A 288,358-nucleotide genomic window follows, 5' to 3' on the forward strand; every position below is an offset into this window, starting at 1 on the left:
GGAGAACTGCTGGCAACAGTCTCCCTGCTTCGTGAGACTGAGGGGGCAGAAGTAGGAACCAACTTCCTAAAGAGTTTCATGGCTCTGCTTCTGGCTGACAGGACACCATTAGCTCCTGAAGGGAACTGAACGCTAGCCGTGCCTAGATGCTCACTCCCACAGCATGCCGTCACCCCCCTCACAGAGCCAGAAGTCAGAAGTAGTACAAACTGATACCGACAGGGGAATAGGTCCTAAATTAGCAAAAAAGCATTCAAAACATGTTTTAGCTATAAAGGTGGTGTTAGAAGTTATGAAGCCCCTCTTTTACCACAAGGAGAGGGTTTACTTTAGTAAAGAAGTAATGTAATTTTCCCTCCACCTCAGGAACAGTCTCTTTTCTCTAACGTCCTAGTGGATGCTGGGACTCCGTCAGGACCATGGGGAACAGCGGGCTCCGCAGGAGACAGGGCACATCTAAAAAAGCTTTTAGGTCACATGGTGCGTACTGGCTCCTCCCCCTATGACCCTCCTCCAAGCCTCAGTTAGGTTTTTGTGCCCGTCCGAGAGGGTGCAATCTAGGTGGCTCTCCTAAAGAGCTGTTTAGAAAAGTTTTTTTTTAGGTTTCAATCTCAGTGATTCCTGCTGGCAACAGGATCACTGCATCGAGGGACTTAGGGGAGAGATTTCCAACTCACCTGCGTGCAGGATGGATTGGAGTCTTAGGCTACTGGACACTTAGCTCCAGAGGGAGTCGGAACACAGGTCAGCCTGGGGTTCGTCCCGGAGCCGCGCCGCCGATCCCCCTTACAGACGCTGAAGAGACGGCAGAACGGAGGTCCGGAAAGCAGGCGGCAGAAGACTCCTCAGTCTTCTTGAAGGTAGCGCACAGCACGGCAGCTGTGCGCCATTGTTGTCACACGGCTCACTGACTCAGTCACGGAGGGTGCAGGGCGCTGCTGGGGGCGCCCTGGGCAGCAATATAATTACCTTTAGTGGCAAAATAAATACATCACATATAGCCATTAAGGCTATATGTATGTATTTTAACCCAGGCCAGTTTCTTAAAAACCGGGGAAAAGCCCGCCGAAAAAGGGGCGGAGCTTATTCTCCTCAGCACTCAGCGCCATTTTCCTGCTCAGCTCCGCTGGTGAGGAAGGCTCCCAGGTCTCTCCCCTGCACTGCACTACAGAAACAGGGTAACAAAGAGAAGGGGGGCATAAATTGGCGATATTTATATATTAAGAGCGCATATATAGTAAACAACACCTTCTAGGGTTGTTTATATACATTTATAGCGCTTTTGGTGTGTGCTGGCAAACTCTCCCTCTGTCTCCCCAAAGGGCTAGGGGGTCCTGTCTTCGATTAGAGCATTCCCTGTGTGGCTGCTGTGTGTCGGTACGTGTGTGTCGACATGTATGAGGACGATGTTGGTGTGGAGGCAGAGCAATTGCCGATGATGGTAATGTCACCCCCTAGGGAGTCGACACCGGAATGGATGGCTTTAGTTATGGAATTACGTGATAATGTCAGCACATTACAAAAGTCAGTTGACGAAATAAGACGCCCGGCAAACCAGTAATTACCGGTTCAGGCGTCTCAGACACCGTCAGGGGCTGTAAAACGTCCTTTACCTCAGTCAGTCGACACGGGTACCGACACAGATGAATCTAGTGTCGACGGTGAAGAAACAAACGTATTTTCCAATAGGGCCACACGTTATATGATCACGGCAATGAAGGAGGCTTTGCAGATCTCTGATACTGCTGGTACCTCAAAAAGGGGTATTATGTGGGGGGTGAAAAAACTACCTGTATTTTTTCCAGAATCAGAGGAATTGAATGACGTGTGTGATGAAGCGTGGGTTAACCCCGATAGAAAACTGCTAATTTCCAAGAAGTTATTGGCATTATACCCTTTCCCACCAGAGGTTAGGGCGCGCTGGGAAACACCCCCTAGGGTGGATAAGGCGCTCACACGTTTATCAAAGCAAGTGGCGTTGCCGTCTCCTGATACGGCCGCCCTCAAGGATCCAGCAGATAGGAGGCTGGAAACTACACTGAAGAGTATATACACACATACTGGTGTTATACTGCGACCGGCAATAGCCTCAGCCTGGATGTGCAGTGCTGGGGTAGTGTGGTTGGATTCCCTGACTGAAAATATTGATACCCTGGATAGGGACAGTATTTTATTGACTCCAGAGCAATTAAAGGATGCTTTCCTTTATATGCGAGATGCTCAGAGGGATGTTTGTACTCTAGCATCAAGAGTAAGCGCGATGTCCATATCTGCCAGAAGAAGTTTATGGACGCGACAGTGGTCAGGTGATGCGGATTCCAAGAGGCATATGGAAGTATTGCCATATAAAGGAGAGGAATTGTTTGGGGTCGGTCTTTCGGACCTGGTGGCCACGGCAACTGCCGGCAAATCCACTTTTTTACCTCAGACCCCCTCCCAACAGAAAAAGACACCGTCTTTTCAGCCGCAGTCCTTTCGCTCCTATAAAAAGCGACCAAAAGGACAGTCTTATCTGCCGCGAGGCAGAGGAAAGGGTAAGAAAGGGCAGCAAGCAGCCCCTGCCCAGGAACAGAAGCCCGCCCCGGCTTCTACAAAGCCATCAGCATGACGCTGGGGCTTTACAAGCGGACTCAGGAACGGTGGGGGGTCGACTCAAGATTTTCAGCAATCAATGGGTTCACTCACAAGTGGACCCGTGGGTCCTGCAGATAGTATCTCAGGGTTACATGCTGGAGTTCGAAAGGTCTCCCCCTCGCCGGTTCCTAAAGTCTGCTTTACCAACGTCTCCCTCAGAAAGGACGTCGGTTTTGGAAGCCATTCACAAGCTGTATTCTCAGCAGGTGATAGTCAAGGTACCCCTCCTACAACAGGGAAAGGGGTATTATTCCACACTATTTGTGGTACCGAAACCGGACGGTTCGGTAAGGCCTATTCTAAATCTGAAATCCTTGAACCTGTACATAAAGAAATTCAAGTTCAAGATGGAGTCACTCAGAGCAGTGATAGCGAATCTGGAAGAAGGAGACTTCATGGTGTCCTTGGACATAAAAGATGCTTATCTACATGTCCCGATTTACCCCTCACACCAAGGGTATCTCAGGTTCGTGATACAAGACTGTCATTATCAGTTTCAAACGCTGCCGTTTGGGTTGTCCACGGCCCCTCGGGTCTTTACCAAGGTAATGACCGAAATGATGGTTCTTCTACGAAGAAAAGGCGTATTAATTATCCCTTACTTGGACGATCTCCTGATAAGGGCAAAGTCCAGAGAACAGCTGGAAGTCGGTGTAGCGCTAACACAAGTAGTGCTTCAGCAACACGGGTGGATTCTAAATCTTCCAAAATCTCAATTGACCCCGACAACACATCTGCTGTTCCTGGGCATGATTCTGGACACTGTTCAGAAAAAGGTATTTCTCCCGGAAGAGAAAGCAAGGGAGTTATCCGAACTTGTCAAGAACCTCCTAAAACCAGGAACTGTGTCAGTACATCAATGCACAAGAGTCCTGGGAAAGATGATGGCTTCGTACGAAGCGATTCCATTCGGCAGATTCCATGCACGAACATTTCAGTGGGATCTGCTGGACAAATGGTCCGGATCGCATCTGCACATGCATCAGCGGATAACACTGTCACCGAGAACAAGGTTGTCTCTCCTGTGGTGGTTGCAGACTGCCCATCTGTTAGTGGGCCGCAGATTCGGCATACAGGACTGGGTCCTGGTGACTACGGATGCCAGCCTACGAGGTTGGGGAGCAGTCACAAAGGGAAGAAACTTCCAGGGCGTGTGGTCAAACCTGGAGACGTCTCTTCACATAAATATACTGGAGCTAAGAGCGATCTACAATGCTCTAAGCCTGGCAAAATCGCTGCTTCAGGGTCAGCCGGTGTTGATCCAGTCCGACAACATCACGGCAGTCGCCAACGTAAACCGACAAGGCGGCACGAGAAGCAGGAGTGCAATGGCAGAAGCTGCAAGGATTCTGCGCTGGGCGGAGAATCATGTCGTAGCACTGTCAGCAGTGTTCATCCCGGGAGTGGACAACTGGGAAGCAGATTTCCTCAGCAGACACGACCTTCACCCGGGAGAGTGGGGACTTCATCCAGAAGTTTTCCACATGATTGTGAACCGTTGGGAAAAACCAAAGGTGGACATGATGGCGTCTCGCCTCAACAAAAAATTGGACAGGTATTGCGCCAGGTCAAGAGACCCTCAGGCAATAGCTGTGGACGCTCTGGTAACACCGTGGGTGTACCAGTCAGTGTATGTGTTCCCTCCTCTGCCTCTCATACCAAAGGTACTGAGAATTATACGGAAAAGAGGAGTAAGAACAATACTGGTAGCTCCGGACTGGCCAAGAAGAACTTGGTATCCGGAACTTCAAGAGATGCTCACGGAGGATCCGTGGCCTCTACCTCTAAGAAGGGATCTGCTTCAGCAGGGACCTTGTATGTTCCAAGACTTACCGCGGCTGCGTTTGACGGCATGGCGGTTGAACGCCGGATTCTAAAAGAGAAGGGCATTCCTGAGGAAGTTATTCCTACTTTAATTAAAGCCAGGAAAGAAGTGACCGCACAACATTATCACCGCATTTGGAGAAAATATGTTGCGTGGTGTGAGGCCAAGAAGGCTCCAACGGAAGAATTTCAATTGGGTCGATTCTTACATTTCCTGCAAGCAGGATTGTCTATGGGCCTCAAATTGGGGTCCATTAAAGTTCAAATTTCGGCCTTATCAATTTTCTTCCAGAAGGAATTGGCGTCAGTGCCTGAAGTACAAACTTTTGTCAAAGGTGTACTACATATACAACCCCCAATAGTGCCTCCAGTGGCACCGTGGGATTTGAACGTGGTTCTAAATTTTCTCAAATCTCATTGGTTTGAGCCTTTAAAATCGGTAGATTTAAAATACCTTACATGGAAGGTAACCATGCTGTTGGCCCTGGCTTCAGCCAGGAGAGTTTCGGAGTTGGCAGCTTTGTCATACAAAAGCCCATATCTGATATTCCATTCGGACAGGGCAGAATTGAGGACACGTCCTCAATTTCTCCCTAAGGTGGTTTCGGCATTTCACTTGAACCAGCCTATTGTGGTGCCTGCGGCTACTAGCGACTTGGAGGACTCCAAGTTACTGGACGTTGTCAGAGCATTAAAAATATATATTTCAAGGACAGCTGGAGTCAGAAAATCTGACTCGTTGTTTACATTGTATGCACCCAACAAGTTGGGTGCTCCTGCGTCTAAACAGACGATTGCACGTTGGATATGTAGTACAATCCAACTTGCACATTCTGTGGCAGGCCTGCCACAGCCTAAATCTGTAAAGGCCCATTCCACAAGGAAAGTGGGCTCATCCTGGGCGGCTGCCCGAGGAGTCTCGGCATTACAACTTTGCCGAGCAGCTACGTGGTCAGGGGAGAACACGTTTGTAAAATTTTACAAATTTGATACTCTGGCTAAAGAGGACCTGGAGTTCTCTCATTCGGTGCTGCAGAGTCATCCGCACTCTCCCGCCCGTTTGGGAGCTTTGGTATAATCCCCATGGTCCTGACGGAGTCCCAGCATCCACTAGGACGTTAGAGAAAATAAGAATTTACTTACCGATAATTCTATTTCTCATAGTCCGTAGTGGATGCTGGGCGCCCATCCCAAGTGCGGATTGTCTGCAATGCTTGTACATAGTTATTGTTACAAAAATCGGGTTATTACTGTTGTTGTGAGCCATCTGTTCAGAGGCTACTTCGTTTGTGTTATCATACTGTTAACTGGGTTCAGATCACAAGTTGTACGGTGTGATTGGTGTGGCTGGTATGAGTCTTACCCGGGATTCAAGATCCTTCCTTATTGTGTACGCTCGTCCGGGCACAGTACCTAACTGAGGCTTGGAGGAGGGTCATAGGGGGAGGAGCCAGTACGCACCATGTGACCTAAAAGCTTTTTTAGATGTGCCCTGTCTCCTGCGGAGCCCGCTGTTCCCCATGGTCCTGACGGAGTCCCAGCATCCACTACGGACTATGAGAAATAGAATTATCGGTAAGTAAATTCTTATTTTAACCTGAAAAGAAATTTCAGATTCCCAAAAGGAATTCAGGCAGCTTAACCTTTTTCCAAAAGGTGAGAGTCACCCCGCATTTTAGACAGGGCCCTGTCATAAAAGAGAAAAGGTGTTTCTCCCTGCGCCTGGAATGGCTTCACTTAAGGAGCCGACAGGCGCAAGTGTGTAAGGTGATCTATTGATGTGGCCAATGGGACACTACTCAGGCCTACCATTGTCTGTGCGTGGGTGAGTAGTGCTATTGAGAAGTGGTCAGAAAACTTGTCATTAGACATTGACACAATAGTTGGAGACGAGATACTTCTAACGTTAGGTCATATCAAAGACGCTGCTGCGTACGTACTAGAAACCATGAAATATATTGGCAGTATCTGGCGTTGTAGATTTGCCAGTGGAATGCTGGAGGCTCTCCCGTATAAAGGTGAGGCCTTGTTTGGTGATGGGCTGAATGAGTTAGTCTCGGCGGCTACCGCAGGTAAGTCGACATTCTTGCCTTATGCTCCTACACCGGCGAAAAAGACACATCACTCTCACATGCAGTCCTTTCAGCCCAACAAATACAAAAAAAGGCCAAAGGTTCCCCCTTTTTTGCAGGTAGGGGAAGGGGAAAAGGAAAGAAATCCGCAGCGTCTCCCGGATCGCAGGCGCAGAAGTCCACCCCTACTTCTGCCAAATCTGCAGCATAACGCTGGGGCTCCCTTGCGGGAGTCCGCTCGGGTGGGAGCACGTCTGAAACTTTTCAGCCAAATCTGGATTCAATCTGGCCTGGACCAATTGGTCTTACAAATAGTGTCCCATGGGTACAAACTAGAGTTTCAAGACGTCCCCCCATGCCGATTTTTCAAATCGACCTTGCCAGCTTCTCTTCCAGAAAGAGAGGCAGTAACAACGGCAATTCAAAAATTGTCAGGATCAGGTCATTGTCCTGGTACCCTTGTCACAGCAAGAAGGTTTTTATTCAAGCCTCTTCGTAGTTCCAAAGCTGGACGGCTCGGTCAGACCAATTTTAAACCTGAAAAATCTGAATCTCTACCTGAAAAGGTTCAAGTTCAAGATAGAATCCCTGAGGGTAGTGATTTCCAGTCTGGAGGAGGGGGACTTCATGGTGTCAGTAGACATAAAGGATGCTTACTTGCATGTTCCTATTTATCTTCCTCACCAAGCTTATCTGAGATTCGCAGTACAGGATTGCCGTTACCAGCTCCAGACGTTGCCGCTTGGACTCTCCACGGCACCGAGGGTATTCACCAAGGTGATGGAGGAGATGATGGAGCTCCTTCATCAAAAAGGAGTCAATATAATCCTTATCTGGACGATCTCCTGATAAAAGCGAGATCCAGGGAACATTTGGTGCAGAACATCGCACTCTCCCTGTCAATACTCCATGACTTTTCCAAAGTCGCAGTTGGAACCAACGACAAGATTGTCCTTTTTAGGTATGATTCTGGACACAGAAGTACGGAGAGTATTTCTTCCAGTGGAAAATGCTCTGGAAATCCAGAAAATGGTCAAACAAATATTGAAACCAACAAGCGTGTTGATCCATCAATGCATTCAATTTTTTTTCGATTTCATGCCAGAGTATTCCAGTGAGACCTGTTGGACAAGTGGTCTGGATCCCACCTACACATGCACCGGAATAATCCTGTCCCCCAAAGCCAGGATTTCGCTCCTGTGGTGGCTACACAGTTCTCACCTACTAGAGGGACGCAGGTTTGGGATTCACGACTGGGTCCTAATAACCACGGATGCAAGTCTCCGAGGCTGGGGAGCTGTCACACAGGGGGAAAGCTTCCGAGGAAAATGGTCAAGTCAGGAAGCCTGCCTCCACATAAACGTTCTGGAATTGAGAGCCATTTACAACGGCCTTCTACAAGCGGTACATCTTCTTCAAGATCATCCCGTGCAGATCCAGTCGGACAATGTAACAGCAGTCGCGTACATAAACAGGCAAGGCGGAACGAAAAGCAGAGCGGCAATGGCAGAGGTGACAAGGATTCTCCTCTGGGCAGAAAGACATGTAAGAGCTCTGTCAGCAATTTTCATTCCGGGAGTGGACAACTGGGAAGCAGACTTCCTCAGCAGACACTATCTCCATACAGGAGAGTGGGGCCTCCACCAAGAAGTCTTTGCAGAGGTGACAAGTCTTTGGGGAGTTCCTCAAGTAGACATGATGGCATCTCGATTAAACAAGAAGCTTCAGAGATATTGTTCCAGGTCGAGAGACCCTCAAGCAATAGCAGTGGATGCACTGGTGACCCAGTGGGTGTTTCGGTCGGTATATGTTTTCCCTCCACTTCCACTGATTCCAAAAGTTCTCAAAATAATAAGAACAACAAGAGTTTGAGCAATCTTCATTGCCCCAGACTGGCCAAGGAGGGCTTGGCATCCAGATCTTCAGGAGTTGCTCATAGAAGATCCTCGCCCTTTTCCTCCTCGAGAGGACCTACTACAGCAGGGGCCAGGTGTGTATCAAGACTTGTCGTGGCTACGTTTGACGGCATGGCTGTTGAGCGCCGGATCCTAGCCCAAAAGGGTATTCCCAGGGAAGTTATCCCCACTGTTATTCAGGCCAGGAAAGGAGTAACGTCTAAACATTACCACCGTATTTGGAGAAAATATGTGTCTTGGTGTGAATCCAAGAAGGCTCCTACGGAAGAGTTTGAGTTGAGACGTTTTCTCCATTTTCTGCAGGCAGGGGGGATGCGGGCCTTAGATTGGGGTCAATCAAGGTCCAGATTTCGGCCTTATCAGTTTTCTTTCAAAAACAATTGGCCTCCTTTCCAGAAGTTCAGACGTTCATGAAAGGGGTTCTGCACATCCAGCCTCCATTTGTGCCTCCAGTGGCACCATGGGACCTTAATGTGGTGTTGCAGATCCTTCAATCAGATTGGTTTGAACCTCTGCAGGAGATAGAATTGAAGTTTTCTCACTTGGAAAGTGGTGATGCTTTTGGCCTTGGCATCCGCAAGGCGGGTGTCTGAGTTGGGGGCCTTGTTTCACAAGAGCCCTTACCTGATCTTCCATGAAGATAGGGCAGAGTTAAGAACTCGTCAACAATTTCTTCCAAAGGTGGTTTCGTTCTTCCACATAAACCAACTTATTGTGGTGCAAGTAGCTACTGATACTTTCACTGAGTCACAGTCTCTAGCTGTGGTTAGAGCTTTGAAGATTTATGTCGCAAGAACAGCTTGGTTACGGAAAACAGGGGCTCTGTTTGTCCTGTATGCTCCCAGCAAGATTGGGTGTCCTGCTTCTAAGTAGACTATTGCGCGCTGGATCAGAGGTACGATTCAGCACGCTCATTCTACGGCTGGATTGCCGTTACCTACGTCGGTGAAGGCCCATTCTACTAGGAAGGTGGGCTCGTCCTGGGCGGCTGCCCGGGGGGTCTTGGCATTGCAACTTTGCCGAGCAGCTACTTGGTCAGGGTCAAACACTTTTGCTAAATTTTATAAGTTTGACACTTTGGCCGATGAGGACCTCAAGTTTGGTCAGTCGGTGCTGCAGGGTCATCCGCACTCTTCCGCCCGTACTGGAGCTTTGGTATAAACCCCATGGTCATGAAATGGACCCCAGCATCCTCTAGGACGTATGAGAACAGGATTTTAATACCTACCGGTAAATCCTTTTCTCCTAGTCCGTAGAGGATGCTGGGCGCCCGACCCAGTGCGTACTTTACCTGCAGTTTTGTTCAGTTAGTTACACAAGTGTGTTTAAATTTGTTTTCAGCATGTTGCTGTAAATAGTTCATGCATGTTGGCGTGTGTTATGTTGAATGCCATGTTGTGCGGCATGGTTGAGGTGTGAGCTGGTATGAATCTCACCATTAGTATAAAAGTAAATCCTTTCCTTGAAACGGCAGTCTCCCTGGGCACAGTTCCTATAACTAAGGTCTGGAAGAGGGGCATAGAGGGAGGAGCCAGTTCACACCCTTGAAAAGTCTTAAAGTGCCCATGGCTCCTGCGGAACCGTCTATACCCCATGGTCATGAAATGGACCCCAGCATCCTCTACGGACCAGGAGAAAAGGATTTACCGGTAGGTATTACAATTTTGATTTTGATTTTTAACCTCCACGTATGGTAGAATATGTTGGGTATAATACCTGGAAGTACGGTGGACATAAGGTTCTTTGAGAGTATATTGGATTGTTATCCAGTCCAGGCATGAAGGTAAAGGCCAGTTCTTGAAGCCATTCAGAGATGCCCAAAGAAACGTTTATGTGAACGTAATCCACTTCTTTAAGGTGAGTGTCATGAGGATTCTTACACTGTAAAGTGTGATATAGATGTGACCCAGAATTCTCACCAGTTGTCTTGTTTCCTTCTTCTCTATGCATTGGAGAGGCGGGAGTGGATGTGCTGAGAGAATCTGAAGATAATAGTGTCCGTTGCAGTCTACTTTCACTAAGGGGACATTGATAATACAGACAGCGCCTTTTGGTTTTATTTCATTTTCAGATTGGGTATTGTATATGAGCAAGAGTGTGGCTTGGAAATAGGACTAGGCTGCTTGGCGCATGTTATAAACATATATATTCTTTTTTGCTTTTTGAGAAATTTAGTTTGTTAATGAGCTTTAACTCACTGCATTTTATGTATTCTGATTGTCGTCACTCCGGTTAATTTATATTGCTCCTATTGCTCCAGCTATTCCCTCTTTGTATTGGTTGTGTTTTCTGTTATAAATAAAGAGATTAAAAAAAAAAGTGATGCAAAAGCCAAAGTACCAGGTACTTTTTGTTTTAAAATAATGAATTGTACTTCCTGTTCCAGCCCCTGCATGTGAGCTGTGTCGGGGAGACGTTCCACTGCTGCTGCTCTGTATACACTCCCACTACCCTGCCTGGGCTTCCAGCTACTCACCGCAAAGCACTTTCCCCACCGAAGGGTCTCTTGTGCTGCATGGATAGATTCCTCCTGCCGCCAATACCCCGCAGAAAGAGCTGCAGGGACGAATCCAATATGACGCCGGAGACTCTGCTCCCTCATCCCCTGATATGTGCTTAGAGGGAGGGAACTGTTCTGAATTCATTCTCAGAGACTCTCCCGGAGCTCTATCCACTCCTGACACCCCTGTTACATATAGGGATATGGTGGATGCAATAAGGGCAGCTATAGGTTCCCTTCTGGCTGAGCAGACAGCTGGTATTTCTTCCCAGCTTTTCCAACTAACAAAGAGTACAGGACACGGAGTCCAGAATGGGGGAAATGTTTGCGGATATGGCCTAATTGAAAAAGGCACAACAAAGCTCACACTATCACATATTAATTGTAAAGCGCAACGGAATATGCTGCACTATATAAGAAACTGATAATAAATAATAAATAAATTACATTGATGACCTAGAAAATAGGTTTAGGAGGAACTACCTCCGGATTGTGGGGCTCCCAGAAACAGTGAAGGGAGGTGCTGCCACCGCTGTTGCAGATTCAAGATGTTTGTAGCGAGTTAGTGATTGAGTGAGCTCACAGAGTGGGTCCTTTATGCACACAATCCGGAACCAGAACCCTGCGTGGTTCTGTTTAAATGCCTGAATTATTTATATAAAGAAGCATTCTGGAATGCCTCCCGCAAGAATTGTTCTATGTCCTGGGAAGGAAACAAGCTGTTTTTGCTTCAAGACTATTCCGCTGAACTTATGAAGGCCAGAAAGTAATTCTTTCTTCTTTGCTCCCATTTGATCCAGCAGAGGAAAAAATTTGCATTACTGTATCTATCTAGACTGCGCCTTTACAATGGCTCATCCAATGATGCTGAGTCTTATTTAGCAGATTGAGTGATTTGTTTTAGGTACAATAATTTTCTGGTTCATAGTCCTTGTTGGACAATGTGGTTACAGGTGACTCACTTTATGGCGATACCTTACTGTATATATTTTTCTAAGGTACTCTAAATCACATTACTTTGACTCAGGTGATCTGCTCTGTGTCTATTTCTGCACTGAGTTGGTAGGGCAAGCATTCTCAATCTTTGTCCTCAAGGCACACTAATAGGCCCTACACACTGGGCGATAATACTCAAAGATATGAACGATCTCGTTCATTAATGAACGAGATACCGTTCATATCTTTGAGTGTGGAGGCACCAGCGATGAACGATGCGCGGCCCCGCTCTCGTTCATCGCTGGTGCCCCCCGTCAGCTGTGCATGCAGGCCAATATGGACGATTTCGTCCATATTTGCCTGCACTGCTATGGAGACGGGTGACTGGGGGAGTGAAGAAACTTCACTCCCCCCGCCGCCGGGTCGCCCGTCGGCCGTATCCGCCGCCGGGCAGCTGGCGGCGGATCGCTCAATGTGTAGGGCCCTTAACAGTCCTGGTTTTAGTGATATCCAGGCTTGAACACAGGTCACTTAATTAGTACCTCAGTTATTTTTATTTAACCATCTGTGCTGAAGCCTGGATGTCACTAAAACCTGCACTGTTGGTGTGCCTTGAGGACCACGGTTGAGTAAGCCTGTGGCAGGGTAAGGAGCGAACCTCCTTCATTATTGATATCCTGTATATACTGTATTTTGCTTATTTGTAAGTCCCAAGTGTATTCATGATTATGGGAACGTGTTTTCTGATTTTTCAATAACTTTTATGCATTGTGATTTTTATGTACAGTGCATCCGGAAAGTATTCACAGCACTTCATTTTTTCCACATTTTGTTATGTTACAGCCTTATTTCAAACTAGAATAAATTATTTTTTTCCCTCAAAATTCTACACACAATATCCCATAATAACAATGTGAAAAAAGTTTTGTTTGTTTTTTTAGATATTTTTCCAAAATTGTTAAAAATAAACTAAGAAATCACATGTACATATGTATTCACAGCCTTTGCCATGAATCTTAAAATTAAGCTCGGGTGCATCCTGTTTCCACTGATCATCCTTAGGATGTTCCTACAGCTTAATTGGAGTCCACCTGTGGTAAATTCAGTTGATTGGACATGATTTGGAAAGGCACACACCTGTCTATATAAGGTCCCACACTTGACAATGCCCGTCTGAGCACAAACCAAGCATGAAGGCAAAGGAATTGTCTGTAGACCGCCGAGACAGGATTGTCTCAAGGCACAAATCTGGGGAAGGGTACAGAAAAATATCTGCTGCTTTGAAGGACCCAGTGAGCACAGTGGCCTCCATCATCTGTAAATGGAAGAAGTTTGGAACCACCAGTACTCTTCCTAGAGCTGTCCGTCCGTCTAAACTAATAAATCGGGAGAGAAGGGCCCTAGTTAGGGAGGTGACCAAGAACCCGATGGTAACTCTGTCAGAGCTACAGCATTCCTCTGTGGAAAGAGGAGAACCTTCCAGAAGGACAACCATTTCTGCAGCAATCCACCAATCAGGCCTGTATGGTATAGTGGCCAGACGGAAGCCACTCCTTAGTAAAAAGAGGATTTTGGTACTTACCGATAAATCCATTTCTCTGAATCCTCTAGGGGACACTGGAGCATTCTGAGACAGTAGGAGTGTGAAGCTTGCAACCGGAGGTGTGGCACAATCTAAAATTAGCATTGTCTGCACAGCCGGCTCCTCCCCCTTCACATCCCTCCTCCCTCAGTTTGGAAAATTTGACTGAGAGAATAGGACATGATACTAGAGCACCAGGCGAGAAACCGAACCGTACAATATAGCAAACAGCATCCCAGAAACTCTTAATCGAAAAACCAATGCTGTTTGTACGAACTGCGTAAGCAAGAATTTTAAACACAGCAGGCCGACAGCACCGAGGCGGGCGTCCAGTGTCCCCTAGAGGATTCAGAGAAATGGATTTATCGGTAAGTACCAAAATCCTCTTTTCTCTTTCATCCACTAGGGGACACTGGAGCATTCTGAGACAGTAGGGGACGTCCCAAAGTTATCCCCCAGGGAGGGAGTGCTGTCGGTGACCTGCAAAACGAAACGTACGAACTTAGCATCTTCGGACGCAAAGGTATCAAACTTGTAAAATTTTGCGAACGTGTGGGCTGAGGACCACGTCGCCGCTCTGCAAAGTTGAGTAATTGAAACACCCCTGGCAGCCGCCCATGAGGCACCCACTGATCGGGTGGTATGTGCACCCGACTTAACCGGAAACTGTTTTCCACAGGAAATATAAGCTAGCCGAATGGCTAGTCTAATCCATCTAGACAAAGCCTGCTTAGATGCTGGCCAACCCTTATTAGGCCCATCCTACAAAACAAACAAATGGTCCGACTTTCTGAAGGACGATGTAACTTGCACGTATACCCGTAAAGCTCTGACAACATCCAAGAACACGTCCCCATCTGCGAGACCCTGGAAAGCTGGGACCACAATTGGCTAGTTTACATGAAACCCCGAAACAACCTTAGGAAGGAAATCTGCTCTTGTACAGAGTTCTGCCCGATCCTCATGAAAAATTAAAAAGGGACACTTACACGATAGGGTGCCCAACTCAGAAACCCGCCTGGCCGAAGCCAAGGCAAGCAATAATGTGACCTTCCAAGAGAGATATTACAGGTCTGTTCTTGCAAACTGCTCAAAAGTATGTGATATCAAAAATTCCAACACCAATTTTAAGTCCCATGGTGCAAGAGGATGACGAAAAGGGGACTGCATCCTCAGAACACTGTGTAAAACGATTTGAACCGCTGGCAAGGATGCTAACCGCTGTTGAAATAGGATGAGAGACCTGAATCTTGAACCTTCAGAGAGCTCCGCCTCAGTCCTACATCCAGACCGGCCTGAAGGAAGAGTAGAAGTCCGGATAATTGGAAATTCACCGAATTCCACCCACGGTCTTGACAGCAGTCCATGTACCTCTGCCAAATCTTGTAGTAGTGCATGGCTGTTACCGGCTTCCTAGCGGCAAACATCGTAGGAATGGCCGTTCGTGGTCTTCCTCCGTTCAGTAAGATCCAGGATTCAATAACCATGCCGTCAAACGCAGCCTGTGCAGGTCTGGGTGAAACGGTCCCTGAGACCGCATGTCCTCTCTGTGAGGTAAACGCCAAGGTTCTTCCGCTAGCAAACTCACAGGTCTGAATACCAACTTCCGCGGGGCCAATCTGGTGCGATTAGAATCGCCCACACTCGCTCTCGTTTCAACCTTTTCAGGACCCTGGGTACAAGGGGGAAGGGTGGACAAATGTACGCCCTCCTGTAACACCAAGGAAGTGTTAATGCGTCCACTCCGTCTGCTGCTGGATCTCTTGTCCTGGACACATATCTGGGCAGCTGATAGTTTTGCCGAGACGCCATGAGGACCACTTGAGGTAGACCCCATCTCCTCACCACCATGTTGAAAATCTGTGGGTGGAGGCACCACTCTCCCGGATGTATGTCCTAGCGACTGAGATAATCCGCTTCCCAGCTCTCCACACTTGGAATGAACACTGCCGAGAGGATGATGTTTCGCCTGTCTGCCCCTAACAAGATCTTTGTGGCTTCCGTGAACGCCATCCTGCTGTTTGTTTCTCTCTGACGGCTTATATAAGCCGCCGTCGTGACATCGTCCTACTGAATCTTTAAGTGTTGACCTAGGACCAGGTCTTCGGACAAGAGAAGCGCATTGTAAAGAGCTCTCAGTTCTAGAATGTTGAAGGGTAGTGTGCTCTCCTGTAACTTCCATCTGCCCTGAAACTGATGTTTGTCTAGGACGGCACCCCAATCTCTGCGACTGGCGTCTGTTGTCAGGATCCTCCAATCCCAAACGCTGCATCTCTTGCCTGCTGTGAGATTCTGGTGTAACGACCACCAAATCAAGGAGGTTCGTATGCGCGGTGGAAGTCAGATTCTTTGACGCAGAAGCCAGTGCGAACCCGCTCTCTGAGCAATGAGGGTCATCTGGAATGGTCGGGAATGAAGTCTGCCGTACTGGAGAGCGTCGAACGACGCCACCATCTTTCCGAGAAGTTGCACACAGAGGTGTAGAGAAACAGTCTGTGTCTGTAGTACCGGAGCCACTAACTCTGTAGGTCCTGGATCTTGCTCTCTGGTAGGAAGACTCTCAAGTTTACCGTGTCCAAGATGAGACTGAGGAATTGAATCCGTTGGGTTGGTATGAGATTGTATTTTTGGAAGCTCACAATCCACCCATGTCGAATGAGAAATTGATGAGATGTCCGAGCATCTCTTATCAGCTGTTCCTGAGAGGAGGCCTTGGTAAGTAGATCATGTAGATAAGGTATTATCGTGACCCCCAACAGTCTCAATCCTGCAACCATTATCGCCATGCCCTTCGTAAAGATTCTTGGAGCAGACGACAGACCAAATGGTAGGGCTCTGAATTGGTAGTGATCATTTACCAGTGCAAACCTTAAGTAAGCTTGGTGAGGAGTCCAAATAGGGATATGCAGAAAATCCATTTCGTACCCCTGGGAGATTAAGTTGTTTAGACAAAGTCCTGGTGAGGTTTTGGCCCAGATGTCCCGAAAACCCTCCAGACGTGCACCCACCAAGGGGGACACCAGGAAAGCTGGGAGACCGTCATGCCACGGTCTTGTCAGCAGGTAAATCCTGCTTTCTGGTATTTGCCTGTGAACGGCCTCTACTTCTAGCTCCACGTGCACCGAAACCTCTTCCTCGGGCACGAAAGGACTGCGGTCTAAATGAATGAAACGCTGGTCCCGAATAACCTCTCCTAGCCTGTAGAGCAGCTCTCGTATAAGGAGTAGGTAAGCAAGGCGGATTTCCCTGCTGTAGCCTGCGAAATCCACTTGTCCAACTCTGGATCGAAAAGCATCTCTCCCCCAAAGGGGATGGATTCTACCGCCTGCTTGGTCTCAGAGTCTCCTTACCATTCTCTGAGCCATAAAATCCGTCTAGCCGATATGGCCGATGCAGAGATGCGCAATGCTATCCTGCTAATATATATTGAGGCTTGACACAAGTATGAAGCAGATTCTTTGAATGTGTTCCACCAGTTGGGTAATCTCTTCTAAGCTATTTTCCTCCTCAATAGCCTGTACAATACATCCAGACCATGCTCCCATGGCCTTGTTGACCCAAGCACAGACGATCGCAGGTGTCTGTGCTGCACCTGCTGCTATGAAAATTTACTCTAAAGCTGTCCTTTAAAGTCGTTACATTAGGTATTGGTAAGATTGTCTTCTTCAACAACCTTCCTAGGGGAACATCCCCTACTGGTGGAGTCTCCCACTTAACCATTACACCCTTAGGTAGGGGATAAGTTACTTGAAACCCTTTCGGAAATTGAAAGCGTCTGTCGGGTAGTTTCCAAGCCTCCTCCATCTGAGATTGGAGGGATTTAGGAATGGGAAATACTGCTGAACGCGGCTTTTGGGATTCGAACAAGTCGAATTCTTTCGGCTCCTTTACTCCTTTAAAGTGCAGGATCTCCTTCACCGTATCAATTAAGGACTCAAGACCTGAGATTGCCGTCTCTTCTGGAAAATCGGCATCTAGTTTAGAATCAATTAACTCACCTTCTTTTAACTGCCTTGCGCACTTTCGTTTCTGTGCGGGCGGCGTTAACCTGATGAGAGATTCCTCCATCGTCTTAGAGAATCCCGCAGCCCATTCCGAATGCCGCCTGCGTGATTCTGCCATCTCCTTGGAGATTTTATTTGCTAGGTTGCCATGACCTAGCGAGAGCACTGCTCTCAGGTGGAGCGTTCTTGTCTAAGCAGGAGTTCTCACCCCGGAGCTGTCAACCCGCGTGCTATTCTTGTTACATGGATTTCTTGGTTGTGCTTTAGACATGTTGTATAACCCCGTCACCAGGGTATTACGCAGCGCTTTCACCCTTTAAACGAGGAAGAGAAAGCCTGTGAGAGATGACGGAAGCGAAGGTATCGGATCCGGCTGGAAGTACTTTTCCCTTCTTTAGGTAGAAAAGGAGCAGTACAAAATAAATTTATAAAAAATTAAAAAAAAAATTAAAACACCAGTGTATTTGCAACCCTACCACTCCAACCGTAATCAGCTACGATGTTAGAGTTGGTATCCGCCTTCTGTGTAGTTTCGTTAGGATCTTTGCAATAGAATTCCTTTGAAAATGCAAATTATAATTATTTTCCACAGGATCTATGTATTAGAAGTCTCTTGAAAATATAAGGCATAAACATGTTTGAGTAAAAACACATGGAAAATCCTTCAGTACAAGCAGCAGCAGAGGAAGCAATACTAAAAAGCCCCTCCCCCTGTTCTAACTGGTCAGGAGTTTGGCTCCACTAAAGGGGGCGTATAGCTTCCCCTTCTCAGCACCTTAGCGCCTCTTCTATATTAAAGATGGCCGCTACTGAAATATTTTGTTAACATCATTAAATGTCTACCAGCGCCCCTTCCAGCGCTCTAACAAACACACTTCTAAAGCGCACCTGTGCGAGAGGAGGGAGTGATCAGCGTCCGCTGGACCCCTCCAGTAGATCGTGGCCGCTGCTCAGAGAATGCACCGGGGCTGCCTACTGCTGTCATCCGCTGCCCGGAGTGAGGAGAGCGGGAGACGCTGCGCTGCAGTTATCTATTCAACTCTCTCCCCCCCCCCTCTCTGACTCTCCCAGCCCTCCGCGCCCCGCTGTGCGCTGGTGGCGGGAGGGGACGTGCAGCGGGACATAGCTTTTCTGCGGTGGGAGGGGGCGAGCGGTGCTCTCAGTGAAGAGCCGGCCGGGGAGAACGGGGAAGGTATTCAAAGTAAGCCGTTGCGCGGCTGAATTAACATATTGGGTGGCCGGATAGTGCTTGATCCTATGACCCTGTCCGCCGGAGTTAGATTAGCAATGTGAGCTGTAAAAGCTCTCTTCGGCCTGGGTCTATAGTTCTTAAAAACAGTGACTCTCCTTATACAACCAGTACTCACTAACTGCTGACTGTTGGATTTTCTGTGGAGAGATGCAGATCCCCTTTAGTAGGGATCATTGTCTCTCTAATGTGAAGACTTTGTCCCCCCTTTCATTAGGTTGACGCAGCCTCCTTTTCTGTAATGGAGCATGGAGCTCCCTTCAGTGCCTGTTACCTCCTAGGCACAATTTTCCAAACTGAGGGAGGAGGGATGTGAAGGGGGAGGAGCCGGCTGTGCAGACAATGCTAATTTTAGATTGTGCCACACCTCCGGTTGCAAGCTTCACACCCCTACTGTCTCAGAATGCTCCAGTGTCCCCTAGTGGATTAAAGAGAAAAGCACATGGCAGTCCGCCTGGAGTTTGCCAAAATGCACCTGAAGGACTCTCAGACCATGAGAAACAAAATTCTCTGGTCTGATGAGACAAAGATTGAACTCTTTGGTGTGAATGCCAGGTGTCATGTTTGGAGGAAACCAGGCACAGCTCATCACCAGGCCAATACCATCCCTACAGTGAAGCATGGTGGTGGCAGCATCATGCTGTGGGGATGTTTTTCAGCGGCAGGAACTGGGAGACTAGTCAGGATAGAGGGAGAGATGAATGCAGCAATGTACAGAGACATCCTAGATGAAAACCTGCTCCAGAATGCTCTTGACCTCAGACTGGGGCAACCGTTCATCTTTCAGCAGGACAACGACCCTAAGCACACAGCCAAGATAGCAAAGGAGTGGCTTCAGGACTACTTTGTGAATGTCCTTTAGTGGCCCAGCTAGAGCCCAGACTTGAATCCGATTGAACATCTCTGGAGAGATCTGAAAATGGCTGTACACCGACACGTCCCATCCAACCTGATGGAGCTTGAGAGGTGCTGCAAAGAGGAATGGGCGAAACTGACCAAAGATAGGTGTGCATCATAGTCACAAAGACTTGAGGCTGTAATTGCTGCCAAAGGTGCATCAGCAAAGTATTAAGCAAAGGCTGTGAATACTTATGTACATGTGATTTCTTATTATTTTTAATACAGTTGCAAAAATCTCAAAAAAACTGTTTTCACGTTGTCATTATGGGGTACTGTGTGTAGAATTTTGAGGGGGAAAATGAATTTATTCCAGTTTGGAATACGGCTGTAACACAACAAAATGTGGAAAAAGTGTAGCGCTGTGAATACTTTCTGGATGCACTGTATGCATATGCCGTTTTTTATTTTGGTCTTTTGTTTGTTCCCTTCCTGGTGTTTTGTACCTAATCCTTCCTGTCCTCCAACTATTGCCACATAAAAGTATATGTTGCACTATTGACATTTTAAGGCTTGTTCATTCCAATACATTGTTGATGGATCTTGTGATTTATAACAGTGTATGATCCGTATCCGACTGTATACTACTATGGGTGATTTCAAGTTGCATACCAGTTGCAACTTCACTTATGGCTGAATGGGCACAATGGGGCGTTAGCACATATGCTGTGGTGTAAGTGGAATTGGTGTAGACAGAGTTGATGGTTATGCTGATTAGTGTACACAAAGATGTCTCATCCAGACATATGATACACAGAATGGCAGTTGCTCAATCAATTTATTGGCCCATCACAGGTGCATGTAAAGGAAGGGGCTAATCTAGATAAGAAGAAACAAAACTAGTTTCCCCAGTGCACTGAGCAGGTAAGTATTATCATTATTATTATTTCTCTAACGTCCTATGTGGATGCTGGGGACTCCGTAAGGACCATGGGGAATAGCGGCTCCGCAGGAGACTGGGCACATCTAAAGAAAGCTTTAGGACTATCTGGTGTGCACTGGCTCCTCCCCCTATGACCCTCCTCCAAGCCTCAGTTAGATCTCTGTGCCCGAACGAGAAGGGTGCACACTAGGGGCTCTCCTGAGCTTCTTAGTGAAAGTTTTAGTTTAGGTTTTTTATTTTCAGTGAGACCTGCTGGCAACAGGCTCACTGCATCGAGGGACTAAGGGGAGAAGAAGCGAACTCACCTGCGTGCAGAGTGGATTGGGCTTCTTAGGCTACTGGACATTAGCTCCAGAGAGACGATCACAGGCCCAGCTTGGATGGGTCCCAGAGCCGCGCCGCCGGCCCCCTTACAGAGCCAGAAGGCATAAGAGGTCCTGTCTTCAACAAGGTAGCGCACAGCACTGCAGCTGTGCGCCATTGCTCTCAGCACACTTCACACTCCGGTCACTGAGGGTGCAGGGCGCTGGGGGGGGCGCCCTGAGACGCAATAATAAACACCTTGGATGGCAAAAAAATGCATCACATATAGCTCCTGGGCTATATGGATGCATTTAACCCCTGCCAAAATACATAAAGAAACGGGAGATAAGGCCGCCGATAAGGGGGCGGAGCCTATCTCCTCAGCACACTGGCGCCATTTTCCCTCACAGCTCCGTTGGAGGGAAGCTCCCTGGCTCTCCCCTGCAGTCACTACACTACAGAAAGGGTTAAAAAAAGAGAGGGGGGCACAAATTAGGCGCAGTATTAACTATACAGCAGCTATAAGGGGAAAAACACTTATATAAGGTTATCCCTGTATATATATAGCGCTCTGGTGTGTGCTGGCAAACTCTCCCTCTGTCTCCCCAAAGGGCTAGTGGGGTCCTGTCCTCTATCAGAGCATTCCCTGTGTGTGTGCTGTATGTCGGTACTTTTGTGTCGACATGTATGAGGAGAAAAATGATGTGGAGACGGAGCAGATTGCCTGTAATAGTGATGTCACTTCCTAGGGGGTCGACACCTGAGTGGATGAACTGTTGGAAGGAATTACGTGACAGTGTCAGCTCTGTATAAAAGACAGTGGTTGACATGAGACAGCCGGCTACTCAGCTTGTGCCTGTCCAGACGTCTCATAGGCCGTCAGGGGCTCTAAAGCGCCCGTTACCTCAGATGGCGGATATAGACGCCGACACGGATACTGACTCCAGTGTCGACGGTGAAGAGACAAATGTGACTTCCAGTAGGGCCACACGTTACATGATTGAGGCAATGAAAAATGTTTTACACATTTCTGATAATACGAGTACCACCAAAAAGGGGTATTATGTTCGGTGAGGAAAAACTACCTGTAGTTTTCCTGAATCTGAGAAATTAAATGAGGTGTGTGATGATGCGTGGGTTTCCCCCGATAACAACTGATAATTTCTAAAATGTTATTGGCATTATATCCTTTCCCGCCAGAGGTTAGGGTGCGTTGGGAAACACCCCCTAGGGTGGATAAAGCGCTCACACGCTTGTAAGGGCTCTATCCTCTCCTGAGATGGCCGCCCTTAAGGATCCTGCTGATAGAAAGCAGGAGGGTATCCTAAAATGTATTTACACACATACTGGTGTTATACTGCGACCAGCAATCGCCTCAGCCTGGATGTGCAGTGCTGGGTTGGCGTGGTCGGATTCCCTGACTGAAAATATTGATACCCTAGATAGGGACAGTATATTTTTGCCTATAGAGCATTTGAAAGATGCATTTCTATATATGCGTGATGCACAGCGGAATATTTGCCGACTGGCATCAAGTCTAAGTGCGTTGTCCATTTCTACCAGTAGAGGGTTATGGACACGTCAGTGGTCAGGTGATGCGTATTCCAAACGGCATTTGGAAGTATTGCCTTATTAAGGGGAGGAGTTATTTGGGGTCGGTCTTTCAGACCTGGTGGCCACGGCAACAGCTGGGAAATCCACGTTTGTACCCCAGGTCGCCTCTCAACATGAGAAGACGCCGTATTATCAGGCGCAGTCTTTTCGTGGATAAGCGGGCAAAAGGTTCCTCATTTCTGCCCCGTGACAGAGGGAGAGGAAAAAGGCTGCAGAAATCAGCCAGTTCCCAGGAACAGAAACCCTCTCCCGCCTCTGCCAAGCCCTCAGTATACGCTGGGGCTTTACAAGCAGAATCAGGCACGGTGGGGGGCCCGTCTCAATGAATTTCAGCGCGCAGTGGGCTCACTCGCAAGTAGACCCTTGGATCCTTCAGGTGATATCTCAGGGGTACAAATTAGAATTCGAGACGTCTCCCCCTAGCCGTTTCCTAAAGTCGGCTTTACCGATGTCTCCTTCTGACAGGGAGACAGTTTTGAAAGCCATTCACAAGCTGTATTCCCAGCAGGTGATAATCAAGATACCCCTCCTGCAACAGGGAACGGGGTATTATTCCACACTGTTGTGGTACCGAAGCCGGACGGCTCGGTGAGACCGATTCTAAATCTAAAATCTTTGAACACTTACATACAGAGGTTCAAATTCAAGATTGAGTCACTCAGAGCAGTGATTGCGAACCTGGAAGAAGGGGACTACATGATGTCTCGGGACATCAAGGATGCTTACCTTCATGTCAAAATTTACCCTTCTCACCAAGGGTACCTCAGGTTTATGGTACAGAACTGTCACTATCAGTTCAGACGCTGCCGGATGGATGGTCCACGGCACCCCGGGTCTTTACCAAGGTAATGGCCGAAATGAAGATATTCCTTCAAAGGAAGGGAATTTTAGTTATCCCTTACTTGGACGATTCCCTGATAAGGGTAAGATCCAGGGAACAGTTGGAGGTCGGTGTAGCACTATCTCAGGTAGTGTTGCTGCAGCACGGTTGGATTCTCAATATTCCAAAATCGCAGCTGGTTCCGACGACTTGTCTTCTGTTCCTAGGGATGATCCTGGACACAGTCCAGAAAAAGGTGTTTCTCCCGGAGGAGAAAGCCAGGGAGTTATCCGAGCTAGTCAGGAACCTCCTAAAACCGAGCCAAGTCTCAGTGCATCAATGCACAAGGGTTCTGGGTAAAATGGTGGCTTCCTACGAAGCAATCCCATTCGGCAGATTCCACGCAAGAACTTTCCAGTGGGACCTGCTGGACAAATGGTCTGGGTCGCATCTTCAGATGCATCAGCGGATAACCCTGTCACCAAGGACAAGGGTGTCCCTCCTGTGGTGGTTGCAGAGTGCTCATCTTCTAGAGGGCCGCAGATTCGGCATTCAGGACTGGGTCCTGGTAACCACGGATGCCAGCCTGCGAGGCTGGGGAGCAGTCACACAGGGAAGGAATATCCAGGACTTATGGTCAAGCCTGGAGACATCACTTCACATAAATATCCTGAAGCTAAGGGACATTTACAATGCTCTAAGCTTAGCAAGACCTCTGCTTCAAGGTCAGCCGGTGTTGATCCAGTCGGACAACATCACGGCAGTCACCCACGTAAACAGACAGGGTGGCACAAGAAACAGGAGGGCAATGGCAGAAGCTGCAAGGATTCTTCGCTGGGCGGAAAATCATGTGATAGCACTGTCAGCAGTATTCATTCCGGGAGTGGACAACTGGGAAGCAGACTTCCTCAGCACGACCTCCACCCGGGAGAGTGGGGACTTCACCCAGAAGTCTTCCACATGATTATAAACCGTTGGGAAAAACTCGACAGGTATTGCGCCAGGTCCAGGGACCCTCAGGCAATAGCTGTAGACGTTCTGGTAACACCGTGGGTGTACCAGTCAGTGTATGTGTTCCCTCCTCTGCCTCTCATAACCAAGGTACTGAGAATTATAGGATGGAGAGGAGTAAGCACTATATTCGTGGCTCCGGATTGGCCAAGAAGGATTTGGTAACCGGAACTTCAAGAGATGCTCACGGAGGATCCGTGGCCTCTACCTCTAAGAAGGGACCTGCTCCAGCAAGGACCCTGTCTGTTCCAAGACTTACCGCGGCTGCGTTTGACGGCATGGCGGTTGAACGCCGGATCCTGAAGGAAAAAAGGCATTCCGGATGAAGTCATCCCTATCCTGATCAAAGCTAGGAAGGATGTAACCGCAAAAACATTATCACCGCAATTGGCGAAAATATGTTGCGTGGTGCAAGGCCAGTAAGGCCCGACGGTGGAAATTCAACTGGGTCGATTCCTACATTTCCTGCAAACAGGAGTGTCTATGGGCCTGAAATTGGGGTCCATTAAGGTTCAAATTTCGGCCCTGTCAATTTTCTTCCAAAAAGAACTAGCTTCAGTCCCTGAAGTTCAGACGTTTGTAAAAGGGGTACTGCATATACAGCCTCCTTTTGTGCCTCCAGTGGCACTTTGGGATCTCAATGTAGTTTTGGGTTCCAAAAGTCACATTAGTTTGAACCACTTAAATCTGTGGAGTTAAAATATCTCACATGGAAAGTGGTCATGCTGTTGGCCCTGGCCTGGGCCAGGCGCGTGTCAGAATTGGCGGCTTTATCCTGAAAAAGCCCTTATCTGATGTTCCATTCGGACAGGGCGGAATTGAGGACTCGTCCTCAGTTTCTCCCTAAGGTGGTTTCAGCGTTTCACCTGAACCAACCTATTTGTGGTGCCTGCGGCTACTAGGGACTTGGAGGACTCCAAGTTGCTAGACGTTGTCAGGGCCCTGAAAATATATGTTTCCAGGAGGGCTGGAGTCAGGAAATCTGACTCGCTGTTTATCCTGTATGCACCCAACAAGCTGGGTGCTCCTGCTTCTAAGCAGACTATTGCTCGTTGGATTTGTAGTACAATTCAGCTTGCACATTCTGTGGCAGGCCTGCCACAGCCAAAAATCTGTAAATGCCCACTCCACAAGGAAGGTGGGCTCATCTTGGGCGGCTGCCCGAGGGGTCTCGGCTTTACAACTTTGCCGAGCAGCTACTTGGTCAGGAGCAAATACGTTTGTAAAATTATACAAAATTGATATCCTGGCTGAGGAGGACCTGGAGTTCTCTCATTTGGTGCTGCAGAGTCATCCGCACTCTCCCGCCCGTTTGGGAGCTTTGGTATAATCCCCATGGTCCTTACGGAGTCCCCAGCATCCACTTAGGACGTTAGAGAAAATAAGAATTTACTTACCGATAATTCTATTTCTCATAGTCCGTAGTGGATGCTGGGCGCCCATCCCAAGTGCGGATTGTCTGCAATACTTGTACATAGTTATTGTTACAAAAATCGGTTATTATTGTTGTGAGCCATCTTTCAGAGGCTCCTCTGTTATCATGCTGTTAACTGGGTTCAGATCACAGGTTATACGGTGTGATTGGTGTGGCTGGTATGAGTCTTACCCGGGATTCAAAATCCTTCCTTATTGTGTACGCTCGTCCGGGCACAGTATCCTAACTGAGGCTTGGAGGAGGGTCATAGGGGGAGGAGCCAGTGCACACCAGATAGTCCTAAAGCTTTCTTTAGATGTGCCCAGTCTCCTGCGGAGCCGCTATTCCCCATGGTCCTTACGGAGTCCCCAGCATCCACTACGGACTATGAGAAATAGAATTATCGGTAAGTAAATTCTTATTTATTATTTCTTCTTCGGGATTCATAGGGCTCCACAGGGAGAACATCGGGGTTGTAGGTGGTCAGCTTCCCAGACTGTTCGGTTCCTCTCCCCTATAACCCCACCTCCATGCTCAGACAGGTCAGGTTTTTTGTTGGTGCCAGCTGGAAGCTGGGATGCACCTTTACAGGGGGCTGCTATAGCAGCCCTATGCTTTCAATTTTAAAAGTAATTTTTTTTTTCTCATCTTGTCAGCGCTACAGCTCCATTACCCCCCGCTGGAGCCGAAACTTCCGCACAGCCAATGCCAAGACGGGTACTTGCAGAAGGGGCCACACACCGCGTCTGGCACCGCTTACTGTGGGGACCCCAGGACTGCATGGCTGGGCATATGGGGGCATGTTAGAGGGTCCCATCTTAACGGACCCACAATTAAATCGCGGCCCGCCGGTTGTCCCGGGAGACAAACCGCGACGCTGGTGTGGACACTGGCTTCGGTCAGGGATTCCTCTAGACCACCAGGGCATATAAGGCACTGATTTTTTTTACTGTATACACTAAATTTATAAAGGCCTTGTAGCACTGTACCTGGGGTGGTAGACCAGCAAGGGGAGGTGGCGCTTAACTTGTAGACCCTCCAGCAGCTTGGGGGTCAGTCTACTGCAGGTGTCCTGTCCTAGAGCTGTAAACAACACTCCCTCAGACACCAGGGCAGCCATCTTCAGCATGCAGCAAGCAAGTCCTCCGGGAACGCTGGGCTCAGTCTGCCTGTAAAAACGTCTCCAAGGACCCAGGTTTGTACAAACACTTTTCTCATACGTCCTAGAGGATGCTGGGGACCATTTCATGACCATGGGGTATAAACGGTTCCGCAGGAGCCATTGGCACTTTAAGACTTTTCAAGGGTGTGAACTGGTTCCTCCCTCTATGCACCTCCTCCAGACCTCAGTTTTAGAAATGTGCCCAGGCAGACTGGATGCACTCAAGAGGAGCTCTACTGAGTTTCTCTGAAAAGACTTATGTTATGTTTTTTATTTTCAGGGAGAACTGCTGGCAACAGTCTTCCTGCTTCGTAGGACTAAGGGGGCAGAAGTAGCAACCAACTTCCTAAAGAGTTTCATGGCTCTGCTTCTGGCTGACAGGACACCATTAGCTCCTGAAGGGAACTGAACGCTAGCCGTGCCTAGATGCTCACTCCGACAGCACCCCGTCAGCCCCCTCGCAGAGCCAGAAGTCAGAAGACAGGTGAGTGTTAGAAGACAGATCTTCAATCAAGAAAGTGACGGCTAAAGGTACCGCACGGCTGGCGGGAGCGCAGCGCGCCATGTTGCCCACACATACACAGGCACTGCAAGGTGCAGGGCACGGGGGAGGGTGCCCTGGGCAGCATGAAACCTATGGAAACTGGCATAAATAAGGGGCATAAATTGCTGAGGAGAAACACGCCATTGAAGAGTGGAGCTTCCTCCCCAGTCAGCCAGCACACTGCTCAGCGCCATTTTCTCTCTCTCCTCAAGCTGCAGAGACTACGCTGGTCCTCCTCCACTACTGAACAAGTATCAGGGTGCAAAACAGGGGGGGCCACAGTGAATTTTATGCTATATAATTGTGTGATTAGCATTATAAAAGCGCTGCATGTCAGTGGGCATTTTGTGTTCACAGACATTGTGTTACTGGCGCTGGGTTGTGAACTGGCAAATCCTATCTGTGTCCCTCTGACAGATTTTACTGTGGGTCTGTCCCCTATAAGTCCCGGAGTGTCTGTGGTATGGTTGTGCACGTGTGTGACATGTCTGTGGCAGGGAAGTCTTCCTCTGTGGGAGACATGTTAGAGACACAGAGGTGTAATATGACACCAAGAGCCTGGTGTCATATTACACCAGGCTCCAGGTGAAAGGTTACATGATAGTGTGAATCATATCAGTAAGAGGTTGGACTGAATCTCATACAGAAAACTGAATATAATCTGTTGAAGATGTGATTTTTAATAGTTCTGCCTTTCATCCACAGGGACCCCTCTCGGTCACATACAAATTTGCACAAGTAGTACAAACTGATACCGACACGGACTCTTGATTCCTGTGTCGACACTAGTGATTCCAGGGGAATAGGTCCTAAGTTAGCAAAAAGCATTCAAAACATGTTTTAGCTATAAAGGAGGTGTTAGAAGTTACGAAGCCCCCTCTTTTACCACAAGGAGAGGGTTTACTTTAGTAAAGAAGTAATATAATTTTCCCTCCACCTCAGGAGTTGAACAGTCTCTTGGAGGGAGTCTGATTTTAACCTAAAAAGAAATTTCAGATTCCCAAAAGGAATTCAGGCAGTTTACCTTTTTCTAAAAGGTGGGAGTCACCCTGCATTTTAGCCAGGGCCCTGTTATAAAAGAGAAAAGGTGTTTCTCCCTGCGCCTGGAATGGCTTCACTTAAGGAGCCGACAGGCGCAAGTGAGTGAGGTGATCTATTGATGTGGCCAATGGGACACTACTAAGGCCTACCATTGTCTGTGCAGCGTCTCCCGGATCGCAGGAGCAGAAGTCCACCCCTGCTTCTGCCAAATCTGCAGCATAACGCTGGGGCTCCCTTGCGGGAGTCCGCTCGGGTGGGAGCACCTCTGAAACTTTTCAGCCAAATCTGGATTCAATCTGCCCTGGACCAATTGGTCTTACAAATAGTGTCCCATGGGTACAAACTAGAGTTTCAAGACGTCCCCCCATGCCGATTTTTCAAATCGACCTTGCCAGCTTCTCTTCCGGGAAGAGAGGCAGTAACAACGGCAATTCAAAAATTATGTCAGGATCAGGTCATTGTCCTGGTACCCTTGGCACAGCAAGGAGAAGGTTTTTATTCAAGCCTCTTCGTAGTTCCGAAGCCGGACGGCTCGGTCAGACCGATTTTAAACCTGAAAAATCTGAATCTCTACCTGAAAAGGTTCAAGTTCAAGATGGAATCCCTGAGGGTAGTGATTTCCAGTCTGGAGGAGGGGGACTTCATGGTGTCAGTAGACATAAAGGATGCTTACTTGCATGTTCCCATTTATCCTCCTCACCAAGCTTATCTGAGATTCGCAGTACAGGATTGCCATTACCAGTTCCAGACGTTGCCGTTCGGACTCTCCACGGCACCGAGGGTATTCACCAAGGTGATGGCGGAGATGATGGTCCTCCTTCGTTAAAAAGGAGTCATTATAATTCCTTATCTGGACGATCTCCTGATAAAAGCGAGATCCAGGGAACATTTGGTGCAGAACATTGCACTCTCCCTGTCAATACTCCAACAACACGGTTGGATCATGAATTTTCCAAAGTCGCAGTTGGAACCGACGACAAGATTGTCCTTTTTAGGGATGATTCTGGACACAGAAGTACGGAGAGTATTTCTTCCAGTGGAAAAGGCTCTGGAAATCCAGAAAATGGTCAAACAAATATTGAAACCAACAAGCGTGTCGATCCATCAATGCATTCGGTTGTTGGGGGAAATGGTAGCGGCCTACGAGGCCATACAGTTTGGCCGATTTCATGCCAGAGTATTCCAGTGGGACCTGTTGGACAAGTGGTCCGGATCCCACCTACACTGGAAAATAATCCTGTCCCCCAAAGCCAGGATTTCGCTCCTGTGGTGGCTACACAGTTCTCACCTACTAGAGGGACGCAGGTTTGGGATTCACGACTGGGTCCTAATAACCACGACTGCAAGTCTCCGAGGCTGGGGAGCTGTCACACAGGGGGAAAGCTTCCAAGGAAAATGGTCAAGTCAGGAAGCCTGCCTTCACATAAACGTTCTGGAATTGAGAACCATTTACAACGGCCTTCTACAAGCGGTACATCTTCAAGATCCCGTGCAGATCCAGTCGGACAATGTAACAGCAGTCGCGTACATAAACAGGCAAGGCGGAACGAAAAGCAGAGTAGCAATGGCAGAGGTGACAAGGTTTCTCCTCTGGGCAGAAAGACATGTAAGAGCTCTGTCAGCAATTTTCATTCTGGGAGTGGACAACTGGGAAGCAGACTTCCTCAGCAGACACGATCTCCATCCAGGAGAGTGGGGCCTCCACCAAGAAGTCTTCGCAGAGGTGACAAGTCTTTGGGGAGTTCCTCAAGTAGACATGATGGCATCTCGTCTAAACAAGAAGCTTCAGAGATATTGTTCCAGGTCGAGAGACCCTCAAGCAATAGCAGTGGATGCACTGGTGACCCAGTGGGTGTTTCGGTCGGTATATGTTTTCCCTCCACTTCCACTGATTCCAAAAGTTCTCAAAATAATAAGAACAAGATTATGAGCAATCTTCATTGCCCCAGACTGGCCAAGGAGGGCTTGGTATCCAGATCTTCAGGAGTTGCTTATAGAAGATCCTCGGCCTCTTCCTCCTCGAGAGGACCTACTACAGCAGGGGCCGTGTGTGTATCAAGACTTACCGCGGCTACGTTTGACGGCATGGCTGTTGAACGTTGGATCCTAGCCCGAAAGGGTATTCCCAAGGAAGTCATCCACACTCTTATTCAGGCCAGGAAAGGAGTAACGTCTAAACATTACCACCGTATTTGGAGAAAATATGTGTCTTGGTGTGAATCCAAGAAGGCTCCTACGGAAGAGTTTGAGTTGGGACGTTTTCTCCATTTTCTGCAGGCTGATGTGGATGCGGGCCTTAGATTGGGGTCAATCAAGGTCCAGATTTCGGCCTTATCAGTTTTCTTTCAAAAACAATTGGCCTCCTTTTCAGAAGTTGAGACGTTCGTGAAAGGGGTTCTGCACATTCAGCCTCCATTTGTGCCTCCAGTGGCACCATGAGACCTTAATGTGGTGTTGCAGTTCCTTCAATCAGATTGGTTTGAACTTCTGCAGGAGATAGAATTGAAGTTGTCTCACTTGGAAAGTGGTGATGCTTTTGGCCTTGGTATCTGCAAGGCGGGTGTCTGAGTTGGGCGCCTTGTCTCACAAGAGCCCTTACCTGATCTTCCATGAAGATAGGGCAGAGTTAAGAACTTGTCAACAATTTCTTCCAAAGGTGGTTTCGTCCTTCCACATAAACCAACCTATTGTGCTGCCAGTAGCTACTGACACTTTCACTGAGTCACAGTCTCTAGATGTGGTTAGAGCTTTGAAGATTTATGTCGCAAGAGTAGCTCGATTGCAGAAAACAGAGGCTCTGTTTGTCCTGTATGCTCCCAGCAAGATTGGGTATCCTGCTTCTAAGCAGACTATTGCGCGCTGGATCGGAGGTACAATTCAGCACGCTCATTCTACGGCAGGCTTGCCGGTACCTAAGTCGGTGAAGGCCCATTCTACTAGGAAAGTGGGCTCATCCTGGGCGTCTCGGCTTTACAACTTTGCCGAGTAGCTACTTGGTCAGGGTCAAACACATTTACTAAATTTTATAAGTTTGACACTTTGGCCGATGAGGACCTCAAGTTTGGTCAATCGGTGCTGCAGGGTCATCCGCACTCTCCCGCCCGTACTGGAGCTTTGGTATAAACCCCGTGGTCATGAAATGGACCCCAGCATCCTCTATGACGTATGAGAAAATAGGATTTTAATACCTACCGGTAAATCCTTTTCTCCTAGTCCGTAGAGGATGCTGGGCGCCCGACCCAGTGCGTACTTTACCTGCAGTTTTGTTCAGTTAGTTACACAAGTGTGTTACATTTGTTTTCAGCATGTTGCTGTAAATAGTTCATGCATGTTGGCGTGTGTTATGTTGAATGCCATGTTGTGCGGCATGGTTGAGGTGTGAGCTGGTATGAATCTCACCATTAGTATAAAAGTAAATCCTTTCCTTGAAAAGTCAGTCTCTCTGGGCACAGTTCCTATAACTGAGGTCTGGAAGAGGGGCATAGAGGGAGGAGCCAGTTCACACCCTTGAAAAGTCTTAAAGTGCCCATGGCTCCTGCGGAACCGTCTATACCCCATGGTCATGAAATGGACCCCAGCATCCTCTACGGACTAGGAGAAAAGGATTTACCTGTAGGTATTAAAATCCTATTATATCCTACCTGCTTTAAAAAAAAAACAGTAGTTGATTCAAGTGCTCATCGCAGTAATATTATTGTGTATTTATCTGCATTATATGTGACTTGTGCTAGTTCCGATGTATCTGTTTTTCTGTCTGTGTGTGTGTATATATATATATATATATATATATATAATCTCTAGCTATGACCTTTCTTTATACTCTGTGAGACAGGTGCTTTCAGGGTTATTTTGAGCAGCAGTTAAATTGCTGACTTTTGTCACATACTACACTTGATTATACAGTTACTGTTGCCATAAACGTGTGCGAGTGCAACATATATTTTGCAGTTATGTCTAACAAGGCAAAAGGTCGCAAACATTATTGCTTTCATGTGAAATGTGCTTTGTGGGGTTATCTGCACAGGATGTTGTACAAGATGGACTATGTGTTAAATGTTATACACCTCCTGGTCAGTCAACTACTCCTGTACCTGCACAGGAACCTTCTTGGGCTTCCTTTACACAGTTATTGGGTACCCTGGTGGACAGACTTACACCAGACATGGGTCCCCCTATGCCAGTCCCAGCCCCAGATACAAATCCACCCTGGGTGGAAACTCTGGCAAGTTCAGTTCAAAGTCTGGCACAGACATCTGTAGTTTTTAAAAAAAATGTTGCCAGGGAATAAACGGCGTTCTAGATTCGCTAGAAATGCTACATCTTCTCAGTCCACTGTTACATCAGACTCAAACGAGTCATCTGAAAAGGAAGGTGAAGAGAATACTCTGTCACAGATTCATGTGTAGTAGAGGAGAAGGCTTCTATTACTGTAGATGTGCCAGCATTAATAGATGCAATTAAACAGATCCTTCAGTTATCTGAAGATGAACCTGCAGCTGTTGCTGGGAAAACTGATGCATTTAAATGATAGACAATAATCAGATCAGAATTTCCACATTCTGACCATTTGATGGAAATTAGACAGGAACCCTGGAATACCCTTGGTAAAAAGTTTCCTCTGTCTAAACAACTCTCATCTTGCTATCCTATCACTTTGGAGGATAGTGCGAGGTTGGAGACGACTCCTCCAGTAGATTCTCATATCACACGTTTGGTAAAAACATCTACCTTACCTATCACAACCATTTCATAATTAAAGGAACCCACAGATAGACGCATTGAAAATTGCCTCAATTCTATCTTTTCACTGACGGGTGCTGTAAATAGGCCTACAATAGCAGCCTCATGGGCAGCAAAAGCTATTGAATCTTGGTTGCAGGCAATAGAGGAGGAATTGCCTCTAGTAATAGCAGAAGAGTGCAGAATATATTTGGATTGTATCAAGAAAGTGACTTCTTACATTGGGGAAGCACTATCTGATGCTGGTGTGTTGGCAGCAAAAGCATCGGCAACACCAGTGCTTGCAAGATGCATTATTTGGTTACGCTCTTGGAAAGGGGATTTAGACTCCAAGAAAACTCTGGAAATACTACCCTTTACAGGAGATGTTCTGTTTGGAGAATAACTAAACAAAATAGTGGCATCCTTAGCGGCTGCCAAAACAACTTTTCTCCCTTCAGCTTCTACACCACAGCCTAAGAGCTCAAATTTTCGTACCTTTCACCCACAAGGAAAAGCGAAAGGACAAGCTTTTCCTAAGCAATCAAATGCCTCTACCAAGACTAAGCAGTCATGGGCAGCAAGACAACCCACAGCAAAACCGGATAACCCACAGCATGACGGGACGGCCTTCTCCTGGGGGACCTCAGGGTGGGAGGCCGACTTCTTCATTTCGCAAAAGTCTGGATCAAGACCACTTCAGACGCTTGGATGCAAGAGGTAGTCTCTCACGGGTACGCCATCTCTTTCAAAGGACGTCCCCCTCAGCAGTATTTTTGCATGAGCCTTCCATCAGACACAGAAAAGTCTCAATCACTCCTCCAGTAAGGAGTAATAGTGCCAGTTCCTCAGGCTTAAAAAGGAAGGGGCTATTATTTGTCCCTTTTCCTTGTACCAGAGCCAAATGGGACATACAGACCTATTCTCAATCTCAAATCTCTCAACAGATTTGTGAAAGTTTCCAAGTTTTGCATGGAAACCCTACGCTCCATAGTTCTAGCAATGGAGCTGGGGGATTTCATGGTGTCATTGAACAGACAAGATGCATATCTGCATATACCTGTTGCGCAACAATACCTGAGGTTTGCTATCCTAAACCCGCTGCCGTTTGGCCTGGCTACAGCGCCCAGAATATTTACAAAGGTCATGGCAGTACACCCGCGTCATCAGGGAATCGGGATGATTCGTTATCTGGATGACATACTGCTCCTGGCCGGTTCACAGGAGGTATTGCACAGCAAATTACAAACAACGATATAAAAATCCAAACTCTCAAGGTCTACACAGCGCTGTCCTTATTCAGTATCACATCTTCTCAAAGGTATCTCCATACCACATTTGTATTTATGCAGATTATTTCCAAACAGAGAAAATCTCTCACTACTTCACTTCAACTTAAGTCCCTGAAAAAAAATGTAGTCCAGTCCGTAGATAAAATAAAACACAGTGCATTTATTTAAAAAAATATATATATAAAAAATTCCTCCTTCCCATTATAATCAGCATACAGTTTAGCGGTTCCACACTTTGGCTTTGTTATTAATAACGGGGAATTACCTCACCGGATTCCCTGGACGCCTGATGATTTTACGGTATTCCCTCTCCACCTAGATTTTTTGCTATCTAGGGTTTTTTTTTTCAAGAGTTCTGTTACCGTTGGCCGCCCTCCGGTCTAATCGCCCCGAGCACTGTAATGTGCCGCCGATCCTCCCGCTTTGGCTCTGATACAAGCGGTTCCCAGCTTTGTTCTCATATAGTGACCAAATCCACCTGTTGCCGCCGACGGGTGGTGTTCAGTATGCCGACTGACGGGATCCCGGCGCACAGTATACCGGCGCCGGAATCCCGACAGCCGGCATACCGACACTTATTCTCCCTCGTGGGGGTCCACGACCCCCCTGGAGGGAGAATAAAATAGCGGAGCATAGCGTGGTGAGCGCAGCGAGCCCGCAAGGGGCTCATTTGCGCTCGCCACACTGTCGGTAAGCCGGCGGTCGGGCTCCCGGCGCCAGTATACTGGTCGCCGGGAGCCCGGCCGCCGGCATACCATACTGAACCCGCCGCCGACGCGTTTCTACCCGATATGGGTCTTTTGTCAAGGCAGTACAATGGACCTTTCATCTACCATACATATTCCTCTTTCATCCATCTGGGGGACACTGCACACTTACTGATGGGTTAGAGGGTGTGGGTAAGGAGTTTGTCACAGAACCTATAGAAACTAACTCCTCCCCCCGCTAACCCCTCCCATCTCCAGCCTGTTCAAGAATAACCTCTGTTTTAGTTTTGTGCCTGAGGAGTACAGCACAGTTTGTTTGTTTTTGTAACTATTCCTGCAGCCGTGCACGCTTGTCTGGACAGGAGGCAGCGGGTTCTTGTTAAAACAGACGGAGCAGTTCCTTCCCGCTTCTGCCTTTGGTTTCACTAGACGCTGCGTCCCACAGTACAAAGTGCTGAGGTCCTTTTACAGAAGGGATTGTAACGGGCTAGCTGTGGCGGGATGCAGAGGGGGAGGTAAGAAGTTCTCGCCTTACCCTTCCCGCTCAGCCACATATTGCCTTATTCTGTGGGGGCAGGGTTGAGCCGCAGACGCCATCTTCTCCACACTGGCTGTACAGACACAGCGAGGGATGCTGCGCAGCTCACAGCACACACACTTAAATAGAGGGAATCCAGCTTCTCACCCTGTTTAGTACAGGCGGGGATCAGCTAACAGCAAGTATTGTAGTAGCCCTGGGCTTATTATCAGTTATTCTTAGTCATTTTTTGTATTTTCTTTAACTGTGGTGCAGTGATAGACACTTATTTTAATTTTGGGCTTATGGTTATTCTTTTACTCACCCTGTGATTAATACAGGCGCGGTTCATAGCTTTACAAGACACTTGTTAGAGGGTAATTCTACTTTAGACTTTACTCTCTCTTGTGCTATTTTCATTTCTTATTGTTTACTTATTACGCCACTTGTAAGATTTATAGATACTATGGCCAGTAAACCAGACAAATCTACTAAGGGGAGAGCAGGCTCAGTTTATTTTGCCTGTTCACAGTGCGGCTCCAAACTTTCAGAGGGTAGCACGGACCCAGGTTCTCTCTGCACTGCATGCTCTGGGTCGCCTGTTGTGGAGCAGCAGGAAGGTTCTGCGGATCAGTCACTGCCTCAGTGGGCCAAGAACATGGCCGATGCTATAGCTGACTTGCGTCAGTCTCAATCGTGTTCTGATTCAGGTCAGAATTCTGAGGAACTTCTGTGGGCAAGAAGTATGGGAAAGTGTCTCTCTGTCTTAGCACAGTCTTTGAACAAGATTGTGGCTGCTTCATGTTCCACGACTACTAAACGACCGCAGCCACTACCCACTATCACTGTTCCTGGAGAGGAGTTGGATGCTATAACCACCCCCCACCCCCTTTCCCCCGGGGGAAGGTGAAATAGACCCTGAGCAGGAAGATGCCTCCGCTTGGGAAGAGGAGGAGTTATCTACAAGCTCTGGAGTCAGATTGATAGAAGCCATACGTCAGACTCTTAATCTTCAGCAGTCTTTTTTTTTACAAATGACAGAAAAGACAGGTTGCTGTTTTCCCTTCCTATACACATTTTATAGAGGTTTTAAAAGAGCCTTGGCTTACACTAGACTCTCAGTTTCAAGCTCCGAAGAAGTTGAGATTTCTGTATCCATTTGCAGAGGAGGACACAAAATTCTGAGAAACCACCCCGAAGGTTGATGCTCCTATTACACATCTGGAGAAGGCAACCGTTATTCCTTCAGTGCAATCAGTAACCTTGAAGGATCCTACAGATAGGAAGATAGAGGTGATTCTTAAATCCATGTTCGCCTTAGGTATTTTTCTGCATCCGATCCTCGCAGGCACTTGGGTCCTTAAGGCCGTAGATGACTGACTAGCAAGGGTGGTCTCTGGAATGCAATCTGATGATCCATCGGAGGCTATTCAATTAGCAGTACAAATTTCTGAAGCACTCGCTTATGTAGGGGAAGCCTTGTTGGACTCTGCCTCACTACAGTCACGTGTGTCTGCCTTAGCTGTAACGGCAAGAAGATCTCTATGGCTTCGGGTTTGGAACGCGGACTCAGATTCCAAACAGACTTTAACAGCCATTCCCTTTGAAAGGGAGTTTCTCTGTGGCCCGGAATTTACGAAAACGATCTCCAATACCACTGGGGGCAAGAGCCCCTTTCTTCTGGTTGCTCCTCAAAAACCAAAACCAACAAGGTTTCGGTCCTTTCGTGCTCAAGGCAGGGGAAGTTTCCAGTCCTTTTGAGCCTTTTCAAGATTTCCACACAGAGGTGCGTTCCAAGGTAGGGGATCCTTGGCAACTCGTAGACCGTCTGTCAAGCCTACTGACAAGCCTACAGCATGACAGTTCGGGGTCTCCGGAGGGATCTGTGGTGGTTGGAGCTTGGTTACTTCAGTTCAAGGTGGGGTGGCTCCTGTCGAAACCAGATCGGTGGGTGACGTAGGTCGTATCTCGAGGATATATTTTGGACCTCGAGGAACCAGTTCAACACCGATGTTTTTTTTTTTGTTTTTTTTTTATCACTCCTCTACCATGCGATCCCTCCAGACGACAAGCGCTCACTCAGGCAATTTCTGCGCTTTCACACAGCGGGCGATCAGGTCTGAACTGCGCATGCTGCACAGGTATGGACTTACTTGCCGTGTGCAATAGCATTGCCGTTATGCCATGGCCAGACATGCGGGGTGGACTAGCTCTGTGCTGGGCATCCTTCCGCATGTCAGGGTAGCTGATTGTAGCCGTGCAAAATTTTGAATGGCTACGATCAGGTCTGAATTAGCCCCATTGTGCTTGCTGCGTTTGTTCCGAATTCTTCTGGAAAGGATAGTCATTTGGCTTTATTGGACGTCGTTAGGGCCTTACGAGTTTATTTGTCCCATACGTTATCTATTCGCCGTACTGATACATTGTTTATTCTGATTGACGCACCCAAATGGGGTTGGCCGGCCTCTAAAAACACGGTGGCTCGTTGGGTGACCTCTGCTATTTGACAAGCTTATGTATCCTCTACTATTCCTGCTCCTGACCCCCTGAGGGCTCATTCGACAAGGGCTGTTGGAGCCTCTTGGGCTGTTCGCGGTGGTGTATCTGTTGAGCAGCTGTGTAGAGCGGCGACCTGGTCGTCCGTGCATACCTTCACAAAGTTCTACCATTTTCATACGTTTGGTTTGGAGACTGCCTCTGTTGGGCGTCAGATTTTACAGACAGCTATGCCGTCTGTGTCTCCCTCCTCTAAGTAGCTTGCTTTGGGAAATCCCATAAGTAAGTGCGCAGCGTCCCCCAGATGGATGAAAGAGAAATTGGGATTTTTGTTTACTTACCGTAAAATCTCTTTCTTTGATTCCATCTGGGGGACGCTGCGATCCCTCCAGTATTTATGTCTGGTTTATTTGTTATATTCTGCTCTGTCTCTTTCAGCTTTGCTAAATGTTAACTGAGGTGATTCTTGAACAGGCTGGAGATGGGAGGGGTTAGAGGGGGGATGAGTTAGTTTTAATAGGTTCTGTGCCAAACTCCCGACCCACACACTCTAACCCATCAGTAAGTGCGCTGCGTCCCCCAGATGGAATCAGAGAAAGAGAATTTATGGTAAGTAAACAAAAATCCCAATTTCCCCCAATATCCTATATGCCAAGTGTAATAAGGAAACTCAAACTAGAAGGAGGAAACCTCATTCTGATAGTCCTACCGTTGCCCAGATGGCACTGGTTCTCTGACCTACAGAGCCTTTCAGTAGAGCAGGGGTGGGGAACCTTTTTTCTACCGAGGGCCATTTGGATATTTATAAAATCCTTCGGGGGCCATACAAAAATTCTCAACTTAAAAAATGACCCTGCCCCCCAGCAGGTCTGCCCCTTAGAGGTACTGTGTGTGCACGCCGGAGGCGCGCACGCACCAAAAAAATGGGTGTGGCCAGTTAAAATGGGACGTGATACACATATGCCCCCAATAGTGCGGTGCCAGATCCACAATTGCCCCCACAGTGCCAGGTATACAAATGCCCCTCACAGTGCCAGGTATACAAATGCCCCTCACAGTGCCAGGTATACAGATGTCCCCTCAGTGCCAGGTATACAGATGCCCCCACAGTGCCAGGTATACAAATACCCCTCACAGTGCCAGGTATACAGATGTCCCCACAGTGCCAGGTATACAGATGCCCCCACAGTGCCAGGTATACAGATGTCCCCACAGTGCCAGGTATACAGATGCCCCCACAGTGCCAGGTATACAAATGCCCCTCACAGTGCCAGTTATACAGATGCCCCCACAGCGCCAGGTATACAAATGCCCCCCACAGTGCCAGGTATACAAATGCCCCTCACAGTGCCAGGTATACAAATGCCCCTCACAGTGCCAGGTATACAGATGCCCCCACAGTGCCAGGTATAGATGCCCCCACAGTGCCAGGTATACAAATGCCCCCCACAGTGCCAGGTATACAGATGCCCCCACAGTGCCAGGTATACAGATGCCCTCCCCCCTCCCCTCTCCCCTCCGTGCTGCTTACCGTGGGACACGGAGGAGGGCGTGGCTGTCGGGTGGGAGTGGCGGCGTGTAGTACTTCAAACCAGCCGCCGGTTCGAGAGCCAATCAGAGCTCGCGGACCGGCAGCCGCGGCTCCTGATTGGCTACCGGTCCGCGAGCTCTGATTGGCTCACGGACCGGCGGCTGGTTTGCAGTACTACACGCCGCCGCTCCCACTCGACAGCCGCGCTCTCCTCCCTGTCTCCCTGTTCTGACAGCTGAGACACGCTGCCGCCGGACTGAGCGGCAGCGTGTCTCACTGACACAAGCTGGTGGGCCGGACCAAGCGGCTTCGCGGGCCGCATACGGCCCGCGGGCCGGAGGTTCCCCACCCCTGCAGTAGAGCAACCCCTTCAACTTCCTCAGCAACAGGACCTTCGATTTCAAGGGCCATGTCTACATACGGACCTGAACCGTCTGTATTTGATGGCGTGGCTCTTGAATCATCCATTTTTGGAGCAAAAAGATTTTCGACCTCTGTAATTCAAATGATGCTTAAGGTACGCAAGCCTGCTTCAGCACGTATATATTATAGAATATGGCATACTTATTTCACGTTCTCATGGGCGGCATGCCGTGGTGCATCTCCTGAGCAATTATGTAAGGCTGCTACGTGGTCTTCCATTCGCATGTTTCTAAAATTCGATTCATTTGATACCTTTTGCATCCCAGGATGCTTCCTTTGGATGCAGGATTCTGTTAGCCTCTCAGGCGCGTCCCCTCCCTTAAAAATACTGCTTTAGGACATCCCCGGTGTTCTCCCTGTGGAGCCCTATGAATCCCGAAGAAGAAAACGAGAGTTATGGTAAACTTACCTTTATTAACGCTCTTTCTTTGAGGTTCATAGGATCCACAGAGCGCCCACCCTGACACACCTGGCCTCTCTGGGGTTTTGTGCCATTAGTCACTGGTTACTTTTTCTCTTGTATGCGAGAATGTGTTGTTATGTGTACAATGGGTCTAATTCAGACCTGATCGGTGCTGTGCGTTTTCGGGCCTGACATGCGGGACAGACTAGCCCTGTGCTGAGCGTCCCCCCGCATGTCATTGTAGCTGATCACTACGATCAGGTCTGAATTAGGCCCAATATCTTTCTTCTCTCCTATCCACTTCCTACTTTGGGCTTGTTAACAAAACTGACCTGCCTGAGCATGGAGGCAGGGTTATAGGGGAGAGGAGCCGAGCATTCTGGGAAGCCTGAAAGCTTAACTGTTTGGTGCCGGGACTCTCATCCACCACCAACAACCCTGATTTTCTCGCTGTGGACCCTATGCACCTCAAAGAGAGTTAACAAAGATAAGTCTGGACTTCCGGTGGGCGGGGCATCCAGCATGGCCGCTTTTTAATTTCTCTCTGCACAGGGGCTAGAGAAATCCACTCCAATCCTCCTTATTTTGCCTTATTGGAGTTACATATTTTGTGTGGAGGAACATTTTGATATCCTACAAGCCCCTGTAGACCTATTTTCTGCCGAAGCCGAGCCGTTAATGCTGATGGTGTGGGTGGCTGCCTGTCTTTGGCGCGAACCTCAGGAGGAACACGCCTGAAGATACAGAGCTCCGTCCGCACTGCCCCCCCTCCCCCCCACTGACTCTTACCCCCCGCATCATTGATCAACTCTTTCTGGGAGACTACACTATAGGGCACTCTTTTACCTGCCTCGTGGGGCGGCGTCTCCACCGTGACTGTCCGAGTCTCCGGCCGTGGGTTCCCGGGGCTGGGCTCTGGAGGCCTGAGCCGCCGGCGGAGGGTCCCCTTGTCGCGACGCAACAACTGGATTTCCTGCTCCATACGGAGCTGCTGCCTGTCGGGAAGCCTTCCTGCCTCTCTACATCATGGGTCGGGGCGCGGCGCGGGCTGTCCCCCTGTCGCCGGGCCGACCGCTCCACGGACATGGCGGATTTGTTTGGGGCCTTCGCGATCCGCCCGGCTCTGTGCCGCCGGGGGGGCCCGCGGGGATTGCCGCGGCTGACCGCTCACCCTGCCACGGACGCTTCTCTGGCTGGGGCTACTGCTACCCGCCCCAACCCGTGCCCTGGTAAATGGCCACGGGAGCCGGTGGGAGTGTGTACCTGCTGAGCGGCTGCATGTCCGACCCGGCATAAACCTGATTGCCGCGGTGCCCCATCTCTACTTGTTCTGCTGAGACTGCCCGTCCCTACTGCTGGCATCCAAGGGACCTCAAGATTGTGACTCTCAAGGCCTTCTGTCGACTGGTGTTTCTGGAGATGACTGGCTATCTGCTGCTATTATTATTCACTTGCAAGGCCTTGCAACTACCCCAGGTACTAATATTGTTTGTCCCTCCTACTGCCTTTTACTAACAATCTCCCCTTTCCTCATCTACATTACCCCTTACTTTGTACCGCCCCCCCTCATGTGTGAGCCTTTTCTCCCCCCTCGCAATACATTCCTCTCCTCCCTGATCAAAGCTACCCTCACTTGCTCCTCTCTTTCTTTCTCCCCTCTATTCGAGAGCCTCTTATATATTTATGGAAGGGACTGGTCTATTATATGAGCTTTCACGGGTCCCCGTGGTATTGTGATAGGGATGTACTGACGTTTCTTATGAACTGAGTTTCCGTGGTCCCTGTCGGGGTGCCTACCGTTTCATCCAACGCTGCATAGCACCAGCTGGTGCTATATCGAGACATCTCACTCCCAGAAGAGGACTCTATATACCATTTCCCTGGTTGCCGAGCTCAAGCCTTGTTTGTTGTACAAGGGATATTATTATACCTGAAGTTGAGTTAGGGGTTTTGCAGCTTGCATAGTGCTGCAGCAGAGGGAATAGTGCCACCCAGTGGTTCTTTGTTAGGAGACTCACAAAGTGAATGCATTTCTATTCTGTGTCTCCTTGATTATTTTAGCCATATTTTCAGCTTTGCTGGCTCCTGAAGTAGCCTACATGTACCGTTTGTTATTTTTCTTATACCATCAAATGTGATATCTTTTGTTTTTCCTTTCCTGGAAATTTTTTTATTTTATTTATTTTTTATTTTTGTGTGATGTTTGTTATTTTCCACACTCTAAGGATTCTATGTGATATATTTTTATCTTTCTTCTGCTGACACATTTTTGTGGCGTTTGTTGTTTTTCTCACACTAAGGATTCTTTGTGATATATTCTTCTACTTTTCTCTCGCTGAGTACTGTATGTGACGTTTGTTATTTTCACCCAATGCATATTTTCTATATTGCTCGACATTTCAATGATATCACTTTCTTCTTTTCTTCATCTGCTGAGACCTGTATGTGACGTTTGTTATTTTCATTCCGAAATTCTATTCCGTATTGCTTGACATTTCAAATTGTTTCTAGATATATGATTTCACCCCAGCCGAGAACTACCGTGGTTTGTTGCAGGGGCCGTCCCGTGGGCTTTTGGCAGGTTGCGGTATGTTCTAGATAATTAGATCTGGTTTAGCAGCTTCGCCCGAACTTCATATGTAATCACCTCTGTTTTACTGCCTCTGCCTGTATCTGTGGGATCAATACCTGTAAGAGACGTTGACTGTTTCACATCTCATTCCCTGGGGTATGGACAAATACCTCGACAAAGCCATGCCTCTGAAACAATCCACCACCTCTTATAAAGCGGGGAAGGGGAAAGAGGTCCCCCCTAACTCAGGTCCACCCTCCCCAGTTGGACATGGGTCGGAATCACCTAGCTTACCTAGTGATAAAACTCCCCCTCTGACGGCAAAGGAAATTTCGGATTTTCTTATGCCCTTGCTTGATAAGCGATTCGACGATCTACAGGCCCGCTTAGAAACGGGTTTGGCTCGCATAGACTCTCATGCGACGCGGATTTCTGCGTTGGAAACGAGACTGGGTGACACTGAGGACTTAGTCCAATCCTGTCAGGAGGGGGTATCATCCCAATATAAATATATACAACAACTGCAGGATAAAGTTGAGGACCTGGAAAATAGATCTCGTAGGAATAACCTTAGATTTAGAGGCATTCCAGAGTCCTTGACGGGCTCAGCCCTCCCCGCCTATCTTTCTGTAGACCTCCCAACCTCGTTGGGAATTATAGACGATATTGAAATCCCACATCTCGAGAGAGCTCATAGGCTGGGAGCGATGCAGGACGGGACGCGGAAGCGTTCCCGGCCGGTCATCGCTCGTTACTTAGACTATAGGGCTAAGGAACAGGTTCTCACAGCTTATCGTAAAACTAGAGAATTGTTAGTCAAGGGCCACAAGATCTTGATATTTCAAGACTTCTCGGCTGCAGTGGCTCAGAAAAGAAAGGAATTCTCTGACGTTTGTTCCCATTTATATAGTAAAAATATCCGATTCGCCTTGTTGTACCCAGCCAAACTGTGGGTCTCAGAGAATGGTAATCAAAGGTTTTACACAGACCCAGAGGTGGCGAGATCTCACTTTTTGACTCACAAATCCCCATCAAAGTCGCCTGTTATTTAGGATATCTGTCGGTGAGGTGCAATGGGTTGAACGGTTCGGGTACTCCCGCCTCGGGCAGATGTGTGTTTGCCTATCTTTTGTTTCTTCTTTTATTCTAGTTAATACTGTAATTTACTATAAGTATCCATTCTTACTAATTTTGTAATTACTTTGTTAGTGTTCTGTGTGCGCACCACTAGACCTAGTTGGTGCCCACCATAGTTTTGGTTGTTAGAAAAATGTTAGAAAATAGAGTTATGGTTCACTATTGTTATTTCTCTGACGTCCTAGTGGATGCTGGGGACTCCGTAAGGACCATGGGGAATAGACGGCTCCGCAGGAGACTGGGCACATCTAAAGAAAGATTTAGGTCTATCTGGTGTGCACTGGCTCCTCCCCCTATGACCCTTCTCCAAGCCTCAGTTAGATTTCTGTGCCCGGCCGAGCTGGATGCACACTAGGGGCTCTCCTGAGCTCCTAGAAAGAAAGTATAGTTTAGGTTTTTTTATTTTACAGTGAGACCTGCTGGCAACAGGCTCACTGCAGCGAGGGACTAAGGGGAGAAGAAGCGAACCTACCTAAGTGGTGGTAGCTTGGGCTTCTTAGGCTACTGGACACCATTAGCTCCAGAGGGATCGCACACAGGACCCGACCTCGTCGTCCGTTCCCGGAGCCGCGCCGCCGTCCCCCTTACAGAGCCAGAAGCAAGAAGGTCTGGAAAATCGGCGGCTGAAGACTTCTGTCTTCTCCAAGGTAGCGCACAGCACTGCAGCTGTGCGCCATTGCTCCTCATGCACACCACACACTTCGGTCACTGATGGGTGCAGGGCGCTGGGGGGGGGGCGCCCTGAGCAGCAATATTAACACCTTGGCTGGCAAAACTGACACCATATATAGCCCCAGAGGCTATATAGGTGTAAATTACCCCTGCCAGAATAACACAAAAAGCGGAGAAAGGGGCAGAGCCATCTCCCTCAGCACACTGTCGCCATTTTCCCTCACAGCTCCGCTGGAGGGATCGCTCCCTGGCTCTCCCCTGCAGTCCTGCACTACAGAAAGGGTAAAAAAGAGAGGGGGGGCACAAATTTAGGCGCAGTATAATATATATATGCAGCTATAAGGGAAAACACTCTTTATAGGTGATATCCCTGTGGTATATAGCGCTCTGGTGTGTGCTGGCATACTCTCCCTCTGTCTCCCCAAAAGGCTTTGTGGGGTCCTGTCCTCTGTCAGAGCATTCCCTGTGTGTGTGTGCTGTGTGTTGGTACCGCTGTGTCGACATGTATGATGAGGAAAATGATGTGGAGGCAGAGCAAATGCCTGTAAATGTGTTGTCACCCCCTGAGGGGTCGACACCTGTGTGGATGGACTTATGGAAGGAATTACGTGACCGTGTCAGCTCCTTACATAAAAGGTTTGACGACATAGGACAGCCGGCTACTCAGCTTGTGACTGTTCCAGCGTCTCAAATGTCATCAGGGGCTTTAAAACGCCCGCTACCTCAGATGGCAGACACAGATGTCGACACGGATACCGACTCCAGTGTCGACGACGATGAGACTAGTGTACCCTCCAATAGGTCCACCCTGTCAGTCGGTTTAGTTTGTGTCCCCGGAGGGGGCGCTAGTGGGTCAGTGGAGGTAGGTGGAATGAAGTGAGGAGGCAGTATTGGGTTTCTGCGCATGTGCACAATGTAGATTTATTAATAACAGAAAGTCCAGATAATAATGCAGCAGAAAGTAAAACAAACGAATGCAATGGAAATGACAATGGTAACGGCAATGGTAATGGCAATGATATAATATGGTTTGAAACTGAAAGTCTATGGCAGAGTTTGTAATGCAGAAATGGAACCAGAGTAATTAAAACGTGGAGCCAGCAGAGGTGGAATAATGGTAGCAAACCTGGTAGCAATGCAGGAGACTGGATGGTAATGTTCACTGTGCTGTTGGAAGTGCACAATCAGCATGCAGGCTGAATCACAGGTGAGATGACGGAATGCACCTGGAGAGGGAGTCTCTACTGCTGTAGGCTGGAGCACACTGCAGGTGTAGAAGGTGTGAAGCCAGAAAGGTATTGCTGGTGCTGGTACTTGTAGTTCCACGGAAGTAACAGGTACAGAAGAATATCCAGGAACACGGAGGATCAGGAGAATATCCAGGAACACGGAGGAACAGGAGAACAGGTCCAGACACACGGGTCGCAGGAGTGACACAAAGTTCAGGACAACCTCTGACTCACCCTGCAGCTCCTGATATACCCCCTGACCGGCAGGTATTGGCTGGAGTGAGACGAGGAGGTGCGGCCAAGCTCCGGATTGGCTGCCGCACTTACACTGGGGAAAACTGTCATGGCGGCGCCCATGACGCGGCCCGGCTGGGACGCGGCGCGCCCACACGCCCGTTGACTCCAGGGGCGCTCCCAGGCCTGAGATGGTATCCACGAGCAGGGTGACAGGTGACAGCAACATGCAGTGACCCCGGACGGAGTCCGCTCCGGCGGACAGACATAACAGCGGTAAGTCGATTCCTGACACACCCGTTAAATTTTTCATTGCCTCAATCATGTATTACACATTTCTGATAGTACCCCAGGTACCACAAAAAAGGGTATTATGTTCGGTGAGAAAAAACTACCAGTAGTTTTTCCTGCATCTGAGGAATTAAATGAGGTGTGTGAGGAAGCCTGGACTTCCCCCGATAAGAAATTGATAATTTCTAAACGGTTATTGGCAGCGTACCCTTTCCCGCCAGAGGATAGGTCACGTTGGGAAACATCCCCTAGGGTAGATAAAGCGCTTACACGTTTATCAAAACAGGTGGCACTACCGTCTCCGGATATGGCCGCCCTAAAGGATCCTGCTGATAGAAAGCAGGAGGCTACCCTAAAAGCTATATATACACACACGGGCATTATATTGCGACCAGCGATTGCATCAGCATGGATGTGCAGTGCTGCTGCTGCGTGGTCAGATTCCCTGTCGGATAATATTGATACCCTGGATAGGGACACTATTTTGCTGACAGTAGAGCATATAAAAGACGCTGTCTTATACATGCGTGATGCACAGAGGGATATTTGCCGTCTGGCATCAAAAATAAGCGCAATGTCCATTGCCGCCAGAAGGGGGTTATGGACTCGGCAGTGGTCAGGTGATGCCGATTCAAAAAGGCACATGGAAGTTTTGCCTTATAAGGGGGTGGAACTGTTTGGGGATGGTCTTTCAGACCTCGTTTCCACAGCTACGGCTGGGAAATCGACATTTTTGCCACAGGCTACCCCACAGCAAAAGAAGGCACCGTATTATCAAGTACAGTCCTTTCGGCCCCATAAACACAAGAGGGCTCGAAGCGCATCCTTTCTGCCGAGAGGCAAAGGTAGAGGGAAAAAGCTGCAACATACAGCCAGTTCCCAAGAGCAAAAGTCCTCCCCCGCGTCCGGTAAGTCCACAGCATGACGCTGGGGCTTCACAGGCGGATCCGGGTACGGCGGGGGCCCGTCTCAGAAATTTCAGCACACAGTGGGCTCTCTCACAGGTGGATCCCTGGACCCTTCAAGTAGTATCTCAGGGGTACAGGCTGGAATTCGAGACGTTCCCCCCCCCCCCCCGCCGTTTTCTGAAATCTGCCTTACCAGCAACTCCCTCTGCCAGGGAGGCAGTGTTGGTGGCTATCCAAAAACTGTATTCACAGCAAGTGATTGTCAGGGTACCCCTCCTTCAGCAAGGGAAGGGTTACTATTCCACAATGTTTGTGGTACCGAAACCGGACGGTTCGGTGAGACCCATCTTAAATTTAAAATCCTTGAACACTTATATCAAAAGGTTCAAGTTCAAGATGGAATCGCTCAGGGCGGTTATTGCGAGCCTGGACGAGGGGGATTACATGGTCTCCCTGGACATCAAGGATGCGTACCTGCATGTCCCCATTTACCCTCCTCACCAGGAGTACCTCAGATTTGTGGTACAGGACTGTCACTATCAGTTCCAGACGCTGCCGTTTGGGTTATCCACGGCACCGAGGGTCTTTACCAAGGTAATGGCCGAAATGATGATACTCCTTCGCAAGAAGGGAATTTTAATTATCCCGTACTTGGACGATCTCCTGATAAAGGCGAGGTCCAAAGAACAGTTGGTAGTGGGGGTAGCACTTTCTCGGGAAGTGCTACAACAGCACGGCTGGATTCTCAATATTCCAAAGTCACAGCTGGTCCCGACGACACGTCTTCTGTTCCTGGGAATGATTCTGGACACAGACCAGAAAAAAGTGTTTCTTCCAGTGGAAAAAGCCGAGGAGTTGTCATCTCTAGTCAGAGACCTCCTTAAACCGGGACAGGTGTCGGTACATCAATGCACACGAGTCCTGGGAAAAATGGTAGCTTCGTACGAAGCAATTCCATTCGGAAGGTTCCACGCAAGGACTTTCCAGTGGGACCTGTTGGACAAATGGTCCGGGTCCCATCTCCAGATGCAACAGCGGATAACCCTGTCAGCAAGGACCAGGGTGTCGCTGCTGTGGTGGCTGCAGAGGGCTCTTCTACTAGAGGGCCGCAGATTCGGAATACAGGACTGGGTCCTGGTGACCACGGATGCCAGCCTTCGGGGCTGGGGCGCAGTCACACAGGGAAGAAATTTCCAAGGACTGTGGTCAAATCAGGAGATTTCGCTTCACATAAATATTCTAGAGCTAAGGGCCGTTTACAATGCCCTAAGCCAAGCAAGGCCCCTGCTTCAGAACCAGCCGGTACTGATCCAATCAGACAACATCACGGCGGTCGCCCATGTAAACAGACAGGGCGGCACAAGAAGCAGGAGGGCAATGGCAGAAGCCACAGTTATTGCGCCAGGTCAAGGGACCCTCAGGCGATCGCTGTGGACGCTCTGGTAGCACCGTGGGTGTACCAGTCGGTTTGTGTTTCCTCCTCTGCCTCTCATTCCCAAGGTACTGAGAATAATACGAAGGCGAGGAGTGAAAACTATACTCGTGGTTCCGGATTGGCAAAGAAGAGCTTGGTACCCGGAACTTCAAGAGATGCTTTCAGAGGACCCTTGGCCTCTGCCGCTCAGACAGGACCTGCTGCAGCAGGGGCCCTGTCTGTTCCAAGACTTACCGCGGCTACGTTTGACGGCATGGCGGTTGAACACCGGATCCTGAAGGAAAAGAGCATTCCGGAGGAAGTCATCCCTACCCTGATCAAAGCCAGGAAGGATGTCACCGCAAAACATTATCACCGCATTTGGCGGAAATATGTTGCTTGGTGTGAGGCCAGGAAGGCCCCAACGGAGGAATTTCAACTGGGTCGATTCCTGCATTTCCTGCAAGCAGGGGTGACGTTGGGCCTCAAATTGGGGTCCATTAAGGTCCAGATTTCGGCCCTGTCGATTTTCTTCCAGAAAGAACTGGCTTCACTGCCTGAAGTTCAGACTTTTGTCAAAGGAGTTCTGCGTATTCAGCCTCCTTTTGTGCCCCCAGTGGCACCTTGGGATCTCAATGTGGTTTTGGAGTTCCTGAAATCACATTGGTTTGAACCACTTAAGACTGTGGATTTGAAATATCTCACGTGGAAAGTGGTCATGCTGTTGGCCCTGGCTTCGGCCAGGCGTGTGTCAGAATTGGCGGCTTTGTCCTATAAAAGCCCTTATCTGATTTTCCATATGGATAGGGCAGAGTTGAGGACTCGTCCTCAGTTTCTCCCGAAGGTGGTATCAGCGTTTCACTTGAACCAGCCTATTGTAGTGCCTGCGGCTACTAGGAACTTGGAGGATTCCAAGTTACTGGACGTAGTCAGGGCCCTGAAAATTTATGTTTCCAGGATGGCTGGAGTCAGGAAAACTGACTCGCTGTTTATCCTGTATGCACCCAACAAACTGGGTGCTCCTGCTTCTAAGCAGACTATCGCGCGCTGGATTTGTAGCACTATTCAGCTGGCGCATTCTGCAGTGGGACTACCGCAGCCTAAATCTGTAAAAGCCCATTCCACAAGGAAGGTGGGCTCATCTTGGGCGGCTACCCGAGGGGTCTCGGCTTTACAACTCTGCCGAGCTGCTACTTGGTCAGGGGCAAACACGTTTGCAAAATTCTACAAATTTGATACCCTGGCTGAGGAGGACCTGGAGTTCTCTCATTCGGTGTTGCAGAGTCATCCGCACTCTCCCGCCCGTTTGGGAGCTTTGGTATAATCCCCATGGTCCTTACGGAGTCCCCAGCATCCACTAGGACGTCAGAGAAAATAAGAATTTACTCACCGGTAATTCTATTTCTCGTAGTCCGTAGTGGATGCTGGGGGCCCATCCCAAGTGCGGATTGTCTGCAATACTTGTAAATAGTTATTGTTACAAAAAATCGGGTTGTTATTGCGAGCCATCTGTTCAGAGGCTCCGTTGTTATCATACCGTTAACCGGGGTTCCTATCACGAGTTATACGGTGTGATTGGTGTGGCTGGTATGAGTCTTACCCGGGATTCAAAATCCTTCCTTATTGTGTCAGCTCTTCCGGGCACAGTGTCCTAACTGAGGCTTGGAGGAGGGTCATAGGGGGAGGAGCCAGTGCACACCAGATAGACCTAAATCTTTCTTTAGATGTGCCCAGTCTCCTGCGGAGCCGTCTATTCCCCATTGTCCTTACGGAGTCCCCAGCATCCACTACGGACTACGAGAAATAGAATTACCGGTGAGTAAATTCTTATTCTCAAATACTAAGACTGTGCTATACATTTCATGTTACACTGGTGTTTATGCTGTTGAAATCACTGCTATCCTGGCGGCCTTGGGTTATGAGGGGAGCCGCCACTGTCCGCTTGAATTTATTGCTTACCTGTCAAATTTCTCACTGCCCTGTGGGGTTTGGGTAGTTATGCTGTCTGCAGTTTCTTCCTCATCTGAGGTAATACCCCCGAAACCGATACAATTAATTTCTTGGAATGTAGGAGGACTTAATTCCCCACTGGCTGGCGGGTGAGGAAAATGTATTGAAAGCTCCATGGCTTGGTTCTTGTATCGCTGCTCCTTTTCGCACAAAAGCCAGAGGGGTAGCCATACTTTTTCAAAAAAACCTCCCTGTTACTGTTTTGACAGAAATCGTTGATCCTGAAGGCAGATATATCATAATGGACATAAAGCTTTTTCATACTAAATATACCCTAGTCAACTTGTACGCCCCGAATGTTAATACACACACATTTATTCAGGACATTGCCCACATTCTTCTAAGCAGAACTAACTTCCCTAATAGTGGGTGGGGACTATAACATGGTGGACAATCCTACAGTTGACAGATCGCCGACTATGTCGAGAACCACTGACTCCCAGAGCAGACACTTGTTGGCATTTCGAGACTCCTTAGACCTTTCTGACCCATGGAGATTGCTACACCCAACCGACAGGACGCACACCCATTTGTCGCTGGCACATGGATCATTGTCTCGTATTGACAGGTTCTTAATTGCCGATGACTTAATGTCCCAGACTGCTGGGGTTGGATATACTCGACATATTGATCTCTGATCATGCCCCCGTCACGCTGGTGTTAGCCCATTCCCATATGCATTTGACAGATCGTATTTGGCGATTCCCACAATACCTGGCAGACTCAGAGGACTTTAAACTATATCTCACATACCATTGGACCAATTACGTTGATAATTTAGATTATTGGGATAAACCCGAAATTTTTTTGGAATGCCTCTAAGGCATTGATGAAGGGTCACATTATAAGTTATGTCACCCGGAAAAAAAGGGATTCCAAATTGGAATACACTACGTTAAAAGCAACTATGTCCATGGCCTTCCTAACATATACTTCTAATCCAACGGAGACTACCCTTAATGACTACAAACAGGCTAGACGCCTGCTTGAAACTTACTTAGCTACCCAGGCGAAACATTCCTTAGACTTCACCAAAAATAAATTTTATAGATGGGGCAATAAGGCTGGTAGATTATTGGCGGTCATTTCCCGACCTCCTAAAAAACAACACGTTATAATAACCGCTATACACCACCCCAGGTCCGGCCGTGTTATCACTAAATCTCAAGAAATAGTAGAACAATTTCAATCCTATTTTCAGTCCTTGTTTAGATAAGCACAAATAGATACTGATATACAAACACAGTTGCTCACAGATGAGGTACTGCCACCCCTGACTAGGGACCAGAGAGAAGCCCTTGTGGGACACATAACGGTGGAGGAAATTAACACTGCTATCTCCAATTTACCTCATGGTAAATCTCCAGGCCCAGATGGCCTGTCGGGGTATTACTACCGCATGTTGCAGGCCCAAATTGTCCCCTCCTTATTGGAATTGTTTCACGCTATACATGAGAGGAGTTCTCCATCTCCGCTCTTTAATGAAGCCTTTATTACACTTATCCCTAAACCTGGTAGGGACACCAATTTCCTTTCCTCATACAGACCAATTAGTCTCTTAAATGTAGACTATAAACTATTGGCCAAGATAATGGCGACGCGGCTTCAATCCGTTCTCCCTGATATCCTCACCACGACACAAATGGGCTTTGTGACTGGCAGGCATGCGGTTAAAGCAATCCGCATGGCACTAGTGGCGGTGGCGGCGTCCCAGTCTCCATGCACAGACTCAAACATGCTTCTTAGCCTCGATGCCAATAAGGCCTTTGATATGGTATTATGGCCACATTTGTTTGCTGTGTTGGAGAGAAGGGGGTTTGACACAAGCTTTATTAACTATATACGATATATCTACAACACTCCATCTGCCTCTCTATTAATTAACGGGATCAGAGGCCAACGATTCTTTTTAGAAAGGGTAACCCGTCAGGGATGTCCTCTATCCCCGCTGCTATTTAATTTGGCCCTCGACCCGTTGCTTAGGGTATTACAGGATTGGTCTGTTTTTAGGGGTATAAAAGTGGGTGGTCAGGAAATTAAAATATCCACTTTCGCTGACGATATCCTTCTTTATATATCTGACCCCGAACATTCCCTTACCCTGATCCTAGACAAGATTCAATTATTTGGCCACATTTCGGGTTTTAGTATTAATATGGACAAATCTAAAGCCTTATTGTTATATGGCAATGTGACGTGTCCGAATTGGACCTCACACTTTCCCTTGCACTGAGTGTCCACATATATTGTATACTTGGGTATTATGGTGCCACGCTATATTTCAGAACTATACAAACTCAACATACATAAGGCCATACACACACTAACTGATGATATTAAGAGATGGGAACGTCTTCCATTGTCATTTCTCGGCAGGGCTAACCTCCTAAAAATGGTGGCTATACCATGCATACTGTACCCATTGAAAACGCTTCCCATACTGCTGACTAAGCAGGACTCACAACAGATTAATAAACTTATTAGAACCTTTATATGGAAGGGGGGCCGAGCACGTATTGCTCTGCGTAAACTTGCTCAACCTAAATCCAATGGGGGTATCAATTTTCCAGATGTAGTAGTCTATAATCATACTGCTCTTTTTAGACATTTAAGAGATAGGCTGCAAAACAGCTCTATCTATACGAATACATCCCTCGAACAGTGCTTCCTACCGGCTGTAGCTTTGACGTGTTTTCTTCACCAACACGACTGGGAAATACCTGACCATGTTCGGTCTAACCCTCTTCTGTGGTCTACTAGGAAAATGTGGCACATACTGCGACATGATGCGAAATTAAACCCATACCAATCCTTACACTTACTCCTAATTAAAAACCCAGACTTTTTAGACGGCATGGCTGCCCACCCCTTCAAAATGTGGAGGGAGGATGGTATAACGTCGATTCGTTTATTGGTGTCTGTGGAAGACCACCGTCTGCTCACCCTTTCAGAGGTTTCAACGAGGCATGCTGTGATTGCTTCGTCTCTCCCCTTCCATTTCTACAAACACAATTCTATGTCAGGCATGTTCTTACACACTTTGCGGACGGGGACTGGACCAACCCTCTGGATAGCCTCTTAACACATCCTGTACCGAGTCACAAGGCCATTTCCATCCACTATACTTTCTTGAGAAAAATATTAGATCACGCTACTGTGACAGGTGGTATGTCCACATGGTTGGCTCACTTTCCTGACCTGACCATATTAACTATGGAAAAAGCACTATTTTACTCCCGAAAAGTCCTCCCAGCAAGCATGTACACTGAACTATTTCTTAATGTGTATCATAGCACTTATCTATCCCCGTTGCGGCGCTTCCATATGGGAGCGACGGAATTACATTCTTGCCCAAAATGCCACCAGAGTGAGGCTGATACCTTTCATTGTTTGTGGGCATGTCCGATTGTGCAATATTTTTGGCATCTAATTAGGAGATATGCGGAGGCTAACTTAATAACCTATGTGCCCTTTACCCCCGAATGGGCAGTTTTGGGTATCATTGATCCTGCTCTCCGCATGCCATCGGAATGTAAAAAAATACTGATAGCCTTAAGTGCGGCGGGAAAAAAGACGATACTACAGGGATGGATAAATAGTATGCCACCACAGATACCATTATTTTTAAATAAACTACATCATATTTTTAGGATGGACTGGGTGGAGGCCATTGTAGATAGAGGTAAACAAGTGGATTGATTTTTTAATCTTTGGGAATCCTATATCTCCACTTTGCCCCTTAATACGCGTCTACACATTCATAACAGCCTCAAGAACACCACGTGGTACCTGACTAGATTGGCTACACAGGACCAACCTATATCTTTGGTCTAAGAGCGGACGATTGTGGCGGCTTCCCTCATGGTCGCCTATACTATGTATAATATCATCAGTGTAATGAATGTTGAATTCTTATAAAGCTAATGTCTTTATTGTTAGAAAAAAGAAAATTGATGTGCAACTTCTGATTATAATCCCTTTGTATTATTACTTCAATAACTATGTACAACTTACCCTGTGTTGTGATGTGCTGTTTATTGAGACCATGATGTCTCAATAAAAAATTTTTGAAAAAAAAACAAAGATAAGTCTACTATAACTCTCGTTTTTTTACTTGCATAGTGGGGTTTTCAGCGCTGAAAACCCTGCGTACATTTTTTTTTTTTTTTTTGGAGACTGCGGGTATTGGGAGCACGTATACCTGCGGAAAGTGAGTTTTTTTTTTACCTTGCACCCAATTGACCTCGCACCCTCCTCTGATGTCTAAAGGGGTTACGTTCAATATCCTGGCTGCAGGGATCCCGGCAGCCAAAATACTGGCGCCGGTATCCAGGAAACATCAGGATCCCCACGCCGGAATCCCGACAACCAGGATATCAAAAATATACAAGGGACGTTAGAGAGAGGCTGCGGAGGAGGGGAGAACCTTTAGCCGCCATCTGGGGGTTTAGGATTAGACTGTGGGAGTAGGGAGGTTAGGGTTAGGCACCTAGGCACCACCAGGGGGTAAGGGGGGGATTAGGCACTAAGGGGCAGGGTTAGGCAGTGTGTTGTGGAGGGGTTAGATTTAGGCACTTACCAGGAAGATTAGGGTTAGGCTGCGGTCACGGAGGGTTAGGGGGGTGAGTTAGAATACATAACTCACCCCTGTCAGCATCTTCATCATCAGGATGCCGGCGTCTGTATTCTGACTGCTGGCATCCCATGCACCGGGATCTTGTACCAAACCCATCTAAAGTCAGTATTGCATTGGAATTGAGCAACTCTGTTCTCAGACCTTTTTGATGAATGGAAGCCCTGCCATTAGCAATGCCCACACACGTCCTATTGTACAATACGGGAATACAGTGATAGAAATACAACAAGCCATGTGGTTACAATTTGCAGTTGTGAAGCAATTACACATGACTACATTTGTGGTAACGTGATTGCTAGTCCGTGCGAATTGCGATCACATCACACACAGGGAAAACTCTTTATGAGCTATTCAAATGTGTTTGACCAATATTCTAATTTATCTTTAACAATATAGACCATTCATTGGCGTCTGTTGTGTAGAACTAGTCTCTAATGATGATGGTGGTGGATAAAAAATAATCTGAAAGTGATCTACTGCTGAGATGATCAGCAGTTTTCCCTATAAACTCTGTATATGGGGGGTCATTCCGAGTTGTTCGCTCGGTAAATTTCTTCGCATCGCAGCGATTTTCCGCTTAGTGCGCATGCGCAATGTTCGCACTGCGACTGCGCCAAGTAAATTTGCTATGCAGTTAGGAATTTTACTCACGGCTTTTTCTTCGTTCTGGTGATCGTACTGTGATTGACAGGAAGTGGGTGTTTCTGGGCGGAAACTGGCTGTTTTATGGGTGTGTGTGGAAAAAACGCTACCGTTTCTGGGAAAAACGCGGGAGTGGCTGGAGAAACGGAGGAGTGTCTGGGCGAACGCTGGGTGTGTTTGTGACGTCAAACCAGGAACGACAAGCACTGAACTGATCGCAGATGCCGAGTAAGTCTGGAGCTACTCAGAAACTGCTAAGAAGTGTCTATTCGCAATTCTGCTAATCTTTCGTTCGCAATTTTACTATGCTAAGATTCACTCCCAGTAGGCGGCGGCTTAGCGTGTGCAAAGCTGCTAAAAGCAGCTTGCAAACGAAAAACTCGGAATGACCCCCATGATTCACTATCGGTATTTCTATTGAAGGAGAGTGCGGGGATCCTCTATGAGAATAACATAGCTTCCAGTGAGCTTCATGCCAAGGTTTTTTTAATATTCAGGAAGTTTTGCATATTTGCATACCTACCATCTTTGGAGTGGACATAGGGCCTAATTTAGACCTGATCACTCGCTAGGGTTTTTTCGCACTGCTGCGAGCAGATAGTCGTCGCCCATAGGGGAGTGTATTTTTGCTTTGCAAGTGTGCGATCGCATGTGCATCCGAGCGCTACAAAAAAATGTTGTGCAGTTTCTGAGTTGCCCAGAACTTAGCCGCTGCGATCACTTCAGCCTGTCCGGGGCCGGAATTGACGTCAGACACCCGCCCTGCAACTGCTTGGACACGCCTGCGTTTTTCCAACCACTCCCAGAAAACGGTCAGTTGCCACCCACAAATGCCTTCTTCCTGTCAAAGGAATCTTCGATAAACCCATTGGACAGCACCAATCCGCTTTGTACCTGTGCGACATGCGTGCGCATTGCGGTGCATGCGCAGTTCTGACCTGATTGCAGCGCAGCGAAAAAGCTAGCGTGCGAACAGGTCTGAATGACCCCCAAAGTTGTGACCTCTGTGTGCATCCAAAAAGGAGGCAGAGCCACAGAAAAAAGGGGTGGAGCCTCGCAGCACCCCTTGTCCGTGTCACTGTGGGGGCTCCAAGTTGCTGGGCTTTCCCCCAGGTTCTGAATAAATGCTGTGCTCATGTGAAAAGCATCTGTTTACCCTCTGCTTACCCCAGCTTCTCCCATCCCGGCACACTGCGGTCAGCTGGTGGGACACCGGGACAGTCCCAGAGAAACAGCTGACCATTGCGGGGTATGATGTATGAAATCAGATGTTGCTAGATGTGTGTTCATATTGTATCAAAGATTTAGTGTCCCTTTAAAAGGAAGTTAAACAGTATTGTGCACAACCAGAAAAAAATGTAGTACAAAATGGAAACGGCACAGCCTGCAGAATAAGTGACCTTCAGGAATAGTATATCCAGTAAAAGAAAAGAGAAGTGACACTATGGAACTGTCCATACATACAGAATAGGAACATGGGCGTGGGTGGGTTCTATGTTATTGATCAGTAGATAGGCCTGAGAAGTCCTGTGTTATTGATTGGATGACAGCCTACTAGTTTTGTGTTATTCCTTGAAGTCCAGACCAAGTATTTTCCTTTGCTCAGTAACTAGTTTCCTGTACACTGTTTCTTTTGTGACCTGCTGAGGTTCAGGAATGTGCGGATGTACTATTCTGCCAGCGATAAGCTCTTTTCCCCCCAGTACAAAGCCCAGGTTTGTGTTTCCATCTCACTGATTCTAGTTCCAGGGGGCTGATATTTTGTCCCCTCTCCCATTTTCTCATCACAACCTTGTCATTGTTACATTCCTGCCTCTCGAGTTTCTCAGGTGGAGCCTGGCTGGGAAGGTTGCTCTAGGGGCACACGCTCCTGGGGTGCTGATGGACGCGCCCTTCAGCTTGTGGTTCCCAGGATCATGCACAGTCTGCACATTGCAAGGACTGGCAGAGACTGGGACTGCAGCACAGTATGGAGGGGAGCGGAGAGGCAACGGTAAGAGACAGGCTTGTCACCTGGACAGGATTGACATACTGCTTACTTAGCACTCCCATATAACTGTGCTATTCGCACACCGAGTATCTGTGGGCTACCTGATCTATCAACTATGAACAATGATTGCTATATATATATATATATATATATATATATATATATATATATAATTTGTATTGCTTTGCTTGCTTGTTTGTTTTTTAGCTATTCTTTCCATGATCACTCTTTGTTCAAAAGCACCATTTTTAATCCCAACACCTGATCTGGCCAGAAATTCTATCATTTGAGATGGCGATTATAAGTGGTGTGACTGTTAACTGCAATTTATTCTATATATTTTCTGTGGTGCTGATATTTCAACTATACAAACGTTCTCTTCTCATAACCATTTTTCATTCTTTTGTTTCTGACCTGCCATGTCTTGGCATTGCAGCCCTTTTGGTGCTAAATATAAATTTTTCCCATGGTCTGATTCGGGGTTTCCCTTGAAGTCCGTAATCCACTAGTGAGCCCCCAACCTATATAGCCCCCTATGCTGTGCATGACACAATGAAATTGTACAGATAGCCTGCTAAGATCTCCAGGACACAATATAAGTGGCTGACTGTGAGTTATTATGCATGGTGGTAATAAAATGTAGGTGCTACCTAGGGGTGGTCTTCAGTTTGCCGGATGTCGGGATCCCGGTGCACAGTATACCGGCACAGGAATCCCGACAGCTGGCATACCGACACTTTATCTCCCTCTTGGGGGTCCACAACCCCCCTGGAGGGAGAATAAATCGTGCCATCGTGCCCGCAGCGTGGCGAGCGCAGCGAGACCGCAAGGGGCTTATTTGCGCTCGCCACGCTGTCGGTATGCCGGCTCCGGTATGCTGGCCGCCGGCATACAATACTACACCCACTACCTAGACCAATTTGATTTAATGCAGAAGTGCTCACTGCATAGACTTGCTACCATGGAGTTTTAGAATAATAAAAAATATAAAATCAAAGGAATGCATACGGCTATAGATAAAGCTTTAAATATCAAGCTTCTTGCCGATGATATTGATGGTGGTTCCTATACCAGAGGACAAATAATTCTGTGCTATTATTATTGAGCTAGCTCAACAGCGGTACATAAAAAATTATTGCAATCAAAATACTGACTGACTATACGTAAATCACTGGTATAGCAATTTATCTGATCATTGCAACTGTAGACAGTGGTGTGACCAGTGGCCCCCTTGATAAATATATGTAGTTTATACTGCTAGTGCATGCATTATTTATTTTTATTATTTACTTAACAGTTATTTATATAGTGCACACATTTTCCGCAGCGCTTTACAGAGAATATTTGGCCATTCACATCCGTCCCTGCCCAGTGGAGCTTACAATCTATATTCCCTACCATATGTACACGTACACACATTCACACTAGGGTTAATTTTGTTGGGAGCCAATTAACCTACCAGTATATATTTTTTGGATTGTGGGAGGAAACCCCACGCAAGTACGGGGAGAATTTACAAACTCCACACAGTTAGGGCCATGGTGGGAATAGAACCCATGACCTCAGTGTTGTGAGGCAGTAATGCTAACCATTACACCATCTGTACTGCCCATGCTGCATAAGAATGTACCAGATTAATAACAGCAATGCACTGTAGAAAATACATAGTAATAAATAGTGCTGTGCAATGTAAAGTAACCTATGTACAATTAAATTAGACAGTCTGTGCAGCGCCCGTCCTGCACATGTGCCTGCATTTTCTGTGGGGGGGCCCTCAGAAAATGCGGTTGCCTCTGCCTGTCAATCAGGCAGAGGCGGTTGCAGGGGGGGAGGGGAGGCAAGCAAAGCTCAGTCTCCAGGGAGGGGAAGGAGCTTGCTGGGGCGGTGCAGCACGAAAAGGGGCGGAGTCTGTAAAACGGGGGCATGGAGGGGCGTGATCACAGCAGCTGCGTGACATCACAGCGCGCGATCGGGAAGATGGCTGCGGGCCTCCTGTGGGTGCAGCTAAGCTGTGCCGGCAGGAGGCTTCCTTAGTTTCTGCTAACAAGCAGAAATTGTGTTGCGTTCGCAATTTCTGCTTGTTCAACATGGGGAGGCTCCGGTCAGCATGCTGGGCGGCCTTGCCCAGCGATGGGCGGCCCCCAGCATACGATCCAAAGGATTGCAAATTCTGCTAATTCTCAGAATTTGTAACCTTTACTGATTTAGGCCCATAATCTTTAAAATGTGCACAAACGTATTCAGAGGAACAGCTGCAGACCATGTTAATAGTCTTGATTAATTAACAATAAGTAAATAGAAATTATATAAATATGTTTGCTTACATTAATAGTAAATAGCCTACAATTCTTGGCCTTACTAATCTGATATGAATTTAATAATTCACTGTGGTCCCACCCTACCCTACCTCTAACACAGGGCAAACTGTGCCCCTGTAATAATAAACTCATCCACTAAAACTTGGTTCTGTGCAGAGCTAGATTTAGACCTCACGGGGCCCAAGGCAAGATATTAGTTTAGGCCCCCCCTACCGAAGGCGCGTGCCCAATAAAGGGGACGTTGTCTCACTGGGTAGGTGCGTATCCAATACAATAGTATCCTCAATTCAAATCATGCCACACGCCATAGTAGTGACCACTATAACCCATATGCCACACACCGTAAGGGCCATTTTCCCTAAGAGAAGCATCACAGGAAACATTTTTTTTTATTATTTATTTTTTTTATTTTTTATTATGGAATCCTATGGAGAGACAAGGAACATGAGGTTCCCACCAATAATTGGATTTCCTGTTCCGGGTACTTCCAGTTTTATCAATTAAGTTTTTGCTATAAAAAGCACCAAAGCAGACTGAGACAAACATCCTTGACAAAGAATCCAAGAGATTTGAAACGCGTTGGTGCTGGGTAAGCACTTGCAGAGAAACATCAGGAGGCCAGCGGGATCACGGACTTTCCACTTCTGGTTCTGATGTCCTCAGCGGCAGCAGATGGCTTACTACAGCCACACTCCTACAGGATAGTTAGCTCAGGGCAAGGTAGGAAGTATCAGCATACCTGAACTTTTGGACATTCCTGTTTAATAGTGACCAGTCCTGGATGACCTGCATAACTTCAGCTCACATTTTTCCCTAAAAGGGCTGTAAACATTAGGTCTTTTGACCACTTTTTACTTGTTTTATAACTGTTTATGTGGATGCTTTCCCCCCTCTCTTCCTTTTTCACCTCCTTCTTGTCTTTATTTTTCATTTATTATTTATCTTTATAAATTACTTTATATTTACACACCTAGCGCTCGGTTGCAAATAATACTGCAATTACATTTCTTACTATCATCTCTTACTGAGCTGCTGAAATACACTAGCACTGCATACTATTCCTAACAAACCTCGGTGCCACACACAGTAACGCCCATTATAACACCTTATGCCACTCACAGTAAGGCCCATTATGGCACACACCATAATGCCCATTATAACACCTTATGCCACACACAGTAATGGCCATCATGCCAAACAGTAATGCACATTATAACACATTATGCCACACACAGTAATGCCCATTATAACACACTAACGCCCAGGAGGAGAAATCAAACAGAGAAACAAAGTACAATCATCTCAGACACCTCAAGGGTGTCACTCACTAAGAAAGGAGGCTTCTCTGGTGGTCTCAGGCACTTGTCCGGCATCCCTTGCTGATATCTGTGGCCCTACAGGAGAAGGAATGGGTGCAGATGCACTATGCAATCATTACTGTAAATTACAATATATAATATATAATAAGAGGTTGTTAACATTTAATTGGCCAATAATACGGGCTTGCCCACTGCGTCGAGGTCATCTCTATCGAGCAAGTCGCTAACACTTTGGGGTTCACATCGGGGGGAAGGGCACCCCCAAATCAGCCCAGCCACGAACCCCTCAAGGCATCACACTAGTAGAAAATAGTGAGGTGTAATAAAGTATAGGATAAGCAGAGGTAGTTACTGAGTGTAGAAAGTGTCTTAAAATTAGATATAAAGTAGGTGAAAATTTTTTACATGGATCAAATAACGCACATGGGGGTATATTCAATTAGTGTCGAAAGCTGCCGTCTGTCGAAAAGAAGGCAGTTTTCGACTTTTTAATGTCGAATCGTGATTCGACCTATTCAATCCCAAGCATTTTTATTCGACAAGTCGGGGAATTCGACTTGTCGAATAGTATGTGAATCGGCGGTATAGCTGCCGATTCATGTACTTTTGAGGGAAACGGGGCCAAATTCGACAGGATCCCCCACCGTCTCCTCTGGCGCTGCTCTCCCCCTGTGCCCCCACCGTCTCCCCCTCTGCCCGCATCTCAATTCGACTTTTTTTAAAGTTGAATTGAGATTGCTTTGAATAGCCCAGGACGGATCCATTCCGACAAATGAATGTCGGAATGGATCCGACTTCAACTGAATATACTCCATAGGAGGTAGTGAAAAAATAGTGAATATAAGTGTTAGGGTGTGATGCCCCGGAGTGGTCCAGACAGAACAGTTCAGGGGACCCCACGCCCCAATGCTTACCCCCAAATAAAATGACACAACGTGAAAATTATTACTTTGTATTATGCGTGAATCATTGATGTGCAGTCAGATGTAGGTGCCTGATTAAAACCAGTTAGGAAGGTGGGGGAAGGGTGCTAGTCAAGAATGAAGTAATCGCAGACTTCAGGTGTGTATTTATACACATAGTATAGACCACAGGTTCTCAAACTCGGTCCTCAGGACCCCACACAGTGCATGTTTTGCAGGTCTCCTCATAGAGTCACAAGTGACATAATTAACTCCACCTGTGGACCTTTTAAAATGTGTCAGTGATTAATTAATACACCTGTGCACCTGCTGGGTTACCTGCAAAACATGCACTGTGTGGGGTCCTGAGGACTGAGTTTGAGAACCACTGGTATAGACTATACAGAGGAAATGGGGCTAGACTGCACACCCTAGTGGTTGTAATGAGAGGTGCTATCTGCTGAGATTTTATGGTACTACAGGAGAAGGAATGGGTGCAGATGCACTATGCAATCATTACAGTAAATTACAATATCTACTGTATATATATATATATATATATATATGTGTGTGTGTGTGTGTGTGTATATATATATATATATATATATATATATATATAAAAGGCAAAAAAGGAGATTGACTCATCACTAAATCTCTTAAACCACAAGGCCTACAATCTTGAAACTTGGCAGGTAGCTTCTCCTTAGGTCCCAGGTGCTTGCTAAGAACCGGTTTTACAAATGTCACTGCCCATACACGGAAATCGCCAAAAATGTATGTATGTATGTATGTATGTATGTATGTATGTATGTATGTATGTATGTATGTGCATATGTATGTTCCAGCATAACTCCAGAATGCCTACAGCAATTTACACCAAACTTGGTACACATATGACTTACAATCTGGGAACAAACACTGTGGGGGTAACACCCCTAGCACCCCTAGAGGTTGGACAGTAGCACAGAGTATATCAGGCGACACCATAACACTGTAATGCCTGGACCAATTTACACCACACTTGGTACACATATGACTTACAATCTGGGAACAAACACTGTGGGGGTAAGACACCCCTAGCACCCCTAGGGGTTGGACAGCAGCACAGACTATATCAGGACATGCATGATATGTCAGTGACAACAGGGCTTCATGTGACAGTGGCAGTGATATGATGTGAGGAGGGGAATGGAGGTAGCAGGAAGCCACACACTGAGCATTATATAGTGGGAGGAGCAGGGTCCCCAGCAGCACAGAGTATTTCTCCTACGTCCTAGAGGATGCAGGGGTCCATATTAGTACCATGGGGTATAGACGAGTCCACCAGGAGCCATTGGCACTTTAAGAGTTTGATAGTGTGGGCTGGCTCCTCCCTCTATGCCCCTCCTAGCAGGCTCAGTTTAGAAAATGCTAGGGGAGCTCTACAGAGCTTTCTTAGTAAATGTGTTCTTAGAGTTTTTTGTTTTACTGGGGGGCTGCTGCAACAGCCTCCCTGCATCGAGGGATTGAGGGGGGGAGCAGTGTCCGCCCTGCGGGGTCTGAGCCACTGTCTCCGCTGACTGGACATTGAGCTCCAGAGGGGATTGATCGCTCCCCGCTGCAGGGGGACGCTCACCCCAGCAGCATGCCGCCACCCCCTTGCAGAGCTGAAGTGTGGCGATTGAGTCACTGTCCCCCCTAACAAGCGGGGGGTCGGTGTGAAGATGGCGACTACAGGGTAGGAGCGCAGTATTAACTGCGCTCCCGGACGGCTCAGCGGTACATAGGTGTGGCACTGTGAGGGGCGCCCTGAGCCAGCCCCTGACCCTACACTGACCATTTCAGCCTGTCGGGGTCTGCGCATCTCAGCCAGCACACACAAATCTCACGCCAGTATAATCTTGAAGAGTGGGAAGACAGCGCCATTAAAGGGGTGGAGCTTCTCAGAGCGGATCCAGCAGCGTTTCAGCGCCCTTTTCCTGCCTGCAGTTGGATGCAAGTGGAAGATCAGTTCATCCAGTGCAACTCCAGCTATCTGTACGGTACCAGGGGGTTGTAGAAATGAGGGGAGGCTGTGTAAAGGTTGTGTCACCTATTAAGGGACAAAGTCAGCGCTGGTTTAGGGTCTCCCTATACCTGTAATAGCGCTGTCTGTGGGTTGGCTCCAATCTCTGTGTCTCTTTGCCATTCTTAGGGGGGGAAACTCTGTCTGCCCAGTACCCTGTGTGTATGTGGGGTGAGTGGTGTGTATTAGCAAACATGTCTAGAGACTCTGGGGGTAATTCTGAGTTGATCGCAGCAGCAAGTTTGTTAGCAATTTGGCAAAACCATGTGCATTGCAGGGGGGGGGGCAGATATAACATTTGCAGAGAGAGTTAGATTTGGGTGGGTTATTTTGTTTCTGTTCAGGGTAAATACTGGCTGCTTTATTTATATACTGCAATTTAAGTTTGAACACACCCCACCCAAATCTAACTCTCTCTGCACATGTTATATCTGCCCCTCCTGCAGTGCACATGGTTTTGCCCAACTGCTAACAAATTTGCTGCTGCAATCAACTCAGAATTAGGCCCTCTGTTTGATATGCTGCAGAGGATTTATCTTCTCAGGAAGATCCCATCCTATGTAATCAGGATTGCACTGTTGTAGCGCAGATCCCAGCTAGAGAACCAGAGTGGTTAGCCTCCTAGGGGGACTATTTCTCAGATTTCTAAAAGGGTTGCAAGAACTGAGCATGCAACTCAGGTATTGCAATCCTCTATGGTTGTATGGTCTGATACTGCTTCCTCGGGGTCCCCTGCGGTACATTCTCACAAACGTGCACTTGCCAAGATTATGCAGGATGACACGTACACCGATTATGACACTGCAGACGGTGACGGGGATGTGTCGAGGGGGACGGCATCACTTGCAAAGGGGGTACAGTTGATGATTGAGGCCGTACGGGATGTGTTGCACATTTCTGACACAACTCCTGAGCAGGTTGAAGAGGCCTTTTTCACGCACAGTAAGAAGGCCCTCTCACCTTCACAGCATCTAAGGAATTAAACGCTATCTTTGAAAAAGCCTGGGAAAATCTGGAGAAAAAAATTCCAGATCCCTAAGAGGGTCTTAGTTGCTTTTCCCTTCCCAGAGGAAGATAGAAAGAATTGGGAGTCTCCGCCAATAGATGACGCCTCCAGTTGTCTCCAGGCTGTCAAAACAGGTGGTTTTACCAGTCCCGGGATCTACCGCATTGAAGGATCTGGCAGATCGCAAGGTGGATGCTACACTCAAATCCATTTACACGGCCTCAGGGGCTATACTGTGGCCTACTATTGCCTGTGCATGGATTTCTAAAGCTATAGCCAGGTGGTCAGTCACTCTGCAGGAGGACTTGACTACGATGGATAAAGGTGACGTTGATTTATTTTTACGTAATATTCAGGATTCTGCAGGGTTCCTGGTAGATTCCATGAAGGACCTGGGTTCCATGGCTGCAGGGATCTCCTCCATGTCCGTCTCGGCTCGCAGGGGTCTCTGGCTGCGCCAATGGTCTGTGGACGCGGAATCCAGAAAAAGTGTGGAGGGCCTACCCTATACAGGTCAGGCTCTGTTTGGGGAGGCGTTGGATGCGTGGGTTGCCACGGCTACCGCAGGTAAGTCTCCTTTTCTCCCCTCAGCTGCACCGGCTATGAAGAAGCCTTTTACACCAGCCACATCACAGTCCTTTCGGCCCGCGAGGCCTATAAAGAAAAAGCCTTCTCACACCTTCTTCAGAGGTGGTCATGCTAAAGGAAAAAAGCCTGCTCCCGCAGGTTCCCAAGACCAGAAGCCTGCTTCTGGTACCTCAAAGTCCTCCGCATGACGGTGGACAGCAAAGTCTGGAGGAAGGTCAGGTGGAAGCAAGACTCCGGCATTTCAGCCACGTCTGGGTGTCGTCAGGCCTGGACCCTTGGGTACAAGATATAGTGTCCAGGGGGTACAGGCTGGAGTTTCAAACCCTCCCACCTCACCGTTTCTTCAAATCAGGCTTGCCAGCTTTGCTGGCAGACAGAGCAATTCTCAGAAAATTGGTAGTGTCCGAGGTCATTGTTCCGGTTCCGCCTCATCAGTGGAACAAAGGTTACTATTCGAACCTTTTCGTGGTACCGAAGCCGGATGGTTCGGTATGGCCAATTCTGAACTTAAAATCTTTGAACCCTTATCTCAGGGAGTTCAAATTCAAGATGGAGTCTCTGAGAGCTGTCATCTCAGAACTGACGGAGGGGGAGTTCCTGGTGTCCCTGGACATCAAGGATGCGTACCTCCACATTCCCATTTGGTCGCCGCATCAGGCATATCTCAGGTTTGCACTGTTGGACGATCACTATCAGTTACAGGCATTGCCGTTCGGTCTCTCCACGGCACCGAGGGTCTTCACCAAGGTGATGGCAGAGATGATGGTTCTCCTCCACAAGCAAGGCATGAACATAATTCCGTATTTGGACGATCTCCTTATGAAGGTGTCGTCCAGGGAGAAGTTAAGATCCATTGCTCTCACGACACATCTGCTCAAGGAGCACAGTTGGATCCTGAACTTTCCAAAGTCTCATCTGGAGCCAACAAGGAGGCTGTCTTTCCTGAGGATGATCCTAGACACGGAAGTGCAGAGGGTATTTCTACCGGTGTAGAAAGCATTGGTAATTCAAACGATGGTCCAGGATGTCTTGAAGCCTACCCGGGTATCGGTTCATCAGTGCATCCGCCTTCTGGGGAAGATGGTTGCCTCCTACGAGGCTCTGCAGTACGGAAGGTTTCATGCACGATCCTTTCAGCTGGATCTCTTGGACCAGTAGTCGGGATCTCACCTACATATGCACCAGAGGATACGTCTGTCACCGAAAGTAAGGATTTCGCTCCTCTGGTGGCTAAAACTACCACACCTTCTGGAAGGCCGAAGGTTCGGAGTTCAGGACTGGATATTTCTAACCACAGATGCAAGTCTAAGAGGTTGGGGAGCAATCGCTCAGGGGGAAACTTTCCAAGGAAGGTGGTCGATTCAAGAATCTCTTCTACCAATAAACATCCTGGAGCTAAGGGCCGTATACAACGGCCTTCTGCAAGCAGCACACCTTCTACAGGATCGGGCTGTTCAGGTGCAGTCGGACAACGTGACCACAGTGGCCTACATAAACCGACAAGGCGGAACGAAGAGCATGGCTGCAATGTCATAGGTGTCAAGAATCCGCCTCTGGGCAGAAAGACACGCGGTGGCGATGTCAGCAATCTTCATTCCGGGAGTAGACAACTGGGAAGCAGACTTCCTCAGCAGACACGATCTCCATCCAGGAGAGTGAGGCCTCAATCCGGAGGTGTTCGAGGAGGTAACCGGTTGGTGGGGGGTTCCTCACATAGACATGATGGCCTCCCGCCTCAACAAGAAGCTGCGGAGGTACTGTTCCAGGTCGAGAAACCCGCAGGCAGTGGCGGTGGATGCACTGGTAAAACCGTGGGTGTTCACGTCAGTGTATGTGTTCCCTCCACTTCCTCTGATACCAAGAGTTCTTCAACTTGTAAAAAGAACAAAGGTTCTGGCAATCCTCATTGCTCCAGACTGGCCAAGGAGGGCTTGGTACGCGGATCTGCTGGATCTTCTGCTGGAAGATCCAAGGCCCTTACCTCTTCGGGATGATCTACTACTGCAGGGGTCGTTTGCTTATCAAGACTTACCACAGCTACGTTTGACGGCATGTCAGTTGAGCACCAGATCTTAGCTCGGAAGGGTATCCCGAGTGAGGTTATTCCTACCCTGATACATGCTAGGAAGGGGGTAACGTCTAAACATTACCATCGAATTTGGAAAAAAAATGTTTCTTGGTGTGAATCCAAGAAATTTCCTGCAGTGGAGTTTCAACTTGGACGTTTTCTCCTTTTCCTGCAAGCAGGTGTGGATATGGGCCTGAGATTGGGCTCCGTCAAGGTCCAGACCTCAGCTTTGTCCATTTTCTTCCAAAAACAATTGTTTTGAAAGGGGTTCTGCACATCCAGCCTCCCTTTGTGGCACCAACGGCACCCTGGGATCTTGATGTGGTGTTGCCGTTCCTGCAATCGGATTGGTTTGAGCCTCTACAAGAGGCTGAAATCAAGTTTCTCACGTGGAAGGTGGTCACTTTGTTGGCCTTAGTTTCTGCTCGATGTGTGTCAGAATTGGGGGCTTTGTCTTGCAAAAGTCCCTATCTGATCTTCCATGAAGATAAGGCGGAACTCAGGACTCGTCCGCAGTTCCTGCCTAAGGTTGTATCAGCTTGTCATATCAACCAACCTATTGTGGTACCAGTGGGTACTGATTCCTCAATTGCTTCAAAGGCCTTGGATGTTGTGAGGGCTTTGAAGATTTATGTGAAGAGGACGGCTCGTCATAGAAAATCTGACTCTCTGTTTGTCCTCTATGATCCCAAGAAAATTGTGTGTCCTGCTTCTAAGCAGTCGATTTCACGCTGGATCAGGTTCACCATCCAGCATGCATATTCTACGGCAGGATTACTGTGTCCAAAATTTGTTAAGGCCCACTCTACTCGTAAGGTGGGTTCTTCCTTGGCGGCTGCCCAGTGTGTCTCGGCTATACAGCTTTGCCGAGCAGCTACTTGGTCTGGGTCGAACACGTTTGCTAAGTTTTACAAGTTCGATACTTTGACCTCTGATGACCTCAAGTTTGGTCAAGCGGTTTTGCAGGAGCCTCCACGCTCTCCCTCCCGTTCTGGGAGCTTTGGTACATCCCCATGGTACTAATATGGACCCCAGCATCCTCTAGGACGTAAGAGAAAATAGGATTTTAATTACCTACTGGTAAATCCATTTCTCATAATCCATAGAGGATGCTGGGCACCCGCCCAGCGCTTCGTTTTCCTGCATTGGTTTTATAGTTCAGTACTGCCTGGTTCCTAGGTAAGTTCTGCCTTCTTTACTGTTTCAGCTGTCGCTGAGTTTTCCGGCACGTTGGCCGGATTTGCCTGTTGTGTGAGCTGGTATGAATCTCGCCACTATCTGTGTAGGAAGGGCATAGAGGGAGGAGCCAGCCCACACTATTAAACTCTTACCCCATGGTACTAATATGGACCCCAGCATCCTCTACGGACTACGAGAAAAGGATTTACCGGTAGGTAATTAAAATCCTATTATTAGGACATGCATGATATGTCAGGTAGGACAGGGCTGCATGTGACGGGCAGTGACATGATGTCAGGAGGGGAATGGAGGTAGCACGAACCCACACACTGGGAGTTATATAGTGGAAGTAGCAGGGTACCCCAGCAGCACAGAGTATATCAGGAGATGCATAATGTGCTGCGCTATATAAGAAACTGTAAATAAATTGGTCATTTCACAGGGGCACTGACATGATGTGAGGAGGGGAATGGAGGCGGCAGGAAGCCATAGACATATGGAATCAGGCGGTCCTGGCCCCAGAAGCATTTTAAGAGCCTCCACTGAGATGGTGGCTGTTAGAGGCCGAAACAGTGGTGAACACGCGGAACACGGTGGAAAGATGGCAGCGCCTGGTGGAAGCAATCAGAGGAGATACCCAGGTGATCTTGCGGCCACAGATATCACAGAGGAAATGGGTCTAGACTGCACACCCTAGTGGTTGTAATGAGAGGTGCTATCTGCACACCCCACTGAAGCCGGGAGCTTGATTTTTGCAAGGGCCTGGAGCTTGTGACCCCTTCCTGTAGACGCGGCGCTGTGCTGCGTGTTGATCGGCCCCTCACCCCTCCCTCACCAGTGCTCAGGACCTTTGCAGCTGAATCATCGGAGATTTCCACCTGCCCCGGACTGCTCTCACCGTGACTCCCGTCACCTGCCCGGCGTGGGCCTCGTCCACCTCACGCCACAGCTCCTTCCTCCCGCCCGCCACTCTCCTACGCGGCTGGGAGCTACTGACGGCCCGGCGGTGATCCTCAGTCACCCGAGCTCGTCCCTCCTGCAGCTGAGCTCCGTGGCCACGTGAGCGGCGGCTGGGGACCCGGGACTGCTGCGCTCTGCCGGAGACAACAGAGATCTGTGTGACGCGGCGGGGGCATTGAGTTTGGAGACGGCCCTTGTGTGCGTTCCAGGATCAGAGTGCGGCCACGGTGAATATCTGAGGCGGCCCACCACTTCCATTTTCCCCTCATATAGCCTTGGCCCATCGCTGCAGACTTCAACAATTGCCTGGAGGTAGCGGCTGATAAGGTAGAGTCCCCTAGTTGTGACACTTGTGGTGGACATCTTCATACTCCGCAACGCAGCTGCTATTCCTCATACTGTTTCGTTCTATACTGCCCTTTCACTGGATGGTAGTGTCGGGCCTGTTATTTTATTTTTGCTGATGTTGCCACAGGCTACTTCTGTTTGCAATTAAGCTACTACACGGCAACGCAGTCTCACAGTGAGTGAGTGATGTGATCTCCTGTCTGTGCCTTCCCGCCCAGGGTCCTCTTGCTGAATAGAAGGCTTCATCTTAGAACGGACATCCCCTCAACCACTTACCATACCTTCCTCTAAGGCAGATCTGGGCAAAGTATGGCCCGCGGGCCACATACGGCCCTTTAGCAATCCCTGTCCGGCCCACATATTTATTTCAGTCACACGGCTCCCCCCCCCCCTAATCTCACACACACGGAACCCACGGCTCTCCGCCCACAGGCTACCTGCACCACACACTGTGCTGTATCGCTAGGTCACAAAGACCCTGCGATGCAGCTTAACAATTGAGGCCCAGTGACTGCCCGCAAGTCGCAAGCTACAGAGCCGCAGTGCACAGGCAGTCACTGCTGGCGGTCCCTAGCAACCAAAGCCTGATGACGTCACTTCCTGCTTAAACTTCGGGGTGCTTTAGAGATCCCGTCAGACCGGCATCCAGGGTGAGTCTTGCAGCAATGGGACAGTAACCCGTCATACAGTGCACATTACAAGCCAATAGCAGAAAAAAATTACATTAAAAAGTAGGTTTGTGTTTTTATTATATATTGAGCATAATTAAGTTCAAGTTATCATTGGTTCAGCCCTCCAACACAGTTCAGATTTTTCATGTGGCCCCCTATAGAAATGAATTGCCCACACCTGCTCTAAGGCCTCCTTCTGCTTATTTATCCGCCAGCTTTCTTTTTATCTCTTTCAACATGCCACCCAGAAAAACGAAAGGAATGCTCCCTCCACCGATATCTTTTTCGATTCAGAAGCACCCGAGGTCATCGCCCTCAGGGCAAGGAAATCCTACTCCTCCTCCTAAACGTTCTAATCAGAATGACCCAACCAGCTCCTTCACGGTACCAGGGGTAGATCCCAACTCTGAAGACCCCCTCATGGGGGTATATTTACTAAGGTCCCGATTTTGACCGAGATGGTGTTTTTTCTTCAAAGTGTCATCTCGGGAATTTACTAAACTCAAATCACGGCAGTGATGAGGGCATTCGTATTTTTTTGGAAGTCCTAGGAAAAAAATACGAATGAATACACCATCGGTCAAATACGCCTGGAATTTGGTAGAACTCGGTCATTTACTAAAAAGTGCAATTCACAAACACTGCCGACAATAGCCAAACACTGCCGTGAAAAAATACAAATCGTGAAAAAGTACTAAAATAAAACAGACCTGCTTTTTTTTACCGTGTTCGGATAGGCATGCACGGATCCATGAGATCCGTGCATGTTTATCAGTGGGAAGGGGTGGGAAAGTGTTACATTTGCAAAAAAAAAAATGCGTAGGGTCCCCCCTCCTAAGCAAAACCAGCCTCGGGCTCTTCGAGCCGGTCCTGGTTGAAAAAATATGGGGAAAAAAGTGACCGGGGTTCCCCTATATTTAAACAACCAGCACCGAGCTCTGCGCCTGGTCCTGGTTCCAAAAATACGGGGGACAAAAAGCGTAGGGGTTCCCCGTATTTCTGAAACCAGCACCGGGCTCCATTAGCCAGATACATAATGCCACAGCCGGGGGACACTTTTATATTGGTCCCTGCGGCCCTGGCATTACATACCCAACTAGTCACCCCTGGCCGGGGTACCCTGGAGGAGTGGGGACCCCTTCAATTAAGGGGTCCCCCCCTCCAGCCACCCAAGGGCCAGGGGTGAAGCCCAAGGCTGTCCCCCCCATCCAAGGGCGGCGGATGGGGGGCTGATAGCCTTTTTGTCAAAATTGTAATATTGTTTTTAGTAGCAGTACTACAAGTCCCAGCAAGCCTCCCCCGCAAGCTGGTACTTGGAGAACCACAAGTACCAGCATGCGGTGGAAAACCGGGCCCACTGGTACCTGTAGTACTACTACTAAAAAAATACCCCAATAAAAACAGAAGACACACACCTTGAAAGTAAAAGTTTAATACATACATCCACACCTCCAAACATACATACTTACCTATGTTCACACGAGGGTCGGTCCTCTTCTCCATGTAGAATCCATGGGGTACCTGTTGGAAAAATTATACTCACATAATCCAGTGTAGTTCGGTCCTCCTCTTTTCTATTTGTAATCTACGTACTTTGCAAAATAAAAAAACGGATACACGACCATGCACTGAAAGGGCCCCCATGTTTTCACATGGGACCCCTTTCCCCGACTGCCAGGAATCCCCCCTGACTTCTGTCTAAGAGGGTTCCTTCAGCCAATCAGGGAGCGCCACGTTGTGGCACCCTCCTGATTGGCTGTGTGCTCCTGTAGTGTATGTCAGGCAGCACACGGCAGTGATACAATGTAGCGCCTATGCGCTCCATTGTAACCAATGGTGGGAACTTTGTGGTCAGCGGTTGACCGAAAGTAACCTCACCGCTGACCACAAAGTTCCCACCATTGGTTACAATGGAGCGCATAGGCGCTACATTGTATCACTGCCGTGTGCTGCCTGACATACACTACAGGAGCACACAGCCAATCAGGAGGGTGCCACAACGTGGCGCTCCCTGATTGGCTGAAGGAACCCTCTTAGACAGAAGTCAGGGGGGATTCCTGGCAGTCGGGGAAAGGGGTCCCATGTGAAAACATGGGGCCCCTTTCAGTGCATGGTCGTGTATCCGTTTTTTTATTTTGCAAAGTACGTAGATTACAAATAGAAAAGAGGAGGACCGAACTACACTGGATTATGTGAGTATAATTTTTCCAACAGGTACCCCATGGATTCTACATGGAGAAGAGGACCGACCCTCGTGTGAACATAGGTAAGTATGTATGTTTGGAGGTGTGGATGTATGTATTAAACTTTTACTTTCAAGGTGTGTGTCTTCTGTTTTTATTGGGGTATTTTTTTAGTAGTAGTACTACAGGTACCAGTGGGCCCAGTTTTCCACCGCATGCTGGTACTTGTGGTTCTCCAAGTACCAGCTTGCGGGGGAGGCTTGCTGGGACTTGTAGTACTGCTACTAAAAACAATATAAAAATTTTGACAAAAAGGCTATCAGCCCCCCATCCGCCGCCCTTGGATGGGGGGGACAGCCTTGGGCTTCACCCCTGGCCCTTGGGTGGCTGGAGGGGGGGGACCCCTTGATTGAAGGTGTCCCCATTCCTCCAGGGTACCACGGCCAGGGGTGACTAGTTGGGTATGTAATGCCAGGGCCGCAGGGACCAATATAAAAGTGTCCCCCGGCTGTGGCATTATGTATCTGGCTAGTGGAGCCCGGTGCTGGTTTCAGTAATACGGGGGACCCCTACACTTTTTGTCCCCCGTATTTTTGGAACCAGGACCAGGACCAGAGCCCGGTGCTGGTTGATTAAATATGGGGGAACCCCGGTCACTTTTTTCCCCATATTTTTTCAACCAGGACCGGCTCAAAGAGCCCGAGGCTGGTTTTGCTTAGGAGGGGGGACCCCACGCATTTTTTTTTCTGATTTTAATAATGTTTTATTTTTTTACGAAAGGTGCACAATGAAGCCCAGCACGGATCTCACAGATCCGGCCGAGATTCATTGTGTTAAAGTCGGCAGTGTTTTACAATTCACTCACGTAAAACACTGCAAAAAAATACGAATGACATCGACATCGGTAAATACGAAAATGCAGAATACGACAGCTTAGTAAATTAGTCGTAATAAATTCAAAAAGTTGCAATTTTACACTTTCAATGTCATTCGTGATTGAACTTTAACCTCATTCGGAAAAATACGAATTTTAGTAAATATACCCCATGGTGAGAACCCTCTGCCGGGTCTTAACGGCCTTTAAGTTGGATCTTTCTCCAGACCTGACAGCTGCGATACGTGAAGTCAAAGTCGGACTCTCAGCTATTGGTGATAGAATGGATAACCTTGAACGTAAAATGGAAGAGTTAGTGGCATCACATAATGACCTCATTACTGCCCATGATCACCAACAAAGTGAAATAGAAGCGTTTAAAAACAAAATGGCAGATTTGGAGGACTGTTCCAGATGGAACAATATAAAAATACGTGGAATACCTGATTCCATAGCTAACTCTGAACTGCTGGACTTTGCTATGTCACTGTTCCATAAACTCCTACCCAACACAGGAGACGCCGCCTGCCTAAACCTTGTTCTTTACCTACTTCTTCACCTAGAGATATGTTACTACGAGTCCATTTCTTTACTATTAAGGAGCGTATCCTTCAGGCAGCACGGGACGCAGAGGACTCTGATGTTCTAGGTGGATTACAACTTTTCCCGGATTTCTCCACATTTACCATCTCTAAAAGACGTCAGTTGGCTCCTATTACATCTGCCCTCTGAGCTCAAGATGTGGATTTCCTGTGAAATTGATAATTACCTATGACGGTTCCTCGTTTATTATATCCGATTTGGAGGCCGGAGTAAAACTGCTTGAGGACATTTGTCCTCAAGCAAAAGACGCCCCCTGCCTCGATCAGAATGGTCTACTACTACTACTACTACTACTTGAATACACTTCGTAACTATTACCATAACTTGTTTTACTTTATCCTCTTGGAGGTATACTGTCTCATACAGGTTTGCTTTTCAGTATTGATTGCTATGGTTCGTTGAAACAGTTTAAAATTCTTTCTGTTGGTTCTGTATGTTTCTATTTTTACTATATGTCTAGATTATGTTTCTATTCATATTATATTGGCATTTCAACTACGATTGCAAATGAAGGCTGCATCCTTTCTAAGGCTATAGATTTCCTTTTCATACACCACGTGGTTAGAGATGTACATTCCTTGCCTTTATTTGTACATGTTCTTTGTTATCCCTGATTGACCCTGGGTGGCTTGCCAAGGCCACTTGCCCCCCCATGTATCTACTGTATTGTTTTTCCCCTACAGTAGCAATGCAGACCCGATATACTGGGTCATTTTGTTTTTCTTCACTTTCTATTTCCCTGCTATGTTCTATCCTACTGACTCCACCCCCCTCCACTCTGCCCCTATGGGATGTCACCAGTTCCGCTGTATTTTGATTGAACCGGCATGGTCGGAATTGTCTCTTTAAATGTTAAAGATATAAATTCCCCTAACAAACGTAGGCTAGCTTTGTCCTTCTTTTACAAATATAAAGCTGACATAATCGCCTTACAAGAAACCCACTTTTCCTCTCCCAACTCACCTATATTTAAAGATCAGAGATACCCCCGGGGTTATTTCGCTAATGGCCCCCTTAAGAGGAATGGTGTGGCTATTTTATTTCGAAATCTTTCACCCTACATTCTCAGTATGCTGATAAATCGGGTCGTTACCTGATTCTCACAGGTGCTTTGGAAAATAAGCTTGTTACTCTTGTGTCTTTATATGCCCCCAATTCGAATCAGGTAGCCTTTATTAGAAAACTTTGCTTACTTATTCAATAGATACGTGTCGGGTCCTTAATTTTATTGGGGGATTTTAATTTAGTAATTGTCCCGAAACTGGATAAATCGTCTCAGCCCTCTCCTGTAACAGCCCATCGTTAGCTTTACGTAATGTTTTAGCAGTTTGATCTATACGACATTTGGCGCATTCATAATCCCTCCGGTACAGACTATTTTTTCACCAGTTCACAATTCTTATTCACGTGATAAATGGACTTTACAACACCCTGGTTCGGTAAATATTTTACCTATCACTTGGTCCGATCATGCACCACTTTATTGGAGATGGGATATAAATAACGCATTCATACCCCCTAGAACATGGCATCTATCTCCTCATCTTTTATCAGACTCGATAGCGAAAAAGATTATTTCTGACTGTATTTCTTTATACATTGACACAAACTTCCCCTCAGATACTTCTATTCATAATTTCTGGTGCGCATTCAAAGCAGTGGTCCGTGGTTCGGCTATAAAAGCCGGAGCTACCCTTAAACGTCAAGCCAAACAATTTCAAACTGATTTAAAGGATAAACTTAAATAGCTGAGGATAAAAATAAACAACACCCTACTCGCGCTTTACACAAGGAATTATCTGCTATTCGTAGCCAAATACAAAAACTTTTAGTTGTCAAAACTCAGGCAGTTCTCAATAGACTGTGGCAAAAGTTCTATTTAGTTGGCAATAGGCCTGGTAAAATGCTTGCCCGTCGGGCTACGGGTCCAACAAGCTCGTAATAGGGTCAAATACGTTATTTCCTCTACTGGTTCTAAATTAGCAAATTCTTTAGATATTGCTAACCAATTTGCATATTATTATGCGCAGTTGTATAATTTTACAATCTGACCCTCTTACGCACCAACCTTATGCTGAATCTATCCAATCCTTTTTATCCTCGGTAAATTTACCCTCCCTGACTCCTGACCAGCTAGATTCCTTAAATGCTCCTTGGACCTCACTCGAAGTTGAGACGGCAATTAAATCACTCCCTAAAAACAAGGCCCCTGGCCCTGACGGATTTATTAATGATTTTTATATTACCTTTGCTGATCATTTTTCTACTACGTTGGCTTCTTTATTTAACAAAGTTACCCGTGTTGGCTCCTTCCCTAGAGAAATGTTAGAGGCCCAGGCAGTAGCAATTCCTAAACCAGGGAGGGACCCAGCCTATTGCCAAAACTATCGTCTAATTGCACTGCTTAATAGTGATGTAAAACTATATGCTAAGATAATAGCTTCCTGTCTTCCCGCTTATTTGCCCTCATTGGTACACTTGGACCAGGTTGGGTTTGTGCCTGGCAGGCAGGCCTACGATAACAATTTAGGCTGCGCTAGATTGTTTATATGAAATAACAATAATATCTGATATTCAATATTTAATTAAAAAAGAGTATATTTAATATAGGAATATAAACCATCAATGATAGTTCCAAATAATAACATTTAAAAAGTACACATGATAAAATCAATAAAACCAGGGTTACCCATAGGCCAGGAGTTTGGATGGTATTGAATTAGGAAAGTCCGTTCCAAATTTGTTCCCCTAGTAGTTAATATGTCCAGCAACTGCAGATTTTAGGAGGTGTATATATCCAAATTTATGGCTTTTACCGCTAGAGGATGTGTTGCTCCAAGATGGTAAATGATGAGCTCCTCATGCAGTGCGGTAGGCAAAGTTCGGCACTTCAGCCAAATAGCAGACACCTTCCGGTATGGATCTTTGAAAAAGCTGCCACCCTAGTGCAGCGAAACGCGTCAGGTTACAGGGACCCACGCCAGGAACTTTGCTTGATACGTCCGGACCATCCCCTACCACATTCCAGCACAAAGATCCATACCGGAAGGTGTCTGCTATTTGGCTGAAGTGCCGAACTTTGCCTACCGCACTGCATGAGGAGCTCATCATTTACCATCTTGGAGCAACACATCCTCTAGCGGTAAAAGCCATAAATTTGGATATATACACCTCCTAAAATCTGCAGTTGCTGGACATATTAACTACTAGGGGAACAAATTTGGAACGGACTTTCCTAATTCAATACCATCCAAACTCCTGGCCTATGGGTAACCCTGGTTTTATTGATTTTATCATGTGTACTTTTTAAATGTTATTATTTGGAACTATCATTGATGGTTTATATTCCTATATTAAATATACTCTTTTTTAATTAAATATTGAATATCAGATATTATTGTTATTTCATATAAACAATCTAGCGCAGCCTAAATTGCTTTTTTTGTATATCTCTTGTGGGAGTGACTTCCCGTTTTTTATGGTTGCTGCTTGACAGAGCACCCCATATCCAAGCGCCCGAGAACTTTGGATTATTCCTCTCTTCCACACAGGCCTACGATAACACCCGCAGTCTGTAATTTGATCGATGCAGCCTCTGGGTCCTATGGGTTTCTTTTGCTCTCTTTGGATGCCGAGAATGGGTTCGACACGTTGAACTGGTCTTACTTGCGCACTGTTCTAATTAAATATGGTTTTTCTGATCAGATTTTATCATCAATTCTAGCACTTTACAGTTCACCGACTGCAAGCGTATTCAGCAATGGATTCCTGTCAGACACATTCCCAATTTTTAATGGTACACGTCAGGGCTGCCCTCTCTCGCCCCTGATATTTATGCTAGTGATAGAACCCTTAGCTGCTAAGATAAGATCAGATGATGCATTTCCGGGATTACCTTGTGGTCAATTTTCTTATAAACTCTGTCTTTTTGCTGATGATGTACTTTTTTTAGTTTCACACCCTTCCTCCTCCCTCCCTTATCTACATTCTTTACTGGACAGTTTTTGTGACGTCTCCTATTACAAAGTAAACACAACCAAAACTGACGCTTTGCCTATCAATTTATCTGACTCAATTATAGCTTCTTTGCGCCTAGGTTGCGGGAAATACGCCTCTGGTTCTGTGGCATAAAATATAATAATAATAATAATAATAATAATACAGGTTGAGTATCCCCAGGGCTGTTTCTAGGCAATTTGGCTCCCAGTGCGAGATGTAAAAATGCGCCCCCCCCCCCTACGATCTAAAAACAAAAAATGCGCGCGCCGAAGGCGCGTGCACTCCCGACAAGGGGGTGTGGCCTCATTAAAATGGGCATGGTCTCATTAAAATGGCCGTGGCCTCATCTGATATCACGGCCACCACCGGGGGAAAAAAAAAAAAGACCCCATTTTACACACTACGGCAGGCAAGAGTCCCCATTTTACACAGTAGGCAGGCACATGTCCCCATTTTACACAGTAGGCAGGCAAGAGTCCCCATTTTACACAGTAGGCAGGCAAGAGTCCCCATTTTACACATTACGGCAGGCAAGAGTCCCCATTTTACACATTGCGGCAGGCACGTGTCCCCATTTTACACATTGTGGCAGGCACGTGTCCCCATTTTACACAGTAGGCAGGCAAGAGTCCCCATTTTACACATTACGGCAGGCAAGAGTCCCCATTTTACACATTGCGGCAGGCACGTGTCCCCATTTTACAGAGTAGGCAGGCAAGAGTCCCCATTTTACATATTGCGGCAGGCAAGAGTCCCCATTTTACACATTGCGGCAGGCAAGAGTCCCCATTTTACACATTGCGGCAGGCAAGAGTCCCCATTTTACACATTGCGGCAGGCAAGAGTCCCCAATTACACAGTGCAGCAGGCAAGTGTCCCCAATTACACAGTGCAGCAGACAAGTGTCCCCAATTACACAGTGCAGCAGGCAAGTGTCCCCAATTACACAGTGCAGCAGGCAAGTGTCCCCAATTACACAGTGCAGCAGGCAAGTGTCCCCAATTACAAAGTGCAGCAGGCAAGTGTCCCCAATTACACAGTGCAGCAGGCAAGAGTCCAAATTTTACACAGTGTGGCAGCTGGCAGGCAAGTGTCAAGTGGGGGGGAGGAAGGGAGAGAGAGAGACAACTTACATATGAAGGATCTTCCCGCTCTTCGGGTTGGCCGTCTTTCCTTCCTCGTCGCGCCTCCTCCTTCCACCTTCCTCGCGCCTCCTCCTTCCAGCCCTCCTCCGTCTTCTCGAGTACTCCTGCTCGGGGGGCGGAGTTTCGCGGAATGACGCGATTGCGTCGTGACGTCATGACGCAACCGCGTCATTCCGCGAATCTCCGCCCCCCGAGCAAGAGTACTCGGAAAGACGGAGAACAGGGAAACCGGGACCTGCAAAGTGCCGCTGCAGGCGCCCCGTGCGGCTGCACGGCTCGCCCGCCACAAGAAACGGCACTGAGTATCCCATACCCAAAATGCTTGGGACCAGAAGTATTTTGGATATCGGATTTTTCCGTATTTTGGAATAATTGCATACCATAATGAGATATAATGGCGATGGGACCTAAGTCTAAGCACAGGATGCATTTATGTTTCATATACATCTTATACACACAGTCTGAAGGTAATTTTAGCCATTATTTGTAATAACTTTGTGTATTAAACAACGTTTGTGTACACTGAGCCATCAAAAAACAAAGGTTTCACTATCTCAAGAAAAAGGTAAGATGTCTCCCAGCGCTAATGTTGTCAGGTATAGAATAGATGGTCAATGGCAATCTCTGCTCATGGAAATATAAATCACTCAAACATCAATATAATTTAAAAATAATATTTTATTAACCTAGCACAGGATAAAAATTTCTAATATATATATATATATATATATATATATATATATATATATATATATATATATATGTGTGTAATGGACCCTAATATTCAGGTCCTCTCTATTCTTAAAAATCTAAAGTGATCCTAATACCGGTATACACAAGGACAATCACACACAACAATAAACATAAAAAACACAGTGATACGCTAAGTAGCGATTTATTCACTTGGAAGATCTTTGTATTCCTCAGGTACGTACAGGTATATAAGAGTGGTTGTTATACCACAGTCATTGATCATATAGGGAATTAGTCCAATGGATAAACATCAGTGATACGCTAGGTAGCGATTGGTTCACTTGATAGGTGCTTATATTCCTTAGGTAAATATATGCATGTTACCTCTCAGTCACTGCTCATACAGGAAATTGGTCCAATAAAAGTTCTGGTTAATACCAGCCAAACTATGTAAAGTCCTTCCTGAATAAGGATCAAATGTTAAGGCTGGAATCGTCAGTTCCTTATTCCGAGTGTCCAAGAATATAAGGTGCACTTACTTCAAAGTCACAGGAGGTTTGTAGAACTGGTGTCTGCCGGCAGACATGAGATAGCTCCGCAATCTACTAGTTTCGCCTGACACCGCAGGCTTCCTCAGGATGGCCGAGCTGTATCCAAACCCGTTCTTTTATCCCTGCCTGGCGTCACAGTCGTCATGGTAGCTCTCCTTCCATGTACGTACTGTCAGGGTGAACGAGCCTCCGTTCACGTCTTCCGCCTGTTAGCGTTCGTTGTCATGGAGACCGGACGCGATGACGCATGTTGCTCCGTACACGTCTTCAGCCTGTTATTGCTCGTTGTCATGGAGACCGGACGCGATGACGCATGCTGCTCCGTCTCGCTCGTCCCCACGATAGCCGGGCACGTCTCTCATGCGGCGGCTCTGTTGCCATAGAGATCTTCTCCTCACAGTGTTTTTTCTTTCCCCCTCTCTTTCAGTGTAATTCAGCGATGGAATTCTCATTATGCATATCATATTTTCGCATGCCCATTTATACTCCCTATAATTAATCAGAGGGGCAGTTTGGGATAATAAATAAACTCCTGAATTATATCATACTATAAAAGACAATACACGACATACATAAAGAGACAGTGACTATAACTCCTAAAAATTAAATAACTAATAAAAGTAATATATAAAGAATTTTTAATATACATATATGTATATATGTATATATATATATATACTAATTAATATCTCCCTGACTCCCATAATACTCGTCTCTTTTCATCTGGTTTTATTCTTTCAGGAAGGGAAAAAGGTCCCATTCTATATTGAGACCCTTGGGTATCCGAGTTTCTAATTCAAAAATAATTTTTGCTTCTTCTCTCAAAAGTGTTGTTAGGGTCTCCTGCCCTGTGCTGCCACGTCGTCATGGCAACCGGGAGACAAGTGCTAGCGGAGTGACCTGAGCGCAGCTGATACTCCGGTTCGGGTCTTTTGCTGTGCAGTGGTTATAGGCTCTGTGCATGGCAGGGGATCCGGTGCTGGTTTTTGTGCTCACAGTCTGTGAGGTCTGAGTGGGGCGTGGACAGCACCTGCTTTATAAGGCCTCTTCTCAGGGTAAGCAGATGCTGCTGAATCTTTGTTGGTTAGTCAGTTTCTGAAAGTTAGCCAGTACTGTGTAGCTTTGTATTTGTTTGTTGCTTACTGCAAATAGGCCTGGGGATTTGGTATTACACTCTGCCAATCCAGACCTAGCAGTAAGACTGGAGTCAGTCGTTTAGCTTGCTGGGGTTCTGTTACTACTCTGTGAACTTAGCAAGTTTGCGGCTGTATTCTAAGACTTGCCTGTCTAATCCTGTCTCACTGTGCTAGGTGTCAGGGGTCAGTTTAGTGGCAGTAAACTGAACCTGTGCACTGCAAGTGAGAATTAGGATTGTGGAGACTCTCCTTGTGTCTATCATTCCATCTCTGACCAAGGAGTTTACTGCCACACCCGTTGGTAACCCTTTAGGGTTTTGCTGTTGCCCTTAGCAACAGCATTTCGGGTTCTCTACGTATTATAACACAACATCTTGCTTTTCCCATCTGAGCAGTTCTAATACAAGGGAGATACCCAGTTCCTTAGCCTCTGGGCTTCTCTGTTCACTTTGTGTGTATTTTGTTACCCTATCACCTTCTGTGTACGTTATGTCATATTCCCCAGTCTGTCTGTAAGTCCATTTGTTTTGCATAACAGTTCAAACACCAGTACATTCCTGCAGGCACTGGAGTGCATAACAGTCCTGACACCAGTACTTTCCTGCAGGCACTGGTGTGCATAACAAGTGTATTATCCCAGTTCCCTCCTTTCCATGATTTTTGTATTAATTTAATTCCAATGAATTCTAAACCCATGGGATCACTATTATGCATCTTCGTAAAATGTTCTGGAATGCTGTGATTATCTTTGTTGGTCCTGATATTGTTGAGATGCTCATTAATCCTAGTGTGTAGACTGCGGTAGGTTTTCCCTACATATTGTAGCCCACATGGGCACGTCACCAGGTAGATTACTCCTTTTGAGTTGCATGTAATTTTATCCCTTATAGTGTATTCTTTTCCTGTACTTTTAGACGTATATTTGTCTATACACTTAGTAGTGATCCTTCTGTTTTTTTTGCACACAATGCAATTATTGCATCTATAGAACCCAGATTTCTTTTCTTTCAGCCAAGTTTCTCCTCCTTTATTATCATTCTTATAATAGCTCCTAACCAGACTAGTTTTTAAATTGGGTGCTCTTTTATAAATTATTCTCGGTTTCGTTGGCAAAATTTCTTTGAGGTCATCATCAGCAGTAAGAATATGCCAGTGTTTGTAAATGCTTTCTTCTAGGAACCTTCGTTGGCTAGAATAACCCGTCAGAAACATCACATCCTGTTTGTTCTTCATATTTTTTTCCTTATAATGGAGGAGATTTGTTCTAGCTACTTTGTCTACCTCGTCCTTGCTTTTTTCGAGGTCGCTCTTAATATAATGTTGCTCCATCAGATCCAATACTTGAATGTCATAATCTACCTTCTTAGAGCAGTTTCTTCTTAGTCTTTTCATCTGGCCTTTTGGGACATTGGATAGCCACTTGGGATGATGATTACTCTTGAAGTTCAGGAAACTGTTACAGTCCACATCTTTTCTGTATGTTTTCATTTCGATCTTATTTCCTTCAATGAAGATGGTTAAATCCAGAAAATTAATATTTGTATCATTTATTTCACATGTAAATTCCAAATTGTATAGATTGTCATTGATGTTTCTAATGAACTGTTCCAGACTCTCCTTCGTTCCCCTCCAGATGATGAGCACATCATCTATGTATCTTGCCCATAGGGCAAGATAGGGAAGGTATTCGTTATTGGTCCATATGTGTTCGTTTTCCCACTGAGCCAAGAAAAGGTTAGCATACGAAGGAGCAAAAATTGTACCCATAGCGGTCCCTTGGATTTGTTTGTAGTAATTGCCCCATACCAAAAAAAGTTATGTTCCAGTGTGAATTGAATGCCCTCCATAATGAACTCGATTTGTTCACTCTTCATCTCGGATTCATTGGTGATGATTTTACGGACATTTTCCATTCCTTGATCGTGTCGGATGGAAGTATATAATGACTTCACATCACACGTGGCTAGCAGGCAGTTTTCTTCCCATATCACTCCACTCAGGATGTCCAAAATATGCACAGTGTCTTTTATGTAACTCCGTTGTGTATTAACCAGTTTTTTTCAAAAAGACATCAATATAACAGGAGAGATGCGAAGTTAATGACTGTACCCCCGCGACAATAGGTCTTCCTGGGGGGGCATTTTTATCCTTGTGGATTTTAGGTAGATGGTAAAATACTGCCACTTTCGGATATTCGGGGTATATATATTCAAATTCATCTTTCGTGAGGATTCCTTTCCTAAATGCTTCTTTCAAAATCTTCTCTAACATACCGCTCGGAGGGAGCCATCTATACAGACGAGAAAGAGCAATAAAGTAAGAGAGGAACCGGTATATGGAAGAGAAGTGAGACGAAATCCAGGAGGGACAGAAAGAACTGAGAGGAATAAGGACCGAGTTAAAGATTCTTATAAGGAAAAATATCCTACAACAGATACCCTGATTAGGAGTTTCAACAATGGGAGGGAAGATTATCAAGAAATCCTGGATTTATCCGCCCGGACGCTGATGGAATGTCTCGATAGAAGAGAGAGAAAAGAAACGGTGTTGGAAGAGAATCATCAAAATAGGGAAGAGGAGTAGCTAGATGAAACAGAAGCTTTCCTCTACGCTCTTTTAGAGTTGGTTCAACAACAGAAGAACAATTCATCACAGGATCTGGGAGCAATTCCAAAAAGAACCCCAGATCAAAGTCTGAGAAAGAGAAGACGACGGAAAAGAAGCTCCACCACCGAAAACGAGGAAAACGTGGGGGAGCAAATAACAGGATTAAAGAAAAAACTAAAGAAAAACAACAGAAAAACCCTACGCAGGGGATATTCAACCTAAGTAATCATAATCTGACCACACTCGAAACAAAAGTTCTTGAGAAAGGTCTAAAGTTTGCCCCCACCAATACTCTGAACAAATTTGACACTATTGTGGATCTCCATAAATTTGTTAGGACTATCACATTAAATAAATTTTTCCTACGGAAAAAAGATGAGAATGGGGAGGAAAATAATGCTGATCCTGACCCTTTTGAACATTCAAGTCTGAAAAGATCGACCTTCTATCCCATACACCTGAAAGGACATCTACTCAATACATTTCAGAAGTTGGTGGAAAATGATATTAAAGAGATTCCAGAGAAAGTGATGGCAGCAGGAAAATGGAACTTAAGTATCAAGGAAAAGGAGGCGTTGAAAAATCTCAAGCAAAATGACAATATTGTCATCAAAGAAGCAGATAAAGGGGGGGGGGGATCGTCATTTTAGATAAGGAAAAATATGATGGAGAATGTGTGAAGTTGTTGACTGATACCAGTACTTATCAAAAACTTTGACAAAATCCAATGGGGGAATATAAGATGAAGTTAGAGAAGATTTTGAAAGAAGCATTTAGGAAAGAAATCCTCACGAAAGATGAATTTGAATATATATACCCCGAATATCCGAAAGTGGCAGTATTTTACCATCTACCTAAAATCCACAAGGATAAAAATGCCCCCCCAGGAAGACCTATTGTCGCGGGGGTCCAGTCATTAACTTCGCATCTCTCCTGTTATATTGATGTCTTTTTGAAAAAACTGGTTAATACACAACGGAGTTACATAAAAGACACTGTGCATATTTTGGACATCCTGAGTGGAGTGATATGGGAAGAAAACTGCCTGCTAGCCACGTGTGATGTGAAGTCATTATATACTTCCATCCGACACGATCAAGGAATGGAAAATGTCCGTAAAATCATCACCAATGAATCCGAGATGAAGAGTGAACAAATCGAGTTCATTATGGAGGGCATTCAATTCACACTGGAACATAACTTTTTTTGGTATGGGGGCAATTACTACAAGCAAATCCAAGGGACCGCTATGGGTACAAATTTTGCTCCTTCGTATGCTAACCTTTTCTTGGCTCAGTGGGAAAACGAACACATATGGACCAATAACGAATACCTTCCCTATCTTGCCCTATGGGCAAGATACATAGATGATGTGCTCATCATCTGGAGGGGAACGAAGGAGAGTCTGGAACAGTTCATTAGAAACATCAATGACAATCTATACAATTTGGAATTTACATGTGAAATGATACAAATATTAATTTTCTGGATTTAACCATCTTCATTGAAGGAAATAAGATCGAAACGAAAACATACAGAAAAGATGTGGACTGTAACAGTTTCCTGAACTTCAAGAGTAATCATCATCCCAAGTGGCTATCCAATGTCCTAAAAGGCCAGATGAAAAGACTAAGAAGAAACTGCTCTAAGAAGGTAGATTATGACATTCAAGTATTGGATCTGATGGAGCAATTTGAGGAGAAACATTATATTAAGAGCGACCTCGAAAAAAGCAAGGACGAGGTAGACAAAGTAGCTAGAACAAATCTCCTCCATTATAAGGAAAAAAATATGAAGAACAAACAGGATGTGATGTTTCTGACGGGTTATTCTAGCCAACGAAGGTTCCTAGAAGAAAGCATTTACAAACACTGGCATATTCTTACTGCTGATGATGACCTCAAAGAAATTTTGCCAACGAAACCGAGAATAATTTATAAAAGAGCACCCAATTTAAAAACTAGTCTGGTTAGGAGCTATTATAAGAATGATAATAAAGGAGGAGAAACTTGGCTGAAAGAAAAGAAATCTGGGTTCTATAGATGCAATAATTGCATTGTGTGCAAAAAAAACAGAAGGATCACTACTAAGTGTATAGACAAATATACGTCTAAAAGTACAGGAAAAGAATACACTATAAGGGATAAAATTACATGCAACTCAAAAGGAGTAATCTACCTGGTGACGTGCCCATGTGGGCTACAATATGTAGGGAAAACCTACCGCAGTCTACACACTAGGATTAATGAGCATCTCAACAATATCAGGACCAACAAAGATAATCACAGCATTCCAGAACATTTTACGAAGATGCATAATAGTGATCCCATGGGTTTAGAATTCATTGGAATTAAATTAATACAAAAATAATGGCGAGGAGGGAACTGGGATAATACACTTTTGAGAGAAGAAGCAAAAATGATTTTTGAATTAGAAACTCGGATACCCAAGGGTCTCAATATAGAATGGGACCTTTTTCCCTTCCTGAAAGAATAAAACCAGATGAAAAGAGACGAGTATTATGGGAGTCAGGGAGATATTAATTAGTATATATATATATATACATATATACATATATGTATATTAAAAATTCTTTATATATTACTTTTATTAGTTATTTAATTTTTAGGAGTTATAGTCACTGTCTTTTTATGTATGTCGTGTATTGTCTTTTATAGTATGATATAATTCAGGAGTTTATTTATTATCCCAAACTGCCCCTCTGATTAATTATAGGGAGTATAAATGGGCATGCGAAAATATGATATGCATAATGAGAATTCCATCGCTGAATTACACTGAAAGAGAGGGGAAAAGAAAAAACACCGTGAGGAGATCTCTATGGCAACAGAGCCGCCGCATGAGAGACGTGCCCGGCTATCGTGGGGACGAGCGAGACGGAGCAGCATGCGTCATCGCGTCCGGTCTCCATGACAACGAGCAATAACAGGCTGAAGACGTGTACGGAGCAACATGCGTCATCGCGTCCGGTCTCCATGACAACGAACGCTAACAGGCGGAAGACGTGAACGGAGGCTCGTTCACCCTGACAGTACGTACATGGAAGGAGAGTTACCATGACGACTGTGACGCCAGGCAGGGATAAAAGAACGGGTTTGGATACAGCTCGGCCATCCTGAGGAAGCCTACGGTGTCAGGCGAAACTAGTAGATTGCGGAGCTATCTCATGTCTGCCGGCAGACACCCGTTCTACAAACCTCCTGTGACTTTGAAGTAAGTGCACCTTATATTCTTGGACACTCAGAATAAGGAACTGACGATTCCAGCCTTAACATTTGATCCTTATTCAGGAAGGACTTTACATAGTTTGGCTGATATTAACCAGAACTTTTATTGGACCAATTTCCTGTATGAGCAGTGACTGAGAGGTAACATGCATATATTTACCTAAGGAATATAAGCACCTATCAAGTGAACCAATCGCTACCTAGCGTATCACTGATGTTTATCCATTGGACTAATTCCCTATATCACAGGTTCTCAAACTCGGTCCTCAGGACCCCACACAGTGCATGTTTTGCAGGTCTCCTCACAGAATCACAAGTGACATAATTAACTCCACCTGTGGACCTTTTAAAATGTGTCAGTGAGAAATTAATACACCTGTGCACCTGCTGGGTTACCTGCAAAACATGTACTGTGTGGGGTCCTGAGGACCGAGTTTGAGAACCACTGCCCTATATGATCAATGACTGTGGTATAACAACCACTCTTATATACCTATACGTACCTGAGGAATACAAAGATCTTCCAAGTGAATAAATCGCTACTTAGCGTATCACTGTGTTTTTTATGTTTATTGTTGTGTGTGATTGTCCTTGTGTATACCGGTATTAGGATCACTTTAGATTTTTAAGAATAGAGAGGACCTGAGTATTAGGGTCCATTACACACACATATATATAATATATATATATATATATATATATATTAGAAATTTTTATCCTGTGCTAGGTTAATAAAATATTATTTTTAAATTATATTGATGTTTGAGTGATTTATATTTCCATGAGCAGAGATTGCCATTGACCATCTATTCTATACCTGACAACATTAGCGCTGGGAGACATCTTACCTTTTTCTTTAGTGTCTTTGTGGGGATAGTGGAAATCCTCATTTTTCGCTCCATAGCAGCTTTAGTTGACCAGGCGAGGCACGACAGCGCAGTCCTCTATTCCTTGTTTTTTCACTATCTCAGTCTCACTCAAATAATTCTGTATTTCGCATAACTCCCAACTGCCACAATTTTCGCGGGACAGTCCCGTTTTTTTTTGGGACTGTCCCGCTGTCCCACCTGCGGGTCCCAGTGTCCCACGGTGGGAGGGGGCAGTTGGGAGGCTCCTGTCACTCGCTGCTAAGCTGGTAAATAGACACTGTGTGCATGCGCACAGCATCTATTCACAAGAGACAGAGGGACTGGGGGCATGCCAGCAGCTCATAGATATATAGATATGACCCCACAGTGACGAAATACAGGGGCGTAGCTCACAATTGTGTCACTCCCACAAAATAATGCCCCTTTTCCATAAGTCACGCCCCCTTTCGATGGACGCCACTTCGCTGCGCGAAGGTGTCCCGAGCTGCCTTCCAAAGATGTTGAGAGGTATGATTTCGGAATATTTGGATCTGGGATATTCAACCTGTAATAATACAACTGGAAGGGAGGGGAAAAAAGAGGAATACATTACGTGTTACCGGCGTCTGGGATCCCGGCTGTCATTATCCTGACAGCGGGATCCCGGCCACTAGTATAACGACAGCGGGGCGAGCACTAGAAAGCCCCTTGCAGGCTCGCTGCGCTCGCCACAGGTTATTTTCTCCCTCTATGGGTGTCGTGGACATCCATAGAGGGAGAAAAGCCTGTGGCGCCGGTATTCCGGCAGCGGCATTTCACCGCCTGTCGGGATTCCGGCGTCGGTATTGTGACCGCCGGGATCCCGACTGGCAGTCTCATGATTGCCTCCCAAAAATAACGTTTAGCTCCAGCTTCCATACCTTTGCTCTCGGCTCTAATAGGAGAGGTGGGCTTAAACTCGTTGCTCCCCTGATCAGCTGGTAAATGCCAAAACAGAACTCTGATGGGCCCGTACAGTACTTGCACAACTATCCAAAATCATTTTTTATAAGCAAAAATACCAAGTAACATTGTTATAGTATACAATAAGTCATTTCATACACTAAGTTATACCTATCATAATACAAATAGCACTCAAATAGCACTCACATTTTTCAATTAGTTTTGCCTTTTTATTAATTAACATATTAGATTCTTTCATTATGTAATATAGTGATAAGGAACAGATGTATTAAGCCTGGAAAAGGCATAAGGAAGTGATAAACCAGTGATAAGTGCAAGGTGATAAAGGCACCAGCCAATCAGCTCCTGTTAATTTACATATTGGAGCTGATTGGCTGGTGCCTTTATCACCGTGCACTTATCACTGGTTTATCACTTCCTTATGCCTTCTCCAGATTAATACATCTGCCCCAATGATTTACATTATGCATCCAGAAATCTCCAGAGCACCAGCCACGTGTAATGAATGCTTAGGGTTTGCTGAAGTCCAATTTTGGACCCTAATACAAAATCACATAATCTTTTTGCGCACCCCATCCTTACATGGCCCTTATTCTGAGTTGTTCGCTCGCTAGCTGCTTTTAGCAGCATTGCACACGCTAGGCCGCCGCCCTCTGGGAGTGTATCTTAGCTTAGCAGAATTTGCGAATGAAAGATTAGCAGAATTGCAAATAAATAATTCTTAGCAGTTTCTGAGTAGCTCGAGACTTACTCCTACACTGCGATCAACTCAGCCTGTTTCGTTCCTGGTTTGATGTCACAAACAGGTCCTGCGTTCGGCCAGCCACTCCCTCGTTTCTCCAGCCACTCCCGCGTTTTTCCCTGACACGCCTGCGTTTTTCCGCACACTCCCAGAAAACGGCCAGTTTCTGCCCAGAAACACCCACTTCCTGTCAATCACACTCCGATCACTTCAACGATGAAAATTCTTTGTTCGAACGTGAGTAAATCTACTAAGTTTTGTGCTAAAATACTTAGCGCATGCGCATTTTTGCCTTAATCGCTCCGTTGCGAAAATCGGCAACGAGCGAACAACTCGGAATGAGGGCCCATATGGGCTACGTTGCTCACTCTAGTCCTCATAGCATCCAGCATGCACACACCTCTACATCATGTAAGGACTTTCCAAGCACGCTAGGGGGCTGCTGGATCATGTAACCACTTAGACACCGCAGATTTATATGGAGTCGAAATCATTTGAAAATCTCACCTAGGGCTTTACAGCTTTCTAAGCCCAATCTTTGGCCAAAATGACTGCTTTTGCTGAAATAGGGTTTATTCCTATTTAATTAAGGTTATTGGCCAGCAGCAACCATCCCTGGGGCTCTCTGGCTTCCAGTGCAGTGTGAATATGTGGATTGGCAAAGCAAGGTCACACATGCAGAATGTACCAGGACTGGCCTCTTACCATTGCCAGCCAGTATCTGAGTATCATTAGGCTGCTTGGCGGTATATCAGTGGTAAATTGGGTCAAAGTGATTTTGTCTTGATAAGTGGTGATAGGAAATCTTGTCTCTCGGTACTGATTAATGGTCTACTTCGAATTCAAACTAAAACTTTCTTTAAGATGTGCACAAGGCGGTCAGATATTTTTCCAATTTTACTATCAACCAATCCAGCCAATAGGCATTTGGGAATGGTGGTGCCCTTTATGATTGCAGAAATGTAACGATGACGGTGAACATCCAACAAAATGTTTTACCAGTCTTGGTTGACATCTGTATATCCCGAAGAAATATTGGAAGTTAACCAGGTGCATATTGCTAAAAAAGAGTATGCACTGGAAAAATTAGTATATTCGCACATATGCAGCTCTGTACGCACTCAGGTGTATGCTTGGTTTGCTACTAGTCCCCATCATCACCATTTCCTTGCCATATACTAGGTGTCAGGGCCAGATTAACAATGGGGCGGCTGGAGCTCCAGCTTGAGAACTGCACATAAAAATAGTCCCATAATCATGACAGCAGGATGGTTACCAGCCGCCTCGCGGTTGTCCAAAAGTCTAACAGTTCCCCCGAAAATTACCTTCCGGGTGTACTGTTCTCCCGAGTGATGTCTTGGATTCCGGCATTGGTCACATGACCACCAGCATCCCGTCCATTGTGATGCTAAACGCAACCCACCTTAAATGTGTTGCAGCAATTACCGTAAGGTCATTGTCGTCTAAACAGATGGACATATTTGTATGCATGCAATATATTTAACTTGTCTGGCAACTTTCTGCTAAGGGTCAAGAAATAAATATGTTGTTTTTTTCCCCCTAGCCCCCTACAGAAAGAGGACCCAGAGAAAGATCGAAATCTGCTTCTAGAATATTCTGGGGATTCCTGGCTGTCGCATTACTCTTTTCCATAGTGGGGATTAGTGTGGTTGGTGTTCTGGGCTGGAAAGATAACAAAACAAAGGTAATGACAAATAGTTGTGATGTAAAAATACTTACTTTGTCGTTATCTCTTACCTGACCAAAACGGTTGTACCCCCTGGTCTGTAAGATGTTGGGTGCAATGATGCCATGCAAAGCCTTCAGAGATTTTTCATAATTTTGACTGCTAGGTGGCAATCTTCTGATGGTGTTTATGAATGAAAAGTAACCTTGTAGTCCTACACAGTGGAGATATCCATTCAGGGGTTCACTACGATATGCCGGCGGTCGGGCTCCTGGCGACCAGCATACCGGCGCCGGGAGCCCGACCGCCGGCTTACCGACAGTGTGGCGAGCGCAAATGAGCCCCTTGCGGGCTTGCTGCGCTCGCCACGCTACGGGCACGGTGGCGTGCTACGCGCGCCACACTATTTTATTCTCCCTCCAGGGGGGTCGTGGACCCCCACGAGTGAGAATAAGTGTCGGTATGCCTGCTGTCGGGATCCCGGCGCCGGTATACTGTGCGCCGGGATCCCGTCAGTCGGCATACTGAAGACCACCCCCATTCAGTGAGCAATGTACCTTATTTATACAGACCTATTACATAACATGTGGATTGGGTTTGCACCTCATACTATAGTCACCTGATGAGAGGAACTGTTCATTTATTCACCAAGCTCTGATTACTGGGAAAATATAACCGAGAAAGATGCATGACTAAGCAGTTTAGGAACCAAGGCCCCCAATTGTTTCCTTGCTGGAAACTAATTTTTGGTGGTAAATGGGACCAATTGCTATTTAACAAGGCTAATAGCGCTGCTAACTAGCAGCGCTATTAGCCGTTCATATTCCCTATACTGCAACCATATAAACTGTATTTAGGAACGAGTGCTATTTCTGAAATAGCGCTCACTTACCTAAAATGGCTTTGTCTGCCCCGGGCATACATTATGGATACCGCTGCAGCAGTGTCCATCCTGCGCTCCGGCTCCCCCCCTCCTGCAGCAATCCCGGCATGCATCACGCCTGCCGGGTTGCTATAGAGACAGGAAAACCAAAATGGCCGCCACGTCCGGAAATCACTACCGCGTATGTGCCGGGAATTAGCATAAACCGGTGCATGCGCGGTAGGAGGCCAGTCCGGGGACACAGTTCATTAGTCAGCGCTGATGTAAGGTAAACAGCGCTGACGCAGAAAATACCACATTCGCTCGCCGTGGCATAGGAGAGTGAAAACGGTATTTACCACTTCACATAGTGCTGCTTGATAAATGGGGGCCCAACTTTTAAGTTGACTATAAGGATTTGAAATTCAGTAGGCAGAATAATCTTAGTACTGAGTACCCAATCACAGCACTGAAATAATTTAACCCTTTCGTTCAGCATCTGCCAATAGGTAACTGAAACTGTTATCAGCAGAATGGGCAGTTACATAGATCATAGGGCTATATAGTGTTACAAAAGCAGAAACTTCACATCGTTTTATTGCTCTTTAAAGTTAAATGCTATTAAGCTGCAAATATTCAGTGATAAATGGGCTCCTCAGTCTTGCTTGTCTGTTTGAACTTTGAAGCGGGCAGTGACAGCGCAAGCTGTAGCCAATCAGGTTTTTGGAACGTTTACAGCAGCACAGATTACTTCAGGATAGGTATTCCCATGTTGTGGGAGGCGGTGACCTGCTCACTTGTGTATTGCAACTGGAACATCTTGCTGTGAGCAGCCATTTGCTGGCTACTTTGTCACACACGAGGGGATTTGACAACTTAAACAGGATCCAAATGACACGAGAGAGAATCCAGGGAGTTGCTTCAGTAACCAAGCCACAGACTGCATGCGATCTGCATGTTAGCCACATACTGCATGTGATCTGCGTGGGATCTTACCATCCATGATCGCATTGCCATATGCAATTCTATCGATGGGATGCATCATCCTGCACATGCAGGACAAAGGCTCAGAAAGGAGCCCGTCCCTGCGATGTGCCGAGTGTGGGTGTATGGGCCTCTGCACCGAGTGTGGTATGGAAGGGTCGACAGTAACTAGGTCGACAATGTCTAGGTCGACCACTATTGGTCGACAGTAACTAGGTCGACAGTGTGTCTAGGTCGACAGGGTCTTTAGGTCGGCATGTTCTAGGTCTACAGGTCAAAAGGTCGACATGAGTTTTTTATGGTTTTTTTGTGTCGTTTTCTTCGTAGAGTGACCGGGAACCCCAATTAGTGCACCGTGTCCACTCGCATGGCTCGCTTCACTCGCCATGCTTCTATTACCATTCCAATCGTAGTCCACATGGATCGTTAAGTATGAAAAGGTTCAAAAAAAGAAAAAAATTGTGAAAAACTCATGTCGACCTTTTGACCTGTCGACCTAGAACATGTTGACCTAAAGACCTTGTCGACCTAGACACCCTGTTGACCTAGTTACTGTCAACCAATAATGGTCGACCTAGTTACTGTCGACTTAGAGACCGGATCCCCTCTGCACCTACGGGTAGCCTCCCTGCCGTGCACAGGGGCCATTTCTGGAGGAGGGTTCCTGGGGAACCCTGTCGGAACTAACTACATCCCGCAATGTGTAGCCCATAGGCTACAATGGGCTACCAAAAATCAGGAGATTGCGGTAGCTGCGGGGATCAATATAGGTAATGCTTTGCATTCCCGATATTAATACATCAGCAGCATCGCATCCCCTATGGAAACCTATGGGGATGCGGCTGTGGACGGAAATGGAGGATTGCAGCAGGTATTGGAGATTTTGGGTATACATAGTATCTGCTGCTAGCCCCTGAAAATGGGTGTTTTCTGGTAAATAGCCGCAAATACTGTTTGATAAATGGGCCCGAGCCGCCTGTGCCCTTTAAAAACATCCTGATAACTTGAGCTGTTCGGAGTGCGTGAGAGCGGATTTGGGTCTAATTATAGCTTGGACACTGTCACATGTTCGATATACTTGCCCAGATGTTTTATACACTCGCTGTGTGTGTGACATCTGAGTGTTTGCATGGTTACTATTTATATGGAGTATGTAATGGGCCAAACAAGTGCTGATACAATAATAACCGTTTTGAAACAGACAGAAGCGTGCCATTGTTATAAGGGCTTCTCATTGGCTGCTGCAGATATGTACAGTCACGTGACCCTGAACGGACACAGTCCTGCTCCTATTTTGTCCTATGTGCCAGTGCCAGAAGCATGCAAGTGTTGTGCTCTGTGTATATTGGTGACCAGGGCCACCATCAGGGGGATGCTGGTGGCACAACTGTCTCGGGCCCTGCTGCTCTGACAGGCAGTGGAGGGCCCAGGCTGCATGCTGCCCGCTACGGAGAGTGCCCCTGCTCTTAGTATTGAAAATGTACATTCCAAAATGGCCACTACCTCAGAGGAGACAGTTATTTAAAATGCTAGAGGAGGAGGCCATTTTGGGAGGGACCTTTTCAAAAGGTTGAAAGGGGCAGGCAGCCTCCGCCAGGGCAGCAGACCTGTTGTGGCGGCAGCGGCCGTTCCCCTGACAACGAACAGAACCCTCATTGGTGCAAGGGGTATCACTTTATGGGGCATAATACAGTGTTGCTCAGAGTATGTGCACAGGAAAGTGTATATATATATATATATATATTATATATATATTATTTTTTTTATTGGGGGGGCACCTATTTTGTCAGAGCCGGGCCCCACAATTTCTGATGACCCTGTTGATGACAGAAGAGGTCTCGAGGAAAGTCTGCGATTGTATTGTTGGTATGGGTAAAAGTACTTCCAGTTACAGGTTGGCAGTTGCAGGTTTACTATGAAGGGGTTTAGGTCTTGGTTGTGCGTTGGGTTAACCAACGTAGGTCATTTTGGGCTGTGCATCACATGCACTTCATAATTGGAAGCAGCCTTTGTGTGGCTGCTAAAGTATTATTCATTATAATTAAGATGACAAGCCACAGCGATGGCACTGGTATCAGATTGAAATGCTGCAGGAATTTTAATAACATTATTAGTATAATTATTATAATCATAATTATTATTATTATTGTTATATCACTGTAATAAGTATAACATAATGGCATGGTATGTTTAGTAGTGCGCAAAGCACAAAGATCCCTCAGTTTCAGTGTGACCTGAGCTTGTGTTCTCTCTGCCTCATTCACCTGACTTTTATGTTTAGCCTCTCTTACAGGTTGTCCGCCTGACCTACAAAAACTTGCAGGGTACTTCTGTAAACCAGTCTGCAATTACTGACAAGCGGAGGAACACAGTCACCTATCGGGTTACGTCCAGAAACCAGACCTCTCTGGTGTTATTTGACAGCAAACACGTGAGTTCCACATAAGGACGCTTATATTTGACCTATAAATTCGGACACCTGGCAGAATAGTTTCATCTATTTTTCTACCAGTGACACTGCAAATGTCTGCAGCAGAAGCAGCCACCACAGGTTGCGCTGCCGACAGCTGCTGTGAGTGCTGCCGACAGCTGCTGTAAGTGTACAGTCTTAGTAGCATAGGATTGCCGAGGTGACTGACCTTGGAGATGATGTAGAACTTGCATTACCTGCATTGGGGACTTTCTTGATGCTGTTTTGTAGAGATTAGATTATGGAGAATTTTCCCAGTTACATTTATTGTATGCTGAATTATAGTTCTCTCATTGTACACGGTCGAATCACATTATTATGACCATTTCCTACATTTATCTGCACACATATCACTTGTTGCTGTCAAAAAGTGGCAAGGGTGGCAGTACATCTGACACAGCGCAGTTTGCGAGCTCTTCATGTGCTGCTGTGGTGAAGGTGCGTCGTAACTGGACAAATGGCACCATTGCGAATAACCAATGTGGAAGCTGCGGAGCACCACGCGCCGCTGATATGAAAGGTGAACGTCGGCTACGAAGGTGCGTGGAAGGCGAACGGCACGCTATAGTGGAGCAGCTCTCCGTCAAAATGGGCCTGGGGGCTACCAGACGTGTGTCTAAAATGACAGTTCAGCCCGTCTAGCTGCTGTCTGTGCTGCACACGGCGGTTAGGGTAGGGAGTTGCTTCTAAGATGTGGTTTGTGGTGCAGGCAGTTCTATCATACACTATCATACCAGATGAATGTTGCCAGCAGCCAAGGGGAAGGGGGGTGCAAAATATTATTCATTTTGGTGCCCCTAAATCGCTGCCTGTAGCCCGAGTAAGCCTGTAGGGTATTTGGTTTCCCTGATTTGGCCTCTGTATGAGGACATCGCTGTTCTCTCCTTGTCTCCTCACTCACAGCACTATGATGCCCCACAACCTAGTACACATTGATTGGCGCCTCTCTCAAATGTTTGGGGGGGAGGGGTACGCGCCAACAGGTACAATAAGAGTGCACAACTGCTTTGTCCCTCATGGTTCTGCATCCTGCAACCCATCAACTTCATCTTTGTCCCTCATGATTCTACATTCTCCAACTCATCATCTTCATCCCTTACGATTCTTCATTCTCCAACCCATCAACTTCAGCTTTGTCATTCCTAATTCTACATTCTCCAACCGATCAATTTCAGCTTTGTCCCCCATGATTCTACATTCTCCAACCCATCAACTTCAGCTTTGTCCCTCATGATTCTACATTCTCCAACTCATCATCTTCATCTTTGTCCCTTACGATTCTTCATTCTCCAACCCGTCAACTTCAGCATTGTCATTCCTAATTCTACATTCTCCAACCCATCAACTTCAGCTTTGTCCCTCATTATGCTATATTCTCCAACACATCAACTTCAGAGTTGTCCCTTACAATTGTACATTAATTGTCTCACCAATCAGCTTCATCCCTGGCAATTGTACAGTTTCCTATCAATCGATCTCAGCTTTGTCGTTCATGATGCTACCTTCTTAACTCATTGTCTTTGGGGGCATAGCAGCTTGGCTAGTCATGTTGTGTCACTGATAGTTGCCCAAGCCAAGTGTGAGTAAACAGCACCATGACAAATGGGAATAGTTAATAATAATAATAATTCTATTTATATAGCGCTCTTTCCCAACAGGACTCAAGGTGCTTTACAGACATTGAAAACAATGTACATAACACGGAAGATTTAGGGATCTATTCATGAAGCAGTGAAAAATGTGGAGAAGTGACCCAGTGGAGAAGTTGCCCATGGCAACCAATCAGCAGTGAAGTAACATTTATAATTTGCATACTATACAATTGTATGGAGCAGCTGATTGGTTGCTATGGGCAACTTCTCCACTCTTTTCACTGCTTCATGAATAGACCCCTTATTTACAAAGTGAGTGACAGGTAGTGTTTGGGGGAGGTAATAGGGCGTGGCTTGTCGAATGCAGGCATGTTGCAGCCATTTTGGGGGCGTGTCTGAGTCTGTGGCTCCATTGTTGTATGAAGTTGTAAAGGCTCCGGCAGCTTAATTGTTTAGTTTGCTTAGAGGTTCGATGGATTGAGTAGCGATGACATCCTGCCACCTCTGAATCAGCCCATAAATAATTATCCTCATCATCCCTATGAGGATGAATATTACATCGCAATTCTACCGTCCCATCCTCCAACTACTGCGAACGGTCAACGTCACGTAATCTTAGTTTAAGATGTAGTCTACTTGGTTTTCACCACTTCTCGGACTAGACATAAATACCCTCAAAGTCCACAACAGTGTTAAGGAACCTAAATAACTGCTATGTGCCATTTTTTTTTTTAATAAAGAGGGTGATAAAGTTACAGCAGTTTAATTTTCCTCTGTACTGCCAGCATGTGCCAGTCCGTCCATCATTTCATTTTCATCATTTTCTGAACTTGTATATTGTGGATTTACAGTGAAAATGGGCTTTAATTAAATGGAGCTGACAGACTGACTTGTGATTAGTACAGCAAAGGCAGCAGTGTGTTCTCAAAAATTGCACGGTTCAACTCACAAAGTATTTCCTTGGTATCCGTAGAAATAAAGTTGCTATACGGAAACATAATTTATATATCCATATTAAATATAACCATGGCAAGTGGCAAAACTTGTGAGTGGTAGGCCCAGGTGCAAAAAATATGTTTTTGGGCCGCCTCCTCTGCCACACTCAAAGTTAATAATATGCCACACGGCAGTGGGTAAAAGCTATGGCAGTGGGTGATAGCGAGAGGCAGAGAGTGACGGGGAGAGGCAGAGAGAGACAGTGGGTGCCAGGGAGAGGCAGCGGGTGTCATGGAGAGGTAGAGGCACACTTGCCTACCTGACCCTCTCCATGAGGGAGAAAATGCTCTGTTCCTGGACTTTCCTGGTAATGTATGATTGCCATCACCTGTGGTGAAACACCTTTCTTATCAACTACCCAGCTCACCACAGGTTATGGCAATCATACATTACCAGGAAAGTCCAGGAACAGAGCATTTTCTCCCTCATGGAGAGGGTCAGGTAGGCAAGTATGGGTAGAGGGTGACAACACTGGGCTAGTCATCAGACTGTGCTCAGTATGGTTAGGCAGCGGGTCAGAGAAAAACTCATTGCTGGTCTGGACAGTGGCTGGCCCCTTAGTTTCCAAAGGCCCGGTGCATGGCACCTGCTGCACCAATGGTAGTTCTGCCCCTGACCATGGCAATAGTAAAGACTATAGGTTGGGGAAGGGGGCAAACCAAAAAAGTATACACGCTGATTTGCCTAAATTGGATAATTCTAAAGCTGTTAGACCATGCTGGGACTTGTGGTGTCACAGAATGCTTTTTTTTTATTGACATAGAGGACACATCAACTATATCTACAAGCATTTCTATTGTTCAGAATACTACAGACTAGGGCCAGTCCATACTTGTCTACCTGACCCTCTCCATGAGGGAGAAAATGCTCTGTTCCTGGACTTTCCTGGTAATGTATGATTGCCATCACCTGTGGTGAAACACCTTTCTTATCAATTAACTAGCTCACCACAGGTGATGGCAATCATACATTACCAGGAAAGTCCAGGAACAGAGCATTTTCTCCCTCATGGAGAGGGTCAGGTAGGCAAGAATGGGCCAGTTCCGTTTCCCTCATGCACACCATTAAACAGTGGTTGCAACAGATACTATGCTACACAGAATTAGACTAGTATAACTATGGTTATTTCATTGCAGTATGGGTTTTACTGTTACTTTTGTGCTATTGATGTTTTCTTTAATCCACTGTTCTCCCTTGTATTCCCTGCAGGGACTGGTTTGCTATCGGGCTGCCGGAGAGAAATCCTGTTTCCTTCGCCATATGGAGATTCGAGATATAGAGAATATACAATCCTTCCTAAATATGTCTCTGCCCAAGGTGCGGAGCAGTATTGCATTATTAATGGACTTTCCATATTCAGACAGCTTTGTTCAGTTTTTTGTTGATTTGAACAGGTCTTTGCAGCTTTTTACTTAAAATGTTTTTATATATAAATAGGATTTTGGTTATCTACAGGTAAATCCTTTTCTCGTAGTCCGTAGAGGATGCTGGGGTCCACATTAGTACCATGGGGTATAGACGGGTCCACCAGGAGCCATTGGCACTTTAAGAGTTTGAGAGTGTGGGCTGGCTCCTCCCTCTATGCCCCTCCTACCAGACTCAGTCTAGAAACTGTGCCCGAGGAGACAACATACTTAGAGAGAAGGACTTAACACAGATAGTGGTGAGATTCAGACCAGCTCACACATACAAGGCACGTCAAGACAACTAGCTTGAACTACTCAGCAACAGCTGAAACATTACAAAGCTCCCAGAACGGGAGGGAGAGTGCGGAGGCTCCTGCAGAACTGATTGACTGAACTTCAGATCATCAGAGGCCAAAGTGTGAATTTGGAGGTTAACGATAGAGTTAGATATAGGCTTGGGGATAGAGATAAAGATAAAAATAAAAACAAAATAATAAAGAAGAACAAAGAAAAAGAAAAATACAGCTTAGTATTTAAGTCAAAATTCAATGTAGCGGCTAGTAAGATCAAGGGTATAATTAATAAAAATTATAGACTACTATTCACTGACCCTGTTCTGAAGGAACATTTAGATGAAACACCAGTGATAGTCTTTAAGAAAGCTAAAAATTTGAGAAATATTCTGGCTCCAAGTTTCTTTAAAGGACATTTAGATCGATCCTTAAAAAATACACAAAGAACTCTTATTGGACCAGAAGTCACAGGTTTTTATCGATGTAATCATGGGAGGGTGTATCACGTGTTCGTTCGTTTCGAATAAAACTAAAAGTGTCGTTTCTAATGTCTCTAAAAAAGAGCATGGAATCAACACCTTTATTAACTGTAGCACTCAATATGTGATTTATTTACTTATATGTCCCTGTCAATTACATTATGCTGGTCAAACAATACGCCCCCTGAAACTCAGATTTATGGAACACAGAAGAAACATTCTGAATAAAATCATGAATCATAGTGTTCCCCGACATTTTTCTGAGTTTCATGGAGGCGATCCGACAGGGCTCCGGCTGGTTGGGCTGGAACATGTTCCAGCAACCAACAGGGGTGGTGATCGTTATAGAACCTGGGCCCTCATTCCGAGTTGTTCGCTCGGTAAAAATCTTCGCATCGCAGCGATTTTCCGCTTAATGCGCATGTGCAATGTCCGCACTGCGACTGCGCCAAGTAAATTTGCTATGCACTTAGGAATTTTACTCACGGCTTTTTCATCGTTCTGGCGATCGTAATGTGATTGACAGGAAATGGGTGTTACTGGGCGGAAACAGGTCGTTTTATGGGCGTGTGGGAAAAAACGCTACCGTTTCCGGAAAAAACGCAGGAGTGGCCGGAGAAACGGAGGAGTGTCTGGGCGAACGCTGGGTGTTTTTGTGACGTCAAACCAGGAACGACAAGCAGTGAAATGATCGCAGATGCCGAGTAAGTCTGGAGCTACTCAGAAACTGCTACGAGGTGTGTAATCGCAATATTGCGAATACATCGTTCGCAATTTTAAGATGCTAAGATTCACTCCCAGTAGGCGGCGGCTTAGCATGAGCAAATCTGCTAAAATCCGCTTGCGAGCGAACAACTCAGAATGAGGGCCCTTATGTAGACAGGAGGCAGCATGGATTCTTAAATTACAGACACTCAACCCTCAAGGTCTCAATGAAACCATCGATCTGGAGTTTATCTAAAACCTAAATGTACTTTCTTTAACTGTAGCACCTCTATAAGAGTACTTACAGATCTGGTTTCATAGTCCTATTTATAAAAGTCTTTTTCTTCCTCTTTTTGATACCTGCTATACTGGCATTTTCCAAACATTATTGGTTATGTGCAGTATCTTGCATAATCTCCTTTCTCTGTAGTATATGCATTATTATATATTATATATATTACATATAAGTATTTGTCCTCTCGGAACAATCTTTTCAAAAAATATATATCTCTTTGTCCTACCTCCATTTTTATTCTTTTTTTCTCTCTCTTTTTCCTTCTCTGTTTCTATCCTGCTGCCCAACACTCTTTCACAGGAGGTCTTATAGGGAAGATTTTTTTTCCCTGTGGGTACTAATATTTGTGTTGTCGCTAGCAGAGATTTAAAATGTGAGTGAGAATATGCATTCACATAAAAGAAATTTCCTCTCAATACGGTTTTACAAGTAATTATTATGATAAATTTAGAAACCCTATTGATCCAAATATACATACTTATAGACTTGCAAATCAGTGTGGTAATTATGGACTGCCACAATATAGTCCTTATGTTAAAGATATGTATTCCCAGTCTCATATTTTATTTGGGTTCTTTTATATGTATTATTCATGCAGTATAATTTGTGCTATCTTTTATTGTATTGTGGTACTATTATAGTAATGTTTTTTATGAATGTGCATGTTTGCTCCAAAACTATAGGAGCTTAAAACATTACATTTAAATTGATGATATAAAATGGCTGAATTTAATTGCCGATAATCAGCTTCACCTGTGGAGCAGGTATAAGATCTGAACACTCCCACTCCCAGGTATACCTGCCTTTCGAAGAAGACGCCCTGGTGGCGTTGAAACGCGTTAAGGATACAGGCTCTGCATTCCAGAGATCTACACTGCTGTTTGCTTTGAATTGATCTAGTTACCGGACACAGGAGCCCGGTTTTGACTACTGCAGTCAGGAACACTTGTTCTGCAGCTTTCACCCACTTAGCCCTGGCCGTCCATCTCAAATTGGGACGGTAGAAGCCACAGGTGCCGTTCCTACCCAGCCCGGCGCAGTCCGGTGCACGGAGATTACACCGGGTGTCTGTTCCATTTAAGAAAGGCCGCTTGCTGGCCGAATGCACCCGTACCGATTACCACAATAACCCCGAAAACCAGCTGCTTGTCTCCGTTTGGAAAGTACGGAGGTACCGGAGGTGTGGATCGGACAAGGACGGCTTATCAGGACTCCCTGCACGGTGCGGCATGTATTCCATCCGCTGAGGCTCTGGTGTGTGTCTTTATCTAGATCACGAGACAACACCAGGGAGCAGGGACCGAAAAAGCTCCTGCCCAGCGGTATATGTGCAGCTACATTTCCATCCATTTTACCTGCACCAGCCGTTATCTGTTAAATATCGTGACTTATGCTTTTCTTCTAAAGCACACAGCCGTGAGTGATTCTTCTTCTGACAAAACATTTTAACAGCCTTATATTTTTGTGCACATATTGAACCCGGTTTATGACCTTCCAGGTGCTATTAACAATTAATTGCATGTTAATAAGATTTTTTATTGGTGTTTATATTACAGTTTGAACACGTAGCTACAATACAGTATTAATGTGATGTTTTAACATTGTTGTTTATGTTTACCCCCGGGAGGTTGTTGTAATTCTTATATACATTTTTAAATAAATGTTTTCAAATTTTCTGATTGTCAAGCGCCACTTGTTATTTGTTTTTTAAAGTATCGAACTTGTTAAACTTTGCAAACGTGTTTGACCCAGCCAAGTTGCAGCCGAGACACTCCGGGCAGCCACCCAGGAAGACCCTACCTTACGAGTAGAGTGGGCCTTGACAGACTTTGGACACGGCAATCCAGCCGTAGAATAAGCATGCTGGATAGTGAACCTGATCCAGCGAGATATCGTCTGCTTAGAAGCAGGACAAACAATCTTCTTGGGATCATACAGGACAAACAGAGAGTCCGACTTCCTGTAACGAGATGTTCTCTTCACATAAATCTTCAGAGCCATTACGACATCCAAGGACTTTGATGTAATAGAGGAGTCAGTAGCCACTGGCACCACAATAGGTTGGTTGATATGAAATGCCGACACAACCTTTGGAAAAACTGCTGACGTGTCCGGAGCTCAGCCCTATCTTCGTGGAAGATCAAGTAAGGGCTTTTACAGGATAAAGCCCCCAGTTCGGACACCAGCCTAGCAGAAGCTAAGGCCAACAAAGTGACCGCCTTCCACGTGAGAAATTTGACCTCCACCTCCTACAGAGGCTCAAACAAATCCGACTGGAGGAACTGCAACACCACGTTAAGGTCCCAGGGCACCGTAGGCGGTACAAAGGGAGGTTGGTTAGAACACCCTTCAAAAAGGTCTGAACCTCAGGGAGGGCAGCCAATTGTTTCTGAAAGAAAAGGGATAGGGCCGAAATCTGGACCTTCACAGACCCCAATCGCAGGCCCATATCCACTCCTGCTTGCAGGAAGAGGAGGAAACGTCCCAGTTGAAACTCCACCGCAGGAAAGCTCTTGGACTCACACCAAGAGACATATTTCTTCCAAATACGATGGTAATGTTTAGACGTTACCCCTTTCCTAGCCTGTATGAGGGTAGCAATAACCGTCTTCAGAATGCCCTTCCGAGCCAGAATCAGGCGCTCAACTTCCATGCCGTCAAACGTAGCCGAGGTAAGTCTTGATAGGCGAACGGACCTTGCTGTAGCAGGTCCTCCCGAAGAGGAAGAGGCCTCGGATCTTCTTGCAGGAGATTCAGAAGGTCCGCGTACCAAACCCTTCTTGGCCATTCTGGGACAATGAGGATCGCTTGAACCCTTGTTCTCCTTACGAGCTTTAGGATTCTTGGGATGAGTGGGAGTGGAGGAAACACATACACTGACTGGAACACCCACGGAGACACCAGGGCGTCCACTGCCTGTGGGTCCCTCGACCTGGAACAATAACGCCAAAGCTTCTTGTTGAGACGAGAGGCCATCATGTCTATTTGGGGCAAGCCCCAAAGATTCATTATGTCCTTGAACACTTCCGGATGGAGTCTCCACTCTCCTGGATGGAGATCGTGTCTGCTGAGGAAGTCTGCTTCCCAGTTGTCTACTCCCGGAATGAAGATGGCTGACAGCGCCAACGCGTGCTTTTCTGTCCAGAGGAGTATTCTTGACACCTCTAACATTGCTGCTCTGCTCTTCGTTCCGCCCTGTTGGTTTATGTAAGCTACTGTTGTTACGCTGTCCAACTGCACCTGAATGGCCCGATTTCTTAGAAGAGGGGCCGCCTGAAGAAGACCATTGTATACGGCTCTTAGTTCCAGAAAGTTGATGGGCAGGCCGGCTTCCAGGCTTGATCACCTTCCCTGAAAGGTAACACCTTGAGAGACCGCACCCCAGCCCCTGAGGCTCACATCCGTTGTTAGCAGGACCCAGTCCTGAATCCCGAACCGGCGGCCTTCCAGGAGGTGAGGCAGCTGAAGCCACCAGAGGAGTGAAATCCTCGCCTTTGGTGACAGACGAATTCGCTGGTGCATGTGGAGGTGAGATCCCGACCACTTGTCCAGGAGATCCAGTTGGAAGGGCCGAGCATGGAACCTCCTGTACTAGAAAGCCTCGTAACAGGCCACCATCTTTCCCAATAGGCGGATGCATTGATGAACAGACACCCGGGGTGGCTTCAGGACATCCCGGACCATAGTTTGTATCACCAAAGCCTTTTCTAGCGGAAGAAACACCCGCTGCACTTCCGTGTCCAGGATCATTCCCAGAAAGGACAACTTCTGGGTTGGTTCCAAATGTGACTTTGGAAGGTTCAGAATCCAACCGTGGCTCTGGAGCAGGCATGTTGTGAGAACAATGGACTGCAGTAGCTTCTCTTTGGATGACGCCTTTATCAGAAGATCGTCCAGGTATGGAATGATGTTCACACCCTGTTTGCGGAGCAGTATCATCATATCCGCCATCACCTTGGTAAATACCCAGTGTGGAGAGTCCGAATGGCAGGGCCTGGAACTGATGATGACAGTCCAGCAATGCGAAACAGAGATAAGCCTAATGCGGCAGCCAGATCGGAATGTGAAGGTACGCATCTTTGATATCCAGTGATACCAGGAATTCCCCCTCTTCCAGACCTGATATCTCCGCCCTGAGAGACTCCATCTTGAACTTGAACTCCTTTAGAAAGGGGTTCAATGATATTAGGTTCAGAATGGGCCTGACTGAACCATCCAGTTTCAGTACCACAAAAAAGTTTGAATAGTAACCTTTGGTCAGCATGTGAGGAGGTACTGGCACAATGACCTGTGCCTGCACCAGCTTTTGGACAGCGTTCTGAAGTACTGTGCTGCCTTCCAACAGAGTTGGTAAACCTGACTAGAAAAAGCGGTGCGGAGGGAGACTTTGAAATTCCAGACTGTATCCCTGAGACACAATATCTAGTACCCAGGGATCCAGGCCGGACGACACCCAGACATGACTGAAATGTCTGAGTCTCGCTCCCACTGGCCCCACCACCGGGGCTAGCAGTCCACCGTCATGCGGAGGACTTAGGGGTACTTGACGCAGGCTTTTGTTCCTGGGAACCTGCAGCGGCAGGTTTCTTGGACTTAACTCGACCTCCCCTAAAGAAGGTATTGGAAGTCCTGGCCTTTCTAGGCTTGTTAGGCCGAAAGAACTGCTGCGCAGCTGAGGAGAATGATTTCTTCGGAGCAGGTGCTGCTGAGGGAAGAAACAGAGACTTCCCCGATGCGGCGGTAGAAATCCACGCATCTAGAGCTTCCCCAAAGAGAGCCTGACCTGTATAGGGCAGCGACTCCACACTTCTTCTGGATTCCGCGTCGGCCGACCACTGGCGCAGCCAAAGAAACAGACATGGAAGAAATTCCGGCAGCCATGGAACCCAGGTCTTTCATGGAGTCAACCATAAAACCCGCAGAATCATGTATGTTGCGTAAAAATAAAGCAACGTCATCCCTAGTCATTGTATCCAAATCCTCAAGCAAGGTAGCCGACCACTTCATTATTGCTTTTGCAATCCATGCATTAGCAATAGTGGGACGTAATATGGCCCCAGAAGCTGTGTACATTGATTTAAGCGTGTTATCAATCTTTCTATCTGCTGGCTCCTTTAAGGCGGTAGAACCTGGAACAGGCAAAACCACCTTTTTTGAGAGTCTGGACACAGATGCGTCAACAATAGGAGGGTTTTCCCTTCTTTTCCTGTTCTCGTCAGGGAAAGGAAAAGCTACCAGAACCCTTTTTGGGATCTGAAATTTCTTTTCAGGGTTTACCCATGCTTTTTAAAAAATAGCGTTTTATTCCTTTGATGCAGGGAAGGTCAGCGAGGCTTTTTTATTTTCTGTAAAAAAAGACTCCTCAACCTGATCAGGTGTGGTATCATTAACATTTAACACATCTCTGATAGCCCCTATCAACAGTTGCACCCCCTTTGCAAGCGATGCAGACCCCCGTAACACATCCCCATCACCATCTGTAGTGTCAGTATCGGTATCCGTGTCGTCTTGTGTTACCTGCACAAGCGCACGTTTGTGGGGGTATATAGCGGGGTGTCCTGAGGTACCAGATAAGGGCCATACAGCCATAGAGGTCTGCAATACCTGGGTTGCAGATTCATTACTAGCAACCCTGTCAGAAATCTGAGAAATCCAAGTTTTGATAGAGGAAAACCACTCTGGTTCCCTTGCAGGAATCTGTGCTAAACCAGTGCTAACCCGATTACATGGAATGGGATCATCCTGGGAGGATAAATCCTCTGCAGCATATGACACAGTGTCCCTGGACATTGCTAAAGGAGACCACCAAACACACACAGGTGGGGGCAGACAGAGTTTCCCCCCAAGAATAGCAAGACAGAGACAGAGATTGGAGACAACCCACACTAGCACTTTATCACAAGGAGAAACCCCTTTTCTTCCACGCTACTCCATTGCAGCCATTACTCTGGGATTTATCCCTACTCCAAGGTTTTAGACAGGAAGTTTTCCATTTTAGGCTCCGCTCCTTTGGGAATATAGGGCCGCACTCCCCTGGCTTCCCCAGTCTTTTTTCTGTCTCCAGTTAGGCAGAGGACAGTGTAGTCGTTTGTTTTATTTGCAAATAATGAGGCTTACCAGTTTATTCCTGGCCTAATGCGCCTCTGTGAGCCGCGGCTGGAAGGGGTTTGGCACCCGGAGATAAGGACCCTCGCTGAGGAGAGATGGAATTGCTGCCTGTGGCAGTAATTTGTCCGCCTGCCGCCGCTTCTTGTGGCTGATCGCGTTGTGCTGGAGTTAATGCCGCTGGATGCTACAGCCTGGAGGGCGGAAGTAGCGCTAATCGCGGCGGGCGGAAGTGCGCGGCCGAATCCCAGGATGCACCGTGGTATCGGTCTGCGCATGCGCCGCCTGGCCAGGAAGGTTAGAGGGCGTTAAAATTGCGCTGCCCACCGCTGAAGTGTGTAAACTGTGTCTCCCTGCATCAGTGTGGATTGCTGAGGAATGATAACACAGTCTCTACCATGGATAAAGAAATGTCTCCCTCCACGCCTACATGTGCCCAGGAATGGTAAGCAATCTCATTTAGGGCACCAGTTCTGTTTATGTAGTTAGGGTGTTTAGGAATGCTGTTTGTTTGGTTGCAGTGTGTCTGAAGTTCCCAGGAAGAGAACATGTAAAAAGAAAATCACTTGGCTTGTTCTGGATGTAAAAAGAGCTTTTCTGGGGATAAGCATAGCAAATTATGTGCTGATTGTGAGGTATCCCAGGGCCAATCTAGGCAGATTCAAGACCTTATGGAGTGGATGAAAAAGTTGTTTGTAACAAAGGATGAGTTAAAGGAGCTACAGGGGGCTAAAAGGTCTGGGTCACAGACAAGTCTGGCCGCTGCAGATGATTCAGATGGTCTCGATGTGCTGGATTATACTGATAGTCCCTCTCCGGCGGAGTCTGAAGAAGCTCAGAAGCCGGATAGGTCGTTTAACCTAGAGATAGTAGATAGTTTGCTCAGTATGTATAGAGCTTTAAATCTTAAGGATGAATCACAGGAGGAGGATGCTCAGGATCCTTTATTTGAAGACAGAATTAAAAAATGTAGATGTTTTTCTGTGCATAAGGTATTGAAGGAAATTATGTCAGTACAATGGCAAAGTGCAGATAAACGTCTCAATTATATGAAAAGATTGGATCGTATGTTCCCGGTACAGGATGAAGAGTTTGTCAAATGGTGTGAATTACCTAAAGTTGACGCTGCAGTTGCAGAGGGTGTTTCCAAAACTACTATCCTATTGGAAGACGGCGCAGTGCTTAAAGATGCAATGGACAAGAAGGTTGAAAGTTAATTGAAAAAGGTCCATAAGGCATCAGCAGTGACGCTGAAAGCTGGGGTAGCAATGGCGTCAACAACCAGAACCCTAAGGTTGTGGGGAACAATTTGAACCGTGATTTAGAAGATCAGGTATCTAGGCATCACCTGCAGAAAGATCTGGCTGTGATAATGAAGGCGGTGGAATACCTGTGTGAGGCCTCTCTTGAAGTGGTCGAATATGCAGCAAAATCCCTGGCAGCAGGGGTAGCAGCTAGAAGATCACTGTGGTTGCGTACCAGGACGGCGGATGTCCATTCAAAAAACAAATTGATAGCTCTTCCTTATGAGGGCTCTTGCCTTTTCGGAAGTAAGTTAGAATCTATAATTAATGTCATGTCAGGTGGTAAATCGGCAAAATTGCCATATGATAAGAAAACGAGGTTTAGAGCTTCCTCTCCTAAGCAACAATTTAAAGAAGCTAGGTCTTACAGGCCGGGAAGACAGTATGGCAGATATACTCCAACTACTACCAGGCAGTCCTTTCGTCAGCCTGCTAGGAGGGACAATCGAAAGTTCTGACTATATGATACCCCAGAACACTGCTCTGGTAGGAGGCAGGTTAATGAAATATGCGGACCAATGGCGAAAGCCAATTCAAGACACCTGGGTATTGACAATAATATTGCAGGGCTATCATATAGAATTTATAAAAAGGCCAGTGGGGCGGAATTTTATCAAATCAAAGACCCCAATCACAGACGGTCAACTAACAGCTTTTCAGGATATTATAAAAAATCTTCTCAAAGCGCAGGCGGTCGAGCAAGTACCAGCAGTGGAAGAGAGAAGAGGTTTCTATTCCAGGATGTTCCTGATTCAAAAACCATCAGGAGAATTCAGGGAAATTCTGGATTTAAGAAGATTAAACAAGTTCCGCTGAAAACCATACTATTAGGGATAAAGCAAGGAGACTTTATGGCCTCTATAGATCTGAAAGACGCCTACTTTCACGTGCCAATTCACAAAGACGAACGGAAATCCCTAAGCTTTTACGTTCTTGGGAAACAGCTACAATTCACCTGCCTGCCGTTCGGCCTGTCTTCCTCACCGAGGATTTTCACAAATGTTCTCCTTGCTCTAGTGGCACATATGAGAGTGACAGGCATAGCTCTGTGGCCGTACCTGGACGATTTGCTGATCTGTGCAAGTACGGAAGCGACTCTAGCGGCAGCAGTACAGAGGACTCTTCAGATTCTTCAAGCTCATGGTTGGCTAGTGAACTGGAAGAAGAGCAAATTAGATCCAACTCAGAACATACAGTTCCTAGGAGTTCGAATAAATTCACAAGACTACAACGTTGCGTGTCGGAAGACCGATGCAAAAAAATGCAAGATCTCTCATCCCTAGTTCAGATGGAGGACAGCATTTCACTCCGCCTAGGCCTTCGTCTTATGGGGATGCTGTCTTCTACAATAGAGGTAGTACCCTGGGCCAGGTGGAGAATGAGAACGTTCCAGTGGGACATAATCAGAGCGGTCCGTATAGGCAGAGCCCTGGATCACAAGATAATCCTCAATCAAGGAGCAAAAAAGTCCCTGGATTGGTGGATAGACCAGAGCCTGAGCCAAAGGTCAATATCCCTAGTACAGCCCAAATATGCTGTTTTGGCAACGGATGCAAGTGCCACAGGTTGGGAAGGTCATCTGTTAAGTCGCACCTGTCAAGGGTTGTGGTCCACCCAAGAAAAACGTATGTCCTCCAACAAGCGAGAAATGAGGGCAGTGTGGAACTCGATAATTTGTTTTCAGACGCAGCTGGCGCAGTCTCATCTGAGAGTGTTCTCGGACAACGTGACAGTTGTGGCTTATTTAAATCGACAAGGAGGTACCAGAAGTCGAGACCTATGGGTGGAAGTAGCAAAGATTCTGGATTGGGCATAACAAAACCTAAAGTCCATAACAGCTCTTCATGTCCCAGCGGAGTCCAACTTAGTAGCGGATTACCTCAGCAGACACAATGTATTACCGGGAAAATGGGAGCTAAATCCTCATGTATTCCAATTAATAACTCAGAGGTTTGGTTACCCTCAGAAAGACCTGATGGCCACATCTCAGAACGCGAAAGTGAAACAATTTTTCTCAAGATACCAATCCCCAAATTCCAGTGGGACAGATGCTCTCTCCCAGAGATGGAACTTCAGCCTCAGTTATGTGTTCCCACCACTACCAATGTTCCCTTGAGTTCTACGAAAAATCAGAGAGGAGAAAGCGGTAGTTATAATAGTTCTACCTCTTTGGCCAAACAGGGTGTGGTTTCCCAAAGTCCTCAGAATGGCGATACAGGGTCCATGGACCTTACCAATAGAACCAGGGTTACTGCGACAGGGACCAATCTGTCATCCGAACCCACAGAGTCTTCATTTGATGGCGTGGAAGTTGAACGGTCAATCCTGAGAAGTAAAGGTCTTTCAGAGCAGGTCGTTACTCTACTTATGAAAGCAAGGAAAAATATTTAATCAAAGTCCTATTATAGAGTATGGAGGAAATTTGGTGATTGGTTAGGGCAGGACACTGAAATCTCTAAGGTTGAAGTCCCGCAGGTACTGCAGTTTCTAAGTGAAGGCTTTCAGATGGGTGTTGCAGTATCAACCATCAAGGTTCACATATCAGCCTTAAGTGTATTACTAGATAGAAAGCTGTTGGAAGATAATCTGGTGCAGAGATTCTGTCAAGCGATTAAGAGGGAACGTCCTAGAGTCAGATCAATTCTACCACCCTGGGACCTAAATCTTGTATTAAACACGTTAATGGATTCTCCTTTTGAGCCTCTTCGAGAAATCTCTTTAAAAATGCTAACCTGGAAAGTAATTTAACTCACAGCAATAACTTCAGCGAGAAGGGTTGGAGAACTACAGGCTCTCTGGGCTGAGGAGCCCTATTTGAATATTCTTCCGGATAAAATAATATTAAGGAATAATGCAGAATTTTTAACAAAAGTAGTTTCAAACTTCCATATGAACCAGGAGATCGTTCTACCATCGTTCTTCCCATGCACGACGGATGATTACGAAGAGTGGTTGCATATGCTGGATGTCTTGCGGGCAGTCTCCATATACTTAGAAAGAATGAAAGACTTCCGGAAAGTTAAAAATCTGTTTGTTTTACACTGTAGAGTCAAGAAAGGTGAAACGCCATCTAAGATTACGATTGCTAGATTGATTACGGAACTGATTGCGTTCGCCTATCAAGAAAATGGGCGACCAGTTCCAGAACACATTAAGGCACCCTCTATGAGGGCCTTAGGCAAGAAAAGCGCAGGTGTCGATAAAAGAGATATGTGCGACGGCTACATGGTTGTCCATCCATACGTTCACCAGACACTATGGCTTAGATGTTTCTGGTGGCCACTTTGGAGAAGCGGTACTCAAGAAAGCAACTTTAAGCATCATTAGTCTCTTTGTCATTTATTCCCTCCCTACTTGGATGCTTTGGTATATCCCAGAGTAATGGCTGCCATGGAGTAGCGTGGAAGAAAGCAGCAACTTATGCTTACCGATAATTTCATTTCTTCAAGGTCCTCCATGGCAGCCTACAATTTCCCACCTCAGTATATTTTGTTTTCCTAGGCTCTGTTAAAGAGACACTCAAAGACTGGGGAAGCCAGGGGAGTGCGGACCTATATTCCCAGAGGGGCGGAGCCTAAAATGTAAAACTTCCTGTCTATAACCTTGGAGTAGGGATAAATCCCAGAGTAGTGGCTGCTATGGAGTACCTTGAAGAAATGAAATTATCGGTAAGCATAATTTGCTGCTATCTGCGCTGACTTGTGCTCCTTAATAGGACACACAGTCAATACATCAGCCTCCCCTCCCTTCTACAACCCCCTGGTACCGTTATACAGTAAGCTGGAGCTGCTGTGGAGGGACCAGAATCTTCCTCCAGCTACTGCATGCAGGAAAATGGCGCTGGAACGCTGCAGGGTCCGCTCTGAGAAGCTCCGCCCCTTCATGGCGCTGTCTTCCCGCTCATCTGAACTTTAAACTGGCCTGAGGAGTTGTCCTGGACCCAGACAGGCTGGCTGACCAGTGTGAGGGGTAAACGCTGGCCCAGGGCGCCCCTCACAGCGCCGCACAGTGTGCCTCTGGTACCTTCCAGGAGCTCGGTTAATACTGCGCTCCATCCTCTGTTGCCGCCATCTTCACACCGGCCCCCCGCTTGCTAGGGGGGGCGGTGACTAACTCACCACTTGCTTCAGCTCTGTAAGGGGTCGGTGGCATGCTGCTGGGGCGAGCGGTTCCCCTGTGGCGGAGACCGATCAGACCCCTCTGGAGCTCAGTGTCCAGTCAGCGGAGTCAGTGGCTCAGACCCCGCAGGGCGGACTCTGCTCCCCCCCTAAGTCCCACGCTGCAGGGAGGCTGTTGCCAGCAGCCTCCCTGTAAAATAATAAACTCTAACAAAACTTATTTTAGGAAAGCTCAGGAGAGCTCCCCTAGCTGTGACCGGCTCCTCCGGGCACATTTTCTAAACTGAGTCTGGTAGGAGGGGCATAGAGGGAGAAGCCAGCCCACACTCTCAAACTCTTAAAGTGCCAATGGCTCCTGGTGGACCCGTCTATACTCCATGGTACTAATGTGGACCCCAGCATCCTCTAGGACGTAAGAGAAATGCTAACGATGACATGACTGTTGTGTCAAATGACAGCAGATTGTCAATCACTGACAGTCCGCTGCCATCCTGCTTCCTACGTGGCAGGACCCGTTCGTGCATGCGTACAAAGTGCGGAACATTGGTCCTTTGTGCATAAAGTAGCAGATCCGATGGGATCTGAATGACCCTCCATATGTACAGTACACTTACGTCGCCCTTCCTGAAATTTGCCTACATAAAATCCCACCTTCCCTCTCCTGTTCCGTCATAAAGGTTGATTTGTGGGATTGGGCCTGCATAGCCACCTGAACCAATGTTCATTTAATGGATAGGCATAGGACAGAGGTAGAGGGGAGGGAGTGTCAGTGGATTGTACTACTGACAGTGAATGCACCAGGATTGTGAAAGTAAAACGTCAAACCTTCTGCATCCTGTACCACCCACTGTCCTCCACTGAGGTGGAGTCTGCACCATTAGGCTGGGCACATGCCTATGGAGTTATCAGGCCAATCAGCCGATGATTGCATAGGTGTGTTTGCAGGAGCGTTAGCCAATAAACTGCTTCAAGCATTTCTGCAACCATAGGATCCCGATCCCCTTAATAAAGCAAATGGATCCAGGAATAGTTGAGTGTGTACAGGGTGGAAACTGATCCGATTATTGCTTTGAGGAACGGAGCAGTTTATCAGATTGGCAAAATGTGTGCCCAGCTTTACTACGGGTTTCAGATAAAGACCATGGCAGAGGCAATGTAAATGTAAGACAGTACTAGAATAATAAAATGTCAAACTATTATTTTGTGGATGTCTTTATATGGACCTTGCACAGAAGCTGTTCATCTAATAGGCCCTACACCAGGCCTGGCCAACCTGTGGCTCTCCAGCTGTTGTGAAACTACAAGTCCCAGCATGCCCTGCCACAGTTTTAGCATTCCCTAATAACAAAACTGTGGCAGGGCATGCTGGGACTTGTAGTTTCACAACAGCTGGAGAGCCACAGGTTGGCCAGGCCTGCCCTACACACTGGGCGATTTGACTGCAAGATTTGAACGATCTCGTTCATTACTGAATGAGATAAAATACATATCGTGCAGTGTGGAGGCACCAGCGATGAACGATGCGCGGCCCCGCGCTCGTTCATCGCTGGTGCCCCGTCGCTTGTGCATGCAGGCCAATATGGACGTATCCGCCATCGGGCAGCTCGGCGGCGGATCGCCAAATGTGTAGGGCCCTTTAGAAGTTCTGGAGCTTGCATTCTTTGAAAGAATAAAGATCTGCTGTTAGCTGGTTCTTGGGTGAAGATGGTTGATCCATATCCTCTTCTTCACCCCTCTTACGTGTACTTGTGTATATATTACAGATCAGGATTTTAGTCCAGTAGATGAGCATTTAAGGTGACCCTTTTCTGTGTACTACTAAAGCAGAGGTTCTCAAACTCGGTCCTCGGGAGCCCACACAGTGCATGTTTTGCAGGTAACCCAGCAGGTGCACAGGTGTATTAATTACTCACTGACACATTTTAAAAGGTCCACAGGTGGAGCTAATTATTTCACTTGCGATTCTGTGAGGAGACCTGCAAAACATGCACTGTGTGTGCCCCCGAGGACCGAGTTTGAGAACCTCTGTACTAAAGGGTCCACCGTGGATTCAGTTAATGTTATCTTCCTGTCTCGCTCTACTGTTCTCTGCAACCTGCATTGTGACTGACCACACTCAGGCCCTCATTCCGAGTTGATCGCTCGCTAGCTGCTTTTAGCAGCAATGCAAACTCTAAGCCGCCGCCCTCTGGAAGTGTATCTTAGTGTATCTACCGAAAGGTTCGCAGAACTGCTCCAAAATATTTTCATGCAGTTTCTGAGTAGCTGCAGACCTACTCCTACCTTGCCATCACTTCAGACTATTTAGTTCCTGTTTTGACGTCACATACACGCCCTGCGTTCTGCCAGCCACTCCCCCGTTTCCCCAGGCACGCTTGCGTTTTCATCTGATACGCCTGCGTTTTTAGCACACTCCCGGAAAACGGTCAGTTACCTCCCAGAAACGCCTCATTCATGTCAATCACTCACCGATCAGCAGAGTGACTGAAAAGAGTCGCTTGGTCTTCTGTGAAACTACATCGTTTTTTGTGAAAGCACGTCGTGTGTGCGCACTGCGGGCCATACGCATGCACAGAAATGCAGATATTTAGCCTGATCGCTGCGCTGCGAACGGCAGCTAGCGATCAACTCGGAATGACCCCCTCAGTGTATGCTGCAAAGAACATGTAAACAGTATGTTTATTCTTTAAAACAGGACGGGGTCCTACTGCAGAACAATAAGACCAGATACTACCGGGAATTCCTAGGGGTAATCGGAGGACGAAAGGTCAATCACGAACTTGTAGGGGAACCAGTACAACTGTTATGCGACCAACTCCCTATATACTGGGTGAAAAAGAGCGAGGGTAAGTAGCCACAATGAAGGGAGAACACGAGGGTTAAGAATGATAATCACAACTGAAATTCTCACTACTTTACACAATATGAGAATTATTTTAACTTATTGCATTTATTAGTGTGGAGGTTCCTCACAGACTGCTGGAGGTTAATACAAAGCACTGTCATGACCAAGCAGCAACTTCTGAAAAGATGGTCAATCATTGGCTAGGAGGATTCGCTTCTTGCCCCAGTCAGGATTTCGCCCAATTCGACCAGATTTTAACTGGAAACTTGTTTTAGGCCCGAATTCACCGCACATGCACCTGGCATCACATACACTCCAGTTACGTCTGTACAGAGCACAGTCTTAACAGCAGTGTAGGCCCTGGGCAAAGCAATGCACTGGGGTCTCTATCCACCATTCATGGGAACCAATTAAAAAAAATCATAACATGCCTCTCATGCGGTCCTGCGCCATCTCTCCACATGCTTCCATACAGTGAATGGCTGTCAGCACTGTGATTGGTGGATAGCTCCAACCAACCACCAATCAGCATGCTGATAGCCATTCACGGTCTGTCTGCAAGCCGGGAGGAAGGTAGAGAATGCTGCATTCTGATTGGTGGGTAGCTCCAGCTGTCCACCAATCAGCATGCTGACAGCCATAATCTGTCTGGCTGCAGGGTGGGAGGCAGGTAGAGTTGCTGTCTGCCCACTCTGAGTGTGACCACCAACCACCCCTGCTTAAAAGCCACTAGAAATTTGGTGCCCAGTGTGCCTATATGATACGATGGCCCTGTTTCTGTACCTCATGGGATTCAGAGACTCATCTCAAATATGTTTTGGGATTTAATTTCCTATTTATAAACTACTTTGCATGATAATGTGTGTAATGATATATTTTACATATCTAAATGAAGGGTGTGGTATGGTATATCGACATTCTGAATGTTATGTCGACATGATCAAAATGTTGACATGTTCATTATATTGATATTTTACATACTGGCAGTCAAAATGCCAACATACCATTTTTGGTATATTTAAGTCTATCCCTAAACATAAATACAGTATAACACTAAAATGTACTGTCGACATTCTGACTGACATGTAAACAGTCAACATAATGAACATGTCAATAGTTTGACATTTTGTGGATGTCAACATTTTGACCAGGTTGAAATTCTGAACATAGTGACTTTCTAACTGCCGACATTCAGACTGGATAGCCTAAATCAAACCGTTAAGTGAACTGACTTTTCACAGTAGCATTGTAAAAGTCAAAAGTGCGATGGGGTATTCCCAAACACCAAAGACACTGGGGTCTATTCATGAAGCAGTGAAAAGTGTGGGGAAGTTACCCATGATAACCAATCAGCTGCGGTCCACTTTTATAGAATGCACTTTCTAAATGTTACCTCAACACTGATTGGTTGCCATGGGCAACTTCTCCACTGGCTCATTACTCCACTCTGTTCACTGCTCCATGAATAGACCCCATTCTCATTATATCCTACACATACACATTAACGCAGGCATGTCCAAACTGTGGCCCTCCAGCTGTTGTGAAACTACATATCCCAGCATGCCCTGACACAGTTTTGCTGTCAGAGAATGCTAAAGATGTGTCAGGGCATGCTGGGATGTGTAGTTTCACAACAGCTGGAGGGCCGCAGTTAATGCAGGCATGTCCAAACGGAACTTGAAACCTACAGATTTATTGATTGAAATTTTTATTCATTGCTTTGTCTTTGTATCTATTGATTTCTCTAACGTCCTAGTGGATGCTGGGGACTCCGTCAGGACCATGGGGAATAGCGGCTCCGCAGGAGACAGGGCACAAAAGCAAGCTTTTAGGATCACATGGTGTGTACTGGCTCCTCCCCCTATGACCCTCCTCCAAGCCTCAGTTAGGTTTTTGTGCCCGACCGAGAAGGGTGCAATCTAGGTGGCTCTCTTAAAGAGTTACTTAGAAAAAGTTTTTAGGTTCTTTATTTTCAGTGAGTCCTGCTGGCAACAGGCTCACTGCATCGAGGGACTTAGGGGAGAGATTTTCAACTCACCTGCGTGCAGGATGGATTGGATTCTTAGGCTACTGGACATAGCTCCAGAGGGAGTCGGAACACAGGGCTCGCCCTGGGGTTCGTCCCGGAGCCGCGCCGCCGACCCCCCTTGCAGACGCTGAAGATGAAGAGGTCCGGAACCAGGCGGCAGAAGACTCTCAGTCTTCATCAGGTAGCGCACAGCACTGCAGCTGTGCGCCATTGTTGTCAGCACACTTCACACAGCGGTCACGGAGGGTGCAGGGCGCTGGGGGGGGCGCCCTGGGCAGCAATGTATAATACCTGTATGGCGAAAAATACATCACATATAGCCCTTGAGGCTATATGGATGTATTTAACCCCTGCCAGATATCTAAAACTCCGGAGAAGAAGCCCGCCGAAAAGGGGGCGGGGCCTATTCTCCTCAGCACACAGCGCCATTTTCCCTCACAGAAAGGCTGGTGGGAAGGCTCCCATGCTCTCCCCTGCACTGCACTACAGAAACAGGGTTAAAACAGAGAGGGGGGGCACTGATTTGGCGATATGTATATATATTAAAATGCTATAAGGGAGGAACACTTATATAAAGGTTGTCCCTGGATAATTATAGCGTTTTGGTGTGTGCTGGCAAACTCTCCCTCTGTCTCCCCAAAGGGCTAGTGGGTCCTGTCCTCTATCAGAGCATTCCCTATGTGTGTGCTGTATGTCGGTACGTGTGTGTCGACATGTATGAGGAAAATATTGGTGAGGAGGCGGAGCAAATTGCCTGTAATGGTGATGTCACTCTCTAGGGAGTCGACACCGGAATGGATGGCTTATTTATGGAAATTACGTGACAATGTCAACACGCTGCAAGCCGGTTGACGACATGAGAGGGCCGGCGAACAAATTAGTATCTGTCCAGGCGTCTCAAACACCGTCAGGGGCTGTAAAATACCCATTTACCTCAGTCGGTCGACACAGACCCAGACACGGACACTGATTTCAGTGTCGACGGTGAAGAAACAAACGTATTTTCTTTTAGGGCCACACGTTAAGGGCAATGAAGGAGGTGTTACATATTTCTGATACTCCAAGTACCACAAAAAAGGGTATTATGTGTGAGGTGAAAAAACTACCTGTAGTTTTTCCTGAATCAGATAAATTAAATGAAGTGTGTGATGATGCGTGGGTTTCCCCCGATAGAAAATTATTGGCGGTATACCCTTTCCCGCCAGAAGTTAAGGCGCGGTGGGAAACACCCCTCAGGGTGGATAAGGCGCTCACACGCTTATCAGAACAAGTGGCGGTACCATCTACGGATAGGGCCGTACTTAAGGAGCCAGCTGAAAAATATCCTAAAAAGTATACACACACATGCTGGTGTTATACTGCGACCAGCGATCGCCTCAGCCTGGATGTGCAGAGCTGAGGTGGCTTGGTCGGATTCCCTGACTAAAAATATTGATACCTTAGACAGGGACAGTATTTTATTGACTATAGAGCATTTAAAGGATGCATTTCTATATATGCGAGATGCGCAGAGGGATAATTGCACTCTGGCATCAAGAGTAAATGCGATGTCCATATCTGCAAGAAGATGTTTATGGACACGACAGTGGTCAGGTGATGCAGATTCCAAACGGCACAAAGATGTATTGCCGTATAAAGGGGAGGAGTTATTTGGGGTCGGTCCATGGGACCTGGTGGCCAGGGCAACTGCTGGAAAATCCACCGTTTTTTACCCTAAGTCACATCTCTGCAGAAAAAGACACCGTCTTTTCAGCCTCAGTCCTTTCGTCCCTATAAGAGTCATATCTGCCCAGGGATAGAGGAAAGGGAAGAAGACTGCAGCAGGCAGCCCATTCCCAGGAACAGAAGCCCTCCACCGCTTCTACCAAGTTCTCAGCATGACGCTGGGACCGTACAGGACCCCTGGATCCTACAAGTAGTATCCAAGGGGTACAGATTGGAATGTCGAGAGGTTTCCCCCCTCGCAGGTTCCTGTAGTCTGCTGTACCAATGTCTCCCTCCGACAGGGAGGCAGTATTGAAAACAATTCACAAGCTGTATTCCCAGCAGGTGATAATAAATTTACCCCTCCGACAACAAGGAAAGGGGTATTACTCCACACTATATGGTGGTACTGAAGGCTAGGTGAGACCTATTCTAAATCTGAAAAATTTGAACACTTACAAGGGTTCAAATCCAGATGGAGTCACTCAGAGCAGTGATAGCAAAGAACAAGGGGACTATATGGTGTCCCGGGACATCAGGGATGCTTACCTCCATGTCCCAAAATTTGCCTTTTCTCACCAAGGGTACCTCAGGTTCGTGGTACAGAACTGTCACTATCAGTTTCAAGACGATGCCGTTGGATTGTCCAAGGCACCCCGGGTCCTTACCAAGGTAATGACCGAAAGGAGGATTCGTCTTCAAAGAAAATGGACGACCTCCTGATAAGAACAAGGTCCAGAGAACAGTTGGAGGTCGGAGTAGCACTATCTCAAGTAGTTCTACGACAGCACGGGTGGATTCTAAATATTTCAAAACCGCAGTTGTTCCGACGACACGTCTGCTGGTCCTAGGGATGATTCTGGACACAGTCCAGAAAAAGGTGTTTCTCCCAGAGGAGAAAGCCAGGGAGTTATCCGAGCTAATCGGGATCCTCCTAAAACCAGGAAAAGTGTCAGTGCATCATTGCACAAGAGTCCTGGTAAAAATGGTGGCTTATTACGAAGCGCTTCCATTCGGCAGATTTCACGCAAGAACTCTTCAGTGGGATCTGCTGGACAAATGGTCCGGATCGCATCTTCAGATGCATCAGCGGATAACCCTATATCCAAGGACAAGGGTGTCTCTCCTGTGGTGATTACAGAGTGCTCATCTTCTAGAGGGCCGCAGATTCGGCATTCAGGATTGGATGCTCGTGACCACGGAGGCCAGCCTGAGAGGCTGGGGAGCAGTCACACAAGGAGTGTGATCAAGTCTGGAGAATTCTCTCCACATAAATATACTGGAGCTAAGAGCAAATTTATAATGCTCTAAGCTTAGCAAGACCTCTGCTTCAAGGTCAGCCGGTATTGATCCAGTGGGATAACATCACGGCAGTCGCCCACGTAAACAGAAAGGGCGGCACAAGAAGCAGGAGGGCAGTGGCAAAACTGCAAGGATTTTTCGCTAGGCGGAAAATCATGTGATAGCACTGTCAGCAGTGTTCATTCCGGGAGTGGACGACTGGGAAGCAGACTTCCTCAGCAGGCACGACCTCCACCCGGGAGAGTGGGAACTTCATCGGGAAGTTTTCCGCATGATTGTGAACCGTTGGGAAAGACCAAAGGTGGACATGATGGCGTCCCGCCCGAACAAAAAAATGGGACAGGTATTGCGCCAGGTCACGAGACCTTCAGGCGATAGCTGTGGACGTCCTGGTAACACCGTGGGTGTAACAGTCGGTGTATGTGTTCCCTTCTCTGCTTCTCATAACCAAGGTATTGAGAATTATAAGACATAGAGGAGTAAGAACTATACTCGTGGCTCCGGATTGGCCAAGAGGGACTTGGTAACCGGAACTTCAAGAGATGCTCACAGAGGACTAATGGCCTCGGGAGCTAAGAAGGGATTTGCTTTCAGCAAGTACCATGTCTGTTCCAAGAGGAACCGTGGCATCGGCCTTTAAGAAAGGACCTGCTCCAGCAGGGACCTTGTCTGTTCCAAGACTTACCGCGACTGCGTTTGACGGCATGGCGGTTTGAACGCCGGATCCTAAGGGAAAAGGCATTCCGGAAGAGGTCATACCTACCCTGGTCAAAGCCAGGAAGGAGGTGACCGCACAACGTTATCACCACATGTGGTAAAAATATGTTGCGTGGGTGAGGCCAGGAAGGCCCCACGAAAAAATTTCAACTAGGTCGATTTCTGCACTTCCTGCAAACAGGAGTGTCTATGAGCCTCAAATTGGGCTCCATTAAGGTTCAAGTTTCGGCCCTATAGATTTTCTTCCAGAAAGAATTGGCTTCAGTTCCTGAAGTCCAGACGTTTGTCAAGGGAGTATTGCATATACAGCCCTTGTGTGCCTCCAGTGGCACCGTGGGATCTCAACGTAGTGTTGGGATTCCTCAAATCATATTGGTTTGAACCACTCAAATCTGTGGATTTGAAATATCTCACATGGAAAGTGACCATGCTGTTGGCCCTGGCCTCGGCCAGGCGATTGTCAAAATTGGCGGCTTTGTCTTACAAAAGCCCATATTTGATTTTCCATTCGGACAGGGCAGAACTGCGGACTCGTCCCCAGTTTCTTCCTAAGGTGGTGTCAGCGTTTCACCTGAAACAACCTATTGTGGTGCCTGCGGCTACTAGGGACTTGGAGGACTCCAAGTTGCTAGACGTTGTCAGGGCCCTGAAAATATATATATATATATATATAATTCCAGGACGGCGGGAGTCAGAAAGTCTGACTTGCTGTTTATATTGTAGGCACCCAAAAAGCTGGGTGCTCCTGCTTCTAAGCAGACTATTGCTCGTTGGATTTGTAGTACAATTCAGCTTGCACATTCTGTGGCAGGCCTGCCACAGCCAAAATCTGTAAATGCCCATTCCACAAGGAAGGTGGGCTCATCTTGGGCGGCTGCCCGAGGGGTCTCGGCTTTACAACTTTGCCGAGCAGCTACTTGGTCAGGGGCAAACACGTTTGCTAAATTCTACAAATTTGATACCCTGGCTGAGGAGGACCTGGAGTTCTCTCATTCGGTGCTGCAGAGTCATCCGCACTCTCCCGCCCGTTTGGGAGCTTTGGTATAATCCCCATGGTCCTGACGGAGTCCCCAGCATCCACTAGGACGTTAGAGAAAATAAGATTTTACTTACCGATAAATCTATTTCTCATAGTCCGTAGTGGATGCTGGGCGCCCATCCCAAGTGCGGATTGTCTGCATTACTTGTACATAGTTATTGTTACAAAAAAAATCGGGTTATTATTGTTGTGAGCCATCTTTTTTAGAGGCTACTTCATTGTTATCATACTGTTAACTGGGTTCAAATCACAAGTTGTACGGTGTGATTGGTGTGGCTGGTATGAGTCTTACCCGGGATTCAAGATCCTTCCTTATTGTGTACGCTCGTCCGGGCACAGTACCTAACTGAGGCTTGGAGGAGGGTCATAGGGGGAGGAGCCAGTACACACCATGTGATCCTAAAAGCTTGCTTTTGTGCCCTGTCTCCTGCGGAGCCGCTATTCCCCATGGTCCTGACGGAGTCCCCAGCATCCACTACGGACTATGAGAAATAGATTTATCGGTAAGTAAAATCTTATTTTTCCAAGCAGCGGTTTATATGTTAATACATGTGTGATAAAGTGCTGTTCTCTGCAGGCCCAGCGAGACGCCTGATTTATCTCTGCATCGACATCTGTTTCCCCAACAACATCTGTGTCTCTGTCTGTTTTTACTACCTGCCGGACTAGGCCAGTCCTGCGCAGGGACAGACTCCTTCCAGCTCCACCCAGGACCATCCCGTCACAGCACATTTTGCACAGTGTCAGAGTGGAGTTCTTTTAGGGTTTATTCTTATTTGTTTTTAAATGTGAACGGTTAACCCTCTTATGGCCGCTGGACTCTGAAGTTGACTGCACACTTCCCATTAACCCACTGATTGCTGCCAACATTAGCCTGTTATGTATATCTTCTATTCAACCCCAGGACAATAAGGACTACTGGTTGAAGATGGAACTGAATACCAGTATGATTAAGTGTTGCTTCAAACAATGACTTCTACATGAGGAACCCTGTAATGGGCATGGTACACTGTTGCACTGGTTAAGGTGTGGCTCCTATTTCTGTTCTAGTGTAGTCCATAAAGAATGAAGTTGGGGAAATGTATTAACGGGGATGCAATGCCTGTTGACCTATCCATGTACAAGGTAGTGTTCAGTGTTGTTAAATAAAGTTTATTACATTGTGAAACACCTGATAAAGATAAACATTATCATTTCAGTACACACCTACATGTGTAGGTAACATATTATTAAAAATCACTATCGTTCTCACCGTAATCACTGGACCACTAACCAGTGTTGCTGCGCTGGCGGGAGGTTGGAGGAGCAGCAGCGCTAGCGTCCTATAGGACTACCTAGCGCTGCTTGCTTAAAAGCAGCTCCACTGTGAAACGGTGCATCCAACTCCTGCCGACACCAAAGCAAAACTGCCTTTGGCTGGGGGCAGGGTATAGGGGAGGAGGGACCAAGGCATCCTGAGACTTCAAAAGCTTAAACTGTTTGGTGCCCAGTTCACTCCATCCACCTACACCCAAATGTCATCCCTGTGGAGACTATGGACCCTGAAGAAGAAAGATGGCTGGTTTGGAGCACCCATTAGGGATATAATTACAAAGTGGCAACATTCAAAACTGTGTTGGCGGTTCTGTCTGTGGGTGGGATTTAAAACAGCAATTACGGTAAATACAAAACCAGGCATGCTTTGCATTTATTGCCGCTTTAAATCAAGCCCGAAGAATCGGCGACAACTGGTATTTATGAATGTCCACTGCTTAGTAAATAGGCACCATTGTGTCATTCCTACGGTTACATGTTGTTATAGTAACAGTCATAGAGATGCAAACTAACAAGTCATTCCTGGTGTGACGTTATAGATAAAGGAATAAAATGTTTGAAAATAGGCAAATTGCAATGATGAATATTTATGTAATTAGGGCGTGGGTGGATGTGAGTGTAAATGTTATAATTATGTCAGGTCATAAAATAATTATGGAGGTCCAGTGTATATGATATTCAGCTAGTGGATCACTGGGGAGGTGGCTGGGCAAATGAAAGAGTTCTAAAGTCTTCTAAAGACTAAAAATGTGTGAGACAGTTGAGGAGGGGATATGAATATAATGAGTGATATGAGACATGGCGCAGGTGTGAATCACCGTGATAGGCTGGTTGTGGCAATGAAAAGGTGAGTGGGAAAATCATTATTCCCCATAGCTGCACTCAATAAACAAGACAGTATATGATATCAATTTGGGTGAGGAGGAATACATCTGGGTAAATATACACTGTATGCAAATGTCACCTTCAGATAGTAGATGGTGTATAGCCTCCTCAAAAAAAACCTCTTTATATCGGGCGCTAATAGTATTTTCTGTTAAAAAACATTTTGAATATAGTAAAAATAGGATTTTGGTACTTACCAGGTAAATCCTTTTCTTTGAATCCATAGGGGGCACTGGAGTACTCTTGGGATATGGACGGGCGCAGCCGAACAAAGGCACTGAATATTCAAATTTAGGACTCTCCCCCCCTCCATATCCCCAAGTACCTCAGTGTACTTTGCCAGTGTTTTTTACTGAGCGAACAGGATATAGAGAGGTTGACAATGGAGAATCCCTATAACATAACGGACAACCACAAAGTTGACCCGTAACCTTATTGTCAACTAAACAGTTGACACCTTAACCGATAGAACTTATAATTTGAACCAACCGGTGAAAATGTGTTACCATAAGCTCCTTTGAGCTTAATACCATCCAAGTTAAATCTGTTCACTAAGCTCCCTTGAGCTTAAAACAACCCAGGTAAAACTGCTCTGGGTGGGCGTCCAGTGCCCCCTATGGATTCAAAGAAAAGGATTTACCTGGTAAGTACCAAAATCCTATTTTCTTTATCATCCACTAGGGGTCACTGGAGTACTCTTGGGACGTACCAAAGCTTCCCTCGTGGGCGGGAGAGCTGTTTGATACTTGTAACAGTAGGCAGCCAAAGCTAAATGCTGATGGCGCCACCATTCATAACATGTAAACGTGCACAAACGTGGTGCACTGAAGGCTATGTAGCCGCGTCGTAGACGCTCCACGACCCGCTGGGTCTGACATTCCCACAGAACCTGTGGGATGAACTATTACTGACGTAGGCGAATGTAACTTAGCCTTAAAGTAAGCCTGACTTGTAGTCATTATTATCTGGATAATGTCTGCTGAGAAACTGGCTAACCCCAGTTTGCAGTATCATATATAACAACAACGTACTCATATCACGTACTGTAGACGTTCGGTACATATATAAACGCGTAACGCGTGTACCACAATCAGAATTTTAGAATGTGCTGTCCACACAGGAACCACTATTGGTATATTGATGTGAAGAATACGAAAGCGGATTTCGTCCGAAGATCTGCTTTGTCATGAGAAAACTCAAATACGGTGGCTTGGAATACAAGGCACCCAAATATGAAAACAAACCCCTTGTCGAAGCACCATTGCCGAAGCCAAGGCTAGAAGAAAAATGTTTTCCAAAGTGAGAAACTTAATCCCCATTTGTTGAAAGGGTTCCAAAATATGAAACTGTAAGAAAATCTGAACCCAACCTCAAATCGCCTGGCGCTGTAGGTGGGATAAATAGAGTCTGAACTTTGGTGACACCTTGTAGAAAGATGTTGACAGACGCAAATAGAGGCAAACGCTTTGAAAATAAGTTTACCACACAGATACCTGCCCTCTTAGTGCAGATGAACGCAGTTTGCCATCCCATCCCGTTTAACAGAATACGGGTACTTGAAGTATGATGTTGGAAACTTCCGAGGTTTACACCCTATGAAAGCACACAAAATTTTTTTTTTTAGTCATGAGCTGCCTTAAGCGGCTTAGTATTTCGTAACATGGTTGGTATAACCGATACTGTAATGCTCTATTTTTTAAGAGGGCGGTCTGAACCCTCACCCCGTCAACCGCAGCTGCGGTACATAGATAATAGGTACATAGGTAACTATGGGTAAAAGAACGTTCCCTGATGTAACAGGTTGGACGTATTATGAGCGGGCCAAGATCGTGTGCAAGTATTCCTTGAAAATTCGAGAAGCAAACTTCTCTGAAACCCATGAGATACCACCAGTATGACTGTGACGAACTGTCTACTGATCCGTTTTGGCAACGAAGAAAGAAGCGGAAAATGGTGGAGCCAGATACACGATGCTGCATGACCCCATGAATGTGATGTACACATACTGAGCTTTTGTAATTGTGGCGAGATGCCCTCATGTATACTTGAGGGTAACCCCCTTCTGTGGACTCACATATGAAACACCTCTGGATTTAATGTCCAGTTTTTAAGATCCAAACCCTGACGGGTGAGATCGCCTGTCTAACAGATGTCCACTCACGGATTGATCTCTTGACATTTTCACATAATGGCGTTCTGAGCCATTGAAGATTTGAGTTACCTACCGCCGTGCCATGCGGCTTATTGGTTCTCACTGGTTGTTGAGTATGCAACTGCCTTTGCTTTGTTTGACTGCTTAAGGGCAGCGTGAGCTAGGCATGAAAAAACAAAATTACATGAAACTCACGGTTGTTCCTCTCCACAGAAATATTTTTTATTTGTTCTGAAGAGAAACCAGAGTCTATCCCTGGTCAGACTGAAAGCGAATCATTTATTGCATTGTAAAATGCACAGAGTTGTAGGACATTTATCGACAGCAATCTGTCGTGTTTAGAACCTTTGCGTTGATTTCAACTACAAATCCTGACTCTCTGTGACTGTCGTCCAGAGTATACGCACCCCTGTCCCTCTGTGGGAAACGCGAGTGAAGGGTGGCGAACTAAATTGAAAACACATCTTTATTCTTAATAATTGAATACACCAATGTACCGCTAGTCTGCGTGTACTTTTGCTCTTGCTGTTGTAGTAGGTAAAAGTCTTTGATTTACCGTATTTATAATCTTACCTAGGAATTGACATCGTTTAGACAGACTTAGATGTGATTGTTTTCGAACTTAATCTGCTACCGCAGTATACCTTAGTAGCGCAAGATAGAGGAACTTTGTTGATACATAGTTCTTATGTGAGATGAGCTATTATTCCAACATCACTTTGGTAAATACCGGAAGCGATAAGCAACGGTATAAATGAAATGGTTAATGGTTGTGGCGATTTGCCAACGCTAGAACCTATGATGAAGAAACCGGACTGGGTAAATACGCATTGTGAAGATCAAATGCAATTATACAATTTTGTGGCTGCAATAAGCAAAAACTAACAGCAGAAAATCCATTTCCTAACTGTAGTAAATGACTTGCTGATTGATATTGCAACGGAGCTTTTGATTTTGCTCAAACAGAGGGGAATAAGTAACTTTGACTCTGTTGGCGTACTATTGGCTGGTTTATAAACCAGCAAAGACTAAATGACAACCTGCCAAACCGTTCGCCAGAAGCAGTTTTGTACTCTAAGCTGTAAATAGCTGAGACATATATGAGTTGAAGTCATGAAACCTTGCAAATGTAACATGAAAAGACGCACTTCCACAATTGTAAAAGAGGTCATCAAACCACTGGCTTGCTGACTGTAACGTCCTGTCGTTACAAGGCGTGACTGTTTCTTATAAAGGAATAAAACGCCGTTACAAGTATATTGTATGCGCTAATGGCAGAATATCCTAAAGGGATAAAATGCCGTTACACATATATCAAATTTAGGAGCAAACAAGCTCTGGTCTTGTCGCACTTAACTAGCGACAATGAAAATAACCGGCGTTAGCAGAAGCTTTACAGATATACTCTGCAGCTTCTTTTAACCGTGATCGGCATGGTTTCATACATAGATTCTAGTGACCCAAATGTATCTGTGGTTTTTATAATGTTTGACAGAAACGCATATACCAATGGCGGATCGCGTCCTTTTGGAAACGATTATGTATGGTTGTCCAAAACCCCGCACTATCTGAATGCTGGACTAATGTACCCTTCTCACTTGTAGTTATCGGTGTGAGATTTGACATAGAATCGTGCATTAAATTATAAGACTAGTGAAATAAACACTCTGGTACCCAAAGGAAAATTGTCACTTTGGAAAGACTGTCTTTTGTTAGCGCTGGCGGAGTTATTCTGAGACTCTGATTACCGCTGTTTTAATTTGAATTGCCAATGTTAACATTTTTAGTCTGCACTAGAGCCTTATTTGCTATGTAGACAGACATCATAATAGGCAACAGACAGACACTTGCACGACTTAATAACATTATTATATGGCATATATATCTATATATATATGTTATTGCTGAACAGCATATTTATTAGGAAACTAAAGTGTTCTTTATGTGAAAAGCAGTTCACATGGGTATGAAACCCGAACCAAATTCCTACTAACACCCCTGCGCCTTCTGGTGGCTTAAAGATGTAGGGCAGGAATGTTCTAGAATTATCCTGAAGTAAAAATTCCCACTAACACCCCTGCGCCTCCTTGTGGAGTAGAGGTGTATGGTCTGGAATTATAACTGGAAAACCAGCAATGATTAAAATGGCCGTCATGCCATGCTTTCACAGAAAATCACAGTACAGGTTACCTGCTGCAGTTTTAATATAGGCTTAATAGCCTATTATACAGTTACTATGCTTAATAGCCTATTATACAGTGATAACCCAGGTGTAGGTTACAGTAAAATATATGCATTTAGTCAATTAATATGAGCACTGCCTGCAGTGTATTTATTTTGCAACCTTAACCAAAAATAACAGAAAACATGGTTAAACGTGCAATAGGTTATGCCACTGATAACCTAATGCCAGCCAAAGCCTCATATATATATTATATATATATATACAAAGTGTTTACACATATAATCACAGTTCATACTGATATTATAGACAGTTCTGCCAGCAAAAGCTTCATTATATATTATATATATAAAACGTGCTGAATCACAGTACACAGTGTACATTGTTTAAAGTGCTGCGCTGCTTGTTTATTTTGAACCCATGCAGCCTTTGCTGCTGCTATGGGTATTATTCCCCCTCCCCCCCCCCCCTGCATCCCCATGTTACCTGCAGCGTACGGGGATCGGGTGCAGGGAGAGCAGGAGAGCCTGAATCTAGCGCCGGGGAGCCGACCGGAAGCTCCTTCCTACAGCAGTACACAGTCTCCCTGTGTCTGCGGTGTCTCACTGGGAGAGTGGCCGGCGTCCTTGAGTGACGTGCGGCCGCTCTTTAGTACACAGGAGAGTGTCGGCGGCGTGCCGGGCCATCCGAGCAGTGAGAGCGGCCGGCGTCTGAGTGACGTGCGGCCGCTCTGTTTAGTTCAGCGCCCGGAGAGTGTCGGCGGCGTGTAGCGGTGCCGCATCAGAGCAGTGAGAGCGGCCGGCGTCTGAGTGACGTGCGGCCGCTCTGCTTAGTTCAGCCAAGGAGAGTGTCGGCGGCGTGTAGCGGTGCCGGGCCATCAGAGCAGTGAGCGCGGCCGGCGTCTGAGTGACGTGCGGCCGCTCTGCGCGTATAATGTGAGGAGAACCTGTAAAGCTCTCATTCTATCAGGTGGAACTTCATATATAAGAAGTGCTCCTTACTACTTCAGCGGGACCCGTCAGCGGCGTGCTCAGCGGCGGCCAGCTCCCTGTACAGTTAACACTCACACAGCAGGGCGGCAGCGTGAGCTGACCGCCCTGACACCCATACCTTGCTCCATACTGGCTGTGACGAGCTTCTCACTGTAAGCTCCGTTTCAGCCTCCAGCTTCTCCACTCGTGTCTGCTGTAAGCTCCTTCTTCCAGCACTTTGTCTCATCCTGGCTGTAACGGATCTTCTTTCTGTAAGCTCCGTTCAGCTTGCAGGAGACAGTGGCTGCCTGTGGCTGTGAGGGTGCTCTTTGTGAGGACCGACACGCCATGCGCTGCCCTATAGCGCCTGTGGCTGTGAGGGTGCTCTTTGTGAGGACCGACACGCCATACGCTGCCTTGCAGCGGCACCATCCCGGACCCAAGTTTTTCCAGAAACTGGGACGGGAAGTGTAAAAATTAAAAATAAAAAGAAAAAGAAAAATCTTCTGAAAAGTGGCCATTGCCACAAGCCGATGTTCATCTGTGAGCACCGAAAAAACACTGGCAAAGTACACTGAGGTACTTGGGGATATGGAGGGGGGGAGAGTCCTAAATTTGAATATTCAGTGCCTTTGTTCGGCTGCGCCCGTCCATATCCCAAGAGTACTCCAGTGACCCCTAGTGGATGATAAAGAAACTCAGCTGCAAAAAGTTAATGACCTGGGGTTCACAGGTCAAATAAATTACACTGGACCACCCAAGTGCAATTAACCACAAAACTCCAATTTGAAAAAACTCTTGCGCTATAGTTATATAATTACAAGATATGGCTGATAAGAATGACAAACTCCTGATAAATTCAAAATATATTTACTATTGTATAAATTATCATATAATAAAACAAGACCGGTCTTTAAAACATCAAAAAATAATAACAAATATGTATACTTTCTAATACATGGAGGTGGACTTAAGCATACTCTGTGCACAGACGTGTAAAAAAACAAGCTCTATAGCTATATGGCTTAATGAGGTCAAAAAATGTTTTGAATCAAGTGTGGCTGCTGGTAAGACCCATATATTAATTGTTCCCAATGGATAGTCACTTTGTATCAAAAATCTTTATGATGTGAAGATCCAACATGTAACAATAGAATGGATATGAGCTTTTTGTAACCGGAAACTTTACGTGAGATGTGAGCAAGTGGTATCAGCACAAATGCATCCCGACGACCACCGCAGTGGCTGGTAGCTGCGGGAAAAAAAGGCACCTGCAATGGCGCCCGCTGTGATTTAACCTGCTCAGTCGCGATGCTCCACGAGTATCCACCTCTACGTGCCGTTTGCAGGCACCGGTCAGCGGCTCCTCTTTGTATGAAAACAAATTCCAGGCAGAAGAATGCTGCAGCCAGTTCGTGATATGGGTCTAACTTCAGCTGGGGTCCAACAGAATCAACTTCTGACGCGTTTCGCTCCTCCCACAGGGGCTTCCTCAAAGAATGAGGCACGTAGAGGTGGATACTCGTGGAGCATCGCGACTGAGCAGGTTAAATCACAGCGGGCGCCATTGTAGGTGCCTTTTTTCCCCGCAGCTACAAGCCACTGCGGTGGTCGTCGGGATGCATTTGTGCTGATACCACTTGCTCACATCTCACGTAAAGTTTCCGGTTACAAAAAGCTCATATCCATTCTATTGTTACATGTTGGATCTTCACATCATAAAGATTTTTTATACAAAGTGACTATCCATTGGGAACAATTAATATATGGGTCTTACCAGCAGCCACACTTGATTCAAAACATTTTTTGACCTCATTAAGCCATATAGCTATAGAGCTTGTTTTTTTACACGTCTGTGCACAGAGTATGCTTAAGTCCACCTCCATGTATTAGAAAGTATACATATTTGTTATTATTTTTTGATGTTTTAAAGACCGGTCTTGTTTTATTATATGATAATTTATACAATAGTAAATATATTTTGAATTTATCAGGAGTTTGTCATTCTTATCAGCCATATCTTGTAATTATATAACTATAGCGCAAGAGTTTTTTCAAATTGGTGTATAGCCTCCTGACATATACTGTGTGTCCACAGTGGCTATGAAAAAGTCGGTACAAGCTTTACCTTTGAAATTTATTTAAGAATTCCTACCACTGATCAACAGAAATACTTTGTAACGTCAGTAAAGTAAAAAAAAAAAATACCTGTAATGCTTTTTCTTAATTCATTACAATGACTGATTACGTAGGCATTCACTCCTTTGTTTTAGTAGGGTATGGATTAAAGATTTACAGTGTCTAGACAGACAGCCAATAGGTCATCACCAGATGGTCAAAAGTTAATCAACATTGATTTAGGCAGAGAGGGTCAAGAGAATGACATGCAAATGGTCAACACATTTTTTGTTTTCGTCCTAATCCTCCCCCTAGTGCTAACACTAACTGTCCCCTCTGACAGACTAACTCTCCCTTCCTGCAGGAACGGACTGGGGCCGCTTTTCGGCCCTGTCATCCATGTGCACGCAACGTGAAAAGGGCGTGTGGTCACTGCTCATGGGGGCGTTCCACAAGTCAGGGGGGCGTGGACTCACAGTACTTCCCCATATTTCTTAGAAACTGCCACTTCGGGCGGCAGGGTTGGGGGGTCTGACACAACCAGAGAGCCAGAAGTTGCGCGCAGCCGTCCCGGCTCTCTGTGTGACTGAACTGACCCACCTTCAGAAGTGCCAGATGGACAATCCGACCCTGGCCTAACCCTAACCTCCCCTCTCACAGCCTAAAACTAATCCCCCCACCCCCGCCTAACACTTACTGTCCCCCCTGGGAGCCTAACCCTCATCCCTAGAGCCTAACCCTAACCTACCCTCTTACAGCCTAACACTAATGCCCCCTTAGTGCCTAACACTAACTGTTCCTTCTGACAGCCTAACCCTCCCACTAGTGCAAAACCTCCCCTCTCACAGCCTAACACTATCTCCCCACTTAGTGCCTAACACTGACTGTCCCCTCAGACAGCCTAACCCTCCCCAAGGTGCCTTACCCTAACCTCCCCTCTCGCAGCCTAACACTATCCCTCCGCTTAGTGCCTAACACTGACTGTCCCCTCTGACAGCCTAACCCTCCCCAAGGTGCCTTACCCTAACCTCCCCTCTCGCAGCCTAACACTATCCCTCCGCTTAGTGCCTAACACTGACTGTCCCCTCTGACAGCCTAATCCTCCCCCCACAGCCTAACCTCCCTTCTCGCAGCTTAACACTATCCCTCCGCTTAGTGCCTAACACTGACTATCCCCTCTGACAGCCTAACCCTCCCTAGTGCCCGGACCATTTTACTGCTGACCTATTGACTATCTATTTACTGTCTATCTTCCATCCGGATACCATTTTAATACTTGGTAAAAATAAGATTTTAAATACCTACCGGTAAATCCTTTTCTCGTAGTCCGTAGAGGATGCTGGGGTCCACATTAGTACCATGGGGTATAGACGGGTCCACAAGGAGCCATTGGCACTTTAAGAGTTTGAGAGGGTGGGCTGGCTCCTCCCTCTATGCCCCTCCTACCAGACTCAGTCTAGAAACTGTGCCCGAGGAGACGGACATCTTCGAGAGAAGGATTATACACAGATAGTGGCGAGATTCATACCAGCTCACACATACAAGGCACATCAAGACAACTAGCTTGAAAAACTTCAGGAACAGCTGAAACATTACTTACCTAGTAATAATGCAGTACATAACTAACAACAAAGTTATACTGAACCAAATAACTGCAGGAAAACTAAGCGCTGGGCGGGCGCCCAGTATCCTCTACGGACTACGAGAAAAGGATTTACCGGTAGGTAATTAAAACCCTATTTTCTATTACGTCCTAGAGGATTCTGGGGTCCACATTAGTACCATGGGGATGTACCAAAGCTCCCAGAACGGGAGGGAGAGCGCGGAGGCGCCTGCAAAACTGATTGGCTTCTGATGATCTGAAGTTCAGTCAAAGTATCGAACTTGTAGAAATCTGCAAACGTGTTCGACCCAGACCAAGTTGCTGCTTGGCAAAGTTGTAATGCCGAGACACCCTGGCAGCCGCCCAGGAAGACCCCACCTTACGAGTAGAGTGGGCCTTAGCAGACTTAGGACACAGCAATCCCGCCGTAGAATACGCATGCGAGAGATAGTCTGCTTAGAAGCAGGACACCCAATTTTCTTGGGATCATACAGGACAATTTCGATTTTCTGTGACAAGCAGTCCTCTTCACATAGATCTTCAGAGCCCTTACCACACATTTAAGGACTTAGATGAAATTGAGGAGTCAGTAGCAACTGGCACCACAATAGGTTGGTTGATATGAAATGCCGACAACCTTCGGAAGAAACTGCTGACATGTCCGGAGCTCAGCTCTATCTTCATGGAAGATCAAGTAGGGGCTCTTACAAGACAAAGCCCCCAACTCCGACACACGTCTAGCAGAAGCTAAGGCCAACAAAGTGACAGTCTTTCACGTAAGAAACTTGACCTCTACCTCTTGCAGAGGCTCAAACCAGTCAGACTGGAGAAACTGCAACACCACGTTAAGATCCCATGGTGCAGTAGGCGGTACAAAGGGAGGCTGGATATGCAGAACTACCTTCAAAAAGGTCTGAACCTCTAGGAGGGCAGCCAATTGTTTCTGGTAGAAAATGGATAGGGCCAAAATCTGGACCTTCACAGATCCCAACCTCAGGCCCATATCCACTCCTGCCTGCAGGAAGAGGAGAAACCGTCCCAGTTGAAACTCCACTGTAGGAAACCTCTTGGACTCCCACCAAGACACATTTTTTCCAAATACGATGGTAATGATTAGACGTTAATCCTTTCCTAGCCTGTATCAGGGTAGGAATGACTTTGTTCGGAATGCCCTTCTGAGTTAGTATCAGGCGTTCAACCTCCATACCGTCAAACGTAGCCGTGATAAGTCCTGATAGGCGAACGGCCCCTGCTGCAGCAGGTCCTCTCGAAGAGGAAGGGGCCTCGGCTCTTCTTGTAGTAGATCCAGAAGGTCCGCATACCAAGCCCTTCTCGGCCAGTCTGGAGCAATGAGGATCGCTTGAACCCTTGTTGTCCTTATGAGCTTTAGGATTCTTGGGATGAGTGGGAGTGGTGGAAACACGTACGCCGACTGGAACACCCACGGAGACACCAGGGCGTCCACTGCCACTGCCTGTGGGTCCCTCGACCTGGAACAATAACGTTGAAGCTTCTTATTGAGACGAGAGGCCATCATGTCAATTTGGGGTAATCCCCAAAGGTCTGTTATGTATTTGAACACCTCCGGATGGAGACCTCACTCCCCCGGATGGAGATCGTGTCTGCTGAGGAATTTTGCTGCCCAGTTGTCTACTCCCGGAATGAAGATTGCTGACAGCGCCAACGCGTGTTTTTCTGCCCAAAGGAGGATTCTTGTTACCTCCGCCATGGCAGCTCTGCTCTTCGTTCCGCCCTGACGGTTTATGTAAGCCGCTGTTGTTACGTTGTCCGACTGCACTTGAATGGCCCGAATTCTTAGAAGTTGGGCCGCCTGAAGAAGACCATTGTATACGGCTCTTAATTCCAGAATGTTGATCGGAAGGCCGACTTCAAGAATTGACCACCTTCCTTGGAAGGTCTCCCCTTGAGTGACTGCGCCCCAGTCCCAGAGGCTTGCATCCGTGCTTAGAAGGATCCAGTTCTGAATACCGAACCTGCGGCCCTCCAGAAGGTGAGGTAGTTGGAGCCACCAGAGGAGCAAAATCCTGGCCTTTGGCGACAGACGAATTCTCAGGTGCATGTGCATATGAGATCCTGACCACTTGTCCAGGACATCCATTTCGAAGGACCAAGCATGAAACCTTCCGTACTGGAGAGCTTCGTAAGAGACCACCATCTTTCCCAGAAGGCGAATGCATTGATGAACCGACACCCGGGCTGGCTTCAGGACATCCCAGACCATTGTTTGTATCACCAACGCTTTTTCCAGTGGAAGAAATACCCTCTGTACTTCCGTGTCGAGGATCATCCCCAGAAAGAACAACCTCCTGGTTGGTTCCAAGTGTGATCTTGGAAGGTTCAGAATCCAACCGTGGACACTGAGAAGATCGGTCGTGAGAGCAATGGACTGCAATAGTTTCTCCCTGGACGATGCCTTTATCAGCAGATCGTCCAGATATGGAATGATGTTAACCCCCTGTCTGCGAAGGAGAACCATCACCTTGGTGAATACCCTCGGTGCCGTTGAGAGGCCGAATGGCAGGGCCTGGTACTGGAAATGACAGTCCAACAAGGCAAAGCGGAGATACGCCTGATGTGGCAGCCAGATCGGAATGTGGAGGTACGCATCCTTGTTATCCAGGGATACCAGGAATTCCCCCTCTTCCAGACTTGATATCACCGCTCTTAAAATCTCCATTTTGAACTTGAACTCCTTCAGAAAGAGGTTTAGTGACTTTAGGTTCAGAATGGGCCTGACCGAACCATCCGGTTTCGGTACCACAAAAAGGTTCAAATAGTAACCCTTGTTGTGCATATGAGGTGGTACTGGCACAATGACTTGTGACTCCACCAACTTCTGGACGGCGGCTTGTAGGACCGTCCTGTCTGCCAGCAGAGCTGGTAAACCTGATTTGAAAAATTGGTGAGGGGGGAGATTTTGAAACTCCAGCCTGTACCCCTGGGACACAATATCTTGCACCCAGGGATCCAGGCCGGACGAAACCCAGACGTGACTGAACTGCTCGAGTCTCGCTCCCACCGACCCCACCTCTGGGACCAGCAATCCACCATCATGCGGAGGACATTGGTGTACCTGAAATAGGTTTCTGTTCCTTTGAAACTGCCATAGCGGGTCTTGTGGACTTGGGCCTACCTCCCCGAAAGAAGGTGTTGGACGCCCTGGCCTTTCTGGGCTTCATAGTCCGAAAGGGCTGTGATGTAGGTGAAGAAAATGGTTTATTCGGAACAGCTGAGGGAAGAAAGGGAGACTTACCCGCTGTAGCCGTGGAAATCCACGCATCTAGCGCTTCCCCAAAGAGAGCCTGACCTGTATACGGTAGGGACTCCACACTTTTCCTGGATTCTGTGTGAGCAGACCATTGACGTAGCCACAGTCCTCGCCGCGCTGAGACCGACATGGAAGAAATTCCTGCAGCCATGGAACCCAGATCTTTCATGGATTCCACCAGAAATCCCGCTGAATCCTGAATGTTGCGCAAAAATAAGCCAACATCATCCGTATCCAAATCTTCAAGTAAGGTGCCAGACCACTTTACTATAGCTTTGGCAATCCAAGCACTGGCAATAGTGGGACGCAGTATAGCCCCTGAAGCCGTGTACATGGATTTGAGCGTATTATCAATCTTCTGATCAGCCGGCTCTTTCAAGGCGGTAGATCCCGTAACAGGCAACACCACCTTTTCTGAAAGTCTGGATACTGTCGCGCCAACAATAGGCGGGTTTTCCCATTTTTTCCTATCCTCAACAGGGAAAGGAAATGCCACCTGAACCCTCTTAGGGATCTGGAATTTTTTCTCAGGGTTTTCCCAAGCCTTTTCAAAAATAGCATTTAATTCTTTTGACGCAGGGAAGGTTAGCGAGGCTTTCTTATTCTCAGTAAAGTAAGCCTCCTCAACCTGCTCAGGTGGTGTATCATTAATATTCAAAACATCCCTAATAGCCTCTATCATCAACTGCACCCCTTTAGCAAGAGATGCTGTCCCCCGTACCCCATCATCACCGTCAGAATCTGTATCGGTGTCATCCTGCATAATTTGTGCTAAAGGACGCTTATGGGAGTACACAGCGGGGGGACCTGAGGTACCAGAACTGGGCCAGACTGCCATATTCTGCAGCACCTGGGTAGCAGATTCATTTTGTGCAACCCTCTGTGAAATCCAAGAAATCACATTTTTGATAGAGGATAACCATTCCGGCTCCCTTGCTGGAATCTGTGCTAAATCAGTGCAATCCTTATTACATGAATGGGATCATCTTGAGAGGACAAATCCTCTGCAGCATATGACACAGAGTCCCTGGACATTGCTATTGGTGACCACAAACACGCCACACACACACAGTGGATACAGAGTTTCTCCACAAGAAGAGCAAGAGAGACACAGAGATTGGAGCCAACCCACACACAGCGCTTTTATACATATAAAGGAGACCCCTTATGAGCGCTGACTGTGTACCTTAATAGGTTACACAGCCGTTTTGCAGCCTCCTTCCCCCTTCTATAACCCCCTGGTACCGTGAGATAGCTGGAGATTGCTGTGGAGGGACTTGCTTCTTTCCTGGACAGCGCTGTGCAGGCAGGAAAATGGCGCTGAACGCTGCTGGGTCCGCTCTGAGAAGCTCCGCCCCCAAAATGGCGCTGTCTTCCCGCTCTTCATAGGATTATACTGGCCTGAGGATTGATGATGGCTGAGATCCGAGGACCCCGACAGGCTGAATGACCAGTGTAGGGTGCAGGAGCTGGCTCAGGGCGCCCCTCACAGCGCCGCACAATGTACCGCTGAGCCTCCCGGAGCGCAGTTAATACTGTGCTCCTACCCTGATGCCGCCATCTTCACACCGGCCCCCCGCTTGCTAGGGGTGCTCGGTGTCTCACTCGCCACAATCTTCAGCTCTGCAAGGGGGTGGCGGCATGCTGCTGGGGTGAGCAATCCCCTGTGGTGGGGAACGATCTATCCCCTCTGGAGCTCAGTGTCCAGTCAGCGGAGACAGTGGCTCAGACCCTGCAGGACGGACACTGCTCCCCCCCTAAGTCCCTCGCTGCAGGGAGGCTGTTGCCAGCAGCCTCCCTGTACAACAATAAACTCTAAAAAATAACATTTACTAAGGAACTATGGAGAGCTCCCCTAGCTGTGACCGGCTCCTCCGGGCACATTTTCTAAACTGAGTCTGGTAGGAGGGGCAGAGAGACACTCTTAAACTCTTAAAAGTGCCAATGGCTGGGCGGACATGGAGTAGCACACAGGCTGTGTGTCTCTCCAGCTTTAATATCCTGCTCTCTTACCCTGTGTCCCCCCCTGGGCCCGAAAACCACCCCAATGCCTGCCTAAAGGTGTGAAGGAGCCCCTGTGTTGTTTTGGGACCCGCTCGTCCCTCTCCCGCTGCGGCCAGGCCGTTTATGTGTGCCGAGATCCTGGGCCTGCTGAGACACGTGGGACGCCGCTCTCCAGTCTCCCCGCGCTCTCCGGCCGCTGACCTGCATGCCGCATGTCTCCATACCTCCTGCAGCCCTGAGTGTGGATCTGAGGCCGGAAGGGTGCCGGTCTGAGCTCCGTCAGCCCCTGCCTGTGCCCGGGTGAGTGTATGCTGAGTCTCCTGCTGTGAAGCTGCCACGTGTCCCGCTACAGCTCTCCTTCTACCTGCGGCTCTGGCCTCTGCCCTCCGGCTCCCCTGTTCTGCATTAACCCCTGGACAGCGCGACATTACTACCACTACGGCCGTGTCGCCTTGTAATTCCCTGCTTCTGTGGTTGTCTGGTTAGTGGCTCCCGCTGTAGGGCTATTGGTAGGCTCTGGTGGTGTGCTAGCCACCGCCATCTTGCCACTGGCCTCCTGTTTGGCTTGTATTCATAACTCACCAATGGCTAATTCTATGTAGCAAGTCCTTCAGGCAATTCTTGTCTCTACACAGAGGCTCCTTACGAAACTCGGAGATGTGGTAGCTGTGCCTTTGAATTCTGTCACTGCAGTCCGCGCTCATGACATGCCGTCGCGGCTTCTAGATTTCTCCTTCTCAGGGGATGCGAGTCCAACTGCTATAGATACTGCCTCAGTTCGTGGATGTCAGGACTCCATTATGGGCTTTTTGAAGATCCGTGCTGCACCTTTGATGCCGGATGGTGACGTTTCCAGGTCCTTTATTCCCATGTTTCGTGTACTTTTCTGGCCGTCCCTGCACTGACGGGAGGTTCCTGGATTTATCCTTTACGTACTTTCTGCCCCGATGTGTCTATCCTTGGACAACCGGAGACGAGACTGATACTGTACTACTGCATGCGGTGGAGGCCTGGCCGGATTAATTCTCATCTTTGTTATTAGCATTTTTGTTTTATTATTTGTATATCTTTATTATCTGTATTTTTGATTTGGTCGAATTTTCTCCTATTTATGCTACGTATACGTGTATATACTGCTTAGTATGCTATATGGGAGGAACCCTGTAGCCTTTCGTGAGGAAAGCCGGACTTAGCCTAGCTTAGGTCATTAGTTTATTGCTCCTATTGGTTTTGTGTACTTTTATCCTTCTGTCACTTTATACCAATGCTCGGTCACCCTATATATCTTGGTTTTTTTTTAATTTTTTTATTATTTTCATTATTTTTTATCCTGACTTATTGTTCATTTCTGTTTGTGCCGTACGCATATCACTGCGATGGCTGATGTTAACTGCGTAGGATCTATAATATTCTTAAACAGCGGGAGAGCTCGGCTTCACCTAGCTCAGATCATTATTATATATTGCCCTCTGTCAGTTATCCATGTGCCTTAATATCCGTTGGTGAGGGGGGAGGGAGTGTTGGCTACTTATAGGGTAGTTGAGAGAGGGACGGGGTTTTAGGGTTCCTAGTATACCTAAGTTGGGGGTAGGCTATACGGGGTGGGGGGTTACTGGGCAAGTAATTAATGAGGGGGGAGGGCTTATGGGGATCCAAGTATACCTAGGTTGGGGTTAGGTTATACAGGGTGGGGGGTTCTGTGGTGGTTTGTTTTGGGGGGTTTTGTTTTGTTTTCTATAAATGTTGCAGAGTTATATGTTTTGTCTATATGCCTGGCAGGTATCTTGGGTATTATATAATATATACTTATGCGAGTGTTTATCTATGGTCTACAGTGCCACTACTTTTGTGTTTTTCTATGCTTCATGTGCCTTTTTTCCTATTCTATTTGAGGTGTATTGCATATCCTGACCTACAGTAGATGGTGTGTCCTGTTTCTATATTCTGTGTCAATTCCCTGCCCATACCTTGGATTATATACTGCACGTTTCTCTATAACTGCCATTACGTTCCTTTTTTTAGTTTGGTTGGCATGTCTTTGCTTGTAAGGAAAAGGAAAAACAATAAAAGATTATTGAATTTAAAAAAAAAGTGCCAATGGCTCCTGGTGGACCCGTCTATACCCCATGGTATTAATGTGGACCCCAGCATCCTCTAGGTCTAGGACCACTGGTGATCTGTTATGTTCCATGAGGCTGGCTGGTGACCACTGGCGCTTTGTTATGTTCCATGAGGCTGGCTGGTGACCACTGGTGATCTGTTATGTTCCATGAAGCTGGCTGGTGACCACTGGTGATCTGTTATGTTCCATGAGGCTGGCTGGTGACCACTGGCGCTTTGTTATGTTCCATGAGGCTGGCTGGTGACCACTGGTGATCTGTTATGTTCCATGAGGCTGGCTGGTGACCACTGGTGATCTGTTATGTTCCATGAGGCTGGCTGGTGACCACTGGTGATCTGTTATGTTCCATGAGGCTGGCTGGTGACCACTGGCGCTTTGTTATGTTCCATGATGCTGGCTGGTGACCACTGTTGTTCCATTAGGTAATTTTGTATTTTAGCCACTGTAATGTAGCTTTGATCTATTATCAGTCATCATCACGGTGGAATATAAATCTTCTCCCAAATCCTAGGTCTCTTGCAGACTACAGATGTGTCTTTTTTTCCCCCTTCCATTTTGCCTTTATTTTTGGACATACAGTATTCAAGATTCTGCAGTAAAGAAGCATCAGTGGGGTATTATGCTGCCACTACTATGCGTCACACCCAACTTAGGGGGAGATTTATCAAACCTTGTAGAGTGATAAAGTGCAGGAAGATAAAGTACCAACCAATCAGCTTCTGTCATTGCACATGCTGTGTTTGAAAAATGACTGTTGGGAGCTAATTGGTTGGCTGATCTCTCTCCACTTTATCTTTCTCCAAGCTTTGATAAATATCCCCGATAGAATGGGGGGCCAAAAAGTTAAATCTTAGACTCGTCAGACTATAGTATCTTCCTCCATTTGGCGAGGGCCTCCCGCATGCTGTGAGAAATTCTTGTTGAGAGCTCATACATGTTTTCTTCTATTTACATCTTTTTCCACCTTCCCATAAAGTATAGATTTGCCAAGTGCCCGGGATATTGTTATCCCATAGACATATTCTCCCATCCCAAACTGTAACTCTCTCAGGAAACGTCATAGGCCTGGCTTACAAAGTGCAGGTCATCTTTTTGGGAGAATGACCTGTTGGAAACATTTTCACATTCTTTCGATTTCTTTATAATGGAATTCATAGTGCTCGGGAAGGGGGGATAGTAACAATTTTTGAAATCTTGTTATATCCTTCCCCTGATTGGTGTTTTCAATAATCTTTTATTTATTTTTATTTGCTCTGAGTTTGGATCATCATGATAAAACGGTTGTTTAGGGGTGTATTCAATAACTGTCGGAAACTGCCGTTTTGTTGGAAAGATGGCAGCTTCCGACAGAAATAGGTCGGAAGGGGTCCCGACCTATTCAATAGGGACTTGTCAGAAAACACGTGGATCAGCGGAATAGCTGCTGATCCACGTGCTTCTGTCGGAAATGGGGCCAAATCTGACAGGTTTTGGCCCCCTTTCCGACAAACTCAATCCGACTTAAAAACAAGTCAGATTGAGGTGAGGAGACAAGCGGTACTGCGGGCGGCTGGTGGAGGCGCTGCAAGGAGAGAGGTGCCTGGCCGTCCCCCGGCCAGTCACCTGTCGCTCCCCCAGCTGCCCACAGGCACCTCTCTCCCTGCAGCGCCTCCCTAGACATGTGCTTCGCAGCCAGCTCTGGCCGCCGATCTCTGCTACCCCCGCCGCAGTCCCGCTTACGGCCGCCACCATCTGCACCCCTGGCCGCTGCTGTCAGCGCAGCCGCTGACAGCAGCGGCAGGACAGGACCCTGTGTACGGCCAAATCCGACAGTTGGATTTGGCAGTCCATTGAATAGGGGTTGTCGGATCCATTCTGACAACTGCATGTCAGAATGGATCCGACTCTTATTGAATATACCCCTTAGGTTGAGATGTCCAACAAGCACATATGGATGTCCACATACCTTTGGCCAGTACTGTGTTTGAATCTATATAATAATTCTCAAAGTTCTGTCCCGTCTCCAACACAATGCGCAATAAGAGTCGGGGCGCGTTCAACAATGGCTCCCACTGCTAGGGAGACAGGAGAGACCTAGCCTAGGAGGAGGACAATGCAGTCCTCTGAGAACGGGTTACTTATCGGGTGGGGGAGGTTTCAGGATAGAGCAGCAGAGAGGGAGGCGTAGCAGAGGATAGAGATGGGAGAGGGACAGACACTGCAGGGGTTGGGACGGATCCAGGTGACCCGGCTTTACGTGTGTACGTGTGTAAGAATAATTATGTATTCAACTATAGTACTTTTTTCTTTTAATTTGTAGCATTAAATGTACACTCTTGAGGACAAAATCTCATTACATTACTGCTTTATTTGAACAGCAATTGCACACATGGTAACAGTTGAGTAGAAGTTCCCAAACGCGGTCCTCAAGGCATCCCAAAGGTCCAGGCTTTAAATGTATCCATTCTTGGCCACAGGTGACTTAATTAGCACCTTAGTCAATTTGATTTAACCATCTGTGCTGAGCCATGGCTATACCTAAAACCTGGACTGTTGGGGTGCCTTGAGGACCGCGTTTGGGAACCTCTGCAGTAGAGTGAAATCTAAAAACAATCTCCTAATGTATTTTATCAGTGATGATAGAAGTGTTTCAGAAAGATTTATACATCATCCTGACCGTTAATGCGCTGCCAACATGTAACCGCACCACTATCATTCAACGCTGTACTAAGAAAAATCTCAGAGTGTTTATAATCCAAAACCCAGAGTGCAAGTCTTTCTTATGTCACATTACTCCGGCAGCATATGGTTATTGATACCGGCACTAAACGCTTAAAGCCGACTGCCGGTATCTGCTGACATAGGCAATTGGAATTATAACGTTAAGGTCATAAAGTTGCCTTTAAGCATGACCTTATATTTTCCATCCCCATTGTCCTGTGAATCATTATAAACGCCAGTCTTGGTTACCCCAGAACACTGTCATTGAAAGCCAGGCACACCACTGCCTTTTGGTGCCCGCTGTACTCTCTCTTGATCTCGCCGGTCTCGACACACCAAAGTCGTGCAAGGTTATCGGAAGATGCTGGGGAAGAGATCACAGAAAGTCATAGCTCTGAATTGTGAGAATCGCTGTCACCGGGGCTTATTCTCTCTGTATTTACAGTTACTGTTCGTTAAACTTAAGCAATTCAATGTCTTCTATATCGTCTAGCGCTGTTGTAGCAGATTTTGGTGTAGCGGTACTTGAAGGTACAATAATTTACATAGTAACTCAGGTTGAAAAGAGGCAAAATGCCCATCGCGTTCAACCTGTATTTTATATTACGTTGAGTTGATTTTACTGTACCTGCTGAAGAATGCTTTATGACTAGTTGACAACTACAAATCATGTTACACCCAGATTAACAACGTCAATATTTTAAATGATGTAACCTTGGATATCCTGATCAGTCAGAAATTCATCCAATCCCCTTTTAAATGTATTTACAGAGTCTGCCATTACCACCTTCCCTGGCAAGGAATTCCAAATCCTTATTGTCCTAACAGTGAAGAACCCTTTCCTCCGTTACGTACGGAATTTTCTCTCCTCCAGCCTCAACGAGTGCCCACGTGTCCTAAACGGAGTTCTTTTAATTTCTCATACATTTCCATTAAAATAATCTTTAGGAGTTATAAAGAAGCTTATTTTGCCCATTTTCCATGGATCTCAGATGCAGAGAATGGGGATGTTTTTTTTTTCTGTTGAAGTTGGGGGACCCCCTTAAATAAGCAAAAATCAGGATTTTGGTACTTACCGATAAATCCCTTTCTCCGATTCCACAGGGACCACTGGAGCGCAGTTACAATGGGGAAATAGTAGGCAGTAATTGGGAGCTGGCACTTTAAAACTCTAATACTGTGGCTAGCTCCTCCCCTACTATCTTCCCTCCAAGCCAGTCTACGTAAAACTGTGCCCGATGAGAGCTGTAATAAACAAACCTTAAGGTAGAGGAGGTTAATGACGCCCTGTAAACCAGGATAACACAAACCAAACCTGGAACAGAACCTAACAAAAAACAGGCTAACCTGAACTCAACAAGCAGTCATATATTGATCTGCAAACCGTTAAGCAAAAAACAAGGAGGAAACAGCGCTGGGCGGGCGTCCAGGTGCCCCTGTGGAATCGGAGAAAGGGATTTATCGGTAAGTATCAAAATCCTGATTTCTCCTTCATCCACTAGGGGCCACTGGAGCGCAGTTACAATGGGGACGTCCCAGAGCTCCCAAAACAGGTGGGAGAGCGCTGAGAGTCCTGTAAAACCGCTCGGCCAAACTGAGATGCCGAGGCTGCAAAAGTGTCAAACTTGTAGAATTTGACAAACGTATGTCGGCCCGACCAAGTAGCCGCCCGACATAAAGTAGTCATGGAGACCCCACGGGCAGCCGCCCACGAAGGTCCCACAGAGCGCGTGGAGTGCGCGGAAATGGAAGATGGTGGTTCCCGAGAAGCTGCCAAATAAGCTTGTCTGATGGTCAGTCGAATCCATCGAGACAAGGTCTGCTTAGAAGCCGGCCAACCACGGCGGGCAGCATCGTATAGAACAAATAATGAATCTGACTTCCGAATAGCTGAAGTCCTATCCACATAGATCTTGAGCGCCCTGACAACGTCCAATGATCTCGAATCCGGAGAGTCCCCCGAGAGGGCCGGGACCACAAGCGGCTGATTGATGTGAAAATCAGACACCACCTTAGGGAAAGGACATACGAGTACGAAGCTCGGCCCTATCCGCATGAAACACCAGGTAAGGAGACCTAAAAGAGAGAGCCCCAAGTTCCGACACCCGTCTAGCTGAAGCCAGCGCCAAGAGAAGAACCACCTTCCAGGTGAGATATTTTATCTCTACTGATTCCAGGGGCTCAAACAATGAAGACTGCAGAAAAGACAGGACCAGACTGAGGTCCCATGGCGCTGTCGGAGGACGGAAGGGAGGCTGTATTCGAAGAACCCCTTGAAAGAAAGTCTGAACCTCAGGCAGCAAGGCTAACTTTTTCTGGAAGAAAACCGAAAGAGCAGAGACCTGCACCTTTAGTGAACCCAGTCTTAGGCCTGCTGAAAAACCCGCCTGCAAAAAACGGAGAAGACGGGCTAAGCTATACACGGAAGGAGAAAATTCTCTACGTTTACATCAGGCTACATAAGCCTTCCAAATGCGGTAGTAGTGAGAAGATGCGACTGACTTTCTAGCCCGAAGCATAGTAGGTATAACTGTACGAGGAATCCCCTTCCTTTTCAAGATGGCTTTCTCAACAGCCACGCCGTCAAACGTAGCCTGCGTAAGTCTGGATAAAGAAAAGGACCCTGTTGTAGAAGGTCGTCTCGTAGTGGCAGGGGCCAAGGCTCGGCCACTGACAACAGGTGTAGGGTGGAGTACCAAACCCTGCGTGGCCAATCCGGAGCCACCAGGAGGACCAGAGCGTCTTCTCTCTTGATGCGTTGCAGAGCCCTCGGCAACAGCGGGAAAGGAGGAAAGAGGTAAACGAAACGGAAATTCCAAGGAGCCGTGAGGGCATCCACGCCCGCCGCCGCCGGGTCCCTTGTCCGAGAGCAATAAAGAGGCAACTGATGGTTCCGGCGGGACGCCATGAGGTCGATCTGTGGTTTTCCCCACCGGCGTACCAGTTGCCAGAACACTTGGGGATGTAGTGACCACTCTCCCGGGTGCATGTCCTGGCAGCTTAGATAATCGGCTTCCCAATTGTCCACTCCCGGAATGAATATTGCCGAGAAGGACAGAGCATACTTCTCCGCCCAGAGAAGGATGTTGGTGACCTCCCTCATCGCCGCACGGCTGCGAGTGCCGCCCTGACGGTTGATGTACGCTACCGTCGTGGCGTTGTCGGACTGAACTCTGACCGCTCGACCGCGCAGTAGGTGATGTGCCTGAAGCAGGGCGTTGTACACCGCCCTTAGCTCGAGAATGTTTATGGGGAGAGCGGATTCGTGGATTGACCAGCACCCCTGAAACCGATGTTCCAGGGTCACTGCCCCCCAACCTCGCAGACTGGCGTCCGTGGTGAGGAGAGTCCAATCCCATATACCGAACCGTCTTCCTTCCAACAGATGTGTCGACTGGAGCCACCAGAGCAGCGACGACCGTGCCTTTGGAGATAGCGTCACCCGCTGATGAAGGAACAGATGAGATCCTGACCACTGATGTAGAAGACACAGCTGAAACGGTCAAGAGTGGAAGCGACCGTACGGAAGAGCTTCGAACGCTGCTACCATCTTTCCCAGAAGGCGAATGCACAGATACACTGACACCCGACGGTGTCGAAGAACCGATTTTACCAGTGTCTGCAAAGACAGTATCTTGTCCTGCGGAAGGAAAACCCTCTAACGGACTGTGTCGAGAATCATCCCCAGAAACAACAGCCGTTGTGAGGGGCATAAGTGAGACTTCGGGAAATTCAGGATCCACCCGTGTCGAATCAGAAGGTCCTGTGTGATCCGGATATTCTGAAGTAACCGTTCTGCTGAGCTTGCTTTTATTAGCAGATCGTCCAGATAGGGAACAATTGTCACACCCTGCTTCCGAAGTAGAGCCATCATGACCGCCATGACCTTTGTGAACACTCTGGGAGCAGAAGAGAGACCGAAAGGAAGGGCCTGGAACTGTAAATGAGCGTGCTGTATTGCGAACCGGAGAAAAGCCTGATGAGGAGGCCAAATGGGAACATGTAAGTATGCATCCTTGATGTCTAAGGATGCCAGAAACTCGTTTTTTTCCAACCCCGCAATAACAGACTGGAGGGACTCCATCTTGAACTTGAATACCTTCAAATACGGATTGAGATCTTTCAAGTTCAGGATTGGCCTGACCGAGCCGTCCGGAGTAATAGCCCTGTTTCCGATGATGAGAGGGAACAGGGATCACCACCCTTGCGGATAGAAGCCTCTGGACCGCTGCCTGTAAGGCAACTCCTTGGTTGTCGGAAACTGGCAAACCCGTGGTAAAAAACCGCTGGGGCGGTTGTTCCTGAAAATCGAGCTTGTAACTGCAAGTGATTAGATCCCGGACCCAAGCCTCTGGGCAGGACTGTATCCAGACCTCCTTGAAATCCCAGAGACGAGCTCCCACCCTGTGATCTCCCAGGTGGGAGGGAAGCCCGTCATGCGGTGGTAGTGGTAGAGGACTTAACCTCTGACTGGGCTGAGGTTGAGGAACCTCTACCCCTGCCGCCGCCTCTACCTCTATGGCCACGGAAGGTAGAAGCTCCGCCCCTGGCCTGGCCTCGAAACCTGGAAGGGGCACGAAAGGATCGAAAAGAGGGACCCCTATATGGCCTGCGAGTGGCTGGAGCAGCAGAAGGAAGATAAGTCGACTTACCTCCGGTGGCCTGAGAGATCCAGGCATCCAGATCCTTACCAAATAGAAACTCACCCGTAAAGGGCAACGCTTCTGCCGCCCTTTTGGATTCCGTATCCGCCTGCCACTGCCGGAGCCAGAGAGCTCTGCGGGCCGCAATTGCTAAAGCGGAAATTCTAGCTCCGAGAATACCTATGTCCTTGGACGCTTCGCAAAGATAAAGGACTGATTCACGGATGTGTTCCGCCAACTCTATCAATTGATCCGCCGGCAATTCGTCACGAATTCCAGAAGACAAATGCTCCGCCCAAGCTTCGATCGCCTTGTTGACCCAACAACCTACTTGCGCCGGGCGATGTAATACCCCTGCCGTAGAGTAAATATTCTTTAAGGTAGATTCCAACTTCCTATTTGACGCCTCCTTAAGCGAAGTTGCACCCGGAACTGGTAGGACCGTCTTTTTGGACAGATGAGATACCGAAGGTTCCACCATCGGAGAGGTCTCATAACGTGTCTTGCTATCTGCGGGAAAAGGATAAGAAGACAACAGTTTTCTTGATACCTGAAATTTTGCGTCTGGATGTTTCCAGGCTGCCGTTATGAGCGCATCCAGCTACTCCGAAACTGGAAAGGTCACCGGCAGGCATTGGTTGGTGCCAAACCTTGAAGGGCGTAAGGCGTCCTGCCCCGTCTCCTCCACCTGTAATACTGAGCGAATAGCAGTAATAAGAGCCTCTATACCCTGAGCTACTAGTTCAGAGTCCCCGTATACCTGATCCTCATCAGTATCCTGTATATCAACATCCTGTATATCCTGTACATCTAACCCCGCCTCATCTAATTGAGGCATATCATCGTCAAAGTCCTGCAACACAGAGGCTAGCAATCTCTTTTTAGAAGCCTGTTGAGGGGGGCTAAAGGACGGGGCTTGGGAAGGGATCACAGCCCTAGAAAGCCCTTCCACTGACTTTGCCAATGAGACAGCCCATGCAGGTTCTGGCTCCGGTACCTGGACAAGCTGTCGGAACCGGGCCGCCTCCCTATCTTCCCGAGAGGCTTTAAGTTCCCCAGTCAGCAGGGACATAACCTCTGTGAGTTGTGTCGCCCATGTCGGGGCACTCTGGGGTTCTGAGGAGGGCTGAGCAGATGTCTGACTCCTCACATAAAATCTGACCCTGCTTTTGTGTTGCCTTGGAGCCTTTATTGGCCATGTCAGCACCTAACACTGTGACCCTCCCCCACAGGAAAACAGCACTAGGCAGAAAGGGAGGGAGGGGGGAAAGCAGGGAAAAAAGCAGCCACAGCAGCCTGATCTATCCTGCACGATACTGTGCAGTGGCAGGCTTGCAGGACGATTTAGGTGTCCCCCAGTGCCCCCCTTCCCCACTGTAACAGCCTCACTGTGTCCGTGGCGCTCCTCCGTCCCGCTCTGCTGAAAAAGAAATGGGCGCCAGCGCGCGCTACTTCCGGCGGTGCAGAGCGGGGATCCGAGGGGGGGGGAGCGGGCGGGCTGCGTGTGGTAACAAAAGCAGAGCATCTACAATAAATAAATAATAAAATCATTCACTGTAACTTTATTCAAACCCCCCTGCCTTCCTGTGATCTCAACCCTGCAGAGAGCCTGGGGGGAAGAGGGGGTGGGGGGGGGGGTGAGGATAGCACACACTAACCTTTTCTGTGGTGGAGTGGCCCCGACACACGCAGCGGTGTCCGGCCACTGATACTCACCGCTGCCATGCTGCCGGAATCTTCTGCTGGTGGAGCGGCCCCGACACGCACCGCACGCAGCGGTGTCCGGCCAGCTCAGGAGAGCTCTGTGTCTCCCTCAGCCGGGGCCCATCCCGAGCCGCACACAGCTGCGATGGGACCCCGCCGGCAGCTCCCGCGGTGCAGACTGGCAGTGGCAGAGCTGCCAGTCTGTGTGTGTGAGAAAGAAAAATTAAAATAATAAAGAAAAAAGAAAAAAAAATTCTTCAGATAAAACCCAAGTGACCAGCTCACCTCGGGCACTAACTAAGATTGGCTTGGAGGGGAGATAGTAGGGGAGGAGCTAGCCACAGTATTAGAGTTTTAAAGTGCCAGCTCCCAATTACTGCCTACTATTTCCCCATTGTAACTGTGCTCCAGTGGCCCCTAGTGGATGAAGGAGAAAACTTTTGGATTATCAAAGAGGGAGGCAGATGTATTAAGCATGGAGAAGAGATAAAGCAGTGAGAAGTGGAAGGTGATAACGCACCAGCCAATCATTATGGGTTTGAAAAATGACCGTTAGGAGCTGATTGGCTGGTGCTTTATCACCTTCCACTTATCACTTCTTTATCACTTAATACATCTGCCCCAGGGTTTGGTACATTTGGGGTTATCCCTTGATTACACGATCATGTTAGTATTTCCTTTTATTTAGTGAAATTAGTAACACATTAAAAAATGATCACTCTGCAGGCTTGTGTGACACACTACCGAGATTCGTACCTGTCACTATGTATTGTGAGTCCCCGGAAAAGGCGCAGTCCCACATCCAGCCCCGCGACGTCTCACCCGGGTTATTGCTCTTAATACTTAGCTCTGTCATCAGTGAGAAGTTTGATGTCCTCCATATCTTGCAGGTCTGGTCTGCTGAGCATGTGGCCAGAAGCCTGGAGAAGAGAGGCCCCATAAATCTATATTTTGCTGCTACGTTTGTACAAAACTACCCAGGAACATTTCTTTCTTTATATATTTAGAAATATTTTCATGTTCTCCACTTTGGGATCAACTGAGATTAATCTCTCAAACAAACTCAATCCAAAAATCCTTGCAGAGGTATTTCCTGAAAGGTGGTGGCAGAGAGTTTAGGCAAGTGCACTCTATAAAGGAATATCGCTACTTTTTGCATACCCAATGCTCAACAAACAGATTTCTGGTATACACAAGCTGCCTTTCCAAAGTCCTATACAGAACAATTCAGGTGTGGCTTTAGTACATTCTATATTCATTTGTTAATTAAACAGCGTGGAGGAAGCTATTTATTGCCTAAATAAATATTCAAGATATTACAGCATATAGATTTATCAATAAATCAAAGTTCCTAGTTAACTAAGGGGGTCATTCCGAGTTGATCGCTCGCTAGCTGTTCTTAGAAGCCGTGCAAACGCTATGCCGCCTCCCACTGGGAGTGTATTTTAGCTTAGCAGAAGTGTGAACGAAAGGATCGCAGAGCGGCTACAAAATAATTTTGTGCAGTTTTAGAGTAGCTTCAGACCTACTCAGCGCTTGCGATGACTTCAGACTGTTCAGTTCCTGTTTTGACGTCACAAACACGCCGTGCATTCGCCCAGCCACACCTGCGTTTTTGCTGGCACGCCTGCGTTTTTTCGAACACTCCCTGAAAACGGTCAGTTGACACCCAGAAACACCCACTTCATGTCAATCACTCTGAAGCCAGCAGTGCGACTGAAAAGCTTCGCTGGACCTTGTGTAAAACCATATCGGCCGTTGTGAAAGTACGTCGCGCATGCGCATTGCGCCGCATACGCATGCGCAGAAGTGCCGTTTTTTGGCATCATCGCTGTGCAGCGAACATTTTCATATAGCGATCAACTCAGAATGACCCCCTTAATCCTTAGTGATGTTACTAGTGAGCGCATAGACTGCATTCCCAGTCAGGTCACTGGCTCCTAGTGAAGGAAACCTGCATTTAGATAGAGGTCACTGGCTCCTAGTGAGGGGATAAGCTACATTCCCAGTGATGTAATTGGCTTCTAGCGAAGGGATAGCCTTCATTCCCAGTGAGCTGAAGGTTCTCAGTGGCTGCATTCCCAGTGATGTCACTGGCTCCTAGTGAAGGGATAGTATTCCCAGTGAGGTAACTGGTTTCTAGTGAAGGGATAGGCTGCAGTCCCAGTAATGTAACTGGCTCCTAGTGAGAGGATAGGCTGCATTCCCAGTGAAGTCACAGATTCCTAGAGAAGGGATAGGCTGCAATCCCAGTGAGGTCACTGGCTCCTAGTGAATGGATAACCTGCATTATGATAGATGCCACTGGCTCCTAGTAAGAGGATAGGCTCCATTCCCAATGATATCACTGGCTCCTAGTAAGGGGATAGGCTACATTCCGTGATGTCATTGGCTCCTCTTGAGGGAAAAGGCTACATTCCAAGTGATGTCATTGGCTCCCAATGAGGGGAAAGGCTGTATTCCCAGGGAGGTCACAGGTTACTAAGGTTTTCTAAAGAAAGAACTAGGTAGTTTCATACTGTATAATGCAGACATTTCTTGGCAGTAAATATAACTGATTTCAGCATGGAAACCTTATATACTGGATACACACTCACGTGGAGTCTGGGCTGAATTTACAGCGCAGCGCGCAGCGTTTGTGAGATGGGATTTTGGTTTTGGGGATGAGCTGTGTCAGGTCTTCACCGAGGCCTCCAGTCAGGTTCCAAACAAAGCAGTTTCCCTAAGATCAAATATAAGATTACAAGACATGTACACCCCTGCCTCCATTGTAGTACGGGCAAGGTATAACTTTATGCCGCCAATATGTCACATCAATACAGTGGGATGCAGTCAAAATGCCGGCTGTCGAGATCCCAGCAGTCAAAATACCGACACCGGAATCCCGACACCCTTCAGAATCCAGACATTGGAACTTCAAATGGATCAGGATCCCGAAACCGGAATCCAGACAGCCGCCATCCCGACCATAAGTATCCCTGCGATCTTAGGTTTAGGGCCGTTTTGGTTTCAAGCATCAGCCGGGGAGATAGAGCTAGGTTATGGTGGGGGAGAGGTTAGGGTTAGGCACCCCCTGGGAGACGTTAGGGTGGTATCCGGTCTTTAGGTCAACAGCACTTAGGTCAACATGCATTAGGTCATCCACTATTGGTCGACATGCATTAGGTCGACATGGACTTGACATTTTTTGAACCTTTTCATACTTTACGATCCACATGGACTACGATTGGGAACGGTAACCTGTGCCGAGCACCGCGGTAGCGGTGCAAGGCACCTTGCCCGAACCATGGCGAGCCATGCGATGGGACACGGTGCACTAATTGGGGTTCTCGGTCACTTTACAACACCCAAAAACCATAAAAACCTCATGTCGACCTTTTTCCATGTTGACCTTGTCTATGTCGACCTATGTCAGGTGTCGACCTAGTGACTGTCGACGCTATGATCCACACCCGGTTAGGGTTAGGCTGCGGGTGAGTTAGGTTTAGGCAGCGGGGACCGGCATTAGGATTAGGCACCTACGCAGGGAGGGATAGGGTTAGGCACTAAAGGGGGAGGTTAGGGTTATGGGGGTGGGGAGAACACCCCTTACTCACCCCTGTCTGTCTTCTCATCAGCGGGATCCCAGTGTCGGTATTACGACCACCGGGATCCCCTGCGCCGGCAATTCATACTGATCCTAATACAGTGGACAGAGGGGTTTTCAGCAGAAAGTAAGGGGTCATGGGTCAGAGATAAAAACACTGGCTCGGCTGAAGAGCTAAACTCTGCCATCTGACTCCGTAACACCTTTAGGGAATAAAATTCTTGCAACAAGTTTATTATTATACATGGTTCTAAATTTGCTTTAGCAGTGGCTGTTGCTTATTATTTTGTTTATATGTCACCTATGGTATATTTGGAAGCACTTCAATAAAAGAAAGCCTGCAGGAGAAATAAAATGACAGAACAAAGACAGGATTTCCTCCAGACACTCACTGAGCTATTTACGGCCGCCATGTAACTCGCATCGGGGTCGATGTGGACGGAATTTACAGATGCATCAGCTTCGGGGATGAGCTGCTCATTTTGGTCAGTTTTGAGATCCCACACGTGGATTGCCCCACTCTGGTCACCCACAATGAGCTCAGCCTGAGGAAAGAATAAAATGTATACTATCAGAGCTATTGGTTCTGGCCAAGGCAGCCATCAAGAACAATGATTTATACTAATAACTACATTACTATATAACAATTTTACTATGTACACTGTAGTTATTCCTCTTCAGGACAGAGCCCTAAAACCCTGCCCTGACTTCTCGATGCCTTCTACACAGCAAAAAACACAATAGAGAAATGGGCGCTAAAATAAGAATTTACTTACCGATAATTCTATTTCTCGTAGTCCGTAGTGGATGCTGGGAACTCCGTAAGGACCATGGGGAATAGCGGCTCCGCAGGAGACTGGGCACAAAAGTAAAAGCTTTAGGACTACCTGGTGTGCACTGGCTCCTCCCCCTATGACCCTCCTCCAAGCCTCAGTTAGGATACTGTGCCCGGACGAGCGTACACAATAAGGAAGGATTTTGAATCCCGGGTAAGACTCATACCAGCCACACCAATCACACCGTACAACCTGTGATCTGAACCCAGTTAACAGCATGATAACAGAGGAGCCTCTGAAAAGATGGCTCACAACAATAATAACCCGATTTTTTTAACAATAACTATGTACAATTATTGCAGACAATCCGCACTTGGGATGGGCGCCCAGCATCCACTACGGACTACGAGAAATAGAATTATCGGTAAGTAAATTCTTATTTTCTCTGACGTCCTAGTGGATGCTGGGAACTCCGTAAGGACCATGGGGATTATACCAAAGCTCCCAAACGGGCGGGAGAGTGCGGATGACTCTGCAGCACCGAATGAGAGAACTCCAGGTCCTCCTCAGCCAGGGTATCAAATTTGTAGAATTTAGCAAACGTGTTTGCCCCTGACCAAGTAGCTGCTCGGCAAAGTTGTAAAGCCGAGACCCCTCGGGCAGCCGCCCAAGATGAGCCCACCTTCCTTGTGGAATGGGCTTTTACAGATTTTGGCTGTGGCAGGCCTGCCACAGAATGTGCAAGCTGAATTGTACTACAAATCCAACGAGCAATAGTCTGCTTAGAAGCAGGAGCACCCAGCTTGTTGGGTGCATACAGGATAAACAGCGAGTCAGATTTTCTGACTCCAGCCGTCCTGGAAACATATATTTTCAGGGCCCTGACTACGTCCAGCAACTTGGGAGTCCTCCAAGTCCCTAGTAGCCGCAGGTACCACAATAGGCTGGTTCAAGTGAAACGCTGAAACCACCTTAGGGAGAAATTGAGGACGAGTCCTCAATTCCGCCCTGTCTGAATGGAAGATCAGATAAGGGCTTTTACAGGATAAAGCCCGCCAATTCTGACACGCGCCTGGCCGAGGCCAGGGCCAACAACATGACCACTTTCCATGTGAGATATTTTAACTCCACAGATTCAAGTGGTTCAAACCAATGTGACTTTAGGAACCCCAAAACTACATTGAGATCCCAAGGTGCCACTGGAGGCACAAAAGGAGGCTGTATATGCAGTACCCCTTTTACAAACGTCTGAACTTCAGGAACTGAAGCTAGTTCTTTCTGGAAGAAAATTGACAGGGCCGAAATTGGAACCTTAATGGACCCCATTTTTAGGCCCATAGGCACTCCTGTTTACAGGAAATGCAGGAATCGACCTAGTTGAAAATTCCTCCATCGGGGCCTTACTGGCCTCGCACCCCGCAACATATTTTCGCCAAATGCGGTGATAATGCTTTGCGGTTACATCCTTCCTGGCTTGATCAGGATAGGGATGACTTCATCCGGAATGCCTTTTTCCTTCAGGATCCGGCGTTCAACCGCCCTGCCGTCAAACGCAGCCGCGGTAAGTCTTGGAATAGACAGGGTTCTTGCTGGAGCAGGTCCCTTCTTAGAGGTAGAGGCCACGGGTCCTCCGTGAGCATCTCTTGAAGTTCCGGGTACCAAGTCCTTCTTGGCCAATCCGGAGCCACGAGTATAGTTCTTACTCCCCTCCGTCTTATAATTCTCAGTACTTTTGGTATGAGAGGAAGAGGAGGGAACACATACACTGACTGGTACACCCACGGTGTTACCAGAGCGTCCACAGCTATTGCCTGAGGGTCCCTTGACCTGGCGCAATACCTGTCCAATTTTTTTTTTGTTTAGGCGGGACGCCATCATGTCCACCTTTGGTTTTTCCCAATGGTTTACAATCATGTGGAAGACTTCTGGGTGAAGTCCCCACTCTCCCGGGTGGAGGTCGTGCCTGCTGAGGAAGTCTGCTTCCCAGTTGTCCACTCCCGGAATGAACACTGCTGACAGTGCTATCACATGATTTTCCGCCCAGCGAAAAATCCTTGCAGCTTCTGCCATTGCCCTCCTGCTTCTTGTGCCGCCCTGTCTGTTTACGTGGGCGACTGCCGTGATGTTGTCCGACTGGATCAGCACCGGCTGACCTTGAAGCAGAGGTCTTGCTTGGCTTAGGGCATTGTAAATGGCCCTTAGCTCCAAAATATTTATGTGAAGTGATGTCTCCAGGCTTGACCACAAGCCCTGGAAATTTCTTCCCTGTGTGACTGCTCTCCAGCCTCGCAGGCTGGCATCCGTGGTCACCAGGACCCAGTCCTGAATGCCGAATCTGCGGCCCTCTAGAAGATGAGCACTCTGCAACCACCACAGGAGAGACACCCTTGTCTTTGGTGACAGGGTTATCCGCTGATGCATCTGAAGATGCGATCCGGACCATTTGTCCAGCAGGTCCCACTGGAAAGTTCTTGCGTGGAATCTGCCGAATGGAATTGCTTCGTAGGAAGCCACCATTTTTCCCAGGACCCTTGTGCACTGATGCACTGACACTTGGCCTGGTTTTAGGAGGTTTCTGACTAGTTCGGATAACTCCCTGGCTTTCTCCTCCGGGAGAAAACACCTTTTTCTGGACTGTGTCCAGGATCATCCCTAGGAATAGAAGGCGTGTCGTCAGGATCAGCTGCGATTTTGGAATATTGAGAATCCAACCGTGCTACCGCAGCACTATCTGAGATAGTGCTACCCCGACTTCCAACTGTTCCCTGGATCTTGCCCTTATCAGGAGATCGTCCAAGTAAGGGATAACTAAAACTCCCTTCTTTCGAAGGAGTATCATCATTTCGGCCATTACCTTGGTAAAGACCCGTGGTGCCGTGGACAATCCAAACGGCAGCGTCTGAAACTGATAGTGACAGTTCTGTACCACAAACCTGAGGTACCCTTGGAGAAGGGTAAATTGGGACATGTAGGTAAGCATCTTTGATGTCCAGAGAGACCATATAGTCCCCTTCTTCCAGGTTTGCAATCACTGCTCTGAGTGACTCCATCTTGAATTTGAACCTTTGTATGTAAGTGTTCAAGGATTTTAGATTTAAAATTGGTCTCACCGAGCCGTCCGGCTTCGGTACCACCAATAGTGTGGAATAGTACCCCTTTCCCTGTTGCAGGAGGGGTACCTTGATTATCACCTGCTGGGAATACAGCCTGTGAATGGCTTGCAATACTGTCTCCCTGTCTGAGGGAGACGTCGGTAAAGCAGACTTTATGAAACGGCGAGGGGAAGACGTCTCGAATTTCTTGAGACGGGCCCCCACCGTGCCTGAGACCGCTTGTAAAGCCCCAGCGTCATGCTGAGGACTTTGCGGAGGCGGGAGAGGGCTTTTGTGGGAATTGGCTGTTTGCTGCAGCCTTTTTCCTCTCCCTCTGCCACGGGGCAGAAATGAGGCGCCTTTTGCCCGCTTTATGGGGCCGAAAGGACTGCGCCTGATAATACGGTGTCTTCTTAGGTTGAGAAGCTACCTGGGGTAAAAATGTGGATTTTCCAGCCGTTGCCGTGGCCACCAGGTCTGTTAGACCTACCCCAAATAACTCCTCCCTTTTATAAGGCGATACTTCCATATGCCTTTTGGGATCAGCATACCTGACCACTGTCTTGTCCATAACCTTCTTCTGGCAGAAATGGACAGCGCACTTACTCTTGATGCCAGTCGGCAAATATCCCTCTGTGCATCACGCATATATAGAAATGCATCTTTTAAATGCTCTATAGTTAGTAATATACTGTCCCTATCTAGGGTATCAATATTGTCAGTCAGGGAATCCGACCAAGCCACCCCAGCACTGCACATCCAGGCTGAGGCGATTGCTGGTCGCAGTATCACACCCGTGTGAGTGTATATACATTTTAGGATATTTTACTGCTTTCTGTCAGTAGGTTCCTTAAGGGCGGCCGTATCCGGGGACGGTAGTGCCACCTGTTTAGACAAGCGTGTGAGCGCTTTATTCACCCTAAAGGGTGTTTCCCAACGTGCCCTATCCTCTGGCGGGAAGGGGTATGATGCCAATAACTTTTTTATCGGGGGAAACCCACGCATCATCACACACTTCATTTAATTCCTCAGATGCAGGAAAAACTACAGGCAGTTTTTTCCTCACCCAACATAATACCCTTTTTAGTGGTACTGGTATTATCAGAAATGTGTAAAAACATTTTCCATAGCCTCAATCATGTAACGTGTGGCCCTACTGGAAGTCACATTCGTCTCTTAATCGTCGACACTGGAGTCAGTATCCGTGTCGGCGTCTGTATCTGCCATCTGCGGTAACGGGCGTTTTAGAGCCCCAGATGGCTTTTGAGACACCTGGACAGGCACAGACTGAGTCGCCGGCCGTCTCATGTCATCAATCTTTTGTAAAGAGCTGACACTGTCACATAATTCCTTCCATAAGCTCATCCACTCAGGTGTCGACTCCCTAGGGGGTGACATCTCTGTTACAGGCAATTGCTCCGCCTCCACCTCATTTTCCTCCTCATACATGTCGACACAACGCACCGACACACAGCACACACACAGGGAATGCTCTGATAGAGGACAGGACCCCACTAGCCCTTTGGGGAGACAGAGGGAGAGTATGCCAGCACACACCAGAGCGCTATATATATATATATATATACAGGGATAACCTTATATAAGTGTTTTTCCCCTTATAGCTGCTGTATTGTTATACTGCGCCTAATTAGTGCCCCCCTCTCTTTTTTAACCCCTTTCTGTAGTGTAGTAACTGCAGGGGAGAGCCAGGGAGGTTCCCTTCAACGGAGCTGTGAGAGAAAATGGCGTCAGTGTGCTGAGGAGATAGGCTCCGCCCCCTTCTCGGCGGCCTTTTCTCCCGTTTTTCTGTGGAATCTGGCAGGGGTTAAAATACACCCATATAGCCCTGGGGGTTATATGTGGTGTATTTATGCCAGCCAAGGTGTTTTACATTGCTGCTCAGGGCGCCCCCCCCTAGCGCCCTGCACCCTCAGTGACCGGAGTCTGAAGTGTGCCTGAGTAACAATGGCGCACAGCTGCAGTGCTGTGCGCTACCTTGTTGAAGACTGATGTCTTCTGCCGCCGATTTTTCCGGACCTTTTCTTGCTTCTGGCTCTGTAAGGGGGCCGGCGGCACGGCTCCGGTACCGAGCTCCGAGGCTGGGCCTGTGTTCGGTCCCTCTGGAGCTAATGGTGTCCAGTAGCCTAAGAAGCCCAATCCACTCTGCACGCAGGTGAGTTCGCTTCTTCTCCCCTTAGTCCCTCGATGCAGTGAGCCTGTTGCCAGCAGGTCTCACTGAAAATAAAAAACCTAAAACTAAACTTTTCACTAAGAAGCTCAGGAGAGCCCCTAGTGTGCACCCTTCTCGGCCGGGCACAAAAATCTAACTGAGGCTTGGAGGAGGGTCATAGGGGGAGGAGCCAGTGCACACCAGGTAGTCCTAAAGCTTTTACTTTTGTGCCCAGTCTCCTGCGGAGCCGCTATTCCCCATGGTCCTTACGGAGTTCCTAGCATCCACTAGGACGTCAGAGAAAAAAGTTTAAATAAAATGATTGTATAATATATTAATAAGTTAATAAACGGCAGCTCACACAATAAGGATCTGGATATCCTCAAATTATAGGACACAAGGTCCAAAGAATTTATATATCAAGTGTGAGCGTACTAATACAATTATGAACATATAGGTGGTCATTCCGAGTTGTTCACTCGCAAGCTGCTTTTTAGCAGCTTTGCACACGCTAAGCCGCCGCCTACTGGGAGTGAATCTTAGCATAGTAAAATTGCGAACGAAAGATTCTCAAAATTGCGATTACACACCTCTTAGCAGTTTCTGAGTAGCTTCAACCTTACTCGGCATCTGCGATCAGTTCAGTCAGTTTCGTTCCTGGTTTGACGTCACAAACACACCCAGCGTTCGCCCAGACACTCCTCCGTTTCTTCAGACACTCCCGCGTTTCCCCCAGAAACGGCAGCGTTTTTTCACACACACCCATAAAACGGCAAGTTTCCGCCCAGAAACACCCACTTCCTGTCAATCACATTACGATCACCAGAACGAAGAAAAAACCTCGTAATGCCGTGAGTAAAATACCTAACTGCATAGCAAATTTATTTGGCGCAGTCGCATGCGCATTTAGCGGAAAATCGCTGCGATGCGAAGAAAATTACTGAGCGAACAACTCGGAATGACCACCATAATTTGATCAAGGCTGCTGGTTTAATAAAAATACCTTTATTTATCTCCTAAAAACAATGAATTTATATAAACATTTGTCAAAACATCTCAATGCAATAACAATCAAGACTGAGAGGAAATGAATACAATATAAAATATATAGAAGCTCTAGCCACTTGGACTTTTATATTAATTCGGCATGCATACCGGTATATTAGTTCGTTAGAACAAACACAGCACAGTTCTTTTCATACAGTCCTGCTGATTAGTATGACTGTTTTCTTCTTTCCCTCCAGGGGACTTATCAGTATCAACGTTGGAAAGCTGTTAAATAACCACGATTTATATTGTGATATTGAGTCACAGTCCCGTACTGTTTGCTGCTGGAATATTTATTAACTTTGGCAGTTTCAGACAATGATACTAGCAGCAGTTGAATAATTTCATGATATGATGTTGGTAATTAATTGTTCCCCGGCATGACACTCCTGTGGGCAATGCTTACCCCTCCACACTGCGGCGGTGCCGATGTCTTTCTGCCTGTCTTGGGGGTACCGGCTTAGTGCGGCTGTCTCCGGCTGAGCAAGTAAGTGAGGTACGCTGTGGTCAGACATCATACCCATAGTATTCGTATGTTAAACCGAATGTGCTCCAACCTGTCCCTATTAATGTGATAAAGAAACTGCTACGCGCACTAACCTCTCTCTCACTGAGTAAGTGAGGTACGCTGTGGTCGAATACCATACCCACATTTCTTATATGAAAAATTGAATTTTGATGTGTAAAGATACCTTGATGTGTCTCAATGTGCTTCTCACTATGTAAGTGAGGTACGCATATGATTGACCAGCACCATCATACAGCCCTCATAACGTAAACATCATCGTATACAGTTTCCAGAATATATTGCAAAATTATCCGTACATATCGCATATCATTGAAACATTTCTACACATGTGTTCTTTCTTTTTTCATTAATTCCTTTATGCATCTCCGAGCATATCCAAACATCCAGAGAAGAGATTACATCGGAAAAAAGACCCTCAACAATAGGATAAGTATACTTTTGGGTCCTCTTTTCCATTATTCCCCTTTTTTTTCCTCACAGACACAGTAGCGCCATCTTCTTCACAACCTTCACACTTTTCACTAGAATTTAATGGACTTTATTAGGATAAGTCCAACTGTGAAGTAAAGAGGCTGCCACTGTGTCAAGTAAAGCGCCAAGTAATACTCCAAAAACCCCACTTTCCTGTATTTACTAAAAGTCGATTTGGCTCAATTTTGTGTTTCAGATTCTAAATCACACATTTACAAACAGATTAGATTTTACATCCTTTAAAAAAAAAATGTCAAAAATCATGATACAGGTTGAGTATCCCATATCCAAATATTCCGAAATACGGAATATTCCGAAATACGGACTTTTTGGAATGAGAGTGAGATAGTGAAACCTTTGTTTTCTGACGGCTCAATGTACACAAACTTTGTTTAATACACAAAGGTATTAATATTGTATTAAATGACCTTCAGGTTGTGTATATAAGGTGTATATGAAACATAAATGAATTGTGTGAATGTAGACACACTTTGTTTAATGCACAAAGTTATAAAAAATATTGGCTAAAATGACCTTCAGGCTGTGTGTATAAGGGAGGTCATTCCGAGTCGTTCGCTCTGAAAATTTCTTCGCATCGCAGCGTTTTTCCGCTTAGTGCGCATGCGCAATGTCCGCACTGCGACTGCGCCAAGTAAATTTGCTATGAAGTTTGGATTTTTACTCACCGCTTTTTCTTCGCTCAGGCGATCGTAGTGTGATTGACAGGAAATGGGTGTTACTGGGCGGAAACAGGCCGTTTTATGGGCGTGTGGGAAAAAACGCTACCGTTTCCGGAAAAAACGCGGGAGTGGCTGGAGAAACGGAGGAGTGTCTGGGCGAACGCTGGGTGTGTTTGTGACGTCAAACCAGGAACGATAAGCACTGAATTGATCGCAGATGCCGAGTAAGTCTGAAGCTACTCTGAAACTGCTACAAGATGTGTAATCGCAATATTGCGAATCTTTCGTTCGCAATTTTAAGAAGCTAAGATTCACTCCCAGTAGGCGGCGGCTTAGCGTGTGCAATACTGCTAAAATCGCCTTGCGAGCGAACAACTCGGAATGAGGGCCAAGGTGTATATGTGACATAAATGCATTCTGTGCTTAGATTTAGGTCCCATCACCATGAGATCTCATTATGGTATCTTATTATTCCAAAATACGGAAAAATCCGATATCCAAAATACCTCTGGTCCCAAGCATTTTGGATAAGGGATACTCAATCTGTAGTAAATGTGTGATTTCAAGGTATATTTACTAAAAGTCGATCTAGGTCGATTTTTGGTCGATGTTGTAGTCTATTTTGTATTTCAGGTTCTAAGTTACCCGTTTACTAACAGATTAATTTTTTTTAACAATGACAAAAATCATCTGTTAGTAAAAGTGTGCTTTAGACCCTGAAACACAAAATCGATAAAAAAAAAAAATCTAACAAAAATCGTCTTTTAGTAAATATCGTAAATTTATTGTTTTTTGTTTTTTTTTGAGCTCCCAAACACCAGATTTATTTAACAATTATGCTTATTGTTTTTTTTTTACCTCACCCAATAAACTATCTGTACTGCATATTACATACATTAGCACAACCCTATATACTGCACAATAGGTTCACGCACATTTTCACTATTAAAGTTTTAATTGAAACAAACAAACAAACCTTCAGAGGAACCAATAATAAGCATTTCTCTGGTAATGTCTTCAGAAGGTTTGTGGCTCACATTTTTTCTTTTTCTTTTTAATACAATTTTTTTTCTTTATTGAAGCAAGACAATTAAATATAAGCCATCAAAGACGCACTTTCCATATGAGTACCATAGAGCACACCGAAAGCACATTTATCCAATCATAACAAAATTAAATTAGCAATATGGTCAAAAATGGTGTCATCCCAGAAACAAGTCTGGGAAAATGGTGTGAACCATTTGTTTTGTAAAAACAAGGTAACTCCACCAAGGTTTTGATCCACTGTAATCTAATCCTCATCTTGAGAATATAAACGTGTTTCGTACCATAAAGTATTCCGAAAAACACTTCCAGAACTGTTCTTTAAAGGGTGGGACAGGGTCTATATATAACATTCCCATGTTTCCAAACACTTATCAGTAAATCTCTCCTTATCTAAAGACACCTCCAACCGTTCCGTTCTAAAAATATGAAAGAGCTTTTCCAAAAAGAGAGAGAACGGGAGGGGGGATAGTGGGGGGGAGGGGGGGGGGGGGTTCTGGGGGTTCTGGGCTGTACCCAGAGTTGCAGGATACAGTTTTTAGCTACAGCTGATATAGCCATCTGTGGCTCACGTTTCCATTACTTAGGTAAAATGGCGGCTCCCGCGCATCTTTATGAATGTAAATAAACAGAATTGAGGTTCTCCATGTAGGATGAGCCGCTCATATCTATTATGCTGAACATCTAAATATAAGGGGAAAATGAGCTGTGCTTCTAAATCCGGTGCGTTTCCTCTTTAAACTGTCTGGTCCCTGGAGGCCTACACAAAATGACAAGTACTTGGCTGGCTGTGGTCCGCTGGGTAAGTAATACATTCTTCTACTGTTCAGACACAAGAGAGCTTTGTACATGGGGAAATCTCCCCGATAAAAAGGAATCATTGTGTCTACAGGCTTATCGGTCATGTAAACCCAGCTGCTGGCACGCACCTGACCTGTCCAAGAATAAAACATCAACGTACTAAAAAAACAAAACAAAACACAGCATGACCTATCAGTACATGCACAAAACATAATCAGATGGTTCCAGAAATATTTAGTATTCAGACAATAAGACCAAATGTTGGTATATTCTTAAGTGAACCTACAAGTGACAAAGATAACATGCAGATTTTTAAGTACAGTGAATTTGATCCAGTTCATACTTATAATAATCTGTAGTATGCTTTTTTTTTTTTTGTGGTCGGGTTTGAATAGTCTGCACTACCTATAATTTGCCCCAAGGTGGTGCTATAGTAACTTCACTACATAGCATAATGTAGCTTTCACAAACACTATATAGCAGAATCAATAAAGAACCAATGTGGTCACATGTCATTTAATAACATTAGGTAAGTATTGTGTGGTCCATTACAGCAGAGAAGAAATGCACAACTGTACAGCAGATAGTGACTGAATACATGCCAATAGTCCCACAATGTCCAGGAGCCTTCCAGATTACTGGAAGCTCTATCAGACTGTCCTAGATTGTGGGAGAAGTGGCTGGGGACACAGGCATGGTAACTCTATTTGCATCATCGGTATGTAAAATATATAGTTGTGCGGTGTTGCGTACGTATCTACACGCCCTAGCCATCCATGCGCAATAACACTGAAAGCAGGGTGTGATCCTGGGTGTGATAAGAACTCGCTGGTCAGTGATGTGCTTACCTGGTTGGGATGGAGAAAAACACAGTTGATTGGTGCGTTCACCTGGAAGATTCGCTGACACTGAAGATTACGGGACCTACAAAAAAAAGCAATCACAGCAGATGTCGCTACAGATAGTAGTCAGTCATTCTGAATTCAAATAGGCAGGTTTTCATTCAGCTGCCCTTGGATATGGTACAGAACATCTCTATTACCAGAACTGGTAACCCAGCTGATGGATAGAGAGACAAAGCACTGTATTTGATATGGAGTGTACAAGCCAATTAATTGAGGTCAATGGAAATGTAAGGGTTGCTATATAGGGATGTAGTTATGTCACCGGTGGTCACATTACCAACGGCTACATGCCGACTAGCAGGGACTAATCCCACTCGAGGGTGTCCACAACACCCATATAGTAGGAATAGAACCTGTGGCGAGTGCATCAACCAATCAGCGCTCTGTATAATTCAATAGTATGCAAATTATAGATGTTACTTCAGTGCTGATTGGTTGCCACGGGCAACTTCTCCACTGGCTCACTTCTCTGCTCTTATCACTGCTTAGTAAATGTCCCTCTAAATGAGAAAATTACTGTTTCACTAAAACCAAACAGATGTCATACCTCAGATCCCATATTCTAGCCATGCAGTCTTCTCCACCTGTATACATCCAGCGCCCATCCTCATGGAACCCAACAGAGGTAATGTTCTTGCTCACACCATCATAGTTTATCACAGGATTGGGGTTGTTGGAGTTGAGATCATACATGCGGATGTGCTGATACCCTGAGAACAAGGCACAAGTCATGGACACATTCTGGAACTACTACAGAGCCGCGTAGTGTATTACACAGCTAATACTGTATGCAATAGATAGACCTGGACTTACTAAAGATAGCTCAAATTTTGACTTTTTTTACTCACCGTAAAATCTCTGAGTCCATCTGGGGAACGCTGCGCACTTACACTTGGGGGTTAGAGTGTGTGAGTAGTGAGTTTGGCACAAGCTATGAAAAGAACTAACTCCTCCCCCTCTAACCCCTCCCATCAACCCCCTGTTCACAGGAAGTACTGCTTAGTTAAAGTTTAAAAAAGCAGAGAGAGAGAGAAAACAAAACCAACAATCAATAACCAGACAAAAGGGAAAGGATCGCAGAGTCCCACAGATGGACTTTACAGTAGGTAAAAAAAATCCAAATTTCTCCATCATCCATCTGGGGGACGCTGCGCACTTACACATGGGTGATATCCCAAAGCAAGCCAAGGAGGGGGGGGGGGGCAAACTGGCGGGAAATCCGCCTGTAAGATCAGACGCCCAACAGAGGCATCGCAACCCCCCATACCAAAAGTATGGAAACAATAGAATCCTGTGAAGGTTGCCGCTCTACACAGCTGCACAATAGAGGCACCTCCGCAAACAGCCCAGAAGGCCCCAACGGCCTGAGTCGCGCAATTCTGCAGACGGTTAGGAACGGCAGAGGACACATAAGGCTGACGGGTAGCTGATGTGACCCAACGAGCCTCCGTGTTCTTAGAGACCCGACAACCTCGCTGGGACGCACCACGACAACCTCGCTGGGACGCACCACTAAGAACCAACAACGTGTCCGTACGGCGAGCTTCAAATGTTTCGGTTCAAGGTTTGTCTTGAACCCAGATCTCAATATACACTGGTCTCTAGCATTAGTGCGCTGAGCCACAGCTCCTGTATTGAAAAAAAAAGGAGCTTTGTATGTAAAACCACTCTATACCAATAGAAAAACCAACAAAGGTGGACTGCAGTAAAGGACTGCCAACTCAGAAACACACCGAGCTGAGGCAATGGGCAAAAGAAAACAAAACCACCGTAAGAGGAAGGAACCGCCACCCAACAGAGTCCAGAGGCTGGAAAGGAGACACAGGAGCTACACAGGGAAACTGTATATGCAAAAAGCTGTGAAGAAAACACCGAACATCCGTAAGAATGTTGGTAACCATCTCTGGAAATGAAAATCTACAGCAGAACCCTGTATCTGAAGAGAAGAAGACAAAGTCCTTCTGACAACTGTCCCGCAGAAAGGACAAGAGGCGAAAAAGACTAAGAACTTCAGCTGAGAGGCCTTGATATTCGCACCAAAAGATGAAAAGTTTTACTGAGCACTGTGATTAGTTTGCGAGCCTGAAACATAGTCAGGGCTACTGACTGAGGTAAACTTATTACTCTGATGATGCTGTTCTCCACAATCACGCCGTCACTATCAGACGAGACAAATCCTGGTGATGACACAGTTTGAAAGTTAAGATTTGGCCGAAGAGGTACACTATAAAGAGCATTGGCCACCTTGGTCTGAAGCATTGCAGAGCAGTGTCGACAGGCAAATCCAGAGCGATTTAGTTAGGCCGAAAGAGCCACTGGTCAAATGCGTTGAAGCACTCACTGGATCTTGACAGAGGCAGAAACAAATATGCCAGAAGAAAGTGACAAGGAGCTAACACGGCATCCATGATTGCCACAAGAAGATCCCTGGAGCGATCACTGTACCAAAGAAGTCCTTTTTGCAGAGACGAGAAGCCCTGAGGTCGATTTCGGTTTGTCACACAGGTACATCAAAATCAGAAAAACCTGTTGCATTATTTCACATTCTTCAGGGAAGAAAAGCATGACAAACCGGGAAGTCCGCTTACCAGGTGTCCATTCTGGAACTGGCCGATATTGGCGGAACCCAAAGTTCCGCCCTCTGCATATGTGAAATACTGTTCCGACGGCTCTCCAGCTGCAAGTGCCACTGTGCATGTTGATATAGGCCACTGCAGTGTCGAAGTTCGACTGGATGCGGGATGCAAGGCCATGCTAATCTTCTCTGTATCATTCCAATTTTTTTTTTTTAGTATATGTGTTGCCAAAGCGAGCACTTGTAGAAAGCCTTGAGCTGGAGCCAAGGTGTCGTGGATTGCCCGGAGATGGAAGTGACATCTCCACTGCGGACCTCAATGTTTTTGAAAACCAAAGTTGAAACCCAAAACCGTAACGTCTGAGACTAGTGACTGTGGTTATGACCTTCCATGTCAAGACAGAAAATGGGAGTCCTATGGGTCAGATTCGGATTGTGTAGACACCAACGAAAATATTGTCGTATTTGAAGTGACATACTGAACTGTTTATGTAAACTCAATTCTGCCTGGAATTAATAACATAGAATTTGAGATTGAAGAATCCAGGCATGAGACCGGGAGAATGGAGACACCTGTAAAGTTGCCTCTATCTTGCAGAGGAAGTGTATGCCATGGATCACTGACCCCTGAAGAAACTGCAGAAAAGAGAGTGTATTCTGGTCTGGAAATCCTGCACTCAGCCAAAAGACAGAGATACCTGGGATCGAAAAGAAAACCCCTGAACACCATCCTACACAAAGTAAGAAATCCGGAACCAAGGTCCACTGTAGATATGTATGGCAAAAGGTGCATGAGACGGAGCTCTTTTTGCAACAATCGACCAAATATGGCAGTGATGGTAAAGTAACAGTAAAAACCCCAAGACCCTGTTGATGGGAAACGGATTGGAATGAATACTCCCGCGTTGGATAGCGAACAGACTGCAAGGATTAGAGCCTGTCTCTTGGATGAAACGCAAATAAGAGGAATTACAAAGAATCTTGCTAGGTACGTATTACCCAAGATTCAGAATATATGCTCATGCTACAATTCGGTATATCCAACGGACCAGTGGAATCTGAGGAAGTTGGTTCTCCCCCACTGAGAACAAGACCACCCGACTCCCTGAGCCCTGCAGAGGACATATCGGAAGTACGAATTCCAGGTGGACAAATGCCTTCTAAAAGAATACATATTTCATTGATATTTATTATAAATAGCACATTTTTTAGCAGTCATACTCAGAATGAGAACCCATGACCTGTTATACTGAAGGCAGACACCTTACTGCTAGAGCTATTTGCTCCTGCCTGCAAGGCACGCTTTGATTTGAAATCAGAATTCCACAAATCGCAATCAAAATGAATATATGGGCGTCATAGACAGGGCAGAGATGCAGGATTGAATAGAAATAGAATCCAAGAAAACAACATTGACAGAGGATAGAGCTTCAGAGACCTAATCTGTCAATGGATAATTTGAAAAGGATCATCTTATACAATAATGGACAACTTGCATTATGTAATCTGCAACCGCTCTAAGATGAACGCATTAGTCAGGATAGGGTGTAGGAATATTCCTGTCAGAATGAATACCAATTTAATAACCGCCTCACTGTTGTCAATCTGCGGTGATTCAAGGTCACAAACTGTACTTTAGGAAAGACCATTGTCTTAGGCCACCACATGATGGATGCGTCCGCTAATTATTAGTGGAACCTCCATCAGGTCAGTGTCTTCATCAGTGAAAGGATAAAGAAACACTCTCTGTAAATGTGAGCTATCGGATCTGAAGCGACAATATTGTGTACTAGAGACAGACGCATTACCCTGGAAACATGAACCGCTACATCGTCCCAACGTGAGGGAAGAGGTGGAAACCAATTAATTCAGTAGTCTATTTCTTATTCCTATCCTGAAGCATCCTCCTTGACAGGATTTATTTTATTAATTTTTTGAGATAAAGCCTCAAAATGTGGATCAGAACCAAGAACGAAATAGAGGGAGGTGTAGTACTCCGCCAATTGGCGGTACAGCCTGAGGACGCAATCATCCTGCTTAAGGAAGCCATCTCAGACAGACACCAGGAAGTATAAAACTAAGACCTGCCTTAAAAATGACCATAACTAGAGATCATAACAACTAGGACAAATGATTGTCCTTTGAAGTAACTGAGCTATAGTGTCTGTCAAGGACCTGACTCACTGCACAGTATAAGCTGCGTAAGGAGCGTTTAGCTCTGTGCAGCCATTTTGGCAATTTATAGGTACATAGTGCATTAGAAAATAGTCTGTCTTGTGTCTTGACATAGAAATAACGAAAGGAAAACAGACTACCAACAATCACTGATTTAGGCGAAAGTATTGACCACAAAGTATTTTACATTAACTCAGCCATTAACATTTTACCAAGGTTTGTGGGCTAAGCAGTAAACAGAGTACCAGTCCCTTGTCATAGTGCAAGCAAAGGCAGACTCTGACAATAGCGGTATTTGTGTACTGGTCCTGGACGCACTGCAATACCAGGTCAATGTATAAAGTGGACAGAGCAAGCTCCTCTTCTATCTTACTAAAAATTCATGTAATATATGGTCCCTAAATAGGGAGCGTATCAGATATTAAACTGATAAAAACAGATTTCTCTTACGTCCTAGAGGATGCTGGGGACTCCGTAAGGACCATGGGGTATAGACGGGCCCTGCAGGAGACTTGGGCACCTATAAAGAACTTTTAGTATGGGTTTGCACTGGCTCCTCCCTCTATGCCCCTCCTCCAGACCTCAGTTAGATCTTGTGCCCAGAGGAGATAGGGTGCATTACAGGGAGCTCTCCGGAGTTTTCTGTTTAAAAGAATTTTGTTAGGTTTTTTATTTTCAGGGAGCACTGCTGGCAACAGGCTCCCTGCACCGTGGGACCGAGGAGAGAGAAGCAGACCTACTTAAATGATAGGATCTGCTTCTTAGGCTACTCGACACCATTAGCTCCAGAGGGAGTCGGTACACAGGTCTCACCCTGGGGTTCGTCCCGGAGTCGCGCCGCCGTCCTCCTCGCAGAGCCGGAAGATAGAAGCCGGGTGAGTATGAGAAGAAGAGAAGACTTCAAGGCAGCAGAAGACTTCAGATCTTCATGAGGTAAGCGTGCAGCGGTAACGCTGCGCGCCATTGCTCCCACACAACACACACAGGCACAGATGGATGCAGGGCGCAGGGGAGGGGGGCGCCCTAGGCAGCAATAAACCTCATTTTTTGCACAACTATATATACAGTGGGGTTTGAAAGTTTGGGCACCCCAGGCAAAAATTAATTTTAATGTGCAAAAAGAAGCCAAGGAAAGATGGAAAAATCTCCAAAAGGCATCAGATTACAGATTAGACATTCTTATAACATGTCAAACAAAGTTTGATTTTATTTCCATTATTTACACTTTCAACAGAACAGAAAACAAAAAATGGCGTCTGCAAAAGTTTGGGCACCCTGCAGAGTTAATACCTTGTACTGCCCCCTTTGGCAAGTATCACAGCTTGTAAATGCTTTTTGTAGACAGCCAAGAGTCTTTCAATTCTTGTTTGAGGTATCTTCGCCCATTCTTCCTTACAAAAGTCTTCCAGTTCTTTGAGATTCTTGGGCTGTCTGTGACGCACTGCTCTTTTAAGGTCTATCCATAGATTTTCAATTATGTTGAGGTCAGGAGATTGTGAAGGCCATGGCAAAACCTTCAGTTTATGCCTCTTGATGTAATCCACTGTGGATTTTGAGGTGTGTTTAGGATCATTATCCATTTGTAGAAGCCAGCATCTCTAGAACTTCAGCTTTTTCACAGATGGCATCAAATTAGCGTCCAAAATTTGCTGGAATCTTATTGAATCCATTTTTCCTTCTACACGTGAAATGTTCCCTGTGCCACTGGCTGCAATACAACCCAAAGCATGATTGATCCACCCCCATGCTTAACAGTTGGACAGAGGTTCTTTTCATTAAATTCTGTGCCCTTCCTTCTCCAAACGTACCTTTGCTCATTCCGGCCAAAAAGTTCTATTTTAACCTCATCGGTCCACAGAACTTTATTCCAAATTGCATCAGGCTTGTCTATATGTTCATTTGCAAACTTCAAACGCTGATTTTTGTGGTGAGAACGTAGAAGAGGTTTTCTCCTGATGACTCTTCCATGAAGACCATATTTGTACAAGTATCTCTTTATAGTGGAATAGTGTACCACAACTCCAGTGTCTGCCAGATCTTCCTGGAGGGATCGTGCAGTCAAACGTGGATTTTGACTTGCTTTTCTCACAATCCTGCAAGCTGTTCTGTCTGATATTTTTCTTGGTCTTCCAGATCTTGCTTTAACTTCCACTGTTCCTGATGACTGCCATTTCTTAATTACATTCCGAACAGAGTTTATGGGCATCTGATAACGCTTTGCTATCTTCTTATAGCCTTCTCCTGCTTTGTGAGCATCAACTATTCTCAGTTTCAGTGTTCTACACAACTGCTTAGAGGAACCCATGGTGCTGATTGTTGGAGCAAGGTCAAATGAGTCTGGGCTTTTAAAACCTTTGAGACTGACATCACCTGGTCATTCCAGATGATGATTGACAACAATCCATGACACTGCCAGGTCTCAGCTGTCCAAAGGGGGCAGTACAAGATATTAACTCTGCAGGGTGCCCAAACTTTTGCAGACGCCAATTTTTGTTTTCTGTTCTTTTGAAAGTGTAAATTATGGAAATAAAATCAAACTTTTTTTGACATGTTATAAGAATGTCTAATCTGTAATTTGATGCCTTTTGGAGATTTTTCCATCTTTCCTTGGCTTCTTTTTGCACATTAAAATGAATTTTTGCCTGGGGTGCCCAAACTTTCAAACCCCACTGTATTAGGCTGCGGAAGCAGAAAATAGCCGATCCCCCGCCATTTTTATGAAATTGAAGCGGGACCGAAGCCCGCCGCTGGAGGGGGCGGAGCTTGATCCCTCAGCACTAACCAGCGCCATTTTCTCCACAGAAGCTGCAGAGAATGCTGGCTCCCCGGACTCTCCCCTGCTGAACGCATCAGAGAGCTGAAAAAAAAGAGGAGGGGGGGCACATTTCAAGCGCAGTGAGTGGTAATAACATTGGCATTATGTATATAAAAGCGCTATCTGGATTTTCCAGTGTCAGTTGGGCGCTGGGTGTGTGCTGGCATACTCTCTCTCTGTCTCTCCAAAGGGCCTGGTTGGGGAATTGTCCCCGTATAGTTATATCCCTGTGTGTGTGGGGGGTCGGTACGTGCGTGTCGGCATGTCTGAAGCGGAAGGCTTATCAAAGGAGGAGGTGGAGGAGATGAGTGGTGTGTCCCCGTCGGCAGTGCCGACTCAGGAATGGATGGATATGTGGCATATGTTAAATGCAAGTGTAGCGTCATTGCATAAGAGGCTAGACAAAGCAGAATCCAGGGAGACATCAGGGGGTCAATCCACGGATTGGACCGACTCACAGGGCCTGTCAGGGTCTCAAAAGCGTCCCTTGTCACAAATTGTGGACACAGATACCGACACGGACTCTGATTCCAGTGTCGACTATGATGATGCTAGATTGCACCCTAGGGTGGCAAAAACTATTCAGTATATGATTATTGCAATAAAAGATGTTTTGCATATCACAGACGACCCCTCTGTTCCCGACACGAGGGTGCGCATGTATAAGGAAAAGAAACCTGTGGTAAACTTTCCTCCTTCTCATGAACTTAATGAGTTATTTGAAAAAGCTTGGGAATCTCCAGATAAGAGACTGCAGATTCCCAAAAGGGTTCTTATGGCGTACTCTTTCCCTACACAGGACAGGGCACGTTGGGAATCCCCGCCCATAGTGGACAAGGCTCTAACACGCCTGTCCAAGAAGGTGGCGCTGCCGTCTCCAGATACAGCGGCCCTCAAGGACCCTGCGGACCGCAGGCAGGAGACTACATTAAAGTCTATTTATACACATACTGGTACTTTACTTAGACCGGCAATTGCGTCGGCATGGGTATGTAGTGCAGTTGCAGCTTGGACAGATACCCTGTCAGTTGACCTTGATACCCTAGATAGGGATACTATTTTGCTGATTTTAGCACATATTAAAGACGCAGTCTTATATATGAGAGACGCTCAAAGAGACATTGGATTGTTGGGTTCCAGAGCATATGCCATGGCTATTTCAGCGAGACGATCCTTATGGACCCGCCAATGGACGGGTGATGCGGATTCAAAAAAGCATATGGAGGTTTTACCCTATAAGGGTAAGGTGTTGTTTGGGGATGGGCTCGCGGACCTGGTTTCCACAGCTACCGCAGGTAAATCTACCTTTTTACCTTTTGTTCCCCAACAACAAAAGAAAACTCCACAGTATCAGATGCAGTCCTTTCGGTCGCAAAAGCCCAGAAGAGGTTGGGGCTCCTCCTTCCTTGCCAGAGGTAAGGGTAGAGGGAAAAGAACACCTGCAGCGGCGGGTTCCCAGGAACAGAAGTCCTCCCCGGCTTCTACAAAATCCACTGCATGACGCTGGGGCTCCCCTGCGGGAGTCCGCACCGGTGGGGGCAAGCCTTCGACTCTTCAGCAAGGTCTGGGTTCGGTCAGATGTAGATACTTGGGCAATAGAGATAGTTTCCCAAGGCTACAAGCTGGAATTCGAAGAGGTGCCCCCATGCCGATTTTTCAAGTCGGCCTTACTAGCTTCTACCCCAGACCGGGAAGTAGTGTTAGCTGCAATTCAAACACTGTGTCAACAGCAAGTGATTATCGGGGCTCCCCTGAGCCAACAGGGAAAAGGGTACTATTCGACCCTCTTTGTGGTCCCGAAGCTGGATGGTTCGGTCAGGCCCATTTTAAATCTAAAATCCCTAAATCTGTACTTGAAACGTTTCAAATTCAAGATGGAATCACTCAGAGCTGTAATAGCCAGCCTGGAAGGGGGGGATTTTATGGTGTCACTGGACATAAAGGATGCTTACCTTCATGTCCCCATATATCCCGCTCATCAGGAGTACCTGAGATTCGCGGTACAGGATTCTCATTTCCAGTTTCAGACGTTGCCGTTTGGGCTTTCAACGGCCCCGAGGATTTTCACCAAGATAATGGCGGAGATGATGGTGATCCTGCGCAGGCAAGGAGTCACAATTTTCCCATACTTGGACGATCTCCTGATAAAGGCGAGATCCAAAGATCAATTACTGAAGAACGTGTCCCTCTCTCTGAGAGTGCTCCAGCAACACTGTTGGATTCTCAATCTGCCAAAGTCACAGTTGGTTCCAACAACTCGACTAGCCTTCCCAGGCATGATACTAGACACGGAACGAAAGAAGGTTTTTCTTCCGTTGGAAAAAGCCCAGGACCTCCAGAACATGGTCAGAGACCTGCTAAAGCCAAAAAGAGTGTCAGTTCATCAATGCACTCGAGTTCTGGGGAAAATGGTGGCAGCCTACGAGGCCATTCCCTTCGGCAGGTTCCATGCGAGGACGTTTCAATGGGATCTTCTGGACAAGTGGTCCGGGTCCCATCTACAAATACATCAGAAAATAACACTGTCCCCCAGGGCCAGGGTGTCTCTCCTATGGTGGCTGCAAAGTGCTCACCTTCTAGAGGGTCGCAGGTTCGGCATTCAGGACTGGGTTCTGGTGACCACGGACGCGAGCCTCCGAGGATGGGGAGCAGACACCCAAGGAAGAAACTTTCAAGGACTATGGTCAAGCCAGGAGTCCTGTCTGCACATCAACGTGCTGGAATTAAGGGCCATATACAACGGCCTTCGACAAGCGGAGGGTTTTCTTCGCAACCTACCGGTTCTGATTCAATCAGACAATGTCACAGCCGTGGCTCATGTGAACCGCCAAGGCGGGACAAGGAGCAGAGTCGCAATGGCGGAAGCCACCAGGATTCTTCGCTGGGCGGAAAATCACGTAAGCGTTCTGTCAGCTGTCTTCATTCCGGGAGTGGGCAACTGGGAAGCAGACTTCCTCAGCAGACACGATCTCCATCCAGGAGAGTGGGGACTTCATCAAGAAGTCTTTGCAGAGATAACGGGTCTCTGGGGAGTTCCTCAAATAAACATGATGGCGTCATGCCTCAACAAGAAGCTTCGGAGGTATTGTGCCAGTTCCCGGGACCCTCAGGCAATAGCTGTAGACGTTCTGGTAACGCCATGGGTGTTCCAGTCAGTCTATGTGTTTCCTCCTCTGCCTCTCATCACAAAGGTGTTGAGGATCATAAGGCTGAAAAGAGTACAGACAATACTCATTGTTCCAGACTGGCCTTGAAAGGCCTGGTACTCAGAACTTCAGGAGATGCTCGCAGAAGATCCTTGGCCTCTTCCACTAAGGGAGGACCTGTTACAGCAGGGACCCTGCACGTTCCAAGACTTACCGCGGTTACGTTTGACGGCATGGCGGTTGAACGCCGGATCCTAGCTGAGAAGGGTATTCCGGAGGAGGTCATACCTACTCTAATAAAGGCTAGGAAGGAGGTGACGGCGAAACATTATCACCGTATCTGGAGGAAGTATGTATCTTGGTGTGAAGCCAGGAATGCTCCTACAGAAGATTTCCATCTGGGCCATTTTCTCCACTTTCTACTAGGGATGAGCGGGTTCGGTTCCTCTGAATCCGAACCCGCCCGAACTTCAGTTTTTTCTTCACGGGTCCGAGCGACTCGGATCTTCCCGCCTTGCTCGGTTAACCCGAGCGCGCCCGAACGTCATCATCCCGCTGTCGGATTCTCGCGAGGCTCGGATTCTATCGCGAGACTCGGATTCTATATAAGGAGCCGTGCGTCGCCGCCATTTTCACACGTGCATTGAGATTCATAGGGAGAGGACGTGGCTGGCGTCCTCTCCGTTTAGAGAAGAGAGTGAGACAGTAGAGAGAGACACAGTAGTAGTAATTTTGGGGAGCATTATTAGGAGGAGTACTACTATACTACTACTACTTGCTGAAGTGATATAGATTAGATAGTGTGACTGTATTAACTATCTGACTTGTGGGGGAGACACTGACAGTGGGGAGCAGTTAGAGTCTGAGAGCAGGACTCAGGAGTACATATAACGTACAGTGCACACTTTTGCTGCCAGAGTCAGTGCCACACTGCCATTGTGACCACACTGACCACCAGACCAGTATAATATATTTTGTTATTGTCTGCTTAGGAGTACTACTTGCAAGTTGCTGATAGTGTGACCAGTGACCTGACCACCAGTTTAATAATCAATCACCACCAGTTTAATATATATATATATATATATATATATATATATATATATATATATATATATAATTGTATATAATATATATATATATAATATTGTATACCACCTACCCGTGGTTTTTTTTTTTTTCATTCTTCTTTATACATACTACTATAGTAGCTTACTGTAGCAGTCTGCGGTGCTGCTGAGCTGACAGTGTCCAGCAGGTCCGTCATCAGTCATTACATAATAAATATATATACCTGTCCGGCTGCAGTACTAGTGATATTATATATACATATATATTGATTTCATCTCATTATCATCCAGTCTATATTAGCAGCAGACACAGTACGTTAGTCCACGGCTGTAGCTACCTCTGTGTCGGCACTCGGCAGTCCATCCATAATTGTATACCACCTCCCCGTGGTTTTTTTTTTTCTTTCTTCTTTGTACATACTACTATAGTATAGTAGCTTACTGTAGCAGTCTGCGGTGCTGCTGAGCTGACCGTGTCCAGCAGGTCCGTCATCAGTCATTACATAATAAATATACATACCTGTCCGGCTGCAGTACTAGTGATATTATATTGATTTCATCTCATTATCATCCAGTCTATATTAGCAGCAGACACAGTACGGTAGTCCACGGCTGTAGCTACCTCTGTGTCGGCACTCGGCAGTCCATCCATAATTGTATACCACCTCCCCGTGGGTTTTTTTTTTCTTTCTTCTTGATACATACTACTATAGTAGCTTACTGTAGCAGTCTGCGGTGCTGCTGAGCTGACAGTGTCCAGCAGGTCCGTCATCAGTCATCATTACCTAATAAATATATATCTACCTGTCCGGCTGCAGTACTAGTGATATTATATATACATATATATATTGATTTCATATCATTATCATCCAGTCTATATTAGCAGCAGACACAGTACGTTAGTCCACGGCTGTAGCTACCTCTGTGTCGGCACTCGGCAGTCCATCCATAATTGTATACCACCTACCAGTGGTTTTTTTTTTTCTTTCTTCTTGATACATACTACTATAGTAGCTTACTGTAGCAGTCTGCGGTGCTGCTGAGCTGACAGTGTCCAGCAGGTCCATCATCAGTCATTACATAATAAATATATATACCTGTCCGGCTGCAGTACTAGTGATATTATATATATATATATATTGATTTCATCTCATTATCATCCAGTCTATATTAGCAGCAGACACAGTACGGTAGTCCACGGCTGTAGCTACCTCTGTGTCGGCAGTCGCTCGTCCATCCATAAGTATACTAGTATCCATCTCCATTGTTTACCTGAGGTGCCTTTTAGTTGTGCCTATTAAAATATGGAGAACAAAAATGTTGAGGTTCCAAAATTAGGGAAAGATCAAGATCCACTTCCACCTCGTGCTGAAGCTGCTGCCACTAGTCATGGCCGAGACGATGAAATGCCAGCAACGTCGTCTGCCAAGGCCGATGCCCAATGTCATAGTACAGAGCATGTAAAATCCAAAACACCAAATATCAGTAAAAAAAGGACTCCAAAATCTAAAATAAAATTGTCGGAGGAGAAGCGTAAACTTGCCAATACGCCATTTACCACACGGAGTGGCAAGGAACGGCTGAGGCCCTGGCCTATGTTCATGGCTAGTGGTTCAGCTTCACATGAGGATGGAAGCACTCAGCCTCTCGCTAGAAAACTGAAAAGACTCAAGCTGGCAAAAGCACCGCAAAGAACTGTGCGTTCTTCGAAATCCAAAATCCACAAGGAGAGTCCAATTGTGTCGGTTGCGATGCCTGACCTTCCCAACACTGGACGTGAAGAGCATGCGCCTTCCACCATTTGCACGCCCCCTACAAGTGCTGGAAGGAGCACCCGCAGTCCAGTTCCTGATAGTCAGATTGAAGATGTCAGTGTTGAAGTACACCAGGATGAGGAGGATATGGGTGTTGCTGGCGCTGGGGAGGAAATTGACAAGGAGGATTCTGATGGTGAGGTGGTTTGTTTAAGTCAGGCACCCGGGGAGACACCTGTTGTCCGTGGGAGGAATAGGGCCGTTGACATGCCTGGTGAAAATACCAAAAAAATCAGCTCTTCGGTGTGGAAGTATTTCACCAGAAATGCGGACAACATTTGTCAAGCCGTGTGTTGCCTTTGTCAAGCTGTAATAAGTAGGGGTAAGGACGTTAACCACCTCGGAACATCCTCCCTTATACGTCACCTGCAGCGCATTCATAATAAGTCAGTGACAAGTTCAAAAATTTTGGGCGACAGCGGAAGCAGTCCACTGACCAGTAAATCCCTTCCTCTTGTAACCAAGCTCACGCAAACCACCCCACCAACTCCCTCAGTGTCAATTTCCTCCTTCCCCAGGAATGCCAATAGTCCTGCAGGCCATGTCACTGGCAATTCTGACGAGTCCTCTCCTGCCTGGGATTCCTCCGATGCATCCTTGCGTGTAACGCCTACTGCTGCTGGCGCTGCTGTTGTTGCTGCTGGGAGTCGATGGTCATCCCAGAGGGGAAGTCGTAAGCCCACTTTTACTACTTCCACCAAGCAATTGACTGTCCAACAGTCCTTTGCGAGGAAGATGAAATATCACAGCAGTCATCCTGTTGCAAAGCGGATAACTGAGGCCTTGACAACTATGTTGGTGTTAGACGTGCGTCCGGTATCCGCCGTTAGTTCACAGGGAACTAGACAATTTCTTGAGGCAGTGTGCCCCCGTTACCAAATACCATCTAGGTTCCACTTCTCTAGGCAGGCGATACCGAGAATGTACACGGACGTCAGAAAAAGACTCACCAGTGTCCTAAAAAATGCAGTTGTACCCAATGTCCACTTAACCACGGACATGTGGACAAGTGGAGCAGGGCAGGGTCAGGACTATATGACTGTGACAGCCCACTGGGTAGATGTATGGACTCCCGCCGCAAGAACAGCAGCGGCGGCACCAGTAGCAGCATCTCGCAAACGCCAACTCTTTCCTAGGCAGGCTACGCTTTGTTTCACCGGTTTCCAGAATACGCACACAGCTGAAAACCTCTTACGGCAACTGAGGAAGATCATCGCGGAATGGCTTACCCCAATTGGACTCTCCTGTGGATTTGTGGCATCGGACAACGCCAGCAATATTGTGTGTGCATTAAATATGGGCAAATTCCAGCACGTCCCATGTTTTGCACATACCTTGAATTTGGTGGTGCAGAATTTTTTAAAAAACGACAGGGGCGTGCAAGAGATGCTGTCGGTGACCAGAAGAATTGCGGGACACTTTCGGCGTACAGGCACCACGTACAGAAGACTGGAGCACCACCAAAAACGCCTGAACCTGCCCTGCCATCATCTGAAGCAAGAAGTGGTAACGAGGTGGAATTCAACCCTCTATATGCTTCAGAGGTTGGAGGAGCAGCAAAAGGCCATTCAAGCCTATACAATTGAGCACGATATAGGAGGTGGAATGTACCTGTCTCAAGCGCAGTGGAGAATGATTTCAACGTTGTGCAAGGTTCTGCAACCTTTTGAACTTGCCACACGTGAAGTCAGTTCAGACACTGCCAGCCTGAGTCAGGTCATTCCCCTCATCAGGCTTTTGCAGAAGAAGCTGGAGGCATTGAAGGAGGAGCTAAAAGGGAGCGATTCCGCTAGGCATGTGGGACTTGTGGATGGAGCCCTTAATTCGCTTAACAAGGATTCACGGGTGGTCAATCTGTTGAAATCAGAGCACTACATTTTGGCCACCGTGCTCGATCCTAGATTTAAAACCTACCTTGGATCTCTCTTTCCGGCAGACACAAGTCTGCTGGGGTTCAAAGACCTGCTGGTGACAAAATTGTCAAGTCAAGCGGAACGCGACCTGTCAACATCTCCTCCTTCACATTCTCCCGCAACTGGGGGTGCGAGGAAAAGGCTCAGAATTCCGAGCCACCCGCTGGCGGTGATGCAGGGCAGTCTGGAGCGACTGCTGATGCTGACATCTGGTCCGGACTGAAGGACCTGACAACGATTACGGACATGTCGTCTACTGTCACTGCATATGATTCTCTCACCATTGAAAGAATGGTGGAGGATTATATGAGTGACCGCATCCAAGTAGGCACGTCAGACAGTCCGTACTTATACTGGCAGGAAAAAGAGGCAATTTGGAGGCCCTTGCACAAACTGGCTTTATTCTACCTAAGTTGCCCTCCCACAAGTGTGTACTCCGAAAGAGTGTTTAGTGCCGCCGCTCACCTTGTCAGCAATCTGCGTACGAGGTTACTTCCAGAAAATGTGGAGAAGATGATGTTCATTAAAATGAATTATAATCAATTCCTCCGTGGAGACATTGACCAGCAGCAATTGCCTCCACAAAGTACACAGAGAGCTGAGATGGTGGATTCCAGTGGGGACGAATTGATAATCTGTGAGGAGCGGGATGTACACGGTGATATATCGGAGGATGATGATGAGGTGGACATCTTGCCTCTGTAGAGCCAGTTTGTGCAAGGAGAGATTAATTGCTTCTTTTTCGGTGGGGGTCCAAACCAACCCGTCATTTCAGTCACAGTCGTGTGGCAGACCCTGTCACTGAAATGATGGGTTGGTTAAAGTGTGCATGTCCTGTTTATACAACATAAGGGTGGGTGGGAGGGCCCAAGGACAATTCCATCTTGCACCTCTTTTTTCTTTCATTTTTATTTGCGTCATGTGCTGTTTGGGGAGTGTTTTTTGGAAGGGCCATCCTGCGTGACACTGCAGTGCCACTCCTAGATGGGCCAGGTGTTTGTGTCGGCCACTAGGGTCGCTTATCTTACTCACACAGCTACCTCATTGCGCCTCTTTTTTTCTTCTTTGCGTCATGTGCTGTTTGGGGAGTGTTTTTTGGAAGGGCCATCCTGCGTGACACTGCAGTGCCACTCCTAGATGGGCCAGGTGTTTGTGTCGGCCACTAGGGTCGCTTATCTTACTCACACAGCTACCTCATTGCGCCTCTTTTTTTCTTCTTTGCGTCATGTGCTGTTTGGGGAGTGTTTTTTGGAAGGGCCATCCTGCGTGACACTGCAGTGCCACTCCTAGATGGGCCAGGTGTTTGTGTCGGCCACTAGGGTCGCTTACTCACACAGCTACCTCATTGCGCCTCTTTTTTTCTTCTTTGCGTCATGTGCTGTTTGGGGAGTTTTTTTTGGAAGGGCCATCCTGCGGACACTGCAGTGCCACTCCTAGATTGGCCAGGTGTTTGTGTCGGCCACTAGGGTCGCTTAGCTTACTCACACAGCTACCTCATTGCGCCTCTTTTTTTCTTCTTTGCGTCATGTGCTGTTTGGGGAGTGTTTTTTGGAAGGGCCATCCTGCGTGACACTGCAGTGCCACTCCTAGATGGGCCAGGTGTTTGTGTCGGCCACTAGGGTCGCTTAGCTTACTCACACAGCTACCTCATTGCGCCTCTTTTTTTCTTCTTTGCGTCATGTGCTGTTTGGGGAGTGTTTTTTGGAAGGGCCATCCTGCGTGACACTGCAGTGCCACTCCTAGATGGGCCAGGTGTTTGTGTCGGCCACTAGGGTCGCTTAGCTTAGTCATCCAGCGACCTCGGTGCAAATTTTAGGACTAAAAATAATATTGTGAGGTGTGAGGTATTCAGAATAGACTGAAAATGAGTGGAAATTATGGTTTTTGAGGTTAATAATACTTTGGGATCAATATGACCCCCAAATTCTATGATTTAAGCTGTTTTTTAGGGTTTTTTGAAAAAAAACACCCGAATCCAAAACACACCCGAATCCGACAAAAAAAATTCGGTGAGGTTTTGCCAAAACGCGGTCGAACCCAAAACACGGCCGCGGAACCGAACCCAAAACCCGAAAAATTTCAAGTGCACATCCCTACTTTCTACAGACAGGAGTGGATATGGGCCTGAAGTTAGGCTCTGTTAAGGTACAGATTTAGGCCTTATCGATATTCTTTCAGAAGGAATTGGCTTCTCTTCCAGAAGTCCAGACTTTTGTGAAGGGAGTGCTACACATCCAGCCTCCTTTTGTGGCCCCAGTAGCGCCATGGGACCTGAACGTGGTGTTACAGTTCCTTAAGTCACACTGGTTTGAACCCCTTAAAACAGTTGAGTTGAAATTTCTCACCTGGAAGGTGGTCATGTTATTGGCCTTAGCTTCGGCAAGGCGGGTGTCTGAATTGGCGGCATTGTCTCACAAGAGCCCCTACTTGATTTATCATGTGGATAGAGCAGAATTGAGGACTCGTCCTCAATTTTTACCTAAGGTGGTGTCTTCATTTCATATGAACCAACCTATCGTGGTGCCTGTGGCTACGAGTGACTTGGAGGATTCCATGTCCCTCGATGTAGTCAGGGCCTTAAAGATTTATGTAGCTAGGACGGCTAGAACTAGGAAAACAGAGGCTCTGTTTGTTCTGTATGCAGCCAACAAGATTGGCGCGCCTGCTTCAAAGCAGACTATTGCTCGCTGGATCTGTAACACGATTCAGCAGGCTTATGTTACGGCTGGATTGCCGTTACCACATTCAGTAAAGGCCCATTTCACTAGGAAGGTGGGCTCTTCTTGGGCGGCTGCCCGAGGCGTCTTGACATTACAGCTTTGCCGAGCGGCGACTTGGTCGGGTTCAAACACTTTTGCAAAATGATACCCTGGCTGATGAGGACCTAGCATTTGCTCAGTCGGTGCTGCAGAGTCATCCGCACTCTCCCGCCCGATTGGGAGCTTTGGTATAAACCCCATTATCCTTACGGAGTCCCCAGCATCCTCTAGGACGTAAGAGAAAATAAGATTTTAAACCTACCGGTAAATCTTTTTCTCCTAGTCCGTAGAGGATGCTGGGCGCCCTCCTCAGTGCGGAAGATCTGCGAGACTTGTATATAGTTATTGCTTACATAAGGGTTATGTTACAGTTGGAATCGGTCTTGGACCGATGCTGTTGTTTGTTCATACTGTTAACTGGTTTTGGGTATTCCAGGTTATATGGTATGATTGGTGTGGGCTGGTATGAATCTTGCCCTTAGATTAACAAAATCCTTTCCTCGTATTGTCCATCTCCTCTGGGCACAGTTCTCTAACTGAGGTCTGGAGGAGGGGCATTGAGGGAGGAGCCAGTGCACACCCATACTAAAAGTTCTTTATAGGTGCCCAAGTCTCCTGCGGAGCCCGTCTATACCCCATGGTCCTTACGGAGTCCCCAGCATCCTCTACGGACTAGGAGAAAAAGATTTACCGGTAGGTTTAAAATCTTATTATTACACCTGAACTTTGCTAAAAGGCTGAGATAATAAGCAACTATCACTTGCAAATTGATTGCAGTTGGTGGGCTACGTAGTAGAGGCAGTAAAAGTCCCACTATACCAGCTACTGAATAAAGCTATACCACCAATTTGGTGGACTAAATGCTCAACACAGTAATAATCACTATATTTACTGTAGTGCCCATCATTTGTGAGGAGAGGGCGTTGTTTGTGCATGACAACACAGGTAGCATTTTCTAACAAGCAAATATCATGTGTATATTTGGCATAGTTGCTGGGCTGAGTACAGAAACCCGCAATAGTCCCAGAATACTTGCTATTGTGTGTATTATACTATAGGCAGATCACTTGTAACGTTACCACCCTGTGGGCTTGTTACTGATCACAGCAATAGTCCCACTATCTCAGTGCAAAGAATGACAGTGCTCCCCTCCCCCTCATGCTGAGCTGCTGACATGTGATCAGGAGCTTCCTGCTGTGCTGCTGGGGGCAGGGCCTAATCGGGTGAGGCAGTTTAGACTGGTTTGAGGGCGCCAAAACACCTAGCAACTCCCTACAAAAAATAAGATTTTAAACCTACCGGTAAATCTTTTTCTCCTAGTTCGTAGAGGATGCTGGGGGCTCCGCAGGAGACATGAGCACCTAAAAGAACTTTCTAGTATGGTGTGCACTGGCTCCTCCCTCTATGCCCCTCCTCCAGACCTCAGTTAGATAACTGTGCCCAGAGGAGATGGACAATACGAGGAAAGGATTTTGTTAATCTAAGGGCAAGATTCATACCAGCCCACACCAATCATACCATATAACCTGGAATACACATAACCAGTTAACAGTATGAACAAACAACAGTACCGGTCCAAGACCGATTCTAACTGTAACATAACCCTTATGTAAGCAATAACTATATACAAGTATTGCAGATTTTCCGCACTGGGACGGGCGCCCAGCATCCTCTACGGACTAGGAGTAAAAGATTTACTGGTAGGTTTAAAATCTTATTTTCTCTTACGTCCTAGAGGATGCTGGGGACTCTGTAAGGACCATGTGGTTTATACCAAAGCTCCCAATCGGGCGGGAGAGTGCGGATGACTCTGCAGCACCGACTGAGCAAATGCTAGGTCCTCATCAGCCAGGGTATCAAACTTGTAGAATTTTGCAAAAGTGTTTGACCCCGACCAAGTTGCTGCTCGGCAAAGCTGTAATGCCGAGACGCCCCGGGCAGCCGCCCAAGAAGAGCCCACTTTCCTAGTGGAATGGGCCTTTACTGAATGCGGTAACGGCAATCCAGCCGTAACAGAAGCCTGCTGAATCGTGTTACAGATCCAGCGAGCAATAGTCTGCTTCGAAGCAGGCGCGCCAATCATGTTGGCAGCATACAGGACAAACAATGCATCTGTTTTCCTAATTCTAGCCGTCCTGGCTACATACATTTTTAAGGCCCTGACTACATCCATGGACATGGAATCCTCCAAGTCACTCGTAGCCACAGGTACCACAATAGGTTGGTTCATATGAATAGAAGACACCACCTTAGGTAAAAATTGAGGACGAGTCCTCAATTCCGCTCTATCTACGTGAAAAATCAAGTAAGGGCTCTTGTAAGACAAGGCCGCCAATTCTGACACACGCCTCGCAGATGCCAAGGCCAACAACATGACCACCTTCCCGGTGAGAAATTTCAACTCCACCGTTTTAAGGGGATCAAACCAGTGTGATTTAAGGAACTGCAACACCACGTTCAGGTCCCATGGTGCCACTGGGGGCACAAAAGGAGGCTGGATGTGTAGTACTCCTTTTACAAAAGTCTGGAATTCTGGAAGAGAAGCCAATTCCTTCTGAAAGAATATTGACAAGGCCGAAATCTGTAATTTAACAGAGCCTAACTTCAGGCCCATATCAACTCCTGTCTGTAGGAAGTGGAGAAAACGACCCAGATGGAAATCTTCCGTAGGAGCATTCTTGGTTTCACACCAAGAGACATATTTCCGCCAGATACGGTGATAATGTTTCGCCGTCACCTCCTTCCTAGCCTTTATTAGAGTAGGTATGACCTCCTCCGGAATACCCTTCTCCGCTAGGATCCGGCGTTCAACCGCCATGCCGTCAAACGTAACCGCGGTAAGTCTTGGAACATGCAGGGCCCCTGCTGTAACAGGTCTCCCCTTAGAGGAAGAGGCCAGGGATCTTCCGTGAGCATTTCCTGAAGATCTGAGTACTAGGCCCTTCGAGGCCAGTCTGGAACAATCAGTATTGTTTGTACTCTTTTTCAATTTATGATCCTCAACACTTTTGTGATGAGAGGAAGAGGAGGAAACACGTAGACAGACTTGAATACCCATGGTGTTACCAGAGCGTCTACTGCTATTGCCTGAGGGTCCCGGGACCTTACACAATACCTCCGAAGCTTCTTGTTGAGGCGTGACGCCATCATGTCTATTTGAGGAACTCCCCAGAGATCCGTTATCTCTGCAAAGACTTCTTGATGAAGTCCCCACTCTCCTGGATGGAGATAGTGTCTGCTGAGGAAGTCTGCTTCCCAGTTGTCCACTCCCGGAATGAAGACAGCTGACAGAGCGCTTACGTGATTTTCCGCCCAGCGAAAAATCCTGGTGGCTTCCGCCATCGCGACTCTGCTTCTTGTCCCGCCTTGGCGGTTCACATGAGCTACTGCTGTGACATTGTCTGATTGAATCAGAACCGGTAGGTTGCGAAGAAGAATCTCCGCTTGTCGAAGGCCGTTGTATATGGCCCTTAGCTCCAACACGTTGATGTGTAGACAGGACTCCTGGTCTGACCATAGTCCCTGAGAATTTCTTCCTTGGGTGACTGCTCCCCATCCTCGGAGGCTCGCGTCCGTGGTTACCAGGATCCAGTCCTGAATGCCGAACCTGCGACCCTCTAGAAGGTGAGCACTTTGCAGCCACCATAGAAGAGACACCCTGGCCCTGGGGGACAGTGTTATTTTTTGATGTAATTGTAGATGGGACCCGGACCATTTGTCCAGAAGATCCCATTGATAACGTCCTTGCATGGAACCTGCCGAAGGGAATGGCCTCGTAAGTTGCCACCATTTTCCCCAGAACCCGAGTGCATTGATGAGCTGACACTTTTTTCGGCTACAGTAGTTCTCGGACCATGTTCTGGAGGTCCTGGACTTTTTCCAACGGGAGGAAAACTTTCTTTTGTTCCGTGTCCAGTATCATGCCAAGGAAGGCTAGTCGAGTTGTCGGAACCAACTGTGACTTTGGTAGATTGAGAATCCACCCATGTTGCTGAAGCACTCTCTGAGAGAGTGACACGTTCTCCAGTAATTGCTCTCTTGATCTCGCTTTTATCAGGAGATCGTCCAAGTATGGGATAATTGGGACTCCTCGCTTGCGCAGGATCACCATCATTTCCGCCATTATCTTGGTGAAAATCCTCGGGGCCGTGGATAGCCCAAACGGCAACGTCTGAAATTGGTAATGACAATCCTGTACCGCAAATCTCAGGTACTCCTGATGAGAGGGATATATGGGGACATGAAGGTAAGCATCCTTTATGTCCAGTGACACCATAAAATCCCCCCCTTCCAGGCAGGCTATCACCGCTCGGAGCGATTCCATCTTGAATTTGAATCTTTTCAGGTACAGGTTTAGGGATTTTAGGTTTAAAATGGGCCTGACCGAACCATCCGGCTTCGGGACCACAAATAGGGTTGAATAATACCCTTTTCCCTGTTGGCTCAGGGGAACCCTGATAATCACTCGCTGTTGACACAGCATTTGAATTGCAGCTAGCACTACTTCCCGCTCTGGAGTAGAAGCTGGTAAGGCCGACTTGAAAAATCGGCGCGGGGGCACCTCTTTGAATTCCAGCTTGTAGCCCTGGGAGACTATTTCTATCACCCAAGGGTCCACGTCTGACTGAACCCAGACTTGGCTGAATAGTCGAAGGCGTGCCCCCACCTGAGCGGACTCCCGCAGGGGAGCCCCAGCGTCATGCGGTGGACTTAGCGGAAGCCGGGGAGGACTTCTGCTCTTGGGAACCAGCCGCAGCAGGTGTCCTCTTGCCTCTACCCTTACCTCTGGTGAGGAAAGAGGAGCCCCGACCTCTTCTGGATCTATGCGACCGAAAGGACTGCATCTGATATTGTGGGGGTTTCTTTTGCTGTTGGGGAACAAAAGGTAAAAAGGTCGACTTACCCGCGGTAGCTGTAGAGATCAGGTCCGCAAGGCCGTCCCCAAACAATACATCACCTTTGTAAGGTAAAACCTCCATATGCCTTTTTGAGTCTGCCTCCCCCGTCCATTGGCGGATCCACAAGGCTCTTCTTGCCGAAATAGCCATAGCATTGGCTCTTGAACCCAGTAAACCAATGTCTCTTTGAGCGTCCCTCATATATAAGACTGCGTCCTTAATATGAGCTAATGTTAACAAAATTGTATCCTTCTTGGAAAGACGTGTTAAGGCTTTGTCCACTGTGGGAGAGGATTCCCAACGTACCCTGTCCTGTGTAGGGAAAGGGTACGCCATAAGAACCCTTTTGGGAATCTGCAGTTTCTTATCTGGAGTTTCCCAAGCTTTTTCACATAACTCATTAATTTCATGGGAAGGAGTAAAGTTTATAACCTGTTTCTTTCCCTTAAACATGTGTATCCTCGTGTCGGGCACCGAGGGCTCATCAGTGATATGTAACACATCTTTAATTGCAATAATCATGCACTGAATACTTTTTGTCACCCTGGGGTGCAACCTTGCTTCATCATAGTCGACACTGGAATCAGAGTCCGTGTCGGTATCTGTGTCCCTTATTTGTGAGAAGGGACGTTTCTGAGACCCCGACGGGTCCTGTGAGTCGGTACAATCTGTACGCTCTGGACTCTGCTTTGTCCAGTCTTTTATGCAGTGAAGCTACACTAGCATTTAACATATGCCACATATCCATCCAATCCTGAGTCGGCACCGCCGACTGAGACACACCACTCATCTGTTCCCCCTCCTCTTTGGATAAGCCTTCCATTTCAGACATGCCGACACACGTACCGACACCCCACACACACTGGGATATAACTATAAGGGGACAATTCCCTAAAGAAGGCCCTTTGGAGAGACAGAGAGAGAGTATGCCAGCACACACCAGCGCCAACTGACCCAGGGAAAAAAAACCCAGATAGCGCTTTTACATATAAATGTATACAGATTTCCCCACTCACTGCGCCTTAAATATGTGCCCCCCTCTCTTTTTTTCAGCCCTCTGATGCTCAGCAGGGGAGAGTCCGGGGAGCCAGCGTTCTCTGAAGCCTCTGTGGAGAAAATGGCGCTGGTTAGTGCTGAGGGATCAAGTTCCGCCCCCTCACGCGGCGGGCTTCGGTCCCGCTCGAGATTTTGAAAAAAAATGGCAGGGATTCGTAGTTTACTGCCCCGCAGCCTAACTACATGCTTCTTGCCAAAAAGCGAGGTTTATTACTGCCCAGGGCGCCCCCCCCTGCGCCCTGCACCCATCAGTGCCATGTGTGTAAATGTGGGAGCAATGGCGCGCAGCTACCTGCTGCGCGCTTACCTCATGAAGATCTGAAGTCTTCTGCAGCCTGACGTCTTCATATGTCTTTCATACTCACCCGGCTTCTTTTTTCCGGCATCTGTGAGGAGGATGGCGGCGCGGCTCCGGGACGAACCCCAAGGTGAGACCTGTGTTCCGACACCCTCTGGAGCTAATGGTGTCCAGTAGCCTAAGAAGCAGAGCCCTTAACTCTTAAGAAGTGGGTCTGCTTCTCTCCCCTCAGTCCCACGATGCAGGGAGTCTGTTGCCAGCAGAGCTCCCTGAAAATAAAAAACCTAACAAAATTATTTTTACAGAAAACTCAGGAGAGCTCCCTGTAATGCACCTTATCTCCTCTGGGCACAAGATCTAACTGAGGTCTGGAGGAGGGACATAGAGGGAGGAGCCAGTGCACACCATACTAGAAAGTTCTTTTAGGTGCCCATGTCTCCTGCGGAGCCCGTCTATACCCCATGGTCCTTACGGAGTCCCCAGCATCCTCTAGGACGTAAGAGAAAAGTTAATAACAATGTTTCTGTCCAGAGTTGGGCTAGAACTTAGGTCTCTATACATATTGGACTCTTGCACTAGTGTGCTGAGCCACAGCCTCATGGCTGAAGAAATACAGAGACAGGGACTTAGTATGCAGCAAGAAGCTGCACAAAATGGCTCCTTCCCGGGACCTGAGGCACTTTATAATACTGCCCTCAGTGTCCCCTGGCCACCGATGGTCCCAGGAGTCAGCGCTGCCACCCCTCAGCCATCATACATCCCTTACAGTGACCCAGCCAGGGCACAAGAGACATACAGCCAGCAGACACACAGCATGGGGGACTCACTCTGAGGGACTGTCATATGCTAGTATGAGAAGGGTCACAGCCCAGAACTACCTCAGTAGGCTGATCCTACCTGACCCAGTGCCTCCTCGGATTCTGTGAGCCCGGAAGGGAGAGACCCAGGGACCTCAGCGGTGTAGTGACTCCCCTTAGGCAGTGCAGAGTGAGAAATAGAGCTCACAGAAGCTCCTCTATCCTAACTATTCTCACTCTGGATGTGTTTGTCGCTAACATTAGGGACTAAACACCAAACAATAATAGGATTTTAATACCTACCGGTAAATCCTTTTCTCTTAGTCCGTAGAGGATGCTGGGGTCACATCAAGAACCATGGGATATAGACGGGATCCGCAGGAGACATGGGCACTTTAAGACTTTCAAAGGGATGTGAACTGGCTCCTCCCTCTATGCCCCTCCTCCAGACTCCAGTTATAGGAACTGTGCCCAGGGAGATGGCCATTTCAAGGAAAAGGATTTATTGTTAAACTAAGGTGAGATACATACCAGCTCACACCTCAAGCACGCCGTACAACATGGCATTTAACATAACGCAAAGCGACGGCATGAACAACGTCAGCAACAGGCTGACTAAACGTAACACAACTTGTGTTAAAACGTAACAAAAAACTGCAGATACAGTACGCACTGGGACGGGCGCCCAGCATCCTCTACGGACTAAGAGAAAGGGATTTACCGGTGGGTATTAAAATCCTATTTTCTCATATGTCCTAGAGGATGCTGGGGTCACATCAAGAACCATGGGGTTTATACCAAAGCTCTAAAACGGGCGGGAGAGTGCGGATGACTCTGCAGCACCGATTGACCAAACATGAGGTCCTCCTCAGCCAGGGTATCAAACTTGTAGAACTTCGCAAAGGTGTTTGAACCTGACCAAGTAGCCGCTCGGCAAAGTTGTAATGCCGAGACCTCCCGGGCAGCCGCCTAGGACGGGCCCACCTTTCTGGTAGAATGGGCCTTCACCGATTTTGGTAACGGCAATCCAGCCGTAGAATGAGCATGCTGAATCGTATTACAGATCCAGCGTGCAATAGTCTGCTTGGAAGCAGGCGCCCCAATTTTGTTGTGAGCATACAGGACAAACAGAGCCTCCGTTTTCCTAAACTGAGCCGTTCTGGCGACATAAATCTTTAAAGCTCTGATTACGTTGAGAAACTTTGATTCCGGCAAGGCGTTGGTTCAAGTGGAACGATGAAACCACTTTCGGCAGAAACTGCTGACGAGTCCTCAACTCTGCTCTATATTCATGGAATATCAAATAAGGGCTCTTGTGAGACAAGGCCGCCAATTCAGACACTCGCCTTGCGGATGCCAAGGCCAACAGCATGACCATTTCCAGGTGAGGAATTTCAACTCTACCTTCTGTAACGGTTCAAACCAATGAGATTGAAGGAATTGCAACACCACGTTAAGATCCCACGGTGCCACAGGGGGCACAAAGGGAGGTTGGATGTGCAACACGCACTTCACGAAAGTCTGAACTTCTGGAAGGGAGGTCAATTGTCTTTGGAAGAAAACCAATAAAGCTGAAATTTGCACTTTAATGGAGCCCAACTTTAGGCCCGCATCCACATCGGCTTGTAGAAAATGGAGAAAACGTCCTAACTGAAATTCTTTCGAAGGAGCCTTCTTGGATTCACACCAAGACATGTATTTCCTCCAAATACGGTGGTAATGTTTAGACGTTACCCCTTTTCTGGCCTGAATAAGAGTGGGGATGACTTCCTTGAGAATACCCTTTCGGGCTAGGATCCGGCGTTCAACCTCCAAGCCGTCAAACGAAGTCGCGGTAAGTCTTGGAACACGCACGGCCCCTGCTGTAACAGATCCTCCCTCTGAGGAAGAGGCCAGGGATCTCCTATGAGTAATTCCTGAATATCTGGATACCAAGCCCTCCTTAGCCAAGCTCGAACAATGAGGATTGCTTGAACCTTTGTTCTTCTTATGATCTTTATCACTTTTGGAATGAGTGGAAGCGGAGGGAAGACGTACACCGACTGAAACACCCACTGTGTCACTAGGGCGTCCACTGCTATTGCTTGAGGGTCTCTGGACCTGGAACAATATCTCTGAAGTTTCTTGTTGAGGCGAGACGCCATCATGTCTATTTGAGGAATTCCCGAAAGACTTGTCACTTCTGCAAAGACCTCTTGATGAAGACCCCACTCTCCTGGATGGAGATCGTGTCTGCTGTGGAAGTCTGCTTCCCAGTTGTCCACTCCTGGAATGAAGATCGCTGACAGAGCGCTTGCATGCCTTTCCGCCCAACGGAGAACCTTTGTGGCCTCTGCCATTGCCGCTCTGCTCTTTGTTCCGCCCTGGCGGTTTATGTACGCTACTGCTGTTATGTTGTCCGACTGAATCAAGACGGGCCGATTGCGAAGATGTTCCGCTTGCAGCAGGCCGTTGTGAATGGCCCTTAATTCCAGAACGTTTATGTGTAGACACATTTCCTGGCTTGACCATCTTCCCTGGAAGCTTTCCCCCTGTGTGACTGCTCCCCAGCCTCGGAGACTCGTATCCGTGGTCACTAAGATCCAGTCCTGGATCCCGAACCTGCGTCCCTCTAGGAGGTGAGAGCTGTGCAGCCACCACAGGAGTGAGATTCTGGTCTTGGAAGACAGGGTTATCCTGCGGTGCATGTGTAGATGGGACCCGGACCACTTGTCCAACAGGTCCCACTGAAACACTCTGGCATGAAATCTGCCAAACTGAATGGCCTCGTAGGCCGCTACCATCTTCCCCAGCAACTGAGTGCATTGATGGATCGATACTCTTGCTGGTTTCAGAATTTGTTTGACCAGGGTCTGAACTTCCAGAGCCTTTTCCACTGGAAGAAAAACTCTCTGTAATTCTGTGTCCAGAATCATTCCCAAAAATGACAGCCGTCTCGTCGGAACCAACTGTGATTTGGCAAGTTTAGGAGCCAACCATGTTGCTGCAGAATTGTCAGGGAGAGCGTAATGTTCTGCAGTAATTGGTCCCTGGATCTCGCCTTTATCAGGAGATCGTCCAAGTACGGGATAATTGTGACTCCTTGTTTGCGCAAGAGAACCATCATTTCGGCCATTACTTTGGTGAAAACCCTCGGAGCCGTGGACAGACCAAACGTAAATGTCTGAAATTGGTACTGACAATACTGAACTGCAAACCTCCGGTAAGCCTGATGTGGAGGATAAATGGGAACATGTAAGTAGGCATCCTTTATGTCTACCGACACCATAAAATCCCCCTCCTCCAGACTGGAGATCACTGCCCGGAGAGATTCCATCTTGAATTTGAATTTTCTTAGGTAGAAATTGAGGGATTTGAGGTTCAGGATTGGTCTGACTGAGCCGTCTGACCTCTGGACCACAGACAGGCTCGAATAAAAGCCTTCTCCCTGTTGCGACGGGGGAACCCTGACAATGACTTGATTGTGACACAATGTTTGTATTGCGGCGCATACCACCTCCCTGTCCGGAAGAGAAGCTGGTAAGGCCGATTTGAAAAAACGGTGAGGGGGAACGTCTTGAAACTCCAGTTTGTACCCCTGGGACACTATTACTAAAACCAATGGGTCCAGGGCCGAACGAGCCCAGAATGGACTGAAGAGTTTGAGACGTGCCCCCACCGGTGCGGACCCCGCAGAGGAGCCCCAGCGTCATGCGGTGGACTTGGCAGAAGCCGGGGAGGAAACGGCCACAGCCGGTGATCGTTTACCTTTTCCCTTTCCTCTAGTAGCAAGGAAGGAAGACCCTCGGCCCTTTCTGTATTTATTGGGCCGAAAGGACTGCATTTGGTAGTGGTGTGCTTTCTCTTGTGGTGCAGGCACATAAGGTAAAAATGACGACTTACCCATGGTAGCCGTAGATACCAAATCAGCGAGGCCGTCATCAAACAATACACCACCCTTATACGGTAGAGACTCCATAGCTTTCTTAGAGTCAGCATCAGCATTCCATTGATGAATCCACAATGCTCTCCTAGCTGAGACTGCCATGGCATTGGCCCATGACCCCAAGAGGCCAATATCCCTCGCAGCTTCCTTTAGGTAGACTGCAGCGTCCCTGATATAACCCAGTGTCAAAAGAATACTATCCCTATCCAGGGTATCTATTTCAGATGAAAAGTTATCTGCCCATTTTTCGATAGCACTACTCACCCACGCAGATGCAATGTCTGGTCTGAGTAGTGTACCTGTGGTGACATAAATGGATTTTAATGTATTTTCCTGCCTACGATCCACAGGATCCTTTAGGGCTGCCGTGTCAGGGGACGGAAGAGCCACCTTTTTGGACAGGCGTGAAAGAGCTTTGTCCACAATGGGGGGTGACTCCCATTTTTCCCTATCTCCAGAGGGAAACGGATAAGCCACTGGAATCCTTTTGGGAATCTGAAACTTTTTGTCAGGATTTTCCCAAACTTTTTCACAAAGTGTGTTCAGTTCATGAGAGGGAGGAAATGTTACCTCAGGTTTCTTTCTTTTATACATACAGGCCCTAGTATCGGGAACAGTAGGGTCCTCAGTGATATGTAATACGTCTTTTATTGCCACAATCATGTACTGAATGCTCTTTGCCAGTTTGGGATCTAATCTGGCATCACTATAGTCGACACTTGAGTCAGTGTCTGTGTCGGTATCCGTGTCTGCCAGCTGGGCAAATGAACGTTTTTTGCGACCCCGAGGGGGTCTGGACTTGCAACAACACACCCTCTACAGATTTCTTCCATGCCTGGTTCTGAGACTCAGATTTATCCAATCTCTTATTTATCAGAGCCACATTAGCATTCAGAGCATTCAAAACATTCACCCAGTCAGGTGTCGGCGGTGCCGACAGGGTCACTCTCACAGCCGTTTGTGTCCCTGACATAGTCTCCTCCTGGGAAGAGCCCTCCGCCTCAGACATGTCGACACACGTGCACCCAACACACGCAGACACACTGGCCTAAAGGGGACAGACCCACAGTAAAGCCTGTCAGAGGGACACAGAGGGAGTTATTGCCAGCTCACACCCCAGCGCCCAATCCGGTCTGAAACACCACAGAAATGCCCCAGACCTGCAGCGCTTTTATAATTTATCAATAATGCACCAAAATAGCTGTGCCCCCCCCCCCCCTTCCCCGTTTTTCACCCTGATACTTATGGAGCAGTGTGAGGAAGGACCAGCGTCTCTGCAGCCTTGTGAAGAGAAAATGGCGCCGGGCTGTGTGGGCTAAGCTCCGCCCCCGTAATGGCGCGCTTCAGACCCGCTCTTTTTAAAAATACATTTATAATGACGGGGGTCCTGACAGTGCCCTGGCACTGTGTCCACTCTTGCCAGTCCGTTATGGAGGTTAGATATGCTGCCCAGGGCGCCCCCTGCACCCTGTAGTGCCGCTGTGTGTGGGTGCATGGCGCGCAGCGCGATCGCTATGCGGTACCTCAAAGCCGTCACTGAAGTCTTCTTTTTTTCTTCTACTCACCTGTCTTCTGACTTCTGGCTCTGCAAGGGGGGTGACGGCTGGCTCTGGGAATGAGCCCCTTGGCGTACCTAGTGATCAAACCCTCAGGAGCTGATGGTGTCCTGTAGCCAAAGAAGCAGAGCCTTGAAACTCACAGAAGTAGGCCTGACTTCTCTCCCCTAAGTCCCACGAAGCAGGGAGACTGTTGCCAGAAGTATTCCCTGAAAATAAAAAACCTAACAAAGTCTTTTCAGAGAAACTCAGTAGAGCTCCTCAGAGTGCATCCAGTCTGCCTGGGCACATTCCTAAAACTGAGATCTGGAGGAGGGGCATAGAGGGAGGAACCAGTTCACACCCCTTTCAAAGTCTTAAAGTGCCCATGTCTCCTGCGGATCCCATCTATACCCCATGGTTCTTGATGTGACCCCAGCATCCTCTAGGACGTATGAAAAATTAAGAATTTACTCACCGGTAATTTTATTTCTCGTAGTCCGTAGTGGATGCTGGGGACTCCGTCAGGACCATGGGGAATAGCGGCTCCGCAGGAGACAGGGCACAAAATTAAAAGTTTGACCACTAGGTGGTGTGTACTGGCTCCTCCCCCTATGACCCTCCTCCAAGCCTCAGTTAGGATACTGTGCCCGGACGAGCGTACACAATAAGGAAGGATTTTGAATCCCGGGTAAGACTCATACCAGCCACACCAATCACACCGTACAACTTGTGATCTGAACCCAGTTAACAGTATGATAACCGAAAAGAGCCTCTGAAACGATGGCTCCCAACAATAATAACCCGATTTTTGTAACAATAACTATGTACAATTATTGCAGACAATCCGCACTTGGGATGGGCGCCCAGCATCCACTACGGACTACGAGAAATAGAATTACCGGTGAGTAAATTCTTATTTTCTCTGACGTCCTAAGTGGATGCTGGGGACTCCGTCAGGACCATGGGGATTATACCAAAGCTCCCAAACGGGCGGGAGAGTGCGGATGACTCTGCAGCACCGAATGAGAGAACTCCAGGTCCTCCTTAGCCAGGGTATCAAATTTGTAGAATTTTACAAACGTGTTCTCCCCTGACCACGTAGCTGCTCGGCAGAGTTGTAATGCCGAGACCCCTCGGGCAGCCGCCCAAGAGGAGCCCACCTTCCTTGTAGAGTGGGCATTGACAGATTTAGGCTGTGGCAGGCCTGCCACAGAATGCGCAAGTTGAATTGTGCTACAAATCCTACGAGCAATCGTCTGCTTAGACGCAGGAGCACCCAGCTTGTTGGGTGCATACAGTATAAACAGCGAGTCAGACTTCCTGACTCCAGCCGTCCTTGAAATATATATTTTTAATGCTCTGACAACATCCAGCAACTTGGAGTCCTCCAAATCGCTAGTAGCCGCAGGCACCACAATAGGCTGGTTCAGGTGAAACGCTGACACCACCTTAGGGAGAAACTGAGGACGCGTCCGCAGTTCTGCCCTGTCCGAATGGAAAATCAGATATGGGCTTTTGTACGATAAAGCCGCCAATTCTGACACTCTCCTGGCCGAAGCCAGGGCCAGTAGCATGGTTACTTTCCATGTAAGATATTTCAAATCCACCGATTTGAGTGGCTCAAACCAATGGGATTTGAGAAAATCCAAAACTACATTGAGATCCCACGGTGCCACTGGAGGCACAACCGGGGGCTGTATATGTAGTACTCCTTTGACAAAAGTTTGGACTTCAGGAACTGAAGCCAATTCTTTCTGGAAGAAAATCGACAGGGCCGAAATTTGAACCTTAATGGACCCCAATTTGAGGCCCATAGACAATCCTGTTTGCAGGAAATGTAGGAATCGACCCAGTTGAAATTCCTCCGTGGGGGCCTTCCTGGCCTCACACCACGCAACATATTTTCTCCAAATGCGGTGATAATGTTGTGCAGTCACTTCCTTCCTGGCTTTAATCAGGGTAGGGATGACTTCCTCTGGAATGCCTTTTTCCTTTAGAATCCGGCGTTCAACCGCCATGCCGTCAAACGCAGCCGCGGTAAGTCTTGGAATAGACAAGGTCCCTGCTGAAGCAGGTCCCTTCTTAGAGATAGAGGCCACGGATCTTCCGTGAGCATCTCCTGAAGTTCCGGGTACCAAGTCCTTCTTGGCCAATCCGGAGCCACGAGTATCGTTCTTACTCCCCTTTGCCGTATAATTCTCAGTACCTTGGGTATGAGAGGCAGAGGAGGGAACACATACACTGACTGGTACACCCATGGTGTTACCAGAGCGTCCACAGCTATTGCCTGAGGGTCTCTTGACCTGGCGCAATACCTGTCCAGTTTTTTGTTGAGGTGGGACGCCATCATGTCCACCATTGGTCTTTCCCAACGGACCACAATCATGTGGAAGACTTCTGGATGAAGTCCCCACTCTCCCGGGTGAAGATCGTGTCTGCTGAGGAAATCTGCTTCCCAGTTGTCCACTCCCGGGATGAACACTGCTGACAGTGCTATCACATGATTTTCCGCCCAGCGAAGAATCCTTGCAGCTTCTGCCATTGCCCTCCTGCTTCTTGTGCCGCCCTGTCTGTTTACGTGGGCGACTGCCGTGATGTTGTCCGACTGGATCAACACCGGCTGACCCTGAAGCAGAGGTTTTGCCAGGCTTAGAGCATTGTAGATTGCTCTTAGTTCCAGTATATTTATGTGAAGAGACGTCTCCAGGCTTGACCACACGCCCTGGAAGTTTCTTCCCTGTGTGACCGCTCCCCAGCCTCTCAGGCTGGCATCCGTGGTCACTAGGACCCAGTTCTGTATGCCGAATCTGCGGCCCTCTAACAGATGAGCACTCTGCAACCACCCCAGAAGAGACACCCTTGTCCGTGGCGATAAGGTTATCCGCTGATGCATCTGCAGATGCGATCCGGACCATTTGTCCAGCAGATCCCACTGAAAAGTTCGTGCGTGGAATCTGCCGAATGGGATTGCTTCGTAAGAAGCCACCATCTTTCCCAGGACTCTTGTGCATTGATGCACAGACACTTTTCCTGGTTTTAGGAGGTTCCTGACGAGTTCGGATAACTCCCTGGCTTTCTCCTCCGGAAGAAACACCTTTTTCTGAACAGTGTCCAGAATCATCCCTAGGAACAGCAAACGTGTCGTCGGGATCAGTTGGGATTTTGGAAAATTCAGAATCCACCCGTGCTGTTGGAGCACTACTTGAGTTAGTGCTACTCCGACCTCCAGCTGTTCTCTGGACCTTGCCCTTATCAGGAGATCGTCCAAGTAAGGGATAATTAATACGCCTTTTCTTCGAAGAAGGATCATCATTTCGGCCATTACCTTGGTAAAGACCCGGGGTGCCGTGGACAATCCAAACGGCAGCGTCTGAAACTGATAATGACAGTTTTGTACCACGAACCTGAGGTACCCTTGGTGTGAAGGGCAAATTGGGACATGGAGGTAAGCATCCTTGATGTCCAAGGACACCATAAAGTCCCCTTCTTCCAGATTCGCTATCACTGCTCTGAGTGACTCCATCTTGAACTTGAATTTTTGTATGTACAGGTTCAGAGATTTCAGATTTAGAATAGGTCTTACCGAGCCGTCCGGCTTCGGTACCACAAATAGCGTGGAGTAATACCCCTTTCCCTGTTGTAAAAGGGGTACCTTGACTATCACCTGCTGAGAATACAGCTTGTGAATGGCTTCCAATACCGTCGCCCTGTCGGAGGGAGACGTTGGCAAAGCAGACTTTAGGAACCGGCGAGGGGGAGACGTCTCGAATTCCAACCTGTAACCCTGAGATACTACCTGCAGGATCCAGGGGTCCACCTGCGAGTGAGCCCACTGTGCGCTGAAATTCTTGAGGCGACCCCCCACCGCCCCTGAGTCCGCTTGTAAGGTCCCAGCGTCATGCTGAGGCCTTTGCAGAAGCCGGGGAGGGCTTCTGCTCCTGAGAGGGAGCTGCTTGCTGCAGTCTCTTACCCTTTCCTTTGCCTCGGGGCAGATATGAATGTCCTTTTGCCCGCTTGTTCTTATAGGAATGAAAGGACTGCGGCTGAAAAGACTGCGTCTTTTTCTGCTGGGAGGTGACCTGAGGTAAAAAGGTGGATTTCCCGGCTGTTGCCGTGGCCACCAAATCCGATAAACCGACCCCAAATAATTCCACCCCTTTATACGGCAATACTTCCATATGCCGTTTGGAATCCGCATCACCTGACCACTGTCGCGTCCATAAACTTCATCTGGCAGATATGGACATCGCACTTACTCTTGATGCCAGAGTGCAAATATCCCTCTGTGCATCACGCATATAAAGAAATGCATCCTTTAAATGCTCTATAGTCAATAAAATATTGTCCCTATCCAGGGTATCAATATTTTCAGTCAGTGATTCCGACCAAGCCACCCCAGCACTGCACATCCAGGCTGAGGCGATTGCTGGTCGCAGTATAACACCAGTATGTGTGTATATACTTTTTAGTGTATTCTCCAGCCTCCTATCAGCTGGGTCCTTGAGGGCGGCCGTTTCTGGAGACGGTAACGCCACTTGTTTTGATAAGCGTGTGAGCGCCTTATCTACCCTAGGGGGTGTTTCCCAGCGCGCCCTAACCTCTGGCGGGAAAGGGTATAACGCCAATAACTTCTTTGAAATTAGCAGTTTTCTATCGGGGGTATTCAATTCCTCTGATTCAGGAAAAACTACAGGTAGTTTTTTCACACCCCACATAATACCCCTTTTTGTGGTACTTGCAGTATCAGAGATATGCAAAGCCTCCTTCATTGCCGTGATCATATAACGTGTGGCCCTACTGGAAAATAAGATTTTACTTACCGATAAATCTATTTCTCGTAGTCCGTAGTGGATGCTGGGGACTCCGTCAGGACCATGGGGATTAGCGGCTCCGCAGGAGACAGGGCACAAAAATAAAGCTTTAGGATCAGGTGGTGTGCACTGGCTCCTCCCCCTATGACCCTCCTCCAAGCCTCAGTTAGGATACTGTGCCCGGACGAGCGTACACAATAAGGAAGGATTTTGAATCCCGGGTAAGACTCATACCAGCCACACCAATCACACCGTACAACTTGTGATCTGAACCCAGTTAACAGTATGACAACGTAGGAGCCTCTGAACAGACGGCTCACAACAAGAACAACCCGATTTTTTTGTAACAATAACTATGTACAAGTATTGCAGACAATCCGCACTTGGGATGGGCGCCCAGCATCCACTACGGACTACGAGAAATAGATTTATCGGTAAGTAAAATCTTATTTTCTCTAACGTCCTAGTGGATGCTGGGGACTCCGTCAGGACCATGGGGATTATACCAAAGCTCCCAAACGGGCGGGAGAGTGCGGATGACTCTGCAGCACCGAATGAGAGAACTCCAGGTCCTCTTTAGCCAGGGTATCAAATTTGTAGAATTTTACAAACGTGTTCTCCCCCGACCACGTAGCTGCTCGGCAGAGTTGTAATGCCGAGACCCCTCGGGCAGCCGCCCAGGATGAGCCCACCTTCCTTGTGGAATGGGCCTTGACAGATTTAGGCTGTGGCAGGCCTGCCACAGAATGTGCAAGTTGAATTGTGCTACAAATCCAACGAGCAATCGTCTGCTTAGAAGCAGGAGCACCCAGCTTGTTGGGTGCATACAGTATAAACAGCGAGTCAGATTTTCTGACTCCAGCCGTCCTTGAAATATATATTTTCAATGCCCTGACAACGTCCAGCAACTTGGAATCCTCCAAATCGCTAGTAGCCGCAGGCACCACAATAGGCTGGTTCAGGTGAAACGCTGACACCACCTTAGGCAGAAAATGAGGACGCGTCCGCAGTTCTGCCCTGTCCGAATGGAAAATCAGATATGGGCTTTTATACGATAAAGCCGCCAATTCTGACACTCTCCTGGCTGAAGCCAGGGCCAGTAGCATGGTTACTTTCCATGTAAGATATTTCAAATCCGCCGATTTGAGTGGCTCAAACCAATGGGATTTGAGAAAATCCAAAACTACATTAAGGTCCCACGGAGCCACTGGGGGCACAACCGGGGGCTGTATATGTAGTACTCCTTTTACAAAAGTCTGGACTTCAGGAACTGAAGCCAATTCTTTCTGGAAGAAAATCGACAGGGCCGAAATTTGAACCTTAATGGACCCCAACTTGAGGCCCATAGACAATCCTGTTTGCAGGAAATGTAGGAATCGACCCAATTGAAATTCCTCCGTGGGGGCCTTCCTGGCCTCACACCACGCAACATATTTTCTCCAAATGCGGTGATAATGTTGTGCAGTCACCTCCTTCCTGGCTTTAACCAGTGTAGGAATGACCTCTTCTGGAATGCCTTTTTCCCTTAGAATTCGGCGTTCAACCGCCACGCCGTCAAACGCAGCCGCGGTAAGTCTTGGAATAGACACGGTCCCTGCTGAATCAGGTCCCGTCTTAGAGGTAGAGGCCACGGATTTTCCGTGAGCATCTCCTGAAGTTCCGGGTACCAAGTTCTTCTTGGCCAATCCGGAGCCACGAGTATCGTTCTTACTCCCCTTTGCCGTATAATTCTCAGTACTTTGGGTATGAGAGGCAGAGGAGGAAACACATACACTGACTGGAACACCCACGGTGTTACCAGAGCGTCCACAGCTATTGCCTGAGGGTCTCTTGACCTGGCGCAATACCTGTCCAGTTTTTTGTTGAGGCGAGACGCCATCATATCCACCTTTGGTTTTTCCCAACGGTTCACAATCATGTGGAAGACTTCTGGATGAAGTCCCCACTCTCCCGGGTGTAGATCGTGTCTGCTGAGGAAGTCTGCTTCCCAGTTGTCCACTCCCGGAATGAACACTGCTGACAGTGCTATCACATGATCTTCCGCCCAGCGAAGAATCCTTGCAGTTTCTGCCATTGCTCTCCTGCTTCTTGTGCCGCCCTGTCTGTTTACGTGGGCGACTGCCGTGATGTTGTCCGATTGGATCAACACCGGCTGACCCTGAAGCAGGGGTTTTGCCAGGCTTAGAGCATTGTAAATCGCTCTTAGCTCCAGTATATTTATGTGAAGAGACATCTCCAGGCTTGACCATACTCCCTGGAAGTTTCTTCCCTGTGTGACCGCTCCCCAGCCTCTCAGACTGGCATCCGTGGTCACCAGGACCCAGTCCTGTATGCCGAATCTGCGGCCTTCTAACAGATGAGCACTCTGCAACCACCCCAGAAGAGACACCCTTGTCCGTGGCGATAAGGTTATCCGCTGATGCATCTGCAGATGCGATCCGGACCATTTGTCCAGCAGATCCCACTGAAAAGTTCGTGCGTGGAATCTGCCGAATGGGATTGCTTCGTAAGAAGCCACCATCTTTCCCAGGACTCTTGTGCATTGATGCACAGACACTTTTCCTGGTTTTAGGAGGTTCCTGACAAGTTTGGATAACTCCTTGGCTTTCTCCTCCGGAAGAAACACCTTTTTCTGAACCGTGTCCAGAATCATTCCCAGGAACAGCAGACGTGTTGTCGGGGTCAACTGAGATTTTGGAAAATTCAGAATCCACCCGTGTTGTTGCAGCACTACTTGGGTTAGTGCTACTCCGTCCTCCAGCTGTTCTCTGGACCTTGCCCTTATCAGGAGATCGTCCAAGTAAGGGATAATTAATACGCCTCTTCTTCGCAGAAGAATCATCATTTCGGCCATTACCTTGGTAAAGACCCGAGGTGCCGTGGACAATCCAAACGGCAGCGTCTGAAACTGATAATGACAGTTTTGCACCACGAACCTGAGGTACCCTTGATGTGAAGGGCAAATTGGGACATGCAGGTAAGCATCTTTTATGTCCAGGGACACCATAAAGTCCCCTTCTTCCAGATTCGCTATCACTGCTCTGAGTGATTCCATCTTGAACTTGAATTTTTGTATGTACAGGTTCAAAGATTTCAGATTTAGAATAGGTCTTACCGAGCCGTCCGGCTTCGGTACCACAAATAGCGTGGAGTAATACCCCTTTTCCTGTTGTAGGAGGGGTACCTTGACTATCACCTGCTGAGAAAACAGCTTGTGAATGGCTTCCAATACCGTCGCCCTGTCTGAGGGAGACGTTGGCAAAGCAGACTTTAGGAACCGGCGAGGGGGAGACTTCTCGAATTCCAACCTGTAACCCTGAGATACTACCTGCAGGATCCAGGGGTCCACCTGTGAGCAAGCCCACTGCGCGCTGAAATTCTTGAGTCGACCCCCCACCGTTCCTGAGTCCGCTTGTAAAGCCCCAGCGTCATGCTGAGGGCTTTGCAGAACCCGCGGAGGGCTTCTGTTCCTGGGAAGGAGCTGCTTGCTGCCCTCTCTTACCCTTTCCTCTGCCTCGGGGCAGATATGACTGTCCTTTTGCCCGCTTCTTATAGGACCGAAAGGACTGCGGCTGAAAAGACGGTGTCTTTTTCTGTTGGGAGGGGGTCTGAGGTAAAAAGGTGGATTTCCCGGCAGTTGCCGTGGCCACCAAATCCGATAGACCGACGCCAAATAATTCCTCCCCTTTATACGGCAATACTTCCATATGCCGTTTGGAATCCGCATCACCTGACCACTGTCGTGTCCATAAACTTCTTCTGGCAGATATGGACATCGCACTTACTCTCGATGCCAGAGTGCAAATATCCCTCTGAGCATCTCGCATATAAAGAAAAGCATCCTTTAATTGCTCTAAAGTCTGTAAAATACTGTCCCTATCCAGGGTATCAATATTTTCAGTCAGGGAATCCGACCAGACCACCCCAGCACTGCACATCCAGGCTGAGGCGATGGCTGGTCGCAGTATAACACCAGTATGTGTGTATATACTTTTTAGGGTAGTTTCCAGCCTCCTATCAGCTGGATCCTTGAGGGCGGCCGTATCAGGAGACGGTAACGCCACTTGTTTTGATAAGCGTGTGAGCGCCTTATCCACCTTAGGGGGTGTTTCCCAGCGCGCCCTAACCTCTGGCGGGAAAGGGTATAATGCCAATAACTTTTTTGAAATTAGCACTTTTCTATCTGGGTTAACCCACGCTTCATCACATACATCATTCAATTCCTCTGATTCAGGAAAAACTACAGGTAGTTTTTTCACCCCCCACATAATACCCCTTTTTGTGGTACTTGTAGTATCAGAGATATGCAAAGCCTCCTTCATTGCCGTGATCATATAACGTGTGGCCCTACTGGAAAATACGTTTGTTTCTTCACCGTCGACACTAGATTCAGTGTCCGTGTCTGGGTCTGTGTCGACCGACTGAGGTAAAGGGCGTTTTACAGCCCCTGACGGTGTCTGAGACGCCTGGGCAGGTACTAACTGGTTTTCCGGCCGTCTCATGTCGTCAACTGATTTTTGTAATGTGCTGACATTATCACGTAATTCCATAAACAAAGCCATCCATTCCGGTGTCGACTCCCTGGGGGGTGACATCACCATTACCGGCAATTGCTCTGCCTCCACACCAACATCGTCCTCATACATGTCGACACACACGTACCGACACACAGCAGACACACAGGGAATGCTCTATTGAAGACAGGACCCCACTAGCCCTTTGGGGAGACAGAGGGAGAGTTTGCCAGCACACACCCAAGCGCTATAATATATATGGGAACAACCCTATATAAGTGTTGTATCCTTATAGCAGCTTAAATATAGTAATATCGCCCAAAAAAGTGCCCCCCCTCTCTGTTTTACCCTGTTTCTGTAGTGCAGTGCAGGGGAGAGTCCTGGGAGCCTTCCTCACAGCGGAGCTGAGCAGGAAAATGGCGCTGTGTGCTGAGGAGAATAAGCCCCGCCCCCTATTACGGCGGGCTCTTCTCCGGAGTTTGTGAGATCTGGCAGGGGTTAAATACATCCATATAGCCTCAAGGGCTATATGTGATGTATTTTTTAGCCATAAAAAGGTATTATACATTGCTGCCCAGGGCGCCCCCCCAGCGCCCTGCACCCTCCGTGACCGCTGTGTGAAGTGTGCTGACAACAATGGCGCACAGCTGCAGTGCTGTGCGCTACCTCAGGAAGACTGAAAAGTCTTCTGCCGCCTGCTTCTGGACCTCTTCCATCTTCGGCATCTGCAAGGGGGGTCGGCGGCGCGGCTCCGGGACCGGACTCCATAGCTGGGCCTGTGTTCGATCCCTCTGGAGCTAATGGTGTCCAGTAGCCTAAGAAGCCAATCCATCCTGCACGCAGGTGAGTTGACTTCTCTCCCCTAAGTCCCTCGATGCAGTGAGCCTGTTGCCAGCAGGACTCACTGAAAATAAAAAACTTTTTCTAAGCAGCTCTTTAGGAGAGCCACCTAGATTGCACCCTGCTCGGACGGGCACAAAAACCTAACTGAGGCTTGGAGGAGGGTCATAGGGGGAGGAGCCAGTGCACACCACCTGATCCTAAAGCTTTATTTTTGTGCCCTGTCTCCTGCGGAGCCGCTAATCCCCATGGTCCTGACGGAGTCCCCAGCATCCACTAGGACGTTAGAGAAAATACGTTTGTTTCTTCACCGTCGACACTAGATTCGGTGTCCGTGTCGGTGTCTGTGTCGACCGACTGAGGTAAAGGGCGTTTTACAGCCCCTGACGGTGTTTGAGACGCCTGGACAGGTACTAACTGGTTTGCCGGCCGTCTCATGTCGTCAACCGACTTTTGCAGCGTGCTGACACTATCACGTAATTCCATAAACAAAGCCATCCATTCCGGTGTCGACTCCCTAGGGGGTGACATCACCATTACAGGCAATTGCTCCGCCTCCACGCCAACATCGTCCTCATACATGTCGACACACACGTACCGACACACAGCAGACACACAGGGAATGCTCTGATAGAAGACAGGACCCCACTAGCCCTTTGGGGAGACAGAGGGAGAGTTTGCCAGCACACACCCAAGCGCTATAAATATATAGGGACAACCTTAAATAAGTGTGTTCCCCTTATAGCAGCTTAAATATTATTAATATCGCCAAATAAGTGCCCCCCCCTCTCTGTTTTTACCCTGTTTCTGTAGTGCAGTGCAGGGGAGAGCCTGGGAGCCTTCCTAGCAGCGGAGCTGTGTAGGAAAATGGCGCTGTGTGCTGAGGAGAATAGGCCCCGCCCCCTTTTCGGCGGGCTTCTTCTCCCGTTTTTCTGACAACCTGGCAGGGGTTAAATACATCCATATAGCCACAGGGGCTATATGTGATGTATTTTTAGCCAGAATAGGTACTTTCATTGCTGCCCAGGGCGCCCCCCCCAGCGCCCTGCACCCTCAGTGACCGTTGGTGTGAAGTGTGCCGAGAGCAATGGCGCACAGCTGCAGTGCTGTGCGCTACCTCATGAAGACTGAGAAGTCTTCAGCCGCCGGTTTCTGGACCTCTACTCTCTTCGGCATCTGCAAGGGGGTCGGCGGCGCGGCTCCGGTGACCCATCCAGGCTGTACCTGTGATCGTCCCTCTGGAGCTAGTGTCCAGTAGCCTAAGAAGCCAATCCATCCTGCACGCAGGTGAGTTCACTTCTTCTCCCCTAAGTCCCTCGTTGCAGTGAGCCTGTTGCCAGCAGGACTCACTGAAAATAAAAAACCTAACAAACTTTTTCTAAGCAGCTCTTTAGGAGAGCCACCTAGATTGCACCCTGCTCGGACGGGCACAAAAACCTAACTGAGGCTTGGAGGAGGGTCATAGGGGGAGGAGCCAGTACACACCACCTAGTGGTCAAACTTTTAATTTTGTGCCCTGTCTCCTGCGGAGCCGCTATTCCCCATGGTCCTGACGGAGTCCCCAGCATCCACTTAGGACGTCAGAGAAAAAACAATTAGAAATAAAACCTAACTAAAAGCTAGGAGCAAAAGAATAGTGTGCCTTCACTCCAAGGCACAAAACTAAAACTGAGGAGTACTTCCTGTAAACAGGGGGTTGATGGGAGGGGTTAGAGGGGGAGGAGTTAGTTCTTTTCATAGCTTGTGCCAAACTCCATACTCACACACTCTAACCCCCAAGTGTAAGTGCGCAGCGTCCCCCAGATGGATGATAATGAAAATAAAGATGTGGGTGGCGTTTGAGAAGTTATTATAGAAAACAGCCATCATCCTAAGTAACTGTACTTTGCTGCCGTGCAATGGTTTTGTACCTGGCGATGGGGGGAAAGCCAGACATGCGGGGCGGACTATCCCTGTGCTGGGCGTCCCGCTTGTCTGTGAAAGTGAAATTACCCCCATAGACTGTAAGAGCAGGGAGAACACAACTGCTTCTGCATTTGCATAACACTACCACACTTTTCATAGGAGGTGGAATGATTGATACATATAAAAGTACTGGTGAGATAACAGCTGGGTAGAAACTTCTGAGTTTCATTTTATTTTACAAGCATCTAAATTATATATTCCCACTTCCTGACTTTGTTGTGCTTTCTCCTGGATAATAAATACTAGGATTTGGGGAAATTGCTCAGATTTACTTTATGTTGATTTTGGCATTTACACAAAATATTAAATCCTGGAACATATGGAAAAGTTCTGTGATGCTGTGATAGTGCTGCATAATACATTATTAGTGCACATTATGGTCAGTATGCGGTTAGCATACCGCTTATCGGGATCCCGGCTGTCGCAATACTGACGCCGGGATCTCGATGAGAGGCACCATATTGCCGCCAGTATACCGGCGAGGTAGGCGATTATCCCTCTATGGGTGTCCACGACACCCATAGAGGGATAATAGAACCTGTGGTGAGCGTAGCCACCGAGCACACAGTGTGGCAAACACAGCGAGCCCGCCAGGGGCTTCGTCGCACTTGCCCCCCTGCCGGCATTCTACCGCTCGGAATGCCGATGTTGGTATACGGACATTCAGTATCCCGGGATATCATACCGAACCCTTATAGTCAATTATGGATCCTCACTAACTATACTAAGGGGAACTCAGTATTTACACTAAGGAGGCGGGATTACATACAAATCAGGCAGCGGTTGTCACTAGCTTCTCTATTGCTGAGAAGTTGGAAAATGTGGTATCAGGTTTTATCTGGTTAACTGATTATTAAGTTAAATGGCGCAAAGCACAGAATGAATGGAATTTACATAAAATGAGCTAAGAAATATATAGGACAGCTCACCAGCAGCTGCGATCATACTCCGGTCTGGGGTCACCTCTAGAGAGTTCACTTGCTAGGACCTCCAGTCAAGGAAAACAAAATGACTTTGAATCTTGTAAGAGCTGAATGTTTATTACATTTGTACTGACAACAGCTTTCACGAATAACATTATAATCTTTAAAGGAAAAGGCGATTTTTTTCTTTTTCTTTTTTTAACAGCAATGTTTTTATTGATATTTTAAGAAAAATACACATACTAACACAGGTTAGGAGATTTCCACATTTGGACTATTGAGGCCCTGGCAGCTAGGAAAATTTCTCCAGTCAAGTAACGGTCATGTTTAGGAATAAATGAGGGCACCAATTCAATAAAGCAAACACCGGATGCAGGTTTACAATTGTCTGAAGTACTTTAGACAGTTAATCAAATACTTCTACCCAGAAGCCTCGAAGGGCTGGACAATCCCAAAACTCCTGGAAAAGGGTTCTTTCCTCCGAGCATTGCTTCCAGCAAAATTTCTAACAGGACGACCACATTTTATGAAGTTTAAAGAGAGTAAGATACAAGCGGCGGAGCAATTTGAAATGCATCTTAATAGGATTAGTGCATGTAGACATATTGGGGTATATGCAATTGCGGTCGAATTCCCGAAATTGTCGAATTTCGGGTCATTTTCGACCAAAAAAAAAATTCGCCTATGCAATTCAGTGCTTTCCGACCAAAAAACGGACTTTCAAAATTCGACTTTTTGAAATTCGAATTTTTGCAAATTCGACTTTTCTGCAATGATATAAGTGCTGCAATTCGACCAAAGCATATTCAATTCAAGTTTGGAAATTCGACAGCAGTGCTTTTAGACAGCAAATTCGTCATTTTCAATCCGCCACACTTTGGAGGGTGAAAACAAATAAAAAAAATTTAAACATGGTTTTTTTTGTGTTTTTTTTTTTTGGGAATAGCAGATCTATTTATATTAGAAGGGATTAGGTACTTTTTTTTTTTTTTTGGAGGCACAAATATTATTTATAATTTTTTTAAAATATTATTTTTATTTTATTTTATTTTTTATTGCTGGAACGGTACAATCCGAAAAAAAAATTGCGTGGGGTCCCCCCTCCAAAGCATAACCAGCCTCGGGCTCTTCGAGCTGGTCCTGGTTCTAAAAATGCGGGGGGAAAATTGACAGGGGATCCCCCGTATTTTTAAAACCAGCACCGGGCTCTGCGCCTGGTGCTGGTGCCAAAAATACGGGGGACAAAAAGAGTAGGGGTCCCCCGTATTTTTAACACCAGCATCGGGCTCCACTAGCTGGACAGATAATGCCACAGCCGGGGGTCACTTTTATGCCGTGCCCTGCGGCCGTGGCATTAAATATCCAACTAGTCACCCCTGGCCGGGGTACCCTGGGGGAGTGGGGACCCCTTCAATCAAGGGGTCCCCCCCAGCCACCCAAGGGCCAGGGGTGAAGCCCGAGGCTGTCCCCCCCCATCCAATGGGCTGCGGATGGGAGGGCTGATAGCCTTTTGTGATAATTTAAAGATATTGTTTTTTCCAGTAGTACTACAAGTCCCAGCAAGCCTCCCCCGCAAGCTGGTACTTGGAGAACCACAAGTACCAGCATGCGGGAGAAAAACGGGCCCGCTGGTACCTGTAGTACTACTGGAAAAAAAATACCCAAATAAAAACAGGACACACACACCGTGAAAGTAAAACTTTATTTCTTACGTCGACACACACATACTTACCTATGTTCACACGCCGACATCGGTCCTCTTCTCCATGTAGAATCCAGGGGTACCTGAAAAAAAAGATCAATATACTCACCTCAGCCATGGTCCAGAGATACATCCACGTACTTGTAGAAAATAACAAACCGCAAATACCCGACCAAACGGACTGAAAGGGGTCCCATGCTGACACATGGGACCCCTATCCCCGAATGCAGAGAGACCTGTCAGTGACAGCTGTCACAGAAAGGTCTCTATAGCCAATCAGGAAGCGCAACTTCGTTGCGCTCATCTGATTGGCTCTGTACGTCTGAGCAGACAGCGCATCGCACAGCCCAGTCCATTATATTCAATGGTGGGAACTTAGCGGCTAGCGGTGAGGTCACCCGCCGGTCAGCGGCTGACCGGCGGGTGACCCCCCCGCTAGCCGCTAAGTTCCCACCATTGAAAGTAATGGAGCGGCTTTGCGATGCGCTGTCACATCACAGACGGCGCACAGCCAATCAGATGAGCGCCACGGAAGTAGCGCTTCCTGATTGGCTGAAGGGACTTCAGTGACAGGAGTCACGTGATGTCCCGGCATTCGGGAGAAAGGGGTCTGATGTGAAAGCATTGGACCCCTTTCTAGTCCGGTATGGATCGGTGTTCGTTTTTTTGTTTTGCCAAGTACGTGGATTATCTCTGGACCTGGATGTACCTCTGGACGCTGGAAGGTGAGTATAATTTTTTCACAGGTACCTCGGATCGTCGGAGACCGTGGCAGTCGGCGTGTCAACATAGGTAAGTATGTGTGTGTCGGCGTATGAAATAAAGTTTTACTTTCACGGTGTGTGTGTCCTGTTTTTATTTGGGTATTTTTTTTCCAGTAGTACTACAGGTACCAGCGGGCCCGTTTTTCTCCCGCATGCTGATACTTGTGGTTCTCCAAGTACCAGCTTGCGGGGGAGGCTTGCTGGGACTTGTAGTACTAATGGAAAAAACAATATCTTTTTATTATCACAAAAGGCTATCAGCCCCCCCATCCGCAGCCCATTGGATGGGGGGGGGGGGACAGCCTCGGGCTTCACCCCTGGCCCTTGGGTGGCTGGGGGGGGGGGACCCCTTGATTGTAGGGGTCCCCACTCCCCCAGGGTACCCCGGCCAGGGGTGACTAGTTGGGTAGTTAATGCCACGGCCGCAGGGCACGGCATAAAAGTGACCCCCGGCTGTGGCATTATCTGTCCAGCTAGTGGAGCCCGATGCTGGTGTTAAAAATACGGGGGACCCCTACTCTTTTTGTCCCCCGTATTTTTGGCACCAGCACCAGGCGCAGAGCCCGGTGCTGGTTTTAAAAATACGGGGGATCCCTGCCCAATTTTTCCCCTGCATTTTTAGAACCAGGACCAGCTCGAAGAGCCCGAGGCTGGTTATGCTTTGGAGGGGGGACCCCACGCCATTTTTTTTTCTCGTGTTTTTCCCGTTTTTTCCCGTTTTTTAAAATTGCGGCAAAATCCGCCAAATCGGCCGATTTTCGCCCGCGATTCTGGCGAATCCGTTTTTCATTGAATATGGTGAATTCCGGAAGCCACCTTCCGGAATTCACCTGGCGAATTTAGTCGAATTAAAAAACGGCGAAAAATTGCCGCGATTCGCCGTGAATTGCATATACCCCATTGATGGAATTGGTATATTTTCACCCTGCAGAATGGAGAAACGGAAATGGCTCTTTTTAAAAGAGCAAGAGTACAAACATCCTCCAGACGGCCTTAGGTGAAAAGATAATGTTTGGTAAAGCCAACTACATAATGCATCAACCAAGGGTGGACTGGAATGGAAAACCAGCCTAAGAAATCTATGGAAGAAGCCCTAATGGGGGCGGGCTCTGTTGATGGGGTGGACTCTGTTGAGGGGGACAGGATCTATCCTCATAGGGCCCGCATCTGAGTATGACGCAGTTGTGGCATTCCTTGCCTTTTTGGCTGCAGTTGCGTCTGCAACTTTATGCTAATGCCACTACAATACCGTTCCCTGGTGTACATCCGCCCACTTTCATGGTCTACAGGTCATGCTTTGTGCCTATTTAGTTGCCACCATCAGTCACATCATTGAAACTTTCACCAGCCCTATGCTAGGTACAGATCATCCGTCCGAGTATGGCCTCCAATGTGAGCAATTCAATATCTCTACACAGCAACATACACATATAATGATACGTCTGAATTTGGTTAGCCAGCCCGTGACCGCCCAACACATTTCTAATACACTTCTTGGTGCGTGCAATTGAATCTGTACTGCAACTCTGTACAAACACCCGCATTTGAATCTGTACTGAAATGTTCTCTGTAAAGCGGTGTATACTATGTGTGTTTTATATAAATAAGTGTTAACAAATATTAAATAAATTAATCTTATTTTAATAAGTGACAAACATAATTCAGAATGTACCTTAATATAAATTTGAATCTGGTCAATCTGCATTGGTCAAATTGTTTCTCCCCTCATAATTTAGCAAACCCCTGTTTAAGCCACTGTTAATTTCACACATGCCTCCAAATTAATGTTACATGCACACAGACACAGCCAGAATACACCATGTATGTATGTATGCATGCATGCATGCATGCATGCATGCAGCACAGGTATATGGATAGTGACTGCCGCATGCCACTTTTGAAAGATGCAGCCGTTGCCAGGGCAACCAGGTTGTTTGCTCTGGTGGCAGAGCTACAGTTAGAAGCAGCCATGAAGAATACTGAAGAGGTGGTTCGTTTTCAGCTGCGCTGAGGCACATGAGGCGAAGGTCACCATGAAGAAGGAGAGGAAAAGAAGGAGGGAGCCATCATCTAGTGCAGAAGAGGAGAAGAACAAAGCTAGTCATGGCAAGAAGATGATTATAATTTCCAACTCCTCGGAGAAGCAACAGCCGAAGGTACCAATCAAGGATGAGAAGAACAGGTGGGGCAAGTTTTCTTCCTCTTCGAAGTCTAAGAGGAAGAACCTACAAGATGGCAAAATTTAGATCCCTGCTGACTCCTCTGATGAGCTACATAAAGAGGTCGCACTGACACCCTCTAATAACATTTAGATTTTGTTATATATAGATATGTGTCCTTTCCTTTCATGGACTTATATCTTCTCTTATAGTCAAATATCCTGACGATAGATGACCAATGATATTAAAATGTAACTTTTATTATTCTCAGTAAAACATAAGCGAAATATTGTGCAAGTGTATTAATTTGTGTGAAAAACATAATAAAGTGAATTAAAAAGCTTTTTCACTGTGTTTTACTCTTTATTCACTGACTTTAATAGTCTTAAACAGTGTTGCAATATTTGTTACAATTGTCAACTGTTAAGTGTATTTCATTGATGTATCAATTTAAACCTCTTTTATGTGATATATAAAGGATGCTGTTATGTGACCGGCTGTCTCACAACACCTCCCCCTACATCCTGCCCCCCGAAAACCCTGATGGTGGGCATGCCGACCAACAGGGACTATTCCCACCCAACCCGATATATAACACAGCAGTATGTTTCCATCAAATGTAAAAAAAAAAATTTAGATTTTCTCAAAAAGCCAATATTTAAATTTTTTTAACTAAATCTCAAAAATTGTTCAAACTGTTGTTAATAAATACCCAAAGTTTTATTTTGGAATCAAGATGGGATAACTGCCTATTAGAGCTTACATTTTTGAGTGAAAATTGTATTTAAAAATCAACCAAAAATATTTTTTTTAGTTCACTACATTAGAGGAAAGCACATTCCTCTCTTGAGGCTTGTTTGGGGATGACTATGTGGAAAGAAACTTCAAATGTGTTAAATAGGCCCGCCTTTTATATTTGATGACTCTATGTGGAAAGATACTTCAAATGTGTTAAATAGGCCCGCCTTTTATATTTTCCTGGACCACTGCAAGTGGCCCAGGGACAGGATAGGTTTGGATGGCCTTTAAATAGTGAAGAAAAATAGGATTTTAATACCTACCGGTAAATCCTTTTCTCCTAGTCCGTAGAGGATGCTGGGGTCCACTTCAGTACCATGGGGTATAGACGGTTCCGCAGGAGCCATGGGCACTTTAAGACTTTTCAAGGGTGTGAACTGGCTCCTCCCTCTATGCCCCTCCTCCAGACCTCAGTTATAGGAACTGTGCCCAGGGAGACGGACATTTCGAGGAAAGGATTTACTTTTATACTAATGGTGAGATTCATACCAGCTCACACTTCAACCATGCCGCACAACATGGCATTCAACATGACACACGCCAACAGGCATGAACCATTTACAGCAACATGCTGAAAACAAATGAAACACAACTTGTGTAACTATAAAGAACAAACTGCAGGTAAAGTACGCACTGGGTCGGGTGCCCAGCATCCTCTACGGACTAGGAGAAAAGGATTTACCGGTAGGTATTAAAATCCTATTTTCTCATACGTCCTAGAGGATGCTGGGGTCCACTTCAGTACCATGGGGTTATACCAAAGCTCCAGTATGGGCGGGAGAGTGTGGATGACCCTGCAGTACCGATTGACCGAACTTGAGGTCCTCATCGGCCAAGGTGTCAAACTTATAAAATTTAGCAAATGTGTTTGACCCTGACCAAGTAGCTGCTCGGCAAAGTTATAAAGCCGAGACGCCCCGGGCAGCCCCCCAGGATGAGTCCACTTTCCTAGCAAGCCTGCCGTAGAGTGAGTGTGCTGAATTGTCCCTCTGATCCAGCACGTAATAGTCTGCTTAGAAGCAGGACACCCAATCTTGCTGGGAGCATACAGGACAAACAGAGCCTCTGTTTTCCATAATCGAGCTGTTCTTGCGACATAAATCTTCAAAGCTCTGACCACATCTAGAGACTGTGACTCAGTGAAAGTGTCAGTAGCTACTGGCACTACAATAGGTTGGTTTATGTGAAAGGACGAAACCACCTTTGGAAGAAAGTGTTGACGAGTTCTTAACTCTGCCCTATCTTCATGGAAGATCAGGTAAGGGCTCTTGTGAGACAAGGCCCCCAACTCCGACACCCGCCTTGCAGATGCCAAGGCCAAAAGCATCACCACTTTCCAAGTGAGAAACTTCAATTCTATCTCCTGCAGAGGTTCAAACCAATCTGATTGAAGGAACTGCAACACCACATTTAGGCCCCATGGTGCCACTGGAGGCACAAATGGAGGCTGGATGTGCAGAACCCCTTTCATAAGAGTGGGGATGACTTCCTTGGGAATACCCTTTCGGGTTAGGATCCGACGCTCAACAGCCATGCCGTCAAACGTAGCCGCGGTAAGTCTTGATAAACACACGGCCCCTGTTGTAGTAGGTCCTCTCGAGGAGGAAGAGGCAGAGGATCTTCTATGAGCAATTCCTGAAGATCTGGATACCAAGCCCTCCTTGGCCAGTCTGGGGCAATGAAGATTGCTCAAACTCTTGTTCTTATTATTATTTTGAGAACTTTTGGAATCAGTGGAAGTGGAGGGAAAACATACCGACCGAAACACCCACTGGGCCACCAGTGCATCCACTGCTACTGCTTGAGGGACTCTCGACCTGGAACAATATCTCTGAAGCTTCTTGTTTAGACGAGATGCCATCATGTCTACTTGAGGAACTCCCCAAAGACTTGTCACCTCTGCGAAGACTTCTTAGTGGAGGCCCCACTCTCCTGGATATAGATTGTGTATGTTGAGCAAGTCTGCTTCCCAGTTGTCCACTCCCGGAATGAAAATTGCTGACAGAGCTCTAACATGTCTTTCTGCCCAGAGGAGAATCCTTGTCACCTCTGTCATTGCCGCTCTGCTTTTCATTCCGCCTTGCCTGTTTATGTACGCGACTGCTTTTAAATTGTCCGACTGGATCTTCATGGGATCTTGAAGAAGATGTACCGCTTGTAGAAGGCCGTTGTAAATGGCTCTCAATTCCAGAACATTTATGTGAAGGCAGGCTTCCTGACTTGACCATTTTCCTTGGAAGCTTTTCCCCTGTGTGACAGCTCTACAGCCTCGGAGACTTGCATCCATGGTTATCAGGACCCAGTCGTGAATCCCAAACCTGCGTCCCTCTAGTAGGTGAGAACTGTGTAGCCACCCCAGGAGCGAAATCCTGGCATTAGGGGACAGGATTATTTTCCGGTGCATGTGTAGGTGGGATCCGGACCACTTGTCCAACAGGTCCCACTGGAATACTCTGGCATGAAATCGGCCAAACTGTATGGCCTCGTAGGCCGCTACCATTTTCCCCAACAACCGAATGCATTGATGGGTCGACACGCTTGTTGGTTTCAAAATTAGTTTGCCTATTTTCTGGATTTCCAGAGCCTTTTCCACTGAAAGAAATACTCTCCGTACTTCTGTGTCCGGAATCATCCCTAAAAAGGACAATCTTGTCGTCGGTTCCAACTGCGACTTTGGAAATTCATGATCTAACCGTGTTGTTGGAGTACTGACAGGGAGAGTGCAATGTTCTGCACCAACTGTTCCCTGGATCTCGCTTTTATCAGGAGATCGTCCAGATAAGGAATTATATTGACTCCTTTTTAACGAAGGAGGACCATCATCTCCGTCATCACCTTGGTGAATACCCTCGGTGCCGTGGAGAGTCCGAACGGCAACGTCTGAAACTGGTAATGGCAATCCTGTACTGCGAATCTCAGATAAGCTTGGTGAGGGGGATAAATGGGAACATGCAAGTAAGCATCTTTTATATCTACTGACACCATGAAGTCCCCCTCTTCCAGACTGGAAATCACTACTTTCAGGGATTCCATCTTGAACTTGAACCTTTTCAGGTAGAGATTCAGGTTTTTCAGGTTTAAAATCGGTCTGACCGAGCCGTCCGGCTTCGGAACTACGAAGAGGCTTGAATAAAAAACCTTCTCCTTACTGTGCCAAGGGTACCAGGACAATGACCTGATCCTGACAATTTTTGAATTGCCATTGTTACTGCCTCTCTTCCCGGAAGAGAAGCTGGCAAGGTCGATTTGAAAAATCGGCATGGGCGGACGTCTTGAAACTCTAGTTTGTACCCATGGGACACTATTTGTAAGACCCATTGGTTCAGGCCAGATTGAATCCAGATTTGGCTGAAAAGTTTCAGACGTGCTCCCACCCGAGCGGACTCCAGCAAGGGAGCCCCAGTGTTATGCTGCAGATTTGGCAGAAGCAGGGGTGGACTTCTGCTCCTGCTATCCGGGAGACGCTGCGGATTTCTTTCCTTTTCTCATTCCCCTACCTGCAAAAAAGGGGGAACCTTTGGCCTTTTTGTATTTGTTGAGCCGAAAGGACTGTATGTGAGAGTGATGTGTCTTTTTCGCCGGTGTAGGAGCATAAGGCAAGAATGTCGACTTACCTGCGGTAGCCGCCGAGACTAACGCATACAGCCCATCACCAAACAAGGCCTCACCTTTATACGGGAGAGCCTCCATATTTCTTTTGGAATCTGCATCAGCATTCCACTGGCGAATCCACAACGCCCTCCGAGCCGATACTGCCATGTTAGCGGTTCTTGATCCCAAGAAACCAATATATTTTGTGGTTTCTAGTACGTACGCAGCAGCACCTTTGATATGACCTAACGTTAGGAGTATCTCATCTCCATCTATTGTGTCAATGTCTAATGACAAGTTTTCTGACCACTTTTCAATAGCACTACTCACAGACAACGGTAGGCCTGAGTAGTGTCCCATTGGCCACATCAATAGATCACCTCACTCACTTGCGGTCTGTCAGCTCCTTAAGTGAAGCCATTCCAGGCACAGGGGGAAACACCTTTTCTCTTTTATGAAAGGGTCCTGTCTAAAATGCGGGTTGAACTCCCACCTTTTTTGGAAAAAGGTAAGCGGCCTGAATTCTTTTTGGGAATCTGAAATTTCTTTACAGGTTAAATCAGACTCCCTCCAAGAGACTGTACAACTCCTGAGGTGGAGGGAAAATGACATTACTTCTTTACTAAAGTAAACCCTCTCCTTGTGGTAAAAGAGGGGGCTTCGTAACTTCTAACACCTCCTTTATAGCTAAAACATGTTTTGAATGCTTTTTTGCCAACTTAGGACCTATTCCCCTGGAATCACTAATGTCGACACATGAATCAGAGTCTGTGTCGGTATCAGTTTGTACTACTTGTGCAAATTTGTATGTGACCCAGAAAGGTCCCTGTGGATGAAAGGCAGAACTATTAAAAATCACATCTTCAACAGATTATTTTCATTTTCTGTATGAGATTCAATCCAACCTCGTACTGATATGGGCCCTCATTCCGAGTTGTTCACTCGCAAGCTGCTTTTAGCAGCATTGCACACGCTAAGCCGCCGCCTACTGGGAGTGAATCTTAGCTTATCAAAATTGCGAACGAAAGGTTCTCAAAATTGCGAATAGAAATTTCTTTGCAGTTTCTGAGTAGCTCGAGACTTACTCTTCCAGTGCGATCAGTTCAGTGCTTGTCGTTCCTGGTTTGACGTCACAAACACACCCAGCGTTCGCCCAGACACTCCTCCGTTTCTCCAGCCACTCCCGCGTTTTTCCCAGAAACTGTAGCGTTTTTTCACACACTCCCATAAAACTGCCAGTTTCTGCCCAGAAACACCCACTTCCTGTCAATCACATTACGATCACCAGAACGAAGAAAAAACCTTGTAATGCCGTGAGTAAAATACCAATCTTCATAGCAAATTTACTTGGCGCAGTCGCAGTGCGAACATTGCGCATGCGCAATAAGCGGAAAATCGCTGCGATGCGAAAAAAATTACCGAGCGAACAACTCGGAATGACCACCATGATTCACACTATCATGTAACCTTTCACCCAGTCAGGCTCTTGGTGTCACATTACACCTGTGTCCCTAACATGTCTCCACAGAGTTTTCTGCCACAGACATGTCACACACGTGCACAACCACACCACAGACACTCCGGGACTTATAGGGGACAGACCCACAGTAAAATCTGTCAGAGGAACACAGATATGATTTGACAGTTCACAACCCAGCGCCAGTAACACAATGTCTGTGAACACAAAATGCCCACTGACATTCAGCACTTTTATAATGTTAATCACACAATTATATAGCACCAAATTCACTGTGGCCCCCCCTGTTTTGCACCCTGATACTTGTTCAGTAATGGAGGAGGACCAGCGTTGTCTCTGCAGCCTGAGGAGAGAGAAAATGGCGCTGAGCAGTGTGCTGGCTGACTGAGGAGGAAGCTCCACTTTTCAGTGGTGTGTTTCTCCTCAGCTTTTATGAGGTAATTTTTTATACTGGCGGGGGTAGGACTGTGCCTCAGCAACATATGCCCCTTATTTATGCCAGCTTCCATAGGTTTCATGCTGCCCAGGGCAAGGTCCCCCCCCCCCCCCCCCGCAGTGCCTGTGTATGTGTGTGCAACATGGCGCGCTGCGCTCCCGCCAGCCGCGCGGTACCTTTAGCCGTCACTTTCTTGATTGAAGATCTGTCTTCTAACACTCACCTGTCTTCTGACTTCTGGCTCTGTGAGGGGGGTGACGGCGTGCTGTGGGAGTGAGCATCTAGGCACGGCTAGCGTTCAGTTCCCTTCAGGAGCTAATGGTGTCCTGTCAGCCAGAAGCAGAACCATGAAACTCTTTAGGAAGTTGGTTCCTACTTCTGCCCCCTCAGTCCCACGAAGCAGGGAGACTGTTGCCAGCAGTTCTCCCTGAAAATACAAAACCTAACATAAGTATTTTCAGAGAAACTCAGTAGAGCTCCTCTGGAGTGCATCCAGTCTGCCTGGGCACATTTCTAAAAAAACTGAGGTCTAGAGGAGGGGCATAGAGGGAGGAGCCAGTTCACACACTTGAAAAGTCTTTAAGTGCCCATGGCTCCTGTGGAACCGTCTATACCCCATGGTACTGAAGTGGACCCCAGCATCCTCTAGGACGTATGAGAAAGCCCATTGGTCACTAAGTTAAGCCTACCAAAACCTAACCTGTCCCCGGACCATTTGTGTCACATTTGAAAAAGTAGAGTGTTTAATTACAGAGGAGTATCAGATCGGGAGAATGTGTACTGGGAGAGCAAGGAAAAATGGGTGCTGGGAGGGAGAGACACAGCAGACTGGAAGCAACACTGTACTCACAAGAAGAAGCCTAAAGGCCCGTACACACTGGTCGATATATCGGCCGTTCTCTTGAACGGCCGATATATCGCGGGACCGTCGGCCAGTGTGTACGGCCAATACGTCTGTGAACTCCGTCGTTCACAGACGTATCGCGTCGGCCGCGCAGCACAGCCGACGGCCAATATATCTACCGATATATTGGCGCGTCGCTGTGTGTGTATGGGGCGGTTGGCCGACCGCCCGTACACATGCTGCGGCGGCCGGCAGTGATTGACAGCTGAACTGGGCGCCCAGTTCATGACGTCAGTCCCCGACGGATCGGGCAGTGTGTATGCTGAACACACTGCCCGATCCGTCCATAGATCTATCTGCAGATCAATTGATCTGCAGATATATCTACTAGTGTGTACCCAACTTTAGTCACCCGGCTACCATTGGACCAGTGCGAAAGCTACTGTACAATTCTCCCATTTGTGGTGTATTACAAGGAACAAACAAAAACTGAGCATCTTAGCTATGCTGTTATTTCAGACTGTCTGAAACACAGTACAGTGACAGTCTACTGCTTCCAGAGGAAACTCAAACTTCTTGTAAAATACATTTTAAGAATCACCCCCCAAAAAAATTCTACTTCTCCGATGGGTCTGCCGCACAATTTTCCTTGCTGTGGTTCTTCATTCGGGATTCCGGCGCCGGCACTGTGATCCATGTCAGGATCCCAACGTCAGTATTCTGTGCAATGCCAGGATTCTGGCTGGTAGGATCCCAAACGCCGGGATCCAGTATAAACCAGCCAACCCTGGTCTGCTAATCTGTATATATAATATATATTTATTTATTTTAAACAAAACTACAAAGGTAAGCCTGCTGAAGGATACAGAATCTTGATGTTGCACGGTGCGAGTGCAGATGCCACTATGTGCTTGCCAGAAACGTACGGTGTGGTCATAGCCGGCTGTGGCTAAGATGACGGGATCACTGCCCACCGTGCCCTGCGAGGAATTCATCATGATGCCTAAAAGCATTAAAAAAAGTGGATGTGAATGTAAATATAGATCATCACATAGTCACACTAATGTTCTGGCCCCGATGCCCATCTGTATAACAGAACAATGTGCAAAGCAGGTGGCACCGACCATTCTTTCAAGGCTCACAACAGGATGGATTAAGTTGTCTGAAACGTTGTCATTTGGTTCCATAACATTAAAACCCCCTTACTAATATTGTGTAGCCCCCCCTGGTGCTGCCAAAACAGCTCTCAAGGCATGGACTTCACAACTTGGTATCTGGCATCAAGACAAGGGCTGGGGCATGGCCAATGCAGGGAGCAGCGGCCAGCCCCCCTCCTCAGGGAATATTTTTAAAGATAGCTTCAGTTCATTGGGGGGGTAGGGGGCTGCCAGGTGAGGAGCAGAGGGCGGCTTCTGGGGGTAGCAGATGTGACCGCTCACCCTCCTGCACATCTTGTAGTCTGACTCATTACAATGCCACTGGCTTTGGGCCCCTTGATAGTGGCGGGATCCGATGCACTGGACCGGCTGCACCGCCACTAGTTCCGCCAAGTACCACACCATCCCTTTAAACGAGATGCAGTCACATGACCAGCGGTTGGGATCCCGACGCTGGCATCCCAATCGCTGGCAAAGCTGCCGGTCGCCATGCTGACACACAGGTACAATTCCCACTCGTGGATGTCCACGACACCCACAGAGTGGGAATAGAACTTGAGGTGAGTGCAGCGAGCCACCATGCCTGCTGCATGGTTAGCGCAGAGAGCCCACAAGGGACTCCATTGTGCTCCCCGCCCGCCGGGATCGGTATGGTGACCTCAGGGATCCCGACCACCTGCAAAAACAATCCCAGCCCCTTTAAACAGGGAGGCTCATGGTTTACACAGTATATGGCTGATTAAAACCAGGTGTATTGCAGGCTTGAAGTCCGCTGCCAGAGAATCTTTGTAAATCATATGTGCCCCGGTTTAAAGAGATAGTAAGGTAAGCCTATCTCATAGATATATATCACACACCAGTAATATAGAATGATCATTTTATATACCACACATGATGCTAGAGATACTTTATTATCAGCTATCATACTGAGACATGCTATGCACAGCTCTCCACATGTTGTGAAACTACTAATCCCACCACAGCAGGTGGAAAGCTGCAGTCCGGCTGGACCTGCAATGTATCGTGGCCACCGATACCAAGCAATCTCACCTCCTCCGGTAACCGACAGGGTAGCGTCTAGGATGCCTTCGCCGGAAGGACCTAGTGTACGTCAGGCAGTGGGCGGTGCTGGGGGCGGAGTCGAAAGAAGCGTCGCGCGCGCGTACGCGTGGTACGCGGAACTTTAAATAGCAGTGCACTGCAGTCAGTGGCACAGAAGGAAGGGATAGTGCGGCTATGGTATTGAAGCGCTCCGTGGCTGATTCTCTTCATCATAAAGACCACGTCCTTATGGCGAAGAGAAAATATACTCAACCGCTGCTTGTTTATGCGTCATATGCACTCCTCGATGACGTAAAGAACACTGAGGTTATACAAGTTTTTCTTTTTACTGATTTATTTTGTCTACGCTTCCGGACTCATTTTCCTAACGACAGCTGCGCTTTAATTACTTTATTTAGTCTTCGGGAAAATGGCGCTTCCAATGCACTATAGAGACTGTATACTGCAGACAAGCAGCAGTTTTCTCTCCTGTAGTAAGTGCGGCTGTTGCTTGGCGACCAGCAAGGCAAGCTCTCTGAGAAAACTTCTGGATTGGAAAGTGCCTGATACAGGGTTCCTGCTGCTGTACAGTGTGGTAGGGTAGTCACATTTTTTTAAATGTGTGTATGGCACTGCATGCAGGTGGATAGCACTGGGCATATGTATATTATATTCTAATCTGTTGCGTTTTAAATATAACCAGTGTTTCCTCTTTCAAATTCCAAATATTGTGGGGTCAAAATGTGTAATTTTAAACACTGTGGTACAGACATAAGGTAAAACGCAACAAAACACTCAGGCCCATATTTATCAAGCTTTGGAGAGTGATAAATTGCATGGTGAAAAGTACCAGCCAATCAGCCTCTAACTGCCATGCTAAAGGCTGTGTTTGAAAAATTAGTTAGGAGCTGATTGGTTGGTACTTTATCACCAGGCAATTTATCACTCTCCAAGGCTTGATAAATCTGGGCCTCAGTGTTTCCACTGTAAGTGCAAACAGTGAATATACAGTAACTCCTCTACTATGGAGTCAATTTGATTAGCTGCGAACTCCACTGTGTGTTGTTGTAACGGCATGGAAAACTGCAATCACACATCACGCAGCCCCATTACATGCAGATTTCTCCCTAAACTCACAGATTTTGTACTGGCCCTATTGGGCTATGAATATCTATCCCTTTAAAGGTGGGTAAACACTTTTATTGAACGGCCAATATATCGCGAGTCCTTAGGCCAGTGTGTACGGGCAATATGTATGTGAACTCTTTCGTTCACAGACATATCGCGTCGGCCCCGCAGCACAGCCGGCGGCCAATATATCTACCTATATATTGGCGCATCACTCTGTGTGTACGGGCAACCAGCCGGCCGCCCGTACAGATGCTGCGGCGGCCGGCGGTGATTGACAGCTGCACTGGGCGTGAATGTGTACACGCCCGCCCAGTTCATGACGTCAGTCCCCGACGGATCGGGCAGTGTATATGCACAGCACTCAGCCCGATCCGTCCATAGATATATCTGTGTGGCATACTGGAATGTTAACAGATATTGGAAAGTTCCAAAAGCCATTTAATTTTTATCAGTGAGTGGGGGAGTTTATGGCCCCAAAACTAGTTAAACCAGTACTCACAGACCCTGCAAAATGTAAGGGGTTACAGCAGGAAGTGTAGGGGGGCAAGGAACAAAGCACAGGCTAGAATTCAGGGTGAGCTGAGGACTGAGATGGAGGGCACCGGCTGAGTGTCCAGGAGAAACGCAGTCTGGGGACTGTGGAACAAGCATGGTACTCCACAGTCCCTGGCATTATGGAGAGAAGAGCAACGTGTGGGTGTTGCTATGAAGGGAGGGAGAGCCCATATCTGCAGTGTAACAGGAGAGCCAGTAGCTTCAGTGAGAGATGGAGAGTGCAGTGTGAGAACCACCATATACAGAGTACAGTGGATGGAACCAGGAACAAAGGGGATTCCCACCTTCAGGAGTACCCAAGAAATAGGACGGGAGGTGTGAGACTTCGGGAGAGGACTATCTGGGTGAGTGGTAGGAAACCACATGTGGCGGAAGGCCTCCAGTAACGTGTCCATGAGAGATTACGTTTAGATAGAGCCCCTAGCGAATGGGGGAGAGCACACCGAAATGAATCTCAGTTTGCGGACGCCGCACTACTGATTCCCAGAGACTGTGCTGGTATGTACTGTACTGTAATGCTGTCACATCATTGTTAATGCTGTTATTGCCAGTGAAGCAAATGAAAGGAAATGTATCCCATATGAATATTACGCTGAAAAGAGGAGAACAAGAAATCAAATGTTATTATCGTGATAACCCTGTCTGAACTGTGAATAAACTGCTTGCTTATGTGATGAGACGGCCTGGCGTGCAATGCTTTTAAAATCACTGATGGACCTGCCACTGCCCGGTTATCACATCTGCAGATCAATTGATCTGCAGATATATCTATTAGTGTGTACCCACCTTTAAACACTCATGAATTACCCACGTTCTGTGGCTGGCTGACTTCCATCCTGCATTTCCCCTGGTTTTAATCAGCCACAGAACCTGTGTAATCCATGAGCGTTGCAGTTTAAAGGGATAGTATAGTAAACCTAGCTATGAACAAAAATCCAAGAGTTCGGAGTTACCATAAGCATGCACTTGAACGTCTAATGGGGCAGAGCACGTTTAAATTGGATATTCAATATTGCGCCTGTACAATTCATTGGTCTAAAGTCAGGACTGGATGAATCCCATGCGCAAGGTCGCCAAGGCAACTAAGTTTTACTGAGCCAGGTATTACTAAAGCTAATTGTAAAAATAAATATAAAGAAATAGCACCTTTTGGAGGTGGCTGGAGGAGTGGCCCAAATGTTGCATGCCTGTCACAAGAAGGAGGTATGCGTGTCCTTCAGATTCAATTATTGATGGACATTCCGAAGCCTGCTATCAAGCGATGACTGGCTTCCACCATTGAAACTTTCGAAGCGGTGGTAACTAACCATCACATCAACAGTATTAGATGGAAGAAAAACATTGCCATGGTTAGCTTACACGCAAAAACACGTTTGCAACAAGCTCAATAGCGACCCATGGCCAATCTCAAAGTTAAACAGCTGGATTTAGTTCTATTTTAGCGTTGAATGGCCTTCGCTTCTGCACCATTTGATGGCAGCCGTCATCTGAAAGCCACCATCAAATGGTAAAAATACTAGATCCAAAACATAGATGGTGTTAGACCATCTAAATTCGATATTTATCCATAGATCCATTCTGTGTGGCTCTGCCTCCTGACTTTTATCTGAAAGATGTTGCTGTCAGGGTGGCTGGAGTCCAGTTCTCCCTACCACTGCAGCATTGCCCTCACAGGGAAAAAGAAGTGTGACCTCCAGCAGAGCCAGATACTGCCAGTCCTAGAGCAGGAGCAGATCAGGCTTGTTGATCCCGCATGGTAATAGCATTTGTGTACTATTTAAGTGTCGCCGATGTTAAAAGCTTCACACACAGTGCGTGTTGGATCCACAACCAGCTGCTGCTGCTCCAGGCTCATTGGGTACAGTTCCCTGTGGATTTATCCATTTTTTGCATCATTGGGTACAGGACTAGACCCTGGGACGGGTTGGGACTGTAGATTTCAGTCTTCACAGCAGGGGATGCTGCGCCGTCTCCAGTCTCACAGCTGGCAGCATCAGATTAGTCTTATACTGGTTTTTCTTTCATTTTGAGTTTAGAGGAGGTGCCTCACTATCCGAGGAGGACATTGGCTGTTTGACATCACCATTTACCAAGACCTCCGGGTGCTGCGCCCTTTCAGGATATAATGGGGACTTGTTAGGCTGAGAGATGAAAAGAAAAGAACTGAAGCTGTAGTGTGTTGCATACTATGGATTGGGTCCTACTGTGTGGCATAATATGAATTTGGGCCCTCCTATGTGGATTATTATGAAATAGGGGAGCTACTTTGTGGCATATTTTGAATTGAGGGCATGTGGTGAAATCGGATGACCATTGAAGGGCCGTGTGGTGCTCTGACAGCATGTGGGAAGGAGTGAGGGGCATCAAATGTATGGTCAGGGACAGTAGTTTGGCTCCTAAACATTTTAGCTGGGTGTTGAATGAGTGTTTATTTCAATTAAAAGGAAGACTTAGAGTGGCAGCTTGATTTAGGCATTACATTGTCAGACCAAACATTAATATTTCATTTTGAGAAATCTATGAAAATTCTGCATTCTGCAGTGCTCCAGGGAGTACATTTCAAAACTATTCATAGGGCCTTCTTGTTGCATAGGCATGGGAGGTACATGGTGGTGGGGAAGACAGGTGTCTCTAATCTGTCGTCATCCAAGGGCTAGCTTCTTCCATCTGTTTTGGAAATGTAGAAAAGTTTGTAAATTTTGGGATAAGGTACTTTGCTTCCTGCGTTCCATTACACACCATCACCTTAGTTGTGACCCCATAGCTATGCTCTGTTGCAGTTTTGAAATTAGGGACTTGGGTCCTATTGATAAACTACTTCTCCCTCTGCTTACGCTTGTATTGACTATTGCTCGGAAGCAAGGGCGTAGCTAGGTACCATAGGTGCAGGGAGCGCAGCTGCTATGGGGCCCAGAGCTGAGAGGGGCCACCTTCCCTGTCACAGTTACATGTGTGTTATATACAGGGGTGTAGCTACCATAGCATACCCTCCAACATTTTACACATAAAAATCGGTACAAATTCAAAAAGGGGGCGTGGTCATTGGTAAAGGGGGCGTGACCAAGCCCCATCTCCTATACCAGGGGTGGCCAACCAGTCAGTGACAAAGAGCCAAAAAACCTTGTTAGGTACGTCAAAGAGCCAACATCGAGCCGATGGCGCGCATGCAAAAATGGAATGTGGCCTTGTGCCTGCTAGACCACACCCCTGGAATAAAATACATTGAAAAAGCCAGAACGACATAAAATAAAAATTTTAAAGCCAGATCCATTGAAAAAGCCACTTTCACAAAATATAATTGAAAAAGCCAGATTCACATAATAAAGTTCAGCTTCCCTGTGTCACTCCAGCCAGCTCTCCCATGTGTCACTACTGCCAAGACCCTGCTGTGTCACTCCAGCCAGCTCCCCCATGTGTCACTTCAGCCAACACCCTCCTGTCACTCCAGCCAGCTCCCCCATGTGTCACTCCTGCTAGCACCCTCCTATGTCACTCCAGCCAGCTCCCCCGTGTCACTCCTGCTAGCTCTCTCATGTGTCACTCCAGCCAACACTCTCCTGTCACTCCAGCCAGCTCTTCCATGTGTCACTCCTGCTAGCACCCTTCTATGTCACTCCAGCCAGCTCTCTCATGTGTCACTACTGCCAAGACCCTGCTGTGTCACTCCAGCCAGCTCCCCCATTTGTTACTCCCGCCAACACCCTCCTGTCACTCCAGCCAGCTCTTCCATGTGTTACTCCTGCTAGCACCCTCCTATATCACTCCAGCCAGCTCCCCCGTGTCACTCCAGCCAGCTCTCCCATGTGTCACTACTGCAAAGACCCTGCTGTGTCACTCCAGCCAGGTCTCCCATGTGTTACTACTGCCAAGACCCTGCTGTTTCACTCCAGCCAGCTCCCCCATGTGTCACTCCAGCCAACACCCTCCTGTCATTCCAGCCAGCTCCCCCATGTGTCACTCCTGCTAGCACCCTCCTATGTCACTTCAGCCAGCTCCCCCGTGTCTCTCATGCTAGCTCTCCCATGTGTCACACCAGCCAACACCCTCCTGTCACTCCAGCTAGCTCTTCCATGTGTCTCTCCTGCTAGAACCCTCCTATGTCACTCCAGCCAGCTCCCCCGTGTCACTCCAGCCAGCTCTCCCATGTGTCACTACTGCCAAGACCCTGCTGTGTCACTCCAGCCAGCTCCCCCATGTGTCACTTCAGCCAACACCCTCCTGTCACTCCAGCCAGCTCCCCCATGTGTCACTCCTGCTAGCACCCTCATATGTCACTCCAGCCAGCTCCCCCGTGTCACTCCTGCTACCACCCTCCTATGTCACTACAGCCAGCTCTCCCATGTGTCACTTTTTCCAGCACCCTTCTGTGACTCCAGCCAGCTCTTCCATGTGTCACTCCTGCTACCACCCTCCTGTCACTCCAGCCAGCTCCCCCATGTGTCACTCCCGCTACCACCCTCCTATGTCACTCCAGCCATATCTCCCATGTGTCACTCCTGCTACCACCCTCCTATGTCACTCCAGCCATATCTCCCATGTGTCACTCCTGCTACCACTCTCCTATGTCACTCCAGCCAGCTCTCCCATGTGTCACTACTTCTAGCACCCTCCCACATCACTCCTGCCAGGACCTCCAGTGTCTCTCCAGCCAGCTCTGCCATGCGTCACTCTAGCCCACCCTCATGTATCACTACAACCCCCCCCCCCATCAACCCATCAACTCGTGCCATTGCAGCAGTCCCTAATGTGTCCTCTGTTTGCTTGTGGGTGTCTCTCCTCTAGTATCTGACTTCTTCAGTTTTCAGTCCCTGTAGTGCTTCTGCGTGTCTGGCTGGAGTGCAGCGGTTTCTGTATCTGTTGTGGTCACATGATTTAGAGTGTTGGGAGCCACATTTGAATAAAGAAAGAGCCACAGGTTGGCCACCGCTGTCCTATACTTTCAATGGAAGTTTGGAGAGCGAAAAATCGGTACAGACCATAAAAAAAAAGGTACTGTACCTGCCAAAAAGGTACAGTTGGAGGGTATGCCATAGGTGCAGGGAGTGCAACTGCTATGGGGCCAGAGCAGAGATGGGCCACCTTCCCTGTCACAGTTACATGTGTTATATACATTTCTCAGACATCCTAGAGGATGCTGGGGACTCCAAAAGGACCATGGGGTATAGACGGGATCCGCAGGAGACATGGGCACACTATAAGACTTTGAATGGGTGTGAACTGGCTCCTCCCTCTATGCCCCTCCTCCAGACCTCAGTTAGATTCTGTGCCCAGAGAGACTGGTCACACACTGAGGAGCTCTACTGAGTTTCTCTGAAAATACTTTATGCTAGGTTTATTATTTTAAGGGAGACCTGCTGGCTACAGGCTCCCTGCATCGTGGGAGTGAGGGGAGAGAAGCAGACCTACTTCTTCTGAGTTCAAGGGCTCTGCTTCTTAGGCTACTGGACACCATTAGCTCCAGAGGGTTTGATCACTTGGTTCGCCTAGCTGCTTGTTCCCGGAGCCGCGCCGTCACCCCCCTCACAAAGCCAGAAGAAGCCGGGTGAGTATTAAAAGAACAGAAGACTTCAGTGACGGCAGAAGACTTCAGAGTCTTGGAGGTAACGCGCAGCGGTCGCGCTGCGCGCCATTGCTCCCACACACAAATGGCACTACAAGGGTACAGGGCGCAGGGGGGGGCGCCCAGGGCAGCAATATACCTCATAAAATAAGCCTGGCAAAGATGTATACAGTGCATAGGCACTGTATACGGACTCCCGCCAGTATAAAAATGTAAAAAGATAGCGGGGCTGAAGCGCGCCGAGAAGGTAGCGTGGCTTAGCCCTCACAACTCTATACAGCGCCATTTTCTCCTCACAGAGATGCTGGGCCCGCCAAAACACTGTTAAACACCTAACAGTGTGAAATGAGGGGGGGGGGGGGGGGGGGCACAGTTATTTAGTGCAATATAGGTTTAACCATGAAGCACTATAGATATGTATATATAATGAGTGTGTGTCCAAGGAGTTGGTTAGAGTTTCTGTGTTTTCCCTGTCAGAAATCTTCCCATTTTAGCAATGTTGGTGGGTGTTTGGTACACGTGTATCGACATGTGTGAGTGCTCTACCACAAACAGATATGGGAATCCCTCTGTCGGCATTGCCGACTCCAGATGGTACTTGATTCATGAGATTAAGTGTCAGCATGTCAGTAGTTGTAAGCTTTTCCAAAGTAAACACTGTTTGGGAAACACAGACGTATGTGGGTGACCCTGTCGGCACCAACTATTAGGACTGGGTGTAAAATAATATAAAAAAACCTATACCTGTATGTATATATGTATGGTACGTTTGCAGTGAGCTGTAGCTCGAGCACAGACGTGGTAGTATTTGTGGGAAGTCCTAGTGAAATTAGGTATATGCTTCCCTCAGACCCCTCGGGGTCACAAAAATTTTATTTTGCCCAGTTTCTACTCCCTGTTGTCGACACAAATACTATGTTCTATGTCGGCCATAATGTTTCCTGATTAGATCCACAACATTGGCATTCTGTACATGTTCATACACATTCAGAACACATTAATGTCACTAGGGACCCTGATGTTCCTGGCAGATTGTGTATATATATATATATGAGATGTATATATAGATATATGTGTATTTAAATGTGTACATTTATATTTAAATTTATTATGAATGCTGAAGTAAAGTAATTCCTTTTCATGTGCTGGTCGCTCTGTTGATGAAGCTCTAGGTCAGCCATGACAAGATGGTCTCGAATCCTCACGAGGAGTCCGAGTGTTTATTCTTCTCCCGCCGTGGATAGAATAAAGTGAATGTCAACCCCTGGTCTGCACGGGGCCCTGTCACAAAGGATCGTATACAGGAAGCTAAGTGATATTTTAATTATATGCTTTAATGATATTTGCATTACATACGCATGGGGGAGTGCTTGTATTCAGAAATGGTCGGTTACCTTGTTATCCGATATAATTACCCTGGGGAGAAAATAAGAATTTACTTACCGATAATTCTATTTCTCGGAGTCCGTAGTGGATGCTGGGGTTCCTGAAAGGACCATGGGGAATAGCGGCTCCGCAGGAGACAGGGCACAAAAGTAAAGCTTTTACAGGTCAGGTGGTGTGTACTGGCTCCTCCCCCTATGACCCTCCTCCAGACTCCAGTTAGGTACTGTGCCCGGACGAGCGTACACAATAAGGGAGGATTTTGAATCCCGGGTAAGACTCATACCAGCCACACCAATCACACCGTACAACTTGTGATCTAAACCCAGTTAACAGTATGATAACAGAGGAGCCTCTGAAAGATGGCTTCCTAAACAATAACCCGAATTAGTTAACAATAACTATGTACAAGTATTGCAGATAATCCGCACTTGGGATGGGCGCCCAGCATCCACTACGGACTCCGAGAAATAGAATTATCGGTAAGTAAATTCTTATTTTCTCTATCGTCCTAAGTGGATGCTGGGGTTCCTGAAAGGACCATGGGGATTATACCAAAGCTCCCAAACGGGCGGGAGAGTGCGGATGACTCTGCAGCACCGAATGAGAGAACTCCAGGTCCTCCTTTGCCAGGGTATCAAATTTGTAAAATTTTACAAACGTGTTCTCCCCTGACCACGTAGCTGCTCGGCAGAGTTGTAATGCCGAGACCCCTCGGGCAGCCGCCCAAGATGAGCCCACCTTCCTTGCGGAATGGGCCTTAACAGATTTAGGCTGTGGCAGGCCTGCCACAGAATGTACAAGTTGAATTTTGTTACAAATCCAACGAGCAATCGACTGCTTAGAAGCAGGTGCACCCAACTTGTTGGGTGCATACAGTATAAACAGCGAGTCAGATTTTCTGACTCCAGCCGTCCTTTAAATGTATATTTTTAAGGCTCTGACAACGTCCAACAACTTGGAGTCCTTCAAGTCGTCTGTAGCCGCAGGCACTACAAGAGGCTGGTTCAGGTGAAACGCTGATACCACCTTAGGGAGAAAATGCGGACGCGTCCGCAGCTCTGCCCTATGTCGAATGGAAAATTAAATAAGGGCTTTTATAAGACAAAGCCGCCAGTTCAGATACTCTCCCGGCCGAAGCCAGGGCCAGTAACATAGTCACTTTCTATGTGAGATATTTCAAATCCACATTCTTTAGTGGTTCAAACCAATTGGATTTGAGGAAATCTAAAACTACATTTAGATCCCACGGTGCCACCTTAGGCACCACAGGAGGCTGTATATGCAGTACTCCTTTGATAAAAATCTGGACCTCAGGGACTGAGGCCAATTCTTTTTGGAAGAATATTGATAGGGCCGAAATTTGAACCTTAATAGATCCCAATTTGAGACCCATAGACAATCCTGATTGCAGGAAATGTAGGAAAACGACCCAGTTGAAATTCCTCCATCGGAGCACTCCGCTGCTCGCACCACGCAACATATTTTCGCCAAATACGGCGATAATGCTTCGCGGTGACTTCCTTCCTTGCCTTTATCAAGGTAGGAATGACTTCTTCTGGAATGCCTTTTCCTTTTAGGATCTGGCATTCAAACGCCATGCCGTCAAACGCAGCCGCGGTAAGTCTTGAAAAAGACAAGGACCCTGCTGAAGCAGGTCCCTTCTCAGAAGTAGAGGCCACGGATCGTCCGTGACCATCTCTTGAAGTTCCGGGTACCAAGTCCTTCTTGGCCAATCCGGAGCCACTAGTCTTACTCCTCTTTGCCGTATAATCCTCAAAACCTTTGGTATGAGAGGCAGAGGAGGAAACACCTATACCGACTGGTACACCCAATGTGTTACCAGCGCGTCCACAGCTATTGCCTGCGGATCTCTTGACCTGGCGCAATACCTGTCCAGTGTCTTGTTGAGGCGAGACGCCATCATGTCCACCATTGGTTTTACCCAACGGTTTAATAGCATGTGGAAAACTTCTGGATGAAGTCCCCACTCTCCCGGGTGAAGGTCGTGTCTGCTGAGGAAGTCTGCTTCCCAGTTGTCCACGCCCGGGATGAATACTGCTGACAGTGCTATCACGTGATTCTCCGCCCAGCGAAGGATCCTGGCAGCTTCTGCCATTGCCCTCCTGCTTCTTGTGCCGCCCTGTCTGTTTACATGGGCGACTGCCGTGATGTTATCCGACTGGATCAACACCGGTCTTCCTTGAAGCAGAGGTTTCGCCTGGCTTAGAGCATTGTAGATTGCTCTTAGTTCCAGAATGCTTATGTGAAGAGACTTTTTCAGGCTCGACCACACTCCCTGGAAATTTCTTCCCTGTGTGACTGCTCCCCAGCCTCTCAGGCTGGCATCCGTGGTCACCAGGATCCAATCCTGCATGCCGAATCTGCGGCCCTCCAATAGATGAGCCTCCTGCAACCACCACAGAAGGGATACCCTTGTCCTCGGCGACAGGGTTATCCGCAGGTGCATCTGAAGATGCGACCCTGACCATTTGTCCAACAGATCCCTTTGCATGGAATCTGCCGAAAGGGATTGCTTCGTAAGAAGCTACCATTTTTTCCCAGGACTCTTGTGCATTGATGTACAGACACCTTTCCTGGTTTTAGGAGGTTCCTGACCAGGTCAGATAACTCCTTGGCTTTTTCTTCGGGAAGAAAAACCTTTTTCTGAACTGTGTCCAGAATCATCCCCAGGAACAGCAGACGAGTTGTCGGCATTAATTGGGATTTTGGAATATTCAGAATCCATCCGTGCTGCTTTAGCACCTCTTGAGATAGTGCTAAACCCATCTCTAGCTGTTCTCTGGACCTTGCCCTTATTAGGAGATCGTCCAAGTATGGGATAATTAATACGCCTTTTCTTCGAAGAAGAAATATTATCTCGGCCATTACCTTTGTAAAGACCCGAGATGCCGTGGACAAACCAAACGGCAGCGTCTGAAACTGATAGTGACAGTTTTGTACAACGAACCTGAGGTACCCCTGGTGTGAGGGGTAATTGGAACGTGGAGATACGCATCCTTGATGTCCAAGGATACCATAAAGTCCCCTTCTTCCAGGTTCGCTATCACTGCTCTGAGTGACTCCATCTTGAACTTGAACTTCTTTATGTACAGGTTCAAGGACTTCAGATTTAGAATAGGCCTTACCGAGCCATCCGGCTTCGGTACCACAAAAAGAGTGGAATAATACCCCTTCCCTTGTTGTAGAAGAGGTACCTTGACTATCACCTGCTGAGAATACAGCTTGTGAATGGCTTCCAAAACCGTCTCCCTTTCTGAGGGGGACGTTGGTAAAGCAGACTTCAGGAAACGGCGAGGTGGCTCTGTCTCTAATTTCAACCTGTACCCCTGAGATATTATCTGCAGGATCCAGGGATTTACCTGCGAGTGAGCCCACTGCGCGCTGTAATTCTTGAGACGACCGCCTACCGCCCCCGAGTCCGCTTGCGAAGCCCCAGCGTCATGCTGAGGCTTTTGTAGAAGCCGGGGAGGGCTTCTGTTCCTGGGAAGGAGCTGCCTGTTGCTGTCTCTTCCCTCGTCCTCTGCCTCGTGGCAGATATGAATAGCCCTTTGCTCTCTTATTTTTAAAGGAACGAAAGGGCTGCGGTTGAAAGGTCGGTGCCTTTTTCTGTTGGGGAGTGACTTGAGGTAGAAAGGTGGATTTCCCGGCCGTAGCCGTGGCCACCAAATCCGATAGACCGACCCCAAATAACTCCTCTACGCATCGCCTGTCCACTGTCGTGTCCATAAAGCTCTTCTGGCCGAAATGGACATAGCACTTACCCGTGATGCCAGTGTGCAGATATCTCTCTGTGCATCACGCATATAAAGAAATGCATCCTTTATTAGTTCTAACGACAGTAAAATATTGTCCCTGTCCAGGGTATCAATATTTTCGATCAGGGACTCTGACCAAACTACCCCAGCACTGCACATCCAGGCAGTCGCAATATCTGGTCGTAGTATAACACCTGCATGTGTGTATATACCTTTTTGGATATTTTCCATCCTCCTATCTGATGGATCTTTAAGTGCGGCCGTCTCAGGAGAGGGTAACGCCACTTGTTTTGATAAGCGTGTTAGCGCTTTGTCCACCCTAGGAGGTGTTTCCCAGCGCTCCCTAACCTCTGGCGGGAAAGGGTATAAAGCCAATAACTTCTTTGAAATTAGCAGTTTTTTTATCGGGGCACCCCACGCTTCATCACACACGTCATTTAATTCTTCTGATTCGGTAAAAACTACTGGTAGTTTTTTCACACCCCACATAATACCCTGTTTAGTGGTACCTGTAGTATCAGCTAAATGTAACATCTCCTTTATTGCCAAAATCATATAACGTGTGGCCCTACTGGAAAATACGGTTAATTCGTCACCTTCACCACCGGAATCAGTGCCTGTGTCTGGGTCTGTGTCGACCGACTGAGGCAAGGGGCGTTTTACAGCCCCTGACGGTATTTGAGGCGCCTGGACAGGCACTAATTGAGTGTCCGGCCGCCTCATGTCGGCAAACGACTGCTTAAGCGAGTTGACGCTATCCCGTAATTCCACAAATAAAGGCATCCATTCTGGTGTCGACCCCCTAGGAGGTGACATCCTCATATTTGGCAATTGCTCCGCCTCCACACCAATAACGTCCTCATACATGTCGACACACACGTACCGACACACAGCAGACACACAGGGAATGCTCTATACGAAGACAGGACCCACTAGCCCTTTGGGGAGACAGAGGGAGAGTCTGCCAGCACACACCAAAAAGCGCTATATATGACAGGGATAGCCTTATGATTAAGTGCTCCCTTATAGCTGCTTTTATATTAATATATTGCCATTTATTTTGCCCCCCCTCTCTGTTATACCCTGTTTCTGTAGTGCAGTGCAGGGGAGAGACCTGGGAGCCTTCCTGACCAGCGGAGCTGTGACAGAAAATGGCGCCGTGTGCTGAGGAGATAGGCCCCGCCCCTTTTTCGGCGGGCTCGTCTCCCGCTATTTAGTACATTTAGGCAGGGGTAAATATCTCCATATAGCCTCTGGGGCTATATGTGAGGTATTTTTAGCCTTTTTAAAGGTTTTCATTTGCCTCCCAGGGCGCCCCCCCCCAGCGCCCTGCACCCTCAGTGACTGCCGTGTGAAGTGTGCTGAGAGGAAAATGGCGCACAGCTGCAGTGCTGTGCGCTACCTTAAGAAGACTGCAGGAGTCTTCAGCCGCCGATTCTGGACCTCTTCTTGCTTCAGCATCTGTGAGGGGGCCGGCGGCGTGGCTCCGGTGACCATCCAGGCTGTACCTGTGATCGTCCCTCTGGAGCTTCATGTCCAGTAGCCAAGAAGCCAATCCATCCTGCACGCAGGTGAGTTCACTTCTTCTCCCCTCTGTCCCTCGTTGCAGTGATCCTGTTGCCAGCAGGAATCACTGTAAAATAAAAAACCTAAGCTAAACTCTCTAAGCAGCTCTTTATGAGAGCCACCTAGAATTGCACCCTTCTCGGCCGGGCACAAAAATCTAACTGGAGTCTGGAGGAGGGTCATAGGGGGAGGAGCCAGTACACACCACCTGACCTGTAAAAGCTTTACTTTTGTGCCCTGTCTCCTGCGGAGCCGCTATTCCCCATGGTCCTTTCAGGAACCCCAGCATCCACTTAGGACGATAGAGAAATGGGATATTCCTTGGGTCTTATCTTGAACATTGCAGCTTGCTGCCGTGCGACTACAAGAGGTATGCACTGACTCTGAGAAATACTGTAATATATTCCCTATGAAGGGATAATCTGGTTTGGGGATGACTTGGTTAAGTTGATCTCGGCAGATACCACTGGTAAGTCTACCTTCTTGTGCTATGTTCCATCACAACGGTTGGTGATGCATTTTTTGTGGGATGCAGTCATTTTGACCGGTTGGATACCATTTTTATTCCCCTTCTTTGTAGGTAGAGGGAGGTGAAAAGGTAAGAGGTCTGCAGCCTTTTCAACTTCGCAGAACCTGATATCGTCCTCTGTTTCTACCACATCCACCGCAGGTCGCTGGGTCTATCTTGCTGGAGCCCACACCGGTGGGAACTCGTCTAATACTCTTCAGTCAGTCCTGGAATGGACTTGACACAGTGAGTTAAGAATAGAGTCCAAAGGGGGACATACTCGAGTTTTCCAAATGATTCCCCTCACTGAGTTTTCAAATAGATCTTACCGATTCTCCTCTGGAGAGGTAGTATGCAACGCCATACAAGAGTTGGGTCAGGATCAGGACATTGTCCTGCTGTCCCTGTCACACACAAAAAAAAAAAAAGGTGTTATTCAAGCTTTTTCGTGCTTCTGAGCCCGGACAGCTCGGTCAGAACAATCCCCCCCAAAAAAAAAAAGATTTCTACTCAAGAAATTGAACTACAAGATGGAATCTCTCAGGGCAGGTATCTCCAACCTGTAAAAGAAGAAAGAGGGTTTTAGGGGGTAATTCCAAGTTGATCGCAGCAGAAATTTTGTTAGCAGTTGGGCAAAACCATGTGCACTGCAGGGGAGGCAGATATAACATGTGCAGAAAGAGTTAGATTTGGGTGGGTTATTTTATTTCTGTGCAGGGTAAATACTGGCTGCTTTATTTTTACACTGCAAATTAGATTGCAGATTGAACACACCACACCCAAATCTAAATCTCTCTGCACATGTTAAATCTGCCTCCCCTGCAGTGCACATGGTTTTGCCCAACTGCTAACAAAATTCCTGCTGCGATCAACTTGGAATTACCCCCTAAATGCGGTGTCATCCACATTAAGCTTACCTGGTTTTGCTATTCAGGATTGTCATTGCCATTTTACCAGAGTGATGGCAGTATGATGGTTTTCCTTCTTTAGTAAGAGCCATTATTATTCTGTACTGGGACGCTCTCCTGTCTACAGCGAGGTCAAGAAACAAGTGGTACAATTCATTGTTTCTCTCTGACAGTTCTTCAACACAAAGAATCGCTGTTGATCCCAACGACTCAGAGGTCGGAGTTGGGAATAAGAGTATATACTGATCTGTTAAGAGTTTGTTTTTTTTCCCGTGGAAAGGGATCTGATGATCCAGAGTCGGATCAGATTTGCAACAGTGTAAACCCGTCGATACGTTCCGTTGATGCAGAAGATGGTTGCGGCCTACTAGGCAATTCGGTGAGCAGGTCAAATGCCAGAGTTGTTTTTGCGGGATCAGTTGGATATGTGGTCCGGGGCTTACCTGCACATGCACCGGAAAATAATCCTATTTTCCAGGACCAGGATATATCTCCTGTGGTGGCTTCACAGTTCTCACCTCCTAGAGAGACAAAGGTTCAGGATACAGGATTAGATCCTGGTGTCCATGGATACAAGTCTCCGAGGCTGGGGAGCAGTCTTTCCAGGGGAAGAATTTCCATGGGGAAAGGTCAAGCCGGGAAGCTTGTCTGCAATAAGCTTTCTTGAATTAAGAGCTATTTACAACGGAACATCTTCTTCGTGTTCTGCCCGTCTTAATTCTGTCAGACGACTAAACAGCAGTGGTGTAAGTAAGCCGCTAGGGCAGGACAAGGAGCAAAGCGGAAATGGTAGAAGCCGCAAAAGTTTCCGATGAGCAGAAAGGCATGTAAATGCTCTATTAGAGGTCGTCGTTCCGGGTGAAGACAACGGAGAAGTAGACTTCCTCAGCAGACACGATCTCCTTCAAGGAGAGTGGGGTCTTCATCAAGAAGTTTTCACAGAAGTGACAAGTCTTTGGGGAATTCCTCGATTAGACAGGATGGCGTCTCGCCTCAACAAGAAACTTCAGGGATATTGTTCCAGGTAGAGGGACACTCAAGCTATAGCAGTGGACGCCCTTGTGACGCCTTGGGTGTTTCAGTCAGTCTATGTGTTCTCTCCACTTTTCACTTTTTCCAAAGGTGATAAACGTAAGAAAAACAAAGGTTCAGGCGATCCTCGTTATTCCGGTCTAGCCAAGGAAGGGCTTGGTATCCAGATCTTCAAGACTTACTCATAGAAGGTCCCTGGCATCTTCCTCTACGAGAGGACCTGTTACAGCAAGGACCGGGCGTGTATCAAGACTTACCAGGGCTGCGTTTGACGGCTTGGCGATTGAACGCCATATCCTAGCCCGAAAGGGTATTGCCGGTGAAGTCATTCCCACATTGATCCAGGCTAGGGAAGAAGTAACGGCGAAGCTTTACCACCGTATTTGGAGGAAGTATGTGTCTTGGTGTGAATCCAAGAAGGCTCCTGCAGAGGAATTTCAGCTGGGTCGTTTTCTCCATTTTTTGCAAGCAGGTGTGGATGCAGGCCTAAAGTTAGGCTCCATTAAAGAATTGGCCACCTTTCCAGAAGTTCGGACTTTCGTGAAAGGAGTGCTGCACATCCAACCTCCATTTGTGCCCCCAGTGGCACCATGGGACCTTAACGTGGTGTTGCAGTTTCTTATGTCACACTGGTTGGGACCTTTACGGAAGGTTGGGTAAAAATTTCTCACTTGGAAAGTGGTCATGCTATTGGCCTTGGCGTCCACAAGGCGGGTGTCGGAATTGGCGGCTTTGTCTCACAAGAGTCCCTATTTGATCTTCCATGTGGATAGAGCGGAATTGAGAACTCGGCAACAAATCTGCCAAAAGTGGTTTCTGCGTTTCACAGGAACCGGCCTATTGTGGCGCCTAGTGCTACTTAAGCCTTAGCTGATTTGAAGTCTCTAGATGTAGTCAGAGCTTTGAATATTTAGGTCGCCAGAACGGTTCAGATTGGGGAAACAGACGCTCTGTTTATCCTCTATGCTACCAACAATAGTGGGGCCCCTGCTTCTAAGCAGACTGTACGCGCTGGATCTGTGATACGATTCGGCATGCTCATTCTACGGCTGAATTGCCGGTACCGAAGTCGGTGAAGGCCCATTCTACCAGGAAGGTGGGCTCTTCTTGGGGCAGATGCCCGAGGAGTCTCGGCGGTTCAACTTTGCCGAGCAGCTACTTGGTCGGGTTCAAACACTTTTGCTAAGTTCTACGAGTTTGATACCCTGGCTGATGGGGACCTCATGTTTGCTCAATCGGTGCTGCAGAGTCGTCCGCACTCTTCCGCCCGGGCTGGAGCTTTGGTATAAACCCCATGGTCCTTTTGGAGTCCCCAGCATCCTCTAGGACGTGTGAGAAAATAGGATTTTAATACCTACCGGTAAATCCTTTTCTCTTAGTCCGTAGAGGATGCTAGGCGCCCGTCCCAGTGCGTACTGTATCTGCAGCTCTTGGTTGTCGTTACACTCATGTGGTGTTTCTTTTCAGTCAAGTCTGTTGCTGCTGTTATTCATGCCATGGCATGCGGTATGTAATAATTACTGGTCGTGTTACACACAGGTTGTGTTACATTTTCGGTCAGCATATTGCTGTATGTTTTTTCCATGCCGTCATGTTCGAGGTGTGAGCTGGTATGACACTCACCGTGTTTAAACAATCAATTCTTTCCTCGAAATGTCCGTCTCCCTGGGCACAGTTTTCTAACTGAAGTCTGGAGGAGGGGCATAGAGGGAGGAGCCAGTTCACACCCATTCAAAGTCTTATAGTGTGCCCATGTCTCCTGTGGATGGTCCTTTTGGAGTCCCCAGCATCCTCTACGGACTAAGAGAAAAGGATTTACCGGTAGGTATTAAAATCCTATTTTTACACCATTGGGTGATACATGGTATCCGTTTGTATGGTCGACCATGTTATGGTCGACCACTATTGGCCGACATTGACATGGTCAACATGGATACATGGTCGACACATGAAAAGGTGGGCATGAGTTTTTCACATTATTTTTCTTTTGGGGAACTTTTCCATACTTTATGATCCACGTGAACTGCAATTGGGAACGGTAATCTGTGCCAAGCGCACCGGTAGCGGAGCGAGGCACCTTGTTTTGCTCGCCATGCAAGGGGACGCGGTGCACTAATTTGGGTTCCCCGTCACTTTACGCAGAAAACGACACCCAAAAAAGTAAAAAAACTCATGTCGACCTTTCATGTGTCGACCATGTATCCACGTTGACCATGCCAGTGTCGACAAATAGTGGTCGACATAATGACTGTCGACCGTAACATGGTCGACCATTCATGCCGGAACCGTGATACATATGAGCCCTTACATCCTTACAAACTTTTGCCGTGGGTCCTACAAAAATCTAGTTACGCCCCTGGACCTGCTCGTTGTAATGTGGTATAAAATGAACTGGGGGACATTCGAATGTTACGTATTATGAACTGGGGCACTGTATGGCATAATGTGAATTGGGGATATTGTGTTCCATAATGTGTACTGGCATCCCTGACATAATGTAAACTAGGGAACTACTATGGGGCATGACATTAACTAAAGCACTACTTTGACTCAGTGGGTGAGATTCAAATGACATATCACGCCCAATTTCCTTCTAAAATGATTTCCGTTATTGCCAATATTGCGCCCATAGTGATCAGGTTTAGCTGTGTAAAGGGTTGGGTACCTCCCTATTCTGGAGGTAGCAATCTAAAATAATGATACCACGCCCCAGAGGGCAGAAACAGAATGGGTGTGATAAGGGGTGAAAAGAATTGAATCTCCCCCAGAAAATGAACTAGGGCACTATTACAGGGCTCAAAACTTAACAACTGTTGCTGAGAGGTGTCTCCCTAGAAGCATAGGGTCAGGGGCCCCTTTAAAATGTTGCTATGGGACCCACAAAGTTCTGGCTACACCACTGCTCGGAAGGTCATTCTAAAATCCTGGACAGCGGCTACTCCTCCTTGTCTTGGTATGCAAAAATCTATTCTACCCCAGACACACTGCCTGATATAGAGGCAGAAATCTCTAGTTTTCTCTTACGTCCTAGAGGATGCTGGGGTCCACATTAATACCATGGGGTATAGATGGGTCCACTAGGAGCCATTGGCACTTTAAGAGTTTGAGAGTGTGGGCTGGCTCCTCCCTCTATGCCCCTCCTACCACACTCAGTTTAAAAAATGTGCCCGGAGGAGCCGGTCACAGCTAGGGGAGCTCTACAGAGCTTTTTTTTAGAGTTTGTTATTTTACAGAGAGGCTGCTGGCAACAGCCTCCCTGCTTCGTGGGACTAAGGGGGGGAGTAGTGTCCGCCCTGCAGGGTCTGTGACCACTATCTCCGCTGACAGGACACTGAGCTCCTGAGGGGATCGTTTGTTCCCCGCCACAGGGGATCGCACACCCCAGCAGCATCCCGCCACCCACTTACAGAGCCAGAAGATTTGTGGCGAGTGAGTCACCGACCCCCTAGCAAGCGGGGGGCCGGTGTGAAGATGGCGGCAACAGGGTATGGAGCGCAGTACTAACTGCGCTCCGGGGCTCAGCGGTACATAGTGCGGCACTGTGAGGGGCGCCCTGAGCCAACGCCTACACCCTACATTGGTTACACAGCCTGTCGGGGTCCCGGGATCTCTGCCAGCATAATTCCTCAGGCCAGTATAATCCTAGGAAGAGCGGGAAGACAGTGTCATTTTGGGGGCGGAGCTTCTCAGAGCGGACCCAGCAGCATTCAGCGCCATTTTCCTGCCTGCACAACGCTGTCAGTGAAGAGCAAGTCCTTCCAGAACAACTCCAGCTATCTCTCACGGTACCAGGGGGTTGTAGAAGGGGGGAGAGGCTGTATACAGGCTGCGTAACCTATTAAGGTTGGGGGTCTCCCTGTACCTGAAAAGCGCTGTGTGTGGGTTGGCTCCAATCTCTGTGTCTCTCTTGCCATTCTTGGGGGTGAAGCTCTGTCTGCCCGTGTGTGTGTGTGTGTGTGTGTGTGTGTGTGTGTGTGTGTGTGTGTGTGTGTGGTGTCTGTAGTGTCTGTTGTCTCCATTAAACTATGTCCAGGGACTCTGGGGTACATTTACTAAGCAGTGATAAGAGCAGAGAAGTGAGCCAGTGGAGAAATTTCCCCATCAACCAATCAGCAGCTCTGTATCATTTTATAGTATGCAAATTATAGATGTTACTTCAGTGCTGATTGGTTGCCATGGGCACTTCTCCACTGGCTCACTTCTCCGCTCTTATCACTGCTTAGTAAATGTACCCCTCTGTGTCATATGCTGCAGAGGATATGTCTTCCCATTCCATGTAATCAGGATTGCACTGTTTTAGCACAGATACCAGCAAGGGAGCCTGAGTGGTTATCCTCTATCCAATCTATGAATTCTCAGATTTCTACTAGGGTTGCACAAAATGAATCTGCAACTCAGGCTTTACAGAACTCTATGGCAGTTTGGCCCAGTTCTGTTACCTCAGGACCCCCTGCTGTATAGTCCCAAAAACGTGCTCTTGCACAGATTATGCAAGCTGACACGGATACCGTTTCTGACAATGAGGACGGTGATGGGGATGTGTTGAGGGGGGCAGCATCTCTTGCAAAAGGGGTGCATCTGATGATAGAGGTTATTAGAGATGTGTTGAATATTACTGATACAACATCTGTGCAGGATGAGGTGGCTTACTTCACTAAATATAAGAAAGCCTCGCTAACCTTCCCTGCGTCAAAAGAATTAAATGCTATTTTTGAAAAAGCATTGGAAAACCCTGAGAAAAAATTCCAGATCCCTAAAAGGGTCTTGGTGATGTTTCCTTTCCCTGTGGAGGATAGAAAAAAATGGTAAAACCCGCCCATTGTTGACGCGTCAGTATCCAGACTCTCAAAATAGGTGGTTTTACCTGTTCCAGGATCCACCACCTTGAAAGAGCCGGCTGATCGTAAAATTGATAATACGCTCAAATCCATGTACACGGCTTCAGGGGCTATATTACGTCCCACTATTGCCAGTGCTTGGATTGACAAAGCTATAGTAAAGTGGTCAGGCACGTTACTTGAAGATTTGGATACTGTGGATAAATCTGATGTTGAATTGTTTTTGTGTAACATTCAGGATTCGTCAGGATTTCTGGTGGAATCCATGAAAGACTTGGGTTCCATGGCTGCAGGAATTTCTTCTATGTCTGTCTCAGCTCATCGAGGACTGTGGCTGCGACAGTGGTCTGCTGACGCGGAATCCAGGAGAAGTGTGGAGACCCTACCCTACACAGGTCAGGCTCTCTTTGAGGAAGCTTTAGATGCGTGGATCTCCACAGCTACGGAAGGTAAGTCACCTTTTCTTCCCTCAGCTGCACCTGCTACGAAGAAACCCTTTTGTCACGATCCGGGTATCTGGACGCCATTACTTACCCTTCAGATGCCTCCTAAGGCTGGCTCAGCGTTCCAGGACCGGATCCCTCTGTTCCTGAGTTTCCACATGCAGAATGTCAGAGTGGTGATTTCATCAGCCGCGGCCTCCGCTGTGCCCGCGTGGTTAAATGTGCGCTTGTCAGTCTGGCGTCTCCTGTCTCCTGTGGCCGGCGTCGCCATTACTGTTTCAATTCTCACATGGATTACAAACCAAACTTCCCTCCAAGTGTCTGCATGGGCGCAGCCATCTTGGATTTTGTCATCTGATTATTTCCACCAATCTGCTGTCTGTATTGTTGATTTGCATAATTGCCTAGCCAACCCCTTCCTTGCTGCAGGTATAAGTATGCTGTGCCTGAGCAAGGAAGGCGTCAGTGCTTTGGTTGTCTAACCTAGTTCCAGTTTGTCTCTCTCCTGTGGTTGTCTTCCAGGTTCCAGCTCCTGTCTCCAGACTTCTGCTATAGAGACCCGCACCAGCATTCCATCTGCGGTGTAGCCTGACTCTCCGATCCATTCTGGACTCACCTGTTTCCAGCTACAACAATCACCTGCTTCCAGCCCAGCTTCCAGCAGTGTACAGCTTCTCTTAAAGGGCCGGTGTCCTTTCTGCAGTTTACCACTCTCCACCGGTATTATTATTTCACCGCTCTCAAACAATCACCTGCTTCCAGCCCAGCTTCCAGCAGTGTATAGCTTCTCTTAAAGGGCCGGTGTCCTTTTCTGCAGTTTACCACTCTCCACCGGTATTATTATTTCACCGCTCTCAAACTCCAAACTTCATTATTATTTCATCGCTCTCAAGTTCGTTTATTATTTAACTGGTTCCAGCCAGTATCCACTCTGTACCAACAACAGTCTGGTTCCAGCCAGTATCCACAGCAGCCGTTTTACCTTCAGCAGCCCAGCCTTTCCTGGAACATCAGCTGGTACGATCCTGGGTTCTCTCCATTGCTACAGTCAGGCCTGGTAAGGACTTTCCAACTAGAAGATTATAAGAACTGTCTCACACTACCAGTGCCTGTGGCCCTTGCCACCCTGTAGTACCCAGGAATTGTATTTATCCTCTGTTGACTTTTATGTTTCCTTTTACTGCTGCTGTGTTACGGAGTTTGTCATAATAAACATCATTGACTTTTATCCTGGTTGTCGTGGTCACGCCTTCGGGCAGTTATTCTACATGTTACTTACATGTCTAGGGGTCTGATACAACCTCCCAGGTTCCGTTACATCTCAGCCCCTACAACTGAGGCTGCCTCCCGTCAGCTCAGGCCCTCAGTTGTGACAGTAAGCACTGACTCTCCTTTTATCTTAGAGGCAGATGCCTCCTCCGTTGGAGTAGGAGCAGTGTTATCCCAGAGGGCCAAAGATGGACATCTGCATCCTTGCAGTTTCTTCTCCCGGAAGTTCTCCTCATGACTGTAACCTCCCAGTGTCGCTCCAAATTGCTCAACGTTACAGGAACGTCATTGCCCTCCTTGATTCCGGAGCAGCTGGGAATTTCATAACCGAAGCTTATGTTAAACGGTAGTCCCTACCCACCGAGAGACTGTCCTCGTCCATCTCTTTGACTGCCGTGGATGGCAGCAAGATTTTTGACGCAGTCATTTCCTTAAGGACTCTTCCAGTTCGTCTGAGAGTGGGAGTTCTTCATTCTGAGTATATTTCTTTTTTAGTGATTCCAAGAGCCACACATCCAGTGGTTTTAGGCCTTCCATGGCTCCGTCTCCACAACCCATCAATTGACTGGACGACTACGCAAATACTGGCATGGGGTTCCTCCTGTGCTGAGACTTGTTTAGCCAAAGTTCTTCCTGTTTGTTCTTCCTTCCCCAGGTCATCTGATGTTCCGCCTCCTCCATATCAAGACTTCACGGACGTGTTCAGTAAAGCCTCTGCTGATATCCTTCCTCCTCATAGAGAATGGGACTGCCCAATCGACCTCATTCCAGGGAAGGTTCCACCGCGAGGCCGAACTTATCCGTTGTCTCTGCCTGAGACACACTCCATGGAAGAGTACATCAAAGAGAACCTGGCGAAGGGTTTCATCCGACCATCTTCTTCTCCAGCCGGCGCAGGCTTCTTCTTCATTAAGAAGAAAGACAGTGGTCTGCGTCCGTGCATCGACTACAGAGGTCTGAACGACATTACCGTCAAGAACCGATACCCTTTACCCCTGATTACCGAGCTCTTTGATAGAGTTAGTGGTGCAACTATTTTCACAAAGCTGGACTTGAGGGGTGCCTACAATCTCATCCGAATCCGTGAGGGTGACGAGTGGAAGACCGCCTTTAACACCCGTGACGGACATTATGAGTACCTCGTCATGCCCTTCGGATTGAGCAACGCTCCAGCTGTCTTCCAACACTTCGTGAATGAGATTTTCAGGGACATCTTGTACCGCCGTGTCGTGGTTTATCTAGACGACATCCTCATCTTTGCTAATAATCTCGAAGATCATCGTTTCTGGGTAAAAGAGGTTCTTTCCCGTCTCCGTGTCAATCACCTCTATTGTAAATTGGAGAAGTGTGTGTTTGAAGTTAAAACCATTCCGTTTCTAGGTTACATTGTGTCCGGTTCCGGACTAGAGATGGATCCTGAGAAACTCCAAGCAATCCAGAATTGGCCTATACCCTTAAGCCTCAAAGGGGTCCAGAGGTTCTTAGGGTTCGCCAATTATTATAGAAAATTTATACAAGACTTTTCCACCATCGTGGCGCCTATCACTGCATTAACCAAGAAAGGTGCTAATCCGTCCAAGTGGTCCGAGGAAGCTACACAGGCCTTTCACCTTCTGAAGCAACGGTTCATCTCTGCACCAGTTCTGAAACAGCCCGACACCGACTCTCCTTTTATCTTAGAGGTAGATGCCTCCTCCGTTGGAGAAGGAGCAGTGTTATCCCAGAGGGCCAAAGATGGACATCTGCATCCTTGCAGTTTCTTCTCCCGGAAGTTCTCCCCAGCTGAGCGCAACTATGCCATTGGCGATCAGGAGTTGCTAGCCATCAAGCTCGCTCTGGAGGAGTGGAGATACCTGTTGGAGGGAGCTTCCCACTCAATCACCATACTTACCGACCACAAAAATCTTTTATATCTCAAAGGCGCACAATGTCTGAATCTTTGTCAGGCCAGATGGGCACTTTTCTTCTCTTGGTTTGACTTTAAACTCCAGTTCTGTCCGGGTTCTCAGAATCGTAAGGCCGATGCCCTTTCCCGCTCATGGGAGCAAGAAAATTAGTCCGAGTCTGCAGACAAGCATCCTATTATTAATCTGTTGGCATTCTCCACGGTAGGGATGGACTCTACGCCTCCACCAGGGAAAAGTTTTGTTAAGCCAGTTCTAAGGAAGAAGCTCATGCATTGGGCCCATGCTTCCCGTTTTGCTGGACATACAGGCATTCAGAAAACCCTTGAATTTATTTCTAGGTCCTACTGGTGGCCAACTCTGAAGAAGGACGTTATGGAATTTATTGCCTCCTGCCCAAAGTGTGCCCAACACAAAGTCTCCCGCCAGTCGCCTGCGGGGCAACTGGTTCCATTATCTGTTCCCCGTCGACCTTGGACCCATTTGTCGATGGACTTTGTTTCCGATCTACCTATCTGCAACAAGTTTAATACCATCTGGGTGGTAGTTGACCGGTTCACCAAGATGGCACATTTCATCCCTCTCACCGGTCTTCCGTCAGCTTCCAAGTTGGCTCAAGTGTTTATACAAGAGATCTTCCGACTTCACGGTCTTCCTGAAGAGATCATCTCGGATCGTGGAGTACAATTTGTAGCCAAATTTTGGCGTAGTTTGTGTCAAGCCCTCCAAGTCAAGTTAAAGTTTTCCACGGCTTACCATCCTCAGACCAATGGTCAAACCGAGAGGGTGAATCAGGACTTGGAGGCCTTCCTCCGTATATATGTGTCTTCCTCTCAAGATGACTGGGTTCAACTCCTTCCTTGGGCCGAGTTCAGCCACAACAATCAATACCATTCCTCATCTTCTTCTACACCATTCTTCATTAATTATGGATTCCACCCTAAAGTCCCAGAATTCCAACCGCTTCCCGCAACTTCTGTTCCAGCAGTGGATGTCACCTTGCGTCAGTTTTCAAATAACTGGAGGAACGTCCGCGCAGCCCTGCTTAAAGCCTCATTCAGGTATAAGAAGTTTGCCGATAGGAAGCGTAGAGCGGTTCCTGCTCTCAAGGTGGGTGATCGTGTGTGGCTGTCCACGAAGAATTTGAGGTTGAGAGTTCCCAGCATGAAATTTGCACCTCGCTACATCGGACCCTTCAAGATTGAACAAGTCATCAATCCTGTTGCCTACAGGTTACAGTTACCATCCTTCTTGAAAATACCCAGGACATTTCATGTTTCTTTGTTGAAACCGCTGATCCTGAATCGGTTTCATTCCGCACTTCCTCCAGCTCCCAAAGTTCAGACTCAACGGGGAGTCGAGTACGAGGTGGCCAAGATTTTGGACTCACGTTTCCGTTACGGTCCGTTACAATACCTCATTGACTGGAAGGGCTATGGTCCTGAAGAACGCTCTTGGACCAATGCCTCAGACGTCCATGCTCCTGCCTTGGTCCGAAATTTCCACGCAAAGTTTCCTTTAAAGCCTAAGAAGTGTCCTGGGGCCACTCCTAAAGGGGGGGTGCTGTCACGATCCAGGTATCTGGACGCCATTACTTACCCTTCAGATGCCTCCTAAGGCTGGCTCAGCGTTCCAGGACCGGATCCCGCTGTTCCTGAGTTTCCACATGCAGAATGTCAGAGTGGTGATTTCATCAGCCGCGGCCTCCGCTGTGCCCGCGTGGTTAAATGTGCGCTTGTCAGTCTGGCGTCTCCTGTCTCCTGTGGCCGGCGTCGCCATTACTGTTTCAATTCTCACATGGATTACAAACCAAACTTCCCTCCAAGTGTCTGCATGGGCGCAGCCATCTTGGATTTTGTCATCTGATTATTTCCACCAATCTGCTGTCTGTATTGTTGATTTGCATAATTGCCTAGCCAACCCCTTCCTTGCTGCAGGTATAAGTATGCTGTGCCTGAGCAAGGAAGGCGTCAGTGCTTTGGTTGTCTAACCTAGTTCCAGTTTGTCTCTCTCCTGTGGTTGTCTTCCAGGTTCCAGCTCCTGTCTCCAGACTTCTGCTATAGAGACCCGCACCAGCATTCCATCTGCGGTGTAGCCTGACTCTCCGATCCATTCTGGACTCACCTGTTTCCAGCTACAACAATCACCTGCTTCCAGCCCAGCTTCCAGCAGTGTACAGCTTCTCTTAAAGGGCCGGTGTCCTTTCTGCAGTTTACCACTCTCCACCGGTATTATTATTTCACCGCTCTCAAACAATCACCTGCTTCCAGCCCAGCTTCCAGCAGTGTATAGCTTCTCTTAAAGGGCCGGTGTCCTTTTCTGCAGTTTACCACTCTCCACCGGTATTATTATTTCTCTGACGTCCTAAGTGGATGCTGGGGACTCCGTCAGGACCATGGGGATTAGCGGCTCCGCAGGAGACAGGGCACAAAAGTAAAAGCTTTAGGATCAGGTGGTGTGCACTGGCTCCTCCCCCTATGACCCTCCTCCAAGCCTCAGTTAGATTTTTGTGCCCGGCCGAGAAGGGTGCAATCTAGGTGGCTCTCCTAAAGAGCTGCTTAGAGTAAAAGTTTGTTAGGTTTTTTATTTTCAGTGAGTCCTGCTGGCAACAGGCTCACTGCTACGAGGGACTTAGGGGAGAGAAGTGAACTCACCTGCGTGCAGGATGGATTGGCTTCTTAGGCTACTGGACACCATTAGCTCCAGAGGGAGTCGGAACACAGGTCTCACCCTGGGGTTCGTCCCGGAGCCGCGCCGCCGACCCCCCTTGCAGATGCCGAAAAGTGAAGGTCCAGAAACGGCGGCAGAAGACTCTTCAGTCTTCATAAGGTAGCGCACAGCACTGCAGCTGTGCGCCATTGTTGTCAGCACACTTCATAGCAGCGGTCACTGAGGGTGCAGGGCGCTGGGGGGGGGCGCCCTGGGCAGCAATGATAGTACCTTATTCTGGCTAAAAATACATCACATATAGCCCCTGGGGGCTATATGGATGTATTTAACCCCTGCCAGGTCTCAGAAAAACGGGAGAAGAAGCCCGCCGAAAAGGGGGCGGGGCCTATTCTCCTCAGCACACAGCGCCATTTTCCCTCACAGAAATGCTGGTGGGAAGGCTCCCAGGCTCTCCCCTGCACTGCACTACAGAAACAGGGTTAAAACAGAGAGGGGGGGCACTTATTTGGCGATATGTATATATATTTCTCTATCGTCCTAGTGGATGCTGGGGTTCCTGAAAGGACCATGGGGAATAGCGGCTCCGCAGGAGACAGGGCACAAAAAGTAAAGCTTTCCGATCAGGTGGTGTGCACTGGCTCCTCCCCCTATGACCCTCCTCCAAGCCTCAGTTAGATTTTTGTGCCCGGCCGAGAAGGGTGCAATCTAGGTGGCTCTCCTAAAGAGCTGCTTAGAGAAAGTTTAGCTTAGGTTTTTTATTTTACAGTGAGTCCTGCTGGCAACAGGATCACTGCAACGAGGGACTTAGGGGAGAAGAAGTGAACTCACCTGCGTGCAGGATGGATTGGCTTCTTGGCTACTGGACATCAGCTCCAGAGGGACGATCACAGGTACAGCCTGGATGGTCACCGGAGCCTCGCCGCCGGCCCCCTTGCAGATGCTGAAACATGAAGAGGTCCAGAATCGGCGGCAGAAGACTCCTCAGTCTTCTAAAGGTAGCGCACAGCACTGCAGCTGTGCGCCATTTTCCTCTCAGCACACTTCACACGGCAGTCACTGAGGGTGCAGGGCGCTGGGAGGGGAGCGCCCTGGGAGGCAAATGAAAACCTATTTGGCTAAAAAATACCTCACATATAGCCTCCGGGGGCTATATGGAGATATTTAACCCCTGCCAGAATACACTAAAGAGCGGGAGACGAGCCCGCCGAAAAAGGGGCGGGGCCTATCTCCTCAGCACACAGCGCCATTTTCCTTACACAGCTCCGCTGGTCAGGACGGCTCCCAGGTCTCTCCCCTGCACTGCACTACAGAAACAGGGTAAAACAAGAGAGGGGGGGCAAAATAGTGGCAAAAATTATATTATAAAAGCAGCTATACAGGGAGCACTTATTATAAGGCTATCCCTGTCATATATAGCGCTTTTGGTGTGTGCTGGCAAACTCTCCCTCTGTCTCCCCAAAGGGCTAGTGGGGTCCTGTCTTCGTTAAGAGCATTCCCTGTGTGTCTGCTGTGTGTCGGTACGTGTGTGTCGACATGTATGAGGACGATATTGGTGTGGAGGCGGAGCAATTGCCAAATATGGGGATGTCACCTCCTAGGGGGTCGACACCAGAATGGATGCCTTTATTTATGGAATTACGGGATAGTGTCAACACGCTAAAGCAGTCGTTTGACGACATGAGACGGCCGGACAATCAGTTAGTGCCTGTCCAGGCGCCTCAAACACCGTCAGGGGCTGTAAAACGCCCTTTGCCTCAGTCGGTCGACACAGACCCAGACACAGGCACTGATTCCAGTGGCGACGGTGACGAATCAACCGTATTTTCCAGTAGGGCCACACGTTATATGATTTTGGCAATGAAGGAGGCGTTACATTTAGCTGATACTACAGGTACCACTAAACAGGGTATTATGTGGGGTGTGAAAAAACTACCTATAGTTTTTCCTGAATCAGAAGAACTAAATGATGTATGTGATGAAGCGTGGGTTGCCCCCGATAAAAAGATGCTAATTTCAAAGAAGTTATTGGCTTTATACCCTTTCCCGCCAGAGGTTAGGGCGCGCTGGGAAACACCTCCTAGGGTGGACAAGGCGCTCACACGCTTATCTAAACAAGTGGCGTTACCCTCTCCTGAGACGGCCGCACTTAAAGATCCAGCAGATAGGAGGATGGAAAATATCCAAAAAAGTATATACACACATACAGGTGTTATACTACGACCAGCTATAGCGACAGCCTGGATGTGCAGTGCTGGAGTAGCTTGGTCAGAGTCCCTGATTGAAAATATTGATACCCTGGATAGGGACAATGTTTTACTGTCTTTAGAGCAAATAAAGGATGCATTTCTTTATATGCATGATGCACAGAGGGATATCTGCACACTGGCATCACGGGTAAGTGCTATGTCCATTTCGGCCAGAAGAAGTTTATGGACGCGACAGTGGTCAGGCGATGCGGACTCAAAACGGCATATGGAAGTTTTGCCGTATAAAGGGGAGGAGTTATTTGGAGTCGGTCTATCAGATTTGGTGGCCACGGCTACAGCCGGGAAATCCACCTTTTTACCTCAAGCTACTCCCCAACAGAAAAAGACACCGACTTTTCAACCGCAGCCCTTTCGTTCCTTTAAAAACAAGAGAGCAAAGGGATATTCATATCTGCCACGAGGCAGAGGAAGGGGGAAGAGACACCAACAGGCAGCTCCTTCCCAGGAACAGAAGCCCTCCCCCGCTTCTACAAAAGCCTCAGCATGACGCTGGGGCTTCTCAAGGGGACTCGGGGGCGGTGGGCGGTCGTCTCAAGAATTTCAGCGCGCAGTGGGCTCACTCGCAGGTAGATCCCTGGATCCTGCAGATAATATCTCAGGGGTACAGGTTGGAACTAGAGACAGATCCGCCTCGCCGTTTCCTGAAGTCTGCTTTACCAACGTCCCCCTCCGAAAGGGAGACGGTTTTGGAAGCCATTCACAAGCTGTACTCTCAGCAGGTGATAGTCAAGGTACCTCTTCTACAACAGGGAAAGGGGTATTATTCCACTCTATTTGTGGTACCGAAGCCGGACGGCTCGGTAAGACCTATTCTAAATCTGAAGTCCTTGAACCTGTACATAAAGAAGTTCAAGTTCAAAATGGAGTCACTCAGAGCAGTGATAGCGAACCTGGAAGAAGGGGACTTTATGGTGTCCTTGGACATCAAGGATGCGTACCTCCACGTTCCAATTTACCCCTCACACCAGGGGTACCTCAGGTTCGTTGTACAAAACTGTCACTATCAGTTTCAGACGCTGCCGTTCGGATTGTCCACGGCACCTCGGGTCTTTACAAAGGTAATGGCCGAGATGATGATTCTTCTTCGAAGAAAAGGCGTATTAATTATCCCATACTTGGACGATCTCCTAATAAGGGCAAGGTCCAGAGAACAGCTAGAGATGGGATTAGCACTGTCTCAAGAAGTGCTAAAACAGCACGGCTGGATTCTGAATATTACAAAATCCCAGTTAATGCCGACAACTCGTCTGCTGTTCCTAGGGATGATTCTGGACACGGTTCAGAAAAAGGTTTTTCTCCCGGAGGAAAAAGCCAAGGAGTTATCCGAGCTTGTCAGGAACCTCCTAAAACCAGGAAAGGTGTCTGTACATCAATGCACAAGAGTCCTGGGAAAAATGGTGGCTTCTTACGAAGCAATTCCATTCGGCAGATTCCATGCACGAATTTTCCAGAGGGATCTGTTGGACAAATGGTCAGGGTCGCATCTTCAGATGCACCAGCGGATAACCCTGTCTCCAAGGACAAGGGTATCTCTTCTGTGGTGGTTGCAGAGTGCTCATCTATTCGAGGGCCGCAGATTCGTCATACAGGATTGGATCCTGGTGACCACGGACGCCAGCCTGAGAGGCTGGGGAGCAGTCACACAAGGAAGAAACTTCCAGGGAGTGTGGACGAGCCTGGAAACGTCTCTTCACATAAACATTCTGGAACTAAGAGCAATCTACAATGCTCTAAGCCAGGCAGAACCTCTGCTTCAAGGAAAACCGGTGTTGATCCAGTCGGACAACATCACGGCAGTCGCCCATGTAAACAGACAGGGCGGCACAAGAAGCAGGAGTGCAATGGCAGAAGCTGCAAGGATTCTTCGCTGGGCAGAGAATCATGTGATAGCACTGTCAGCAGTGTTCATCCCGGGAGTGGACAACTGGGAAGCAGACTTCCTCAGCAGACACGACCTTCACCCGGGAGAGTGGGGACTTCATCCGGAAGTCTTCCACATGCTGGTAACCCGTTGGGAAAGACCAATGGTGGACATGATGGCGTCTCGCCTCAACAAAAAACTGGACAGGTATTGCGCCAGGTCAAGAGATCCGCAGGCAATAGCTGTGGACGCGCTGGTAACGCCTTGGGTGTACCAGTCGGTGTATGTGTTTCCTCCTCTGCCTCTCATACCAAAAGTATTGAGAATTATACGGCAAAGAGGCGTAAGAACGATACTAGTGGTTCCGGATTGGCCAAGAAGGACTTGGTGCCCGGAACTTCAAGAGATGATCACGGAAGATCCGTGGCCTCTACCTCTAAGGAGGGACTTGCTTCAGCAGGGTCCCTGTCTGTTTCAAGACTTACCGCGGCTGCGTTTGACGGCATGGCGGTTGAACGCCGGATCCTAAAGGAAAAAGGCATGCCGGAAGAAGTCATTCCTACTTTGATTAAAGCAAGGAAGGAAGTAACCGTGCAACACTATCACCGCATTTGGCGAAGATATGTTGCGTGGTGCGAGGATCGGAGTGCTCCGACGGAGGAATTTCAACTGGGTCGATTCCTACATTTCCTGCAATCAGGATTGTCTATGGGTCTCAAATTGGGATCTATTAAGGTTCAAATTTCGGCCCTGTCGATTTTCTTTCAAAAAGAATTGGCTTCAGTTCCTGAAGTCCAGACTTTTGTTAAGGGAGTGCTGCATATACAGCCTCCTGTGGTGCCTCCAGTGGCACCGTGGGATCTAAATGTGGTTTTGGAATTTCTAAAATCTCATTGGTTTGAACCACTAAAAAAGGTGGATTTAAAATATCTCACATGGAAAGTGACCATGTTACTAGCCCTGGCTTCGGCCAGGAGAGTGTCAGAACTGGCAGCTTTATCTTACAAAAGCCCATATCTGATTTTCCATTCGGACAGGGCAGAACTGCGGACTCGTCCGCATTTTCTCCCTAAGGTGGTGTCAGCATTTCATCTGAACCAGCCTATTGTAGTGCCTGCGGCTACAAGTGACTTGGAGGACTCCAAGTTACTGGACGTTGTCAGAGCATTAAAAATATATATTGCAAGGACAGCTGGAGTCAGAAAATCTGACTCGTTGTTTATATTGTATGCACCCAACAAGATGGGTGCTCCTGCGTCTAAGCAGACGATTGCTCGTTGGATCTGTAGCACAATCCAACTTGCACATTCTGTGGCAGGCCTGCCACAGCCTAAATCTGTAAAGGCCCACTCCACAAGGAAGGTGGGCTCATCTTGGGCGGCTGCCCGAGGGGTCTCGGCATTACAACTTTGCCGAGCAGCTACGTGGTCAGGGGAGAACACGTTTGTAAAATTTTACAAATTTGATACTCTGGCTAAGGAGGACCTGGAGTTCTCTCATTCGGTGCTGCAGAGTCATCCGCACTCTCCCGCCCGTTTGGGAGCTTTGGTATAATCCCCATGGTCCTTTCAGGAACCCCAGCATCCACTAGGACGATAGAGAAAATAAGAATTTACTTACCGATAATTCTATTTCTCGGAGTCCGTAGTGGATGCTGGGCGCCCATCCCAAGTGCGGATTATCTGCAATAATTGTACATAGTTATTGTTAACTAATTCGGGTTATTGTTTAGGAAGCCATCTTTCAGAGGCTCCTCTGTTATCATACTGTTAACTGGGTTTGATCACAAGTTGTACGGTGTGATTGGTGTGGCTGGTATGAGTCTTACCCGGGATTCAAAATTCCTCCCTTATTGTGTACGCTCGTCCGGGCACAGTACCTAACTGAGGCTTGGAGGAGGGTCATAGGGGGAGGAGCCAGTGCACACCACCTGATCGGAAAGCTTTACTTTTTGTGCCCTGTCTCCTGCGGAGCCGCTATTCCCCATGGTCCTTTCAGGAACCCCAGCATCCACTACGGACTCCGAGAAATAGAATTATCGGTAAGTAAATTCTTATTATTAAAATGCTATAAGGGAAAAACACTTATATAAAGGTTGTCCCTGTATAATTATAGCGTTTTTGGTGTGTGCTGGAAAACTCTCCCTCTGTCTCCCCAAAGGGCTAGTGGGGTCCTGTCCTCTATCAGAGCATTCCCTGTGTGTGTGCTGTGTGTCGGTACGTGTGTGTCGACATGTATGAGGACGATGTTGGTGAAGAGGCGGAGCAATTGCCTGAAATGGTGATGTCACTCTCTAGGGAGTCGACACCGGAATGGATGGCTTATTTAAGGAATTACGTGATAATGTCAACACGCTGCAAGGTCGGTTGACGACATGAGACGGCCGGCAAACAAATTAGTACCTGTCCAGGCGTCTCAAACACCGTCAGGGGCTGTAAAACGCTCATTTACCTCAGTCGGTCGACACAGACACGGACACTGACTCCAGTGTCGACGGTGAAGAAACAAACGTATTTTCCTTTAGGGCCACACGTTACATGTTAAGGGCAATGAAGGAGGTGTTACATATTTCTGATACTACAAGTACCACAAGAAGGGTATTATGTGGGGTGTGAAAAAACTACCTGTAGTTTTTCCTGAATCAGATAAATTAAATGAAGTGTGTGATGATGCGTGGGTTTCCCCCGATAGAAAATTATTGGCGGTATACCCTTTCCCGCCAGAAGTTAGGGCGCGTTGGGAAACACCCTTTAGGGTGGATAAGGCGCTCACACGCTTATCAAAACAAGTGGCGGTACCGTCTCCAGATAGGGCCGCCCTCAAGGAGCCAGCTGAGAGGCTGAAAAATATCCTAAAAAGGTATATACACACATACTGGTGTTATACTGCGACCAGCGATCGCCTCAGCCTGGATGTGCAGCGCTGGGGTGGCTTGGTCGGATTCCCTGACTGAAAATATTGATACCCTTGACAGGGACAGTATTTTATTGACTATAGAGCATTTAAAGGATGCATTTCTATATATGCGAGATGCACAGAGGGATATTTGCACTCTGGCATCAAGAGTAAGTGCGATGTCCATATCTGCCAGAAGATGTTTATGGACACGACAGTGGTCAGGTGATGCAGATTCCAAACGGCACATGGAAGTATTGCCGTATAAAGGGGAGGAGTTATTTGGGGTCGGTCCATCGGACCTGGTGGCCTCGGCAACAGCTGGAAAATCCACCTTTTTTACCCCAAATCACATCTCAGCAGAAAAAGACACCGTCTTTTCAGCCTCAGTCCTTTCGTCCCCATAAGGGCAAGCGGGCAAAAGGCCAGTCATATCTGCCCAGGGATAGAGGAAAGGGAAGAAGACTGCAGCAGGCAGCCCATTCCCAGGAACAGAAGCCCTCCACAGCTTCTGCCAAGTCCTCAGCATGACGCTGGGGCCGTACAAGCGGACTCAAGTGCGGTGGGGGGTCGTCTCAAGAGTTTCAGCGCGTAGTGGGCTCACTCGCAAGTGGACCCCTGGATCCTACAAGTAGTATCCCAGGGGTACAGACTGGAGATTCGAGACGTCTCCCCCTCGCAGGCTCCTGATGTCTGCTTTACCAACGTCTTCCTCCGACAGGGAGGCAGTATTGGAAACAATTCACAAGCTGTATTCCCAGCAGGTGATAATCAAAGTACCCCTCCTACAACAAGGAAAGGGGTATTATTCCACACTATATTGTGGTACTGAAGCCAGACGGCTCGGTGAGACCTATTCTAAATGGGAAATCTTTGAACACTTACATACAAAGGTTCAAATCAAGATGGAGTCACTCAGAGCAGTGATAGCGAACCAGGAAGAAGGGGACTATATGGTGTCCCTGGACATCAAGGATGCTTACCTCCATGTCCCAAATTGCCCTTCTCACTAAGGGTACCTCAGGTTCGTGGTACGGAACTGTCACTATCAGTTTCAGACGCTGCCGTTTGGATTGTCCACGGCACCCCGGGTCTTTACCAAAGTAATGGCCGAAATGATGATTCTTCTTCAAAGAAAAGGCGTCTTAATTATCCCTTACTTGGACGATCTCCTGATAAGGGCAAGGTCCAGAGAACAGTTGGAAGTCGGAGTAGCACTATCTCAAGTAGTTCTACGACAGCACGGGTGGATTCTAAATATCCAAAATCGCAGCCGTTTCCGACGACACGTCTGCTGTTCCTAGGGATGGTTCTGGACACAGTCCAGAAAAAGGTGTTTCTCCCGGAGGAGAAAGCCAGGGAGTTATCCGAGCTAGTCAGGAACCTCCTAAAACCAGGAAAAGTGTCAGTGCATCATTGCACAAGAGTCCTGGGAAAAATGGTGGCTTATTACGAAGCGATTCCATTCGGCAGATTCCACGCAAGAACTTTTCAGTGGGATCTGCTGGACAAATGGTCCGGATCGCATTTTCAGATGCATCAGCGGATAACCCTATCTCCAAGGACAAGGGTGTCTCTCCTGTGGTGGTTACAGAGTGCTCCTCATCTGCAGCTTAGAGCTGACACAGGAAAAAGTACAGACACTGCACTTTGTTTGAACCCATATTGTGAAGTTATGACCTTTATCTAAGATATATTTTACGGTAATTTCCTAGCAGAAATATAATGTCAGCAGCTAGACATGTGAGCTTCAAAGGGTATTTGTCAGTTTGCGGTACAGCAGGTGTAAAAAAAATAACCAGACATATGTAGGTTTCGAGGTTAGCAAAAACCCCCAGTTATTCCACTTAAGAGCACATATAAAAAATATAGACGTTGGCAAACATATTACGTATAAGATAGAAGTTTTATTAGCCAATAGGATTAAGCTACGTGTCAGGAATCGACGACACGATATGTTAATTTGTATCACTTTATAATGTACTGCTGGTAGGAAATAAAGCTCTCTCTGCTCTATTACTTTCCACTTTACACACGTGTGGCTAGTTATTACAAAGGTTATTTTGTTGACTGGTCACTGGCTGCAGCCGTGTATGAACCTGATGCTGACTGACTGAATGCGTGCTTGAACTTGGTTAAGCAAGGTGTGCCCTTTCCTGGGGCTACCTTTAACAATATGGAGGTTCCGAATCCGAGATCCCACATCACCTGTTGAACAGCGGACGACTGGGCGGACGGTTCCTGGACTGAGACTCAAACCCATGCATGGTACGTAGAGATATTTCTCTGTAGACTCTCATTCCCGTTAACAGTCCAATCTGTTCTGCTGCAAGACAGGGATCAGGATCACGCGCACAAAGTTCACTCAGTAAACAGGTTGATTTTCTCATTTTCCTTCTATTCTCTTGCTTATATGTGCTTATATGTGTTATAAAGGCGTCAGAATGAATGAATGTGGGAGTAAATGGATTCTGAGTATTTAGAGTGTGTCTGCATATAACCAACTGATGGGTTGTTAAACTGGATGTTGCTGCAACCACTGTCTTGTTTTGTCTTATATTGAGAATTAGAACGTAGGTTAAGTTTGTGTTACTGCAGTCTATATGTGTAGGATATTGTAAAAGGACTCTAGAAATAAGTCAGAGTTATGAAACAGACATGTCCCCCTTTGTAAGTGTGTAATACTCTTAGTAAAGGCACACGACAATCAGAAATGTTATTTACATTATATTTTTAGTCCAGGAGAATCACCCTTATTCTCTGAACCGTGGGAAGAGGGGTTTAACATTTTTGTACCAATAGGTTGTCATTTTATTCTTAAAGTAAGAAATATTGGAAAGGATTGGTCAGATATACTGTCTGAATTGGAAGGTTCAGAACAATATATTGGCCCTCATTCCGAGTTGATCGGTCGCAAGGCGAATTTAGCAGAGTTACACACGCTAAGCCGCCGCCTACTGGGAGTGTATCTTAGCATCTTAAAATTGCGACCGATGTATTCGCAATATTGCGCTCACAAACTACTTAGCAGTTTTAGAGTAGCTCCAGACTTACTCTGCCTGTGCGATCAGTTCAGTGCTTGTCGTTCCTGGTTTGACGTCACAAACACACCCAGCGTTCGCCCAACCACTCCCCCGTTTCTCCGGCCACTCCTGCGTTTTTTCCGGAAACGGTAGCGTTTTCAGGCACACTCCCATAAAACGGCCTGTTTCCGCCCAGTAACACCCATTTCCTGTCAATCACATTACGATCGCCGGAGCGATGAAAAAGCCGTGAGTAAAAATACTATCTTCATAGCAAAGATACTTGGCGCAGTCGCAGTGCGAATATTGCGCATGCGCACTAAGCGGAATTTCACTGCGATGCGATGAAAAATACCGAGCGAACGACTCGGAATGAGGGCCATTGTACATAATATACGAGTCTAAGTTACAGTCACGATAGAATATCATTGCATCTAACTTGCATACCTTATTAGTACCATAAAGCACTTCCTGTCGCTTTAAAAATTATAGCGTACAGAGTTAAGAAAAAAAAAAGAGGAACGGAAGTCGTTTAAAACTTTTTTTTTCTCTCTTCAGTCATCTGTAAACACAAACTGGTGCGAGCAATGGATGCAAGTTAAATGTCCTGTCAGGATTGTGTCTGCATAGCTATCATACATAAGTTAGGGGAGGGACATCCATTTGTTTTAAAAGCAATAGTGTACTCTGCAGAAGAAGGGGTTTGGGAAAATAGAGAAAATCCAGATGATGTGTTCATATTGATGGGATGTCATTTCATTCCAAAGGATAGTGACATAGGTAAAAATTGGTTACAAATCACCTCTGTTCCAGGCAATTTTCCTCAGTTATATCTCAGGGGATCCGTTAGATCCAGGTTACTGATATTTCCCGGATTTTGAATACTTAGTGGCCAATAAGTATGGGAAATACAAATACTTATCCTTCGGATGAAGCACCTCGGAGTGCCATGGACATTATGAAGAATGTACATGGTGAGCAATGCTTGAAGGGTATGAGACGGTTGTTTCAACGGGCAGGAGTGACTATTGATGGCACTCTGGACCCGGATAGGTTGAAACAGATGAGAGTAACCTATGGGAGATATGTGAAGGATAATAAACTGGAGCGTAGGCTTGAGTTGTGGATTGACACGGGTGAATTACTTTAGTATGAAAAAGAGTTAGAAGAGGTAGACCAAATTCAGGAACAACTGTCCCTAATAAATTTGGATGACTGGGATGATGCAGACACATCAAGACAGGAAACAATGAGACGTTGAGGTGCCAAGAAAACCGAAGGGTATCCTTACTGGGCATGTCCAAATTGTGGACATTGTAACCCACCAGATAACACAATATGTCCAGTTTGTCAGACACCCTGGTCTTACAAATGTAAACCCTGTGAAAGACCAAATGTTAGGAAATCTGTTAAATCTAAAAAGTTAATCAGTAAATGGTTGCCATTACTTAAAAATAACAAACCTACAAAATATACTTGGAGATGCGGATGCCCTAAACTTATACATTGGCATCTGCACCTCCAGCATATACTGAACCCGAGGGACCAGTCCTCTATGGATTGTATCCGGTATGTACACAAGATTCAATCACATCTGCTGTAGCAGCTATGGATGGTAACGCAGCGCAGGCAGAGCGGCGCAGAACCACAACATGGTACAAGCCATAAACAAATTCAGAACTGTTAACATAACAACAGTTACAGAACTCCCTGATGTTAAACAACAATTTATGGAGTTCATTAAACATGTAAGAAAATTAAGAATAATTTAAACCTAGAAATAGACTCCAAAAAGGTTTATGAGTTTTCTGGATCCTGCTTAGTGATGGACAATTGGACTCAGGTGGCATGGAAATGCAAACATAAAACCAGCTGGTGTGTAATCTATTCTTTACTCCTTTTTGCCTTCCCATGTGGGCTGGTCTGGTCTGTCATTAGGTAAAACTGGGGTCCAAAAGTCTCAGTTTCAGGCTGCTTTTGTCTCTGGAACTGCATGCTTATCAAATTGTGTAAAGAGATTATTCATAAATTGTAATCAGTGTGTTTGCACTTTTCTGTCATTTTGTGCCACAGAATAGCAAAATATATAGTCTGTAAATTAGATTGGTAAATATGTATTGAATCAGTGGCTACAAATGACTTGTAGACTTCAATAAAAATGTGTGATATAATGTATTATGTAAGTTCTAATGGTTTATTATTAAACTCCAGCTAACCCCTGTTCAGAGCTGGGAGAGTGCTGGCTCACTCTCAGTGTTTGATTTGTGTGTGTAAAATAGTATTCTCTTAATATAAAGTTTTGAATAAGTATAATGAAATGTGTTGTGGCCAAATGAATATTGCCCCAGTCAATAGCAAATGGCTGTCATAAGACTAAAAATATGACATGTATTTGCATTAAACAAATCTCCACAGTAAAATTAATATCTCTGTCTAAAAAAGTAACAGTTCATAGGTAAATAATTAGAAACATGTTACAGATGTAAGAAAATATTTTCTTTAATGTACAGCTCGTTACTGTTCCAGTTACGGTGTGTAATAAAATGCCAGAGAATCAGGAAGTGTTTGGGTAACTATTACAAGGGGTGGGGCCAAGTGATGAGGTAAACTAGGTATGAGAAGTGGGCAGAACTCTAGTTATAGTCCATACCCCTAAGATAGAAGTCTGCCCTCATGATACAATTACATTTACATGGTATAAAATCAAGATTGTAACTGTAGAATTTAACAATGCATTAATAATACCTCTGAAAGATGTTAGGTGAACATACATTAACATTGCATCACTGTTGATGCTTGGCATATAACAGTAAAGGAGGAAGGTTTATTTTAGAAATATCTCTATGACGCACCTTACAACAGCTTCAGTCATTTCTAGAATTAATCACCTATTGTACAAAATACATTCCAAGGGCATCACAGAAAACTAAGTTTCATATGATGCCATCAAAAGAACAACAAGTGTAAGGTATTTTTAAATAGAACCCAAATGTCAAACCTTATAGCTATTCATATATAAAAAAGAAATGTAGGGTACATAGAAATAAGTTATAATATGCACAAAACAAAGTACAATTTCTAGGACACTGCATTTCTGCTTATAGTAAGCATATCACTACAAAAAGGAGGAAAATTATTTCAGAAGTGAAACCTCCTCAAACATGTAAACAACTCATATCCTTTTAGGACTAATCACTTATTGCAAAGAGTGGATTGTAGGTGCATCACAGAAACTACAAGTGTAATATGATGCCCTAAAGGGACAAAATGCACAAGGTGCATTACTCATGACACAAGAACAGCTAGATGCTTTTTGTCAGTTAAAAACAGACATAATATCAGCACCAGCATTAGGACTTCCTGATTATGCAAGGCCTTTCAATTTGTTTTGTTGTGAAATTTCAGGCCATGCGCAAGAAATATTAACGCAGGTACATGGTGACAAACAGCGACCCCTAGCGTATTACTCAGTACAGTTAGACCCAGTCATACGGGCAGTAGCATTGCTGACACCATCCAATGTCGCTATCAAATGTTGTACTTCTTTGAACCCAGCTACATTATTGCCGCTGGTTTCAAAAGAGGGGAATGGTGCCAGTGATGATGAAATGACAGGCACAGAAAACCAATCAATTTTTTCAGTTTCTACACACGATCAAGAACATGATTGTATAGAGTTAATGACCCTTGAAGCCGCATGTACACCAGACATACAGGAACATCCTCTACTAAATACAGATTTACATTTATTTGTAGATGGCTCCAGGTACTATGTGGATGGGGAACCGCATACAGGTTTTGCAGTTACCACAGAAACAGACATCTTAATACAGGAACCCCTGCAACCAGGTAGTTCAGCTCAGGTAGCAGAACTTAGGGCACTGATTGCAGCCTGTATTTATGCTGAAGGTCAAACAGTTAACATTTATACAGACTGAAGGTACTGCTTTGGTATTGCTCATGACTATGCGGTTATCTGGAAGAGCAGAGATTTTATAGGTTCTTCAGGAAAACCAATAAAACATGCAGACTGTATTAGGGCATTATTTGCTGCCTTTCAATTGCCAAAGAAATTAGCAGTCATAAAGGTCAAAGCGCACACTAAAGAGGATACTGCAGAGGTCAGAGGAAATGCTCTAGCTGATCAGGCAGCAAAGGCTGCAGCAGTCCAGCCTCTGCCAGACACTCAGGTGATGTTAACCATCACACCAGAGTCATTAGACTTACAGTTATTGTGCAAATTACAAGCACAGGCCTTAGGCAAGGAAAAATTAGGTGGGCGAATACACGGTGACAGTTGGATGGTGGGAAACCGTCTCTGTTTACCACGCTCACTTTACCCAGTCTTAGCACAAATGTTGCATAATAAAACTCACAAATCAAGAGATGCAATGGTGAGGATTTTAAACCAGCATTGGGTGGCACTAGGTTTCACACATGCAGCACAAGCTTATGTTGCAGGGTGTGTAACTTGTGCTTTACATAACCCAGGAAAGGTAGTAAAGGTACCCACAAACTTGCTACCCCTTTCAATAATTACAAATAGACTTTATCCAGTTACCTAAATGTTCTGGGTATAAAAATGTACTTGTGTGCAAAGATCTATTTTCAAATTGGCTCAAGGCTTGGCCTTGCAGGGCAGCAAATGCTAAAACAGTTAAAATAAGTTAATGCAAGAAGTAATATGTAAATATGGAGTACCTTAAGTTATTGAAAGCAACAGAGGTACCCATTTCACAGGAGAAGTATTAGGCAAAATGTTGTCATATATGTGTGTTACTCAGGCCTTTTACACTCCCTATAGGCAGAGTAGTAAACATGTAGAAAAACTTATCTATTACCTTAAAACTAAAGCTATAAAAATTAGTTATAGAAACAGGCAAAGCATGGGTTAATACCATATAAAATCTTATTTTGGTATTGTTGCTAGGACAGCATGTTATTTTCCCCAGCAGCTTCTGCATGAGCATGGTGACTTAACTTATTATGTAATGCATATACAACAGCAACTAACCAAATTGCATGGCAAAGTTTTTGATTCTATTCCAGACACCAACTGTTCCCAAGACTCACATGAACTAAAGCAAGGTGATTGGGTGGTCACTAAGAAAGAGAAAGTCTCTTGAACCCAAATTCAAAGGACCGTTTTAAATTCTGTTGACTACCGCCACTTCAGTCACGTTGAGTAAAAGAGACTCGTGAATAGACGCATCTCATTGCAAGAAAGTAACAAAGGAAGTATTATCCAATCACGATACATAATCAAAATATACAAATACAATTTAGCATGGTTATTCTTATATTAACAGTAATAATTGACCCTTACTTATGTGAGAAGTCAAGTGATAGTGCAATCATCAGTAACTATGCTAAAAATAACAGAACAAAAGGGAATACACATAGGATGTCAACAATTACCCAGGTAAAGACAAATAGGCATAGAAGATGCTAGTCATTGAATGTAAAACAGGACCAATATAAACAGTTGTCACCAATTGTTTACTGTATCTGCAGGCTATTGTGTCACATTGCAAACTGTGTATGGAGTTAAATGTTGCACTTATTTAACTAATGATACTAACCCAGAAGATATTATTGATAAAAAAGATGAATTAAGTAATACAGTTAAAAAATCAGTTTGCTACTAATCATAATTATACCAGTGTATTTCCAGATTCTTTCTTTTCTTGGTTTTATAAACACTATACAACCAATTGCTTTTCAGGAATATTATCTATTGTTGCTAAGGGACTTGTTTTGCTATTAATTGCATATTTTATTGTAAGGCTTATTATATGAATACTGACACTAAAATGTTTTTCTACCTAAGGCATTGCTGAAACTGCTAAACTGCAACCAATTTATATGAAACTTATTGGAAGAGCTATAATATATAACTCCACATCACACTACTATGAAAGCTGCCATACAAAATACTCAGAAGCTGTCCCTGCTGTTATGATGATGTGATCTAAAGAAACATTGCTGTCACAATATTGAGTCAAAAAGACTTTCAAGGACTATTGAGCAAGGACTATGAACATTATCACGATCTCATCTTCAGAAAATGCTTCTACTTTATGAACTTTCTTTTGTGGTTAGGGATAAGAAAATAGGGATCATTGGTTCTGCCCGAGCATAGGGATGTTGAATGGGCTAGCCCATGCCTGGAGTGCCCTTATGGTACACCAGTCGTGAAAGTAGGTGTCCCTACTATTAGAATCAATGACCAGGTAAAGGAAGGGTAAATTAAAGGTAAAAATTAGAAACAAAGAGGGGAAGTTGATAAAGATGGAAGCCATATTTGTTCATAAGACTCCATGTATAATTGACATCTGACAAGCTGTTTCAAATTGTTTTCAGCTTAGAGCTGACACAGGAAAAAGTACAGACACTGCACTTTGTTTGAACCCATATTGTGAAGTTATGACCTTTATCTAAGATATATTTTACGGTAATTTCCTAGCAGAAATATAATGTCAACAGCTAGACATGTGAGCTTCAAAAGGTATTTGTCAGTTTGGGGTACAGCAGGTGTAAAAAAATAACCAGACATATGTAGGTTTCGAGGTTAGCAAAAAACCCCAGTTATTCCACTTAAGAGCACATATAAAAAATATAGACGTTGGCAAACATATTACGTATAAGATAGAAGTTTTATTAGCCAATAGGATTAAGCTTCGTGTCAGGAATCGACGACACGATATGTTAATTTGTATCGCTTTATAATGTACTGCTGGTAGGAAATAAAGCTCTCTCTGCTCTATTACTTTCCACTTTACACACGTGTGGCTAGTTATTACAAAGGTTATTTTGTTGACTGGTCACTGGCTGCAGCCGTGTATGAACCTGATGCTGACTGACTGAATGCGTGCTTGAACTTGGTTAAGCAAGGGGTGCCCTTTCCTGGGGCTACCTTTAACATACCGATACCGGATGGTTCGGTCAGGCCCATTCTGAACCTAAAATCGCTAAATCCCTTTCTGAAGGAGTTCAAGTTCAAAATGGAGTCTCTAATGGCGGTGATATCAAGTCTGGAAGAGGGGGAATTCCTGGTATCCCTGGATATCAAGGATGCGTACCTCCACATTCTGATTTGGCCGCAGCATCAGGCTTATCTCCGATTCGCACTGTTGTACTGTCACTATCAGTTCCAGGCTCTGCCATTTGGCCTCTCCACAGCACCGAGGGTTTTCCCCAAGGTGATGGCGAAAATTATGGTTCTCCACCGCAGACAGGGGGTGAACATGATTCCATATCTGGACGATCTGCTGATAAAGGCACTGCCCAAGGAGAAGCTGTTACAGTCCATCATTCTCACGACCCACCTGCTGAGGGAACACAATTTGGAACCAACCAGGAGGTTGTCCTTTCTGGGAATGATCCTCGACACGGAAGTGCAGAGGGTGTTTCTTCCAGAGGAAAAAGAGTTGGTTATACAAACGATGGTCTGGGATGTCCTGAAGCCAGCCCGGGTGTTGGTTCATCAGTGCATTTGTCTTCTGGGAAAGATGGTGGCCTCTTACGAGTCTATACAGTATGGGAGGTTTCATGCTCGGTCCTTCCAACTGCATCTCCTGGACAAGTGGTCGGGATCCCATCTACATATGCACCAGAGGATGCGTCTGTCACCAAAGGCCAGGATTTCACTCCTCTGGTGGTTGCAACTACCTCACCTTCTGGAGGGCCGCAGGTTCGGGATTCAGGACTGGATCCTTCTAACCACGGATGCAAGTCTCCGGGGCTGGGGCGCAGTCACTCAAGGGGAGACCTTCCACGGAAGGTGGTCAAGTCTGGAAGCCGGCCTGCCGATAAACATTCTAGAACTAAGATCCGTCTATAATGGTCTTCTCCAAGCGGCCCATCTTCTGAGAAATCGGGCCATTCAAGTGCAGTCGGACAATGTAACGACAGTGGATTACATCAACTGACAGGGTGGAACGAAGAGCAGAGCTGCAATTTCAGAGGTAACAAGAATCATCCTCTGGGCAGAAAAACACGCGTTGGCACTGTCAGCAATCTTCATTTCGGGAGTAGACAACTGGGAAGCGGACTTCCTCCGCAAAAACGATCTCCATCCAGGAGAGTGGGGACTGCAACCGGAGGTGTTCATGGAGGTAACAGATCTTTGGGGTGTACCTCAAATCGACATGATGGCCTCTTGTCTCAACAAGAAGCTTTGGTGATATTGTTCCAGGTCGAGGGACCTGCAAGCAGTGGCGGTGGACGCCCTGGTGACTCCGTGAGTTTTCCAGTCGGTGTACGTGTTTCCACCACTCCCACTCATTCCAAGAGTGCTAAAGCTCATAAGGAGAACAAGGGTTCAGGCGATCCTCATTGCTCCAGACTGGCTAAGAAGGTCTTGGTACGCAAATCATCTGGAGGACCTGCTGCAGCAGGGGCTGTTCGCCTATCAAGACTTACCGCGGCTGCATTTGACGACATGGAGGTTGAACGCCAGATACTAGCTTGGAAGGGCATTCCGAACAAGGTTATTACTACCCTGATACAGGCTAGGAAAGGAGTAACGTATAAACATTACCATCGTATTTGGAAAAAATATGTATCTTGGTGTGAGTCCAAGATGTTTCCTACGGTGGAGTTTCAACTGGGACGGTTTCTCCTCTTCCTGCAAGCAGGTGTGGATATGGGCCTGAGGCTGGGATCCATAAAGGTCCAAATTTCGGCCCTATCCATATTCTTACCGAAACAGTTGGCTGCCCTCCCTGAGGTTCAGACTTTTTTTAAGGGAGTTCTGCACATCTAACCTCCCTTTGTGCCGCCTACGGCACCCTGGGATCTTAACGTGGTGTTGCAGTTCCTCCAGTCGGACTGGTTTGAGCCTCTACAGGAGGTTAAGGTCAAGTTTCTCACGTGGAAGGCTGTCACTTTGCTGGCCTTAGCTTCTGCTAAACGTGTGTCAGAGTTGGGGGCTTTGTCCTGTAGAAGCCCATACTTGTTATTCCATGAAGATAGGGCTGAGCTTCGGACACGTCAGCAGTTTCTTCCGAAGGTTGTGTCGGCATTTCATATCAACCAACCTATTGTGGTGCCAGTTGCTACTGACTCCTCAATTTCATCAAAGTCCTTGGATGTTGTAAGATCTCTGAAAATCCATGTGAAGAGGACTGCTCGTCACAGAAAATCGGACTCTGTTTGTCCTGTATGATCCCAAGAAACTTGGGTATCCTGCTTCTAAGCAGACAATCTCTCGCTGGATCAGGTTCCCTATCCAGCATGCATATTCTACGGCAGGATTGGCATGTCCTGTGTCTGTTAAGGCCCACTCTACTCGTAAGGTGGGTTCTTCCTGGGCGGCTGCCCGGGGTGTCTCGGCTTTACAGCTTTGCCGAGTGGCTACTTGGTCTGGGTCGAACACGTTTGCAAAGTTCTACAAGTTCGATACTTTGGCCACTGAGGACCTGAAGTTTGGTCAATAATTTCTGCAGGAGCCTCCGCGCTCTCCCTCCCGTTCTGGGAGCTTTGGTACATCCCCTTGGAACTAATGTGGGCCCCAACATCCTCTAGGACGTAAGAGAAAACAGGATTTTGGTTACCTACCGGTAAATACTTTTCTCGTAGTCCGTAGAGGATGCTGGGCACCCGCCCAGCACTTCGTTTTCCTGCTATCGTTATTTGGTTCAATACAACTTTGTTTTAGTTGAGTACTGCATTGTTACTTGGTAAGTAATGTTTCAGCGGTTGCTGTGTTTCAAGCTAGTTAGCTTGATGTGCCTTGTATGTGTGAGCTGGTGTGAATCTCGCCACTATCTGTGTAAAATCCTTCTCTCAAAGTATGTCCATCTCCTCGGGCACAGTTTCTAGACTGAGTCTGGTAGGATGGGACATAGAGGGAGGAGCCAGCCCACACTCTCAAACTCTTAAAGTGCCAATGGCTCCTGGTGGACCCGTCTATACCCCATGGTACGAATGTGGACACCAGCATCCTCTACGGATTACGAGAAAAGGATTTACCGGTAGGTAACCAAATCCTATTTTTACCAAAAATAAGGCATTTATATTGAAACATTAGATGCCCCTACTCATGGCACTACTATTAAGCTTTGTGCAGCGGGGTACACTGGTATTCCACAGGGAATAACATTGGGTGTAGAGTTGGATCTTGATCCGAGGCACCAACATGCTAAAGTTTTGACTGTTCCCATTATGCACTGAACCGCCTCCTTTATAGCCCCTCCTTCAGGCACTGGAGCTCAGCTAAGTTTGTAAGTTGGTGTCTGCAGTGCAGGTCACTAACAGGGGGGCTGCGCTAGGCACCCCTGAAAAGTGCTTTTTAAGAAGACTTCAAGGGCCGCAGCACTTTTTGTCATTCTGACATGCTGTGCTGCGGCTCCATCACCTCCCTCAACGGTGCTGCATACTCCCGCGGCCTGGTTCCCGGGTACTTGCAGCGGGGACGCACCGGTTTCTAGGCACACCACTGCTGTTGCTCTCCCGGATCGCATGGCTGCATGACAGGGAGGAGGTAAGAGGCTTCCCCAGGTGGGACCTGCCGGTAAATCACGATCCGGTCACGGTACCAGGAGATGGACCGCGCCGCTGGCATGGACACTGTGGCCGTACAGGGACCCCACTATATCCACCAGGGCAGGGAGCACAGGTCGGATTTACCAAAAATCCGTTTGTATGAAGTTTGTATGCATTGCTGTACTCCCCCCACCACCCTCCCCCTTTTTTTCTTCTGTCTTCCCTTCCCCCCCTTCCAACTCTTGATTGTCTATTGTACATTGACGAAAAATGTCAATAAACGGTATTTAAAAAAAAAAAAAAAAAAATCTGTTTGTAATAGGCTCCATAGTACCCGGTGGTGAAGTCCAGTAGAGGGGATAAGGCTCCGGGCTCCATCTACTGCTGATGTTCCTGCCCTGGAGCCGCATTTCTCTCTCCCTCACTCCCTGCTGAGATTTTGGCGCCATCTTCACTACTAGCTGGGCTGATCTCCGGGACTGCGGAGCACTTTCTTCTCTGTAAAACAGCCTGTCTTGTCAGCGCTGTGTAGTTACAGACACTTAAGTATTCTGCATGTCATTTTAGACAGTGTTAGTTAAGAACAAGTGTACTGCTATATGAATATTTAGTACAAGTATTCTGTGATATACATCCAGTGTTTACTGTGCATTGTTATATCTGTATACATACATATCTATATGTAGATTTACTAGTCCAGTGCAGTCTTATTGTTTATATGTAATAATTTCTGCATTGTACATGTGACTGTGTGTGCCTATAGCTGCTGTATGGATTCTATTCTGTGTATCACATGTATTGCTATCACTATATTCTGTACCCTGGGGGGCTAAGTGCATCAGGGTCTCATATAAAAATATAGTGTTCCGCAGGATATACTGTTTTGTATTTTTCACTGTGTGTTTCAGTCACCTCATACCACTTAAATCCTCTGTTTGTGCTCTGCATTTGCTGTCACAAAACATTGTTTTTTTTTACAGGTATTGTGTTTGTCTGGCTATATTGTACTGTTGCGCCCTAAGGCTACATTACTAATTATGGGGGTAATTCCAAGTTGATCGCAGCAGGAATTTAGTTAGCAATTGGGCAAAACCATGTGCACTGCAGGGTAGGCAGATTTAACATGTGCAGAGAGAGTTAGATTTGGGTGGGTTATTTTATTTCTGTGCAGGGTAAATACTGGCTGCTTTATTTTTACACTGCAAATTAGATTGCAGATTGAACACACCCCACCCAAATCTAACTCTCTCTGCACATGTTAAATCTGCCTCCCCTGCAGTACACATGGTTTTGCCCAATTGCTAACTAAGGCCCTCATTCCGAGTTGTTCGCTCGTTGCCGAATTTCGCTATATTGCGATTAGTCGCTTACTGCGCATGTGCAATGTTCGCAGAGCGCATGCGCTTAGTTACTTTACTCAAAAGTTAGGTATTTTACTCACGGCATTACAAGGGTTTTTCTTCGTTCTGGTGATCGGAGTGTGATTGACAGGAAGTGGGTGTTTCTGGGCGGAAACTGGCCGTTTTATGGGTGTGTGTGAAAAAACGCTGCCGTTTCTGGGAAAAACGCGGGAGTGGCTGGAGAAACGGGGGAGTGCCTGGGTGAACACTGGATGTGTTTGTGACGTCAAACCTGGAACGAAACTGACTGAACTGATTGCAGTGGCAGAGTTAGTCCCGTGCTACTCAGAAACTGCTAAGAAATTTCTATTCGCAATTTTGCGAATCTTTCGTTCGCAATTCTGCTTTGCTAAGATACACTCCCAGAGGGCGGCGGCTTAGCGTGTGCAATGCTGCTAAAAGCAGCTAGCGAGCGAACAACTCGGAATGAGGGCCCAAATTCCTGCTGCGATCAAATTACCCCCAATGTCTGCTACACAGGGCGGGAAATCCGCAGACGCTCCTGCATCATGCAGTGCTGGCGCCACGAATTTGACTGAGGAAAAGGTTTCAGCTCAGGGTTCAGGTACTTGGTGCCCTGCACCTTCCAGTCAGTCTGCAGCACCTGTCCCAAATCAGGACCAAACTTGGGCTGCATTTTCAAATATGCTGACTACGCTTGTAACATGGCTTACGCCCCCTGTGGGACCTCCTGTGCCATTGCAGCCACATATTGTCCCTGTAGTTAACCCGCCTTGGGCGGATACTCTGTCTACCCAGTTACAACAATTAAATCAGTCTTTGGTTAGACAAAAGCCTACCCCTCACCCTGCTGGGGCCAAGGGGTCATCTAAGTGGGCCATTTCTTCCTCACAATCCACAAATATTTCAGAAGATTCTTCCGATGAGGATGGGGATTATACTGATCCATCAGACACTGATACAGTTACTTCTGATGAGGAATCTACAACTCAGGTTGATGATCCTGACCTAGTGGAGGCTATCAAACTAATTCTTCAGATTGATGATGATATTGATCCTCCTGTTACGTCTAAGAAACCCGATAAGTTCAAACGTCAGAAGGTTGCTAAAGTAGTTTTACCACATTCTGACCTTTTAATTGACATACATCAGGAATCCTGGTCGTCTCCAGGAAAGAAATTTTCCCTGTCCAAAAAGATGCTACCTCGTTACCCTATCCCTGCGGAGTTGAATAACAAGTCGAAAACTCCACCGCCGGTGGACTCTCATGTCGCCAGTCTAGTGGTATCTTCTACTCTGCCTCTCACCACTGTCACCTCACTGAAGGAATTGACGGATAAGCGTGTGGAGAGTTGCCTGAAGTCTATTTACACACTTACCGGTGCTGTGCATAGACCCACTATGGCAGCCTCTTGGGCTGACAAAGCTATTGAAGCATGGGTTCAGGCAATTGAGGATGAGCTACCTCTAAATTATTGTGACACTGCCAGACAATATCTGTCGTATATTACCACAGCCTCTCACTTTATTCAGGAGGCGGCCTCTGACGCAGGAGTCATGGCGGCCAAGGCATCTACTACGTCTATCCTGGCTCACCGGATTCTGTGATTGAGGTCCTGGAAAGTGGAACTAGACTCTAAAAAGACCTTGCATGTTCTTCCTTTCAAGGGAGACATGCTATTTGGGGAGGATCTGAACAAGATTGCGACTGACTCGGCGACGGCCAAGACTGTGTTTCTCCCAAGTACTAATCCTACCCAGAAGGCTAAGAGTACAACTTTTCGTTCCTTTCGACCTCCAAGCAAAGCAAAAGGTCAGGCGTACCCGAGACAGGCTCGTACTTCCAAAACCACTAAGCCCAAATCTAAACAAACCTGGGCCGCCTGTCAGCCTGCTTCCAAACAAGACAAGCCTGCTGCATGATGGATCGGGCTTCCCTCTGCGGGACCCCAGGGTGTGAAGCTGACTTCTGCAGTTCGCCCAGGCCTGGTTAAATACCACTTCAGACGCCTGGGTTTGGGACGTTGTCTCTCACGGGTACGCAATCTTTTTCAAGATACGTCCATCCTGCCAGTTCTGTTCAGTGGTTATCCCCTCGGATCCGTTGAAAGCGCAAGCTCTACACTTGGTTGTACAATCCCTCCTGGACACAGGAGTGGTAGTGCCGGTACCTTTGTCCCAGAGAGGCAGGGGATACTATTCGACCCTGTTTCTAGTTTCAAAACCAAATGGGTATTTCCGGCCTATCCTCAACCTCAAATCGTTGAACAAGTTTGTGAGAGTGTCCAAATTCCATATGGAAACCCTGCGCTCTATTGTGCTGGCCATGGAACCCGAGGACTATATGGTATCCCTGGACATACAGGATGCTTACATGCACATCCCTATTGCAATTTCGCATCAGCAATATTTGCAGTTTGCTATTGGCAACCTTCATTTTCAGTTCCAGGCTCTGCCATTTGGACTGGCCATGGCACCACAGATTTTCACCAAGGTCATGGTAATGGCTTTCCTCCGTCGTCAGGGAAGCAGGATACTGCCGTATCTGGACGACTTGCTGATTCTGGATAACTCCCAAGATGTCCTCCTCAGTGAACGGGAAATGTCAGTCCAATTCCTACAAGCCCACGGTTGGCTCATCAGTTGGAAGAAGTCCTCGCTAGTTTCTGCTCGGAGTATGGTGCACCTGGGGGCGCTGCTGGACACACACAGCCAAAGACTGTTTCTGTCTCCGGAGAAGGTCCTGAAACTTCAGGACAAGATCAGATGCTTCCTTTCTCTCCAGAAAGTGTCGGTACACTCGGCGATGCAAGTACTAGGCCTCATGGTGTCGGCTTTCGACATGGTAGAGTACGCTCAATTTCACTCTCACTCTTTACAGAGGTTAATCCTTTCCAAATAGTACGGCCTGCCTCATTGGATCATGTTGCAAATGATCTCCTTGACTCCGGAGGTTTGTCGGTCACTGAGCTGGTGGCTATAGGACCAACAGTCGAGCAAGGGCCGTCCCTTCTGGATCTCCAACTGGGTCCTCCTGACAACGGACGCCAGTTTGCGTGGTTGGGGTGCGGGGTTGGAGTAACACTCTCTCCATGATCGGTGGACCAGGGAGGAATCTCTCCTCCCGATAAACATTCTGGAATTGCGGGCAGTGTTCAATGCGTTGACACTGGCCCTGCCTCTGGTACAGAACAGGCCTGTTCAAGTACAATCAGACAACGACACCATGGTGGCATACATAAATCATCAAGGTGGCACTCGAAGCCGCATGTCAACGATGGAAGTGTCAAAAATACTCCAGTGGGCGGAACGCCCTCTGCCAGCCATATCGGCAGTGTTCATTCCGGGAGTCCTCAACTGGGAAGTGGACTTCCTCAGTTGTCAGGACGTGCACGCTGGAGAGTGGAGTCTTCATCCCGAAGTCTTTCGACTCCTAGTCGACAAGTGGGGCCTACCAGATGTAGACCTGATGGTGTCTCGACACAATCACAAGGTTCCGGTCTTCGGAGCAAAGACAAGGGATCCTCAAGCAGCGTTCGTGGATGCACTGGCAATTCCATGGAACTTTCGGCTGCCATACGTGTTCCCTCCAGTGTCACTCCTGCCCCGGGTAATACGGAAGTTCAAGCAAGAAGGAGGAATACTACTTCTAGTCGCTAACTTAGTTAGTCCCTGCATTATATAGCGCTCTGGTGTGTGCTGGCATACTCTCACTCTGTCCCCCCAAAGGGCTTTTGTGGGTCCTGTCCTCATTCGGAGCATTCCTTGTGTGTGTGCGGTGTGTCGGTACGGCTGTGTCGACATGTTTGATGAGGATAATGATGTGGAGGCGGAGCAGATGCCTTTAGAAGGGATGTCACCCCCTGCGGGGCAGACACCTGAGTGGATGGGCTTATGGAAAGTAATGAGTGCACGTATAGACTCCTTATATAAGAAAATCGACGACATGCCAAATGTGGGACAGCCGACTTCTCAGCTCGTGCCTGCCCAGGCGTCGCATGGGTCGTCAGGGGCTCTAAAACGCCCGCTACCTCAAGCAGACCCAGATGTCGACACGGATACTGACACCAGTGTCGACGACGATGAGTCAAACCTGATGCCCACTAAGGCCATTCACTGTATGATTGAGGCAATGAAAGAGGTGTTAAACATTTCTGATATAACTACTGGTACCACTAAAAAGGGTATTATGTTTGGAGAGAAAAAACTACCCGTAGTTTTTCCCCCATCAGATGAATTAAATGAAGTGTGTGAAGTAGCGTGGGTTTTCCCTGATAAAAAATTGGTAATTCCTAAGAAGGTACTAATGGCGTTCCCTTTCCCGCCAGAGGATAGGTCACGTTGGGAAACACCCCCTAGAGTGGATAAAGTGCTCACACGTTTGTCTAAAAAGGTGGCACTACCGTCTCCGGATACGGCCGCCCTCAAGGAACCTGCTGATAGAAAGCAGGAGGCGATCCTGAAGTCTGTATATACACACACAGGCATTATACTTAGGCCAGCTATTGCGTCAGCTTGGATGTGCAGTGCTGCCGCTGCGTGGTCAGATAAACTGTCAGAAAATATTGACACATTAGACAGACACACGATCCTGTTAACCATAGACCATATAAAAGACTCAATCTTATATATGAGAGATGCTCAAAGGGAAATCTGCCGATTGGCATCTAAAGTAAGTGCATTGTCCATTTCTGTTAGGAGAGGCTTATGGACTCGCCAGTGGACAGGAGATGCAGATTCAAAAAAGCACATGGAAGTGTTACCATATAAGGGTGAGGAATTATTTGGGGATGGTCTCTCGGACCTAGTTTCCACAGCAACGTCTGGGAAGTCAGCATTTTTACCCCATGTCCCCTCACAGCCTAAGAAGGCGCCGTTTTATCAGGTTCAGTCCTTTCGGACCCAGAAAAACAGGCGTGGAAAAGGCGGGTCCTTTCTGTCCAGAGGCAGAGGTAGGGGAAAAAGACTGCAACAAACAGCAGGTTCCCAGGAGCAAAAGTCCTCCCCCGCTTCTTCTTCCAAGTCCGCCGCATGACGGTGGGGCTCCACAGGCGGAGCCAGGTACGGTGGGGGGCCGCCTCAAGAATTTCAGCGATCAGTGGGCTCGCTCACAGGTGGATCCCTGGATCCTTCAAATAGTATCTCAGGGGTACACACTGGAATTCGAGGCGTCTCCACCCCACCGGTTCCTAAAATCTGCCTTGCCGATTGCTCCCTCAGACAGGGAGGCGGTGCTAGCGGCAATTCACAAGCTGTATTCCCAGCAGGTGATAATCAAGGTACCCCTACTTCAACAAGGCCGGGGTTACTATTCCACACTATTTGTGGTACCGAAACCGGACGGTTCGGTGAGACCCATTTTAAATTTGAAATCCTTGAACACATACATAAAAAAATTCAAGTTCAAGATGGAATCGCTCAGGGCGGTTATTGCGAGCCTGGACGAGGGGGATTACATGGTATCCCTGGACATCAAGGATGCTTACTTGCATGTCCCCATTTACCATCCTCACCAGGAGTACCTCAGATTTGTGGTACAGGATTGCCATTACCAATTCCAGACGCTGCCGTTTGGACTGTCCACGGCACCGAGGGTATTTACCAAGGTGATGGCGGAAATGATGATACTCCTTCGAAAAAAGGGAGTTTTAATTATCCCGTACTTGGACGATCTCCTAATAAAAGCGAGGTCCAAGGAACAGTTGTTGGTGGGAGTAGCACTATCTCAGGAGGTGCTGCACCAGCACGGCTGGATTCTGAATATCCCAAAGTCACAGCTGGTTCCGACGACACGACTACTGTTCCTGGGTATGATTCTGGATACAGTCCAGAAAAAAGTGTTTCTCCCGGAGGAGAAAGCCAGGGAGTTGTCATCTCTAGTCAGAGACCTCCTGAAACCAAAACAGGTAATTCCCTTCGGCAGGTTCCATGCCAGAATCTTTCAGTGGTACCTGTTGGACCAGTGGTCCGGATCGCATCTTAAGATGCATCGCTTGATAACCCTGTCTCCAAGAACCAGGGTGTCGCTACTGTGGTGGCTGCAGAGTGCCCATCTTCTAGAGGGCCGCATGTTCGGCATACAGGACTGGGTCCTGGTGACCACGGATGCCAGCCTTCGAGGCTGGGGGGCAGTCACACAGGGAAGAAACTTCCAAGGACTATGGTCGAGTCAGGAGACTTCCCTTCACATAAATATTCTGGAACTAAGGGCCATCTACAATGCCCTAAGTCAAGCAAAATCCCTGCTGCTACACCAGCCGGTGCTGATCCAGTCAGACAACATCACGGCAGTCGCCCATGTAAATCGACAGGGCGGCACAAGAAGCAGGATGGCGATGGCGGAAGCCACAAGAATTCTCCGATGGGCGGAGAATCATGTACTAGCACTGTCAGCAGTGTTCATTCCGGGAGTGGACAACTGGGAAGCAGACTTCCTCAGCAGACACGACCTCCACCCGGGAGAGTGGGGACTTCATCCAGAAGTCTTCCAGATGCTGGTAAACCGTTGGGAAAAACCACAGGTGGACATGATGGCGTCCCGCCTCAACAAAAAGTTAAAAAGATATTGCGCCAGGTCAAGGGACCCTCAGGCGATAGCTGTGGACGCTCTAGTGACACCGTGGGTGTACCAGTCGGTTTATGTGTTCCCTCCTCTGCCTCTCATACCAAAGGTATTGAGAATAATAAGAAAGCGAGGAGTAAACACCATTCTCGTGGTTCCGGATTGGCCAAGACGAGCGTGGTACCCGGAACTTCAAGAGATGCTCTCAGAGGACCCGTGGCCTCTACCGCTCAGACAGGACCTGCTACAGCAGGGGCCCTGTCTGTTCCAAGACTTACCGCGGCTGCGTTTGACGGCATGGCGGTTGAGCACCGGATCCTAAAGGAAAAGGGTATTCCGGAAGAAGTCATTCCTACGCTTATTAAGGCCAGGAAAGATGTTACGGCAAAGCATTATCACCGCATATGGCGGAAATATGTTGCATGGTGCGAGGCCAAAAAGGCCCCAACAGAGGAATTTCAACTAGGTCGATTTCTGCATTTCCTGCAAGCAGGAGTGAATATGGGCCTAAAACTAGGCTCCATTAAAGTACAGATCTCGGCTCTGTCGATTTTCTTTCAAAAAGAACTAGCTTCAGTACCTGAAGTTCAGACATTTGTGAAAGGAGTGCTGCATATTCAGCCCCCATTTGTGCCTCCTGTGGCACCTTGGGATCTCAACGTGATGTTGAGTTTCTTAAAATCACATTGGTTTGAGCCACTAAAAACCGTGGATCTGAAATATCTCACGTGGAAAGTGGTCATGTTATTGGCCTTGTCTTCAGCCAGGCGAGTGTCAGAATTGGCGGCTTTATCATGTAAAAGCCCTTATCTGATTTTCCATATGGATAGGGCAGAATTGAGGACTCGTCCCCAGTTTCTCCCTAAGGTGGTGTCAGCGTTTCACCTGAACCAGCCTATTGTGGTGCCTGCGGTTACTAAGGATTTGGAGGACTCCAAGTTGCTAGACGTTGTCAGGGCCCTGAAAATATATGTTTCCAGGACGGCTGGAGTCAGAAAATCTGACTCGCTGTTTATCCTGTATGCACCCAACAAGCTGGGTGCTCCTGCTTCTAAGCAGTCTATTGCTCGCTGGATTTGTAGTACAATTCAGCTTGCACATTCTGTGGCAGGCATGCCACAGCCAAAATCTGTAAATGCCCATTCCACAAGGAAGGTGGGCTCATCTTGGGCGGCTGCCCGAGGCGTCTCGGCTTTACAACTTTGCCGAGCAGCTACTTGGTCAGGGGTAAACACATTTGCAAAATTCTACAAATTTGATACCCTGGCTGAGGAGGACCTGGAGTTCTCTCATTCGGTGCTACAGAGTCATCCGCACTCTCCCGCCCGTTTGGGAGCTTTGGTATAATCCCCATGGTCCTTACGGAGTTCCCAGCATCCACTAGGACGTTAGAGAAAATAAGAATTTACTCACCGGTAATTCTATTTCTCGTAGTCCGTAGTGGATGCTGGGCGCCCATCCCAAGTGCGGATTGTCTGCAATACTTGTAAATAGTTATTGTTAACTAAAGGGTTATTGTTGAGCCATCTGTTGAGAGGCTCAGTTGTTTTTCGTACTGTCAAACTGGATATAGTATCACGAGTTGTACGGTGTGATTGGTGTGGCTGGTAAGAGTCTTACCCGGGATTCTAAATCCTTCCTTATTATGTCTGCTCGTCCGGGCACGGTGTCCTAACTGAGGCTTGGAGGAGGGTCATAGTGGGAGGAGCCAGTGCACACCAGGTAGTCCTAAATCTTTCTAGAGTGCCCAGCCTCCTTCGGAGCCCGCTATTCCCCATGGTCCTTACGGAGTTCCCAGCATCCACTACGGACTACGAGAAATAGAATTACCGGTGAGTAAATTCTTATTTTATTTGAGGTCTGCGGCTTCACCCTCACAATCACTTTACTCTGTTCCAGGAAAATGCTGAGTACAGACTTGGCAAGGTTTCTTATGAAGCATAAGCGCGTACACTGCTTCTCACTGTGACGCTGAGCATGCAGCCTGAGCGTCACACATCAGACAGCCTGGAGTAATATGCAGGGCATCATCCTGTATAATACATAATATAACCTAAGAGGAGATTGGAGGGCCGACACCGGGCTTCTAGAATGGACATTGATTGCCCATGGTGAATGGTAAGTATCCTTGTAGGGATCAGGAGGTGGTGTAGGGTGGGGAAAACAATGTCAACTTCCTAAGTATAATTTTGTTAGTAATGGAAAAATGCTTAGAAAACATCTGTTCTTCCTTTGAGAGGAAAAGCAAAATATTGCCACATCAGTTTTTTTTTTATTTTTTATTAAACCACTAAGCTCTCTAGGTGCATCAACTAATGGCAGAAAATATTGGAAACACTTGGATCTACCGACACAGCACCCTACATAGGGCATTCTACAGATGGGGAGGGTTCTTTACTTGGCAGAGGGGACCGATACATACACAGCATCCTGCTACAGAGGGGATCTATACATACACTACATCCTGCTACAGAGGGGATCTATACATACACTGCATCCTGCTACAGAGGGGATCTATACATACACTGCATCCTGCTACAGAGGGGATCTATACATACACTGCATCCTGCTACAGAGGGGATCTATACATACACTGCATCCTGCTACAGAGGGGATCTATACATACACTGCATCCTGCTACAGAGGGGACCTATACTTACACAGCATCCTGATACAGAGGGGACCTATACATACTAGAGATGAGCGGGTTCGGTTCCTCGGAAACCGAACCCGCCCGAACTTCAGTTTTTTTTACACGGGGCCGAGCGACTCGGATCTTCCCGCCTTGCTCGGTTAACCCGAGCGCGCCCGAACGTCATCATCCCGCTGTCGGATTCTCGCGAGGCTCGGATTCTATCGCGAGACTCGGATTCTATATAAGGAGCCGCGCGTCGCCGCCATTTTCACACGTGCATTGAGATTCATAGGGAGAGGACGTGGCTGGCGTCCTCTCCGTTTATAGAGAAGAGAGTGAGACAGTAGAGAGAGACACAGTAGTAATTTTGGGGAGCATTAGGAGGAGTACTAGTAGTTACTTGCTGAAGTGATAGATAGTGTGACTGTATTATCTGACTTGTGGGGGAGACACTGACAGTGGGGAGCAGTTAGAGTCTGAGAGCAGGACTCAGGAGTACATATAACGTACAGTGCACACTTTTGCTGCCAGAGTGCCACACTGCCATTGTGACCACACTGACCACCAGTATAATATATATTGTGATTGTCTGCTTAGGAGTACTACTTGCAAGTTGCTGATAGTGTGACCAGTGACCTGACCACCAGTTTAATAATCACCACCAGTTTAATATATATATATATATATATATATATATATATATATATATATATAATTGTATATAATATATATATAATATTGTATACCACCTACCCGTGTTTTTTTTTTTTTCTTTCTTCTTTATACATACTACTATAGTAGCTTACTGTAGCAGTCTGCGATGCTGCTGAGCTGACAGTGTCCAGCAGGTCCGTCATCAGTCATTACATAATAAATATATATACCTGTCCGGCTGCAGTACTAGTGATATTATATATATATATATATATATTGATTTCATCTCATTATCATCCAGTCTATATTAGCAGCAGACACAGTACGGTAGTCCACGGCTGTAGCTACCTCTGTGTCGGCAGTCGCTCGTCCATCCATAATTGTATACCACCTACCCGTGGTTTTTTTTTTTTCTTTCTTCTTTATACATACTACTATAGTAGCTTACTGTAGCAGTCTGCGGTGCTGCTGAGCTGACAGTGTCCAGCAGGTCCGTCATCAGTCATTACATAATAAATATATCTACCTGTCCGGCTGCAGTACTAGTGATATTATATATATATATATATATTGATTTCATCTCATTATCATCCAGTCTATATTAGCAGCAGAAACAGTACGGTAGTCCACGGCTGTAGCTACCTCTGTGTCGGCAGTCGCTCGTCCATCCATAATTGTATACCACCTACCCGTGGTTTTTTTTTTTTTCTTTCTTCTTTATACATACTACTATAGTAGCTTACTGTAGCAGTCTGCGGTGCTGCTGAGCTGACAGTGTCCAGCAGGTCCGTCATCAGTCATTACATAATAAATATAGCTACCTGTCCGGCTGCAGTACTAGTGTGATATAATATATATTGATTTCATCTCATTATCATCCAGTCTATATTAGCAGCAGACACAGTACGGTAGTCCACGGCTGTAGCTACCTCTGTGTCGGCAGTCGCTCGTCCATCCATAATTGTATACCACCTACCCGTGTTTTTTTTTTTTCTTTCTTCTTTATACATACTACTATAGTAGCTTACTGTAGCAGTCTGCGGTGCTGCTGAGCTGACAGTGTCCAGCAGGTCCGTCATCAGTCATTACATAATAAATATAGCTACCTGTCCGGCTGCAGTACTAGTGTTATATAATATATATTGATTTCATCTCATTATCATCCAGTCTATATTAGCAGCAGACACAGTACAGTAGTCCACGGCTGTAGCTACCTCTGTGTCGGCAGTCGCTCGTCCATCCATAATTGTATACCACCTACCCGTGGTTTTTTTTTTTCTTTCTTCTTTATACATACTACTATAGTAGCTTACTGTAGCAGTCTGCGGTGCTGCTGAGCTGACAGTGTCCAGCAGGTCCGTCATCAGTCATTACATAATAAATATAGCTACCTGTCCGGCTGCAGTACTAGTGTGATATAATATATATTGATTTCATCTCATTATCATCCAGTCTATATTAGCAGCAGACACAGTACGGTAGTCCACGGCTGTAGCTACCTCTGTGTCGGCAGTCGCTCGTCCATCCATAAATGTATACCACCTACCCGTGGTTTTTTTTTTTTCTTTCTTCTTTATACATACTACTATAGTAGCTTACTGTAGCAGTCTGCGGTGCTGCTGAGCTGACAGTGTCCAGCAGGTCCGTCATCAGTCATTACATAATAAATATAGCTACCTGTCCGGCTGCAGTACTAGTGTGATATAATATATATTGATTTCATCTCATCATCCAGTCTATATTAGCAGCAGACACAGTACGGTAGTCCACGGCTGTAGCTACCTCTGTGTCTTTTAGTTGTGCCTATTAAAATATGGAGAACAAAAATGTTGAGGTTCCAAAATTAGGGAAAGATCAAGATCCACTTCCACCTCGTGCTGAAGCTGCTGCCACTAGTCATGGCCGAGACGATGAAATGCCAGCAACGTCGTCTGCCAAGGCCGATGCCCAATGTCATAGTACAGAGCATGTAAAATCCAAAACACCAAATATCAGTAAAAAAAGGACTCCAAAATCTAAAATAAAATTGTCGGAGGAGAAGCGTAAACTTGCCAATATGCCATTTACCACACGGAGTGGCAAGGAACGGCTGAGGCCCTGGCCTATGTTCATGGCTAGTGGTTCAGCTTCACATGAGGATGGAAGCACTCAGCCTCTCGCTAGAAAACTGAAAAGACTCAAGCTGGCAAAAGCACCGCAAAGAACTGTGCGTTCTTCGAAATCCCAAATCCACAAGGAGAGTCAAATTGTGTCGGTTGCGATGCCTGACCTTCCCAACACTGGACGTGAAGAGCATGCGCCTTCCACCATTTGCACGCCCCCTGCAAGTGCTGGAAGGAGCACCCGCAGTCCAGTTCCTGATAGTCAGATTGAAGATGTCAGTGTTGAAGTACACCAGGATGAGGAGGATATGGGTGTTGCTGGCGCTGGGGAGGAAATTGACAAGGAGGATTCTGATGGTGAGGTGGTTTGTTTAAGTCAGGCACCCGGGGAGACACCTGTTGTCCGTGGGAGGAATAGGGCCGTTGACATGCCTGGTGAAAATACCAAAAAAATCAGCTCTTCGGTGTGGAAGTATTTCACCAGAAATGCGGACAACATTTGTCAAGCCGTGTGTTGCCTTTGTCAAGCTGTAATAAGTAGGGGTAAGGACGTTAACCACCTCGGAACATCCTCCCTTATACGTCACCTGCAGCGCATTCATAATAAGTCAGTGACAAGTTCAAAAACTTTGGGCGACAGCGGAAGCAGTCCACTGACCAGTAAATCCCTTCCTCTTGTAACCAAGCTCACGCAAACCACCCCACCAACTCCCTCAGTGTCAATTTCCTCCTTCCCCAGGAATGCCAATAGTCCTGCAGGCCATGTCACTGGCAATTCTGACGAGTCCTCTCCTGCCTGGGATTCCTCCGATGCATCCTTGCGTGTAACGCCTACTGCTGCTGGCGCTGCTGTTGTTGCTGCTGGGAGTCGATGGTCATCCCAGAGGGGAAGTCGTAAGACCACTTTTACTACTTCCACCAAGCAATTGACTGTCCAACAGTCCTTTGCGAGGAAGATGAAATATCACAGCAGTCATCCTGCTGCAAAGTGGATAACTGAGGCCTTGGCATCCTGGGTGGTGAGAAACGTGGTTCCGGTATCCATCATTACTGCAGAGCCAACTAGAGACTTGTTGGAGGTACTGTGTCCCCGGTACCAAATACCATCTAGGTTCCATTTCTCGAGGCAGGCGATACCGAAAATGTACACAGACCTCAGAAAAAGAGTCACCAGTGTCCTAAAAAATGCAGCTGTACCCAATGTCCACTTAACCATGGACATGTGGACAAGTGGAGCAGGGCAGGGTCAGGACTATATGACTGCGACAGCCCAGTGGGTAGATGTATGGACTCCCGCCGCAAGAACAGCAGCGGCGGCACCAGTAGCAGCATCTCGCAAACGCCAACTCTTTCCTAGGCAGGCTACGCTTTGTATCACCGGTTTCCAGAATACGCACACAGCTGAAAACCTCTTACGGCAACTGAGGAAGATCATCGCGGAATGGCTTACCCCAATTGGACTCTCCTGTGGATTTGTGGCATCGGACAACGCCAGCAATATTGTGTGTGCATTAAATATGGGCAAATTCCAGCACGTCCCATGTTTTGCACATACCTTGAATTTGGTGGTGCAGAATTTTTTAAAAAACGACAGGGGCGTGCAAGAGATGCTGTCGGTGGCCAGAAGAATTGCGGGACACTTTCGGCGTACAGGCACCACGTACAGAAGACTGGAGCACCACCAAAAACGCCTGAACCTGCCCTGCCATCATCTGAAGCAAGAAGTGGTAACGAGGTGGAATTCAACCCTCTATATGCTTCAGAGGTTGGAGGAGCAGCAAAAGGCCATTCAAGCCTATACAATTGAGCACGATATAGGAGGTGGAATGTACCTGTCTCAAGCGCAGTGGAGAATGATTTCAACGTTGTGCAAGGTTCTGCAACCTTTTGAACTTGCCACACGTGAAGTCAGTTCAGACACTGCCAGCCTGAGTCAGGTCATTCCCCTCATCAGGCTTTTGCAGAAGAAGCTGGAGGCATTGAAGGAGGAGCTAAAAGGGAGCGATTCCGCTAGGCATGTGGGACTTGTGGATGGAGCCCTTAATTCGCTTAACAAGGATTCACGGGTGGTCAATCTGTTGAAATCAGAGCACTACATTTTGGCCACCGTGCTCGATCCTAGATTTAAAACCTACCTTGGATCTCTCTTTCCGGCAGACACAAGTCTGCTGGGTTTCAAAGACCTGCTGGTGACAAAATTGTCAAGTCAAGCGGAACGC

General features: G+C 47.1%; 3 protein-coding genes and 1 pseudogene across 5 annotated transcripts in view; 2 read left to right on the top strand and 2 right to left on the bottom strand.

Annotated features, from left to right (window-relative positions):
- The window catches only part of EARS2 (glutamyl-tRNA synthetase 2, mitochondrial), an 81,325-nt gene extending 68,560 nt beyond the window's left edge, over positions 1–12,765 (top strand). For both annotated transcript variants that reach the window (XM_063934700.1, XM_063934701.1), the window contains exon 10: positions 10,833–12,765. The gene's annotated coding sequence lies outside the window, so the exon portion shown is untranslated. The remainder of the gene's footprint in view (positions 1–10,832) is intronic.
- Positions 12,766–58,053: 45,288 nt separating this feature from the next.
- On the top strand, positions 58,054–125,324 carry BRICD5 (BRICHOS domain containing 5). 2 transcript variants are annotated; one of them, XM_063934704.1, is made up of 6 exons: positions 58,054–58,232; positions 92,789–92,929; positions 97,051–97,188; positions 101,025–101,132; positions 117,216–117,366; positions 124,734–125,324. In XM_063934704.1, exons 1-6 carry the CDS (start codon positions 58,209–58,211, stop codon positions 124,823–124,825), a joined length of 654 nt encoding a protein of 217 aa, XP_063790774.1. In that variant the 5' UTR covers positions 58,054–58,208; the 3' UTR covers positions 124,826–125,324. The 2 variants fall into 2 exon arrangements, with proteins under 2 accessions (XP_063790774.1, XP_063790773.1); XM_063934703.1 differs by having other exon boundaries at positions 58,057–58,232; positions 97,039–97,188.
- A 19,799-nt stretch (positions 125,325–145,123) lies between these two features.
- On the bottom strand, positions 145,124–224,881 carry MLST8 (MTOR associated protein, LST8 homolog). The gene is made up of 9 exons (XM_063934705.1): positions 224,755–224,881; positions 223,414–223,550; positions 210,783–210,834; positions 167,492–167,654; positions 166,888–166,963; positions 155,822–155,974; positions 154,441–154,565; positions 152,600–152,763; positions 145,124–145,860 (listed from the first exon to the last, which is right to left on the bottom strand). Exons 2-9 carry the CDS (start codon positions 223,543–223,545, stop codon positions 145,742–145,744), a joined length of 984 nt encoding a protein of 327 aa, XP_063790775.1. The 5' UTR covers positions 223,546–223,550; positions 224,755–224,881; the 3' UTR covers positions 145,124–145,741.
- Positions 171,987–172,158, bottom strand: LOC134946677 (U2 spliceosomal RNA; annotated as a pseudogene).
- Positions 224,882–288,358: the final 63,477 nt, after the last annotated feature.

Source organism: Pseudophryne corroboree, chromosome 7 (genome assembly GCF_028390025.1).
Source record: "Pseudophryne corroboree isolate aPseCor3 chromosome 7, aPseCor3.hap2, whole genome shotgun sequence".
In the NCBI taxonomy this organism is placed as follows: domain Eukaryota; kingdom Metazoa; phylum Chordata; class Amphibia; order Anura; family Myobatrachidae; genus Pseudophryne; species Pseudophryne corroboree.

Excerpts from the sequence above, each read along its gene's own strand:
- BRICD5 (XM_063934703.1), top strand. The coding sequence starts at position 58,209 with ATGGAGGGGAGCGGAGAGGCAACG. Across the intron at positions 92,930-97,038 it reads GGAAAGATAACAAAACAAAG|CCTCTCTTACAGGTTGTCCG; the intron begins GTAATGACAAAT and ends TTTTATGTTTAG. Across the intron at positions 97,189-101,024 it reads TGTTATTTGACAGCAAACAC|GGACTGGTTTGCTATCGGGC; the intron begins GTGAGTTCCACA and ends TATTCCCTGCAG.
- MLST8 (XM_063934705.1), bottom strand. The coding sequence starts at position 223,545 with ATGATGAATTCCTCGCAGGGCACGGTGGGCAGTGATCCCGTCATCTTA. Across the intron at positions 154,566-155,821 it reads TGGCGGCCGTAAATAGCTCA|GGAAACTGCTTTGTTTGGAA; the intron begins GTGAGTGTCTGG and ends ATTTGATCTTAG. Across the intron at positions 152,764-154,440 it reads AAATTCAGCCCAGACTCCAC|GCTTCTGGCCACATGCTCAG; the intron begins GTGAGTGTGTAT and ends TCTCTTCTCCAG.